This window comes from Rhamphochromis sp. 'chilingali' (assembly GCF_963969265.1).
Source record: "Rhamphochromis sp. 'chilingali' genome assembly, chromosome: 21".
NCBI classification, from domain to species: domain Eukaryota; kingdom Metazoa; phylum Chordata; class Actinopteri; order Cichliformes; family Cichlidae; genus Rhamphochromis; species Rhamphochromis sp. 'chilingali'.
This window is the reverse complement of record NC_137949.1, coordinates 17,825,483-18,113,041: the sequence shown is the minus strand read 5'-3', so window position 1 is coordinate 18,113,041 and position 287,559 is coordinate 17,825,483. Positions and strand designations below refer to the sequence as shown.

At 40.6% G+C, this 287,559-nt stretch overlaps 14 protein-coding genes across 30 annotated transcripts; 6 read left to right on the top strand and 8 right to left on the bottom strand.

Annotated features, from left to right (window-relative positions):
* Positions 1-8,706: 8,706 nt before the first annotated feature.
* dcaf5 (ddb1 and cul4 associated factor 5) lies at positions 8,707-25,213 on the bottom strand. The gene is made up of 9 exons (XM_080869951.1): positions 24,806-25,213; positions 23,647-23,790; positions 21,989-22,025; positions 21,730-21,869; positions 21,091-21,220; positions 17,713-17,926; positions 13,724-13,790; positions 12,853-12,980; positions 8,707-11,188 (listed from the first exon to the last, which is right to left on the bottom strand). Exons 1-9 carry the CDS (start codon positions 25,011-25,013, stop codon positions 9,851-9,853), a joined length of 2,406 nt encoding a protein of 801 aa, XP_080726077.1. The 5' UTR covers positions 25,014-25,213; the 3' UTR covers positions 8,707-9,850.
* Positions 25,214-31,050: 5,837 nt separating this feature from the next.
* pacs2 (phosphofurin acidic cluster sorting protein 2) lies at positions 31,051-101,045 on the bottom strand. 5 transcript variants are annotated; one of them, XM_080871725.1, is made up of 25 exons: positions 100,710-101,045; positions 54,736-54,823; positions 54,357-54,446; positions 51,799-51,924; positions 48,543-48,705; positions 48,179-48,252; positions 47,972-48,052; positions 47,149-47,208; positions 46,907-47,061; positions 45,418-45,508; positions 44,993-45,052; positions 44,617-44,741; positions 44,340-44,472; positions 43,768-43,872; positions 43,498-43,604; positions 43,252-43,406; positions 41,425-41,535; positions 40,460-40,568; positions 39,802-39,834; positions 36,536-36,578; positions 35,244-35,286; positions 34,622-34,757; positions 33,722-33,942; positions 32,749-32,862; positions 31,051-31,603 (listed from the first exon to the last, which is right to left on the bottom strand). In XM_080871725.1, exons 1-25 carry the CDS (start codon positions 100,826-100,828, stop codon positions 31,485-31,487), a joined length of 2,661 nt encoding a protein of 886 aa, XP_080727851.1. In that variant the 5' UTR covers positions 100,829-101,045; the 3' UTR covers positions 31,051-31,484. The 5 variants fall into 5 exon arrangements, with proteins under 5 accessions (XP_080727851.1, XP_080727852.1, XP_080727853.1 ...); XM_080871726.1 differs by having other exon boundaries at positions 47,149-47,205; XM_080871727.1 differs by lacking the exon at positions 39,802-39,834.
* Positions 101,046-104,399: 3,354 nt separating this feature from the next.
* srsf5a (serine and arginine rich splicing factor 5a) lies at positions 104,400-110,212 on the bottom strand. The gene is made up of 8 exons (XM_080870211.1): positions 110,054-110,212; positions 108,797-108,936; positions 108,633-108,703; positions 107,983-108,114; positions 107,323-107,392; positions 105,842-105,915; positions 105,657-105,761; positions 104,400-105,495 (listed from the first exon to the last, which is right to left on the bottom strand). Exons 2-8 carry the CDS (start codon positions 108,920-108,922, stop codon positions 105,186-105,188), a joined length of 888 nt encoding a protein of 295 aa, XP_080726337.1. The 5' UTR covers positions 108,923-108,936; positions 110,054-110,212; the 3' UTR covers positions 104,400-105,185.
* A 1,872-nt stretch (positions 110,213-112,084) lies between these two features.
* LOC308389658 (uncharacterized protein) lies at positions 112,085-127,322 on the bottom strand. The gene is made up of 10 exons (XM_080871149.1): positions 127,147-127,322; positions 126,484-126,620; positions 126,212-126,307; positions 125,405-125,526; positions 122,177-122,353; positions 121,730-122,012; positions 118,224-118,296; positions 117,357-117,450; positions 117,123-117,264; positions 112,085-114,497 (listed from the first exon to the last, which is right to left on the bottom strand). Exons 1-10 carry the CDS (start codon positions 127,208-127,210, stop codon positions 114,252-114,254), a joined length of 1,434 nt encoding a protein of 477 aa, XP_080727275.1. The 5' UTR covers positions 127,211-127,322; the 3' UTR covers positions 112,085-114,251.
* A 1,247-nt stretch (positions 127,323-128,569) lies between these two features.
* On the bottom strand, positions 128,570-134,948 carry lgals3a (lectin, galactoside binding soluble 3a). 2 transcript variants are annotated; one of them, XM_080871384.1, is made up of 6 exons: positions 134,808-134,948; positions 132,551-132,568; positions 131,747-132,460; positions 130,680-130,768; positions 130,103-130,259; positions 128,570-129,671 (listed from the first exon to the last, which is right to left on the bottom strand). In XM_080871384.1, the coding sequence occupies exons 1-6, from the start codon at positions 134,808-134,810 to the stop codon at positions 129,516-129,518; spliced, it is 1,137 nt and encodes a 378-aa protein (XP_080727510.1). In that variant the 5' UTR covers positions 134,811-134,948; the 3' UTR covers positions 128,570-129,515. The 2 variants fall into 2 exon arrangements, with proteins under 2 accessions (XP_080727510.1, XP_080727511.1); XM_080871385.1 differs by lacking the exon at positions 134,808-134,948 and adding an exon at positions 132,932-133,357.
* On the top strand, positions 134,753-147,183 carry gmfb (glia maturation factor, beta). Its single transcript, XM_080871386.1, has 7 exons — positions 134,753-134,860; positions 140,969-141,065; positions 141,675-141,724; positions 141,938-141,989; positions 142,151-142,231; positions 142,342-142,415; positions 143,882-147,183. The coding sequence occupies exons 1-7, from the start codon at positions 134,858-134,860 to the stop codon at positions 143,951-143,953; spliced, it is 429 nt and encodes a 142-aa protein (XP_080727512.1). The 5' UTR covers positions 134,753-134,857; the 3' UTR covers positions 143,954-147,183.
* A 420-nt stretch (positions 147,184-147,603) lies between these two features.
* Positions 147,604-154,699, top strand: cnih1 (cornichon family member 1). Its single transcript, XM_080871212.1, has 5 exons — positions 147,604-147,764; positions 150,461-150,529; positions 152,957-153,069; positions 153,185-153,328; positions 153,695-154,699. Exons 1-5 carry the CDS (start codon positions 147,684-147,686, stop codon positions 153,720-153,722), a joined length of 435 nt encoding a protein of 144 aa, XP_080727338.1. The 5' UTR covers positions 147,604-147,683; the 3' UTR covers positions 153,723-154,699.
* A 1,274-nt stretch (positions 154,700-155,973) lies between these two features.
* cdkn3 (cyclin dependent kinase inhibitor 3) lies at positions 155,974-161,862 on the bottom strand. Its single transcript, XM_080870259.1, has 8 exons — positions 161,805-161,862; positions 160,769-160,868; positions 160,608-160,663; positions 160,456-160,500; positions 159,641-159,863; positions 158,476-158,507; positions 158,250-158,353; positions 155,974-156,619 (listed from the first exon to the last, which is right to left on the bottom strand). Exons 2-8 carry the CDS (start codon positions 160,843-160,845, stop codon positions 156,530-156,532), a joined length of 627 nt encoding a protein of 208 aa, XP_080726385.1. The 5' UTR covers positions 160,846-160,868; positions 161,805-161,862; the 3' UTR covers positions 155,974-156,529.
* A 677-nt stretch (positions 161,863-162,539) lies between these two features.
* Positions 162,540-170,251, top strand: LOC308389143 (uncharacterized protein). 5 transcript variants are annotated; one of them, XM_080870323.1, is made up of 15 exons: positions 162,540-162,726; positions 163,072-163,186; positions 163,396-163,440; positions 163,546-163,710; positions 163,818-163,918; positions 164,276-164,409; positions 164,501-164,621; positions 164,728-164,866; positions 164,967-165,071; positions 165,156-165,245; positions 165,360-165,505; positions 165,968-166,075; positions 168,579-169,245; positions 169,698-169,801; positions 169,955-170,251. In XM_080870323.1, exons 3-15 carry the CDS (start codon positions 163,399-163,401, stop codon positions 170,058-170,060), a joined length of 2,028 nt encoding a protein of 675 aa, XP_080726449.1. In that variant the 5' UTR covers positions 162,540-162,726; positions 163,072-163,186; positions 163,396-163,398; the 3' UTR covers positions 170,061-170,251. The 5 variants fall into 5 exon arrangements, with proteins under 5 accessions (XP_080726449.1, XP_080726445.1, XP_080726446.1 ...); XM_080870319.1 differs by having other exon boundaries at positions 163,818-163,972; positions 164,273-164,409; XM_080870320.1 differs by having other exon boundaries at positions 163,069-163,186; positions 163,818-163,972; positions 164,273-164,409.
* Positions 170,252-172,014: 1,763 nt separating this feature from the next.
* slc39a8 (solute carrier family 39 member 8) lies at positions 172,015-180,793 on the top strand. Its single transcript, XM_080870324.1, has 8 exons — positions 172,015-172,718; positions 173,262-173,424; positions 174,374-174,543; positions 174,690-174,812; positions 175,534-175,695; positions 177,193-177,400; positions 177,812-177,996; positions 179,898-180,793. The coding sequence occupies exons 1-8, from the start codon at positions 172,494-172,496 to the stop codon at positions 180,042-180,044; spliced, it is 1,383 nt and encodes a 460-aa protein (XP_080726450.1). The 5' UTR covers positions 172,015-172,493; the 3' UTR covers positions 180,045-180,793.
* A 612-nt stretch (positions 180,794-181,405) lies between these two features.
* nat8 (N-acetyltransferase 8) lies at positions 181,406-184,731 on the top strand. Its single transcript, XM_080870533.1, has 2 exons — positions 181,406-181,558; positions 182,726-184,731. The coding sequence occupies exon 2, from the start codon at positions 182,737-182,739 to the stop codon at positions 183,397-183,399; it is 663 nt and encodes a 220-aa protein (XP_080726659.1). The 5' UTR covers positions 181,406-181,558; positions 182,726-182,736; the 3' UTR covers positions 183,400-184,731.
* Positions 184,732-185,044: 313 nt separating this feature from the next.
* Positions 185,045-220,705, top strand: LOC308389268 (dynactin subunit 1-like). 8 transcript variants are annotated; one of them, XM_080870529.1, is made up of 29 exons: positions 185,045-185,178; positions 195,063-195,314; positions 197,421-197,499; positions 199,839-199,870; positions 208,040-208,060; positions 209,313-209,483; positions 210,164-210,187; positions 210,667-210,864; positions 211,278-211,482; positions 211,685-211,763; positions 211,867-212,026; positions 212,148-212,252; positions 212,777-212,968; positions 213,079-213,195; positions 213,335-213,487; positions 213,575-213,735; positions 213,927-214,095; positions 214,350-214,418; positions 214,598-214,810; positions 214,960-215,121; positions 215,556-215,687; positions 215,791-215,919; positions 216,177-216,319; positions 216,389-216,555; positions 217,431-217,558; positions 217,842-218,025; positions 218,409-218,482; positions 218,625-218,714; positions 218,862-220,705. In XM_080870529.1, exons 2-29 carry the CDS (start codon positions 195,087-195,089, stop codon positions 218,997-218,999), a joined length of 3,723 nt encoding a protein of 1,240 aa, XP_080726655.1. In that variant the 5' UTR covers positions 185,045-185,178; positions 195,063-195,086; the 3' UTR covers positions 219,000-220,705. The 8 variants fall into 8 exon arrangements, with proteins under 8 accessions (XP_080726655.1, XP_080726651.1, XP_080726654.1 ...); XM_080870525.1 differs by lacking the exon at positions 185,045-185,178 and adding an exon at positions 187,868-188,324; XM_080870528.1 differs by lacking the exons at positions 185,045-185,178; positions 208,040-208,060 and adding an exon at positions 187,868-188,324 and having other exon boundaries at positions 209,316-209,483.
* An 84-nt stretch (positions 220,706-220,789) lies between these two features.
* Positions 220,790-234,005, bottom strand: alms1 (ALMS1 centrosome and basal body associated protein). The gene is made up of 18 exons (XM_080870524.1): positions 233,899-234,005; positions 232,560-232,692; positions 232,114-232,225; positions 230,151-232,008; positions 229,878-230,037; positions 228,539-229,708; positions 228,199-228,314; positions 226,693-227,791; positions 226,476-226,595; positions 225,369-225,524; positions 224,176-225,137; positions 223,720-223,837; positions 223,244-223,423; positions 222,048-222,289; positions 221,705-221,870; positions 221,464-221,521; positions 221,256-221,355; positions 220,790-221,043 (listed from the first exon to the last, which is right to left on the bottom strand). Exons 1-18 carry the CDS (start codon positions 233,911-233,913, stop codon positions 220,999-221,001), a joined length of 6,810 nt encoding a protein of 2,269 aa, XP_080726650.1. The 5' UTR covers positions 233,914-234,005; the 3' UTR covers positions 220,790-220,998.
* A 9,078-nt stretch (positions 234,006-243,083) lies between these two features.
* On the bottom strand, positions 243,084-259,507 carry LOC308390046 (potassium channel subfamily K member 5-like). Its single transcript, XM_080871724.1, has 5 exons — positions 259,025-259,507; positions 247,666-247,777; positions 246,179-246,345; positions 245,878-246,046; positions 243,084-245,769 (listed from the first exon to the last, which is right to left on the bottom strand). The coding sequence occupies exons 1-5, from the start codon at positions 259,208-259,210 to the stop codon at positions 244,844-244,846; spliced, it is 1,560 nt and encodes a 519-aa protein (XP_080727850.1). The 5' UTR covers positions 259,211-259,507; the 3' UTR covers positions 243,084-244,843.
* Between the last annotated feature and the right edge of the window lie 28,052 nt (positions 259,508-287,559).

Genomic DNA, 287,559 nt, shown 5'->3' with positions numbered 1-287,559 from the left:
CACACACACACACACACACACACACACACACACACACACACACACACACACAATGCAGGAAAGCGGGATAGACCTGACAGTCTGGAGAAAGTGGAGCTCTTCCATATATGGACAACCTTCCAGTGGTAAGTGTTTGGAAAAGTGATGTCACAGTCAGAGAGCAGGCTGCCAGCTCACTGCCTGCAGTCCCCAGCCAAAAGGAAGCTGCCTGCCACTGCTCTGCACCTACAAAGGAGCAGAAAGAGGCATGCAGCAGCAGCTCTGTGGCTCAAAGATGGAGGCAGTTGGCTGCAGCTTTTACTAAAGAGTTTGGACTCATACACACTCCCATTAGCTAATTAGCCTACAGCCATTTGAAGAGCAAAGCAATTCATTACATTTACTTTTAATATAATTCCAGAAACAGCTGGCTAAAAGGTGAAACAGTGGTTATTATCTATGTGAACTAACTCTGTTTGATAAGTCATTTGCAGACTAATGATTTAATTAAGAAAGCAGAGCCTGCAGCCACACCGTTTGCATCTTCAGGTCTTGAAGCTAACAGTTATATGCTATCCAATGTTAGTAAGCTGATACTTTATATTTAGCATGCCTGTGTAGGTTCTCAAAGTCAGGGCTAAAATTCAAAGCAACTGGACTTCTTCCCCCACTCCTAAATTTTGGATCACATGAGCCAAGATCTAAATCTTGGGGCATTCAATTTGAATTTAGAAATCCGAAATACCAAGTTCCCAATCAGAATTTTCAACTGGAAACCCCTCCCACTTGAGTTGGAGTTCCAACTCCAAAAGTCAGAGTAATGCTACCCCACCCCAGACTCCACAACCCAAGATGACAGCAGTGCACATAAACAGCAGTAAAATTCTACAAAGTCTGTACTACTACTGTTGTATATTACTCACAACACAGACCAGCTGCTATCCATGAGTGTGCTGAAGCACAAACAAGTGTTACACCATATTGTTAGTGAGCATGGCTCTAGTGGTGCAGTGGTTAACATGTTCATTTAGCAATCAAAAAGGCATCTACTTCAGTTTCACCCAGAGATGAAAATTCTCTTTAGGGTTGTGTCTGGAAGGGCATCTGGTGTAAAAAGCTACCTTTGTGGAAAGGAAGGAGCTGAAAGTAGCCATCAAGCTGTATTGCTAGTAATGCATAACTGGCTCTGCTTTGCTAAGGAGCAGTCAACGTGCGAATGATGGGGAAAGAGATTTCAAGAGTGCATTATAGGTGGCTGATATTTTGTGTCCTATAGGGCACCACCTCTTTTCAGCGATGGTGTCCTTTCTCCTTTAGGCGCAGATTTAAAGCTCAGTCTTGCTTTGAGGAGCTGTTTCTATGTAAAGGCCCAAACTCTCTTGCACAGCATATGTTTTATTGTTTAGCTTGTTTGTGTATTTTGTCCTTGGGATGAACCAGATTTTGTCTGAGGCTGTTGCTGGGTCTGAAGCACGCCGAATGTGATGTTTGGACAAAATTTTGAGTTTTTCCGACAAACCTGCCACATAAAGAACGCGAGTGTTGTTCCTCCTGCTGTTCTGCTTCTCCCTGGTTAATATCTTTTCCAAGGCCAAGTTTAATAACCACATATTTTAAGTGCTCTCTTAATGTGCTGTGTGTCCCTTTTCTGTCCCTCGTGCCTAAGAGGAAACACTCTCTGCTCAGCAGTGCGAGGTCATGATAACCAAGTTTTTGTTCCAGTGGGCGGTGGGAGTCAGAGAGTTTTTATATCTGAAGAAGTCTCTCAGATAAGACGTGAACTAAAAAAAGGAACTCTGGTTGCTTTCAATTAAAGGACCAGAACACACAATGCAGCCAAAATGATGGGAAAGTATATTTTGACCCTGAAGGGAAGTTGAGATTACTTATGACAAGCTTCTCAGTCTCTTTCCAGTTTTATGATGTCCTCCTCTTGTAACATGAACAAGCTTTCCAAACTTTGAGAATGATAGTGAAATCAGCTAAAGTGTGAAAAAAATCCTACCTGGAAAAAAAAAAAAAAGAGCATTTAAGAGGACATTTGTTATTAATGGATGCTGCTGCTATCAAATTCATGGAAAAAAGAAAGTAGACATTCTTTAAATTCTATGATTTCACATTTCTCAACGTAATAAAACAAATCATCTTGTCCTTAGCAGGTTTTATAATAGATAAATACAGCCTCGCTGTGTCAATCAAATAAACTTCCTCAGAGAGTGTGAGCTCCTCTATAAAACACAGATGTTTTGGCAGCTTTCTAGTCTGGAGCATCCAGATATGTGTGGTTCTCAAGGTCTTTCCAAACAACTTGAAGTCCACCATTCCACAGCGAAAAAGAATATAAACAAGTGGAAAACATTCAAGACGGTTACCAGTCTTCACAGGAGTAGATGTCCCAATTTCACCCCAAGGTCAGACTATGCAACACTGCAAAAAAAACAAAAAAACAAACAAACAAAAACAAAAAAAAATCCAATCCAAGAGCTACATCTCAGACTCCCCAGGCCTAAGTCAGCATGTTAAATGCTAAACTCCACAAAAGCACAATTAGAAAAAGACTGAACAAGTATGGCTTGTTTGGACAGGATTACCAAGAGAAAGTGTCATCTGTCTAAAAAGAACTGCTTAGATTTGCAAAGCTGCAAGGGATGAAACCACAATACCTCTGCAACAAAATTTTAGACAGATGTGACTGATTTCTGTCCATAATGCACATCACCATGTTTAGTGAAAACCAAAAACATAGCATATTAGCACAAACACCTCAAACCAACTGTCAGCACGGCAGTGGTGGTGTGACGATTTGGGCTTTTTTTGCAGTCACATGACCCGGGCACCTTGAAGTCATCGACTTGACCATGAACTCCGCTATAGAGGAGAGAGTTTGTCTGGCAGCTATAGCTTGGCTGAAATTGGGTCATGCAACACGACAATGATCTCAAGTACAGCACTAAAGAAAAAAATGAAGGCGCTGCAATGGCCAGTCAAAGTCCAAACCTCAACATGATTAAAATGCTGTGGTGGGACCTTAAAAGTGCTGTGTATAAACAGATGCCTGCAAACCTCAATGAACTGAATCCCATTGAAAAGAAGCCAAAATTCCTCGAGAGTGACGTGAGAGACTGACAAAGTCTGCTGAAGGTGGTTTTACCAGCTGTGGCATTATGAGGTGTACTTTTCACACTCTGTTGCAGTATTTTGACTTAACTTTTCTTTGATAAATAATAACATCCAATATGCCGTATAGTGTTGTCCATCTAAAGTTGGATTTAAATCATTTTAGAATCTGGTAAGGACGAGACAATTTTTATTATGACCTGAAACCTTAGACTTGAAAGAGGGAGTATTTTATTTTATTCTCCAAAAATCAGGACACTTTAAGTTGTTGAGCCATTTCAAACTAGTGAACTGACCAACATTGTGATCTCTACAGCTATACTGCTAGCAGGGCTAATAAGGTTTCTATTTTTATGCTTTAAAATACAGCCAAAACTAATAGAAGTCCACCCCAGAGAGCAGCAACAGGAGCTCTAATTGGCCGTCTGACAAAAGAGGCTCGTCCTCTCAGTGCTGCAAATGATGGCTTATTAAACGCATCAGTTAACCCATTCTAATTAACCGCTGAAATATGTATAATTACTCTGGTGGCACACTCCACGCCACACAGTTTGGGTGGGCAGACAAGGGGAATTTCTGTGCGGTCCGACTGCTTGACGTCAACATTCAGCAGAATCCCAGAATATCTTCTGAAGAGTTAGTGGTGCAAAGACGCTCAGGCCTGCTTTCTGAGGCACACGGGTCATGTGAAGAGCTGGTGCGTTTGGCTCAGTCTGGTCTCTGGCAAGTTCCCAAGGTATTCCAGTCATGTCGGGAGGGGAATTCTTAAATAGCTGTCCTTGCTGTTAAAGCTGAGCCATGTATGGGATACTGCAGCACAACCATGATAATCCTATTGAGTTGTACATGTGTTTGGGTTTGTGGTCAAACATCAGGAGCCAAAACACCATCTGGGATCAAAAGAAACATACTGCAGGAACAGGATAGAGAACAGCACGACTCGGTCCAAAACAAAAGGTTGGTGCTTTTAGCGTACAGATTTGCAGCAACTTGCAGGAGCTGATTTTAACTGAGAGCTCAGGATCAAAAAATACGACATTGGACAAAGCTCCTAAAAACATGGTTTAAAATCTGTACCTCTTAAACAAAGCAGGACCAGTGTCCTTGGATAATTATGCCTGCAATAGGCCAAGTTTTTAGGCAACTTATCTGAATAAATCTAAAAAGGCTTAGCAGCTCAATTAGATTGATGTTATGAATTAGAAAGTTGCCACCTTGAACAGTGGCTAATGCAGTTTGCAGATTTAAACCAGGGGAAAAAGTGTTTATTGCCTGTAATGTCAGACCTACAGAAATCTCATATTTCAAGCATTCAACAGCCTGATTATGCCATTGAGACTGAATTTAGTTGGTTTTAATTGGACTGAGTTTCCAATAAATATATATATGGAGATATTGCTAAATCCTTACTTGATGATGAGAAAGACAAAATATGCAAGATGCATTGAATATTTCTTTTTCAGTCACCTTTCTAAATCAACATGTGTTAATAAACCTCTCTGCATTGAATCACACTTGTTAATCTCTGTTTCTATTCCAAGGCATGTCTTTTATCCTGTTTTCCTTCTCTCACCCCAACTGGTTGCAGCAGATGGCCCCGCCCCTCCCTTAGCTGGGAGGTTTCTTCCTGTTAAAAGGGAGTTTTTCCTTCCCACTATCGCCAAAGTGCTTGCTCATACCGGGTCATATGATTTCTGTATTTTTTCTTTGTATATATTATTGTAGAGTCTACCTTACAATATAAAGCACCTTGAGGCAACTGTTGCTGTGATTTGGCGCAATATAAATAAAATTGAATTGAAAATATAGAAATCCCTCATCAGAAACGACCAAAACTGTCAGAAAAAGATGTTTTGTGTAAGAGCATAACACTCCACAAGGAGGCTAATGGGAAAATTAGATTTTCAAGACTTTTATGTAACTTAAACTGACACGGTGTCTCCTCCCAGGCCAGTACAATACATGTGATTAAACCCATTCCTGCTCCAGTGGAAGTCCTCAAAGGCTTTGGCTCGAGTGGCCCTCTATGAGGGAAGGAAAGGGAACAGAGAGCCAGTTAACCTTCCCTGAACAAATACAGATAAAGAGTTCACAAACAAGTGCAGTTCTCCTCCTAATGTGACCACCCAAGGACACTTGAGTTTTCTGTGACGTGTGTGACCTTTTTCGGGTTTCTTAACTGTCCACATAATTTAGATTGACATCAATGTGTGAAACAGTACAATTAGCTCATAAAACAGGGAAAGCCCCCGTGTGTGCCTGTAGTCTGTAATTAATCATTAAGCCACATGCACCCAGCAGGCGCACGCCTAGCAAAACAGAAACAGCTCCAAAGCATATAATATTGCAACTTGAATACTTGTACGAGGAGAAGCATGGGTTAAACGAGGGTGTCTACTTCCTGCAGATAAGTGACAGCCAGTAGTAAGAAGAAAAGGAAATTATTTTGACAAGAAAGCTGTGCAGGCAGCTCGATAAGCCTGCCCTCAGATTACCACTTCACCACCAGCCCGAGACTGTGATGCCTTGTGTTGTGCTTTCTTTTGTAATCTTTCTCGACAGCTGCCGGTGAGCCCTCTGTTAGTCTGCTTTCGCCTGGCAGAAGAGTCTCATCGTTCAAGTGGAGACAGGATGCCAGTTTCCTCAGAAAATAATGACGTTGCATGCTTCATGGACAATCGCTACACTGTTAGAAGAGCTGAGTGGTAGTCAGAGGGGGCGTGGTGTGGCTATCTGCTGAAAATATTTGGGCATATGCTAAAATAGACTCTCCTTTTTGTCTATTTCTGGCAAAAAAAAGCTCTAAAATCTACCTTAAAGTTCCTGCTCAGCACCAAACATCTGACTAACACAGCTGGGAGCTGCTTTAGACACAGTGAACCAACCAAGTCCATTTTTGGAGATGGTAGAGACCAAAAACAGAGCTACAGGAGTGTGACGAGACCATTTATATGAATGATAATGTTGTTCTGCAATGCTGGATATACAGAACTTTCTCATATCGGGTTAAAAATGTCATGCTTTACCTCCTGGGCTGCTGATTGATGTCTACATTACAGTTTAAAGAACACAAATATAATTTATTGTATGCGAAAAAATCTTGGTGTTTGAAAAACGGACAGTTTCTGTGTATAAAGAATGTGATTGTGGGGACACTGTGTTTAGGGAAAGATTCATTAAGTGGAGCTTAATACAAACAAGAAAATCTCAGGATCTGAGTCCATCTCTTGTCTACCTCATTTTGGTGGCATGTTGCTTGGCACTAAAGGGTACAAGCCAGATGGGTGACAGCTGTGGCAGAAACCACGACCTGTATCAGAAAGACAATCGAATTGTTTCTAAATGTGAATCCTCACAGTAGCCTGAAAGGCAGAAAACTGCATTACTCATCTTCTTCCGAGCATAAAAACATATTGTGGTAATTATCCAAGTCCATACAAAACTTCCAAAGCCATAATGAGTATCCCACATGGCTGTTTTAAACTTTCTAATGCTGGTTTCCCGGCTGGTATCTAAGCAGCACGAGGCTTAATGAGCCTACTGCTGTGAAACGATTTCAAAACTATTTCAAAAGACGATACAGGAACAAAAACAAATTGCCTATTAATTGCAGTACAGCTTTTTCAAAGTATCTTGATCATGTCCATGACTGAGCTGGCATTTTAGGTCTTGTAAATAATAAAAAAGGTCTAATTACTCAAATTATATATATACCTGATATGGCTGTTTATATATAGCCAGATCCCTAGAAATCTGCATTTCTGATGTTTTTGGGGGGGGGGGTGGGGATTATGCTCCAATGGAAGCTATTGATGTAAAACTTACCATTTATGAAACACTACTGCCTTTAATGACTACTTTTATTACTTTTCCCCAAATCTTTCTGTTAGCACAGAGTTTGTCAAAATGTTGACCAGCTGGGAAAGCAACCTTTTAAATATACTCAAAGGTAGACATGGCCAAAGTACAATAAATTGTCAATGATCAGTCATACAATAAAGTGTAAAGGTAAGCAACAAACAAGCTATTCTGAAGCTTTTGATTGGTCAATGTGTTGTACGCGGATAGTGGGAACAGCAGAGAAGATCATCGGGGTCTCTCTCCCCTCTATTGAGGACATCTACACCACATGATGCATTCGCAAAGCCACCAGCATTGTGGCTGATCGGACACACCCCTCTCACACACTCTTCACACTCCTGCCATCTGGAAAAAGGTACCGAAGCATTCGGGCACGCACATCCAGACTGTGCAACAGCTTTTTTCCACAAGCCATCCGTCTCCTCAGCAAAAAGGGACTGACTGATAAACACGCACACATACACACATACACACACAAACATTATCACTCAGCTTAACTCAACTACCTCAAAACATTGAGACTGGACTGACTAATCAACACAAGCGCAAACATACTGACCTACACCACCAAACCATCGTACACACCAACCTGTAAATGCTCTTTTGCACAATATTATTACTGGACTTTCTGCACTAACTTCTGCACTTCCTAATTTTTGCTGCTACACTAAGGAATGTTTACTGTTCCTCCACTACCTCAATTCATCATCACAAAACCTTATTATTATGTTACGTTGTGTTTTTTTGTTTTTTTTGTCACACTGTCACTTGCTGCTCTTGTTTGCACATTTGCACGTGCACTTTGTTGTCTGCTGTCTGATAACAAAAAAAAAGTCTTCCTTAGATAGTTAGATAGTTTTTTGTTAATTTATGTTGTAATTTATGTTAGGTCAGTCTGTCTTGTCTCTGCTAGCCAGCTAACTAGGCCTCTTAGTTAGCTAGTTTAGAGTTTTCTGTTAATTTATGTTGTAAATTTATGTTGCATGTAGCACCTTGGTTCCTGGAGGAACGTTGTTTCGCCTCACTGTGTACTGTTAAACTGTATATGGTTGAAGTGACAATAAAGCCAACTTGACTTGTCTTGACTTGGCTCTCTAATATCGCTTATATTAAAATTGATAACATTTTTAAGTCAAGGTGGATGAAAAGCCATTAAAACATTCAGAATACCGGAACGTATCCATGTGCCAAGTGGGTAACACATCATGTGACGTGAAATAAGAAACATGGAGCTTGTGGTGAATTTGTGTTGTTAGCTGTGTTAAATGCAGCTTTAATGCAGTTGTTTTAGGGGTGGTTTTGGCTCAGGTGGTTGAGTGGGTTGTCCACTAATTGCAGTATTTGCAATTGCCCCCCCCCAGTGGAAGTCCTGGCTTTTTTTTTTTTTTTTTATCCCTCCCAGAATTTAAGTCAGACTTGCTGCAAATCTATTTTGAAGACAAATCAGAATTCTGAGAATAGTGTTTTGTGATAAAGTTGGACTTCTGTGGAAAAAAATTGTAAATAAAGTCAGAATTCTAAGAAAAAAGTCAAGTCTGTGAAACAAAGTCATATAATAAACTGTCTTCTGTGACTAAATTAGACTTCCACAGGAAAATATATAGATATTTAGAATTTGGCTAATAAATTCAGACTTGCGTGGAACAGAGTCAGACTTTCATGTGGGAAAAATTCTGGCTTTTTTTTGTAGTTCTGTGAATTAAGAAGAAAAAAAAAGACTTTCTTCTGGCATTTTTCCTCTAAATTCTGGAAATTCGTGGACTGAAAATATAGTTTGTTTGTTTTTTATCCTTGATCCCAATCTAGTTCCTTAAGAGTGAAATCCAAGACTTCGGTCCTGTCCCACTCCAGTGTTTTTCAGAAATTAATCACTTGTGTTGACATGTAAATCTGCAGTATTAGCAGACTGATCATAATTGACTGAACTCACTCTCCTAAATAAATGCAGCTTTTTGGTTAAGTCAATAAAAGATTCTACTCGGACTGATACGGTTTTCACAGGGTCACGTTTCTTTCACGGGAGAGTTGAGGTTGCGTTGCCATGGCAACTCCGTAAGCTCACAGCAGTAGAGTAGCCGATATCTACAATAAAATGACTCGTTTTCCATTACCTCAGACAGACATGTGTCAGAAAGAGTAAATGTTTCACCCATCGGCGAGTCAGCCTTAGGAAGACGCTGTTGCTTTGTCACTAGAGAACAAATTATTCTTTAATTGCAAGAAAACAAAAGCGAGCTGGCTTGTAATGGTACCCATGGGCTGGATAATGAGACCAAGAACAGCTGGTTGAGACAATGAAAGCATCATTTCAATACACAGCTTATACAAACGGTGCTCCTCAGGATTTCTATGGAGGCAGTCAATTCTTCAGGCCCCCCTGAAGCAGTCTGAGCCGAGAATCACTTAAAAATGAGAATAAGCCTAACCAGATTTACACTCAGTGTGAAATCACAGAAATTAAAATTCCGCCAAGCTTCTTTCCTACAAAAGACTGTTTTGTTGTTATGGTTGGAAGAGCTCCAAATCCAGGGTGGAGTTTTGTGCAACAACCAGAGCTTGAGAAAGAAACACTGATGATGCATGAAAATAAATGCGTCTCACTTAAACACGTCTCACTGTTATCAACAATATTAAGCTTATGTTATACATCTCTTAATGTCATCTGTGGTTCGACCTGAAGAATGACGACAACGTCTGACTGATTTGTTCTCAAACAAAAAACGAATTACTGTCATTTTTTTTTAGCTTCCTAGCGCCTTCTGCTCGTAAGCAGTTAGTGTGTGTCACATGACAAAAAAAACAGAGGAGAAAAGCTGAGTTGTAAAAACGCATAGAAAACCCACTTCCCAAATGAAGTCTCTTAACAGTTTCTTTCCAGGGCGAGAAAGCATCACTATGTTTTTAGCTTCTTTTCTGAGGGCGAGGAGGCCGACTCTGCTTCGTCTGATCCCACGTGAGTCCGCTTTAGAGCACTCAGTGCAGGGACTTTTTCTCTCTGTGGCCACTTGTCTTCAGGTGGAACGCCAGTCTCTTCCTCTGGATCTGAGGCAACATGTGGGCCCTCAGTCGTGTACTCTCCCATTGGTGCCACAGTCCGGTGCTGCCCGTTCACTCCGAGGGTGCATCGGCTCTGGGAGGTGCGGTCTACAGCCGGTGAGCTGCCACACGCTTCTCCGCTATCAGAGCTGTCTAAAACTGGCTCTGTAGCAGCCCTCCCTTCAGTCCTGCATCCATCCAGTGACTGAGGAGATGCAGCTGGATGTCTTTCCAGCTCAGTCCTGTCACTCCCTTCCTCATTCTCTTGGCTCTCAGGAGACATTACTGGGCTCAGACACACAAAGTCCGAAGGGCTCAGACATTTTTCCTCCTCTGTGGCGCCGCCGGTTCGGGGCTTGATTTCGAGGGCGTTTTGTTCCTCGCCTGACGAGGAGGAAGACAGGTCATCGATGGAGATTGATGGGTAACTGCAAGAGTCGATGGCGGAAAAGAGAGCTTGCACGGACTCGGGACGATCCCCAGCTCTGGAGACAACATGCATGCGTCTGCGCCTCATGACGTTACGCCGCCTCACGGCGCTACGGCGCTCCTCGTCGTCGCTGCTGGAACTGGAAGTGGATGTGGAGGAGCTAGAGGCTCCAGCGGGAAGCGAAGGAGAGGAGGTGGGACTGGAAATTGTGGAGTTGTCCCTGGGGCTTGGGGATCGAGGCCGGGGCATTGGGTCGAGCCAAAATTCGCTGGAGTCTGAGTCCTCATTCACCAGGAAGCCAGATTGATGGCGCTGATGTCTGCTTCGTCTCCTGGGTCGTTCCTCCCCCTCGTCTCCGGCTTGCTCTTCCGCTCCTGAAGCATCAGGTCCAGCCAGGGAGGAGGAGGAGGAGGAGTTATCAGAGTTGCTGTGGTGACCCACAGCAGAGGCAGCAGTAGGAGCGGTTGGTGTGGTTCGTGTGGAGCGGCGTCCCCGGGCGTGGAGCTGCATGATGGCCTCCTCACTTAGGTCAGTGTCAGAGTCTGAGCTCCAGCCCTCAATCTCCCGACGCACCAATGAGTCGAAGAAAGCCATCATGCGGGGGTCCTCCTGGATAGACTGGCTGACATAATCGTGGGACAGACCACTGCCGCTGTTGAGAACCAGGGTGATGTACTCCTCGTGAGTGTAGAGGCTGCGGGATTTGTCCTCCACACGACCCTCCAGATCTCCCAGACTGTCAGGCTGCTGGTAGGGACTCCACACCTAAGATGGGCAGAAACATAAAAGGGTAAAGGTGGGTGAGTGGAGGGTGAAGTAGAAGGAAGGAAAAGGGAAAGATGCAGTTAAAAAACACACAAAAACATATGAGATGACAGAGAGAAAGTGAGGAGTAGGAAGAGTGAGCCAGGATCAGGTTATAACACCTGTACCTGTATCGACTTCCACTCAGAGCAGTGACGTACAAGTTTGTGTAACCAAAATAACAAAAAAAGAGAAGCTGGCTTTTGTCACCATCAATGACAGAATTTCTTAAACCGAAGAAGCCATTTTTAATTTTTATATAATATATAAACTAATACAAAAAGTTTAGAGCTCAGCTAGGCTATGTTGTATGCTAGCAGTCTGCTTATTATCATGCACAGGTATAACTGTACTGTGCAAAAGTCTTGAGCCACTCCTCATTTCTTTATATTTTGCTTCAAAGCAGCCAAACGTTCCTGAATCATTCAAAGTGGTGCTGAGCAACAGTTTTCCAGGATATTGGAAGGCCTTACAAGGTTATGCCTGCTTTTTCACTGCAGCTCCGATACCCAACTATTTTGAGAGGATTTTTTTTGTTTGTTTGTTTGTTTTTGTCAAGCTACTTAACACTGACCTCTGAATCATTCATGCAGAAATATTGCACAGAGCTCAAGAGATGACTCAGTATTGGGTCTGCACATAACAGACAACTTAGCGAGACGTCTGTTTTAAATTGAAATAATTGTATGTGCATTTGTATTGTTTGGGGTTACAGTGGTGTTGGGAGGTAGTGTCAAAAATAATGTAAAACATTTTACATCCAAAGAAGAGCGCTGAATGTCTTTCAAGAAGCCTGGAGAACTATTCCTGAAGATTCTTAAATTACAAGAAAGCTGCCAAAGAGAGTTCACACTGTGCTGAAGAATAAAAGGTTTCACTTTCTAATTTGCCTGATATGTTTGTTTCCATGAATGTTTGCACATGTTTAAATAAGATGATGCAACCATTTTCAAAACAAATTATAAAGAAATAAGGCGTAGCTCAAGATTATTGCAGAGTACTGCATGTTTACAACCCCACCTCCTCTACTTTCAGGATTTTTTGAGAAACACACATCCAAGGATGTGGACCACTTACACACACAAGCAAAGAGGATAAAACAACCGCTTCTATGGGGAGAAGCAAACTGATGATGCAAAGCTGTGTTATTAACTTTGAGACATGAAGCAAACTTCAAATACTGCTTGCCTGGTTTACTGAGAACATGAGCAGCATATTTTCTCATAAGATAATACAGAAACGCAGCTCTAATTCTAATATTATAAAATCATGCTGTACCAAATGATTCACTATCTGCAGACAACCAGATTCGATGTGATACACAGATGAAAACAAATGGCTTCAGCAGACTGAGAGAACTTAATGAGAAGCCTCAGTTTTTATTTTATTTTAACTACAATATTTAACTGATACTGCAGCTTAATCAAGCTTGAGCTCAAGTGAAGAGTTTAACAATAATACGTGTTTATTTCAACGCTTACACAACCTTTAGCTGCCTTAAACTGCCTGTTTTATTTTATATTTACAGCCTGGTCAGAATGTTTTAGTGTCTGCAGCAAACATTTCTTATATGCAGTTAGTAAAATCAGAAAACCAAATCACAGTATAAAGGTTCCTTTACTTACCTTGATGACTTTCTCCACACCGGAGGAGCAGATCATGTATGTGTGAGGGTTGAAGCGGACCTGGTTGACTATGGAGCGGTGACCCTTCAGGACCATGAAAGCTCCGTTAACAACACGACCAGGGCCTCCTTAAAAGAAAAGCTTTGTTAACATGTTACCGGCACACAAAACACATCGTTCAGAGCCACAGAAATGAAAGACTACAACAGGGACTCATTAAAGAAGAAAAACATTCGGTTATACAGCAATTCAGCCTGATTCTTGATCTCCTGAGACAGAAAATGCAGACTGTGAAATATAGCAGTTCTAATCTTTATAATATACCATTAGCCTGACAAACAAAAAGGCTCTGTGTGCATATTTCAAATGTGAGTAACTCCTTGAAAAGTCATAAATATGGCAGGTGGTGTTACAGAGCTACAAATACCACATTCTTGGATTGCTGCATTTCTGGGGATTTTCCTCCTGGAGTAATTATATCTGAGGCATTTTCACTGTAAGAATATATCGAGCAGTAATTTCTAAATTGTTTTTAGTTCGTGTGAGCAGGTGGAAACATTCAACGTTAATTTGACATTGCATTGAAGCTTAGCTACAGGTTATTCTGTAGTTACTCGTGCCTGGAAAGTCTATTATAACCAAATGAGCTGAGGGTAAACCACAGTCTGCCCTGATGATGTCTCCAAATGCAAAACGTTGTCAGGCTTAATGTGCTGACTAGACAGAAGACAATCTCACACTGGGATATAGATTATCAAATCATTTCACTTCTTTTGTTGCACCAAAATGTCAAAAATGCAATAAATCCTGCTCAACATAACAGCGCAAAGACATAAATATGCCATCGGTGCAGTTAGATCCAATAACTCACCTGCTTCTGGATCCTTTGGGATTTTCCACATGTAGAGGTTGAAGTCGTCTGACCCAGACAAGATGTACTGAAGGAGAAAGGGGAAAACAAAAGGATGTTTAGATTGCAATCTGCCCCAGTTTGTATGACTTAAACTTTCCATTTCAGCTATAAAGAGAAAATTGCTGACATGCGTATGTATGCTGGGAGTAATGAACCATGGGGAATTTGGGTGGTTGGGCAATACGTAGCACAAAAACAACCGATCTTATCGCGACACCGTGTCTCATAATGTGCGATCAAATGCCGCCTTCACACGACACGGCAGTCTGACCCCAACAGAGCTCCTGCTGCCCGTCTTGACTGTTGTTGGATTTTGGGAACAGATGGTTCCACTTGAACCTGTCGCTTAAGGTAGGCTTTGACAGAGTCGGGGTGGGGGTGCTCTATGTTCTTATACGTATGACTTAAAACAGCATGAAGAAGGAAAGACTAGAATGAAGAATTACTTTATGGTTAAAACCCATTTACAGCTAGCATATCCACTGCATTACATGTCCTGGTGATGTTAACCAGACTTTAGAGTTTTAGAAAAAAGAAAGGGATTTGTGTAGAGTAAGCTCTTTCTAATGTTCAAAAAACCTGTTTCAGATGATTTCAGCTATGTGACAAGTCACATTATCCTGCTGGAAAAAGCCTTCATAGAGGAATGGCTGTGATCCACAACAGTACTCAGGTAGGATGTGGCATTTAATCATCCTCACAACCAGCCTAAACCGATGATTCAAGGCAGGAGGGAAAGATGTTTTCATGTTGTTTATGCCAAATTCTGACCCTAACCTGTGAACAACGCAGCAGAAATTGAGCCTCAGACCAGGCAACATTGCTCCAATCTTCTCTTGTCCAATTGTGTTGAGTCAGTATGACTTAAATCCTCAGTTTCCTGTGCTGAGCTGAGAGGAGTGAAAACCAGTGCGGTCTTCTGCTGATGTAAGCCGTCTGCTTCAAGGTTTTATGGGATGTTGATTCAGAGATGCTCTTCTGCATATCTTGGTTGTAATTACTGGTTATTTGAGTTACTGTTGCCTTCAGCAGTTTGGCCATTCTCCTCTGACCTAAGGCATCAACAATGCGCTTTCATCCAGAGAACAGACGCTCACTGGATATTTCCTCTTTTTCAGAACGTTCTCTATAAATCCTGAAAATGGGTGTGTGGGAAAATCCCAGTACATCAGCAGTTTCTGAAGTATTCACACCAGTCTGGCACCAACAACTGCACCAAGTTCAGAGTTACTTAAATAACCTTTCTTCCCCATTTTGATGCTCAGTTTAAACTTCAGCGGGTCATCTTGACCATGGTTACAAGCCTAAATGCATTAACTTGCAGACATTAGATTTGGCTCATTTTTGCATGAACAAACAGCTTATAAAGCAGCCAGTGAATGCATATTTTGCATATGCAGATGTTACCCTATTCAGGTAACCAGCAGCAGTGTTCAAAGAATAAAAAAAAAACAAAATCTACATCTTTGCATTTCTCTTTAGCAGATTTTTATTTAATGGGAATGGCTTTCAAGCCCCATTTTACAAGTGGAGGCAAATTCTTTTGTGATAAAATAATTCACATTCGCTTTAAGGCATCGTCATCTGCTCCTTACAGTCTGTCAAACTGTGGAATATTTTTGTGGTGTTTCATCAGCAAATTACTTTAAATGAATGTCTTCAATTTCCTTCTGTAAACATTCTGCCGGTCTGCGCCGGTGCATTTTTCTTCACAGGGTTTTACTGTCCACTGTTTTTACACAGTTCTTTTCCAACATTATATGCATGCTTTCAGAAAACCCATGTCTTCATCTAAGAGAAGTCCTACATAAAATGATCAACAGGGATGAAAAGTAATCATGCCTGAGGCTGAGACGGTGAGATTAGTTTAGCTGCTGGGCATGGACACATTTTTAGCTCAACACCTGTGTGCTTTGCCTCCCGTTCCCAGAGGACACATCAGGAAAGGAATTTTGTGCCCAAAACTAACTCCCCTCTTTCCTTTCTATCAGCTTCATGCAGCAAGTCACCACTCAGCTCTTCTGCTCTCACACCATTCTGAGAAAATCCTCTACTACAAGCAGAGCCTGCATGAAAAAAAGAGCTACTCGGTTACAGCTGCTACATTTGGTCAAACCTCCATCACATCCTGTCAGTTGCTTGGTTTCTTATACCACTTCTTCTCATTATCCTCCAACATCCATTGTGTAATTAGTACACCTAGTACAAGAAGCTGAGAGTATTCTACTTGGCTTAGGAAATTCTCAAACTGCACTCACACACCTGTAGCTCAGGTGGCAGAGCAGGTCAGCCACTAATCTGAAGGTCGGTGGTTCGATCCCAGGCTACCTCCTGGCTGCATGCCAAATATCCTTGGGCAAGATACTAACCCCATGTTTGCCTACTGGTGGTGGTCAGAGGGCCCGGTGGCGCCAGTGTCCGGCAGCCTCGCCTCTGTCAGTGCGCCCCAGGGCAGCTGTGGCTACAATGTAGCTTGCCATCGCCAGTGTATGAATGTGTGTGTGAATGGGTGAATGACTGAATGTAGTGTGAAGCGCTTTGGGGTCCTTAGGGACTAGAAAAGCGCTATACAAATGCAGGCCATTTACCATTTACTCAGAGGCTCAGTAAACTCAGTTTTAAAATATCAATGTAATTATGATGCAGTGCTTTTCCTGGAAAAAAAAAAGATAAACTGATTATGGCAAAAAATAGCTACACAGATGGCTCACTGTGTATATAATAACCCTTTGCAAGATGCCTTCTGCTTTGTTTATGTCAAACAAGTCAGCAAGTAAGTTTTCATGAAAACCTGCTAAATATTAAACACAGGGAAATGATTTGTGATTAAACAGGCCCAGAACAGCTGCGGCACAAACAGGTTAGTACAGCTCAGGTCATGATTATGTGAATGTACACCTGACAATTTGAAAGTCGTTACATCCCTGATTACAAATTAAACATAGTTGGAACCTAATGCATGTTATTACTGCATATGTAATTGTTTTCCAATAAAGTGAAAGGTTGATTTTATCAGTAAATTTTGAGAATAGTTCAATAAAAATGAATCATCTTAAAATATTATCTGGAACTCTGCAAATTCTAGATTAATGAGTCCACTAATGAACTCTGGAAAATATCAGAAAGAGGCAGGAAGACTGTTCAAAGTCTGTTTTTCTTCTTGAATTTTGACACAGAGCAGGAAACAGTTCCTGTCAGATGCATTCTCGCTGGTCAAAAATCAAGCAATTTAGGCAACAGTGTTTTCTGAGTGGAGGGGGTTGAAGCAGGACACGAGAAATACACTTACAAGCTGTGATTTCATTGGACAACTACCTGCACTGATCTCACATCTGTGCAAATCAGAATTTACAGTCTTTGTATTAAGGAGCTAGCAGGTCAAAGACTTAGATATCGGACTTGGCTGGGTTGGAAATTTGCCTCCTCACATGTGCCTTCATCAATTAATGTCTAGAAAAGTTCGCGACTGCTGTGTAGGTATTAAAGAAATTCCATTCCATCAGCAGCTGAGGAAATTCAAACCTTATTGTGCTGTCCTGACCCGATTCTGCACTCTTTGAACTACCTTCAGATCTTTTTTAAGCCTTTCTGAGCCTAACTGACACCAAAGGCAAATGTTAACGTAATAAACATGACTAGAGGCTGATGTCATGTCTGAAGAGGACCAACAGGAGGATCAGTGACTGAGGCCAGGGGCTTCTGGTGCTCCTCCAGCACTCAAAAGTCCCAGTTTCACAGAAGGAACTAATATATTCTATTTTCATTGTGTCTCCAAATACCCTCCTTAAATTTCATTTGAGGTATCCACAAAGTCAGTTAAAACAATCACTGTTCTATGTTTCGTACGTGCTTATTGTTTTAGGAGCTAAATCCCACTCGAGAAAATCAGCTGTCCCGTGTATCATTTAAAACACGGGTCGGTAAACACATATGATCTGTTTACCGACCTGATCCTTGTCCCCGGCGAAGCAGCAGCTCTTCATGGTGCAGGAGTTGAAGTAGCCCTGGTTATCGAACTGGAAGCTGGGAAGCCGGGAGTGCAGCTCGTAGAGGACCGGCGGCAGGCGGCGCCGCAGAGCCAGCAGCTGGGTGCCGGTGCTGTTGAAGCGAACACTCATGGCGCTCTGCAGGGACATACTGCCTCCATAACGGAGCAGCGAGCTGAGAGGGCGAGAGGAGAGAAATGATAATACCCGTCTCATTGTTCACAGTACTACAATCACAGAAGACAGCAAGAATATGTAGGTAACCGCTTTTTTAAACAACCAGATGAGGATAAAACAAGGTGATTTTCACTACATAAGTAATCCCAAAATAAATATCTTGTAGTTCCAATAATGAGAGCCAAAATATTTAAGTATTTATTTAAGAGAAACAACAGTGCTGATGAGTCATTATTCAGACAGATGAATAGCACGACTTTCTTGTGGTTTAACTTTAACATGCTGTGAAAGTTTACTAAAACAGCATTACACAATTTCTAAGTACTGATCTTCATACTTTTCCACATACTTTGGCACCTTTGAAAGAACTCCCCACGAGAAAACAGCGAGAGAAAGATACAATTCTGTGCAAGACTTGAGTAAATTCTTTATACTTTGCTAAGAAAATGGGAAATGGGTGCAGTGACTTACCCAAACATTTGCAAATATACATGAAAATACAGTATATAAATCAAAAACTGCATTTGTACAATTCTAATGAGCTTGAAAGTCCATATTTGGGATAAACACCTTTATTCAATACACCCTGAACTCTCATAGTCAAGCTTTCTTGTAATTCTTTATAGCCTTCGGGAAAAGCTCTCAAAGCTAGTCTGTGGATGTTTGGATGCCTTTAGATGATCCAAAACTTCAATAATGTTGAGGTTCAGTCTCTGGAAAGGCCACTGACTGATAATGTTCCACAGTGTGTTTTTGTATAAAAGAAAAAGTTAAACTTGGATCCCTCACTCCATAAGAACTGTTGCCACTGATTTTCAATCCAGTTCTTGTGTAATTTAGCAGATCTTAGCCTTTTGTCCTCATTTCCCTTCATTAAGAACGGCTTCTTGCCATCCATCCTTTCACTCACTCCATGTCTACTGGGGCTTTAAGCAAAAAGATCAATCAACTGAAGGGTCAGATACATGTCTCAGGTCTGGAGTCGTTCCTGAAAAGTTTCCTTTTTGTTAAGGACATAACATCCATATGTTATTCATCTGCTGTGGGTTTTTTTTCTTAAGGGCTACCACTGGACATACTGGACACAATGAAGACAAATTGAAAGTTTTCAGCTAGTAGCTCTTTGGAAATCACCTAGTTGGTGCAAACATACTTTTTTATGTCTCTCAAACTTTGTTATCTTTGGCAAATGGGAGCAACTGCTGTGTTTTTATGACAGGCTGCTAGTTAAAGATACAATTGAAAATTGGCTCATTGCTAAGTTGTCTGTGTACACAAAAAAAGATTCATCCCTGGAGTTAGGTGCTTTTTTAGATGGGTGAAAACATTATTCTGAAAATGGTCACATACAATGACTGGACTGAAAATGAGTGAAAAAGCAGCCAAAAAGAAAAACTTTGAAAAACTTCAGAAAGTCTGGAGATTACAGCTAAAAACCACTTTAGAAATTATAAGAAAGTCTAGCTGCAAAATAAAAAGAATGAGGGTGGCTCAGGACTTTTGCACATTACTGTACATCATAATCTCGATGAAAATGACATCATTAGAAAGCATGTCTGCCCTTTAGCCAAGGGGAGACTGTTAAATTACTCTGGCTAAGTAAATTAAATATTTCATGAAACACCTTTTAGCTGGAAGCTATTTTTAAACTTAATAGTGAACTGAGGACATTTCTAAGGAGCGTCTCTAAACATCCCCCTCGCTGCAGAGAAGCAGAGCCAACACCGGTGGGGGAGAAATGACTCAGTGTTTACTTTTACTGGCCATCATCTCTGCGCTAAAATCCCAAGTATGTCTAAACTCACACTCAGCGCCATTCAGTTCAGTGTTTTCACAGACACATTTTTATTGGTGCAAACATTTGTTTTTGTTTTGCAGTGGGAGGAGAGTCCTACGGTGGCCCTGAGAGGCCAAACGAACTGCAACTTGAAAACAAACAAACAAAAAAACACCAGCAAATAGAAAAATGCTGTAAAAGCACAATTTTATGGATAATTAATGCCAGTTAATCCACAAACAGAAGGTGCTGAAAAATGCAGACAGGTTGTGAATGCTAGCATTACTCGCTATATAAAACTCCTGTTCCTTTCAAATCTTTGTTATCCTCAGAGTCATTCTTTTATCTGGTGTCTGGCGAGCAATGAGCCCTGTGCTGTAGCTACATCCTAAGGTTTTAAAAACTGAGCTTTAAAACGTGCTGCAAATGAACAGCGGTAATAAAAACCCAGTGAGACCGACAGTGATCACTGACTTCACTTTTCGGTGCTTGTTCATATTAAACAGAATAAGATACAAAGCATTAAAACAAGTTAAAACAACAACATCCTTAATGACCACAGTGTAGTTTGGACCCATACCTAAAAATAAATGTCACTATTTCTTTTTCTTCAGTTATATGAATATGCCTGGATATGGATTAATAGTATAGCTGTTTGTTGCATGTTATTGCTGCAGATCTTAATATGCTTTATATATTTTGAGGCAAGTTTATCTATAGTGTTACACCATATATTGTAAGGATGTTATGTGTTTGTATCAACTGCCTTCTAAGCCCCATTTAGCAAAAATTAGCTTCTTTGAGCCTCTGATATCCATTCTATATGAATTAAGACACTTATGTTTACTGGTAGCTTTTCACTTCCAGATCTGATTCATCAACTCATTTTGTTTCCACAAACACTTCAGTTTTTGTCGCTTATTTTTTTATAACCTTTTGTTTTATATTTTTGCAGCATTTTTTTTTTTTTTAATTTGCTGGTGTTTTCTTAAGTTTGAGTCCGTTTGGCCTCTCAGGGCCACCATACAGTTGTGCTATTGGAAGAGGAAAAGCAGGTGTTAGTTTAATGGTGATGTTACAGTGCCATCTGGTGGAGATTGTCAGGTAAATCTGTTACTTAATAATTTTCTGGCTTAGACTGCTTTATGTGAAACCACAAAGATTTTTTTTTTTTTTTTTTTAAAGCTAGATTCAGGTTTTTTCCATTTCAGTAAAAAAAGTTTTACTGCATGAAAGGCTCTTACTACAATGGACAAAATACAAGCAGACGCCATCTTATTTTTATGCTTCAACATCATAATAATTTCCACTGCTGAGTCAATTTATTCTTCGAGAAGAACAAATGTTAATCTCTTAAAGACAAAGAAAAGAGAAGCATGTCTGACCTGCGCGGCTTGCGGATGTCCCACAATCCAACACCCTCCTTGGAATTGGCCGTGGCGAGCAATCTGGGCTCCACGGGGTTAAACATTACACTGTGGAAGGCTGAGGGGTAGCTGGCCAAGCAGAAGGGCTCTACAGGGAGAGAAGATTTTCATATTCACAGCAGTTTTTAATAAAGGAATGTTACATTTCAAACAATCACACTCAATCATTCAAATAGCAGCACAGGGCTTTCTGCATACAGTGGAAATTATGATTGGATCCATCATGAGAGGAACGCAAAAACATTTTTTTGGACTACAGCAGGTGAAAAAAAAGCCTGCAGGCAGAAAAGGAAGCCCAATGTTGCTAAATGTATTATCAGGCCAACTTGGTCACAAGGAAGGCTTCTAAAATAGCAGGATGGAGACGTCATGCAAGATGATCCACTGCATTTGTAAAAATATCAACAAGTCTCACCAAGACCCATCACACACACGCACTTAAAATACACCGTGTGACTGGATATTAGCAGCTTTATCAATTACAACCATGACAGCAAACATAAGAGATCGGTGTCTGAAACGTCCAATGTGCGAAATGCATGGGATTTCGAACTGATCTATACAAACTTATTCATCATCTAATCCAACTGCTCTTACCTCCATGAGGCGGTTCGCGAGTGTCCCAAATAAGCACCCGTCCGTCATCGGATGAGCTGGCAAACACATTGTCATTGACCGGGCTGACGGACAAGCTGTACACAGCATCGATATGCAGGAACACGTTCAGAGTTTCCCTCCTGCAGGAAGTCAAGCGTTAATCATTTTGTTAGCGCGGTTAAATCGCTGACCTTTTCATGATGGCTATGAGCTCATCAAAACATTTTGATACTACAGTAACAAGGGTCATTTTACCCACCTCTCCACATCGTGAAGAATCACCTGTTCATCATTTCCTGTTCAACAACAAATACATAAAGCAGGTTACAAGGTGAAGGAAAAGAATACATTTTAAACTTCAAGCTACAGCTGTAGTCAGAAGTTAACATACAGTCACATGCATGAATGTCGTAGTAATTTTGAGCTTTAAGTCGTTTCTTTGAGCTGTTCTTTTTCCCAGGGTGGAATGATTGTATAGCAAATTTGAAAGTGATTTGAATGTTCTCCAGTCCACACAGGGTCAGAGTATACATACAGACTCAAATATGTACAAACACTGCTAAAAAAATATTTGGTAAATGTTCGAGTTGCACCTCAACCACATGCTTTCTAAAGCCATGAAAAAGCTTTTGGTAGAATTCTGGCTGGATATTTAACCACTCTCCTTGGTAGAATTGGTAGAGTTCATTTTAACTGGTTGGATTCCTGGCACAGACACCTTGGAATGGTTATTCCAGAAGTTTAATGTTAGCATGTTTAATTTACTCCATAACCAGTTTTGATGCATGTTTAGGGATCATTATCCTGTTGGAACAACCAATTGTGCACAGATTTCAACCAACTAGCTGTTGATCTGAAGTGAAGTTGAAGGATTTGGAGGTGGCCCTCCTTCATTATTCAATCCACTTTGGCAATTTACTACCAGTAGGAGCAAAACAACCTCAGAGAATAATGCTACCACCATCATGCTTTAGAGCTGGTGTACTTTACACAGGTTTCAAAGCCTTACTTTTAATTATCCAAAAATAACTAGCTATTATTCTGTAGAAGGCATCTGGCTTGTCCATGTGGGCAGCTGGAAAGTTCACTCAAGCGTGAATAAGTCCATTTTGGAGTAGGGCCTTCTTTCTTAGTCGACACCCACCCATGACGATGTAAAACTCAGTTTTTGAACTGATGATTAGAGTCTTCAGTTGTTTAGAAATGACTGGAAGAGACCTTACCAATGTATAAATCTGCAGTTCTCCTTCTTAGATCAGCACAGAGTTCCTTGGACTTTAACATTGCTCTGAGTATTGGTCAGTCCAGTGAGTGCTGTGAAATAATTCCTTTTTTATGCTGCAAAGACAAACTACTAGTTGTAATCAATCTTGATCAGTGATTGTAGAACCTTCAGCACCACTTATTAAAAGATTTAAGTAAGTGTAAGATGTATGCTGTACAATCATTTCACTGAGGTAAAGAACAGTTCAAAGAAACCATTAAAAGCTCAAAATTACCATGAAGTTCATGCCCATAATGACTGGATGTAAACTTCTGACCACAACTGTAGTTTTCTTTTAAAGGGTGTGTTAAATACTATAGTTATTTTATTCTCAAATAATAGCTCAGTAAAGCCTGACAGAACTTTAGAGTCTCTGGACTCTTTTGCATAGCAGCCAGACTGAAATCAGCAACTCCTGCAGCTAATTTAATTTTTTCCCCCCATCTATTATTTATACTCAACATCGTTCATGTGCAGTGAATCAAGCTCAGCCTTTTCCACAGTGCACATCAAAGTCTCTATTAAACATTTTATCTGTCTGAATACTTTTTAAATTCTGTTTGCTGTACACGTCCCACAAACACTTCCAGCTCAAAGGTTAAAAAGAGTAGTTACGTCCAGCAGGGATCAGATAGTACTTGTCTTTTTCTTACCACCAGAGAAGACTTTTTTGTTGGTGCTGTCAAAGGCCAGACAGAAGATGTTAGAGAGGTGCTCCCCCTTCAGCTTCACAGGCTTGGAGCGGCCGTGGATGGCTTTCTCCATGTGCCACAGAAGCACCCGACGGTCATCTCCACCTGCAAGTAAAGATGGAGCATTACGACCAAACTTTTAAAAAACAACGCTTTCTCACGGGTTCCAGATAAATGAGCTTTCAGGAAAGAAACTCTTCGTGAAATCAGTGCAACAAGTAACAGAATAGTGACAGAACTTTGAGCAAAAATACTAGATAAAATAAAAATATTTTCTATATGTTGTTTAGCAGACCAAACAAAGTGCTTAGACATACATGGCAGTATTGTATGAATGTAATGAGACTTGCAACAGAAAGTGTTTGGGGTACTAAACTAAGTAGACATGAACTACATATTTACCCTTAACACTAATCACATTTTGCCAGAGAAAACCTGAATGCGACCCCAACAACATGACTGGACCTTGCTTGTCCTGGAACCACTGTTTCCCTGTTACAATATTTTCCTTATCCAAATTCACAGGATTGCAATGAGATACATTTGTCTCCCAACTCCCTTCAAGTCTCTATATCACCGCCTGCATACCAGCAAGACTAAAACACCAGTGATTTGCATTTCATGCAAGAACCTTACATACTAATTAACTCTAGCCAAGTTTGTGTTGTATGCATCTTTTACTTTTTATTGTGGCAGATAAACAGATGCGTGTCATAAGGCAGACTCATGCTAACATGCTGGAATCCCACGGTGCAATGTAAACTGTAGACTCAAAATGGCAAGCCACAGGCTGTCACGCTAGGCCAGATGATTGTTTTTAATCCTCTCAGGACACTAACAGCTTCCATGAGGTCGCCATGATTTGACTCATGAGAGGTAAAAATGTCCACTTCAGAGCCCACATGGGTCGTCTTCTGCACTGACAGAAGATGGGACCGGTCCGAGGTAGCTGCTGCTGCTGCCCCCTCTGACTGTTTGACTCCCACTAGCCATCAAGAAAAGCTAGGCTAACTTAGCATCGGCTACGGTTACAGCTGACTGCCTGGCTAGCTAGCGTTAGCATGCTAACAAATTAAAACAGTGCAAGCTAGAGGAAGAAGAGGAGGGTTTGACAACTTACCAGACACCAGCCATTCCCCGCCGTTGTTGGAGAACTCAATGGCGTTGACACAGCCGAAATGTCCGAGCATATCCTTCTTGTAGAGGCTGGTGCAGCCTGCCAGCCTGCGCCTCTGGAATTCCTCCTTCAGGAGCGGCTGCCCAGTCAGCTCTCTGCGGGACAGAAAGCCCAGTGAGGAGCGCATAGCGCAGCCCTTCAGCTCCTTCATTTTCACCGTGCACGAATACGGCCCGCTCTGCTTTTGTTTTCACTACTGCACCCGGGACATCTGCTCACACTGTGGGGAAGATGTGGCGCACTGTTGGGTCTACATTATGGTGGATACCCCGCTGCCTGCTGATGTCGACGTTATTTCGCACCTCCTCTGTCTTCTCGCCAGTCCCAGCAGCAGCTTCCTGCTCCGGTGGAGGAGGACCTCTCTCTCCCCCTGGCTGTCACTCGGCACCACCAGCCAGCACTCCAGTCCCTTTAATTCACACCATTCAGCTCACATTTTACCATTGAACTACCCTCTGTCAAGTTTGTACCATTTTAATATTTTAGTTTGCTATCCATGTGACGCACAAATGCCGCTAATTATTCTTATTATTCTTATTACAGGTTAATAATTAATGCAAATGTTACACAAGAGAGTGGCAATTAATTAATTGAGATCTTTGTATTTACTTTTTAGTGCTTCTTATTCTGGTACTTACACTATAATGGTTTATCTATTCCCGTATAGGTATGAAGTATATTACTTTCTTCTTATTGCCAAATTGATCAGTATATTTATGTATCTATTTATTATGCAATACCTTGTTATAGATCAAAACTGTGTAGTTTTCTGTAGTTATATTCCAGATAGACAAGCAGCTGCCGGCCAACCAGTAAGACGCAGTGGTGCTTGACAAGGAGCAGAAGACGTAACAATCCCAGCATACAGAAAGGAGGAGTAAATAGAGGGTTATAAAGAGAAGTACAGGAAACGGAACAACTGGCGTATGTGGAAGGTGAAGTCCAAAGTGATCTCAGTGGTAATAGGAGTGTTTGAAGCTGTAAACCCCAAGTTGGACAAATAGATCCAGCAGATTCCAGGTCTCTGTAAAGAACAGTACAGTCCTAGGGAAGGACTCCCAGGAGCTGAGCTTTAGAAACACATGCATATATCATTGGCATACCCCAGCTTTTCCTCCCTATTTTCCTTCCTTATGAATGGCTTCTTGACAGCCACCCTTCCACCCAGATCGTTTCTCATTTCCGATGAAGCTTCAGTGAACAGTAGATGGATCAACTAAAGGGTCAGATGTGCCAGGTCTTTCCTGGATTTGTTCCCAATTCTTATGCACACACTCCCTGTAGTTCTTTGTATTTGTATCACTTTGCACTTTTTCCACCATTGCTACTAACAGACTGGTGCAATAAAGATCACCAAATTTTTTCTTGCACTTTCATTCACATGGTCCTCACCAGATATGTAGATCTTCACATTTTTGAGAAGTATAATGAATTCTTGGTTTTGAGTTTATTATAGATGTTGAAAACAGCCCCTCAGTTTATTTGGTAGTTGGTCTGTTAATAAAAATTATCAGGTTTGATTAACAGGTAGATGCCTTTAAATAGTTGTTTTTATTAAATAAACAGTGACAAAAGTGTCATCTTTCCCACCTTAGATTTTGAAACACATTAGTAATATAGCTCTTTCTGCATTATTTCCACCTACGCAGGATTTGTTAGCTGTGCCCATTCTTTATAGCTAACAGTTGTGCTATTCTTGTACATGCTCTGGTTGCATCTCGTATTGATTATTATAATTCTGTCCTCTCCATCTAACCTTACCATACAAACTTCTTCATAGACTTCTTCTGCTCGTGGCATTACCAGAATCCCTTCCTTCCTTATTACTCCTGTCCTCCTCCTGTTCCTGTGTAATATCGCATTAATCTTAAGATTCCGCTCCTTGCTTTCAAGTCTCTCCACAATCTCACACCTATACATCTCTATGATCTTCTACACATCACCGTCCCTGGCTGTACTCTCAGATCCACCTCCTCTACCCTCATTGTAGTATCTCCCCACCTGACCACCATGGGTTTAAGAGCTTTCAGCTGAGTGGCCCCCTATGCACCACATACAAAACGTAGATCGCCTCGCAAGGCCAGCCTTAAAACACAAGGTTTTCCTTTTCTGTCTAATTTTATTTTTATCTTCCATAGACTGGTTTCTATACCATGATTTTGTTTTTTAATGGCTTGTAAGGCATCCTTGAGTGTCATGAACAGCACCTAGAAATCAAATGTATTATGATTAGCTAGTTATTGTGAATGCAATGCTAAATCTGAAAAAAAAACCCCTGCGTATTGTGTTGAAGATATCGAGGAAAGTTGAACTAGGGCTGGACGGTACTTTTGTTTAAAACCAGTTTGTACCACAAGATGGTGCAAAAAGTCCACGTAAGCTTTATCACATGGACATTTATATATACAGTCGCAGCCTTTTATAGGTCCTCTTAAGAAGTAGGGCGAACGAGATATATAAAGTTTGTAATCACATATTCTTATTTTAAATTTATCAGTTCTGGAGCACCAACCAAGTCAAGTAACCCACACATGAAAACTACATTTTAGTGTGTATAGTAGTTTTATTACTCCCAGTTGTTGGGATTACAGTGGTAGTCTTTAGGGAACTTTCAACAAGCCTTTTCTGAGACAACATGGAAAAAAAACATCTAAAATATTCTCTAAACAGAGAAACAACAAATGTATGCTCGCCATGAATGGACCGTAGTGTTCTTTAAACTACTGATAATCAGCTGGTCAAGCGTGACTTTACTTCCCACCGATGCACACCGCACGTGTTTGTGTTGCGAAATCAATGTGCTGTACTGAGATATTTTGTTGTTGTCCGGGCTCGAATCAGCACCATTTCAGCCAGGGATATTTACTTCAGTTGATTTGTCAAAATTAAGCAATTTAGGCACTTATCAAGAAACTGGTAAAGGTTATGATGACACTGCTACTGAAAGAAATTTAAGCAAAATACTACTCAGTCTTAAAAGTGAATTAAAGATGGAGCAAAATCTACAGACGTAATCCACATACACTTTCTAGGCTAACCTCACAGAACATGTAACTAAAATCTAAAATAGTTTGACGAGGCCTCAAGCCGAGCATGAACTTTGCTTTTACAGCACTGAGGAGACACGGATGCTTGTTTTACTTTGCTCAGACATAACGGCAGACAGCCAACAGTACCTGCAGGTTCCCAGGGTGTAACATACTAATCTATACTGGACAAACATTTAAAAGTGCTTTACATTAAGGTACCGTCAATACATTCACCTCTACATTATGAAGTCATCTATAATACCACACAAGTAATGAGTGAGCTGCAGTTCTTGAGCGTTTCCTTTGGCAAAAGTAACATTTGCTTTTAGCGGAACATATGGAGTGTATGGAGGAGTGTGGGGCTCAAGGAGGAAGAATTCATGAATGTAATGTAATACACTCTCCGCTTTTGTTTCACCTTGTATGCTGATCTTAAAGGACAGTTTGGCATTTCGAGAGATATGCTGTTTTGCTTTCTTTGCCGAGTTAAATGAGAAGATCAGTACCACTGCCACAGCTCTACACCACACATTTTGAGATGAGGTGACATTAGTCTGCACCATGCCTAAATATGATTAATCATGAGCGTTGTGCACTGGTATTTGACCTGCCTGCAGATTATGGCTGCTGCATACACACCAAAGAACTGTGATGACTTCTGTTTAATTTAAGTAGGATTCTTGTGTCATACATGGCTTCATTAAGAGTCACATTTAAAAGAGTGATACCGGTTTCATTAAGGAGTCGTGTGTGAAAACATTTTTGCAAGACTGGATTTAATCATTTTTACACTGTTTTCTTAATGACTACTATAGAGTTTATTGACTTTTTCAGGGTTCATTCACAACCAAAATCTACCCTTAGGGTAGGGGTGTCGAACATGAGGCCCGGGGGCCAGAACCAGCCCAGCGAAGGCTCTAATTCGGGCCACTGGATGGCTCTGGAATGGGTGAAGAAGGGTATAAATGTAAAGGGCATATATGTATTTTTGTCCTGATAATGACCTCTCCCATGGCTTCAATAGATTATTTATTGATTTTATTATAGTAAAAAAAAAAAAAAAAAACAGGAAGTGGTCAATTTTTTTTCCAATAATCAGTGGGGCATTTCCTAATTTTGGCTGAGCTGATGTGTGCCACACTTGTGCAGAGTCTGATTCATTCAGATAACTCTTAGGAAACACAGTGGACATTGGGCTCCAACTTTCTCAAGTACAGTACTGTGCAAAAGTCTTGAACTACCCCTCGTGTCTTTATATTTTGCTTCCAAGGAGACAGATTTTCTTGGAATGTTTTTTAAGTGGTATTGAGAAATAGTTCTCCAGAATTTCTGAAGGGTTTTCAAAGTTTTTCTTTGGACATTGGGTGGTTTGTAACTCCTGTTCAGTTCAGCCCTTGCGCTTGATTATTTTCAGAGGAACGTTTTTTTGTGGTACCAAAAACTGAACTATGAATCATTCAAGCATGAAAAAAAATAAAATCAAAATTTAAGGGATGAACCAGTGTTGTGTCAGAACATAAAAACAAGAAGTTTTAAATTTTTTGAGGCCCTGTGTTACTGTCAGCCTGTCATAAACACATATTTTTTTCGAATTTTCTTTAGCTGAATCTATAAAAAGTGAGTTTATCCATCTGCTGTTTGCTTATCATCAGAAATGTTGGAACGGTGGTTGTCACGAAGTGATTTATAAAGAAGGGAAACAGGGAGAAAAGGCTGAAGTAAGTCAAATTACACAAGAACTACACAAAAAATCTGTGGCAACAGGTCATATGGAGTAATAAATACTCTCAAATATGTACAAAGAGAGAGCAAAGAGGTACAACTGTGAGTGTCTACAGCCATCTGTAAAACATAGTGGAGGCTCTGTCATGGTTTGGGGCTGCATTTCAGCCAGTTGTTGATGGAAAAATGGAGGGAATTATGAACACAGAAAAAGTACAGTCAGATTTTAATCCACCGTGCAATATCATCTGGAAAGCAATGTCTACATCTAGAGAAGAGCTATGAATGTCGTGGAGAACTATTCCTGAAAACTACTTAAATAAATGACAAGAAATCTTGCCTAACAGAGTTCAGGATGTGTTGAAGAACAAAGATAGTCATACCAAATATTGACTTTCAAGCTCATTAGAATGATGCATATTCTGTTTTGTGCTTCGTTTTTCAATAACTCACTGCACATATTTCTCATTTTCCTGCAAAGTATAAAGAAATGAGAGGTGTCTCAAAACCTTTGCACAGTACTGTAGTTGATACCAGATGTGTAAGCAGCCAATTAGCGTAGCTCAGCGCTGCAAACAGAGCAACAGCTACCCTGTCTCATTTTCTATGTGGATGTTTGATAGACGGTGAGATCTGGAGATGCTGGTAAGAAGATTTTGTTCCGTTTGTTTAGAGCCGGGTCAGTCATTAACCATTAGCTTAGCTTTATATAGAATGTATAAAACCTGATTTATTTATTTTGTGTGTGTTGGAGGGAGGGTGCATTATGTGCCAGCTATAAAACCACAATGCCCCATTCTTACTCTACTAAACATAGAAACGGTTAGGTTGGCTCAGTTTCTATAGGGGTTAAACATACAAGATATAAGGTTTTAATTAAGTGAGGTTCAGAAGTGCTGGTAAGTAGTTATTCTTTTACCTTTCAAAAGAACAAGGGTACCTATTTACTCTACTGTAAACAACTATAGCTTCAAATTTACCATAAAAAATAAGAGAGGTATTAATCTTCTCATTCAATTCTCAACAAGATAGCATTTCCCAAAGTTTTTCCTGTAAGTTTGTGGTTAACTGCGCTCGTAATTCTAATATAAAAAGCTTCTCTTCAAACCTTGAACTAGTTTATCAGGAGGGTAAAGTAAAGAAGAGAAGGGATGCAAAGAGTGAAAATCACCACTAAGAGCAGTGTGAAATCTTCTAGCAGAATCGCATTCACACAATATTTCGTCTATTGCACATTACACTTCTTCACGGAGGCCGTTTATCCTTTCTCCCTCTGGCTTAAGACAATGAACTGCCAACAGTCACTGTGGCTGCAAATCCAAAATTTCTTCTCTGTAATTAGAAAATATGACCTTTATTATGAGGCAGATGGCTCTATTTTATAATATAGCTGTGATTAATTGTGCTGGCCAAGTGTTTAAAACCATCCTCATCGAATTTGAAAAGGAAAAAAACAACAACAAAAAAAACTGATGGCCAAGTGAAACCAGGGCACTCATTATGTTAAAGGTTAGAAGTCATTTCTAGTTGTTATTCAATTAATGTTTTTTCCTCAAAAGTCTATAAAACGTCAGCAGGATTTTTGTTTTAAAAAGCCAAGTAAAGAAATATTCTCATAGCAGCTCTGCCTTGAGATGTGTTTACATAAATAGAAAATTAAAAAACAAAACAAAACAAAACAAAAAACACGCAAAAGATTAAATAACGGGGACAATGCAAGTGTGGAAAGCAGGAGTTTAAATTAAGACAGCAGAATAGGAGGAACTGTGCAGGCGAAGGTAGGAGGAAGGGGGTTAAGAGCTCTTGGCACGAGGGAGGGAGGCAGGGAGGGTGGGTTTGCTGTCCTCCATGTTTCAGTCTCTTAGGTGCTGCTAATAAGGGCCTTTCGTGTGTCCAAAGATCCCAATGGGGAAATGTTTGACGTGTGAGGACCACTGAGCAGCCAGCTGGAAAAACTTGACATCGTTCCACTCGACGCCGTCGATCAGCACTGCGGAGGAAGAGACAAACGGTTACACGCCGAAGTATTTCTACCTGCAAATCTAGCAAGAGGTGACACACTTCACCCATTCATGGCACTTTAGGGTTTTGAGTTAGCAGCTGAGTGAATGTGTAAAAGCACATGGTCGTGGTCTTCTTTGGAGTTCATTATGAAATGGCTTTTTTTAAACTCTTAACGAGGGTCCTTGAATAACAAATATTCCTTCTAGGTATGTGCAAGGCATGCATTATTTTGCATTATCCAGTACTACTCTTCAAATAGCTCACAATTTTTATGGATTCATTTCCTGTTGATATGAGTGACGCTAAAGTTTGGGAATAAATGCTGAACAAGTATTCCTCTTGTCTTAAGATCTGAATCACCAGATATGAACACCCCTCCCATAAAAATAAACATTGCTTTTCGCTGAAATTCACACGGTCCTCTTCATGATGTAACAGGTGTTACTGCTTTCAAATGTACATATTAACTGCCAAACTGCCACACCGCAGTACACGGAACAAAAAGTGCTCTCAGTATGAAAGTGGTTATTGGTCTCAGTTCCACGGCTCATGCAAATTTTAAACTTTAAACTTTGCAAAGTTGCTTATTGGAGCTACAACAGAAGTTAATAAAGTAGTTCCACAATAGACCAGATAGATTTTTGCATTGATTAGGTTCCCAGAGTTGGGGACACCCCCCCCGCACACAAACATCCTCCAGCCACACACACCCATATTTTGTTGTAAAACTCCATTGCGGTTTATTTCACACCTCAAAAATTCAATCAGGTAGTAATACACTACTAACTCTTTTACGCTAAGTCCACACCTACACGGGCATCTTTGAAAACGCAGCTGTTTCTATGCGGATCAGTAGATCGGCAGCTTGTGGAATACTCAGACCAGCTTGTCCAGCACCGACAACCATGCCATCTTGTCATCTTGAACATGTCTACATGCCTAAATGCCACCATGTGATTGACTGATTAGATATTGATTAGTACGAAGTGGTCGGCGAGGAACAACTCCTGATCTGATCTTTTTAAAATGTGAGTAATCAGTCAAAATAGAAGCAGCTGTGGTCTGTCTGAGGATGTCTGGGCCGCTGAGCAAGAAGAGTAAACAGAGCAGGAGGTCTGTGCAGAAAATTACCTCTCAGCATGGTCTGCTGGTGCTTGGCAGTGCAGATGAGGCGGCTGATGCCCTCAATCACTTGACTCTTTGACTCCACCTCCTTGTCTTTGCTCTTTTTTGGCAGGAACATGACTGGTAGAAGGGAACAACAGAGATGCACACTGTGATCTCAGAATCTTTCTGGTCTCTCAGGAGTCGTATGTGAAAACATTTTTGCAAGACTGGATTTAATCATTTTACACTGTTTTCTTAATGACTACTATAGAGTTTATTGACTTTTTCAGGGTTCATTCACAACCAAAGTCTACCCTTAGGGTAGGGGTGTCAAACATGAGGCCCGGGGGCCAGAATTGGCCCAGTGAAGCCTCTAATTCGGGCCACTAGATGGCTCTGGAATGAGTGAAGAAGGGCATACATTTTGGACTTTTAAATGTATTTTCAACCTGATTAAGACCTCTCCCATGGCTTTTCATATTACACCAAAGTAATTAATCAATAGATAAACAATTAAATTATAGTAAAAAACAAAACAAAAAATGTGTTCTATCAACTACAGAAATTCATTTTCATACAAAGGGACTACAAAAAAGAATATGACATTTTCTGGGAATTAACAAAATATTTCTGTTTTATAGTTACAAGGCGGTCTGAACAACGAGCTACTATTTTCTGTGATTTTGCACATTTATTTCTCAGTTTAAGCCCGAGGAGTCATGCTCACAGATCTCTTTCTTTGCCACAGCAGCTTTTTCTTTTTCATGTAGAAAACCCGAGATTTATGTTTGAAATTGTGCTTTTTTTATACTAAGATATTATGTAGTTAAACTTCTTTATACTGACAGAAAGGCGGAGTTTCACAGGACCGGCCCCCTTACTGTAAGATCAAAGTGGGCTGTTTGCAGCCCACGATGCAAAATTAGTTTGACACCCCTACCTTTGGGCTTCCCACGACTGCCTCAGCGCACCGTGACAACACAGTCATACAACATACCCTTCTTATTCTTCTCCTTGGTCACCACAGTCATAGACATGGTGGGCTGGGAGCTTGGCTCTGCGCCCCCCAGTGGCAGCCGGCTGACCTGCAGCGAGCGGAAATTGCACTTGAGAGTGTTTTTGGAGGAGGAGTCTCGCTTCTCCACATCTTTCTTCCTTTCTGTCGGAGCCACCCAGTAGTCCACCTGAAGCCCCATGAGCTCCACCTGACCACCAGAGCTGCAGGAAAACAGCAATGTTGATACTGTGAAAAGGCTTTAATTTTAAACTTTATTGCATAAATTACATAAAAACAATATGAGATAATATAGAGAATTGAGCAGTATCGTATAGAAGGAATTCACGCAGTCATTGTCTTTAGGAAAATGTACATAAATACAGCACTATATAAGTACACGAACATGGTATTCATTTTTAAAATAATTAATCTCTCTAGTTTATTCACACTGCTTCTCTCTTTTGATTCTTTGTTAAATAAACAATGACACACTCAAATATTTCTACATTTTAGAAGCTGCAAAAAACCAGATTTTTATATCCTGATATGTGAAACTTCAGACTTTAAAGGAAAGATGTGCTTAAATGAAACAAATGAAAGACAAATATACAGCTGTGGAATACACGTACAAGTCGTAAAACGTTACAGATTTTTGTAAAGAATTTGCATCAGTAGCTTTGAATCTGAAAGCTGGGACCCCTCAAAGAGACTGCGTTGCATAAAGCTTCTTGCAATGTGCCAGTTTTGCTCTTAGACTTTGTATAGAGTCTCAGAAGATGAAATATCTTCTGGCTCAAACATTTAATTTTAAACTTTGTGCAGAGACGTTGCTTTGATTTACAAGGACATTAGTAAAAAAGAACTTGATGTAATTTCCCTCCAGCAGGCAGCACATCTTACCTGTAAGCACAAAAGCTGGTGTTGACAGAGGGAGACGAGGGCGGCGTGGGCGATGCCTCTTTGAAAGCGGGTGATACCTGTGGAGGGGTGGAGGAGAGCAGCGAGGAGCCCAGAGGCGCTGCATCATCAGAGTCTCCTGAGAAAGGAAAAAGCAAAAAAGAGCTGTGAAAGGAGGCAAGCAGCATCAGGAATAACAATTTCTTGCAATTTCTTTTGAAATATTGTTAGATTGCATCATACCTACAATCAGTAAACTAGCCATCTCTCCATTTAAATGACTTTAAACACAAAAATGTCTTCTTGTTGACTTGCAACACTAACATGAAGCTTTTTATTTATTCAAAGTCTCAGCATAACAAAGATGATATAACATCAGGCTCACAGGATTAATTGCTACAGTATAAATCAACAAGTCCTTCTGGAATTGATTATTAATGCCTTGAGAATATATTTACATCTAATAAGCTCATAAGGATCAACAGGAATGTAGATATGGCAATGCTGCTCACTTCATTCAGTAAAGCTGTCTAATGAAGTCTTATATAAAGGTTTAACATGCAGCCTATGACAAAACATCTCTTTTAATATTCAACAACCACAAAGTGGCCAAACAGTGGTGTACCTGATGTTGCAGCTGTTTGCTCCACAATGCCAACTTTCACCATCTGAAGAACAGAATGGAAAAGCAAAGGTTTATCACTTTAAGCACCACTTCAAAGTGCCACAAAAACCCACAGATAAACTGAAAAGTGCAGCATTTGCATCAATCAGACATAACACTGTGACTGCCTGGTTAAAATTGTGCTTGTCACTCATTTACTGCTACAACAGCCCTGAGTACTCGAGGCATGGACTCCAGTAGACCCCTGGAGGCATGCTGTGGTATCTGTCACCTAGATGTTAGCAACAGATCCCTCACACCTACACTTATTTGTCCTGCACATCACACAGATGCTCACTTGGATTGACATCTGGGGAATCTGGACGTCAAGTCAACACCTTAAACTCGCTTCTGTGCTCCTCAAATCATCCCTGATCAAATTTTTTCTCTGTGGCAGGGCACATTATCCTGCTGAAAGAGGATGGGAATGCAATTTCCATGAAAGAGGGTGCATCCTCTGCAGCAATGCTAGGTGTGGTACCTGTCCAAGTAACATGCACATGAATGGGAGAAGCCAAGGTTTCCCAGCAAAACATTGCCCAAAGCATTGCATTGCCTTCGCCTGGTTACCTTCTATTCACAGAAAGATGTTCCCCAGGTAAGCGATGCATACACACCCGGTGATGCAAGCGAAACTGTGATTCATTAGACCAGACCTTCCTCCATTGCTCCGTGATCATCTTTTGTTATTCACTTGGCCATTGTTGGTGCTTTCACCGGTAGACGGGGTCAGCAAGGACACCCTGACTGGTCAGAAGCTATGCAGCCTCACGCATAACAAAAATACGATGCACTGTGTAATCTTTGACACCTTTCAATCAGAACCAGCATCAAGTTTTTCCACAACAGTAGCTCATTTGCGGTCTGTTGGACCACACGGGCCAGCCTTCACTCCCCATGTGCATCAGTGAGCCTTGGCCACCCATGACCCTGTTGCTGGTTCACCACTGTTCCTTCTTTGGATTGCTTTTGATAGACACTGACCACTGCAGACCAAGAAAACCCCACAAGAGCTGTAGTTTTGGAGACCCAGTCGTCTAGCTTTCACAATTTGACCTTTTGTCAAACTCGCACAAATCCTCAAGCCCTTTCCTGCTTCTAACACATCAACTTTTAGGACAACATGTTCACACGCTCCCTGATATATCCCACTGACTAACGTGTGTCACGATAAAGAGGTAAACGTCACCTGTCAGTGGTCATAATGCTATGCCTGATCAGTGTATTTAGGCAGAGAGAGAGATAATACTTACCCCGATAAAAGGAATGAATTTCTGACATGAATCCTCATCTGGGCTGTAACGAGTGCAGGTAACAAGAAGGCACAAGGAGAGAAATTAGAGTTTGATCAAAATAAAGTAGCCAGCTCTAAAGGGAATACATGCTACAAGCATTTCCTAAACTTGGCTACAAAGAGTACTAAAAGAAATTAAGATTATAATTTGAAGAAATGTAAATCTAAAGTTAGTAACATTGAAATCTAGTCATTAGTAGCTTGTGCATAATGACTTTGGGTGATGCTGATTTCCATTGTTTTACATCTGGAAATAACTGAGTCCTCTCTTGCATAGGGGACTATGCAAAGCTCAGCTGCACATGCTGCTTGGATTTAACCTCCACTAAAACGGGTTCACTTCCTGACGGCAGGCCTCTGATTGGAGTTGGAGAAGCAGAGAGCAAAACATGCAAGCTTTTGGCCGATTTGGGGCCTCGAGCAAAGCCATCAAATCACTGCAGCACCAGACTGGATCGACCCAAACAGAGTCATGAGGGCGTTCAGCAAGGCAGCAAGTCCATCAGGGGAACAAGTCAACTAGAGTCATAAAGGAGTCAATGAAAAGGAAGAGCACCAACCTAAGTCCAAAACCTTTTGGCTCCATGCACTACCTGTCAGAGGTAGTGCATTACAACATTTAACAAGCCTTCTACTGTGTGAACTATTTTCCCGGAAATACCCAGAAAAATAGCCGGAATAAAGTTCTACTGTTCTGTAGGTCTACGTGTTCTGAATGTAAAGATGTTCAGCGACACGAAAGGTCGTTGCTCTTGCCTTGAAGAAACCTGCCATCGCCCCCCCAGGGAAGAAACAGAGAGACTAAAGAGGAGGGGGAGAGAGAGAGAGACAGCCTACAGTAGGTAACAGTTTGTTTTTCCAACACAAACACATCTCTGCTGTAATCACTTCAAAGCAGCCGGAGAGAGAGAGAGCCTGATGTCTGCCTGGTATGGACCACGACAGAGTACGTGAGTATTGTTTGAGCCACTTCATCCATTCATTAAATTTAATGTTTGATATCTGAAAGATGCACATGCACATCAACCCATGTAAACAGTTGAAGACAGCTGAATTATGAACATGCACTTTATAGAAGCATTTATACTCCTCTAATTAAAATAAGCTTTTTCCATGTCCAAGAGTGGCACTTCTCAATGATCTCAATAATCTCCAAATATTTTCTTAATAATTCTCACTGAAACAAATTTGCACAATTTCCAGTAAGTTATTAAAATTATTTATTGAACATCCAGCAGGATCGTCTAAAGATTTACCTCAAATTTGTGCATGGATATTTACCTACAGACAAGCGCATAGAAAGAGTGATGCTCTCCAAAATAAATGGATATATAGTTGTGCTTATTGAGCTATTCCATTAAATAAAATAAAAATAATCAAATCACCTGAACCTCTCCAAGACACAGCCTATTAAAATAATTTAGAAATAAATAATATTCATACAATAAAATGCCTGTTTAGCTATTAAAGCCCTACAGACTTGTATGTGTAATTTGTGTGTACATGTATAAATATGTTTGTCCGATATTAAACTGGATTCAACCAAACAATGTTGTTGGTGGTTGCAGCTCATAATTAAATAAAAGAAGAGTGCATCAACATAACACCCTATTTTTACTGACAGTATCCACATCTCATACATCTTAGTAGATAAATAACAGACAGACATGATTGGCCGGGAAGCATGAAACAGCAGGGAGGGAGAAACAAAAGAGGCTGATTGTAAATGTTCACCTGCCACTTTAACAGCACAATTGTTCCTTGAAAATTACGGCGGCTCAGCGCTGAGAATGAATTGTTCTGTTTCAGCAAACGCCTGCATACATGCAGCACTAAAAGCTCTTCAGTGGATGCTGATAAAATTTAATTATTAAAACATTGGTCCAATCAAAAGGAACCGAATCTACTTCCTGCACATTAAAAGTTCACTAATTAAAATATTAAATCATGGTTATTAAATCCATACCAAACCATGCCAATTCCTGGTTTGACAGAGGATTATGTGCAGGGTTATTACTGCTGTAACATCCATTTAAAACAGTTTTCGTTAGCTTTTAGCACATTTAGCACAGAGATGCGCTCAGCTCAGTTTACTAATCACCCAATAGTTGTTTCTTTATGAGCAGATAGAAATGATATATAAATCGTCCCCTCTCTATTACTACAAAATGACTTTTGACTGTTGTGTTAAACACTGCACTACGAAGCTATTACTCTCTCTACCACAACAGCCTTGTTTGCAAAAACAGTGGGCAACTAAAGAATGAGAAAGTAAACAGCTATTCCAACATCTACCACTAAAGTTGGTCAATTAATTAAAGAATTTAGGGTTTTTAAACATCTGATTCCAAGAATCAGGGGAAATATCAAGATGCAAGGCTAAAAAAATTATCTTCAGATGGCACTGCATTAAAAAGAAACATGCACAGCAGTGGAAATAACCACATGGTGTGAAAAGCAGTTCTGAAGAACCGTTAAACCTCTACATGTTAATAAAATACATGAGGCAGTGCTCATTTGATATATGTACCAGAAAGTCTTTTGGCCTGACCAATCAAAACTTGAATTCCTTTTTTAAATTGACGTCCTCTGGACCAAACAAGAGGGGGACCCATCTGGCTTTGTACGAGTTCAGAGCTCAAACGAGAGCATGCATATTAGTAGAGATGCTATCACATTAGTGCACCAGACATAGGGAAATATGCACATGTGTGGAAGCTCCAATGCTGAATGAGATACACATGTTTTTGAACAACCTATGCTGCCAGAAGGGAGAATTGCAACAAAGGAGGATCTGAACTGAGAAATGGGGAAACATTTAACTTTGAAACTTATAGAAAACACACACAGTGGTCACCGTGCTCCTGTTACATATATATTTTACACAACATCCTAACTAATGTGGTTATTTTATTTATTTTTAAATATCTTTATATGCTGAGAAATGTAATCAGTGTATAAAGCTCCTTTGCATCCCACTGGCTGATTTCATAAAAACGTCAAAATCAAAACTTCATCTGGTGCAGCTTCAAACATCTCATACTGCTTCTGTGTCGTTGCAGCTTTACTCTGGAAAGCTTACATTGAAACTTTTGATAATTTAGCCAGCTGTTAAAGCGACAAGATCCAAAAAACAATGAGAGGGTTCAAGGAGAAATGCGTGAACCACAGAGAAAGCGCATGAATCACCAGGCTACATGAGAAACAGACTATCGTTCACAATACCTTACTGCAAAATCAAAATGAAAGCTCTTTTTCCTTCAAAGAAAGAAAACATACAACACAAAGATAAATCATGTTATTCACTCACACAGTGATGGAAACACAGTGATGCTTAGAAGACACACTACCCACCCCCACACAAACAGACAAACCCTGCAACATTAGTGAAACTATTCACTCAGTATTTCTTTCAAAAAGGGGCTGAATGGAAACCAGAAGGTGCACCTCATTTCTGTGGCCTTTAATCTTCGCCTGAGCTAAGCTGGCTGTTTACTACTAGCAAATGTCTAATAATCTACTCTCCGTAGTTAATGTTTGCTTTAAAACCTTCTTGTGCGTGTGAGTAACTTGCACCACAGAAGCATACTTACAGCATATACGTAATAATATATGCAGTGCAGGTATTTTTAATTCAATTTGTAATGTTCAGGGAGATTCTAGTAACTTATCACTGTGGATTTCTCTTTAAATAAACATTTGAAACCCCGTTTAAAAATACTGAAAGCTCTGCATTAGAAGCATATGTTAGAGCAAACATAGACTCCGATTTTTTGACTGTAACGCCTAAAACAAAGGCTTCCATGCATCTCTGATAACAACTAGATTGTAACTTTATTTTGTCATTAAATGAGGGTGAAATCCTGAGAAAAAAAGCACGTACCTCTTCTGCTTGTAGGTGAGCATGGCCTCTGCGATAGGGAGCTGGTGAGCTCCGTTAGCTCCCACCATATACTGTGTTACCCTGGAAACTACATCTGGGTTCTCCTGGACTGTAAAGGAGACGGTGATTAGTACCTGATTACAGAGTCAGCAACATACAGTATTCATTCACCAGCCATTTTATTAGGTATACTTTACTGGTACCGGTATGGGTCAACTGTTGCCTTCAGAATTACCATAATACTTGTTATAGATTCGACAAGGTGCTGGAGATTTTGATATGTGGGCTACACACCCCTGATGAGAAAGTCCAGTTCCCCCACATCTCACAGGTGCTTCACTGGACTATGATCCAGTGACTGTGGAAGCCATTTGACTATAGAAAACTTTCTGTCATGTTCAATAAACTCCTTTGAGATGATCTGAGCGAACGTAGGAGCTTAAATTGAGACCACCAGACACGCAGCATTCGTCTGTTGTCCAACTTTGGTGCAAACTGTAGCCTCGGTTTAATGTTCTGAGTTGACAGGAGAAGCATCTGGTGTGCTCTTCTTCAGTGTCTGGCGTGTTGTGCATTTAGAGATGCTCTTCAGTGTTACTGTCCAGGCAGCTCAAAGAAAATCTGCCACTCACTGGATGTTGTTTTTTCTTTTCCCTGACCATTCTCTGTAAAACCCTAGAGATGGTTGCATGGGAAGTAGATGGCATCATCGACCATGACACATTCAAAGTCCCTTAAATCCCCTTTCTCCCTCATTTTGAGTTTAAATTTTGAGCTTCAGCAGGTTAATGCCTTATTAGATATTTGTGTTAACAAGCAAATAGGTGTACCTAATAAAGTGGCTAGTGAGCATGTAACATCATAATTATGTTTCTGGTTAAAATAATTTCAGTGGCTCTTTAAGAGCTCTTTAAACTTTGAACAAATGAGTGTTATGTTGTTCAAAGAAAAGCGTGACAGCCCACCAACAACTGGAGCCTCTGATTTGTGAAACAGGTCCCTCCAGGCAGCATCTTGGAACAAACTGTTGTATCGATAGTCAATAGTGCCGAGATACTTGGAGACTGGATGTGCACCTAAAGCCAATGGAAAAGAGAGAGAGTCATGATTTAAAAAAAACAGTGCAGAGCTGCTGCAGTTTGACATCAATATCACCACCGCGTTTCCACTACAACAAGGTTAAAACTAATATTAACAAGCAGCACTGCAATTTACACAAATACAGCACTTTTAAATATTGAAAAATTAGTAGAGCACAAGACCTCTGAAAAAGCTGCTGGTCTGCTTTTCACAAATGTGCGAATATGAAAAAAAACAAACAGAAAATTTGAAATATCCAGACGGCTCATGAAAGTTTTTAGCTTTAGTGGTCAAATCCCACAAAGTTGCTTTTGCTTCCTTACAGTGAGGCCCTGAGTGCACGTCGCTTTCTCATTTCTGTCATTTGTGCCTCCTTGTCTCCTCTGTCCTCAGTCCTCCTGCCTGTGCCTCTGTATGCCATGCTAAGAGACGTTACTGGATCCCAACATCTATCTGGAGGTCAGAGGTCGGAGGACAGAGGAGGCTTGCCTGAGGAGATATAATTGAGGATGCACACTTACATCCTCTGCAGAAGTATTTTTGCAGCGTATAACAGAGTTGCACACAGCTGGGATATATAAACCAGGGAAGGAGCAGAATAATTTATGTCTATTCATAAAGTGTTTGAGTTATTTATAAATTGGTCAACTATTTGATTTTTGTTAGAAGTAGCCTTAAAAATAAAAAAGTCACAAACACAGTTATATCAGGGATACAGCAGACTTTGAAGCAAGGATGTCTAAGGATTTTGATAAATGTGTGTCGCCTCAGCTCCTCTCTCCTTCTTTCTTCCCTGGTTGAAGGGACTAAGATGTGAGGAAAGGAATCGAGAAGGCACAAACTGAGAACTGAGAAAGGAGCCTTGTATGACTTCCTGTTTAGCAGCTTCACAGCTGATTCTGACTGACTGACAGAAAATGGGTCTGGAAAGCAAAACCCAATAAAATAACTTATGTGAGAAATCATATAAAGTAATTTTTTCCAAGTAAGTAGCAGTAGTTTCAGTTTGCAGTCACAAATGAATATATCTTTAAAAAGTGTTTACAGCTTATAGAAGGCAAAGATTTCAGCCGATTCTGCTCCAATCATATGGATATGAAGATAATAAATTACATCATTTTAGTATGTAATGCTTCTAGCACATAGGTCAGCATGTTGTTATAAAAACATAAAACATCAACGTTTTAGTATAGCCCTTCGAGGGAAGCTGCGCCTCCTCTTGAAGAAAAGTGGAAGCATTTAGGAACCACAGCAGCTCAGCTCAACTGCAGAGTGCTGAGGTGTAGAGTGTGTAAACGTCGCCCAAGCTCTGCTGAATCTCTAACTGCAGAGCTCTAAAGCAGCTCTGGCATTAACATCAGCACAAAAACTGTGTGCCGGGAGCTTCACAGTATAGCCTCGCAGTTCCTGTCGGTGTAATGTGTAGGTGGCCCAACGCTTCTGTCCATATAGCGTACGTGATGGTTACATGGATAATCTTGCTTAACAGTCTAGCTCCACCTCTAGCCCCCAGTCCTCCACCCATGCTAACCATTTGCTTCTGCTGTAAGCGCCACCTGAAGTTTAATGGGCCTCCATTTGTCCGTGCTCGACCTCTGTACCAACTTTAAAGAAAATCATCAAAGTAGTTTTTGCCTAATCCCACTAAACAAAAACATGACCTCACTGGTGCACCTAACAACAGAAGAGACGAGAGCTACGCCGTCACAAACCTAGAGGGATGATGAGGAACCTCATGTAGCCGAGCCAGTCAGGAGTTTTGTGGGACAGGTGGTCCACAAAAAGCCTCAGAACTGCACTGAGGTAGTGCTGCGCTCCGGCCACCGCTATCTTTATAGGAACAGGCGTCTGGGAGTTACAGTTGCAGCTAGGGAGAAAAACGAGCAGCGCAGCTCTGCATTACTGCAACATTAATCCAGAGTGTGCGTGCTTTCATAAAGCATGGGAGGCAGACTTACAATCTCTGTATGCGGGAGACGATGGTGTTGAACGCAGCTTGGATGTCAGCCGTGGTGCAGGTGCAGACCACTGGCAGATGGTGGTTTTGCAGCATGTCTGAAAGATACTGAGAGAGGAGGGACTCCATTATAAACCAATAATTAATGCTCTGTAAATCTTTAAACACTTAAAAACTACTGGTCAAAGAAAATTTAATTAATTAAATGACCTAAATGAAAATTGTATACAAGTAAGTAAGACCTTTATCTTTGAAAAGGCCTGCTGCTTACCTGGCCCTGCCAGTCAGACGTGTTGATGAGGATGATACTATCAGGGAGGTGGTTATCAGATACCAGGATGTGGTTAAGTTGGTCATACACTGTCTTTCTGGGAATCTAGGGAAGTAAAATAGGTAAACCTTAATGTTAGGTTCATGTTAATGTAAGATCTCATACTTTTCTTTTCCGGCACAATCTATTAGACATGTCTATGAATACATTAACACACGGACGGTCATTACAATAAGCACCTCTGTCCTATACATATATGCTGCCAAAACAGTGACTCTCTTGCCTGAATTGAGAATTATCTTCATATTAACTGTTTTAACATTCCTGTGCACTGGCTTATGCTTTCTGGCTGAAATTAGGCGGCCTGGTTTTGAGTTCACCCTGCTACCCTTTGTTATGTGTCTTCCCTCGACACGTTTTCCCTCCTTTCTTGTCTATTTTTCCCCGCTGTCAAATAAAGGCTAAATGCCAAAATCTTTAATATTCAGAAAATCTTTCCCACGCCTGTGAATACAAGAAAATTCATAGTTTTTGGTTTGTTTTTGGTTTCCCCTGCACTTCTACCCTCCTACCTGTAGGTGGCATCTGGTATCCAGAGACCGCTCATTGTCCAGGCTGTTGGCCCTCTCATTCTGGGGCCTGCTGGGTTGGCGCTCCTTCAGCGATGTGCTCCTGCCTCGCCTCCCTGCCAACTTTGGTTCCTGCCTAAAAGCAAAAAAAGCAAAGGAAGAGAGAGACAAGTTAAACAATTCTTTGCATTCAGACATGAAGAATCATGCGTGCGCATTTACAGCGTTGCCTTTACAGGCTTGAAATAAGTGTGTTATCATTAAATTATGTATATTTTACCTGTTGGATGAAATGATAAGAGACTCTGTTTTGGTCATTTTGCCACTCGGTGGGAGTCTCTCTAAAAACGTGTCCATGTTGTCCATCTCCAGCTCTGTGGTTGGGGTCACCGCCTCTGGCTGCTCCTGAGGGGAAACAGAAGCAGAGAAAAACTGGAACAGTGTTTATGAGCTAAGAGCTGGCAGATGTGTTTCTGCATTCTTGCTCTTCAACACTTTTTCACATCTTAAATGCCTTAAGGATCGTCTTTGGATTACAGGTTTTATTGACAGTCTTACAGAGAACACAGGAGATCTTCTTTAGCCTTTCTTACATATAATAAAAATACAATATTGAGTCAGTGCATCAATCTGAAAAAGCTTAGATTCACACTCACAAAAGGGATGTTATCAGACACGCCGTCATCCCCGGTGCACTTGGTTTTATCTGGGTCAACCTGGAGTGAGGTTGTGGGAAGAATAATAAACATCACCTGGATTTGATGGACTCTGGGAAACTTTAATTTCAGAGAAAGTAAAGCATTGTCTGACTCGACATATCATCATGAATTGTTAGTTCAACTGAAGCCCTACAGTTTCGCAAACAGGCAACCAGAGGGATAAACCTGAAGGCTGAAGGAAAAACCTGAGCCGGAGAAGCCATCAGAGCAGCTCACCTGCCTCCAGCTGTTCACTCACATGTTACTTAACTCATTTGTTTAAGTGAAGGAGGAGATTTGAAATCAATTAATGTGGAAGATAAGCAGAAACTACTGGAGGCCATTTGGTGTTTCACAATGTGCTCGTGTGTCGGGGGTCTCACCGGGCTGGGAGGCTCCCTGTGGCTCCGAGTGCTGTGGATGCTGCCAATCTCAGTCTGAGAGCTCGAGAGGGAGAGACCCTCGAAATATGGCCTGAAACAGAAGAAAAATACATTTGTTTCACATCATGTAAATATACCTGCTGAGGTTTATTGACTTGGCAGTCTCCTCTGAGTGAGGGGGTAAGTACACGGCCAGAAATGAGTTCAGTCTGTCAAGCATCCATTCCTAAGAAAGAGAAACAGGGCGAAACGGCTGATCTATGCCAAATTACACAAGAACTGGACTGAAAATCAGTCTTATGGAGTGAGGAATCCAAATCTGAACGTTTGAGTTGTGCAAACTCTGTTTTGACTTGCATATTATATTTCCAAGTAAGTTTGCACATGTCCCAATAAACTCTGCACCTGTTTCCCACACATAAACACATGAGTCTTTTGGACCGTTTTATAAATCGTTTTTAAACATTTTCACTATTCAGAATATTTTTGGAAAAATATGGACCAACTGTAACAAATTAAAAAGAATTTCTGCCAACGTTACATTAGAGCAGGTAAAATAGACGCAGCTGCTGTGAACTGGTTTGCTGACTTACACAGAGAAGCCAGATTTGACTGATACACCAAGTAAATCGCAGATTCACACCTTGTCAGTCACAAAGAGGCCACATCCTAAAGCGCGCCCCTCCTTTGTTGTCTATTTTAAGGAATATTTGAGGGAATATCTTGTAAACGGGAAAACTATTTACAAAATAAACATTGTGCTGTATTAACAAAGAGCTGAAACTTGTAAAGGTACGGTGGCTCTGAGAGGCCAAACAGACTGCAACTTAAGAAAACTCCAGGGAAGTGTTTCTGGGGAGACAATAACCCGACGGACCAGTTGCAGGAACCCAAAACATAGTAGGTGTGTTTTATCACGATTCATATAATACTGATGACGGATTTTTAGGCTAATAGTTAGGCTAACACTAACTTACCTCTCATCTTTTCTTTCCTCACAAAACCAATAGATCCTCCACTTCTTTTAAGTGTCTCCCAGCGCAATTATTAGCATATTTTGGTTCCTGCAACCGGTCCGTCGGGTTATTGTCTCCCCAGAAACACTTCCCTTGTGCTTTTGGAAATCTGTTTTTTCCTATTTCTGTTTTGTTTTTTCCTATTTCCGTTGTCGTTTTTCCCATTTGCGTTGTGTTTTGTGTGCTTTTGCAGCATTTTTCTTATTGCTGGAGTTTTCTTAAGTTGCAGTCCTTTTGGCCTCTCAGGGCCACCGTACAAAGGAGAACATAAACTCAATTGAGGTCACAGATTAAAGTGAGCAAAAGGTGCTTTTCTTACAGATTTATATACAATAAAAGATATGTCTGCAACAAGAGGACTGCCCCCTGCTGGCGATTAGAAAGACCAGAAGCTACATACAGAAGCTATATACAGTCCATGTAGTCTAACCAGCAGGAAATCCATGAACACCATGGATAAGTATGTCACTCACTTGAGTTTAGGTTTCGGCGTGCTGAGGACGCTGTCGTCATCATCCATGTCTGGGCCGCTGTCGCTGGGGTTCTCAAACTCCACGCTGTCCAGGTCCACATCCTCCTCCTCCACATCGGGAGGTGGCTCTGCAGGATCTTGCTCCGAGTCCAACACCTTCACAAATACAAAAACATCACATATCCGATGGCTCTGCAGCTCCACAGTCAGACGACCAGACCAACGCAAGACAGTGACACTCACCTCATCTGAAACTCTGAACCTCTTCAGAAGAGCCACCACACGCTGCTTAAAGTTCTGCTGCTAAAACACAGGAGAACAAACGCAGAACCGCAAGTCAGATTGTGACCTAGTTCTGAATTACTTCGGCCAGTACAAAAAACAGCTGCAGCCACTGCTGAGCCCAACTTAGTAATTTTACCAGCAGTAGATACATTTGCAGTGTTGGCCGGGTATCGATTTTGCAGTGTGTGCTCATGTAAATCAATAATCAAGCAACATCATCCTCCATCTGCTTTCTGAGGCTTTCATCTGCTGCTCTGGCTTGCTGAGCCTTATAACATCCATCATCTGCTGTTTAGGTTTGTTGAAAAGCAGCTAATTATAGGTGTGGCGCTTTTTTTATAGCAGTTTTCTGCATCCAGAACCTTCTTGCACTATGTAGTAGTTTTACCTCAGGTATAAACAAATGAAAAGTAAAACCCACGAGTCAACTGGACTCCCAGGCCCAGTGCAGCAACAGAGCTTCAACAGAATCTGGAATAATTTTTTTGCGGTTCAGGACACGTGCCAAGATAAAGAAAGAAACTAAATTATCTTTACAAGAGAAGCCAATTAACCTTGGTTAAGCTGTTAGAGTGCAGAAAGGTGAAAATGGCGACAAAATTAATCTAAAGCTCTCTAATTAACACGGCTTTCTTCATCAGGCCAAACTCTTAAAATTTAAGTTGTCACGCTGTGGTTGGATGGAGAATTAACCACACATTCACTGTCACAGAGAAAGCTTTGTTTCCCTGCAGGCAGGATGTTCAGAGTAGATCTGCAGTTGCTGTTTCACATCTCTTACTCTGGTGATGGAGGGAGTCCTTACAATCGACCTCCTTTGCTTCTTTGGTTTTCTCACGTCATACTCGTCATCCTCGAGATCCTGAAAACATGAAGGACACATGTTTAAACCAATACAGAGAGAATACAGACTGACCTGAATAATGTAAAACATGTTATCCCCCCAAACTGCAAAAGCCTTTAAAAATAAACAAATAAATAAAATCACCTGTGGCTGCACGGCGTCATCGCTGGCCTCCTGCTCTGAGGAGAAGCTCTCGTACTCTTCTTCTGAGTAGTTATCTGGAGACAGCAGGCAGATTAAAGACTGAGTGTAGAAGATGCTTCATACATTTTTCGATGACCCCTTTAAAATTTGACAACCAGCCAGTTTCTAAATATATGCATGATGTTGCATGCTACCTGGATTTTATTGCTTTCATGGTGATTAGAGAAAGAGAAGTGGGGGAAAAAAACACTCTAAACCCTGTGAAACGCCACTCTGTTTAACTCATCAAGCATATTAGGTGATTGTGATGGCGTCACGCTGTTTTTGCCTCAGAGCATCAGGGGTAATGAGAAGCAAAGCATACCAGAGCATTTGATCTTCTGTCCCCCCTGCAGGGCTGCCTCCTCATGGTCTATTGGCTGACTGGACAGGGAAAAGATCCAGATCTCTGCCACTTTTCCAAGCATGTCTTTCTGGTTGCTGCAGAGAGGCAGAACCTGGCCTCCCTCTGTCGGGTGCTGCATCACCTGCGAGAGGCCAAACATCATGAGCGAGAGAGGAAATGCCCAGTTCAGTCACCTCCTGCAGGTACTACACTACCTAAGAGGCTTCACACAAACAGCTGAAGGTCAAATGCCTTCTTCCACAGCACCTAAGCAGAGAACAAACCCAGGTCACTTAAGGACAATACTGCTGAAAATCAGACCAATCCTTTCTGCTCCAACAGTCTCACGAGTAGGGATGGGTATTGATAAGATTTTAACGATTCCGATTCCATTTTCGATTCTGTTTAACGATTCGATTCTTTATCGATTCTCTTATCGATTCTTTTTTTTTTTTTTAAAAAGGAGAACACTAAGGTCGATTAGCTCAGAGCTTTGTTTTATATCTTCTCTTTGAACAAGATAGAAATTTAGGAGTAACATGGCCTTACAAACCCAACAGTGAGATCTTGAGAGATCCAGCCTACGGCTCTTCAATGGGGTGTCACAGGGTCCCCAGGAAAAAAAATTGTAAATGTAAAATAATAAAATAAATATTCTTGTGAGACATATCACATATTGACGGGGTCGGGTTATGTTAAAAAGTATAAATTGTTATACTTTGTTCATTGGTTCAAAGGTACCCCACACTTCTTTTTTTGTTTGCTTGTTTGTTCTGGTGTATTTTTCATTTGAACTGTTACTCTGCCAGAGTCCTCATATTTACAAGATGGCATTGAACGCCCCATTGGTGTATCAGGAAAACTATTTTGTACGTATGTTCCTTGAAGGGGATTGAAGTCGTTCTTTTTTCCACCGCAGCGAAGGGCTAGGAGTAGGAGAGGAGCTGCTGTATGTTTTTGTTATCGAATCGATCTGATTGTGAAATAAAGCATATGCAGTGAGAAAGCAACTCCAGGAGTCATCCCTGCCTTAAAGCTGCAACATTCTTCTGTAGCAATAACAAAGTATAACATAAATTGTTCTGTGGCAATTACACAAGAATATCCAGTAATGTCCCTGCCCACAATTAAACACATTCACTTACCAAAAATCGGGGGCATCTGCTGTGGCAAATGGGTGCAAGCCTTTGACCACAAACTTAGACACTGCTCGGTGACATTCGTCTATCCTGGCCTGAAAGGAGACGCTACCGGTAGACTGCAGCGAGAACTACCAGCGAGCGCCAGCCAGACTCTGTCTGTCTCTCTCATCATGGTCACCTACATGTACAGTAATGGCAGGTCTTGTAATAAGGCAGATTGCGCTAACATAATATGCACTGTTAGTTGATTATTTACCTGCCGCATTAACGGGAGAGGACGTGCAAACGCTACCGCTGCTGCTGGGTTGAGAGTCACGAGTCCGGAGCGGAATTAAAAACGCGTGTCATCGCGTGTTTTGTGAGCAAATGCTTTTGCATATTCGTAGTGTTTCCTCCCTTAAATGAAATATCTACTTTGCAAGTTGCCCTGTTGTCATCGGTTCTCATAAAGTATAATCAAACTTTTGAGCGTTTGAGCCGCTTAGGCGCCGTGTTTCCTGCCAGGTAAATGACGCTCCGCAACGTGGTGACGTCATTCGGGGCGACTGGAATCGATAAGGGAATCGTTTGCAAAAATGGCAAACGATTCCAAGGAATTGAAACAGTGGGAACCGGTTCTCAACAAGAACCGGTTTTCGATACCCATCCCTACTCACGAGACTGCATACATCCCCTTGCAGCAGCTTACACTGTATCCTATGTGGTAGGTTTTGTTCACAGATTTAAATCCTTTAGCTGAAACTGTAGGGACTGTTTCTTTCTTTCGAGTCAGTACAGCTCTGTGCTTCTTCTTTCCCCCCCCCAATCTCAGCTGCATTAATGCTTTTTTTATCCTTCTCTCAGCTGCCGAGATGTGACCTTAATAAGCTCCGCTGAGCTTTGTCAGCCAAATGGGAACTGCTTGGTGGATCAGCATCATGTGCAGTGAAATCAAGCCATTCATTTGTGTCTTCAAGGTTTTCTTAAAACACAAAAAGCCTGTTTCTATTTTTTCCTCCATTTTTAGCGTCTTTCTGATGCCGCTGTACATATGTTTGATGATTTTACAAATGCTTAATATCTTATGCAAAGATCATGGAACTGCACCTAAAACATAAAAGATTCATCTACTAAAAGTATAAGAGAATAAATGCATTAAACCTGTGTTATTGCTATTAAACTGTCAATTTTCTTCATGGTGGTTACAGAAAATTTTCAAAGAGAAGTTACCTTCTTTTTATTTGGATTTTGAAAAGATGGGGGAAAAAAAACAGGCCTGCTGGACAACATTCAGTACAGAGTCTGTGAAGCAGCTGTTCACTACCACAACGAGGTACAAGGCATGACAAAGATATGATATATTACTGTACTCAGCCTCAGCATAATTCAAAGCAGCAGCAAAGAAACTCAAAATTATTTAAAAAAAACTGCTAAGAAATCCAAAACTGACTATAAATTCTCACCATAAACACAAAAAGAAACTAAAAAATGCCTACAAACAACAACACAATGCACAAAATGACTTGCAAACAACAAAGACACAAAATTTATTAAAGTAAAAGCCAAACCACTGCAAAGAGAATGACCACAGACAACCAACGCAACAACAACACCAACAGCTTGACTTGTGGTTTGAGATTTGAGGTCGCTGTGTGTTTCTTTAAGTTTGAGAGTCTATATAGGACAGGATCTTTTACAAGTCTGTGCCAAGGGCTCATAATCAGTCACTTGGTTTTTGGATGAGCACAAAAAGCTGCCCAACATCTCTTTGGGTTATGAGCCCTAATTCAGAAGATACTTTTATTAGAACTTATAAGCCTCTAATTTGAACAACAATAAAATGTGTATTTATTTAATAAAAATCATAATCTGGGTTGAAACGGGGAAAAAAAAGAACTGTATCCACACAGAGGGACATGTTAAGGATAATTTAAGGCTTTCAATTATTACTTATTTTTAAGTGTTTTAAGTGTTTTGGCACGATGGTAGAAAAATGACCGGCACTTTTCTGCTATTAAAGAGAGTCTTCAGAACACAAGTGCAGCAGAGCTCCTGAACCCACTGTTAACACTTGAGGCGAAGAACATGAGCATATATGCAGGGCAAGACTGTACCTCTGACATATCGATAGATCCAATCGCGAGAGTCTTGTAGCCTAAAATGGTTCGGTTCTTGTATCTTTTCCGCCGCTGGAGCATGATCTGCAGCTTGTTTCCTTCCCGCTTTAAGAAGTGTGGGTACTGAGTGTGAGAGAAACAGGAAAACAAGGAGGAAAAAGTGTAAGTTACTCATTCATACTTGGACCCACAGCTTGGAGTATAGATTTGAGCAAAGGTCTGTTGATATTCTATATTTCACTCAAAGTCCATAAAAAGACAAAAAAACAAAAACAAATACATAGAAAAAGCCAGCACTGGTGTTCAAAATCATCAGCGAGGCAAACTGGAGCACTGCGGGACAGTTCCTTCATTAGAGAGGTGCTGTAGTTTTCCTTCGAGTCAGCTGCACATAATCATAAACTGATGAACTGTTCACTTAAAATGACAAATGCTAATTACTGCATTACGAGCAATTCAAACATCCTCAATTAAAAGTCGCCTAATCTGCCTCTTCATCACCCTGTGGGTTTGTTTTTGAAACCGAGCTGACTGAAAATAGTCCAGAGACACGCCATTAAAGTTTGCCTCAGCCTCCAGCTTGTAGTGAACGCGTGTGCGTGCACAAATTGATGCAGATTTTGTTGTTGCCAGGCTTTTTTTTTTTTTTTTTTTTTTTTTTTTTTTTTAAATGACATCAGAAACAGCAGTATGCGACATTACGTGATGGCAGACCTTCAGTTCATCCTTTGTCATTTTTTTTTTTTTTTTTTTTTTTTTTTTTTTTTAATAAATAGGACAGGGGGAATGAATGAGAGAAAGAGGGGGAGAGAAAGAAAGAAAACCAAAGGGGAGAAGAGACGGTGAGAAGGGGGGGGGAAGAGAGAGAGAAAAAAAAAAAGAACTCCTGGGTCACCTGTATGGAGAAAAAAAAACAAACAAACAAAAAAAAACAAACAGAGGAGACAGCAAACAACAAAGAGTAACATAATAATAGAGAAAACAAAGCACCATCACAATAAACTAGCTAGTCATAGATATCAATATTTACTAAATAATAAACGATATTGTGCAGCACGCAAGATAGACAGCGCACAGTGTGCTTTGAGGCAGCAGCCAAGAAAGCTTTAGTCCGCGTCTGTGAATACCCATGTGTGCATACCTGTGTGGATCAGCATGCTTGCATTCCAAAGGTTTCTCCATGTAATGATCTGCTAGGGAGTGTGGGGGGGCCACAGCCCCGTCCTCCAGGGTGTGAAGCGGGTATGGAGGAGATCAAAACTCCAGACATCCAGAGGCCCCCAGAACACAAGAGACCATGGAAGACCAACAGAGGGGCAGCCGCGCCACTGTTCCAGTAAGAGCTGAGGAGAGTCCCAGATGAGGGCTCGCCCAGCAGCCGCGGAGCAGAAGTCAGGGGGAGTTGCAGTGACGCGCCCGTGAGCTCCGCCGGCCCCCAGCTGTGCCTGAGTGACCGAGCCCCAGGCCGAGAGGCCGGGGGCACCCCACCTCCAAAGGGGCCCGAGCGAGCCCCAGGCCCCAGGCCCCGACAAGCGGCCGCCAAGGAGTGAGCCGGTGTGTACCCGGACGCCCACCCCCAGACACAAAGAACCACCAACACACCGACACCTGAGGGAGTCCGCCACCGGCAGGGGAAGTGGTGGTGGGTGGAGATAGGCCTCCAAACCTTGGAGGGCCTGAGGTGTCCCCAGAGAGGTGGCGTCTGATACCCAACCTGACATATAGACACAGACATACAGGCACACACAGACACAAACATCCATTCCCACCCTCATGCTCTCATATGCACTCACTCCACACTCAACCAACGTGGAGACAGACATAAAGAGACGCTGTACACACAATCACACTCCCCAAGCGTACTCTACAAACCGGGTCTAGGTACCCTTGCCCCTGGAGGGGGGAATTGCACCCAGACCCAGGTGGTGTTACCCTTTTCCCTGCGGTGGGGAGAGGCAGACCACCCCGACTCCGCAGCAGCAGGGAGGCCCCACACCCCAGACCGCAGTCGGACGGCCAACTCCTCCTACTAGCCCTCCCGCTCCAGCAGGCCGCAGAGAATGGGGGTGGGAGAAGACTCCAAACCTCCCTCCACCCGCTCATTGTAGTGTTGATGCATATGTGTTCTAAGGTGCAATTAAAACCCAGGAGGGCATGGAGCTACCTGCCAAGGAGCAGCAGGTAAGCGCATAGTCCCTCCTGCTAGCCCTCAATGACTAAGTGTATTTAAAATTGAGAGGTGGGCAACGACGTTGTTGTTGCCAGGCTTAATATCTGTGCACGCTCAAAGACTAATACATGCTTTCAGCACTGCGGAAAATACATTTCTTCATTTCTTACAATACTCAAAATGATCTATAATGGAACTGTGTTACCATGGCAACTATGGCAATAAACCTCATCCCACGCATAGTTAACAATGTCAGATGTTACCTCGGAGAAGAAGAACAAATGCAGAGTTAAGACCTGTTCCCATATGGTTTATTTGGGAACATATGTTTGAGTTTTCTCATTGTTGTTTTTTTTAAGGTGATGATTTTTTTTTTCTCCTTTACCTGCAGCGAGAAGGTGAGAGCCAGATCAGTCTCCACAGACCCACTGGGTGGCAGCACAATCTCATGGGACCTTAAAATCCGTTTGGAGCCCTGCAAAAACACACATGAATATTTAAATAATTTAAAAAATACTAACCCTTTGGTGTTTCATTTAATGAGCACTATATGCTGAAAGTATGCACTCTCTCTGAAAGCTGCTACTTACTTTGCAACACTTTATAGAGTGTGCATATGAAGGACCTAAAATGATGCGTACTACCATTTAAAACAAAACATTTCTTTAAATGACCAAAATGAGATCAATCAACATGACTACCTCAACCAGGACACACAAACCACATTCTGTTGTGTTGTGTTTATAACTGTATGTAGAGCGTACCTGGATTTTTACTGCTATGACCACAGAAATCAGCTCTTTATCAAGTTCCCTCATGACGACCAGCTTCTTCAGGGTCAGACTGCACAATCTAAACACAGACACGCAGAAAGAGATGAAGGCAGGAAAACATGTTTAGTTTAGTACTGCTGGGGTGTTTTTAATAAGCACAAACACATGAGTCATTCACAACAACCCAGATGGTGAGTTTACTAAACACGCTCAGGAAAAGAGATGACGGCCAACAATTGCACAGAACACGTACAGAACTGCGCAAAGGTCTCGAGCCACCCTTTACTTCTTCAGGTTTCCATCCATGGAGTCAGATTTTCTTGTAATTTATAGTTCCCCAGGCTTTCTGATGGTCTATCAAAGTTTTTCTTTGAACACCGGCTGCTTTTTATCTTATTTTCAGATCAGTCGTATAACCTGTGACTCATTCAAGCATAAAAACTGCACCTAACTATTAAAAAAAATGCAACACATAACACAGTTTGACAGGCATAAAAATAAGATTTTTGCACTAAGATGATTCCCAAAGAGCTATCTCCAGCAAATGAACAGTATCTAATATTCATGTCATTAAAGGAATAGGAAAAAATCCAGTAAAGACTTAACACAAGACGTGCAAGATTCATCCCGCCCTTCAGTTGATCCAGCTAGTGTTCAATAAAGCCTCATCAGAAATTGTCTCAGTGGCTTTCAAGTAGCTATTTTTATGGCTGACGTATGCCAGATTACACAAGAAGTGGACTCCAATGATGGAAACAGGTCTTTTGAATCCAAATTTTAACTCTCCTGACCTATTAATTGTTATCAATATGTGTGTGGAGGAGGTCAGGAGAGACCGTGAATGTCTGGTCGAAGCTCTGTCATTGTTTGGGGCTACATTGGACCCAGTGGTGTTGGGGATCGTGCCAAAACTAATAGGTTTATGAACACAGAAAAATAATGTCACACTGTTTTTCCATGTTTGTTTGAACACGTTTCAAAAATTTCCCATTTTCGAAACAGAAAGGATCCTCTGTATTTTGCCCAAAGATGCTGCCGGCGTGATCGAGCCACCGACCCACTCTACCTCCTGAGACTCTGTAGAAACGTTTGTGGGTTGTAGCATTGACACATTTAGTAGAAGAGAAGAAGAAAAAAAAAACTGCCTTTAGGCCATGTTGCCAGAAAGACTTTCATTTAAACTTCTGTTGACATTTTTCTTTTAGAACTCTTTAACTGTGACTTTAATGGACATCTCCTGCATAATAGGCACTCCTGCAAATATTAATAAGTCTTCTTAGAGCTGTCGCTTTCTAGAGTGGGGGATTAGCTGCCATTATATACAGTGTACATAAGACACAAGTGTATGATCGTGTTGATTTTTACCACAGATTTAATGACATATCAGTACAGAAACTCGGGGATTCACAGATTATGCAGAGGGAGGTGATGCAAAAGTATGTCTTTGCTTTGGGTTTTCACTTCCAGTGCTGATGTGTAAAATTTGTCTGAAATCGAGACGTGCACGACCGGCAGACACGGCGGCTTATAACAGCTAATGTGATATTATTTTGATGTAAGCCGGATAGCGGGTATTATGAGCCCCTTACTCTTCTATTTGATCCAAGTGTCAACCAAATATTCACATTTAGGAACTTTGGCTTTTTAATTAATTTCGAGGTTGCAATCAAACATGTGACCAGAAGTGGCCCGTGAGCACCTAAAAGTGATCTCCGTTCAGAATAACGACAAAAGAAAATCCCATCTAACTGAAAGTGAAGTTCACACGAACATTTTCCTACACTTCTTAGTCTAACTTGAAGGGAACCAAGGGTTTTGCAGCAGGCTGAGCTAAATCCTCTTAGTCGTCATCAACCAGTAGAGCAGAAGAGCAACAGTGAAGGAGAACAGTGGCGGGGTAGCATTGTTAGGGTGGTGTGTGTTGAGGAGGGGGGGCTGCTTTAACAAGCCTGTCACGACTTTTTTCAGGCACTTCCTCAGAAAACGTAAGAAGAAGAAAAGTTTTGTGTGTGTGTGTCTGTGTTTTTTCCCCCTAAAGGAGCCATTCTTTCGAGGCACTTTGGCTGCTTTGACTAAATCATTCAGAGCAGGCTCAGTCTGGAGGTCAACCATTTATCATCTGGCTCTCCTTTTTACGGCAAAATTAAACAGTGTGTTCACAGTGCTGCTACTTCGAATGACATCACTCCTAAATTATTCGGGTGCATTCAGGAGTAAAAGTAGCTATTCACCAAGTTTTGTTGGTTAAAACAGCCATGGGAGGCACGGAAGAGAGAAATGTCTGAGTGAAAGTCCAAGGCGACTGCATTATTAAACCATCAACCATATTCAGTATCGTTTAGCAAGACAGCCTCATTGACCTTGTAAGTAATCTCAATCCTCTCTGACTTTCCTATTTTGAGAACAGGAAACGAAGAGGTGAGGCGGCACCGGTATCAGTCAGAAGCTTCCAAACCGCACAGTCTGCTGAGCGACAATTATAAAGTCGTGTCTCTGCAGCGGAGAGGTATCAATCATCCTCGAGGGAAAGGAAAACACTGCGACAGAGAGACGAGATGCCACGACAATGGCAGGTCTGAAGAAGCCCTAGCAGGCTGAATGAAGACTTTTCTGTTCTTCAGCTGAGACAGGACCCAAGAAATCCCAGGCACAATGGAAGCAAACCAAATGAAGGCTCGCATTGTGTGCGAGCTGCCTCACACACAGACAATATGCAGCATTCTTGTACTCCTGTTTTGTATTCTACCCTGTTCCCATTGGTCCCAAGCCAACAACAGCATCTGTCTGAGCTATGCTATAGGTGTCTAGATGTTGATTTGAGTAGGCACTGACAGCTGAATGATACCTGCTGCACAGACTGCACATTTGGCTTTTTTGTCCTATTTTGCAGCATTGGGGTCAAATCTACTTAATGGAACTAAAGTCAACCACTGATATCACACGACTGGTCAAACAACCCTCTGACGTTTGTTTGACTTTCTTCGCTGAGTAACAGTGGTCACATTTTTGGCCCTTTCACTAAGCAGTGGAGTGAAAATGTATAAGCTTTGCAAATGTAGAATCTATTGCACAGCTGTTGCATTGGATTGCATCGAATCTGAAAAAAGTGTACCAAATATACCCATCTATATACAGTACTATGCAAATACTTGGACAACCCCCATTTCTTTATATTTTGGGATAAAAACGGGAAATAGGTGCAATATGTATTAAAATGTGCTAACACATGTGGAAATACAGTATATAAGGCAAAAACTGTTCTGTTATAATTTGGCATTAATCGACCGTTCCCCCCCTTTCCCTACCTTAAGAATGGCTTCTTGTTGACAGCATCCCTTTTGAGTCCTGTGGTTTTTATTTTCTGTTTCTTAAGGACATGACTTTTAGATACCGTTCACCTGCTGCAGATAGTTTTTTTGTTTGTCTGCCACTTCTTTTTTCCTCCACTTGTCCAGTTTCATTAAAAATTTAAAGTCACCCTGCACACTCTACAAACATATGCCAAGCTTTTGACTAATACTTCTTTTGGAATCACCGTGCTTTTGAAATAATAATATTTTCTGTCTGTCAAGCTGTTATCTTTGATAGTTTTCAGAGATTCAATCAAAGAAATGATAAAAATGAGGGGTGGTTAATGACTTTTGCTCTATACGTTAGATACTATATGACAACATTGTGTTGTTCCTAAGAAAATGTATTGTATTTATTTTCGCATAATTCCCATCTCTGCCTGAGCAAACTCCATGTAGCCTGGTACGAGACATCTGTGGTACCGCCTACATATGTCTGATGTTCTGCTCATCCATGTTTTCCCCCCATCGCAGAACAAAACTAAACAAAAAGACAGAAAAGAAAGACTGGAGCGGGCATCTTCTTAGGCCTGAAACTGCAAACCTATTACTACAAAGCCAACAAAAATGCAGCACTTAAGATGTCAAGCAGTAAATCTAAATGCAGACGTAAACGTTACCATTCACTTTGTCCACTTTAGTGTTAATTGGGCCATTTTTACATTATGCAATCCCATTACCGCTCTGTGCTATAACACTGTGACGTATGGGCAGGAGAAACTGTCGTCAGCTCAGCCTTGAATGTTAAGTGCATAATTTCATTCAGTTGAGTATGAAGCCAGGACTAAAAAGGTTAATAGCTCTGTTTCTGTGCAGTGCACAGACTCTCAGGAAGCCTTTAACAGTGAAGCACTGTAACATATTGTAAATCATGATCTGATAATTGCCCTTTCAGAGGGAAGCTTCCAAGTGAAAAGTTACTGGTCATTGATGCTAACAAGGAAAAACGATAGACGTCATTTTTATAATTTCTGAATGTCATATGTTGTAAAGACATAAAGAAAATCGACAATTGCACCGGACTTAATAATGTTAATTGATAATTAATATTAATACAGTGGTTTTACCAATAACATAACTCCAGGAAGCTTCCATTAGTTTGCTTGAAGGCTGTAAAAGTTGGTGAGGCCGTGAGGAGTATCCGACTCAGCCTGAACAGCTTCACTGTTCCAAAGAACAATATATGACAACAATGCACAGTGCTGGCGTTTCACTCAGCAGCTGCTGCCTTTTTCACTCTGCATTGAACTCGAAGGCGTTCCCACCACTTCGCCATCTCCCGCAAGTGAGTGCACACATCGACACTCGTGCTCACACACAGCCGTGCTGCTGGCGCTGGAGCAAAGAAACCTGTTCCCTGTTCTGTCCCCTCTCTGTCACCCCAGGGGAGACTCCGGCCTTAAGAAACACACGGCCTGCTGCCTCGAGCGTTGCCTGCCAAATCCCGATCCAGTGGCCAAGCTCGGCACAGATGCTCTGGCAGAGGGCATGAGCATCGGGCCCAGTGTGGTGCTGTGATAGCACCATCACATTTGCTTCTTCTGCCAACAGCAACACTCCGACAGGAATTTGTTTTGGTGTCACTGAAAATAAACACCATTCACTGGATCACTGAACCTACCCTGTTAAAAAAAGAATAAAGGAGCAAAATAACAGGATAAAGACCCTGATACTGCATAGTGGACAGAAAATCACATTTTCAGATGGAAAGATGTTAAAACCACTTAGTGTAATACCATCGTTTTAGCTACATTGCTCAGTTTGCATCTATTGTTGCCATGACAATGTCTTATTCAAGATATGTGCAGTATCTATCTCAGTACTCTATAACTGCTCTGTTTGTATAGTTGTAAATCTTGTCCTTGAAGAAGGTTCTGGCTGATACGTATCTATGAACTTTATAACATTTAATTGAAAATTATTAAATATCCTGGAGGATCTTTCTGACTTCTGTGTGTGGATAGTACAGATGGATTTTACCACCCACTCCTCTAAGCATTAACATGTCATCCTAAAACAGAGTACCTATTTCCAGGTGCTGATCTTATACCCAATTTGCACACAGAATTAAAGTGTAGTCTATTTGATATTTATCTTTTATTGCTCTCAGGGCTGCAATCAAAAGAATAAAAACTAAAACTGTCCTTTAGACATTAGTTTAATGAAATCCTCAATTTATAATCCATCAGATTCTCCTGTCATTTAAAGATAAGGCTGTGATCTTGATAAGTCTGTTAACTTAGGCAGTTGGCATCTCTTCTCCAGTCTCACTGACCAAAGCACTTAAATTGCTCACTCATTCATTCAGCACTCTTAATGTCAAACTGTAGCATCCCTGGCTGAATGATGGTCTCTTATACTGATGCTTCACAGAGGTTTTATTGGAAATGTTTTTATTGAAACATTCAGTGAAGACACCGTAAGAGCTAGGAGCAAAACAAAACCAGCAATATTAATACCATAACATCAAAGGAAACAAATTTCTCCTGCTCACATATAGCATATACATCAAATTTACATCACTCAATTCATTATATCACCTCACTAACTTACAACTACACATAAAGGTCAAGGTCAAGGTTAACAACATAAACTCTATTAAACGACATTTTGATTGCATGTAACTTATTCCGTTAAAGAAAACATTAACAAACCTTGTGCCACTGTCAGCCAGGTACTAATTGGCAAAGTAAACGTACATATTTTTCACTTTAAGGCACACTATTTATCATATCCTAAAAGAAACGTTACTAACAGCCCTTTAACGGTTTTGTGCCAGTTTCCTGTTTCAAAATAAAAGCATGGATTTCAAAATAAAACCGAAGTGCCTTTCAAACAATCGTAAAAAATATTTACCAAATTTAAAGGTCATTTACACTCCCACCAAATCATGAGTGTTTTAACAAAAGGGAGAACCATAACACAAATGATTTTTAAAAACAAATGACCTGAACCACAAGGCCTTTTACATAACGAAAACAAAGAATTATCCATGCATGAGCCTGCAGGTAATGTCCACAAGTCTTCATACAATAAAGGATATAGTCATTGTCTTAGACAGCCTCTTAAAGCAAGATCAGTTTCTGAATGGGCCGTTCAACTATAGATGGCTTGCCAGAACATTGACCCTCCCTTTTCATTTTCTGGTCTCCAAGACGAATCTTAACTTTCCTCACAAGCCCATCTTTATCAGCGACTGTTTCTTCAACTCTGGCTAATCTCCACTCGTTCCGTGGCAGATCATCCATCCTTTCGATGACTATGTCACCAACTTTCAGATTCCTTCTAGAAATATGCCAACGTTGTCTAGTGGCAATATTAGAGAGATACTCTCTTCTCCAGCGGTTCCAGAATTGCTCTGCTAGATACTGGATATGGCGCCATCTTTTACGAGCATACATGTCTTCTCTGATGAACGTCCCAGGAGGCGGTAAGGCTCCAGTCGGTTTCACAGTGAGTAGGTGATTAGGAGTCAGCGGTTCTGGACCATTTGGATCATTCAGGTTATCCACAGTGAGTGGACGGCTGTTCACAATAGACATTGCTTCGTAAAACAATGTCCTCAAACAGGCATCATCTAATCTTCCAGGTGAGAGTGAAAGAGTGGACCGAAGTACATTTCTTACTGTTCTGATCTGTCTCTCCCAGACACCTCCAACATGGCTTGAATGGGGAGCATTCATAATGAAGTCGCACTGCCTCTCAGCCAAGAATGCAGTCAGATGATTGACATCCATCTGTTTCAGCGCATTATACATTTCATTCTTAGCTCCAACAAAATTGCTTCCTTGGTCACATCTTATTTGTCGTACTGCTCCTCTTATGGAGACAAAACATCGGAGGCCATTAATGAAAGCATCTGCTGACATATCATTCACCATTTCAATGTGAATTGCTCTACAACAAAGGCATGTGAAAAGCAGACCATAACGCTTATTCACCTTACGCCCTTGCTTTGTAAAAAATGGCCCAAAACAGTCCATTCCGCAATAAGTGAAAGGTGGAGATGGATCCACCCGCTCAGATGGCAGGTCTGCCATTCGTTGCTCTTCCACTGATCCCCTGAGTTTCCTGCATTTGACACACTGATGCACATAAGATGCAACAGCTCTGTTCATTCCTGGGATCCAGTATCCATTTGATCTGATCTCGTTGAGGGTTATACCCCTTCCTTGGTGTTTAACCTGTTCATGATGATGAGCTATTATCATCCTCGTTATGTGGTGGTCCTTTGGAATGATCATTGGATGTTTCTGAGAGGCAGGGAGAGATGCATTTTTCAGTCTTCCTCCCACCTTGAGGATTCCATCTTTGTCAAGAAAGGCATCCAATCGAAACAGTTTACTCTGCCGTGAAAGTTGTAAGCCATTACTAAGTAGCTGGATCTCATCTCGATACACTCGTTTCTGTAAATCTCTTATAATGATGCGCTGTGCATCCTCTCGCTCCTGAACTGTGCTGTGACTTGTTGACTTGTCACTCTTGGTTCGGCGAAGAAGTCGCGCAACAGCTTGTTTGACCTTACACCATGAAGAAAACTTTGACAAGCGGTCTGGAAGAGTCACTTGTTCTGCAGACTCCAAATTTAGTGCTTGAACCCTTTTAACTTCAGGGTCCCCAACTGGGATTTCTGGGATTACCTCTACCTCTGGTGATACCTCTTTCTCCCATAAGAACTTGGGTCCAGTAAACCAGTTCGATGTCAGAAGCTTGCTTGCACTAGAACCTCTCGAAGCAAGGTCTGCAGGATTCTTGTCAGTAGAAACATATCGCCACTGCTGAGGAGTTGTACTGAGATGTATTTTCTGAATCCTATTTGATACAAATGTGTGGAAGCGACGTGACTCGTTGTTAATGTACCCCAGTACAACCTTGGAGTCTGTCCAGAAGTATTCATCAATCCCTGAAATTCCCAGTTCTTCCTTTAGAGTATTGCTTGCTGCAACTGATACAACAGCAGCAGTCAGTTCTAACCTGGGGATGGTCACAGCTTTGATTGGAGCAACTCTGGACTTTGCCATAATCAGAGCACAATGAACAGTTCCATTTCCATTCACATGTCATTCACATGAGCACTGGCCATAACCATACGTGCTTGCGTCAGAGAAGTGATGTAGCTCTCTCTTTGTGACCTTTCCAAAGTCAGCTGGTACATAGCATCGGGGTATGGTGATTTTATCCAAATTTGCCAGATCACTCTTCCAGGATCTCCAGACTGGTTGCAGTTTACTGATGAGTGGGTCATCCCAACCTGTACCATGCCTACACATTTCTTGAAGAACCCTTTTCCCAGTTAGCAGGAAAGGAGCAATAAGCCCAAGTGGGTCATAAAGAGAGGCAACAGTGGATAGTATACCACGCCTGGTTTCTGGTTGGTCCTTCAAACGGGCATGAAACCTGAAACTGTCTGACTCAATGTGCCAGTGGATTCCTAAGGCTCTTTTCAGCGATGAATCACTAAAGGCAAGATCAAGAGCCTTTACTTCAGTGGCACGCTCAGGTGGTGCTATACTCTCAAGCACCTTCGCATTGTTACACACAAATTTGTGTAGTCGCAGACCACCCATAGCACAGAGCCTTTGGGCTTCTTTTGCAAGCTGAATAGCCTCATCTACATCTGCTATGCTTGTGACACCATCATCCACATAGAAGTCCCTCATAATGAATTGGGAGCCCAGAGGAAACAGGCTCTCGTTCTCCTTAGCGAGATGTTTCAACCCATAGTTGGCACATCCCGGTGAAGATGCAGCACCGAAAAGGTGAACTTTCATACGGAATTCCTGTGGCTCCACACTGAAGTTCCCATCCTTCCACCACAGGAAACGTAGGTAGTCTCTATCCGCTTCGCGCACATGAAACTGATGAAACATCCTTTCGATGTCGCACATCAGAGCAACATGGTTCTGTCGAAATCTGATAAGAACACCAGTTAGAGTATTTGTCAAATCTGGGCCCGACAGGAGATGATCATTTAGGCAAGTTCCCTTGTACTTAGCCGAGCAATCAAAAACCACTCTGAGCTTCTCTGGTTTTTTGGAATGATAAACTCCGTGGTGTGGAATATACCATGTTTCACCTTCCTTCTCTTCACAGAGAACTTCTTCAGCATCATTGTTTTTAATTACCTCATTCAAAAACGTTACGTAGTGAGTCTTGTAGTTCTTGTTGTTCAGCAGCTTTCGTTTGAGATGGTTGAGCCGGATGATAGCTAACTGCTTGTTGTTGGGAAGGTAGGGTCTCTCTTTAAAAGGGAGAGGCATCTCATAGTGACCATGGGCGTTCATGTAAATGCTTTCCTTTAGCATATTGAGGAAGAGGATGTCATCTTGAGACACTGTTCTGCTGTCCTTGCTGATGTCCTTAAAGTCAGACTCAAGTACTTTAATGGCATCGGATGGCGTCACTGGAGGAAGCTCTTTGACAGTTACTCTATGGCATATGTTGGCGACAGGAGGAGATTCAAGGTGAGGTGGTGAGCAGCCTATGATGCTCCATCCTAGGTCTGTGCGGACTGCATAAGGTTCATTATCTCTTCCTAGGATGACCTGTCTTGGTGCTAGTGCCTGTGAGCAGTTATAACCTATTAGAAGACCAACTTCACAGTCTAAATGTGGTGGAATATCATCTGCTATTGCTTTGAGATGATTCCAATGCCTCGCCGTTTCACTGGTAGGAATGTGCCTTCGATTCACTGGTATGCAGTCTTTGGTATAGGCAGGAGGGAGATCAATGTGATTTGTGGAGGTATAGCCACGCACTCTGAGACCTGAGACTCTTTCACTGTGTGTTACTGTGTCCTTTCCGATCATGGTGGTTAGCTTTAGCCTTACAGGATAGGTCTTGGTTGTCAAGCTACGACTAACATCTTCATCAATAAACACAGTGTCACTCTGGGTGTCAAGCAGAGCATAGACAAGCCTTTCTATTCCTGGGTTGTTGGAAGAGGAAACCCAGACTGGCAAAATCATGGATGTAGTTGTAGATGTGTGCTCAGTCTCTGTATTGAGAGACAATGTCGTAACTGCTTCGTCTGTATTCTGATTAGAGGCTAACACAGCATTCATGTTGGAATATCTGTCGTCATGAAGGCAAGTTGGGTGTCGTCCCTTACAGATATCACATAAGTGTCTGTGGCGGCAGTCTTTAACATTATGGCCTGGTTTCAGACAACCATAGCAGAGTTTGTTTTCCCTTACATACTTTCTTTTCTCTTCCAGAGGCGTTCCTTTAAACTCTGGACAACTATGTAGGCGGTGTTTGTTATCATGACAGAATGTACAAGGGGGCTTTAAGCTTGTCTTGGATGGTACATTCTTCTCATTCTCTGTAAGTGTCTATGTATGGAGAACAGTAGATTTATTTTTCCTTTCTTTCAGATGATGTTTCTCTGCAGGTAAGTCTGATAAACGTAATGCATGGAGGGAAGTTACTGGGTTACAGGCAATCTCTGCTTCTAATGACATGAAGTTGACAAAGTCCTGAAAGGCTGGAAATTCCTGTCTGTCCTTCATAAACTGGGTCACCTTGCGGTTCCACCTTGAAGCTGCCCAATCAGGTAACTTTTGGACCAGCTTTTGATTCTCTTCACAGTCATTCAGAATGTCCAGCCCTTTAATATGAGGCATGGCTTGCTGACATGCATGTAGGAAGTCGGCGAATGCTCTGAGTTGTTCTGCATCCTTTGAGTGGATCTTTGGCCAGCTAGCTAGTTTTTCTCTGAAAGCTCTCTGCAAGACGAATGGTTGACCGTACCTGCTATTAAGGCGATCCCATGCATCCTTATACGCTTCATCATCCTCCCTGTAAAAGATACCATCAAGTGTCTTTCGTGCAGGACCTCCCACATATCTTCTCAAGTAATGCAGTTTGTCAGCTGAACATATGTTCCTTTTATCTATGAGGGATATGAATGAAGATTTCCATTCAATGAACTGGATTGGGTCGCCGGTGAATACAGGTGGCTCTGGCATTGGAAGTCTGTTCATGGCTATGCTGTCTTGTACTGCTTGAGCTAAGTGGGACACATCTGTCTGTGGAGGTGAAGCTGGAAATCTTATGAGATGCTGAACTGGAGCCAGAGACACAGCTTGATGTGGGTGCATATGTTCCTGGTTCCTTAGTTTGCTGTTAGCAGAGCACAAGCTGCCCTCCTGCATTACATCTTGGTTGTAAATTGACAATCTTGCTCGTGCTGCTCTTATATCCTTTTCAGCCCTTAGTCTTTCTAGTTCATGTTTTTGAGCTTCAAGATCCCTTTTCTGTTGCTCTACTAAGAGCTGGATCCTTTCCTTTTATTTTCCTTCCGCCAATAACAACTCATATTCTGCTTCCTTTGCTGCTAATTCTGCTGCAGCATCTGCTCTTTTTACTGCGACAATGGAGTCTATAGTGTGTTGACTTGGAGGTGAAACTGTGGATCCATATATGGAATGAGCATAGTCTCTGTTAAGGAGCTCACGAAGGCGTTCTTTGACTGCTTCACTATCATAGTCTTCGTCTATGCCTGATATTCTTTCATATGCAATTTTAATAATGTCCTTTGTTACGGCCTCACATGCATCAACACGACGTCTCGTTTCACTGGATGGTGTGAGGTGATCTCTGATTTGTACATAAATGTCCGTAATATCATTCATGCATTTCTCTAAGATATCAATGAGAGCTGCGATTTCACTTTCTGGAATGTCTAGCTTTAGCTGATTTCTTGCCTTACGTGCCTGGATCTTCCATTGATCATAAAGGTGCATGAGCCGCTTCTCCCTTTTGTATGCCTCCTCTCTCTGAAATGTAAGCATCTTCTCCGTGGGATTTCTTGGGCGATCAGATCTGCGAAGTTCCTCATCCTTGCTTGCTTGACAGATGTCTTTTATTTGATCTGAGCCTTCTGCTTCTGCAGTTAATATCTGAGATGCTTCCATTTTGAGCGAGTGTCACATTTAGACCATCACAATGAATCCCTCTTCTTTCATCATAGACTTTGGCAGTCAGGTGAAACTCGTGAGGCTGAAGCTCTTACTGTAGCATCCCTGGCTGAATGATGGTCTCTTATACTGATGCTTCACAGAGGTTTTATTGGAAATGTTTTTATTGAAACATTCAGTGAAGACACCGTAAGAGCTAGGAGCAAAACAAAACCAGCAATATTAATACCATAACATCAAAGGAAACAAATTTCTCCTGCTCACATATAGCATATACATCAAATTTACATCACTCAATTCATTATATCACCTCACTAACTTACAACTACACATAAAGGTCAAGGTCAAGGTTAACAACATAAACTCTATTAAACGACATTTTGATTGCATGTAACTTATTCCGTTAAAGAAAACATTAACAAACCTTGTGCCACTGTCAGCCAGGTACTAATTGGCAAAGTAAACGTACATATTTTTCACTTTAGGGCACACTATTTATCATATCCTAAAAGAAACGTTACTAACAGCCCTTTAACGGTTTTGTGCCAGTTTCCTGTTTCAAAATAAAAGCATGGATTTCAAAATAAAACCGAAGTGCCTTTCAAACAATCGTAAAAAATATTTACCAAATTTAAAGGTCATTTACACAAACTACTGCACACTCTTCCTCTCACCCCAGCTCTTCTTCATTGTCTGCAGCAGCTGTGTCGCTTTCAGTCTGTATTATGTGTTTAATCTCTTCATATAGTTTTTTTTACTTCATTTGTAACATCAGCTGCTCTTCTGCCAGTGAACTTACACATAACTGTGATTGATCAGATGCTGCCAGCATGACTCCTTTCATGTGTACGCTCTGGGGAAATGCTCAGTTAATTTATGGAGGTGATTGCTAGTTTTCTGTGACTGCCACTCTGTGGTGGAATGAGTTTTGGCTGAACATCCTCCAGTAACTGGTCAGCACTTTATGGAAAGGGTGTGAAGGATTGTCCAATACTGTCTGTAATTTGCACAGCATGCTCCTTTCTGACTCTGCCATCACAGTCAAGCTCCACACCCACAACATTACTGGCACTGAGGATCAGTCTGCTGGTGTGTGCTGCTCTGACTGCTGGCCCAGCACTCCACAGCATAGAGGATCTCCACAGACTAATAAAACATCCAGAAAATCGCCCAGCAGATATTAAAAGACCTCAGTCATCTGAGAAAGGAATGACTTCAACCCTTCTCGCAGAGGGCTTCTACTTTTTCCAAATACTGGGGTATTTGTAATCCTTCATCTCACACAGACCCCTTGGATGGAAACAGGGGGTCACTGCTGTTCTGGTGCTCATCAACCAGCTTCTTCTCCTTAATCGAGACTATAAATAACTTAACAACAAGCCAGCAAACACTGAGGTTACTCAGAATTTTTACAAAATTCTCAAGCACAACTCTAACAAATACTATACAACTGAATATACAGCACTTTGCAACTTTCAAAAAGGAGCTAGGTTGCATTTTATTAATAGACGCAGCTGCATATTGGCATCTTTACACGGGAAAGCATTTAAATTTTACTGGAATTTAAATGAAAGCTGATGTTTTGTTTCTTTAGTCGAGCACAGCATTAGCTTAAACAGGCAAAAGACAAGTTAAGTACAAACGTGGCAGATCAGCTCAGAGAAGTATCTCTCCCTTTTTTTTTAAAGGCTCTGCAAGCCACTTTGCAAGCCGTCCTAACCCCAGCTGCTCCTTTCATAATGTATCTGACTTTTTCTGTGTCATTGCTTTCACCGAGTCCCGCTCTATTATGTGTTCAGAACCGCATCTCAAGATAGAAATAATTGTGTTATGGATTCAGTGAAATAAAATCTATAATTTCTTTTAAGGAATCATTTTAAAACTAAATTCTTTTAAAAAAAGCACACTCACGGAGGCAAGGGAAGAGCACAACAGCAGAGACTTGAGGTTCAGTTTCAACTCCTGGATTTTCACCTTCTGTTAATAGTGTGAATTGAGCAACTGGACACTGGGAGCTCTGCAGCATTGAGCAGCAAACTGCATCGATAATGAGATTTCCTATTTCACACTGTGACTTCCTGCCCTTTTGCCCCACATTCCACCCACACACCAAGGCACTTAAAATAGATGGTAGAGCATGATATAGGAATTAGGTAACAATATCAGATTTCTGATTTCATGAGTGAAACAATCTCAGGGGTCTGGTGGGTTCTACAAGACAGTGGGTACTCTGCCTTCGTGTAAGCTAATACAACGTGTAAGCTAATACAATACAATCCAGCTTCAACAATAATGTACCACATGCTGCTTTTGTAGAAACTGAGTCTTAGACCATGAAGCAAATGACAAAGTAAAGGGTTTACCATATAGCAGTATGCTTTTTTATTAAAAGCTTGGAGAGAACTCAATATTTTTCTTAGAGGAGCGGTGGAGAATCATTTTTCCCCATCAGTGCAGAAATTTTTTATGGTGAAACACAAATTCACTCTTAAATAACAAGCCAGTCAATCTCATCACACGACACAGGCCGTGTCATGCTTTCTGCATCTTTCAATCACTAAGAGAAAATCCAATTTCTGAATGTGTCGAACTGATAATGGACTTGAGCCAGCCTTGTAATGTTCACACTTCAGGGCTGAGCAGAAAGAAGGATTTCAAAGCTGCACAAAGCGCTATAGCTGCAGCTCTTCTACACCTTCAGCACTCCAACCTCAGGCTGGCTGAGCCAGCGAAGCAGACTGCACCAAATTGTACCACAAAACCTTTCCTTTCCAGTTCACAACGCAGTTTTTTCCTCAGAAACTGAAATCTGATCTGGGGTTATTCTCCAGGGTAGTATTTATTAATAAAAAATAATCTCATTACACTCTAATTCCATTAATTGTTCAGGTTTTATCATATTTGAGAATCTACAGGCGGCGGTGGAAAGAAGAAGCCACACTTGTCAGCGGTCATTGCTCTTTCCTGTCTTTACTCAGCGTGTGGATTTGATCTGTGTTTGGGATTCTTTCCTCACTAATAAAATGAGTATTTAACTCACAGCTGGGAGCCAAAGGGAACGACTTGCCTCTGCAGCATAAAGCAGCATTTTTTTATTAGCAACACTTAAAAGCGTTTCACCTGCAGTTTGGCTGTTGTTCAATGTACTACTGAGCTCTCAAGACACAGAGGAAGCATGCTGTATCCGTTTGCTTGTATACAGGAGGGTAATTAATGATCTTTAGATGGAGATAAAGTGCATGGGTCTTAAATTTTCTGCCTGCAAAGTTGGTGCATTAGCCCGCTCCATGCAGGCAGACCGAGCCAAACATGCGACAGCTGCGCAAGCATGAACCCAGGACTGATGGGAAACAAACTGATGGCAGTGGCAGTTGGACAGTCTCTGATAATCCTTTTTAATTCAGACACTTTAGTTTGCAGCATGAATTTTCCGGCCTGCCAGGGAATTGTTTTGTTTCTCTGCGTCTAATGTAGGTTAACAGGCAGCCATTAGTTATGAATAAAGTAGAGTGCAGACCATGCGAGCGTGTGCGTAAGCAATGATTTTGAGTGCTCGCTGCTTTGCAGGCTGGAATGCATTAAGAGCCAGTTTGATGTGTGTCATACTGATGCACTTCTCCTGGTCTGACATTTCTATGAGTACAGCCAGCACTGTGAAAGGCTTAAGCGAACAGCTGATATCATATATTTCACTACAGCATTTATGTGTCCTATGTTGCATGTTTATCAAAGTAAATCTGTTTGGAAACTGACACATCCTGAAAGTACCAGTATCTACAAAAAACTTGGAAAAAACTAATATTGGACAAAGTGTGACCAGATGCTACACTGAGGTTTATCCTGTCTTGGTGCAGAATGTTATCCAAACATGTAACTCCCAACTATTTTTGTTAGATATGCTCCCACGGGCCTGTCTGATAAGCTCCAACACCCATCATGCTTCAAATGTATCCATCTGATTTCATATTAAACCAATGCTACCACAACTGAATCAGCTGAAAAGTCAAAGTTTGGATTTTTATTGCTGCAGTTTGGAGGGAGAACAGTACATTATATTTACAGAGTAATTCATGTAACTTTATGTACTGTTCAATAGGTTTTTGACTGTTTCAACCATTTATCTATTTATAGATAATTGGTATCCATTTATTTAATTTTTTAAGCACTTGCAGTTCTGTGCACAAATCCTTATATTTCACTTCCAGGGAGTCAGACTTTCTCATATTATACTAAAGTGGTCTTGATCAATAGTTCTCCAGGCTTCATGAAGGTCTTTCGAAGGTTTTCAGTCCTTGTGCCTGACGTTTTCAAAGGTCAAACGAAATCATTTAACCCTGACATGTGACTCATTAAAGCATAAAGACTACACCTAACTTGTGTTGTGTCAACACAAAATATTTTAAACTGCATGTTTAGATGTTAAATGTTTAGACACTTTGTTATTAGCAACCTTTTACCAAAATACACCACTTGTTTTCATTTTTTAGTATGAATATGTGTGAAGAAAATGCAAAATGTAACAGTTTGACAGGCATAAAAATTATATTTTTGCAGGAAAAAGATTCCCACAGAGCTTTTAGCTGAAGACACAATGTGCAGTATGAGGACAGTGTTCAAAACACAGAGGATATTATTCAATTCAATTTTTATCACAACAACAGACGCCTCAAGACACTTAATATTGCAAGATAAAGAGCCTACAATAATACAGACGACACCTATGAGCAACCACTTGGTGACAGTGGGAAGGAACCAGGCTCAGGGAGGGGCGCATAGACCTCACTGTTACACCTGCTAGTAAGAGAAAGTTTGCACACAAATAATTTTCTAGCAGCTTTTCCAAAATGATTCAGACATCACAGGCACAGAGGGGATGATTGCAAGAGTCCAAGCAATCAGATAAAAATAAAATAGAATTTAAATGTGTGAAATGATTAAAAAAAAAACTAAAAATGTTTATTTAAAGAAAAATGTGATCTATATTTCAGGCGTTGTAAAAAACGTTCTGACCTGACCTCCATTCTGCGTGCAAATAACATCCGTCTGTCTATGGTTCAGTTTTTGCTGTCGTATAATGACTTTTTTGACCGAGGAGATGATATCAGGGTTTCAGCCTTGTTTGTTTGCAATGGGCTAATGTGTCTAAGCCAGCTGGAGAAGTTTTAGGTGGTTATTAACCATGAACAGGAAAGGTTTCTACCCGCTGCGGTGGAACCCTGTTGTAAATTATAACTGTTCTGCGATGTGAGCTCAGCTGCATTGTGTTAATGTCTCACTCGTTTCACTGCCGCAGTGACTTTCCATGTTCAAACTTGCTGTATGTGTGTAGCAACAGTTAAAAAACAACAACATTTTTTCTTATTTTTTTCCTCTTTTTCCCCTTTTTGGGTGTTTCATCCATGGTACCACCCTGGCTATGGATTTATGTATTATTTTCTGGTAATTACACAGCTTTCGAGAGAATACAAGAAGCAAGACAATGTGTAGGCCTACCGTAGTTTTCAGGTCACAAGCCGCTACTTTTCCCCACACTGTGAACACTGCGGCTTATACTGACGTGCGGCTAATGCATTTTTTTTTCATGCGGCCAAAAACATTTTGCCTGGTAACGACCAAGAAAATTGATAAGTAGTATATATACGGTATATATTTTTACCGGTTGTTAAGAGACGTAATGTTTGTGCACTGTTCCGTAAAAAACCATAAGCTACGTAATTGTGTGTTACTGATACGTACGTATACTTAAAGGTAGCCGTGTTACAGGCGCTGTTCGAGGAAAAAAAGCATTTGCAGTATGTATTTTTGTATGTTACCATAACGTTTATGTTACCACGTTTATGTTACCTTACGGATTAAATTAAACGTTAAAAATCCTCACGTGTAACATTTCTGTGTAAATATCTCATATTACGAGTGAAACGCATACAGCTTAAAATCCGGTGCAAGTACAAAATTGATTTTCTTTCTAAAATTAGAGCATGCGGCTTTTAATCAGGTGCGCTCTGTAGTCCGATTACAGTAATTCTCCTGTTAATTCTCCAACCTACCAACCGGCCCTGGAGTGAGAGGGTCCCATGATCTCCGACTCATGTTTGCTGAAAGGGATGAAATGCGAGTTTATTTAGGAATATGAGCTATAACTAATATTTTATTGGTATTAAAATCTGGTTTTAATGTGGAAGCCCTCCAAAGATTTGATTCTGAAGTAGGGAGAAATGTCGCTCCCCTGTCCTTTCACTCGTTTGCCATCTACCTCTGCACAGTCCTTTCTGACCAAAGGTCCTGAACACTGTTTCAATGGCAGTTGTTTGGGGTTTTTTGCAGTCGGTACATTTTTCTTTGTGATTAGGAACAAATGGAAATCTGACTGTTTTCGATATTCTCCGGTCTGGCATAAATACGACCGTATGTGCTAGAGAACATCACGGCCAGGTCCCTGCCTGTCCCAGCCTCTCGTGCAGTGTTGATTTTCCTCCCTGTGTACAAATGCTGCATGTCACAGGGCTAGATTGACCTACATTCTCACGTCTCCCGGGATTCTGGAAAATCCACGTCCTCTTGTGTCAGCCCATCCTTCTTTCATTAAGGTAATCATGCTCTCCCTCTCTCGTTCAGTTAGTCACACTCAACCCATCTCCAGCTTTATGACTCATTGAGAAAGAAGTCTGCAATCACCAACACAACTCCTCAGCTGGAGAATGCTGTGTGCAGTTTAAGAAAGGCAACTGTCGGATGCACCAACCGCACACCTTTCACCTGTCAGAGACCAAAAATGTCACATGGGAGGGACCCACGGTTTACGCTTCATTTTTTTTAAGGGTACTGCCTCGTGTGGCTCTGTTGTTTTCTTCCCATTGTTAGTGTCTGATTAAGTTCACCTGTGGAACATTAAACCTCCCTGTGGCCCAATTCCAATCCGGCCCCTGGAGCCTCTCCCTCCACACACTCACTCTGTGCTTTGAGTGGAGGATCCACCAAATTAAGTGCTCTTTAAAACCAAGTAGTTCTGTGGAAGTGTTACTTAACCATCAAACAGCGAGTCTGCACCGACACAGGCTTAACAAGGCTTACCAACCACAGTCTGGGAAGGTGCAGCATCTGTTTTGTGTGTCTAATAATGCAGGAAACTACGCACTACACACAGAAAGAAATGCCTCATTAATTATTAAAAATTAAACAGGTTTTGAGAAATGTTCTACACGTGTCCATATGTCGTTTTTTTTAAGGTGCCAACAAATTAAATATATTATTATTATCATTATTATTAGAATTATTATTACTGGAAGTTCCTGCTCAGTGCAAGAGACTCACAGCTTGGTCATGACTATCTTCCAAGACAACTAACTGATTTTTATTGTTTACCATTTATTTTATTCAGTTTTTGTTTTGTTGCTTTCTTATCATTTCCACAAGGAAGACACTGACACCATTACTGTTGTCCAATCACCTTCTTGCCTTCCTTCTTAGAGCCAATCAGCCACCACTCTGTGTCGTTTAAATCTGTGCTCTTGGTCATTCTCCCTTTCAAACTCTCATCTCCACCTCACTTCTTTAAAGTGAACTCTCCTTATTTAACCGTTATTGTTTGAGAGCTACACTTGAATTTCCCTGACGGAATTATCTGGATCTATGGATGTTGTTCCATCTCATTTAACTCTACTTGAGTTGGTGTTAAATGAAGGTAAATCATGTTTTTCTCAAATGGCAAAGAGAGCCAAACCATTCAAGGGCTTGATCACTGCAGGCTTTTATTTTTACCATTATTTTTTTATTAAGAATTTATCAATCACCTCACCAGTCCCTAGAGAGTTTGGATGCTGCCCATCATTGTGCTTTACAAAAAAAACCCTGCTTTTAAATACGTGGACCCAATTTCTTGGAATAATCTACAGAAAGAGCTGAAATTGTCAGAACTGGTTACATTCGAGAATGTAACCAGTCTGTGCCTTTGGGTCGGTTTGACTACTTTTAATGTCTGGTTAATGCTCTTGTAATGATCTGTTACTGCACATGATTTGCATGTTTGCGGTCACTTGTCTGAACTGACTATCGGTTCAGGTGCTTTTCTTTTTTTGTTATGTTCTTATGTCCAAGGCCCTCTTGAAAGAGAGATTGTAATCTCAGCGAGACTCAAGGATAACGACCTATATATCTAGTCTTTGTGTTAGGGCAGTGATGGGGGCAAAAACTAAAAAAAAAAAAATCATAGCTCATAGGTCAAATCCAACCCTACATCAAAAAAAGATGTGTTTTATTATTAATTTTTTTATTTGATATTCCAGAAAAATACTTTTTCCGACAGTGCAAATACATAACATTTCGATCCTAATAAATACAACCTCTTAAAGCATAATGACAGTCAATTCCTGACACACAAATACAGGGCAGCGTAATAAAAACAGTCTGCTGAAAATGCATTTTTTTAAAGTTAGTAACAACATTAAGAGCAGCACTTTCCATCAACGATGAAAGAAAATGGTTGAAGATCGCTCCAATTCGCTTTTCTTTCTCTGACACATAAGTACCACCTGTGCGACCGTATTAAAACTAAAATAATTTCGGAAGAAAAAAAAAAAACATCCACTCAAACCACTCAACAAGTCAATCTGCAGTCTAACAGGTAACAAAAGGAGCTTGTTTGGACTGAATAATCATGTTTAAGTGTATAAGAACCTCAGCAATGGACAGCTGTATGTTATTTGCAGGGAAAAAATGTAAACGGTGAACAAATCTGTGCAAAGAGTATTAATAAAGTAAAAACTTATGGGAAAAAAACTATTTTTATGTTTTATTTTCTTTGAGTAGGTCGCAGATACTGTTCAGAACTTTTATCGACAGACTTTCGAGGTGCAGCTGTGGGGTGGAGGGCTTCAGATTTGGTGGTCTCAGCACCTCGTCTCTACTTTTTCGCTTAATCGAGTCATGGCCTCCAGCTCACACTGGAGCTCCGAGTCTGTGGTTGTGATTCTCAGCTGGGAAAAAAGTGGAGTGTCCACTCTGGGTCAGGATTCCCATGCTTGCTCATGAGTTGAGCGTGAGACTGAGGAATGAACTGGTCCACCGTTGGCAGTGTTGCGCACGCTCTAACAATCTTTTGTGATAAAGAGCTGAACGTGAAAGGTGGCGATTTGCCGGCCAATTTACATCCCTACCTTCACCTGGTCATGAACTCTGGATAATGACCAAAAGAGTGAGATCACAGATACAAACAAACAGATACAAGCTTCCTTTAAATGGGGTCTGGGTTCCCCCTTAGCGACAAGGAGAAGAGCTCCACTCTCCCCTGGTTCGGAAATCTGACAAGGAATGCCTCCTGTTTGTTTCAGCCATGTCCTACCGGGAAGAGGTCCTGGGGAAGACCCAGAAATTGCTGGAGTGATTACATCTCTCGTACTTAGCTGGAGGAGGTGACCCAGGAGAGGTAAGTCTGGGCCTTTCTGCTTAAACCTCTTGCCTCTGTGACCCAGATCTGGATGAGCAGCAGCAAATGGATTGAAGATGGATTCTCTGAATCCCTCGTCCGTATATTTTTTGATTTTTAACACATTTTGAGTCATTTTAAACTTTTATATGAAGTGGGTTAGAGATTTGAGTTGCTGACAAGTCGAACCTAAACCTTCATTAAAGTTATAGTTACAGTCTTTAATCTTAAGTGGTCCCACCTGCTTACAAAGTTGTTGTGAATGAGCTAATGTGTCTTCCAGCATCTTACAGAAAGAAAATCAATCCTTTATTATTAGCCACACATCTGTGAGAAAATGGCAGACTTCATAAGATGCAATCCTTTTTTAAATGCCTGTGTGCCTGAAATAAACATTTAGGGTGCGATTGTAATTGCTGCTTGTTCATCTCCCCAACAGCACGACTGGTCTGTTCACACATCTGCGTCTCCTCTCCGATGAGGCGAGGCGGCCACTTCATCACATCCTTTCAAAAGTTAAGCGTTAGATTTGACGAGGATGCGTCTCGCACCTGTCACACTCTGAAGTCAGACATGCAGCGGCTGATTGGTGGGTTACTGTCACTGAGGGCACTGGGATTATACATACTGCAGCATATGGTACATGCACAATACAGTGTAAATACTGAAAGCAGATCTGTTAGCGTGCTGTGAAATCAAAGAGAGAAGAAGCAGCAGCGGTCACAGGGGACACAGTGTCCTGCCTGTCTGCCAGGCTCACAACGAAATCTGAGACACATACGTCGCAGAGGAATACTGCATTCCAGCTATTTAGATTCCCTCTGTACACACACACACAGTTGGGTTTGGTGTCATCCTACTGTAAACATGCCACGCACAAGCTTCTGTAACACCACAGGCATCACCCCCCCCCACTCCCAACCCCCGCATGCCTCACCCGCCTCTGTAGTCAGAAGCTGAAGCTGGTAAACAAGACTGGATGATTTGGATTTTCTAGACATTTCTGGTTGGTGAGCATTACAGACAGGAAAGATGAGTGAGAGTGGTGGATTTATGACAGGAATGATCGACCACGCTTGAAGTTGTTGTGTGTATTCCCCCCCCCAAAAACTTTTGTTTATTCTCATCTAAACAGTGTTACGTGCAAAGACTCAGATTATTGACTTAACAACTGACTTAGCAAAAATATAATTTCAAAAAAGATGCTTTCGGTTTAAAGTACAATATTTGGAATATTTCTGCCTACCTCAGGTTTAAGTCAATGCTAAGAACTGAAAGTTCAATATCCATCCTTCATTCAAAAAAAAGAACAAACCTCCCTCCAACCATTTCTCATCACTACCAGCGAAGCTCTTATTGTGAAGTCATTTTAATTATAAATTAGTTGCAGCAGGTAGGTTCAGCTTTTCTGGCGTTTACATGTTGTAGCTGTTTACTGCCACCAGGGGGCAGTGTCACAGACAACTGGACTGTGGGCTACTCTTGCTTCCCTGTTGTTGGTCTATCAGCCAACCACAAAGAAGAGCTAAATTATTATGTACAAAGAGCTGAAGTGAAACAGAGAATTGAAAACAATCTCCAAAGCGGTGTCATCTGAGCTTCTCATGTATTCTTTATGATTTTCATATAAATCTCCATACGATCAGACTCAGTTGGCCAGTTCACTGACCAGTCTATGAGTAAGGCTTTAGCAATAAATTTCACAGCAAGTACCCTCAATTCCCAGCAACCATTCACAACCAGTCGGGGAATACTGATTCTTCCCTCCACGACCACCAGTTGCCAAATGGTTGCAGACTGGTCTTTACCCCTGTGTAACTGGGACCTTATTCACTTGATCTTCTTCTTCAGATTTGACAGTTTCTTTCTCTATAATAAAGTTCACCACTATGGAAGCATGACATGAGTCATGTTTCAGGTTATGGACGACTGTATGTAAACTCTGACCTTTGTTAATTGCCATGTTAGTGTCTGTCTGCTGTTTCCCCTCAAAGATGAATCAGCTCCAGTTTTTAAATCACCCAAAGCAGCTGTGAGACCGAATGCTTAATTTGTAAAAGCTATAAACCAATTCAAGTCCAGAAAGAGAGTGGTTCAGACTGATGATCAGGCAATTTCTTCTTGTTTTTCTTCTCTCCTGTTGGATAGTATTATCCTGATAGAGTGAGGCACATGGTGAGACGCCAGGAAGCCTTAGGATGGAGGGAGGGAGTCCTCAGCTGGATCAGTGCCCAGGCTGCCCCCTAAAACACTGCTTTTACATCTCTGAGCTTTACAAATGTGCATGAGGCTGCAATTTTGGGAGAGAGGCAGGATGAATTTATACTCAGCGAGACCAGAGAAAGGAGAGAGAGAGAGGGAGAAGGGGGGGGAGAGTAAAGCTAGAAAAGAAAAGCTTTATAATGAGAGTGAAAGCACACCAAAGACAGAAAGAGAAGGAGGGCAGTGCTTGCACAGATGCAACAACTTATTTTAGATGGTGCAAAAACAGATTTGACAGCCAGATGCTCTTTCTCAGGGTTTTGGTTTCAAGCACTGACATCTGCCAGCCTATAACTCTCAATTACTGCACCTTCTTGAGGAAACTTAAAGCAGCAAGTCAAAAATAAAACTTTGCCAAGAAAAGGTTATTTTTCGCTCAGTCTGGGACTACTCTGGGATTTACTGCTAGGATAGCTTCTGTGGCACATGAGGCAGCGACAGGCGGTGAACTAAAGGCTGACCGCAGAACATAAAATACTATAAAGTTCAAAAACCTCCACTGACTCCTGTCCGTTATTAGCCTTGTTGAGTCCTTCTTCTTCTTTCAGCTGCTCCCTTTGGAGGTCACCATGCGGATCATCTTCCTCCACCTCACCCTATCCCTAGCATCCTCCTCCATCACGCCAACCCCCTGCACGTCCTTGTTGCATCCTTCAGTCAAACTATTTGTTCAGTAATTGTGAAAACAATGCATATATTCTAGGAAGTTACACTAAAAATCGAATATACACAAAACTAGATGTGCATACATGAAAACCTTGCACACTTTTGCATAAGTATTATCCAATGAAGAAGAGTGTGTTGCCCTGCAAGTGTGTGAGTTCATGGTTTCACTACCATTTGGTGATTAGTTTGGAAATAAGAGGCATCTTGGATGGGTGACAATGGCAGCCTGGTAGCGATCAAGATCGCCCAGCTTGTGTGACTGAGGTCTAAGGGAGATGAAGTGATCCACCATCCCAGAGAAGAGAGCCATGTAGTGGCTGATAAAGACTGTCAGATGGAGCTGAAGCTAAAGAGACAGAAGATCTAACGAACTATTCAAAGTCAGTGATTGTGTGTAGTCGACGACTATGTAAATTTTCTACCACAGGTCCAGTGGTTACCTAACTTCAGAAATAAAGCGCATACCAGCTTAAAATGAAATAAGTAAGTTATTATGTATTAAAAACTGCAAGTCCCTTTTAAAGTGTGTATTTGCTTTTAATGAGTGCACAAACAAGTTCTCACACAAACTGACATACAGCAAAGTTTCTGGCACATTGAGAAGCATCTGGCAGGTTGTTGGAGACACTAAAGCGAGTCTCACTGGACATGACAACCTTTTGGGTGCTTCAGGAATGAACTGGCAGTGACTAAACCCACAACATCATTAGTTCAGACATCAACCATCAACTGTACAAGCTTACAGCTGTCTCCGTTGACTACACATTCACTCAGAGAGTGTAATGTTAATCCCGGATGTCAGAATCAGAGCAGAGAGCAAACCCTGTGGGCTCCCACTCGGGCTCATAATAACATTTAGTCACGCTTAAATGTATACAGTAAAGCATGAAAACATCAGTGCAGTGATTTAAGAAAGTCACTAGTTTTCATGCAATGACAAATGGTTAGGAAAGAAAACATCCTCCATCCCCGCATGAAGATTGACAGCCGCAGTCGGAGAGATAAGAGGGTAATGGATGTTGTCAAAACTTATTAGTAGGATTGAGGAAACCCCCAGCTTGTGCTGTACTAGCATGCTGCAAAGATGCAGCCTGTCACTTGTGCTGTGGAACGACTTGTAAAAAGAAAGTTTCTTTCCAATGTTTGCATGCCTTCCCACCAAAGAAATATGGATTTCTTGTTTTACCCACAGAGTGCAAAGTGTCTTATTTTATTTGGTATTTAATTGACCACAGATACAATTTTCATGCACCATTGAGTCCTTTGCTTCTGTCATGACATCTAAGAAATGCCTGGGAACATCATGGCGCTGCGTCAGCACATTTTCAGTTTGTTAGCCTGTTGGGGAATTTGTCCTTTCGACTTCTCTGAACTGTTAATTAGCAGCAGGCAAACACTGTGCAGAGCCCGCTTCAAGTCTGAGGCCAGCATCTTGGGCGTGGAAAAAGGTTAGAATATTACGAGTAGCCAATCAGGTTGGAGATGTTCATGTTATTCATCATGTTATTTTCTAAATGGAGAGCATACACACAAATGTACAGGATATAATACAAATACTGCTAGCTGCCCATGGACTGGCTTCCAGAAATTGACAAGACACATAATACAGAAGCTGTGTAAAGCTTAGGCCTCAGTTACTCAAAAACAGGTTCGCAATGCCCTGGTAACCTTTAGTTGCTAGGGAAAGATGAGCATTCCTCAACTGTAAGGTGAGATTGTTGCAAGTTTCTGACTGTTGCCGGGTTAAATCAGGTGCAAAGTCAGCAATCACTGAAAAGCGAAACAATCCCATTGCTTCGCTTTTCAGTGACTGCTGACTTTGCTTATGGTTTGCATCTAACACGCTCAGCTGTTTGCAAACACTTGCCTTTTTGCTCCATTTAGCTGTAGTAAAACTTGAAAAAGTGTGATGCAAACCCGAACGGAGTTTAGACTTCACCTCAGTCGTCTGTTTATTATTCATGAGCAGCTTCAAATGCCTTTGAAGTAAAGTTTACACCAACACATTTCAAAAGGCCAGCTTTTACCCTGATGGCAAACGTTACTGGTTTCCAGTTTGTGTCCAAATTTCAGTGTTTGACTACTATTTCAATACCAGTCTGGACCAATGGTTACCACATGACAGAGCTCTTGGCCTGTGTGACTGAGGCCTAATCCAGTGAAGTCCCACAATAAATTCATATAGTGTATAAAGATAAAAATGAGTGCAGCAACAACTGAAATGATCAAAGTATCTGCCGACCAAGTAGGAGCTGAATCTTATCCACTGCAATGTTAGAGTACCTGATCAGGAGATACTAACACCCTCATTACAGAGTGTCACAGATACATATATGGAAGTTGTAAGTTTCTATACACAATAAAGGTCCAGAGTTTTGCCATGGTAGGCAGACCAAGCAGTCACACCACGCACGCTATAATCAATCTGCTGCGGTTCTTTGCCATTATTCAGGCGTGTGCCGGAGGCCCTCGAGCGCTCAGCTGCTCATGCAATATTCAGCTGCGGGGTTTACTGGCTGGCTAAGGAGAAGATGCAGTGAAGTGACAGAGCAAAGCCTAGTAGGTGTGTGGGTGTGTGCGCGTCTGTGTGTAAGTGTGTGTGTTGGTCATGAAGCTCAGGACAAACAGAGCTTAAAATAGATTTGACTTCAACCCTTCTGACAAGAGAAGACAGCTTTGACAACAAGAGTACAAGTCTGTGAATGAATGAGCGCTGAAGTGCACACGCACGCACACAAACACGCCAAGTTAAACATGTTGGCGATGAGTTAGTACAGAAGATGAACATCATCCTCATCTCTATCTGTTAAACATAAAACTAGCAGAGCCGGTCTAAGATCAGCCATGTTTTTAAGTATTCAGTAGTGACAGATGTGCAGGACACAAATGGAAACTGTGATCAGATCATTCCTCATACAAGCTGAACCCATACAGTCCACAACAAAAGCACACACGCATGTACTCATACACTCATACACATTCATCCCTTGTTTGAAGTCGCTCATGAATAATAAACAGACGACTGAGGCAAAGTCTAAACTCCATCCTGAACCTCCGCGCCCTCCCTCCATATAAATCACGCTCGTATTTGCTCAGTGAATCTGTGTCAGTAGATCATTAAGCTTTGAAGGCCAGCGCAGCGGCAGGAGATACATTCAGCTCCGCTCTGGCTTCTTCACACCTCCACTTCTGTCTGCACAACAGCATGCTTTTATCATGAAAGGTGGTGAGGAGGAAATGCTGGCTGAGGCTCTCCTCAACACTGCCAAACACAAAAATGCCATTACTTATTAGGTCGAGGAAAAAATAGCGAGAAAGAGCACTTCAGATTTTTATCTTTACATGGCAGTGGGGAAAAAACTGTATGCTAGGATTGTAGCTTGGTATTTCCTAATTGGCTCAAAGGGAGGACACGGCATAAAGGGAAGCCAGTAGGAGTGAATGGGTGCACATGAAAGATAAAGTAGAAAGAAAAACGAAAGCACGAAACCATAATTAAAGTAGTATTTCTGCATCTGGTTTGGACTAAATAAACTGGAGTTGTGTTAGTGATTGTGTGAGAGAGAATTTAAATTTTTAATTGCACAGCAGGGTAATAATGAGCACAAAAAGTAATTGCGTAACAACAGTTAAGTCACAGCACTCACAGCTAAACCGAATTAGACTGAAATGAAAGCAAAACTACTTTAAAAACGAACCAAAGCAGCAGCAGCAGTCGCAAGCAGTTTAAATGCAGTTTCATTCATTTTATACATGAAATATGAAGAGAAGAGGAAGAAGGCGGATTTAATTTGGGGACTAGTTTATGCAGAAAAAGGGGGAAAAATGTAAAAGAGGAAGGAGAAAGAAGGCAACAGAGTGCTAAAGGTGACAGTCTCTGAGGATAGACACTCCCTTTTCTACTTAAAACTCTGGCTCTTCGCCTCCCCTTAGCCCTCCAGCTCGTGTCGTCCCAAAAGTCATTTTGACAGCTCAATAATTGACTGCTTATCTTTTATTAATAGAGAGATCCATTAGGCCACGAGGCCACGTCGGCGCTTCACTGTGTGTGTGCTCCGAGACAAAGCACCGCCGGCCTTCACACGAGACACCTCTTTCTTATTGTCTCATATTCTGGCATCTGCTCAACGCTTCACTGTAACACGGCCTCTTAATTAGCCTCACGCACAACAGAGGAGTCTTCACCGTCACTGTGGTGGTACATGTTAGACAGTGCAGAAGCAAGGCTATCATCACAGAAGCAGGAGGGAATGAATGGGTTCATTTCATTTCCTGAAACGTCTCTTTTGAGGTTAAAAAAAAAAAAGAGCTGTAATCATATTTTGCAAAGGCTGCAGAGACTGAGGCAGGTTTGTGTATTCTTCAAAGGGGCTGTAGATATCAAACATATTCCTTCAGCAAAGTAAAGCCTGTGCCTCATTATCTCGAGATAACAAATTCGAGGTTTGCCAACACTCACGCTTGATTGCTTCACTGACGTTGTCCCAGTTCAAGCTGAAAGAAGGAGCAGAGACAAAGGGAGAGACGGCCATCGATCAAAGAGCAAACTCAATCACTCGTGAAGGCTGAAAGTCGACATTTAAGGAGGTGTGATGGGGGACAAAAGAAACAAAGATGTGCTTTTATTACATTTTATGTGTATATTGAGACAATTAAATGGGAATGACTGCGTCAATGACACAGTTATGCCTGCAATCATGCACAAACAATTCTTGCACTGTCCAAAGCAATACTAGCATCAGTGTGAGCACTGTATTAATAAACTCTTGAGACATTCTATATTTGTTTGGATTTAACAAGTCTAAGCTGAAATCACCTCAAACAAGCATGACCGTTTGGTTTGATTTAGGTTTTAAATCATTTTAAATCAAACATCAGTGAGAAACCCCGGGGTGTGATCATTGAACATGTTAGGGGTCATCCTCTGGAGAACACGAATATCTTGAAAAAGCTTCACAGAAATCCTTCCACTGGTTTTTGAGATTTTTCATCCTGGATTGACAGACGCTGCCACCCTGACATACACACCATTTCTAAAACAGAACAGCAAAAATGGATCCTTACTAGGTGTAACCTCAAACGCATGATGCTATGAAACACTAAATGAGACTGACATGGAAGTTCAAAGTTGTAGTAACAGCCTCCTCGAATAAATAATGCATTACTTTCTATCAAAAAAGGCTTTGGATGCACATTAACTAGCTTCCCAACTGACCAGCAACAGCCAATAGTTGCACTGTAAATTTGTGAACTTAGAAGACAGTATTGAGCAGGCTAACCTTCCCTGCACCCTGAAGTAAAAAAGCCCCACAAAGTAATCAATAGCAGTCTCCCTCCCTATCTCCCAGTCTGTGTACACTGGACGTCAGGCTGATGGTGGTTTATGGCTTTTAGTACCTGCAGACACCAGAGCTGTTGAATGAAATCACAGTAAACCAGCGGGGAGAGGTTCATGCTCCCATAAAAGCATGGGAGAAAAGGTGCACTGAAACAAGAGCACACATTTAGCCATCAAGCTGGCCAGAAGACGTTTTTGGACAAAAGGAGGATCAGATATAGTGCGCAATAAATAGCTTTAATATAAATTTCAATATATCGCTCTTGAAAAACAGCCGCTGTGTAATACTCACTGTTGACTGCTCTTTTGTTATATATCATCAGACTTTCATTATGACAACGCAAGCAGCGGGCTCCAGAGAAGTCTGACGGAGAGTGAAAATCCCCGGAAACTCCAAAGTCAGACGATGTTTCGTAATTAATTTGCTCGACTCTTCTTTACAATGTTATTTCAGTTCATTGAGGTTTGCAGGCATCTATTTGTGCACAGCTGTCTCTACAGCATTTCAGTCAGATTGAAGTCTGGACTCAAAACACCTTGATTTTTTTAAATTTTTCAGTCATTCTGTTGTAGATTTGCACTTGGGATCATTGTCCTGTTGCATGACCCAGTTTTGGCCAAGCTGTAGCTGTCGGACAGATGGCCTCACATTACACTCTAGAACACGTTGGTATACAGAAGAGTTCATCGTCGACTCAATGACTGCGAGGTTCCCAGATTCTCTGGCTGCAAAACAAGCCCAAATCATCAACCCTCCACCACTGTGTTTGACAGCTGGTATGAGGTGTTAGTGCTGCATTGGTTTTCTCAAAACATGTTGTGTGTTAGGGCCAAACATTACTTTGGTCTAGTCTGTCCAAGAGGACTTTGTTCCAGGTGTCATGTGGTTTGTTCAGAAGCAACTTTCCAAACCTAAGCTGTGCTGCCATGTTTTTCTTGTTGGTGTGTTTTTGTTTTTTTGTTTTTTTTAAAGAGGCGATCCTTCAACACAATACACACTTCTTTAGTCTTTTTCTAATTATACTGTCATTAACTTTAACATTCAATATGCTAACTGAAGCCTGTAGAGTCTGAGATCCTGTTTTTATTGCAGTTTCTCTAAGCATCACACAGAAATAGCACACTATAACAGTGTGTTGCCTAATGAAGGGCCAGACAGACAGAAACGGCCCAATAATCAAATTTTCTCACATCTGCTATCTACCCCACGATATCCTCTACCATGAAATTTGATGGTCGAGTGAGAAAACACTGACCTATTAGAGCTATATTCACAATGTTAAAAAAAAAAAAATCTATAATAAATGTGCTCCATTAAATATGCAGGACAGGAAGATTTGAATTCTATGTTTTACATCAGCTCAGAGTCTGAATGACCTAGAAACAATTAAAAGCACGATGGATACGAAAACCGATTTATCTCCAGGGAGATGTGTCTGCTTTGTAAGGAAGAGTGTCTGGGGGAAAAAATGTGTATGTATAAAAGGATAAAGTATATAGGTTCTGAGTTGGCTTTGAGGTACAGAACAGCAGACAAACATGAAGCAGGCAGCCCAAAGCAAAGTCTTTGTTTCATGTTTTGCAGCCAAAGTGCAGAGAAACTGATGCACTAAAGAATAAAATGATCTGTGGCCTCTGGGAGCAGGAAAAAAAAAGATTTGTATGCAGCAACGTGCTGCACACACTCCTCTTATGATGCCAGCTTTCTGGACACCCACTTTAATCATCTCTAGGCTGTCAAATCCTGGTATTTACAGCATGTCTGAGACCAGTGTCCATATCCAGGACTTTTCAAAACAAGATGATCTCGTGAAGTCATTTTAATCCACACGAAACTTTCAGCTGCCACACTACCGCAAAACATTTGCATATGCTGTGTGAGTCTGGCCTGTGGGCTTATCTCTGATATGAAAATTTCGATTTTGGTACACTGAGACAACATATATTGCACAAGATTGTTGTCAGAGTCTCTGCTAGTCCAGAAGGACGAAGAAAAAGCAACTTTAAAAACAATCTGGCTGCTCACATTCAGCCACAGGAGCATTAGTGAGATCCATCACTGATGTCTGGCAGCAATGCCTGGCTCCCACTTGTCCAATTCCTCCCAAAGGTGTTGGATGTGTTTGAGGTCTGGAATCTGTACAGGCTAGTTAACGTCTTGCACAACAGGAAAAAGATCTCTTTAAGTACTTGGCTTTGCACAAACAGGAATGGCAATGCAGGAAAGGGGAAAAAAATCACAAATTTTTAGTTTTTGCAAAATATGACTGAGAATGATTCACTCAATCATTTTTAAAAAGCCTCAGATCTTGCCAGAACTTTCATTTCACCATGCTGGGGTTAAAAATCCAATCTAAAGATGCATTAAACAAACAGCAGACACTTCAGATTCCACTGCAGCCAGTCTGAAGTGTCCAACATAATGATTTTCATACCAGTCGAGAGTTTGGGAGCTCTTTCGCCTGTGTAATTATGGAGCAAATTAACTGCGCAGTCACAACAGAGAAGGCACATTTGCTGTATTCACCATGTTCTTCAGCTGAAGGGCGCTTTCGTGCAGATCTCATATTGTTGCTCTGACAGGTTTCTGCATTATAGGGGAGCTGAAAATGGACGAGCAGGGCGCTCTGTGCAATTATATGAATGTTTTTTGACTGAAGTGGCTGAAAGGGTCACACTGTGGCCACCTGGACCTCTGACTGTTTTAGTCAAATGGCCCGTGAGAGTGTATGAACTGCACGCGAGTGTGCGTTTTGTGGCTAAAGTGGATGTTGAACGTAACGCAGTATGTTCAGAACGCCATTTGAAAATGGATACTCCAAATAAAATAACTTCTGGATATAAATGAGAACGAAAGACTGCTTCATTTACAGAAAAAAAATCCAGCAAACATCAAAAAGAATTCATCTTATTAAAGCACAGAATGCACAAATTTAGTAATGATAAGAAATAGAAGTCTTCCTTTAGGGAAGCTCCTCCCTGCAGTAGCTGATAATAGCAGATGCACAACAGATCTCATGAATTCAGATGGCCAAATGTTCCAGTCAACATTTTAAAAGCATGCTTCACCCTTCTTCTCACCCTCTCATAAAGTCCTGTATTTTTTGAAGAAGAATCAAAAGCTGCAGAGTATTTTGTAGTAAACTAAAAATAGATATTTCAGAGTTGGCCGATAGTAAAAAAAAAAAAAAAAAAAAAGTACTTTAAAATCACACACAAGGAATAAAAGTATAACATATAACAACTTAAACAAAAGACTATCTGTATACAAATGTTTCAGCTGCTTTTTAACAGACTCAGTGGAGTCTATACAACATAAAGGCTGTCTGAAAAGCCCGATCCTCGCCAGGAAAGCAGCAACCTTTGAGCCAATGACGCAAGAGCTCAGGAAGAAGAACGAGGCTTCAGCAGGTCAGAAACATACTGGGAGGCTCGACCACGTAGGGCTCTAAAAGTTAAAACTAACATTTTAAAATGAATTCTAATAATTAACTGTCAACAAACGAAGAATAGCCAAAATATGTGAAGTAAAAAGCCCGTTAAAGGAGTTTGAATGAGAAAAGGTAAAAGCATGAGCAAGTTCATTTTCAAAGCTAGGAAACCTCTGGAATCCGTGCTAAGTGCTATTAACTCAAGCTCAGTGCAACTGTAGTTTTCTGTAACGCTTAAGACAGCTTGTGTTGCATCTAAATGTAGAGAAATTTTAAATGATAGAGGAAAATGGCAACTGAAGCCCACTGGGATCCAGTACTTTTATCTGGATATAAGTAGTCATCAAAATAAACAACTAGTGGTGCAAACTGTGCAGTGGATCACTGGAGAAGGTTAGCATCAAAATCTGCGAATCATTTAAAAAATTACCTTAAAATCTGACTTTATATTATTTGACAGCAGTTCTCATTCCTGCAGCCAATTATTTAGCAAGTTTTAAAACTTTTTTGCAATATAGTCACTTTTTTCTTCAATTTTCTGATTTTCCAAGACAGGAAAGCTATGAGTAAGACCTGCATTAAATGGCCTCGGGGTGGATTTGAACCTTATGGCATATGTGTCATCTGGTGTACCCGGTGAGCTAAACAGTCATCTCCGTTTCATTTTTATAGGTCACCCTCTGCACCATTTTTTTGGACAATCGGCTCTACATTTGTGACCTGCTTCAGCTTCACGGAGGCTCAGCTGCCTTTTGTCAGAGCACAATATTTCCTTTATGGGGTCACACATCACACGGTAACCCATTTCAAAGAACGAGCCTGTCTGAGCTGTAAGAGAAGCTTTTAATGTCGTCTGTCTGCTCAAACAAAAATGGATTAAAGAGGTGAAGCGCTATTTAACAGTCAGGTCAGAGACTAAAAATCCTCTCCTTCTGGACAAAACAAAGCTTTTTTTTTAAAAAAAATATCATAGCAGACTTGATGAATAATTTGAATCACTGATCTCCATTGTTAAAATCCCCACAACTTTATTGACCATCCGTACTGGAGCAGATTAACAGGGCTGCGCTGTCGAAGCTTGCTCAGCGTCCAGGAGGTCAAAAAGGTTATGTTCACAGGCTTGTCAAGCTACGCTTTACTTTTGACTGGCAGTGATAATGAACGTTCATTTCTACAGTTATCCAGGGACACATGAGAGGTTTTAGCTGCTAGTGCCAACCTCAGGATTTTCACCGTGTCCATCTGTCCAGCCATCAGGGAGGAGCTCGGTGGAAACACGAACGAGGTCATATGACTCAACCACCCAGGAGTGAGATGCCAGATGTGGCATAGCAGCTTTCCTAATTACTACAATATGTAAAACCTTCTAAGCTGTCCTCACGGCTGCAAGTTTTCCAGAGAAACCTGACCTACATTTCTCCTGCATGCTCTGAATTCAGAAAAAAAAGTTCTTTAAGTCTCTGTGAAGGGAGAACCGAAATAGCAACTGCTTCTCACGCCAAGTGCTGCAGGAGCCACGCTCACAATACAGCCTACAGGGTCCTCCTGCAAAACCGCAAGAATGAAAGGGCGCGCTCATGAGAGACCGCACAAAAATGCAGGGAAGGAAGGCACGAGGCACATATGACATTAATGATCAACAAACAACGTCAGATTTACCTGCTGCCAAAAGGAAAAGCGACACAAACACTGCTGCTAAGGAAATCAGTGATTAATGTATTACGAGGATTTCCCTGGAAGCCACTGTTTGGACACACAAATCAAAAACCACACAGCTACACTGGAAATAAGGTCGTAGTAAGAAACAATAAGTCCGTTCAGCACAGAAATTCACTTTTCTGCAGGATAAAAAAAAACCGAAAACAAAAAACACTAGCATGAAAACGAGAGAACAAATCAAGTAAATCAAAGCTAGGTGCTCGATGAATACTAATGCCGCAAAGAAGCCAAAGTGTAAATATAAAACTTCTTCAGACAGCCAGTTGAGGTTACATCACTAGCGAGGCAGAAAATTTACTTTAAGCCTGAGACATCGATTCTTGTTGTTAATTTTCTGTACATTTTTGTGACAGTAATGATTAAATCTGCATTTCTGTTGTCTCGTTAACCAAACTTTATCACCCTGATTAGAGGAAATAGACTAATCAATATTTTTCCTCTGGGCTACAAAGACATCTTGAATCAGAGCGGGACGAGCTGAAATCTCATCTACATCTAGCACAAATTTTTGACATGTCTCTCGCTCTATTTTCAGCCTGTTAACCTCTTTTTTTATTCCTGCATTACACATAAAAAAATAATACTGGAACATGGGATAAAGTAAACAGGCCCCATGGTGGCCTGTGTAATCACGGAGCTATTTCAATAATTTGAGCCACATTTGGAAATAAGGTCACCTCCAGCAATCACAGAAAATCCAGTTTTACACAGTGATGTTCTTTAGAAATGGAACTCATCTATTAGCAGAATTGTGGATTTGGGTGCAGAAACGAAGCGGGCATTGTTGTAACAGAATGGAGCATTATCACACTTACATAACAGGGTATGAAAGTAATGAGCGCTGCGTAACAATGTTACCTTTTCAACAGAATTAATCAACTCAAGGCCCGGAAACAAGCGTCTTATAGGCTTAAAAACTATGCAAAGGCTAATGAAGACAAGGAGAAACTCTGCAAAAGCAAATGAAGCTACAGGAAACTGTTAGTTTAACCAAAGTACAAGAGCTTTAGTATTGTGAGCCACCCCAATTCTATACATTTTGTTGGGAAAATGGGAAATGGGTGCAGGAACAGATCTTCAGGCTTCCCGAGCCCTTTAAAATCTCTTCTTTGGAAGGATGATCCCACACTGACTCAGTAATGTTGAAGTTCGGACTCTATCACTCTTGTGATAATTATCAAGCTGAAAAATGAAGCTGTTGCCAATCAGGCACTTCTCAGATGGTATTGCACGGTGGATCAAAATCTATTGGGATCTTTCTGCATTTATAATTTCATGAATTTTGACACAACTGGCTGAAATGTAGCCCGAAACTATGAGATAGCATCCACTGTATTTTGCAGATTACTGATGTTGAGTCCAGTTCTTGCGTAATTTGGCATACTTCAGCCTTTCTCCTCGTTTCCCTTCAGAAACTGCTCATATGTTGTAAACAACTTTTTTTTTAGGCCTGTCACTTCTTCTTTTATTCTCCACTGGTCCAGTTTCCTTAAATATTTTAGGACAAACAATGAAGAAAGATTTCAAGTATTCCTCTATTAACTCTTTGAGAATAATTTTTTTGGTGCAAAAATACTTTCTGTGATATGTTTCATAGATTCAGTAACAAAGCGCCAGAAGATATGTTTAAAACTGCTAACTTTGTCTGTTATGTGTAAAAACAACACTGGTTCATCTGTTGAGTCAGATGCATTTTTTAAGCTTGACTCATAGGCCAGTGTTAAGTGGTTCAACAGCAAACAAAAACATTCCTCTGAAAATGGTCAGGTACAATGATCGGACTGAAAATGGGTGAAAAAGCAGCCAGACTCTGAAAGACCTTCAGAAAACCTGCAGAACTATTGCTCAAGACCACCTTAAAAATGACAAGAAAGTCTGGCTCCTTGCAAGAAAATATAAAGTACTGTAAAAGTTCAAGAAGTTTAAAAAAATGTATTTACACCTTCAAGAAATATGAAAAAAGTCATTTATGGCTGTTCTCAATATAAAATCCACAAAGTCCACACTTACAGGAGAAAAGCCTCGTGTTACTAAAGATCAAGCACACACAACTTCAACCACAACACACTAGTTCCCAAAGGGGATATTGAACACACAGTCCACTACTTTAACAAACACTACTTCTAATCGCTTCTCACTTCCTTTCACAACATTAACCACATGTTGCAGGGCAATATTTCCCACCAGCAACAAGCTCCTCCTCCATCCTATCTAGGTTATCACTGCGGTGGGTGTTGCTGACACCATCATAGGATTTCAGAAATGAATGATGAGGGCGCTCACCTCACCGTCACCTACTCTGAAAAGAAAACTTTTGCGAAAGTTGCAAAAGATCAGTCTTTCAAATGATAAAAATGCCACATTCAGATACATTTATCAGTCTGTGTGGAAATCAGTAGTAGACGTAACATTTCCTGTGCCAGTTTTGCTGATATTGTCTTATTAAGACATTTTTATTATGTGTTGGGTTCAGCAGGACACCGTTTAGTCTTTAGACATCTTATTTAGACTAAAAGACCCGCTAAAGACAACGCTGTGTCCCTGGACTGAAGATTTCAAGAACATAGATGGCGGCGATGGTTGTTTTACATTTGTTTCATTGGGGCTCGCATTTTCTTGCAAGAAGAGCCCAAGAATTGTAGAAGAAATGTAATTTTCCATGTTCTGTTTCCCGGTTAGCATGAAATTCATTTGTGGCGCATATGTTAATGCGACATCAGTGCTGCGGGTGCATGCAGCATATTATAGCAGTTTTTTTCTCCTGAACTGTCTTTCATTTTTGAGCTACCCTACCAACCTGGGTTACATTGGGCCATTTAAAGTAATTTGATGTTTATGTCTGCACTTTATCATCTTTCTTCTGCAGGCCTTGACATTTAACTTGTTCTTTAACACAGGCTTGTTCTTCCACCATCTAGATTCAATGTAAGCAATCCCATATTGTGCAAACAGAACCTATACAGGCTGCCATGCAGCATTTTTTTCATGCTCGTAATCTCATTCTGCAGGAAAGCAAAACAGATATTATCAACGCAGGTTCATAGAAATCTAATATTGTCTGGGGAAATAAAAGAGGAGCACAAAAAGCAGGCAGTCAAGCATGGAGCTGGGCGCTGAGGCATGAGTGAAGTCAGCTGTAGGCAAAATTGATCGGCCTGCAGAGTCACAAAGCATCTCAAATGTGTGTTTGGAGGGTGTGTGTGTGTGTTGCAGTGAGGAGACAACTGCCCTTTCCTGTCCTGCCCTGTCTGTCCTACAGGATGCTCTGCATCAGCAAGATTCAGGGGGGATCTCTTACATAAGACCTTCTAAGTTAACATTCAAAGAGCATGGTAGGAGAATGACTCTACAAAGGTGTCTGTTTAAAGTGTGGAAATCATCAGAGCATTTGGGGCTCTGTGTATGGCAGTGTCAGTCCACTGGCGCTCCACATCTTTGCTTTTAAGATCCTTTAGCAGTAGAATCTGCTGCACATCAGTATTGCTGCACTTCTGTCTTCTTTGTTCCCTCAGGGCAGCTTCTCAGGCCTCAAACACAGCTCCTCTCTTTAATCCAGCCAACCAGTGCTACCAGCACAAGCTTTCCCAAACCTGCTCCCCAGCTTCCCATAACACTGCAATAAATACAGTTTCTAATTCCTGCCTCCTTTTCTGTGCCTGTGCGCCTGGCATAAACATAATCAACCAACTGCCAAGAAATTTAGTTCATGGTTTGCACAGGTCTGCCTGGCACCCATCCGCAGCTAGAGATTGTGTATTCCCCAAACAGTTTGGCAAATGTCTGCAGGAGGCTGCCTGCTGATGCTAGGTGAAACTAGATGTAAAGAGGTATGCGATGCTGCGCTGAGCAGCACCTGGTGATTGCTTTCGTCACTAATAGACATTTTAAAAGTTGTAAGGTTTAAAATGTTGATTTCTACAGTGAGGTACAGTAAGACCTTTATTTTGAAGGTGAACTTATGTCAAGTCTGTCAATTGTGTTGTTTAACTGCCGTTCTGTGGTTCAGTTAGCAAATATTTGCAAGCAAGTCGACATCTCCTGTGCAAACTATGGGTGACAGCAGCAATCTGCAAGTGACCATCGCAACCCAGAGATGATTCGTAGTGTAAAACCCTTTATGTGACTAATTTGTATCCAGTGACATCCAGTGATCTCCATACTTTCCCTAGCAACGAGTCTCTGGGGCTGCGTGACTGAGACCTAATCTACAACCACCACTGGGGTGAGATTTTGCTATTTTTTCTTTTAATGAAATGTCTCAATGACTGTTCACACTTTTGCCATGAAATTGGTTCATTCATGGTCCCAAGAGGATATATGAATGTATATACATCTTCTGAACATCTGGCATTTTATATATCACCACAAGAAACTTAAACCCTCTGACTTAACCAATAAAAAATGGCAACACTTGCAGGAAAGAAGGGACAAATGTGCTCCCAGATGATGAAACCTACTTTTTGTTGAAATGTTTTGAAGTTGTTATAATAAGAAAAAAATTCCAGTTGTTACCCTCAGAATAAAAACCATTTGCTAACCTCTGCTATTGATTTTATCACTCTTGCATGCAAAGCTAGGATGGTAAACACTATACTTGCTGGAGATCCGCACGCAAGCATTGTTATTCTAGGCACGTTATCATTTAGCTCAAAAAACTTCCTAAGCACAGCTTCACAGGGCTTCTGGCATAGTTGCAGCCTCTTAGCCTTGTTAAAACTCACAAACATTGGTACAGAACAAGCACCGAGTGCAGGACAACAAGAACAACAAAGGGAACAAAAAACAATGAGAGGCTTTAACTACCCCTCATTCATCCTACTCTAAATTCCCGCAGTGTGACCATCCCAGGCAGCCAGGGGACAAAAGAGCAAGTGTCTCGCTGCTGCTCAAAGCGACATCTCAGCAGTCTCGCCTCCAACAGGCCCAAATATGACTGCCTACTGGCTCCAGCTGCCATTCGAGGGCCCGTTCAATCCCTGCTCTGTCTCTGAGATTGGCCCCGTCTCTTGTAGCACTTAGCCACACGCCTGTGGGCTGATGTGCAGAAATGCAGCTGATGCCCACTTCAAAAATACCAAAATGAAACACAGCTCCTTGCCCTTGGCTCTTAAGAGCAGATGTAGCATCAGCAGCTGATTGATTTTACATGCATGATAGGGGTCTTAAGAGGCTCTTAGAAGACACAAGCATCTTTAGGAACAAGTGTGCAATTATAGCACAGCGTTCAGATGCCCTGAGCAATGAAACAGCGCATTTGGTGCTCATTCAAATGCCTCTCACGATGAGGTGACAGGACTTACCACTACATTTCACATTCAGAGTTGGGATCACTTAAGGAGGATGCTGAGAATATAAGAGGAGCCTTCATTGTACCTATCATGTTCTTTGCTTCCTTTCTTAGCATTATTAGTAAGCACGGATCAGAGCCTCATAACCACTTAGTGCTACCTCATAAAAACTGCGGCCACTTTTAGATCTCACATCTGGATTTTCACAACCCACCAACCTCTACGTTATGTGTTTAAGGCCCCCTACCTCTCCTGAGGTAGGTGATTATGAAGTATCTCAGCGTGGAGAGGCACGTGTCCTGAAGTGACTCTAGGAAACGTGAGATCAGTGCCGAGGCAGCACTTCTATAAGCCTCCCAGGCTAATAGCCTTTGGGCTTCAGAGACCTCCGAGCCACTGCGAGCAGTATTTGTGGAAGGATGAGGAAGGTACAGGATAAAATGATAAAAATCAGGAGAAGAGCACATATGCTAGTTCAAATTAAAAATGCTGCTTGGTCCCATGTTACAAACAGTAGCTTGGCTGATTTTTAGAAATGTAATGAACCCATGTGAGGTAAAGGGATGCCAGGATCTGATTAGCACTGTATACAAGTTTACTAATTTAAATCCTCATTCTGGCAACAGAACAGTATAATGAGTACAGCTCTGTGGAACCATGTTACCGACTCTCTTCACACCAAACCTGATTTCCCCATAAAAAATTAAACTCTGGCTCCTGAGGACTAAAAAGGAGATGTGTTTACAATTTTAAAAAATCACTTTTCATGCTAAGTACTCTTCCCTTCATAATACCTCTGTCTCGCATAGAGAATCCACTAACTTGTCATGGTCGCTGCTGACAAGAACTGCACTGTTTTTCTTATTACAATGCATAAGCTGAAGGCTTGCTTGTACAACTGCAAAAATTAGGATGACAGATGGCAGTTAATAAAACTTAACATGCATTCAGTTTTTATTGAGAGCTCACATTTTTGAGAAAGGAAGCAAATATGATAACAATTAGATTTCAGTCGTTTACCATAGACTGTATGTAAAAGATGTACACAGCTACCATCATCCACTAGTTTGCAGAGTTGCTCTTAACATTTTAGCTATCGACAAAAATATTTCTCAATTTTTGTCACGAACCGGCAGATACTAAGGTAAAGACCCTACAGCATTAGAGAAAAAAAAAAACCCTCTAAATTTGATGATTCTCTAATAAGAGCTCTTTGAGAAGGTGGGAAGGAAAAACTCCCTTCTAAACAGGAATAGACCTCTGGGAGGGCTCGGGGAGGGGCAGTCACCTGGTTGGGAGTGGAAAATAGAAGATACAATGCTTGTAAGGGAATTTTTTAGAACAACCTGATAATAATGAATTAAATAGCCACACTAGAAGCAATTAATACATTAGCTAGAATCAAATAAAAGCAAGCAATCTTAAATAGTTGTTTAATGTGCATGGTGAAGGATATATCCTGATTAGAAATGACTGAAAGTTTCCTCACAGCGCTGCTGGAAGCCAAGGCCTATCTACAGTAAGTATCTGGTTAGACATAATGTTGCAAAGATTTTTAGTTGTGTCTATAGTAGGAAATTGGCAGTCATCAGAGGCTTTATAGCTTTAACTGAACTAATTTATTTTGGTCTTTCAACCTCATAGATAAATATAAATGGGTATCATCTGCATAGCAGTGAATGATGAACTCTAGACCCTGACTGATTTGTCACACATAAGGTGCCCATGCCCTAAAGCATACAATTTACAAAATGAGCATTAACACATTTCATGATCTGAAGCTACCGCTGAAGATTATTACATTTAATGCGAATGTATTTACTGGTCTTTTCTCAATCAGACTACTTTTTGTAAGTGGAAAAAAAAAAAAGACCTGCTGACCATTAGGGGAAAGAAACGCAGGTTTAAAGGTCTTCTGCATTTCCCGATCCATCTTTTATATACAGTCTATGTTTTGGAATAATAGAAACAACCAAGTTCATTTTTCACACTATTTATCCAAAGCTAAATTTTTAATTATCATAACCATGAATTATACTACATGAAAAGAAAACTGAAAGAAGAGCCTCTCCATTGTTTCAGCAAAAAACAACTAAATACTAAAAGAAGTAGATAGTAGTGCAGGCAGTGAGGCGTTCAGTTTATTTAGTTCCCGTGTGAGACTGACAGAGGAAGACAGTTGATTTGACACCTGGTTAACAAGCTGAGTTCCTCCTGTCTAAACTCTGACAGACAGCAGTCAATAGAGAGCTACAGCCTTTAAAGGTCTTGAATTCACTTCACACTAGCAGGCGAGTTGCTGCAGTGTCTGAGCCCACGAACACATTAAGCGAAGTAAATCTACTCTGTAAAGCAGCTTCATACGCCAGCCCACGCTGCTCTTGTTGCTGACAGACGTGCAGGGTCGGTGCAGATTGAACCCGGGACTTTTTAGTTACAGGAACCTTTTTATCCACTTGTCCACTCAGCTGAATAACATCTCGACTATGCTATTCCTGGAAATGAATTAGTTTTATTTCAGCTAAAAGCCATGCAATTTAATGCCCACTGAAGGTATTAACTTAAGAGGATAGATCGAGGCTGAAGAGAGAGAGTTTTAAAAAAGTAAATAAACACACAAACATACTCCTCCATATTCTGTATCAGTTGCAGCGTTTTCCCTCTTCTCTGCAGCCTGACAGATGCTGACCGAAGTCTGACAGCAGGATTTTGTCTGTGTTGCATCCAAGTGCTGAATAGTTACCGTATTTTAATCTGATATACGACCATTAAAAAAAAAGATTTCTTTTCTGACCTCCTCTAATGAGGTTTTGGCTCTGATTTTATGGGGGGAAAAATACAACTTTATTTGATTATATGCCTGTAAACATAGATTTATTTACAGTTATACTCGTACTGAAATGCCTCATATCTGTTTTTAATTCAAAAAAATATCTAACCACATTACATGCTTGTGCTGATAGTTACAACATTAAATATCGGAAGAGATCAGGTTTAAAGGATAGTTTGTAGAACTGCTGACCAAGGTTTTATACCAAGGCTGTGGTTTAATTCAATGCCACTTCATAATCAGACCGACTATTTTGTGCGATAACCCAGCCTTTGAGCTCAAGGTCTGACACTCAGAATTATTATTCTCAAACTGAACATTTGCATTAGGCTTTCAAACACAGAGTTATAGCAAAACGAAAGTAAACCCTCTTTCAATTATAAGGTTTTATGCATAACGCCACAGTGAACAATCAACTGCTCCTTAGCTGGTCTTAAAATTAGGTAACTACAAGCCAAGATGAATGACAACACATGACATATTACACTGTGTCTATTGAAACAGCATCTGAAAAACTAACAAAACTAAGTACACCCCATGATTCAGTAGCTTGTTGACTCACTTTTAGCAGCAGCAACTTCAAGTAATCAGTTTCCTGTCTGACTTTATCAATTTCTCTAATCATTGTGGGGGATTTTTGCCCACTATTTTTATGTCATTTCAGTTCATTGAGGTTTGTGGGCATTTGTTTATGAACAGCTTTTGTAACGGCCCATCAAAACAATTCAGTCATTCTGTTGCAGATTTGCTGCTGTGCTTGGGATCGTTGTCCTGTTGCATGAAGTTTTGCCCAAGCTGTAGCTGTTGGATAGATGGACTCACATTTGACTCCAGTATACTTTAATATACATCTGAGTTCATGGTTGATTCAGTGACTGTAAGGTCCCAAAGTCCTCTGGGAGCAAAACAAGCCCAAATCATCAACCCTCCACCACCGTGCTTGGTGTGATGTGCTTCTGCTGATGTTTCCCTTCTCTTTTCACTATAACCAGTCATAACTACTTTGGCCTAATTTGTCTTTTGGACGCTGCTGCCAAAGTCTTGTGGTTTGTTCTTTTTAGAAATGCTTTCTCCTGGAAATTTGTACCGTTAATAAGTTTAACATTTAACATAGTAACTAACTTCTTTTTTGTTGGGGTGAATTTGCTGGGATGCCCGTCCAAACGTCTTGTTTTCCACTTGTGAATAATCTTTCTCATTGTAGAATGATGGACTTCAAATCGTTTGGAAATGGCCTTTTAAACAACTTCCTGTCCATCAATCTGTCCACCCAGATTGATGAACAGGAAAGATTGGTTCAGTGGTGATGTAAATTCTCTTTTAAACCACACCTGAATGCTCCAGACCACCAAAACTTTAGCTTTTATAAAGGAGCTCACGTTTACTGATGATCAGTTATTCAAGTGCATGAGTCAAGCTGATAAATAAAAGCATGATAGGTCATGCGTTTCTGTTCACCTGAAGTTGTATTTACCAAATATTAAGACCTGTTAAGGGCCAGGATATTTTTGTTATGTCCTGATATGTTAGACATTAAAACTGTACTTTCTTTTTACCATGACTATATATGGAAAAGCCTAACAGACAAATATATTCAGAGGAGGAGGAAATCTCATATATTCCTGTATTTACTATAGCCTTAATTATATACCCATGTTCATTTGAATAATGAATGAACCGTTTACGCTACTGTAATTAACTCCAGCATCAGAAAAGTGAAAATTTGCTGGTTTTTTTCTCCCTTTTGAATCACCGTATAATTAGACATTGTTGGGTTTTAGGAGCGCAGTCCAGTAAAACCACAGTGACACTCCAGCTGAGAACAACTACACAAACACTGCTCTGTTCTGTTTGCAACCTGAGGGCAAGGCATAAGTTTAAAAGAACCAAACACACCTACACAGAGCTTTTTTTGTTTTGAGTATTGAAAAACAAATAGGCAACAAAGGAAAATTAAAATTGCTTGTTGCTTTTTCAGCAGCTGCACACACAAATTTAAAGAGAAGTTACAGAAATGACATTTTGAAGTTTCTTGGCTGTTTTTTGTTTTTTACAGTATGTTTACATAGTGGGAGATATGAGGCAGTAAACTAAAAACAATGCCAAAGCCTCCAGAGACTTTGAGATATTATTGTCTGTGAAGGTATTAAACTATACTTTCTGGCAGAAGACAATCAATAGTGAAAATTGTTGTGAGCTGCTCTCCTATCATGGGTGAAATGTTACCAGTGCTGAGATGAGGAACACTAGAAATCATAGAAATGCACCCAAATCGGGGCAACCTTGGAATGCACACTGCATTTAAGTCTCCTCGAGGGTGGAGGGTGGAGGATGGGGGGGGGCTCACAAGAACCCAATGAACCCACTGGGTCTCCATGATGCATGAAGCGGGGCACAGTGATCTGGCACGGGGCTGGTTACCTTTCATTCTTCTGCAGAACACACACCTTCACGGTGGGATGTAACCTTGCACTGAACGTGTTTGTTTTTGTAGCCTACCAACAAGGCACAGTTTACCCTCCCTTTGCAATATTTACATTCAAACAGTGCTGCAGATGGATGGAGGATCCCGGTGCAGGGCCTGCCTGCATGGGCATCCACTTGGCATGATGATACAGCTAGCTGGTGCAAGCGTAACGTTAGCCAACTGACAACTGACAGCTTGCGCGTATGGCACGGTGCAAGCGTCGCATTTAAAGTTTAAAAGGACACCGAGATACGGCGCCAGCCGCGTTTTACCTCGGGATGCAGTTCGGGGACGATCCGTCTATCTCCCACGTTGCAAACAGGTTCATGGGAACCGGTCTGTTGAGAGCCCCGCTCCCGGGGAAACTCAGCCGGCCGCTTCTTTCCGCCATGGTCCGAGCTGCCGGTGGGACTATCCGACACCAAGCTGGGGGGGTTGGAAACAGCAGACCGGTGCAGGTCCTCTGTATACGCGTGTGTTTCCGTGAAAAAGAGCCGTTACGCACTCACGTTAATGCAGTGCAGACGGCGGAGGACGAGCTCATTTCTCCGGTGTGGTCCTCTGTGCCAGGGAGGGACTGCAGCGGAGCCACCGCTGAGCTTGTTGTGCCTACCACGCTGCTCTGAGTGTATGGAGGGCGATTCGTGCCGCCCTGTTGCGGGAGGGAGGGGAACGTTTTACCCACTCACACACTTATTCACAGCATTCATTGCATTGTGTTTTTGTTTTTGCACCAGATAATAAAATGTGTCTTGTAAAGGAAAAGCATGTATGATATGACATATGATGCCAGCTATATGATAAAACTGTGGTAAGAGAGCATGCACTTGTATAACTGCATGTTAATGTAAATATTTAATTAACCAATCAGATGGGAGTAACTCAGTGCTTTTACCAGGGGGCCCTAGTTGCTGAGGTGGGGTGGAGTGAGTGGGAGAGACTACCTAAGGACAGACAGTGGCAGGAGTCCTCCAAAGCCTGTTTTGTTTGCAGTTTTGCATTTCCATATTTAGAGATACAGATTTGAAATCCACCAGCCTGCTGGGCCTTTTCTCTGTGGAGTTGTATGTTAGGTTAACTAGATAAGTGGAAAAGGATGGATGGAAACAGATCGTAAAATGGTTTAGTCCACCCCACAGTTGGACTCATCTTTGCAGTACAGTAAATTTATTTTATCAAGCCGAGTCCTGCAAATATGCACCACGAGTCGTGTCTTTCTCCAAAAAAGCAAAATCAGTGTATCCATAAACAAAAGGAAATTAAATCTATCAGCAGCTGTTAAACCCAGTACACCAACTTCAGATAGAACACTATAACTATCACAACCTTACATCACGAAACCCTCCAACTGATGTGAAACCATAAAAGCTCAAATAGTGGCGTAGTGGCAGTTATTCCAGATAATCATTTCTACCGATTGCAGTTCAGCTAAAAGCTTAGCAACACTGACATCAAATAGCGTTAAGTTTTATTGTATGTTGGATCAGTGTCGCTGTGAGATAAACGAGGCATTTTGAGGAAGTTGGTGCGTTTCAGACTGATGAAACAGCATTTTGTAATACCACAGTGGCACTGTTTATTTAAAAAGGAAAGTGTTAGGATGTTACTTATACAGCAAGAGATGTGTGTTATTTAGTTTTTTTCAGTTCTAATGACACATTTGGATGGTAGGGCCAGAATTAGACATAAACAAGATGAATACCTAATAAAGTAAGTGTTTATTACCATATAACAAAGACCATTTCCTTGAAGGCAAAACGAGTGTCTGAGTATCATACTTCCTCCACTGAGAGACTCAAGGAGCTTTATTACTGCAAAGATACTGCAGTGGTAAGAAAGCATACAGCTTTTAGTATCTCACTAAGATTAAGTCATTATATGCAAAACCTTTGTTTTTGTTTTTGTTTTTAAAATATGGCATTAATTTCCTTCTATAAGTCTGGCACTTAAATTTGACTGCCTTTGCATTCATTGCGCTTCAACAGGGCATTAATTATCCCTCATATATTTCTCTCCAGAACAAAACGTCACCGCAGGACTTCCTTCCCTGCAGTGGCAGGTAGAGTGATACCTGAGTGATACAACAATAACAACAACAAAGCTTTGCTGTGAGAGCAGCTGGGGGTGGAGCAACATTGAACTACAGATAGATAATCATATATGGATAGATAGATAGATATGCAAAAACTCCATGTTAAATTCCATTTCAACGGCTCGAGTTGCGTGATTACATCTTTCACTCTTAAAATCACAGCAGTTTACCTGCGTAAATTATTTCCATTCATTCACCTGGAAAATCATGTCCTGATTATTGTCATCCCTAATGGTGGATCACTCATGTACAGCCATGCAGCGACTTTGCAATGCGAGTAGACACTGCCACCATGTGGTGACCACGATGAATGGGATTAAAGCCAAAGTAATAAAAACTGCTTGCATTTAACCAAGACCGCAACAAACATGTTTTACTCTTTAACGGTGAGTAACGTAAAGAGAAACCACTCATCTTTAAAGCACGTGGCCACTTTAAGGATTAGCATGAGCTCCTGGATAAGCTGTTACTATATTAATCCTCAGAAAGCTTGTCTATAATCATATTTGCTCAGTAATCGCCCCTCTGTCCCCTTGAACAAGCGAAAAAATGAACTTTAATTAATTTTTTACTGTTCAAAATCAGGTTTTTCTCAGTATAAAGGCCGTCAGAGCCAAAGACTGTACAAAAAAGTGGATGTAGTCACCACTGGAGCCAGAAGTGATCATATGTGGATGAAAGGGAGGAGCAAAATGCACCAACAGCCCAAACATAGCAGAGAGGTCCAGTTAGCACACACCAGGTACAGATGTCTTTGTTGGAACACCTGTTAGTCAAATGTGTGCCCAGTATTCAGATGTATTCCAAATACATTTGGCCCCATGATGTCGTTATAGTTAGCTTTTATAATCCTGTAAAGTTGGGCCCTTTAACATGGAAGTCTATGGGGAGTGACTCGCTTTTGGGACCAGCCCCAAAAGTCAAAAACAAGTGCTTCTTAAAAAATAAGAGTTGGGTGCACAAGTTTGCATTTATTTAGGATTTGGCACTGCATAAAGCAGGTGGTATAATGTACACAGAAACTTCACCTCAAATCAAAAGCTAGATGGTTGAAACTTCGACACAATCTGGGGTTCCAAAAAAACAATGATCCCAAAGATACATTCAAAGATACTGGTTGTGTAAATGAATAGAGCAAGCTAACACTCTGGAATGGTCTTCCCAAATCCTGATCTCAACTCAAGTACCCTCAACAGGTCAGTAGCAGGAAATGCAATCAATTTAACAATTCTACCAAGAGTAGTGGTCAAATATCGAGCCAGAATTAAGCAAGAAGCTTGTTTGTGGCTACCAAAAGCATCTAATTGAGGTGTAACCTGCTAAGGGGGATTTAACCAAATATCTGAAATATGTTTATATAACTGAGCCAAAAATAAATTCAGAATTGTTTTTAAAGTCATTAAAGATATATTCTGTATCCACACCGAAAAAAGAACCGTTCAAAGAAATCATGGAAAGCAGCAAATTACCACATTCATGCCTATGTGTGTATGTAAACTTCGAACACAACTGCAGTTTTATTACACCTAAGAGCCATTGACTTTCACCCTGTGTGCCTCTTCATTGTACAATACATAGAATATCTAAACAAAAAGCCTTGAATTGTATCAGAGGACTTGAAATAAAGTCAAAATCTTAATACAACCCATAAATGTTTGCACTTTGCTATATCAGCTTCATTACAGCAAGGTTTGAGCCACACGTGTTCAAACAGGATCTTGTGGTAGTTATGAGCTTGGCTTAATCTTCACTCTCAAGCTTATCCACTACTGTATGTGCACACAAGAAAGCTGCAGCACCTGCACTGCAAACCCTCCAATTTTAATTAATGTTGCTCAATACTGACTTGAGAAACGACAAACGAACAGAATTAACAGTTGTGAAGCTTTATTGAGTTCAATCGCAGAAATTTTAATGCGTATGTGAATCTCTTGAACCACATTCACAAAGTATTTTAAAAAACTGACATAAAAAAAGGAAAGGAAATGCAGTGGGCATTTTATTAGTATCAAATTATAAACTTATTTAGAGACAAACGTGTTCAGGCCCTCAACACCCAATAGGGTGGAGATTAAGAAAACTCAGCAGGTGGAATAAGGCCGTGATTTAAAAACAAATCTAAATCCATTACAAAAATGAAAGAAAAAAAATCCAGACAAATAACTAGCTGAAGTCTTTGCAGATTCACATATCAGGGCAGTGAATGAAACGTGTACAAATACGTCATCACAAGCGTAATCACAGCAACAACCGGGAGCTCGCATTACCAAAACATACTCGTCAACATTTTGGAGAATCAATGACGTGACCAAAAGCCAGAGTGCTGGATGGAATCAAAACATGGCAGACAGCTTAGACTGTAACGGGCATCATCACCAACTGAGTATTTCGTATATATGAAATGCCTGTACAAAGATGGGATACATAAATCTCACAAAAACAAAACTTCCTTCTACGGAGACGCATCCAAAATTAAGATTTACAAATAATAAACACGAAAGTGTCATTAATGACAGTCTTTATTTCAAAAGAAGCCATATAAAAAGGCAATGCATCCCCTTCACTAAAACAAAGAAGGAAAAAAAAGAAAGGAAAAAGACTTAGACCCACACCGAGCAACTACAAGTCTATGTTACAACATACAGGTGTACCCATCTCAGTGTTTGCTGTCTGCTGAGGCGGAGCGGGAACGAGAGCGGGACTGGGAGCGAGAGCGAGAGCGGGAACGAGAGCGGGGAGACTGTTTGTCCTGAGCCGGTGCAGGTGAACGCGAGCGAGATCTGGAGCGCGACTTGGAGCGAGACTTGGAGCGGGACGGGGATCTGGCTGAGGCCTTGCCCCCTCCTGACGTCTTCTTCTCGGGAGTCCGGCTGGCGGATCTGGATCGGCTCCTGGAGCGGTTGCGGCTCCTGGAGCGACTCTTTGAGCGGGAGTAGCTGCGGGAGCGAGAGCGGCTCTTGCTGTGACTGCGGGGAGAGAGAGAGAGAGCGCGCAATTACAACACAATGTTTCGGCTTTTCAAAATAAAATATTAAATCTCTTAACAGTTTGTCAAACTGACTTGAAACCTCGCAAATTCCTGAACAATTTATGGATACAACCTAAAATAAATTAAAAAAAACCTTACTTTCTGCTGTCCTCAAACATCTTCAGCTTGCGACCATTCAGTTCTGTCCCATCAAGCTTGGATATGGCATTCTTCATGTCACTGCGGGATGCAAACTCAACCACCCTGCATGAAAAGAGAAATTAGTGGACAAACAGTTCACATTAGGAATACAGAAAGGCTCAACTCAAAAAACAGCAACTCACCCTTCGTTTTTGGTGGGTCTGTGAGCGTCCACAAAGGTAACTTCCCCTGCTTTCCTCATCAGGTCCTTCAGGTCCTATTTTTAAAAGCATAAAGGCGGGTTAGCAACGGGGAATGAAACCTGAGGTGTCAGTGAGAGCCTTCTCAGACCTGGAGGGAGAGAAATGAACAGGCAGCAAGAAACCACTGAAACTTGGGTCATCTAGTCCTGACGTTTGTCACTTAGTGATAAGCTTCCATTTCAGTGGAGGCCACGTAAACAAAAGAGCCACACAAATTGCATTTTGAGAGTGGACAAGTGTTGCTTTTTCATTTATTTATTCTTTTAAATTCCTTTTGTACCCTTAAATTATATTTTTAAGCACATCAAACAAAACCAGATTGAATTGTATTATAAAACGCCTGAAGGGTAACATAGAACTGTGTTTGGTTTTTTTGGGTGAACGGATGAATTTCTGTATGCCAACTATTTATACGATTGAGATAATGCTATGTACTTACAGGCAAAACTATGGGTAGGTGGAAAAAAACCCTAATGTGGACTTCCTTTTTGTTGATGTATTAGTTCTAAAGAGATTTGGCTCAACAGAGATACACTGTTTACGTGAGTCCCCTTTAGGACTGTAACTCTACACCCCGTTACCACCCGACCCTAAACAAACCCAATCACATGAGTTTTATGCTACTTACCGCTCCATACCCAGGAAGATATTAGCATAGAGCCACTTGTCCAAATAGCAAATGGGAACCAATGCAGTGTTAAGCCCTTGAGAAACGCCCTCGGCCTTGACTCAGCATCCGGCCTCCACAAGTAAGGAACCACCAGAGATCAAGGAGGAGGGGTGTGCGCCCGACCCAACACCCCCCACAGCTCCATCAGCAACAGAAAAAGACCCAAATGGGAGAGTGTAGGGACCGTGGATTTGAGGGGGGTTACATCAGTCGGGAGTGCCAGCCCACAGAACCTCCAGACTGTGGCTACGGACCTCCTAAGGCTACCGTATCCTGCGCTAGACCACTCTCACCCGTTACTGGGCCCAGCCAAGACTTTACATCAGCGGCAACTGCGTGTAAGGAAAGGCACCAAATGGACACTATTCAGAAAAACAACCAGCAGAGGGCGCTACACACTTGTGACACCCAGTGGAGGGTGTGCATTTACCTCTGATACAAAGGAAACCATATCAGAGCAGCTGTTTGAAAAAATAAATAAATAAAAACAGTTAAATGTTTTTGTTAGAATGCCTGGCATCAGTAATAACATGTGCTTTTGTGTGGAGAAAAAAAAAAAAAAAAGAGTGTTTAAAAGGAAAAAGTATTTATAAACACTAGGGGGCTTCCTATAGTAAATAGAAAATTGCCTGGTATGTGTTGTTTTCTGTACCTTGTGTGTTTAAAGAAACTGACCCGGCCAATAAAATTAATTTTGCTCCTTTACAAAACTAGGTCATTTTTAAAAAGCTTGTGTCCTGTTGTCTCTTACCTGCCAGCTCGTCCGCGAAGACAAGTTCTCCACAACGAGTCTGTGGTCAGTCCGCACTGGAGGGCCATATCTGCAGAGGCAACAAACACCAGCACAGCTTTGATTACATTTTCTGTAAGGAGCACAGATCCGGTGAATGCATCCACATCCGGATCTGCCTTTGTGCCTGAAAACACGGCTGGTGTCTCATCACGTTCACCGTCTACCTTAGGGTTCTGTAAATATTTGAGTTTGCTTCAGAGGTGAAACTCAACACTGGCCAATCCTATTTTAGTGTAGTCCATTAGAGACTCTCAATCCTACTTTCCTGCCACATGTATGCAAATTTGTATGTGTATCTTTCCAGCTTGTATAATATTGGTTGAGCTGTCACAGGACTGTATTTGACTTTGGACCAGATAAACTATTGTCACACCCAGTTTCCACGTAACAGGATCTGTTATCACGTGTCAGAGGTTTACAACCTAATATCAATATTTAATCTGCATCTGTCCATTTATTAGAATTTTATTTATTTAACATCATTATTTCTTTTTACATGAATATTATCTTTAAGTGCTTTTTAACATCATTATTTCTTTTTACATGAATATTATCTTTAAGTGCTTTTTATAAAATTATTACTTTGTTTTAAAGGAAGCTACTGAAAATGTGCTGTACCTGGATCCACTGCTGCGAGACTGACGATAGCCGCCGCCACCACCACCACCACCACCGCCGCCGCCTCCGAAACGTCCCATTCCAGGGCCGCCACCTCTTCCTCTTCTGGAGCGAGCATGCTCAATAGTGACCCTGATGGGCAAAAAAAGAGGTTCAATCAGTGTTATCAGATTATATACAAAGTAATTATATCTGATTAAATGTGTGTGCTCCATGTGACTCAGGCATGCGACAGCTCCACCACAGGGAGCCTGACGTCATTATTTTGCGATAAGCAAGACTGAGGAAAAAGAAGTTATCAGCTCAGAGAAATTATTCTTAATAACTAGGAACTAGTTCTCCTTTCCAGCCACTGTCTGAATGTTTACTTCTTGTTTTGAAGGGCCTCCTGAGTTGTGTCAAACACTCACAAATGAGCCTTTAAAAGGTCTGTGGCAGTCTAACAGCACAGAAAGAGGAACCGGGACCAGCCAAGGAAATTTACTTATAAAATGAAGAAGCTGCTCGGTCATAGAGTATAAACAGCTTGTAAGGTTCTCAAAAAATAAACTTAATAAGCTGCGATAAAGTAGCAATTATATCTTGCTGGAAAAAAGTCAAATGTAACCGACCCACACCCACCAAATAAGACATAAAGACAACATCATTACCGTTCACTACACAGTTCTTTGCCATTTAGCTCATACACAGCATCATCTGCATCTCTGTGGTCATCAAATTCCTGAAAGGAAGAGGAAAATGTGATTATGTATAAGCAAAAACACTTTGAAAACTCTCACTTTGCACAAAAAAAAAAAAAAATGCTCAAACTCACCACAAAGCCAAAACCATTCTTCAAGTTGATCTCACGGATGCGACCATAGCCCTTGAAAAACTTCTCCACATCTCTCTCTCTGGCGTGAGGACTCAAGCGTCCAATGAAGACACGGCAGCCACTCATGATGATTTTATCAGCTGAGATGAAAGAGTAATTAGTTAACAGCATCTAGCTCAGCGCTTTTACCGCACAAAGTGTTTACTCGTTGCTTTTTATTTATGTGCTAGTCATGTGCTGCCTTTTATGGCCAAGATAAGCAGGCCACACCCCTTGAAACAAAGGTCACATCCGCTGCAAAAATACAAGTTAATCAACCATTTTCTAAATTAAATATTAACCACAAAAAGAAAAAAAAAAAGCAGATAGTTTAAACTACATGTATTTTATGAAACTTTAGCAAAATTAATTATGTTAATCCGTTTTAGATTTGCATGACAAATAACGTAAAGAGACTTGCAATACACTCAAGCTAGGGTGAAAAACAGGCCCCTGGCAAACTGAACAAAGCTCAACAGGATCGGAACACGCACCATGATCCCTCTCCGGTTTAAACGAGTGTAGTTTAGCTTGTAAGCAAAAAAAAAAAAAAACTGGGCTTAGCGTACCCCGACGGTTCGCAGGCTATTTGCATCATCGAGCTCAAAATGGAAAACGGTTTTGTATGGAGCTATTGACTGAAACCGTACAATCATTCTCACGGCTAAATTGTAATTTAAAGCGCGTTTATCAATATTTACAGGTATTTCCACACATTTTCTTCTTATGCGATATGAAATGTGCAGACAGCACAACAACGGCGATCAAGGGGCCCGTTAAAACAGCTCAATGGATCTGCATCAAAGGAGAAAAAAAATAGTCCGATTGCATTGCAGGTAATCAGTAATGATTAAATAATAGATTCTCTCCGATTATGAGACACCAGAAAAATGACTTGGGGCCTTGCCAATCGGCCTCAGATAAACCATCGGCGTCGATTATTATTGCAATCCTACCTTAAATTAGAGGATCGCTGGTAAGGGGATGTAAAAGACTGCGGATCTGACAAATAATGTGCTATATTAGCTGGGTAACAGTAAGCACAAGCAGGCCTCATCACAATTTCGCTCTTGACGCTCGCCTCGAGGTCATCCCCGGCTAGCCGAAGCTAGCCTGTGACCTAACTTCGGTTTCAGCGCGAAGAACGCGCCAATTTAACGTTTGACAAAAATCGCAAAATCCTTGAAATAACACAAATACGCTTTAATAACCGCTCACCTGTTTCTTTGTTCCTAATAGAGCTGCTTGGGCCTTGTTGCTTTCGCTGCTGGCTCGCTCCTGCTCAAAGTAGGTCACCGACTGTGCTGAATCAAAATGGCGAGTGAGCATAAAAAGAGCAGAGACCGCAAAATGCGTTGCTGCCCTCACAGTGTCACGTGATTGCAGCAGGTAACGCTTAACTAGGTTTACGCTGTTAGAGCCATGGGCTTTACCCCCAGTAATATTTACAGCTAAAATAATAAACCATCCACATAAAATAACAAAGAATGTGTGCAAACGACAAACGAGTACATGCATTAAGGTTAGCGTCTTCGAATACTTGAAAGGAGGATAAGACACAGATTTGGCAACTCATATCAGCCTATTCTTGGGTACGCAGCGTTCTGCATGCCTTAATCTTAAGTAATTTTCATACTAGTTGCAATGATTTTACTCCTTTATGATATTATTTCCTTAAGGATTATTAAAATTTGTACATAATATATCACAAGTAGGGTTAGTTTTCAAGAAAATTAAAACATTTTTTCACATCCTGTATCGCAAGCCCTACAGGCCTCATTTCCTAACCGTGCTGAAGCACAAACCTAAGCGTAAACTTGCCACTCACAAAACTCTTACTCTGTTTATCAATATTGAATTTGTTCTTTATAAACCAATTTATAAGTACCTCTTACCATGGCATGAACAAATGAAAGCCTGGCTGTGTTAGGAAGTTAAAACGCAAGTCTTTAAAATAATTACTACTACTACTAATAATAATAATGTCAAACACGTTTTTCCAAAATACCAAAAGGCAATGCATACAATTGCAGTTAAAATAAAAATAATAAGAGTAAAAAATAGAATTGCATGTAAAAATACAAAATACTGCATGTAAAGGCGTAGACTTTGACCTTTTAATTTAAATCTTTTTCTTGTATTCCTTATTTCATATCAAATCTTAAACTAGCACACCTTTCATTGAAAATGACTTTTTATTGCAATCCACGTTCTTTTTTTTCTTTAACTTTATCTGGCTTCCTGTTTATTACTTCCACCAAGGAGGCGATGCGTTCGATATTATTTGCATGAGTGCCTGTCATTCTGTCTGTAAACAAGACAGTTTGAAAAGTTTTGAATTAATTCTGATAAAACTTTGTAGGGGTGTAGAGTGAGTTCATGTTAATGATCCATTAAAATCTGTCTCACATCCACTGATGTCTTCAAGGTGAACTTAATGATTTATTGGTCAACAGCTGACAAAAAGTCTTGTAACCTGTTTCGTGTGTATTGTCGACATATAAAAAAAATACCTTAAAAGATTTGAAATATTATGTCACAATTGACCTCTGACCTCTTCTTCAAGGTCAAATATGGCCAGACTTACAAAAAATGACTTTTATCTTTAACACTATGCTTAAAATCCCACAGCCTTTCTTTGTATTGGCAACATTTAGGAAACAATACTGGTAAACTGGGATTCTAAGTATCACATGGATTGTCCCAATTGACCTCTGATCTCTCTTTTATTTTCACATATGCATTTCTTTCAAGTTGACCAAAAATGTGTTATTCTTACTGCACTGCAAACATTTTTAAATTATTTTTCTTTAACTATTAACACTCCCGTGGAAACATTTTGGAAAGCTGTGCCTTTTTTCTAACTTTCTCTTTGTTTGTTTCAGTTTCTTCAGTCAGACCTTCCTTCCTGTCTTTTCTTAATGGCTTCTTTCTTGCAACATTGTCATCAATTTCTCTGCTTCAACAAACTCATTAAAACTGTACAAACCCTGTTCTTGTATTTCCATGTATCTTTGCACATTTAAATAAATTGCTGCACCTCTTTCACCTTTTCCTATTAAAATATAAAGAAATGAGGGGTGGTTCATGATTCTTTCACAGTACTGAACATCCAAAAGATAAAAGAATAAGTATTTTATACTAAAAATGTGAATGATAATTTGAAATATACAAATATATGTGTTATGGTCCTCCAGTGCCCATATTTTGGACTATAACAGAAGAAGCCAGGCATCACTTAGGATTCCATCTCTTTTATTCTAGCACTATCATCATTGTTAAAATTGTCCTGGGTTAGGAAAAACAAATACAAGGTTTAGGTTGACACAGTACAACAGAAAAAAAAACCTGTCTGGTTTGCTTTGTAGAAAGTGTTGAAGACTTTTGAGCATGTAGTACTGATCACTGTACACTCCCTCTCCCTATCAACTCAAAATGAACCAAAAAGTTGATCACAGCACACTTCAAAAAAACTAAGAATATGCCAACATATAGGGAGATACGGTAGCTTATTTATGAACAAGAAGAAAATAAAATGAAAAAGTTAATTTGCACTTTTGAGCCCATTTATGAACGGGATGACTGTCACTACTACAAGTATGTGATTTCCTTCCTGAGAAAAGAAAGCTGTCCTTCAACGCACCACAGCAGGAGAGGTGGGGAACAAAGATTCAAACACGTGGCCTCGTCTTCTTCAAGCAAGGAGCAGGTCTTCATCGTTGTAACAGTTTCTTAATCAGGGTCCAAAGTCATTGATGTCGTCTTTTACTGACATGTATGCTAAACCTGCAGTGACTGGAACTAATTTTACGACATCACAATTCCCCCCCTCTGAGAACGTGAGCTTCTCTCTCTCTATCTCCTCATAATGACTCATTATTTTAAAAGGCTCAAATACTTTCTGTAAAAACATCACTGGGGAAATCAATCAATATAATATGTACTTAGTTAACAGTTTTATATTAGGAAAAATGCTCTTTTATACTGTTGCGATATTATCACCAGTCTAATGTTCATAGGATTCATATCTAAGAAACTGTCTACCTCAGTTTAGTATGACAGGAACTAGTTACAAGGACTAGCATGGTTCTGTAAAAAGGTCACATAATCCTCCGCTAACACCTCTAACATGTTGTATATGGCTTGTTTAATACTCACAAACACTGTGTGTCTCTCTGTGACTGGTCCCAGTCAAGAAAAAGACCCACAGGTCTTTTTTTCCAGTCCTACGCCTTAGTCTGATTAAACAAACACAATATAACTGTGAGCTTCAGTGATGTTTACCTGCTGGCTGTAACTCAATATTAACTGTAGAGGCATAACATGGACTTTATGTTGTATTTTAAATCTAGGCAAGAGAGCCAACGGGGGTATTTAAAAAGAACATTATCTTTAATGACTTCTGCAATTTAGAGGAAACACTGAATGTCTGTCGTTCTTTCTCGTGGCAGCTCGGTCTCAAAGGTGAAAAAGATGTCATCCAGGGGAAATCTGTCTGTAAATGTCTATTTTCCCTTTCTGTAAGTTAACGCACCTTTATAATATAAAGATCACTTGGATATAAAAGTATAGACAAAATGTGTTCTGGGTCACAAAGTCAATATTTGTCAGAGTAGCAGCTTGACTTTCTTTGTGTTTGTGTCTCTGAGATGTTCACAGGTCGTGACTGGGCTGTCCGAGGCTGTGTGCACAGCGGCACTGTTTGCCCTTGATTGTTTCAAACCGTCTATGTTTAAAACAAGCTTGAACGAAGGTAATCGCTTTAAAAAATAGAAGAAGGAGCTTCTATCTGAAGTAAGTTAAGTGGGATCTTTTGTTAATTTCTTTCCACATGCAGGACTTTTACTCACTCAGATTGAACTCAGGGAACAATCAAATCTTTTTCCTTTTTTTTTTTACCCGTTAACCCTCTAAAATGGCCAAAGAAAAGTTCCAAACAAAGAAAGCCGAATCAACAACATCAGGCAAAGGCCACATAGAGGTTATCGAACGAGAACTTGTTGGAGTCGAGCAGATTCCTGCTGACGTAACCATCCAGTGTCTATGTGGTCATTCTACAAAAGCAGCTCTGAAGGCAGGGCAGGGAACAAGGCTGACAAAGATTTCAAAGTTTGTGGAAAAGACTAATAATAACATACTACAAACTTCAGATCTACAAGTAGTCACTGTCAAAATCAGACACGCACTTCAGGGCTCAGGGAAAAGCACGCCCTCGTCATGCTGTCGTCTGCTGAAAGGACAAACGGCTTCTCTGTAAGTCTGTAGGCCTGAAGTCTCTGGCAGCAGCTCTCTTTTCAAAAAGGAAACTCTTCTTTTCCTGCCTCTTTTACGCAGAGGACAAACAGTATGAGGTCAGGTGGTTGTTCAAGCCTACAAATGCCATCAGAAGCAGTGGTGAGAAGGTCCAGAGGTCACGTCACACTCTGGTGTGACGACAGCTGTGGGAGGAGCCCGAGCCAGCGGCTGTGGCTCCAGACGGCGACGAAGGGTCCTCGTCGCTCGACTCGTTATGCTCCTCTTTGTGAAGGCCGAGGCTGATGTGGCTCTGCAGGGCGGCCGGGGTTAACCACTCCTTGGGTAGGCAGCTCTGCAGGAAAGGGATGCAGGAGCTGAAGTACGCCAGTCTGTTGACCCAGCGGGGGATTTCCCGTCCACACAGCAACTGAAAAAAGTTTGAATAAGTGATGATAAGAGCTGTATCCCACATACTGTCTTTGTTTTAGCTGTTTTAGAGCATAAGGCATTTAAACATTAGAAGAAAATGTGGTTATAGACGGTTATGTGGATGTGTTCCTTATTTCTCTTTATGTATAATGAAGTTAAAGTCTAGCGGCTGACTAGCAGACCTCAGTAAATGGACCATGGCCCAAGACCTCAGTATGGCCTAATAATTATCCGTATTGCTGTTTTAGAGGAGCAGTGCTTCAAAGGATAGTTGCAGATTTCTGTCAGAATCTGCAGATTATACAGTACAAATAAAATGTTCACGTTTCTCCAACGTTGTCTTCCAAACAGTTTCACTATCTACACTGGATGGCCAGGAAGCGTTCACGTTGTCTTCTCCGGCACTGATAATTGGCGTCTGTCTTGTGTCAGTGACGTAAAAGACGGATTTAATGCGACATGACCGTTCAAACAACAGTCGCTTTCTAAAACATCAGATATGTATCGGATTCAGGACCACATGCGAAAGTGACCCAGGTCGGATTTGGACATATCAGATTTGTGCTGTTCACACTGACATACCATGATCGGATATGGGTCGCATAGGGACAAAAAAGTCGGATTTAATGTGCTTTCGCCTGCAGTTAGTATCCTACATTTTGTTTTGATGCACGCTCAATCATCCAGGTAAGGAAATCCCAATTTTTTTTTGAGATTTCCTTACAGCTTTTTGGGGTACATCCTACATTTCCCAAGATGCAGCTTGACCAAGTAATGCAATGCTACTGCAGGATGTTTTTTCTTTAATTGGGTTTTTATTGGTAAGCCACCAATAAAGAGGCAGAAAAAACGACTAAGACTAGTGCATTAGTGCCCTTAGCGATGCTCACATTCATACAGGGATTTCTTTATTTTGTCCACTTTAAGCACTTTATCTACTTCATACCTCGAAGCCAAAGGAGCTTGCAAAGAAAAGCGTCTGGACTTCTTTAAGTTACTTGAAGACGTTTCACCTCTCATCCAAGAAGCTTCTTCAGTTCTAAGGTCAAATGGTGGGGAGTCCCAGATTTAAACCTAGTGGGAGTATCCCCCCACAGAGGGACAAAAGGACCCCCTGATGATCCTCTAATCGCCCATGCCAAGGTGTGAAAATGGGTGTGGGTCCCAATCAGCCAGAGTTTCGGGTGAGTTCATTGTGAAACCTGGCCCCACCTTATCATGCGAATTCCTGAGATCAGATGGCCCAGGATGTGAGTGGGCGTTAAGGCGTCTGGGAAGGGATCTCAAAACTGGATTATAGATGGCAGAGAGTTGGTGTCGTAAACCACCGCCTCTGTTCAAAGATGGTCGCTCACAGTGGACTTCTTTCACTCCTCTTTCAAACCATCTGTCCTCTCTGTCCAAAATGTGAACATTGGCATCCTCGAAAGAGTGTCCTTTATCCTTCAGATGCAGATGGACTGCTGAGTCTTGTCCTGTGGAGGTGGCTCTTCTGTGTTGTGCCATGCGCTTGTGAAGTGGCTGTTTGGTCTCTCCAATGTAGAGGTCTGGGCATTCCTCGCTGCACTGTGCAGCATACACCACATTGCTAAGTCTGTGTTTTGGCGTTTTGTCTTTCGGGTGAACCAGTTTTTGTCTGAGCGTGTTGCTGGGTCGCTTTTCTTTGCAAGCTCCTTTGACTACGATGACCTGGATGACTGAGAACCTTCACAGACATATTTCATACCTCGTAGTTAACTTTGCAGGCACGTGTTTGAAAAGAACATTTGCATAATACTACACGAACCCCAAAACCCCAAATTGCTGACCTCATAATGGTGCCGGAGGAAAAGGACAGCAAGGGTTGTCTTCAAAAAGTTCCTACCTCAACAAATACCATTTCATTCATGACTGAAATTCCTAGTGTGGATTTTGGTGGTATGACTGCTTGACACGATGCTTACAAAGCATTACTAAAAAATTACAAACAGGCAATGTGTTGTTAAACAAAACATATTAAGTTATCTTAGCAAAGGTGATAACCTTCTATCTGTCATAATCCTAGGGTCTTTGCTATTTTTCGATTATTGTGACTCGGGACTTCTTGCATAGCTTTAATTTTGAGTTTCTGTTTTTCTTCCTTTATAGAATGCTTCTGTTTTTTAAATTATTCTTTTACAGACAGTGTTATAGTCTAGTTTCCATGGAATTACAGTTTCTACTTTGAGTTTATTGTTCTTCATGTGTTTACTTCCCTCAGGGTTTCCCTAATTTTTCCTTCCTCTGCCTCATCCTTCTCTTTTGTCTTTGACCTGCAGGCCTTCTTTGTCTGTGTCTTCGTGTTAACGTCTGAATATCTTTATCTAGATATAAAACCCCAAAGCTGGATGCTTTACAACTACTAAACTGTTTGTCCTTTTATTGTTCTTCTCCTGTGGTAGTTTGATGCTGAATGAACCTCCTGAACCACAGAAGGCACTTTTACAACTTTCACTAAGACTGCTTGTAATGACTTAACTGACCTTCGATGTGTAGCTCTAAATGTATTCCTGTGCACAAATTTTCGCTTGAAAAGGAAGATTTCTTTTGTCTTTTTTACAGGTTTTTACTTAGACCTAGAGGAACATAGTTGTATGAGACTGACCTCAGACAGCGAGGAGGAGAAGTGGTTGCAGTTTTTGTGCATTAGATGGTAGGCGTTCCCTTTGAACTCTTTACCGAGCTCCTCCATGATTTTATCTATGTCCTCCTCTGTGAAGTCAGTGGTGCCCAAAACAATGGCCTCCCTGTTTAAAAGCAGAAAGAGTTACGTGAGCACACTCACCTCCACCATTAACAGCATCACAGTGCACTGTATGCTAAAATGGAGCACGCTCACTTGAATTTGAATGTCTCTCCCAGTTCGGCAGCATTGCCGGGGTTGATTTCAAAGATGCCACTGAAAGGGTATGGATGGCCTCCATATGCAAATTCTGTGTGGCAGAGGACAAAGAGGCAAAACACAGGTTAGCGCTTTGAATGAAAGCACTGAGCAACTGTAATTACACAGAAGCACACAATTAATCACAGACACACTGTTCTTAAATCATTAGGCCTGTTTAATTGCATGTCTCTCAGCCCTTTGTTTACAGCCTTCTTAGGAAAAACTGTGATCAACAAAGTATTGCATAGAGATGCTTAAACATGTAGCTAAATGCAAGTTAGTAAATACTAAGTTAACTAAACTACACCAATAAAACCTCCACCTGATTTTGTCCAAAAGATGGACTAAATGCAACCAAGTCTACGCGTTTTATACTTTATTATTAGGTCCAAAGTAGCGTTAGATCAGTGGCAGTATATTTAATTCATGGGTCATTAATTCAAACTCAGGTTATTATGAGTAAATTCCATTAATGGAGTCATTTCCTCTCCTAGTAAAGCCCATATTTTCGCTATCATCATATTTCTCTGTGCAGAGAGCCAATATTTCCAGTTGCAAGGATGTAATGGATTCCCAGTGATCTGGTTTCATGCTGGTTTCTGCCTCTATTTTAAAACCAAACACACACACACACACACAGTGAGTCAGTGATGACTCAACCCAGGGAAATGGGGTCATGATATTAGGAACATAACCCGTTATTCCATTTTTAAAACCAGACTTCATCTGTGCAGTGATGCACCGCTCCGAGTTTCCACTCGTAGTGTTATTCTGATGCCACTAACTTGGATTTCAGAGACATACAGGAAGCTCCATTCTTACCTCTCCCATAAATCTCAATGCCTGAGTGGAAGACACCAATGCCCAGATTGGACGTGTATTCGTTTATCCAATACTGCAGAGAAACACAGAGAGAAGGAAAGAGTCAGGAAGGAGAAACCATGCGGCTGCCCTGCAGAATCACACTGCGATCTATAATAGCACTGTCTTATACTTTATTACCAAATAAGAAGTGAATGGCTTTGACTGCACATGCATCTTTTAGTGCATTTTGGACATTTTTCAACTTTCTTGGCATTTTTAGAATACACTTACTCTCTGTACTGTTTGTATAGGCCTGTGCAGTAAAGCTATACCAGAAGCTTGCTCTGTACAAAGGTGACGAAGCCTTCCCGCCAGCGGCTCTAAAGTTCACTTTTTTATAATGTTCAATTAAACCAACAAATGTGCAGATTTAATTTGCGTGTCAGTGATGTGAGGATTCCTATTAGCACATGTCTATGTGCTTTATTTCTCCATGTTGTGTGCAGGTCATCTGACTGTTGCAAGGTTTTTAGTTTAGCATAAAATGCCTGTCCTGTAGCAGAATACTCCTCCTACTGTTGGTAGAAAGTATTTAATTTAATTTACCTGCACTTTAGAGCACGAATCAGTGCATTTGTTGGCTTTACCTACACATTTCTATTCAGATTGCAAAAGCATTGGCATACCAGCATCCACTGAGAATGCCCAGTGATGGATAGATTTGCCACAGAACAGCATTGCGATCAATCACAGACTGGACTACGGGAGGAAATTTTACCCATCATCCTTTGATGGTGGTGTTGTGAGCCAACCTGCTTGCCCTTCACTGCAGACAGTTATGAGATAATTCACTGAAGGTCCAAAGCTCCCTCACCCAACACCCACCGACACTCCCCTATCCTCAGACACCCCAGGGAAAACATGCTAAGAGCCATCTTTGCTACCCCAGCTGTCCCTTATTAATAATAAATCATGTTTCCGGACGTAGAATAATACAATAAAAGCATTTCCACCGCACTGCTTCGTGTCAGCAGGCTCTCCTCATGTTTTTGCAGTGACCTCCTGCCTTTTAGCTCTCACATGAGGGATGGAAGAATAATACAACCAGAAGGAAACAGTCTACAAGGACAAACATGTCCAATGACTTGACTTCCCCGAGAGTGCACAAACAACTGAGTCCCATTAGCGGAGCTTTCTTTTATTTCCTGCCTTTGCAGATAAAGCATGCATCGCTGCACACATCTACAAATCGCTTAGATTTCATTTCAGAGATGATTGATTCATCATCCTCGTCGATTTACTCTCATCCTGCTGCTTCCTCTTCTTGTCGTGCTGAATTCCCCACAAATTATTTAAGGCTGACTTTGGCTGTCACCGCCCTCGTGATCACTTTCTCCCAGTTTAACAACAACAACATGACCTGTTAAGTCCCAGCCCAGTGGAGCCACCACCCTGGAATTTAATCAGCTGTTTAAGCAGCTGTTACTTCTGCTGTCACAATGAGATCCTCATCTGTGAGATAGTTTGAAGTTATCAGGAGGAAGCTGCCAGGTCCAAAGCTGCACCTGGCTTCGTTTGTGGTTGTACGCAAGTGCGTGCCAGTATACACTCTCAGTTCTGGTGTGAATCATGACTGTATTCCTTCTCCAAACAGTCTTAAAGCTTGGAGATGAAAGCACTTGTTGAAATATTTAACTTCACTAAGAATAGAAAAATGTGGGATTCAAATACCTAGTGGGGAAATTTCTTGCTTTAAATATAAGCTCTACAGTTTTATTTTACAAGTGAGAACCTTCCCTTTAAGAAATCTTCAGGAACAGTTCTCCAGGCTTTGTGGAGACCAGTCTATGACTCTTGCATGTTTTTTCTATCCAGGTTTTTACTGCATATACAGTGGGATTACTGTCATGCTGAAAAATGAAGGTGCTGTCAGATGCTTTCCACGTGGTATTACATGGTGTCTCACAATATGATGGTACTTTTCTCTGACCTGTGTCAGGTCTTTGTTGGATTCCCCCTAATTCTTAATAACTTTCACATACTTTTAATCTGCTGTAGATAGTTTTTAAGGCTGACACTTCTTTTGTCCTCCACTTGTCCACTTATCTTATTTTTTAAAGAACACATTGTACAGCATCCTGAGATATGACAAGGTTTTGACTGATAGCTGTTTTGGTGCCTTATTAGTACAAAAAATGTTATGCCTGTCAAATTGTTTTATATTTGCCATTTTTCATAGAGTCAACAAAAGAACAATTTTTTTCATGACAGGCTGTTAGTAACAAAAGTGCCTAAAGATACAGTTTAAAATGGGTTCTTTGCTAAGCTGTCCGTCTGGTTCATCCCTTGAGTTAAATGCTTTTTTTATGCTTGAATGATTCATAGGTCTGTGGTAAGTGGATTAAAAAAAACAAAAAACACTTCTGAAAACAGTCGTGTATAAAAAGTGGCCTGAAAATGAGTGAAAACGCACCAAATGTCTACAGAAAAACTCTGAAGGACCTTCAGAAAGCTTGGAGAACTATTGCTGATGACCACTTTAAAGTTTACAAGAAAGTCGGGATCCTCAAAATATAAAGAAATGACACATGCCTCAAGATTTCTGCAAATTACTTAATTACTCATGAATGTTTTTTTTATATATATTTTTAAAATTCTCTTCTGTCCTGGCTTTGAGATGTAGCTAAAGTCCACCATTTTGCTTTATTATCAAACTTTGTCTTGGATACTGAGTGAAATCCCTGAATTTACAACACATTCTGTGTTTTTTGTTGCACAGAATCGTATTTTATTTGTCTGCATGCTGCTAAATGATAACATTGTTTCAATCTAAATGGAGGAATTCTGCATAAGATTCACACAGGACACTGCTCAGCAGTACAGTCTGCGAAAACAGCCACTGGGTCCAAGTCTGAATGAGGACCCTTGTCCTTTGCTGGTGTGTTTGTGTATACATATGATGTGAATCCCAGGCACAGAGACAGAGGTCAGAAGATTGAGGGAGTCTCTTGTTTCACAGGTCTGTGGTTGCCTAGTGGCCTATAAAACAAAATTTTCCTATCATTCTTCTTTTCTTTCTTACTTTCTTCAATTTAAATGTCAGAGATAAATGATTCCACCTGCCAAATGGGGCTCACAGTTAAATAATGCCTAGAATAAAACAATGTAGTCACGTCTGCAGCAGACCAACCTACATGCTGAGCGGCTACGAAACCACCCAGGCTCTTCTTCACTTGGCGTTGCAGTAAATCTTTGAAGGTGGGTGTAACAGCAAAAAATTATACAAAAAAATGCTTTGTTTTAGTGTGACACTACAAGAATGTGAAGTGGAAACCTCAGCTTTAAAAGTGATACTGTAAGAGTGGACTTTGCTGCAGGTACCCCACTCCCTGGTTTTCAAAGCATGAGCACATGTGGATTCCTTCACTCCCCAAGCCATTGTTCTGAGTGTAAATACCAAACAGAGGACAGTGACTAAAAAGAAAACAGAAAGTGAGTGCACTTTGGTTCAGGTGGATCCTTACCATATCATACACGTTAAGGATGACGGGTTCATTAGCCATGGTTTTAACCTGAGCTGGAAAGGCAAACCTTAGTCCGCGTTTTAAGGTTGTCAGCACCTCCTCACCCGGTGGAGTCACAGGGCCACACGGTGGAAGGCAGGAGCTGCAACGGGCAGACCTCTGCAGGAGGGACGGCCGATGCTCATTCCCCCACAAGGCAACAAAACTGCATGGACGCAGCTCCGCGCGTAAAAGTCTAAAGAAAGTGGGCAGCTGAGGGCTGAGATAGATGTCACAGAGCCATTACGGCAAGTACGGTCAGGAACTCAGATCCGAGCAGGGCAAAGCGAGGTGCAGCAATGAAAGAGGCCCATCTCCGAGCCCCGAAATATAATCAGCTGTTAAGGGAAATCGATGGTGGCAGCAGGCGCCTTTGCGTAATAACAGCAACCACGGCACTCAGCTCACAGCATCAGATCAGGGGTGATGATGTGATCCATAGTCGACACGAAGGCCCTGCATGCGCTGAAATCCGAGGCGGGTGCCCTCCTGTCATCATGAGCGAAAAGGCGACAGCTAGAGCAGATGGAAGTCGAGGATGGAGGCGGAGTGCGGGCCATTTTCACGCGGAGGATGATGGAGCAACTGCGGGAGGGAAAGACTCCTGGGCCATGGCGGTTAATTACAGCTGATAGGGGAGTCAAGTTCAGCAGGAGCATCCCCAGCCGGTGCTGCTGCTACTGCTGGTCAGCATCAAACATCCTCTTCGTAGAGAAGGGAGGACAGCAGACTCAAACCTCCGCGATACGACCCCCAAAACATCGCCGATCCTCTCCCCGAGACCGCTCCACGAAGGCTTCCAAATCGGTTTCACCAAGTCCCGAAGCGGCCGAGATGCATCCGTATTGTGCGGCTATTATCCAGCTCTGGCTCTGCCTCCCCGGTTGATTACATCATATGTGCCTGCAAGGCATCCTCCAACAGCTGATGGGAGACAGAGCCGCTGGTGGGAGTACAGGAGCACATTTTGTTACAAAAGACACCTCTTTACTATTTCTGTCAGCCCGCTCGACAGACTGAAATGCTCTTAATGTTCCACCTCCAACTTACACCGATTTAGGGAACACTCGGTTTAAAGTGAGAGAAACAATTTCAGCGTTTTGTGTACTTAAAAAAAACTCAACTGGTGCTACATTTGACACAAAAAGGAAAAAAATACTCTTAATATTCGCAAATCCACTTTTACTTTGAAAAACAAACAGACCACATCCGGTGTTGGTCAACGTCCAAAATTCCAACCAAAAAAAGAAATAAAAAGGAAAAAAGAGATAATTTATAATTTCTCTTTAATGTCAAATAATGAAATTATTTGTTTTCGTGTTTCGGAAATCTCAGTTTTAAAAAAACGAAACTCACTAACCAATAACTTTAAATAAAAAAAACATGAAAAAAAAAAAACTACTTAGACTACATTAAAAACTTAAGATGTGCACGCATTCCTAATTTACTATCATTTTAGAAACTTAGAAGTAAATTTGGATGAATAAATTAATCCGCTTATGATAAAGTATAATGGCTGGATGGGCACTTTGTTTGGAACAAATAAATACAATTACAGATCAAACTATTTTCAATCTACAGAGAGGATTACATGAAATAGGATAGCACAATTAATACACATGCAGATGATGATGAAACATATACTAACTTGCTATATTTGCTTTAAACGTATATATTTATATATATATATATATATATTAAAACTCAACCTCCCCCTTGAATTAGTAATTCACCTGCTTAAAGTCACCTCAGGTTTGACCCTCAAAGCTAAACACAACATTGTAGTTTATAATTAAATGGCTCACAATTCTAAACATCCTGAATTTGCAGTTCTCTCTGACGTTCCTTATTGAGTACTTTTTATTTTGTGCAATCTTCCACTAGCGTCTTGTTTTTATTCACTTAAGTAAAACATTACTTGCCTTAAAGATCGACCTCCACCCCCCAAATAACCCCAAACTAAAAATCACCCCCCCCACACACACACACACACACACACCAGTTAATTCTTCATGAATTTTAATAGTTGCCTGCTGGATGACAAACACACAGTATTTGCATATTTTATTACACTTTTCACATCTCTTTCTCTGAGATACTTTACATCCTACCGTCTCACTCAGCAGAGCAACATGAAATGTATTTACAGACCACACACCACCACAGTGGACACGATTCACTTCTTCTTTACTTGCACTATGGTCCTTAATGGAGGAGTTGCATGATTGTGGCTAGTGCAAGAAGAAACGTAAAAACATCTACAGAGGCTGACAGCAAATCGTTTCTTAGCTGCGTTTCAGTGTCGAGCTGCTGTTTGGTCCGTCAGACAAATACAAACAATTTCTTTCGTATGTTCATCTATGTTCAAGCTCAGCAGGAGGTTTAGTGTCTTTATACACACTGGCCTCAAATCGCAATAAGATGAGTGTTTCAGCCTGAAGAAATGAGCCTGATTTCAGATCAGCGGTTCACCCTGAGTGGCCTGACCAAGAGTTTTTTTCTAAGGTACCAAATTCATACTACTGAGTTCATATTACCAAACTGTGGACAAGTGTCACAGACTAATAACCAAATATTAGGTGATTTCACTAACCCATCTTCTCATAGGTTAGCTGTCTGAGCCACAGGGCTCTACGCTGTCATCCAGCTGCTCTGTTGCACCAAGTAATGTTAATCCCACACACAACTTCCTGTACTTGGAATGCTCATTAGAACACTGAATGTGTATTCATCTGCAGCTGAAAACAGTCCCCAATAAATACACCATTTCCTCCTGCTTGAGTAAGGTTTTCAATAAATTTCAGTCACCAGAAGTCTTTAAATAAAATATTTTTTTTATGTAATAATATATCTGATGTCTATTTTTAAACATTTAAGAGAGACGACTGGCTCATTATAGGTTCTGGTCTTTTAACAGGCTACAGTGAGGGCGGATGGGTCTGATTTTCATTTTGAGAGCAAAATGAAGCAACGCAATCTCCTCCGTTTCTTTGCAAACAGGAAAAAGGCACACAAAAAAAAAGTCCATTATGAGCTTTTATCACAGCAACTGCTTTCATCAGTTGCCACAGCTCCTGATAAACACCACATTAGGGTGCTGCTCCTCCCACAATTCTGTGCAACACTTCAAAATGAAAATCAAACCTATGTGTGTGAAGCATGAAGGTAGAGTTCAGAGAGATCCCCCATTCAATGATGGAGGCTTAGATGCCTACAAGTGACTGAACCTAAACACTCTTTCAGTTTATAATGATCAGGTTCAAGCAGTCAGACTCTATCCAAAGATTAAATAGTTTTGCATATACAAGCAGCCATTTTTTTCTGCCTGAGAAACTCAGTCCAGCAGCAGGAATGTATACACCCTTCTTTTACTTACCATCGTAAAGCTACCTAATAAAAGTTATCTCATCTCTGTGGTAAGACTTTTTGCATAGGAGGGGTATCAAAAAGCTATCATTAATCACAAAATATGCACGTATGTGTGTGGGGGGGGACCTCATCAGTGACACCAGCACCTGCTAATCGCAAAAACAAGATCTACTTTTCACATTTTGTTCCCTCTCTCATGTAGTTGGCATTTAGCAATGGTTTTTGATCCTAAAAATTATGTACAGACATTGCGCTTTCTAAGCGCGCCGCCTGTAAATGTAAAAGAGGATTGCGGCAGCTCCCGTTAACACTGCCAGTAATCCCAGAATAGACGCAGGAGACTGGTGTTCGGACTCAGAGCCTGTGGAGCCGTTCATGTGGTGGGATTCCTGCAAGACATAAAAAGGAGCAAAGATTAAAGTTGCACTGAGGGGATACTGACACAAATGTTTGTGGTGGACAGAGAAAACGTATCTTCTGTGGTTGTTTATACATGCGTGCACATACGCACACTTATTTTAAGCTCAACAACCGACGGAAAGTAAAACTCTCACGCGCAGTTTAAAGATGCTTATCTCTACAGGTATGTTCATGACATCACTGATTTGCATAACCGTCAGGAAACAGTTTTAACAGAAAGGATCTGATACGCTTGGAGGCGCACTGTACTGCACTAACTGGTAGCAGTTCTTCTTTATGTTTTGGTGTTTTTTGTTTGTATTGGCATTGCCAGACTTATTTTTTGCTTATTTCTCACTTTGAATTCAAGAAACATTAAAAGATGCTAAAGGGCAATCAGCAATTTAAATTCCTCCAGCAGAGCTATAAACTTTTACAGACTTGTTTTGCATGATGCACCTCTCCGTCCTCCTTAGCTTGCAGCAGTGAGACTGTTTATAAAAACCTGCTGACACTCGCACATCACCACTACTCTTGTTACCAGTGAAATTCAGAATTAATTTTAAAATTGTCTTAATAACATAAAGCTTGAAACAATAATGCTCTAGAGCTACTGAGACCACATAACAAGCAGTCAGTCTCTCTGATCTGAGAGTGTAGCTCCTGACTCCTGACCTTTTTCTGTATAAGGAGCTCCACTTCCTCCCCAGCTGTCCGAAACAGCTCCACCACGGCTTTGTGTGTCCGGCCTTCTAGCACAGCTCCGTTTATCTAGAAATATTAAAGTTAATAAATAAATAAAAGCTCACTTCCAACCCGTTCTGCAGCATATATTTGGTTTCATTTTCTATTAGTGAGCTGTTAAGAGAAAAGGCCATGGTGAATGCATGACATCTCTTCAAATGTGTCTTTTTCAGTCCAAAGCAAAAACATGACGCTTTTATTACCGAGAGGATCTTGTCGCCCTCCTGTAGTCTTCCGTCCTGGCCTGCAGCTCCATCTTCTTTGATTTTAGACACGTATACACCACTGTCATTGTACACATACTGCTGGTCCACGCCCCCAACTATATTGAAACCCAAGCCTCAAAAGAAAATACATTAGTGTAATCAGTATATAATCAGGTTCACCAGACCAGCAGCTGCTGACCCAATCAATAATATTTATCCAAGTAGATCACAGTTCAAGAGGAAATCTTCCAAAGCTGCACTGCTACTTAGACGAGCAGATTAAAAGCAAGACCAACCTGACAAAATGTTACATAACCGAGTGTAAGCGAGTCTGTAAAATAAATAAACCACTGGTGTCTATGAACGAGCTGTCCATCAGCGTGATAGGGCCGATAACTTTTAAAGATTTTAACACTGGGTCAAAGTGCATAAATCAGCTTTTCCTTTGCAAATAAGGCAGCTGCTAATACTCAGTTGGCCTCGATAATCTACTTCCTCCATTTACGCCACAACGACGCGGAGGTTTGGTCGCTTTTATTTGCAAATTAGCCTTTAGCTTCAGGACACTGAGCACAGCCTGACAGCGATGATTTTTGCTAGCTTTCGCAGCTAGCTAGTGGTGCTATCCACTGGTAACAGTCCCACTAATTATCTCCTTACCAGCCGGTCCTCGCTTCAGCCTTATGGTTTCCACGTTGGAAGAAGTGTCCAGAGAGCCGTTCATTGTGTCCAAACGTCAACCTGGTAAAATAAATCTTCAGAGAAGAGGGACAAACTATGTATCTGAAGGTGAACTCATTGAGGAGTTTCGATTTGCTTTTTGGCCACCACCGGCGCAGACAGAGCTGTAACAGTGCCCCCTGACGGCAAGAGGCTGAACTCCAGGCTGATTTTCGAATTACAGGGCAGGGAGGCAAATCAGAGACAAGTTATTAAAAAATACTCAATATCAGAGTTAATGAGTGAAGGGAATGGGCTGAGGAGGTGCAAGGAGTGCTTTGAGGAGTTGATGAATAAAATACATAAAAGAGAAAGGAGGGCAGATGGAGGTCAGTTAGTGAATCAGGGAGTGAAGAGAATTAGTAAGGAGGAAGTGAGAACAGATGTAAAGAGTGGAAAGGGTGTTGGTGACATACCTGTATAGATAGCTAGGCAGTGGAAAATGTGCTGGTACAGATTTCCACGAATAAAAGTGATGTGCAAAGCAGTGTTGATGGACAGGTTGACAAATGAAGTCCAGTAGCAGGCTCTGTGAACGATGAGATTGTGAGCCCTACTGAGAGTAGGAGGCCAGTGGAAGAGAGTCTGGAGAGGTGGATGTATGCTCTGGTGTGATAAGAAATTAAAGTGAGTAGAAGCAAGGCAGAATACATGTGTGTGAACGAGAAGGAGACAGGTGTAACAGTGAAGCTGCAAGGGATAGAGATAGTGAAGGTGGATGAGTTAAATACCTGCAGCCAACCATCCAAAGCAATGGACGGTGCACAAGAGAGCTTAAGAACAAAATGCAGGCAGGGAGAAGTGGGTGGAGAAGAGAAGGGATCGTGGACACATTGGACAAAGGACATGGAATATGGCAGAAAACCCAAATAGAGAAGGTTCATGAATGTAGTAAAGGAAGATATGTAGAGGGTTAAGATGATCTCTGTGGTGACCCCTAAAGTAACAGTTCTGCTCTCTACCAGGAAATCCTGAAGGAGAACGTCTGGCTATCAGTTTGTGCCCTGAAACTTAAGCTCACTCGGGTTATGTAGCAGCACTGAAAATACCAGAAAACTGTTAACCTGGATGGTCTTTCTGCCCACGGCATGAGGCACCCTGTCATTAAGGTTCAATCAGGTTCAACACAAATGGCGGTTACTGCTGTGAAAAACATCAAATTTGATTTTGAGTTTTTCATCTCAGAAATTAGGTAAAAAATCATCTTGAATGGTGGATGTTTCTGGTCTAAATCCTGTTATAGATACAGTAGCAACCAAAACATGATCTGCAATGTGTGGCCCAAAGACAGCCATGAAGACACAAGAAATACATGCAACACATACAAGAGTCCCTCGTGAGTTGCATAAGTAAGCAAAGTGTCCAAGGTTGAAATGTTTTTATTTTGTACTGAGTGGCATAACTGTAGTCAAATCTATTAACATCAGAATCTGGCACTTGCACCACAGGGGGCACGATATATAAATTCAGTCAAACACACAAACTTACACCATCAGTAACACAGGAACTGATTCCCTGGCTTTAGATTCAGAAACACTACATGGGGTAACCTGTATTTATTATAAGTGCACGTCAGAAGCTCAGGGGAAGTAAACAATCTTCTTCCATCAGTCATTTTTCTTGTTTGTTGCTCCTTTCAATTTATAACCTCAACAGTGTCAGTGCTGGCAACAAACAGAGACCCCATCCCTCCACATTTTTCTTTAATACCAGCCTTTAATATGTCTTTTTACCATCAGGGTTTTGACTTCAACATGAAATCATAATTCTTTAAATCTTTTCTTGACCCTCCAGCCTGAGTACACATTCTCTTTATATTACTCTGTGCATTTTAAGAAACCTCATCATTGTTCCACTGTACAGCACGTCTGCAGGCCAGCAGATAAAAAAGAAATGATTTTCAGCATCACACTCTCATGCAATTACAGAGACTTAGAATGATTACATGTAAACGGAAAAACAAGATACCAGTGGAAAATATTTGAAATGTTTGGGACTTGTCATGCCTTTCTTCTTAGCCTACAATCTTTTCATTAAGTATAAATTAATTTTTCTCCCAAAAATACCTATTTTAAATGCTTTTAAACTCTTTTACCACTAAAAATTCTCATATGTGACCAAATTAATTGGATTGGAGCAACTATTAAAAAAAAGAGAAAAGGATTATGGCGTACAGCTGTTCTGTGACAAATGTGCCAGGTAGGCAACGATTGCGCTTTGCAATGCGACCAAGTATTTAAAAAGGATTTCAAATACAGTGGTAAAGTTTGACTCAGGTCGCCTGTACAGCATGTGCTTCAGCCGTGGGTTCAGATCATGCTCGGGGCAGCGCTGTAGAGGACGAGGTCTCCGCACACTCGCACGAGGTTCACTTCCTCCAGGCCACCGACTCTGTGCTCGTACTCCAACAGGTGTGTGCCGTCCACCGCCACTTTGAACATGTCTTCTTCCACGAGGATCTTCAGCTGTAGGGGACACCAGTTGCTAATTAATTGGTTGGTAGACTGACAGAACGTAGCTAGTATGTGGCTAGAGTCCAGCAACGTGCATAGTATGCTTTATCTCCCCATTTAACATTTGTACTTGTATCTTTTCATCATCATATTTTCATCAACTCCTTCTCCTTATGTCTCTGTCCTCCATTATTTCTACACCACCCACTTCTTCCTCACCTAAAGCCTCACTTTCTGCACTGAAGTCAGAGCTCTACCACATAAAAATGTGCATAAACATGCTCATTTATGCCCATATCACACTGACATGAAGGAAAAATTATACTGGTGTAAGCTGAACAAAATCCTTGGTTAAATTCAAGGGCTCTGTTAAATGTCATCTCCCTAATCTAATCAGCTAATTTTAAAAAGAAAGAAAAGAAAAAGATTTTATACTAACTTACCTCAAAACGTCGTCCCTGAACAAATGGAAACCCTCCTTCCCGCTCTTCAGGTCCCCAGTATCCGCCTAAGTTGGAGTTTCTAACAACTGTTTGCTCGTTAAAACGAGGGTTGAAGTGAAAGACTACGTCTGGACCTTTGATAAAGTCAACATTGAACCTGCAAAAAAAACCCATATAAACAAAGCATTAGCAGAAAGAAATGCTGCTGCTAATCAGTTTAACATAATATGGTGGTAAACATTTTAAAGAGTATTCCCACAGTGCAAATCATAGATGTGTTTTAAAGGAGACCTATTACACTTCACTTCATATAACATGGTCATATAAAGGTACCTGCTGTTCAAACAGGGGTAGCCAATCAGAAGCTTAAGGTGTTAAAATAGATTTATCCTATACCAAGGCTCAGTACATGACAAATAAGGATTGTTTTGAACTATTCTACTCTAGAAGCGTCCAAGAATAAACATTTGGAGCTGAAAATAAGTATACTAGGTCCCCTTTATTATGTAAGTATGAGTTGAAGGAATCAGGTTTCGGATTGCTATTAGCAGGCACAGATGTTGGATGATTACTGTACCTGTCTGCACAGGGAAGAGGCTCCCCTATTATTGTGATTAAAAGTCGCGGCATTATTCCAGCATGAAGAGGGAGATCGTAGGGCACCATCTGCAAGAAATACTTCCATTTTAAACCGTGACAATATATGTACTGTTCTCAGTGTAGATATTAAGTTTATGTGTCACAATGCAATTCTATGATTTCCAAGAAAAATATGCACATATAAAACATTTGATCACTGAGTCTTAAATTGGCAATTCACAGCAGCATGCCGAATGACGTATAATAGAGAATTTTATTTAAGCACTGTTCAAAACTTTGACCCTGCCCACATTCCTACAGCAACACCCAAGTGAGTCATTATATCCTTCGGTTATTCCAGCACTATTACACAAGTAGCAGTGACGGGTCATGGCAATGACAGAAAAGTACATTCACTATATTTTTACAACAGCTGAGCAAAGTAAAAGAAAACAAAAAAACCCCATTTATTATTATCATGGAAACAACTTACAAGTGTGTTTTGATCAATTCATAATTTTATTAGAGATCATAAAAGGCGTCATGATGCCGTAAACATGGGTCAAGTAAAAGTGTAAATTATATCATATTGCACTTAATTAAGACAATACATTGAGCAATTTAGTTGAATATTATGTATATATTGAGTCTTTGGCACTAATCAAACCATATGTTGATTCTGGAAGTGATGTCCTTGTCCAACTGAAAAGCTGAGTTCATTGCTCATTGCTTAATACGGTGGCCTATATCTGGGCTGAAAGACAAGAATACATTTTTCAGAACTGCTTCTGAATACTGTATTATTCTGTTTTATATTTGTTTAGCACCCCAGCAGAGCCAAAGAGACAGAAATAATCATCCCAATTCCGCCGTTATTGAAAAACATAAATAAATACATTAACCCTCCTTCAGCAGCAAAGAAATAAGACTAACTTCCTTTATCCACCACTTACAGGATTATGTTACTCTAAAAGAATTTCACACCAGATGCTCCACTGCACACCAGAGAAGCACACAAGCAGGAAAATGCAGCAAGCAATATTGCATTAAAGTACCAGTACTCACCAGTGTCCCTCCTGGGGCAGCAGGCCCACCATATGGACCCATAGGCCCCGGACCAGGGCCAAAGGGACCAGGGGCAGCTGGGAAGCCTCCACCTGCTGGTGGTCCCCAAGAACCGGGTGGTATCGGGGGAAAGCCTCCGCTGGGGAATACAGGGAAAGCACCAGGTCCAGCTGCAGGTGGGAATGCACCTGGACCACCTGGCCCATACATGCCATTGCCTCCTGGCTGGCCACCTGGGAAAGGCACACTTGGATAAGGGCCAGGGGGAGCTCCGGGGCCCGAAGGAAATGGTCCCATTGGGTAAGGAGCAGCGCCTCCAGGTATCTGTCCTGGAGCTCCTTCTGGTGGATACTGCCCAGGGTACTGCCCAGGAGCTCCAGGGCCGGAAGGAAACTGACCTGGAGCTCCTGGTGCAGGTGGATATTGTCCAGGTATCCCAGGACCAGGGGGGAACCCACCAGGTGCTGAAGGAGGTCCAGGGTATTGCCCTGGTGCTCCAGGACCTGAAGGGAAGGGAAACTGCCCTGGTGCCCCTGGGCCAGATGATCCACCGTGGTAGTCGAGTGGAGCAGAGGGCTGGGTGGGGGCTCCAGGAGCTGAACTAGGCCATCCTGGGTTTGAAGGAGGTGCAGGATTGCTAGTGGGGGCAGATGGGTTGTTGTTGCCTATTTTCTTAGCCTGGCTTGTAGTATCATCTCCTAAGGCATCTGCTAGCTATAAAAGAGTAAAAGGAAGTGACTTGTACAATAAACTGTAAGCTAATTGAACATAATAAAAATAAAATGTGTATTTGTTTGAACTCACCGAGAAATCATCCATGATCTACAACAAAACAAGAGACAAGCTTTATTAGGTAGTTATAACAACTGACAATAACAAGTTGTAAAACAGTGGTGGCACACAAAGGCTCTGAGTAACAACACACTCAATATTTCCATCCTCAAAAACCTTTCTGACAAAACTCCAGCTCAATGAAAGATTACTAAGGCAAGACATACAGATGTTACACTGAGTCCAGGCTACAAATCAGGGCAGAGAGTCACAAAAACTGTCATAAATTAAATTAGAGTTGGCTAGCGAGCTAGCTGGCAGCAGCTAACTGTTAGTTAACGCTGGCTCGTTTGTTTATTTTTAGCTTCATGGTGCCTGAGGAAAAAACTGCTGAAAGCTAGATTTTGATGCTACCTCGCTAGAAGATGGACTCCTCTCCAAAGAAAGACGGCGGGTAGCAGCGAGGATTTCTTCAGCTGTGGGAACCAGTTAGCTCGCTAACTTAGCCTGCCGAGGTACACAAGTAGAAGCTAACGATTTATCTGCTTTCACAACTACAACTCTTGAAAAGGAGGCACGCACACGCGCTTCACTGATGACGTATTGTGAAGGGTGGGCGCGTTCAGGCTGGAAAACACACAGACAGCCGGTCGCCTTCTATCTTTGTAAGAGCTCTCGCTGGTACAGTTTACTCCCTAACCCCTCAACATCACGACCACACATACCTAAAACAAACCAATAAACTAACCCTAACTAAACACGATTGCAGACATAACTTTAAAACTCCGTGTCAGCCTGTTAAGGTGTGTCAGGTTTGCCTTCTAAAGCTGGGGACGACACAGTGAGAGCCAGAGGAAAACTAGTCTAAAGGTTAGGGGACAAATGTCGTCAGTTGTGTTATGTGTATGTATTCTAGGAATTACGGTAAGAAATGGTGGCTTTCGAGCACAAACCAGCACACAAATTGGTTTGCGTTGTGTGTATATACTAAGTTCTACGGCAAGAGAAACTGACACCCGATTTCAAAACAAAAGCAATCTTAAGGCGAACGTGAGTTTAACATTAACCAACACGTTATCAATCATATAAAAAACATAACATTACAGAAATGCAAATATTACAAAATATCAATTTTACTGTCAATCAAAATTACTGTTTTCTGTTTCCACAGAAGACGTCAGTCTGGTTTTTAATTTTAAAATTAGTCTGTTGGACAGTGGTTTTACTTGTAATTGCCGTACACATCTCATTAAATGTTATTTTTTAAATGTGATTATAGTTACTATGTGTAATATTCAAATATTTCTGTTATTTGTAATATCACCTTTTTTAAAATAATTTTTATTTCTCTATTGTTATTTATTTCATGATTATAGGATTCATATTGGACTCATGTAAATGTGCTGGTTAACCTAGAGATCACTTTTATTTTGAAATCGGGTCTCAATTGCTCTACCGGGATCTCTAGTATATGTGCGCACAAAGCAAAACAACTCAATGTTAGCATTAAAAAATTTATGTTATGCTTTAGCGGAAACTGTGTGGAATCTGGTACTCAGCTTTGATTAAAAATAATTAAAATATTCCACATAACATTAAAATATAATAAATTAATAATAGTTTATTATTATACTTTGATTAATAATATTACACTCTGAAGAGACTGAGCCTGTAGACATAAAAGGAAATAGTTTTTATATAATGAATATTGTTCTGAAGTGTGGCCACAGACTTGCTGAGCTAATATAAAGGAAATATTTCCTACCACCCTCTATAAAACTACAGAACACTTCTCCTTTTAGTTACAGTTTGAAAGCCTCACTTTTATTCATCCAAACACTGTTTGTCATGTCTTAACATAATTTTTAAGAATAAGTAATCTCACTTTGTTTAAAATAATTACCAAATTAATTTAGTGAAATACTCTGAAGGTTCTAATCATGCATTCCAAGTAAAAGCATAGGTAATCATTTCTCAGTTGAGGTCATATTGAATTAACTACACTGAAACATTATTGATGTCCCAGCAGGAAATACAGCCTAGGTGGGAATCAATAAGCAGAAGTATCAACTGTTATTAAATAGTAACGAGTATGAGTCGTTTAAAAATGACTTAGCAGTGTTTTTAACGTAAGACGCTGGATTTCAAACTCAAATTTAACTCTAAATTAGACTGAGCACAGATTTACAGGAAACTTTTGAAGGAGGGGGCGCCTGTATGGGATTGGTCAAACCAGTCACAAGATGATGTGAGGTGGAAAAAAACGAAAAAACACTGAAAGCGTCCCTACCATTCAGAACAGCCGCTGCAGCTCCGGGGGAATTTATTAACTCCACAACAATGGTAAGTTACTCGGTTTTCTTTGCAAGTGAGCTGCTGCGAGCTTCGTCGTTGCGTTTTAATCGTGTGCTGTTGGCAGATGCGGAGTTTATTGAGGAAAAAGTAAGGTCGCAGATTGGCTAGCTTTAGCCTGCTAGCATGGCATTAGTTCCACCCTGTCAAGTCAGCCGTAGCATAAGTGACGCGTTTCCTGCCATGAATTTCAAAATAAAAAACCCAGAACGCTGTGCCGTAAAATAAATTGAAAAATATATTTTAATTTGGGTCATTATTAGCATTTCTTAATCTAAACGAATAAATAAATGGCACAAATGGCCGAAAAGGTGAAAGATGAACCTTTATGTACTGCATATTCTAAATCTCGACACTTTTTAAAACTAGATTTTGACACTAAGTATTAAGAATAAAAAATAAACTAGGACAAAACTAAATATTACCTCTCTTTTACCTTTAAAAAAATATAATTACGTTGTAAATAATACAATACTAGGTCCTTATTCCAGTTACTCTACACGCTTACCCCTCTAACAGATATACATCTTTTGTTTTTAAAATATTTTTATTATTTATTTTTTTCCTTTTTTCAGGTGACCTTTCCCTCTGAATTCACACGTTGTCTTTCTATTTTCACACAACATCTGAATCCAGTTTGGATCAAGATTATTTTGTGCTTTGTACGTTTTCACTGTGGTGCTTATCTCCACTAAATTATGAATTTGTAAGACACATAGTCTTAATTTTAGCACTCAATGATTAAAATTTAACTTTCTTGAATATACCACTTATTAAATACAATAACAGTTACAAAAATTAGTCCAAGGGACTTTATATTTTAGTGACTTTTCAATATTAGAAAGAAACCTCAACACTTGTTGACCGTGAGAAAGAAAAGCTCCCTTTTAACAATAAGAAACCTCCAGTTAAACCAAGTTAAAGGAGGGCCAGCCGATCTGACATGATCATTTGGGAGGAGGGGAAGGAGACAGGGCAAAAGACAAGCTGTGGAAGAGAGCCAGAGATTAATAATAACTAATGATTAAATGCAAAGTGGTGGATAAACAGAGAGAGTGAATAGAGGTGAATGAATAAGAAATACTCAGTGCATCCCTCAGCAGACTAACTAAACCAGGACTCAGGGTCACCTGATACAGCCCTACATATATGCTTTATAAAAAAAAAAGGAAAGTTTAGAGTCTAATCTTAAAAATGGACGGGATGTCTGTCTCCTGATTCCAAACAGGTAGCTGGTTCCAAAGAAGAGGGACCTGAAAGCCGAAGGCTTTGCCTCCCATTCTACTTTAAGAAACTTTGGGAACCACAAGTAAATAAGTCGTTTGAGAGTGAATTCTGGATTTAACAGGGAGCCAATCAAGGGAAGCCAGTATGGGAGAAATATTGTCTCTCTCTCGCTCTCTCCCTCGTCTCAGTTAACTTATTCAACTGAAACCTTTCCAAGGACATTTTAGAGCAGCCTGATTATAATTCAGGAGAACATTGCAATATATTTAATAATAACAATAGAAAAGGCAAAAAAAAAAAGAGTAGTTTAAGTTCATGAGGTGTAGAAGTGACGTTTCTTTGGTTTTTGTTTTTAATTGTCAACTAAACATTTGTAGTTTAGGTGTTTAAATGAAGAAAACAAGACATTATTTAGTATGAGGTTAGAGCAAGTTTGTGCATGTTTATATTTTGAAGGCGAAGCTGTTGCACTTCCTGCAGCTGGGCGCGGGTGGCTTGATGCAGCAGTCTGCATTGATGTGCTTCAACACGTCTGGGTTTTGGGAGCTGCCTTAACGTTAGCTCGGCTGTTTGTCCAGATGAATCTCGTTTCCCTCTGGGTCTTTCGCTGCGTGTCATGGCAGTTCAGCTATCTTCATTAGAGCAGTGTTACTGATTTACTGCATAAACACACCGGGTCCATTATTAACTGGTGGTTTAAGTTAACTGGCTCTCATTTCCTGGTTGAATTGGCAGCCAAACTCATGAGCTAGCTGTCATTGACTGGAGGAATTTGAACCAGAAGTAACCCTTTGGCCATCCCCAGCTTTCATTGTCCTGGCTGTCCCTAATCCCTTCCCCATGCATCCTGTTTTTAAAGAGTCCCAGCAGCGACAGACACTCCAGCCTCCTCTTAATCTATGAAGATCTTTCCTTGAGCTCAGTGAAATCCCGACTCCCACCAGCCATCTGTTCTCCAAGGTGTAATTATAGATTTCAGAGAGTCTGAAGAGACTCGTGGAGAGTTTATGTCTTTATGATGGTGTTATGTAATGTTGTGTGTGGACGTGACAAAGGTTCAGAGAAATGAAATCCTGTTCAGGCTGGTGCATTGATTTTTCATTTAATTTAATCGATTTATTTGTTTTTTGGATGAAATCCTGTGCATCATATTGGACTTTTGCAGGAAGAGACATGCTGATTATTCGGTGTTCTTAAAAAGCCTCTGTTTTATAATTTTTTCCTTTCTTTCTCTATTACACTACTATACACAAACACAGGATAACATATCTCACAAAGACACAGCAAAGTTAAGCAGAGGTCAAGAAGACGTGAAGCTCCTCACGAAAGTACAAATCTTTTAAATCCAAAACATGGAGTTTCCGTTTTGAGGTTGGAACTGTAAACATGACAGAAATATTTACACAAAACAAAAAATTGCACCAGCATTGGTGGGTTTTTTTGTTCTTTTTTTTTTTTTTTTTTTACCCTGGCTCACTAATTCAGGATATAGCTGCTATGACAAAGTAGTAAATTGCATGAAAACCACTTAAAGCCACAATCTGTGACTCTGCAGCTGTCTTTCTTACCGATAAGCTGTCTTCAAATATTAATTAAAATTAACACATATAGCAGTAGATTAGGATGAATGTAAAATTTCTGCTGATTTCATTTTCTGCTTGAATGTCACAGTGTGTAAGATGCTCTTTATATGTACTACTGCAACTGTGTTTTGTTACTAATATCACATCAATGCAGTAATAGCGGTGTTTTCTGTTTTCCACTTCATTATTCAATTCAATTCAGTTTTATTTATACAGCACCAAATCACAACAACAGTTGCCTCAAGGCGCTTTATATTGTAAGATAGACCCTACAATAATACAACAGGTAAAATCATATGAGCACCTATAAGAAGCGCTTTGGCGACAGTGGGAAGGAAAAACTCCCTTTAACAGGAAGAAACCTCCAGCAGACCCATGCATCATGGGAATCCCCCGGCAGTCTGGAACTATTAAACCACAGTATCATTGACTATATAAAATCATCTACCTCACATCAGGAAAAAGTCAATCATATATGAATGTTCTGACTTCATCATGACGCTGCTAGAATATTTGCTTTACAGTACTTTAGGCTGCCCCCCTCATGTCTTTATGTTTTGTGAAACGTGAAATGTGTGTGGCAGTTTATTGAAATGTGCAAACATGCATGGAATTACAGTATGTAAGGCAAAAACAGAGTTTGTACAATTCTAATGAACTTAATTATGTGAATACTTAATACTGCCTTTATTCTTCAGTCTGAACTCTTTTAGCCAAGCTTTCTTGTGATTTCTTTTAGTACTGTTGTGGAAATTTTAATTACCAAAGCCTGCAGACACGATGAGTTGTAACAACACCTTTATTTCAGCTATCTCATGCCTAAGGAGGGAAGTCAGTCAGGGGGCACTGAAAGTCGTCTCTGACAATGAACAGTTCAGGTCCTTTTACAGTCACAGAACAAAAGGCTTTTACAGTTGCAGTTCACACCTTGGCTCTAAACAGACAGACTCTCTATCACCTGTGTGAATCTCCCCCACTCTGGGGTCAAGCCTTCCTGTGTGAGCTTCCGCATCCTGGGAGACATTCACCAGTTTCTCACCGTCTGTTTCCCAGCGTGAATGAGGTGTGAACCAGACATACTAACTAGAGATGGACCGATCCGATATTACGTATCGGTATCGGTCCGATACTGACCTAAATTACTGGATCGGATATCGGAGAAAAATAAAAAATGTAATCCGATCCATTAAATATCACGAAAGCACCTCACAAAACTTGCAACATGCCGTAACTCACCTCAGAACGTTAGCACGTCGGAGCAGTATGCATCACGTGATAGAGCGGCTGTGGCATGCAGGACCTGTCGGTGGTCTGGATAGCATGTGGAGCTTCGCTAGCAACCCGGCATTTCATCTCCGACAAAGTTATCCCCGAGAGAAGTAAAGCAAGTGTGTAAGTCCATCTCTGAATGTTTGTAAAGCATTCCTGCGTTAAGCTTAACAAACGATATATGGAGCGACTGCCTCTTCTTGCTGCTACTTCAATCATGAAACTGCTTAACGATCAGCTGATCGGCTTTTCTGTTGCCAGTCGTGTCTCTAGTTTGCTTTTGGCCCACTTTGCACCAGAAAGAGGAAACCAGCGGCTGAACAACAGCAGCACGTTTAAGCTTGATCAGCTGTTGTTAGAATGTATTTAATATTACTTTCTACTCCAGGATCGTTTTCTACGTAGCTGACGCTGGTAACTGTGCAGGGGCGGATCTAGCAAAGTTTAGCCAGGGGGGCCGATAGGGCATTAACAGGGAAAAGGGGGCACAAAGACATACTTTTCTTTCTTATTCTCATTTAAAATGTCTAGCTTTTAATAAATAATTATCTGACACCCAAAGTTTTAATTTGATGTCAAATGAATAGAAGTCAATTACTGTATATAGTAACTATTAAGTCTAATATACCCTAGTAAGCTATAGTACTTTTTCCTTTGGGAAGGTACCATCTGTGCAGTCTGCAATTTTGTTGAAGAAAGATGTTGAATCTATTTAATATTTCTTGAAAAATAATTGATTTCTGTGCATTTTTTTTCACACTGCATCAAATTAAGGTTGATTACGTCGATTAAGCATCATGAGGTGGAGCGTGAGGGGTGGTTCCCTATTTTTTATTTATTTATTTTTGTTGTTGCTGGGAGTTGGAGCCCTATTAGTTAGGTTGCTTAATATTTATGCTAAGTACTCTTTAAAATACCAGAATAGGGAGGATGGTATAGGTTTAAGTTTATTAGATTGATCAGTATTGCTGAACTATGAAATTTTTTTTTTTGCATACAGGTATAACAGAATAGCTTTAGTGTAGTTGTTGTTTTAAACTTGAGTATGAACTTATACAAAATGCAGCAAGATATTTAAAAAACAGTTTTGTTGATTAAAAAACACTATATCGGATTCATATCGGTATCGGCAGATATCCAAATTTATGATATCGGTATCGGTATCGGACATAAAAAAGTGGTATCGTGCCATCTCTAATACTAACTAAGTAACATGAAGGCATTTCATCAAGACAATACATTAAAGAGAGATCCCACAACCCATACTAAACTAAGTAACATGAAAGCAAGACAATACATTACAGGACAATACACTAAAGAGAAATCCCACAACAGTAATTTTCGGAATAGTTCTCCAGGGTTATTGAAAGTTATTCAAAGCTCTTCTTTGAAATCTGCCTGCCTTTTCTTCTGTTCTCTGCCATGATGATCCCACACTGCTTCAGTAATGTTGACAGTTCCTTTGGGATCATTGTCATATAAAAAAATCAGCTGTTGCATATCAGTTGATTTCTAGATGGTAGGATCAAAATCTGACACTAACACTTTTGACAACATCACCAACACCGTAGCTCCACCGTAGCTGTTTTTGTTAGAAATGGTTTCTTGACAGTTGCCCTTCCACTGAGGCCATTGCTGATCAGGATTGAGTGAAAAGTATGAGGATTCAGGTGAAGGGCCAGATGCATATCTCTGGTCTTGAGTTACAGGTCTTTGGTGGATTCCTTTCCTGTTTCTTTAAAATACCATTCATCAGCTGTAGATATATGATAGTTCTTTGCTAAGTTGACTGTAATTCCTTCATAGGTGCCCTTTTAAATGCTTGAATGATTAATATGTCAACTGCTTATCACACAAAATAAAAAATAAAGATAATAAACTTTTGTTTAACTTTGCATCAACCCCCAAAGAAGTAATATACAGTTTAATTTGTGTGTCGAGTGACTTGTATATTAAATTGTTAATGTATTTGAAATTCATTTATTTGTTTCCATTGCCTTGTTTTCCCACACCGGATCAGAGTGAATCACTGGTAGTGTGTGAAGTGGATGAAGATCTGGTTAAAAAGCTGAAGGAGTTTCGTTTCCGGAAGGAGACCAACAATGCAGCGATCATCAGTAAGTCACAGACTCTGAGCAGTGTCTCTCCTGAATTTTTAATCTGAGTCATAAAAATCGGAGTAACTTGAAATTCGTTTTTTGTTTTCCACTAGGGAGCTTTTAATACTCGTAGAGCTTCTAGATTGCTAACTTGTGTGACTCTTGAGATTCAAAAAAGAGTGTCCTCGCCAAGATGGGCAGCAGTTCAATCAGCAGTGGTTACAACGTAATTGTGAGCATTCTGTGGTTTGACATGGATTGTACAATTCTCTGTGGTTTGTTGCAGTTAAAGTCAAATGTTATAAATATAGCACAAAAGAAAATGTTCCTGGTATTAGATACAACTTTAAGGTAGCTGCTGTTCTGTATGCAGGAAAGAATGAGTTGCCTCCGAATGCAGCAGGCTGTGTGTATCAAACCTGATCCATCTCTGGATCAAAATGTCAAATGGGATTAGCCGTTTGTTTGCACGACATGGACTCAGACTCACGGTCACGTTTTAGAGCTTTGCAGCCCAAAATATTGATTTTTCCCCCCTTGATCATCATCATTTTTGAAGCACTAAACAACTGCTTGTAAAATGTGACTGTTTTAATGCAGCTTTTATATTCTTGTTGTACCATTCAGTGAAGATTGATAAAGACAAGCAGCTGGTTATTCTGGAGGAAGAGCATAAGGTGAGCTTTATATTACTCTATCTTTCAAATACATTCAACAATATTTAAAAATCAGGTTTAAAATTTAAATGTTTAATTAGATAGCAGTGTATGGTTTGAAAGAAGTGACGGTGAACTCATTAAGCTCTGACCTGACAACCTGCCAGGTGCTGGATGTTAGTAGATGATTGCTTTTCTTGATAATGTCAACTGAACTCTTTCTGTTTGTTTTAGGATATTTCTCCTGATGATCTAAAGGACGAGCTGCCAGAGAGACAGCCAAGATATCCTTTGAATAGATCTTATTTTAACAATATTTTATCAGCATAAAATGAATTATAATCGTTGTAAGCAGCCTATATGTCACATGGAACGGTTAGGCGGTGGGTTTGTCTTACATGTGATCTATCTATGTTGGTTAGTTTCAGTCCTTAGCACCAGGAACATTTATCGTCTACAGTTATAAGTACGAACATGACGACGGGCGTGTGTCTTATCCCCTCTGCTTCATCTTCTCCAGCCCCGTGGGTATGAACCTCTCTGAGATTACTTTTTAAATATACGTACACTTAGAGCAAAACTTAGGTAACTACTGTTTGCTAAACTTTTGTCAAAGTTGCTGATTTTGTGTTTGGCAGGTTGCAGACCAGAGCAGCAGATGATGTACGCAGGAAGCAAAAACAAGCTGGTGCAGACTGTCGAGCTGACCAAGGTTAGTAAAGGTTTTAAATAAGACTGAGTTTTGATATTTTTCTATTGTTTCTGTGTTATTTGTTTTCTATTTTTCTGTATTTTTCCTTTTCTGATTTATTCAATTTAGTTGTATAGCACTTAGGTCAATCCCTGTTGTTTCTAAATGTGCTTATATATAAATTGACTTGACTTTTATGATACACCAGTTTAATGTCACTTTGCTGACATCAAACTGGTGAAATGATATAGCCCACTCTAAATGTAATGTGGCTATTTCCTCTACCTATGAAATTATGAGGGCTCAAAAAGAAATAACACAAATTAAAATGTATAAAAATCCATGTGACTTTGAGACCTTGTAAATTTTTAGAAATGCTTAAAACACTGTATTTAAAAAAATCAACTTAAAGGAGGAGGTAGTTGAGAATATTTTTTGTCCATATTTGGGATATTTTTTTCATGAAATGAGCCAGTGTCATGGGTGTATTTGGTGCAGCTCTTATATTCTTGTATTTGCCACATTAATGTTTAAAATTAAATAAACTGGTAGTATAAATTTGAATTACTTCTATCAGTTGTGTTAACTGCATAGATCTATCGACGCGCAGTGCAGCCCACCACTGTGGTCCAAACTGAAATATGTCAAGAACTGCTGTGTAGATTGCCATGTGCCATGTAATGTAGTCATATGAAAAAGAAAGTTTCACAGGGTCTGTGTAGCCTTGTGAAAAACTAAGTACTCCCCTACACACAGAGTAAGTGGGGAGTGCTGCTAATCACTTGATCAACTGATAGCAGCAAATCTGATCAGAGCATGCGATGCTAAGAAAAATTGCAAATAAATTAAGAGCTACATCTCAGTCCATAGAGGCCTCACTATGCATTTCAAATGTTCATCAGAGAAAACTGAAAAAGTATGGCTTGTTTTGAAGGGCTACCAGGAGAAAGCATCTTGTCTCTAAAAAGAACATGGCAGCACAACTTATGTCTGCAAAGCAGAATCTAAAGAAATCACAAGACGTCTGGAACAATATCCTTTAGGCAGAAAGACACACAAACACCTTGTACCAGCTGTTAGCACGGCGGTGGAGGGGTGATGATTTGGGCACCTTTCAGTCAGTGGGTCTGCACGGTGAACTCCTCTGTATGCCAAAGTATTCTAGAGTCGAATGTGAGGCCATCTGTTCAACGGCTAAAGCTTAACCCAAACTGGGTCATGCAACAGGACAGTGATCCCAACATCAGCAGCAAATCTACAACAGAATGGCTGAAAAAGAAAAGAATCAAGGCGTTGCAATGACCCAGTCAAAGATCAGACCTTAACTAGATTGAAATGCAGGGAAATGTGGGGTGGGAGTTTAAGAGAGCTGTGCATAAACTCATACCTGCAAACTCAATAAACTGAGGCAATGTTGTAAAGAAAAATGGGTGAAAACTCCCCCACAGCCGTGTGAGAAAGTGATAGTCCTTCCTTTTCTTTTCAAGGTGTTTGAGATCAGAAACACAGAGGACCTCACAGAGGAATGGCTTAGAGAGAAACTTGGATTCTTTCGCTAAACCCATCACCTCCTCCAGGGGTCTGGGATACGAGGAGAATCCTGATTGCACAACTCGTGACATCTCTTGGAGACAACACACCACAGTTAACCTTTCCCTCCTCCCTGCATCAGACCTGATTTAAATAGTGTTTGCAGTCGTCTGTTTTAGGCCTGCTCGGTGGCGTTTAACGCTCAGTACAACTCATAAGATGCCAGAAGGTGCACACAATTACAAGAGTTTGAATGCTTCTCTGTGACTGCCAACATTTCTGGCACTTATTAAACCTCACCGATCTGGCAGCCTAAAACTGACCATACTGTTTGAAGCAGGTCTGTTATTGTCTCCATACAATCTCTCCATATTTCTCTTACGTGTCTGTTTTGAATTAACGAGGGCTGCCCCCATTAGTCAACCAAAGACTCAAGTCATGATTAATTGACACTGACACTCAGTTATTTGTGCCAGATACTATTGTTTACACAGCTACTCCCTGAGCTCTTTGGCTGATAGTTGCATATTATGAACAGGAAATCTAAAGGGTGGGATTACTTTGAGATAATAGGATAAGTGTTATTACTGTGCTATCACTTTTCTTTCTCAGCCCTCCCTCCTAAAATACACATTTAAATACTTAAATTAATATGAGAAACATATAATTGCAACTTCTACTCGACTAAGAAAGTCTTTGTTTGGGGGGGCAGCCCTAGAATTAATGTTCTCATTGCTCTTCAAGTGCAGAAATTGACCATTTCTACAATTCAAAAGAATTCGAACACTTTTTAACAACACTTTCTGTTTCTTCTAGATGTTTACACTCAGAACCTCCTAAGTTTTACCGTTTTATGTTCATTAGATTTTAATAATCTGAGAGTCTTTTTTTAATATTTAGTTATTTCTGGTGTCTCTAGGGTTAGCTAAGTATATACTTTATATTCATTTCATTTCTTTTATTGTGAAAGACAAACTTCCTGCCAGAACCTCGGAACAATCATAGCTACAATTCTGTTTTGTTTTACTCCGTCTCTCCTTTAGTCAAGGGCATTTCAGTTATAATTTACAGTAACACTAATACATCTATCTATATGATATGCGTTGCACCTTCTCCTGTGCACAAGAACACAAGCTGGCAGAAGCCCTTGAGTGGTGCTTATTTAGCTGCAGATGTAACCCTGTTAGTCTGTCATCAGGTTTTTTTTTTTTTAAATCTCTGTTTAGAGGAGAGAAAAAACCAGTGTGAATTGTGGGTAATGCGTTCGACCTGCATGTTTATTACAAGAATCCAACACTCCAGGAAAACGATATTTTTCCACTGAAACATTCCAGATGTGAACAGTTACACACAAAAACCTCTGTCTAGCGACCATGACAGTGATGATTACACTGCATTACACAGGGCGGTAGTTCCCGCCCTCATTTTAATCTACTGGGCGACTCTGTTTAAATGGGTTACTGTGTCTTTAGGGTGATTGTTAGCTCCTATCGTGCATTATAGCTCTTACTGTTATTGGTGTTTATGAATGTCGTACTTAAATCCGTATGTAAAGCCACGTGAATTGCTTCATGGTTGTCGCAGCCTTGAGAATGACGGCTGCGATTTCTCCAAACGCCAGATGTGCCAGAATTGGCAGGTAAATGACAGCATCTGGCCGATTTACATTCTCCATGCAGACGCGGGATTTGACCGGTGTAGCTTTTTCTTTGAAAGGCTGATATTTATGTATTGAATGTGCCAGCAGCTCATTTTTGTGCCAATGTCTAATATCCTCAGCTCAGTCTGTAGTTTTTGTTTACCCAATTTTTCTTAGCTTTGAGCATTTTTAAAATACATTGTGCTGGAGCACACAGCTCAAACACTTTACAAACGGATGTATTTGGCTTTTCATGCCCCAAAGGGACAGCATTTTTTCCTGGCTTTTGGTTCCCTGCTGAATATTGTCAGTATTTAAGCCAGTGCAGCACACTACCCAAAGGATTAGTAGCAGCATGACCAGCCCCAGATAGTTAAAGCTGTATAAGAATGTACTATGCATGTATTGCAGATAATACAGACTGGTTTTATTGTGATAAAACAGGAGTAACCTCAGTAGTAAGTGACCCGAGTAGCAGACTTCTTTTTTTTTATTTATAATACTACAAATGTCCACTTTTACCCTGAATTATATTGCTGAATTAAAGCCCAGAAATTCTCCAGATAGTGCATGATATTATATTGCAAAGGCTACCATACCAAGGCCATGCTGCAAGGCCAAAACCTGTTTTTCTCTGATGGCGTCTATGCCCTCATAAACAACAGAAACTCTCCCAGAGATCTGGCTCAAAGATGTTTTCATACAATCAAACTGCTCCACGTGCATCATTCGTAAGGGCAGGGTTTTATCCAACAGGAGCAAAGGGGACATAAGTGTAATCACTTGTTTTAATGTCTACTAATAGCAGAAAAACACAAATCCACTAGATTAAATGACCTTTATATGACCTGAAAAACCCTTCAGAAAGTCTGTAAATTCAGGAATATGCACAGCTTGAAATGAACACTGTTTATTCAATGCAATTGAAATGTGCAATGTACTGGGTTAGATGTGAATATATTTATCTTTCTAAATTCTAAAGACCTCTAAAATGTGGAGAGCTACTGTAGAAGAAGTGTATGCTTTAAAGTAAGTAAGCCTTACAGAAGGCTTTACCGATGCTTTCTGAACAGCTACACAAAGTCTCTGACATCGTTTATTTGCACATGAACGCTATAAAAGGTTCGCATCACAGTCGTCAGGTGTGATATCTGAAGTGTGCCCAAACTGACATTAATTTCTCTAAAAGAAAGCCTCTGCTGTTGCTATTTTAAATGGGATGTATAAGAAACTGTCCATTCATCGTGTATCAAACTCAGTCTCCCTAATGTAAGGTCCAGTTAACTAAGAGCCCCCTTTGGTTATGAGCCATGTATCTGGTTATGTCCTGTGGATCTCTAACAGCTTTTTATCTTTATGTGGTGAACGCATATAGTTTTTGGCCTCTAGTGGTTTTTTTTGTTTTTTTTTACTTTAACCTGCAATTGTGTTGTCAGCGCTCGGTGTCCTCTGATTAAATGCCTATTCTATTTTCTTTCCTTTTTACTAAAAAAAACCACCTGAAACATCTGTCATAACCAGCTGCCTCGTGGCATCAGTGAAACTTGAGATATTTGTATTTTCCCATACTTTATAAAAGTGTCTTGTCCTGTTGTCCAAATAAAATGACAGTGATGTTTACCCATGTGTTTCCAGAGACTGCTGTTTTCAAACTGAAATGGTCATATGAGCTTCATCAGAGATGGTCTTGGTGTCTGAACACAGAAAAGTACCATCAGAATTTGATCCATCATGTAATACCATCTGGACAACATCTGATTGGCCCTGACTTCATTTTTAGGCACAACAATGATCATAAACACACTACCAATGCAGTAAAAGCATACCTGGATAGAAAACCACACAATGGACACTATTCCTGAAACTGTGGGACTCCAGGAGATAAAGAAAACACCGAAGTTCAGAAAGAAATTCCAGGAGATGGCGCTAATGCATGTTAAAAGTGATTTCAGGTAAGTAAATGGTCCAGTAGGTGGCGGTAACGCACCCTGCTGTAAGATGGTTGACTTGCAGCCACTAACACTCAAAGAAGAAGGGGAAGAAGCAGCAGTAATCGGTTGGGAAGCTGCCTGCATCATCTGCCGATCGAGCCAGGAACCGACCAGCAGAACCGGAGAAAAATGGCGTTCACATTCGCGGCCTTTTGCTACATGCTCGCACTGCTGCTAACGGCCGCGCTTATCTTCTTCGCTATCTGGCATGTAAGTACACATTTCTAGGTCGCCTGCCAAACGGTGCGGACGTAAAAGTAGAAAGAATGAGAAAGACGGGCTAACAGTGAGCTAACGAAGCCTGGGAATGAATGGCACACACCCTGTCCGGTCGGCTAGGACAACAAGTTAGCAGTTTTAACACCAAGACGTGTTTTTAATAAACTATTTCCCATCATCCATATAGAGCAAAACACCACTTTTACATGTTTTATACCCCTTTATTTTGTTTGTATCGCTTGCCAGCTCAGAGTGCAGTGTTAGCTAGTTAGCATGCTAAGCTAACGTTTGGCTGTCATGTGTTTATCGACATGTCACATCTCTGCATTGTGTAATACCGCCAGGTTTTGCAGTCACAACCCCAACGTAAGCATGGGGAGTTTGGAGCACATTAAACTAGCTGTAAATAATTAACTAGCTGTTCAGTCATTTACTAGATTGAGGTAATCAGTGACGTGGCTTGGGATAAATAATAAATAAATAGATAAATAAACTTTCCAGTTTGGATATCTTCAGTTTTCTGCTTCTGGCTGGTCATATTGGAGAACTTACCTGTTGTATTGTGAATAAATAACTTGAAGACAGAGAACATGCAATTTGCTTTTGAATGCAAACCAAATACTAATTTTCTTTGATTTTCATTCATATCACTGATTAAAAAGCTTATTTGAAGTAATACAATCATACAAGGTAATCTTACTCCTTTCTGTAAAAGACCCTCTCTAAGTATTTCAAACCATGTTTCAAACAAATCAGCCTCACAAATAAGTTAAATATGAGAATTTAGCTTATCTGATTGTATCCACACTTGAAATCAGGGTTCAGTATTTTGCCGAAGGATACCTGACAAGTATTCTATCACCTGAGCCACAACCTACCCAATACCCGAAGATGTAGTAAATTAATTTTCTATAAAATGACCTATTTTGTTTAGATTCTGCTTTTTTTTTTTTTTTTTTTTTTTTTAAAGATGGTGCTGCATCTTAAAGTTTTTTTGTTCCTGTTTTTTAACATGTCTCTGGTTACTGCAAGCGAAAGAATAAGGGAGCAGTTTTGGTGTGAATATTATACGTGTTATTGGGATATTTTACCACTTTAATGTAGAGCATAGGTGTCAAACTCTGGCCCGTGGGCCAAATTTGGCCCGCAGCCTAGTTACATTTGGCCCGCGAAGCCATACCAAATTACTATTAGAGCTGGCCTACAGGTATTATACAGCTAATATATATATATTGTTTAGTATTAAGCTTTGCTTGTTCCATATTCAGTTTTTCAGCAAAACGTGTTTGAGTCCATTAGAAAAGATTCATTCTTATATCTGGAGGAATAAATATATTTCAATAAATATATTTCAATAAATATTAACGTTAACTCGCGACTTTGTTTCAGTTTTGAATTTTGGCCCACTGTGTATTTGAGTTTGACACCCCTGTTGCAGAGGAATCATTTACTAACAAGCAAATGATCCTCTGTTTGATTTCGGGAGGAGATAGAAATCCCTTTGGGGCTGTGTCAGGAAGGACATCCAGCATAAAGACTCTGCCAAATCAAAAAGTAGCTTTTATTCTATGCTAAAGTTTGTCAAATGGCCTGGCCTGTATTTATATAGCGCTTTACTAGTCCCTAAGGACCCCAAAGCGCTTTACATATCCAGTCATCCACCCATTCACACACTGGTGATGGCAAACTACATTGTAGCCACAGCCACCCTGGGGCGCACTGACAGAGGCGAGACTGCCGGACACTGGCGCCACCAGGCCCTCTGACCACCACCAGTAGGCAACGGGTGAAGTGTCTTGCCCAAGAACACAACGACCGAGACTGTCCAAGCCGGGGCTCGAACCGGCAACCTTCCGATTACAAGGCGAACTCCCAACTCTTGAGCCACAATCGCCCCAGCCACAAAGCTGAGGGTATAGCTGAGGGTATAGCAGATGAGTTTGTTTGAGCTGATTATAACTTGGGGTTTAGTCTTTTCTGAAAGCCATTAACCATGAGTGACATGCATAGTCATAGTTTGGTTGGACTAGAACAGATCATTTATCATTTGCCTTTGTTTTACTGAGATGAATTAATATTTTGTCTATAGGAGTGGAATTTTTGCAGTTACCTTATACATGATACATTTTTAGTTTCTCCTAGATGTGTTAAATGATTAGTTGAGCTAATTTCAAACAGAGTCACATTTGGCTAACAGAATTCTACCCTTGTTATGTTTGCAGTTACTGGCAAAAAGCATAACTTCAGTTTTCCTAAGAGGAAGTCAAAGCTTATTTTCCTGTAGTCAGAGGCTAACAGATTAGAATTTTAGTTAAATATTGTTAGGATTAGGGGAAAAAAGTTCACAATACAGAGCTTCAGACCTGTTATTAATGTAGATGGGGGAAAAGTAATAGACCTGAAATAGATCCTTGTGGTACACCACAAGTAACATTTCCAGCTGGTGACCTTTTGTCACCTATTGATTAAATCTATTGCTTTTATATTCATCCACAGTATTAAAAGCCATTTGAAAGTCAGTAAATACAGCACCAGTATACAAGGCATTATCCATATTAAATCAAATTTTTATTGTGAAGGTATATAAGAGCAGTATGGGTAGTGTAACCTGGTAAAATATTATTGCACCTGCTGTCCTCTGAGTCTCTGTTTTTAACATTTTACCATTGATCACCTTGGTCCTTCAGATAATCGCTTTCGATGAGCTGAAGACTGACTACAAGAATCCTATAGATCAATGTAACACTTTAAATCCGGTAAGTGATCTCACCTCTTCAGCTATCATACCTTCCTTGCATGCAGATATGCTCTGATGAAAGATGTTCTCTTTATTTTAGTACAACTTTATCCACCTATCTGTCTTTTTCTCTCATTTCTCTGCACTGTTATGCTAAATAACCTGCCTGTTATAACTTCAGTGATCTTGTCAGCTGTCAAACTCTAACAGCCTTTTTGTTTTTCCTTATCTGCTTTTTTTTTTTTTAAACCACTTTTAACGACAAAAAGACAGTTGAAAAGGTCAAAAAGATTAAAAGAGTCAAAATTGCATTAAAGGTTTGTACCAATCTTTAAAATGCCCGCTCAAGTCCAACTCAGTCTGCAGTCTTGTCATTTTGCACGGGGAAGTGTTTGCAAACGTCTTTTCAGTTAACTAATCTTTAGGTCAGGGTTCAGCTCGGGATTAGACAACATGCCACCTGTGCCTCACCTGTATCCTTTTTATTTCCTCCCCCCACCTACACGGTCGTTATAGTTTTATTTTTGGCTTTTCAATCTCTTCTTTGTATTTCTCTCCTGTACACCTCAAAGTTCAGCTTCAGACTGATTGCACTGGCTAACAGGCATGTTTTCAGCTTTCTTGAACTACCTTTTTTTGGCCGTAGAAGCAAATGGATATCTAACAGTGGGTAAGCACTATACTCTTGGACGAACAGTCCTCCTTATTGATTATGAATTAAGAATAGCTGTTAACTGAAAAGACTTGCAAATGCTCAAAACATGCATGATCTTTACTACAACCTACCCTTTGTTTGCATATATAGTTACAAGTATAGAGTATTCCCAGGAAACTCTGAGAGATGGGTATCTTGTTTTCCATTTGAAACAGCAGTTCTGGCAGAGCTTGCACATAACTGTTAGGATGGTATAGAATCACAGCAGCCCGAACACTAGTCTTTTGATTTTGTAACCCCCCCCCTTTTTTTTTTTTTTTTTTTTTTTTTTAATACTTTGCGTGTTTGATTTTTCCAAGACAGCTTGTTTTATTCTTCAATCATCGGTTTTCTTAAATGCATGTCACAACTTGTTTTTTTGCAAGGTGAATGCTACAATTTGAGTCAGCAATTAGCAGACCTAGGCCACTGTTTATGATCTCAGTGTTGGCTCTAACCCGCATCACCTGCGGTTCAGAACAGATGGCTGCAGAATCCAAACACTCTCCAGCTCAGCAATATTTAGAGCTCCTGATTGGTCAGTGATTCGTAGCTGAAAAGTGAAGGTTCCTCTACGTTTAAGCCTTGACATGCTCCACAGTCCGATTTGCAGTTTTGGCCTCTTTTTTTTTCTCAGCTCAGTTGGCACAATAAATTTATTTATTTTTTTGTGCAGTTGTTTTGTATTTGGCAGCACAGTGCAGGATTTCAGCACATTTAAAGCCCGTCCCGTCCTTCCTGCAACTTCCTCTTTCCCACACACCCCTCACCCTTCCATCTGTGGGCTGTTGGTTGCCCCCTCCTCTCCGCCCTCTGCTCTTATTTTTAATGCATGGCTTCCATGTGGCGCCTCCATCTGCCCCCCTGAACCCCGCAACCAGCTCGAACTCTGTCAACCTGAGGCAGACTGCTGCATCGACAATGCTAAGCGTGCTCACAGCATGGTCCTTCTCTGGTGTGTTGTCCAGTGCGCTTGTCAGGAAGTGGAATGATCTGTAGGTTCACCCTCACTGCAGAAAATGTCGATGTTGGGATGCGCAGATATTCTTCAGAGCAATTTGTCCCCCTTTAATTGTGGTCACACTTGATAATGCATGACATAACCAGGGTGGGAAATTAACCATGTTCTCTATCCATTTGCAACAGTTTATTAAAAAAAAAATTATGCAAGCACCACATGTTTCTTCAGTGACTAAAAGAGGCGATTATACAAATTAATTTTCTCAATGCGTAGCCACATATGGCTTCACTGTGGCACCTTTTGTAAGCATTAAACAAGTGAGGAATGGCTTAAAATCTGCATATGGATGATTTTAATTTTTCACCCTGTTTCATGTGTTAAAATAAGGCAGTGTTTATGTGTTTTACATAATATAAGATGAAGCTGGACCTCACTAAAGGCCTGTATAGCACATGTAAAGCACAAAATTATAGCTTAACCAGAGTTCATTTGTGATTCAGTCCTTCTCTTGTATTCTTTCAGCTACTGCAATTTTTAGACGTCTGCTTCTTTAAATAGCGCCGCTTTCTCCTTGTAAAAAGGACTCATTACCTTTGAGGATTCGTTACATCACATTGTGTTGTCCTCTGATCAGTGTGCTTCAATTTCTAAGTCTCTGCATTTATTCCACACATTGAGTGGATTGATTAACTTTGTTTAGACAGTACATTACTAAGTCAGAATTAGAACAAGAGAATTGAAATATCAGCTGTATGTGAATATTGACATGTCTTCTTCCTTGGCTCCTTTAGCTGGTGCTCCCAGAGTATCTTATCCACTTCTTCTTCTGCGTGATGTTCTTCTGTGCGGCCGAGTGGCTCACCCTCTGTCTCAACTTACCACTGCTGGCTTATCATGTCTGGAGGTACGTATTCGAAAACACTGATCCTAGAGTCAACACCTGGTTTTACTTAACTAAACCTTTGTAAACAAGTCACATCTGCGTGTAACTCGCTGCTTTCATGTTTGCCTTTCTGCAGGTATATGAGCAGACCTGTGATGAGCTGTCCAGGACTTTACGACCCAACAACCATCATGAACGCTGACATCCTGGCGTACTGTCAAAAAGAAGGCTGGTGCAAACTGGCTTTCTACCTCCTGTCATTCTTCTACTATCTCTACGGGTATGTTTTTCACTTGTATTTTTCTGCTCTTTACTTTACTTTTCATTTGTATCTGCTGAGAGAAGAATCTTTGAGACTTAGACTTCATTACGGCGGCTATTGTTTGCAGTGCAAAAAATGTGTGGATATGAAGATATGTTGATCCTGGGGTAGTTTTGTCAGAGAGGCGGACACCACTTTATTTGTTCGTTGAAAGGTAGAGGCAGTCAGTAGTGACAGGAGAGCAACACAGCATGGCTCTGTCTAAAATCTGCCTACCAGCAGCTTTTAAAAAGGCGCTCAGTCTTCCTTTGTCAAACAACAATTTTTGGATTTATGTACCAGTCTTGATGCTTATTTAGATATTCCTCTTGTTCTCTCCAACAGGATGATCTACGTTCTGGTGAGCTCTTAAATGGTGCGATGAAGCAAAAGGACCTGCATGTACAGTAAACGACCAGACACTATGATCTTAGTGCTGGAGCACTGGACCTGCTGGAGACCACCTTTCAGCAACACAAGACGCCATTTCCAAGTGGACAAACCTGTCATTTCAGAAACATTTAGCCAGTTTTAAGAGAATCCTGGTTGCAGTGTTCCTCTCATAGCACTATAGTTACAAAGCTTTTATGGAAAATACGGACAGACCTGAATGGACACATCTTTCTCTCTCTTCTTTTTTCCCTGTTTTTTTTAATAGTGTTTTTTTTGTTTTTTGTTTTTTTATGCTTGGGATTGAAAATAAAGTTTGCTTTTTTTTCATCACGTTTCCCAACTGTTGAGTGTTTACAGACTAGGTAGACATTTTCAGGTGTGCATTTATCTGTGAGAATCTAAGCTGTGTGCTGAACTGCATTAGCTTTTTCTGTGAATAAGATCCCGGGCTTTAAAAGCCAATTTACACCTGCCATGTGACTCATTACCATGACTAAAATGAACAGCGGAGTGTAAAACAGACTTTTGTTCTTGCCCGCAGAAGGTCTTATAACGTGACACTTTGAGGGCTGAAGTGCATGTTAACGAAACGTGTCGCACAAGGACGGTAGTAGTCTGGTTGTCGGTTATCACCTTTCAAGCTATCTGATGTATTGTTTCCATGCATCCCTGTCAAACTATTGCTGATATGTTTTCTTAAGTGTGGACCGCCATGTGTGTGATCTGTAGACCCGTCCTTGCAGGTATCTGTAAATAAAAGGTAGACTCAACAGTACTATAATGCAGCGGTTCCCACGGACTGGTTTGAGCCCGACAATATTTTCACGGACCGGCCTTTAAGGTGTCGCGGATAAATACAATAAAAAACTAGTACCGGTACTGAAAACAGATTTATTCATAACACACGTGAAAAGACCCAGGAAAACAGAGTTAACAAAAAAAACGATAACAAAATAACGCTAAAAACCCTGAAAACCATACATTTCACACCAGAGTCTCAACTCTCTCGGGCCACGGACCGGTACCGGCCCGGGGGTTGGGGACCGCTGCTTTAATGTATTCACCGTTAGGAAGGAACACTATCCTCCTCTTTCCTTTCGGCATTCAAGTTTTGATCGACATCAGCTGATGTGCCATACTGTTGAATGTACCTTTGAATTTCTTTTTGTCGTTGTGCGTTTTAATTTCAACACCAAATATTCCACATTGTTAGAAGATCCAACGTTTTATTTTTCATGTTTTCAATTTGACCTTTTTTCTTGTTTTTAGTAATTCTTCAGAATATCAAGCACTCCTTGCAGTATCGCTCATCTCCAGAATCAGAATCTAGACTGATGTTTTAGGCCACTGCAAAAAAAATTTCATTCATGTTAGAGTATTTATTGTCATGTTTAACATGTAAATTTATCAGGGAAAAGGATTATCATTTGTCACATTCAAATAAAGAAGTTTTTATGTGTTAGATCACATCAAATTACATCTAGGAAATTGTTTATTTAAATCTAAATAAACTATCCTGCTCTGTTAATGTGGACTGGAGTGTTATTTCTATGCAAATGTCAACAAAAAACCTTAAGACAGCCCTCATGTCTTTATATTTTGCCTCTAAGGAGCGAGACTTGTAATTATTCAAAGTGGGAAGCGTATCTGTAACCGGAAGGTCACCAGTTTGATCCCCGGGCACTCTGTCCTGGTCGTTGTGTCCTTGGGCAAGACACTTCACCTACCGCCTACTGGTGTTGGCCAGAGGGGACGATGGCGCAATGTGGCAGCCTTGCTTCTGTCAGTCTGCCCCAGGGCAGCTGTGGCTACAACTGTAGCTTGCCTCCACCGAATGTGAGAGTGAATGAATAGTGGCATTGTAAAGCGCTTTGGGTGCCTTGAAAAGCGCTATATAAATTCAATCCATTATTATTATTATAAGTATAAAAAGGCAGCAAGTGTTGTCCACAAACCACGCCCCCCCCCCCCCAAAAAAAATTTAGTTACTCGTACCCTGTCATCAAAACACAATGTTCCTATCTTTAGTTGAATCTATTAAAATCTATTGCACTTAAAAAGATAAGGGTGGCTGTCAAGAAGCCGTTCTTAAAGAGGAGCAATAGAAAAGGCTGAGGTATGCTAAATTATACAAGAACTGGACTAATAATCCAATGCAAACGTTATTGGCATTTCACTGCTGCAAGTGGTATGAGTCACAAAATGTAGATAGAAAAATATAAATTGTGGGATATTTTAATACGATGAAAAATAAAACATAACTTTGCAGCATTAGATTTTGTGCTACAAGGAAGGAACCATTACAGTTCATACAAGCCTAATTTCATCATTAGATTTAGTTCACAAAGACCCCATTTGAGTAATTTCTGGTTTCAATGAAGAAAGTAACTTAGAAATTTTAGAAATAACTGATAAGCTTCACATTTAGAGACAGACTTGATGTCTGAAAAGCTGTTGTGCAGTTTTATTCCCCTTAAATAAAAAGACCATTGGAAAGTACACACATATATTGCCCAGCTGACATAGCACTTCTAACACACACCATTATTTTATTTGCAATATAAACGAAACAACATTTTCCATCTAATAACATAAAGCAGTATCTCCTCATCAAGTCTTTAATTAATTATAATGAGGATGATAAAAAGCAATATATTACAGTGTTCATTCTAAAGTGCATTTCTCAAGAATATAATCATACCACCACACAATCAGGAAAGCATCACTGGCAAACAAGCAAGCTTGAGGAACTCGAGACTTTTCCAGCTCTGTAGAAAGGAGCAGTAATCACCGAGACACCGAGCGCTCCGAGCGAGCTTCACTTTCACTTTGGTAGGCTGTGTACTTTTCCCGAAACTCGTGAAGGAAGTTGTATTGCTACAAAAAAGTAAAAAGATGCTGGTAAATGGAAAATTAGGGATCACACAACAGAAAGACTAAAGTTTTAATAAATCAGAGACTATATAATGCTGTGATGATACTTTCTTCATGAATTCAGAGGCTTTATTTATAATTTATGGTGTTTTGATTGACTGGCAGTTGACACAGCCATCTCTGGGGTTTACAGAGAATAGACTGAAAACAAAAACAAATCAAATAACCACATCCAAGGAATGTAGAAAAGCATCTCTGACAGTGTACATCAGCAGAAGACCACACTTGTCACTTCTCTTTATGTCACTTCTCTCAGCAGGACAGGAAGTGAAACTACAATTCACACATGCTCACACATCGAGAGGACTGTAAAAATGTTGCCTGGTCTCATGAATCTCAATTTCTGCTGCAAGATTCCTGGGGTAGGGTCAGAATTTGGGGTAAACAGCATGAAAGAATGGCTCTAGTCTGCCTTGTATTAGTGGTACAGGCTCCTGGCGGTGGAATAATGGTGAACGGGACGCTTTCTTGGCACAATTTGAGTCCCTTCATACCTGAATTATTACTGACCATGTTCATCCCTATATGACCAGTGTACCCATCTTCCAATGAGTGTTTCCAGGATGACACCATGTCACAAAGTGTCTTATAAAGGTTTCTTGAACATATCATTGAGTTCACTGTATTCAAATGGCCTCCATAGTCACAAGATGTCAATCTAATCTCCAGGAACTGTGTCAATGTGGACTAAAATCTCTGAGAAGTGTTTCCAGCACCTTGTTGAATCTGATGAATGAAGAACTAAGACAGGTATGAAGGCAAAGGGGTCCGTTGCAAGTACCCAATATCAGGTACTAACAAGCTGTACCTAATAAAGTGACAGTTGGGTGTAAATTGATTATTTTACATAAGCAACATTTTTTCTTTTTTTTTTTCCATTTATAAATTAGATCCCCAAGACTCTTCTAGCAGCAAGTTACCTGAAAATCATGAGGTTCTGGTTTTAATCACTAGTTACAGATCTTATTGCAATCTGTTTAGAGTAACAGTGACATAGCAGTGAATGATCAGACTTAGAATAAGGTGAATAGCAAACTGCTTTCATATAGGTATGTAACAGTATTTACAGTTTCTCATCAGATCCACCACTTGCTTGCGACATCTGCCAAAGCTGAGGCTGAGGTTGGAGGCTCAGTAGCTACATCCATTTTTTACATGCAGTTCTTCCACGTTTATGCTTTTCTTTTCTCGAGCAGATTCAATTGAGCGTTTTGATGTTAGAGTTAATTTTTAATTACAATTTTGTTGTGCCTGTACAATGACAATAAATTCTATCCATCCATTCTCTTTTCGCTTATCCTTGTCAGGGTCGCAGGGGGGCTGGAGCCTATCCCAGCTGTCTGTATAGCCCGCTTAGGGGGAGAGGCAGGATACACCCTGGACAGGTCGCCAGGCTGTCGCAGGGCTAAAAAATTCTATTCTAATCTAATTTATTAATCGCAGCAATTTTAGACCATCAAATGTCTCTGCAAGGTACAAACCAACAAAAACACGAGTTTATAATAAACTAACAAAAGCAGCAAAATGACCCCTTAAAAACTATAGATGAAGAGGAAGAAAAGCAGCGACTCACCCTCACTGTTTGTATTGCTCCTCCTCCTCTGTGGTGCCTGAGGATTTCGATGGCTTTGTTTGGCGTCATTGTGGAAGACAGCTGAAGCAGCAGGCAGGCAGCGACTGCAGGGCAAACAACAGCCATGTGATGGGAGCAGTGACATTAAATTAGGTTACATGACATTTCTAATGTTGGACAGAGAATGTTCATAGAAAACTTCAAAATAAAAGAATAATAATCTTACTTAATGCTGAGCGTCCCAGGCCCCCGTAGCAGCTGAGGAGATAGGGAAAAGGAAAATGACAAAATCCAATGAAATTGACAGCTAAAGAAAAAAAAAAAAACTGTTGTATTGTATAATGAAAGGTGTCCCGAGGAGCTAAAAACAGATGTATTTGTGGTGATATGATGCCATTTGGCACTTCAAAGTTTTATGATACCAAGGTGTCCTTTATTGGACAGGGAATACTGTGGTAGCGATACCTCTCAGCATTAAAATTAAAACCCACTCATATCATACAAGTTCAGGACAACCAGTTTCCTCCTGTTGCCTAGCGAGCAGCTTTATAAGCTCTCTGGGAGAGTGGAGAGCTTCTCAGGGGCCTTTTAGTAACAACAGTAAAAGCTCTGCTCACTTCAGATCTCCTGGTTTTATAGAGCGACACAAAAACCTCTCTTTACTATCCAATCTGATCTGCTTTTGTAGGTAACTCTGTTTAACCCTGGTCATGTGTAAAAAGTGCTTCTTTTTCACTCGTTTTGAATCCAGTCCTTGTACCTGAACATTTTCAGAAGGTTTTCTTTCATCATATCTACAGAAAATGCCAAATATAACATAATTGCACCAACAAGGTGAGTCCGAAACAGCTATTAAACGTTACACAAGGCAATGATCCAAAATACACATCCATAGCAAGAAAAGTATTCTTGGATAGAAAAGCACACAGTGGAACACCATCGGTCATGGATTGGCCTCCACAGAGCCTGGAGCTCAACATTTTTAAAGCAGGGTGGGATCATCTTGACACAATGGAACCAAAGGCAGCCAACATCGAAAGAAGAGCTTTGAATGTTGTACAAGAAGCCTGGAGAACTCTTCATGAAACTACAAACAAGATATTTTCCTCAAGTTAGCTCAGGATGTGTTGAAGAACGAAGGTGGTCACGCCAAATACTGACTTTCGAGCTTGTTCAAATTGTACAAACTCTGTTTTCTTCCTCTTCTGTTGTGTTTACATGTTTCACATTTTAATACATCCCCCATTTTACTAGCAAAAGATTTTAAAAAAAATCTTAAGATTTTTGCACAGTACTACATGCTAACTCTCCTCTCTGCTTTGTCTGTATTAATTAGCAGGTAGACATCACGCACTGTGTGGAACATTAAACTGAACTCAGTTTTGACTTACTGGATCACCGTCCTCCTGTCATTCTTGAGGCTGATCTGCAGCTCATCAAGGATCTGGCAGCACTGGTTCAGCTCAGGTGCGTCTCCATCTAGAAAAGGCATGTGGTGAACCCTGAAGCCCCGCTGCTGGTAGACCTCCAGCAGTGAGGGAACCCTGTATTTGCTAAGCTCTCCTCTTGTGCAGAAAACAAACACATCCTGCACCCCCTGGTTCTGGAGCTCCTCTGTAAACAAGAAGAGAAGTTTCTCTTGTAAAACGGGAAAACCCCAGGTTATCCACATTTTTTCCACCACTTAAGGCTAATTTCTGCATAAACATACTATTTATAAAATACTGTGAAAAAATGAAATCATAAATCAGATAGCTAAGCGAATAAAATGTTTTGCATAAAGTTAAAAAAGCATCCACTATCAAGTTTGAGCTTGACTTCTGGTGAGTTCAGTTCTAGTATTTTATAAAAATTTTAATGTGCGCTAATTAGAAGGTATCTATACAGTTAATTACTGTAGGCTGTATAAGATGACAACACTCACTGACTGACTTTGACTCAAAAAAAAAACATACTCAACATGCTCTAAATTGACAGATTTTTGCACAGACAGGGTTGCATTCAATACTATTGTACATGTGCAATGACAACAAGGATTGTTAATTATTATTACAAAGTCAAGGTTTTCTACATCTTACAGTAAAGACTATTTTTCAACATTTAAAATATATGTTGAAATCTTGCTTCTTAATTAAGTGGTTAGATTCAAACATCTGCTTGTGAATGCTAATTACATCTGGTAAAATCAGGATCAGCACCAACTTACCAATATCTCTTTGCAGACATCTGCGGATTTCTTTGTATTTGCAACCTTTAGTCAACAAAAACAAAACAAAAAAGAGCAAAAACAAAAAAAAGTCAGAAAAAAACCAAAATTCAATATACGATGCAGTAAATACAGTAGACAAATTGTTTCACCTGGTAGTGCACATATTCCAAGAAACTGCGGGCACCCTACTATGGATAGCGGCAACCTTAAAACCAATGAAAACCAATATTAGCAGGGTGATATTTGTTTGTGTCCATGTCAGCAAGAACACGTAGACATCCACACAGCTTTTAAATTGATCAAAACTTACCAGGAGATGTGCAGTGGAGTCAGCTCCTCTTCTCCGACCTCATCTTCAGATGAAGAGTCAAACTCGCTTGTCCTCATTTCTTCAGCCCCCCCCTAAACAGCTGAGAAGCGACACACTAAAGTTTACTTACGTTTGGCAACTGACACTTTACCGGTCCTGATAATATTCAACAATATATCATGAATTATACAGTCTTGAATAATCGCCACATAAATTCACATCACTGTAATGTCAGACATGCAGAGATTACTAAAAATTTCCATTGCAATACCAAAATGTAATATATTTACTGCCATAACAAGCTTGCTGTAGTAGGTTTTTTTGTTTTCAAAAAGGCTAGGCTCCCTGCTTTTAGTTGAAGAGTTTTCCAGTGTCACAATGGATTTTTTTTCAGGTGGTGACTAACTGTGTTGAGCATTATCAAAACCCACAGTAAAGGTAATAAATGTGTGTAATCATTTAGCAGAACTCTATGCATGATCATGTTTTTTCTGACCATTTTATTAACAAAAAATATATCTCCACGTCAAGTCATACTGCCAATGATGATGTAAAGTAAATGATATTCAAACACAATGCAACTGCCCTGATATTAGGCCTGCCATTATTAAGGCATTTAAGAGGTTTATGTAGAAGTCAGGTTAATGTGTGGATATAATTTCCTTAGGGATTAATAAAGTATTCTTATTCTGATATATGATTCTCTAAGGAGGCTTCAAACCAATCCTTCAGCCTCAAGGTAAACAAAATATCTACACACTTGATTCTCCAATATTTTGCAGGTATAAAATTTCCGATAAATATAAAGTTTGATTTATTATGAACATTATTATCAGAACTGACGGTTTATTTCACATCGAACCCAGCTAACGCTAGCTGTGCAGCTCATATCAGAACACGATAACAACAAGACCAAAATTAAATAAAACCACCATCTTACTGTCGCCCAAAATAAACAGAAAGCTCCGTAGCTTTAAGGAAATACATGTCTGTGAGTAATTATTCAGAATATCGGAGTAGTGTCGTGATTTCTCACCAGTCACGCGATCTTCCTCGCGACTGTTTTGACAGCCCTGTAAGTCTGTCGGCAGCTGCAACAATTTAAAAACTCCATGAAGCACGCAGCCAATCAGATTCGAGCAATGACCCTTGGCCACACCCCAGGGCAAAACAAAACAGGGGCTTGTGCGTTCGATTTAACTAGAGGAGTCATCGAGGCGGGCGGAATAAACATACGACTAGAAATTACACAAAATCGGATATTCTTAGAATTAAACAGACTGGGTCTTACAGGGTGGGGTGTACAGTATATACACATATAATATTCCCATACTAATGTTCATATTTCAGTTAAGCGTATTTTCGTAATGTATTGTACACACAATGGGGTAGGTAAAAGAAATTGTGGCCATTTTCTGCATTGTGGTGAATTCTTGTGCGCCAATTTCTGCATCAATTTAACGAGGAAATGTTGTTATTTACTTACTGTAAAACACACACAACAGGCACCAGGTGGCAGCCAGGTGCGCGAAACACATTTTCGTGCTCTTTGCTATGTCAAACTTTATTGTCCCTTTTAAATGAACAAACAGATAAAAATTTGTAATTTTTCCATTTACATATTGAAAACCCTTGGACGTATATTTAAGTGTCATGCCAATAAAATATAGGCATTACAACAATTTAAATATGTTTAATAAATTGAAAAACAGAGCACATTTGCACAACAGCACCAAACGGGCAATCCACTATGAAGCAACACTTGCTTCATAGTTCACTGAGCGTCACGCAGGACATCTGCTGTCTGCACAGAGCAGCACACAGAGCCTCACGACCCTTCACGCTGCAAACCAGTTCTGACGTTAGAACAGCAGAAAAGCGGAGACCTGGAGGTTTTTAGGATTTACTGGACCTCTTTCGGATGTCTGAAGAAACACTGTTGAGGAGCTCTGACTAAGGTGAGCTGCTTTAGCCTTCTTTTACATTGTTTGCTTCAATAATCAGCTTTTCTCTCATGTATTGTGAGTGGTTTGATTGATGTTTGGACATCCCTAACATGTATATGTGTTCATAAATATATTTTTTTTTTTTTTTTTTTGTTTCTGTAAATCACAGTCTGGCATCCTGGAATAAAAAACCCATGATGTGCATTATTTCAAAGAATTAGAAATAATTGTAAGGCTATAATGAATCTCTATAATAAAGTGATCGTATCTGGTTTATTTGATATTTAAAAAATGAATCCAATGCATGTTTAATTTGTCTTTTTTTTTGATGATCCCTGCCTCTCCTTCTGTCAGCAGACTTATAAGGAGGGATCTTGGCTCCTGCAGCCATTTCCCCTGCAGGGCTGAGCTCTTTGGCTGGCTTGCCACTTCCTTAGCAGAGGGACTGCTGGCAGGGGCAACATCTGAGCAGGTACCACAAACAAACAAGACGCAGAAGTTATTAAATCAGGTTCTTTGAATAATAAGAAAAATAGGTTTAGTTTGCTGAAAGAGAGATAGATTGACTTGCGTGCTTGGTCTCCATCTGAGTTTTTTTGGATTATGTAAATCAGAAAGATGACTGTGAGTGTCAGCAAACACACTGATTATTAATGTGTTTGTGTTTGTCTCCCTGCACAGGTCATGAAGCCTCAGGAGGCAGAGCTTGTTACTGAAATCTCCAAGGTACGCTGAACCTTCCCTCATCAGCCAGCCTGGATTTGTGAGACATATTAGTTGAACTTTGATGACCAAAATAGCGTTTAGACGATACTATGTCATCCCCTCCAGTTACAATGCATGGTCTCGGAGCTGAAGTCGGGGTTCACCAGCGCTCTGCTGGAGCTCAGTCAGATCCAACATGGAGACACATACCTGAGAGAGGAGCTGGAGGAGAACAGGAGGAGCTGTCAGAAAAAAGCTTTAAGGCTGGAGGCTCTAGTCGACTCACTGAGGGTAAGACTTAAAAATTAACCCGAAGGGTTTCTCATATTTCTCCACAAGTGATGATGCTCAGCTACTTCTAGATCGAAAGCTCAGCGTCAGTGCTTTGTCAACTACAGGAGGAACTCAGTGTGATGAGGTGTCAGATCGTGCAGCTGTACAGCAACAGACACAGACCTCAGCAGGATGGAAAAAGCTCCACATCCAAGCAAAGAGAAAGGTACACATGTACCACGACCCTGGAAGAATGCATTGCTATTGCTGACATACCTCGGTAAAAAATTCAGCATGGTATCATTAAAGCACAGCTCAGATGATTTTTAGCCTCGAACAGTCCATCATTAACCTCATCCTTACATCTCATCTTTGCCTCATGAGTCGTTTGGACCTTTATTAGTCAATGCAAGCTCATTTCTCCAACATTTTATCCATAGGAGTAACACCTTTTTCCAGTTTTGCAAACCTTGAGTTATAAAGCAATTAGATTCATGATGTGAATGCACAGTAGAGACTGTAAACATTTTTAGGTAAGATTATAAGTAGTAAATGCTGTCATTTGTTCATTGCTGTGCAGCAGCGATCCAGCTGAGCCGCAGCGTGTACAGCGTCAGTGTGATTGTTCATCTGCTCCACCTGCCTGTCTGTCCAGAGGAAAACTGCTTCTTCACTGTTTCCTGCAGGGCCTCAAAGCTGGTCTCAGTGAAGGCACAGGTGAGCTCACACGTCACTTGTATAGATGCAGAGTATTTTCTTCTGATTTTGCAGATTCATCATCCTTTTCTTTTTTCTTTGGGTTTTACAGATGCACGCCATCAGGTCACGATGCAGCTCCTGCACTCTGAGTGGGAATATGTGTCAACCTTAAACCAGCTGTATGACAAATACAAGACCCCACCGGCTCACCACATGACTGCAGAACCATAGTAAGTGCTGGAGAGGATTTGTGACCCTTTTTTCCACTGCGAGTTACAGAAGTTTCCATTTGTGGTAAAAGATTCTGTGTATGCGTGTGTGTTTTCTGTGATCCAGTCAGACCTATTTGAAGTTTGTGGAGCAGCTGTTACAGCGCCATCTGCTCTTCAGAAATACACTGCAGGAGCGGTTATCAGCTGAACACTGGAAATCTCTGATTGGAGACATCCTGGTGCAGCTTATTGGCCACAACGATGTAAGCCTATGTTCTGTTGTGACGTTTTTATGATTTAAGTCTATCTTTCATTTCCACTGATACACAGGTTTTCATATTCTTCCTCATTTGTGTTGTCCAGACAGCTTTTTCAGACATGTACCTCGGATACACAACGACCCTGGCGTCATTCCTCTCACTTGAGTTCAAGAGACTCAATCATCCTGACAAGAGTCAAATTTTGCAGGTATTTCAAGAGATTTACCATTAACATTGTTCAGCTAAAATCCACCAAGGACACCAGAAAGACGCTTTGTGTCTTGTTTTACAGGGCAGCCAGATGGAGAGAGAGGAAATGAAACTGCTCTCCTTGCTTTTGGCACCTGTCGCGCGCATACACAGCTACCTGAGTCACATTCAGGTGAGTCAGCAGCCAGAGCAAATCCAGTTTTGAAGATCTACAGATACTTTCAGTGTATTAATTTAAGTTAATTTAGTAAGGATTTGACTTGACAGCTTACTCTTCCTTCTCCAGAACCTCTTGCAGTGGACTGGTAAAGAGCATCCTGACTGCAGCCTGTTGTTGGGAACTGAGCGAGCTCTGAGGAGCATTTTATCCCGCTGTCATGTAATTCTCGAGGAAGACGTCCGGTGGGAAGAAGGAGAAGTAGCTGGACAAAGGTAAGAGCATTATCAAAGATGTCAGATTATTTGTTTCAGATTTGGGTTGCTGATGTGGAAGTCTCACAGAGGACCTATTTGCTAGTTTTCATCTCCATGTTTTTATTTTTGGACTTTATTAGACTAGTTTTGCATGAATCATAGTTCAAAATATTATTGGCTGCCCGCTGTAAACAGGTGGTTGTGGTTATGTGCCCGAGATGATCGTAGTAAGGATATCCACTGTCATTCACATGATAAAGCTCCATGAGTAGAAAAACTGTCTAGAAACAAGCATTTGGTGCAGTGCTTTGAGCTTTTCACTCACAGGGATTCCACATATGCTGACCTCATTATCTGAAACTTTTTCCATCATAACACAGTACATTATATGTGTGAGAAAATACAGAAGAGCACAATAGCTCCACCTGCATTTGTCTGCATTTAGAGTTTTGCAAGTAAACTTGTTCTTTGCATAAAAAGCACCTCTGATGCTGGGGCTGGCGTTTCTGCTGCAAACTGTTGCACGAGGAGCCAGCACACCAGAGAGTCTCAGCAGGCCAGGGAAGAGTCAAACGCTGCTGCTCAGAGGTCAGTGACACCCGCATCGGACGTCAGACAATACAGCATGCACGAGAACAGCTGTGGCACAAAGTGTTGCTCAAAATCAAGCAACAGCCTATTTCAGTGGCATTTATCTGCAAAAATGTTTTGCATGTTTTTACTTTAAACTGTACAGGTTCACATTGCTGTGAAAAGGCATTCGAACCTTTCCTGATTTCCTTTTTTTGTTTGTTTTTTAGATATTTGTCACACTTACATGTTTCAGATCATCAAACAATCACATTTTAACACTAGACAAAGATAACCCAAATAACCACAAAAATTAGCTTTTAAATGATGTTTTCATTTATTAAAACAACCCCCCCCCCAAAAAAAAAAACAAAAAAAACAAAAAAAAACAACACAAACAAACAAACAAACCAAAAAAAACCCACCCCATCTTGATCATCCCTTAGACTTCTGGGAAAATGTCCTATGGACTGATGAAGCAAAAGTTTAACTTTTCGGAACATCTGAGTCCTGTTACATATGGTGTAAAACTAACACAGCATTTCATAATAAGAACATCATCCAGCCAGTCAAATGTGATGGTGGTAGTATGACAGTCTATAGCTGCTTTGCTGTTTTAGGACCTGGAAGACTTACAGTGGGGCAAAAAAGTATTTAGTCAGCCACCGATTGTGCAAGTTCCCCCACTTAAAATGATGACAGAGGTCAGTAATTTGCACCAGAGGTACACTTCAACTGTGAGAGACAGAATGTGAAGAAAAAATAAATAAATCCATGAATCCACATGGTAGGATTTGTAAAGAATTTATTCGTAAATCAGGGTGGAAAATAAGTATTTGGTCAATAACAAAAATACAACTCAATACTTTGTAACATAACCTTTGTTGGCAATAACAGAGGTCAAACGTTTACTATAGGTCTTTACCAGGTTTGCACACACAGTAGCTGGTATTTTGGCCCATTCCTCCATGCAGATCTTCTCGAGAGCAGTGATGTTTTGGGGCTGTCGCCGAGCAACACGGACTTTCAACTCCCGCCACAGATTTTCTATGGGGTTGAGGTCTGGAGACTGGCTAGGCCACTCCACTCCTTTGTTGCCCGGGCGGTGTGTTTTGGATCATTGTCATGTTGGAAGACCCAGCCTCGTTTCATCTTCAAAGTTCTCACTGATGGAAGGAGGTTTTGGCTCAAAATCTCACGATACATGGCCCCATTCATTCTGTCCTTAACACGGATCAGTCGTCCTGTCCCCTTGGCAGAAAAACAGCCCCATAGCATGATGTTTCCACCCCCATGCTTCACAGTAGGTATGGTGTTCTTGGGATGCAACTCAGTATTCTTCTTCCTCCAAACACGACGAGTTGAGTTTATACCAAAAAGTTCTACTTTGGTTTCAAAGATCGAGGGAGATTATCAGTGGTCTTGTATGTCTTCCATTTTCTGATGATTGCTCCCACAGTTGATTTTTTTCACACCAAGCTGCTTGCCTATTGTAGATTCACTCTTCCCAGTCTGGTGCAGGTCTACAATACTTTTCCTGGTGTCCTTCGAAAGCTCTTTGGTCTTGGCCATGGCGGAGTTTGGAGTCTGACTGTTTGAGGCTGTGGACAGGTGTCTTTTATACAGATGGTGAGTTCAAACAGGTGCCATTCATACAGGTAACGAGTGGGGGACAGAAAAGCGTCTTACAGAAGACGTTACAGGTCTGTGAGAGCCAGAGATTTTCCTTGTTTGAGGTGACCAAATACTTATTTTCCACCCTGATTTACGAATAAATTCTTTACAAATCCTACCATGTGAATTCATGGATTTTTTTTTCACATTCTGTCTCTCACAGTTGAAGTGTACCTCTGGTGCAAATTACTGACCTCTGTCATCATTTTAAGTGGGGGAACTTGCACAATCGGTGGCTGACTAAATACTTTTTTGCCCCACTGTAATATCAGCTGATGGAACCATGAAATCTGCAGCAGGTCAACTGTGAATGGCTAAAAAAACAAAACCAACAACAACAAAAACAGCATGAAACATTTGTAGTGCCCTAGTCAAAGTTCAGACTTCAACCCAGTGGACATGGCTTGATGTAAACAAGCTATTCATGTTTGAAACCCACCAGTGTGGCTTTATTAACACAATTCTGTATCAGAGTGGGCCAAAATTCTTCCACAGTCGTGTGACACTCTTATTACCAGTTATCACAAATGCTTGATCGAAGTCCTTGTTGCCAAGGGTAGAACAACCAGTTATTAGGTTTAGGGTGAAATAATCTTTTCACATAGGGTCAGGTAGATTTGCATAGATTTTTTTCTCTTAATTTTTCTTTAAAAAAATAGCATTTTGTCATTTGTCTAGGTCATATTTGTCTAATGTCTAATCTGTTTGATAATTTGAAACATTTCATTGTGGGAAATACACAAAGGAAAAAAAATCTTGTTAGAGCACTCTACATGAGTACCACGCAGAGTGCTTTCTTCCAGTGGATGTAGATGTCATGGTGGGGTCATCTTATTACTTTTGCCAGCAGAGAAGAGCAGATAGCTGTCGGCCTCAGCAATGGCGTGAATGGCTGCCAGTCAATGCGTGTGGAGTGTTGGTCCTGCAGCCCTGTGAGAAGAGACCGAGCCCTCCTGAACCAGCCGGCCCATGACTGTGGACATGCCTACTGCTCCCTCCTCACTCCAGACACAGCAGGATGGGGAGACAACAGCGACTCAGGCCAGGGCACCTTCAGCCAGCCCACGGGGAAAGGCACCAACGAGCTAGAGGCACCTCACACGAACCACAGCCTGGAAGACTGTGAGACAGACCCCGATGACACCTCTGCCTTTGACTATTCCTCAGTCACCTCATGTAGCCCTGATGGCACTCTGCGCAGAGAAATGACCGGTAGCAACAGCGGGGAGGATGAAGAGGAAGACAGCCAGGTGCCAGTGCTGTTAAAGCCCTCATACAGTCAGCAGCAGCAGGTCAAAGAGACACCAAGAGAGAGGACTGTGTGTCTGAGGTGGCAGATTCCAAGACTGACCCCTCACCCTCCTCTGAGGAACCCATCAGGACCCCACATGGACGGGCCAACGCCGTGTCTCGTCAGCTCCTACGGGAAGAGGTTAGTCAGCGTTAGAAAGGGATCGCCTCCTCTTCACCCGAAAAGTGCCTTCAGGCCAATCTGGGATGATCTGTCAAAGCAGGTATTCACTTTTAATTTAATACACCTTTCAGTGCTGTTTTTTTGCAGAGTTTGTCCCTTCCAGGCGGTATAGTGCTGCAACAGCTCCCACTGAGATCATCTTATTCTTTATTTATGTGGAAAATGCTATCAAAACAACCTTTGATATTCTGCACATAGTGACCTCGATCAAATAGGGGATCAGAAAATTCTCTATAATGTCTTAACGATTTTGCCATTTAGAAAATCTGTTGGAGAATATATCAATATCAATAGTCAGACCATCGATCAAATCATTCAGAACTGTCAATTTGTTTGGGTGTCTTACCTAAACAGATGTTAAAGACAGTCATCTGAGGCATCATCGTGAAATGGTGGAGAATTGTTTTAATTTGAAGTATCTCCACATGACTGATTCTCCAGCCTGTTAATGCTTTAATATATACCTGCACTTCACGTGTCTTCATGACGCAGGCTGATTCAGCCCCAGAGAAAGACAACAGGCAAGGTTTCATTCCGATTCAGGCTCCAGCGAGGCAAAACTTTCAGAATTTCAACCCGAGCAGAGAAAATTTGAGGTAAGAGTATGAAATATGTGATACCAGTGAACCTTTCTCCAAGGCAAGTTGATCAAACATGCTCGGGGAAATTGCACTGCGATTATTTGCAATTGAATGAATCTAAATATGATCACTAAGCTGACTTTCCTAACACATTTCCCATCTCTTCAGGACAGGGCTGGCTCAGCAGCGAGTGAACCATGCAGCAGCAGCCACGAGCAGTGGAGGATTGTGGGATGACAGTGAGGACAGCGAGGGACCCTGCAGCACTGTTTGATAACTGCCATTTAAAAAAATCCAAAACCTGAGCACAAGCGTTTTTCCACAAGGCCTCTAAAGTTGTGAAGTGCATGAATGAGCAATGAGCAACTAACAATCAGGGACTGTTTTTGGATTTGATGTTAAATTAAAGCTTGATTGAGCTCTGCAGAACTCTTTGTTCTTTATGTCTTGTCTTTTCAGGATTACACTTTTTTATGTGGGCAGGATCACGCTTAAGCCCAGGTTCAACTCACTGTGGAAGAGAAAGAAAAAACAAAAAGCAGCAATAATCAGATGTTTCATCAGGATTTCATGCTTGAAAGACTTTAATGGTCCCAATGAGACAATTTAAACAGGTTGCATAGCTTAAAAAATGATTTACTTTAATATTTACCTAAAGTCCTTTACTACATAAAAGAAAACAACTCTCACTGACCTGCTAATATCTGTGGTCTTTTACTCAAGTCTTGTACAGCGCTGTAAACCCTTGGCCTTCTCTTAATGAGCTTCATGTGCTATTTGAAAACTGTTAGAATTCATATTATGGCAAGAACCAATCAGCTACTTAAAGAGAAACGACAGTCCATTGTTACTTTAAGAACTAAAGATCATTCAGTCCGTAAAACTGCAAAAACTTTGAATGTGTCCCCAAATGCAGTTGCAAAAACCATCGAGCGCTACGATGAAACTGTCTCGCATGAGGATGGCCCCAGGAAAGGAAGACCAAGAGTCACCTCTGCTGCTGAGGATAAATTAATCTGAGTCACCAGCCTCAGAAATCGCAAGTTAACAGCACCTCAGATTAGAGCCCAGAGAAATGCCTCAGAGTTCCAGTATGAGAGGAATCTCTACAGCAACTGATCAGAGGAGACTGGGGGAATCAGGCCCTTATGGTCAAATAGCTGTTAAGAAACCACTACTAAGGAGAAGCAAAGAGCAGAAGAGATTTGTCTGGGCTAAGAAACACAAGGAATGGACATTAGACCAGTGGAAATCTGAGCTTTGGTCTGATGAGTCCAAATTTGAGATCTTTGCTTCCAGTGGTACTGGTACATTGCACAAGGTGAAGGGAATAACGACTAAGAAGAACTACCTCCAAAGCATTACATTTTTACTTAGATCAGTGGCTAGATGTTTAAAACTTGGACAAAAATGACAGTCATGACTAAACCCATCAAAAGTGGTTTTGAAATGGATCAAGCAGGCTAACACTAAGCTTCTAGAATGGCCTTCCCAAAAGGTACATGCCAGGAACCCAACCAATTTAAATAAATGATCTCAATTCCTTCAAGAAGGATGATCAAATATCCAAACAATTATGTCAGAAGCTTGTTGATGGCTACAAAAAGCATCTGATGAAGGTGCAACTTGTTATAGGACATTTCACCAAATATTAGTGGGCGGAGTTATGAGTGTATTTGAGTTCAAATACATAAAAATCTCAACTTCTGCACCTAATTCTTGTTTTTTTAACAACTGTACCCATTATTTAGTTACTGTATAGTAAAAAAAAAATCCAGGATGAATGAGAAACCATGTCGTAACAAATTATATTGGTAAGTTCTCCCAGTTTGAAGATGTGGTAGAGGATAGAGAGGCAGACACAACTAACAACAAATTATCATTTATTGAAATTGTAGGTGGAAAATTCAGATAAATAAACTGCACCACAAGTTAAAAGTCCAGCTGTCTTTCTCCAGATCTCCACAACACAAATGTTTTTTCTGTACCACTAAAGCAGTGTTAAAGTGAGGTGGCTCACGCAGTATTCTATCACTCGTAATTTTTTACATATTACAAACTTACTGCCTGTATCCTGCGTTGTTCATCAGATGCCACCGGAGGGCGACAGAAATACCTAAAAAAACAAAAACAAATCACATGTTTATGTTTACCTCCAGCTGTTTCACCATTGATCAAAAGGACGGGGCCACAGCTGTGAGCTGAGCAACTCTGAGTAAGATATCCCGCATGCGCTTTCTAACACTTCACTGTTACCTCACACAGATAGTCACCGAGACAGAAACACACTATTTTTCCCCTCTTGCGTGTGTGTTTGTGTGGCTCTGTGGGGAGAAAGTCAGTCACAAAAGAAAGTACTCAAACAGTGAGCGCACGCTGTCGACCTCCACCTCCGTTTTTTCCTTTCATGGCTGATCTTTGAACCTCGTTAACTCCACACAGATTACTCAGAGCACCGCAGCGGAAACTGTACCTCTATAATAATTTAGGCAACTGGATAAAACCCCGATATCTCCGACCCTGGAATGGATCTGCCTCTGCGCTGCGTGCGGTTTCCACGGACAGCCTAATTCTTATTTCCTGGAGGATCGGTGAAATGCTTTGAGTAAAGCAGAAGTAAAAAAAGAAAAAAAAGAAAAAAGATTTATGTCCACTAGAAGAAACTACATCGCGTAAAAGTAGAAACTACATCGCTTAAAAGTAGACAATGTTGAACCTCATATGTTTTCTAACGTGCGTCTTGGCTTTTATCACAACTTCCCAGAGTGTGCGTGGGAATGTCACTGATGGAGACGCGTTTTTGGAGAATATTATCCACTACTATGGTGAAAATAATTCCATTACAACAACGAATCTTGAAGATTTACTGCTGTTGATCTCAGCCAGACGATCTGACTTAATAAGTAAGGGAAATCCACTGGAAGAGCAAGAGGTACAAACGTATTCTATTTCCTATATACTGCAGTTTTTATTATTTAAAGTTATTGATCATTAAAGTTGCTTACGACCAAGAATGTTTCTCTGGGGCTTACAACCACACACTATTTGACCTTGCATGTAATCCTTGAAATATTGTGTAGCAATGATATATGAGTAGTCTTGTAGTGTAATTACTCATTTCTTACCCCCATATATGCAATTATAGAACATTTTAACCTTTATTTTATTACTTTTTATTATCATTATTTTTTTTATTTTTTTTACATTTTTACTCAAGTCCTCAAAGTTTCTCCATGTGCCATATGGTATCATTTCTGCCTTTAAAAAGACTCTAAATGACCTTAAACTTTCATTACTGAGCAGAATTGTCTTCAAATATTTCTTTACTGCATGTCTCTTCTGCCACTTATAATGAAAGTTTTAATTACACAGCATATCCAAGTACATGCATCACAAAGGGCTTCAGAAAAGAAGCCGGTACATTTATATTTAAATGCATGAAAATTATGTCTAATAACAACTTTCTGTCCCTCAGTGTCTCTCTGCAAAGCAGATCTTATCCCAGTTTGGCTACAATAATGTCAGTCAGCTGACTGTGGAACATCTGGAGAAGATCTGCCCTGCTGTGTTGACCCAGGTGCTGCTGCCTTCCTGCCCTTACATTGCCCCCGAGGAACTGCTTCATGTGGACTACTCTGGTGAGCCAAATCATCCCAACGTGTCTATTTGTCAAGACCTCTGTAAATTAAATAATTTGCCAGGGTTTGCTTGTTTACTTGAATTGGGTCAAGAAAATTTTTGTGGACAGTCCCATTTATGGCGAATGATTTTTAAAGCTGCTGTTGATAGGTTTTTTTTCTTATACTGACCCTGATAAAGAAAATGTGGGACATTCTTGATTCTGATTGCTTAGAGATGGTTTGAGAATGGTAATAATAATTTATTCCTGCTGGACAGTGCAGAAGAAGAATGTTGTAGTTGTGAAGCTATAACGCGCCACATTGTCGGACTCACGGAGCCACTGACCTCGCAGATATCGGCCATATCAACAGTCCTGCTCAGTGCTGTTGACACAGTTATAGCCAACTGTGACTGTTGTTCAGCATGTTGTTCCCGAATCATGCTGTTTCCTCTGCTGGCCTGAGAAGAATTTCTCTCAGGCAAATAAATAGTAATAGTATGTTTTAAAATCTCGAAATAAAAGAGGCCTGGCACTGAAAATAAGAAAATCTATTCACCATTAGATTATATTTAAGAAAAGTAATTTGTGCCCACATTAAAATAATAACTTATATCGTCATATTTCACTAAATAGCATTATTGCTGGTCTAATAACAATGTCTGGCACATTTATTGAAGTTCTTTTAAAAAAAACTGGCAATTTTTCAAAAACAATAAAACACACACATTTGCAGATGGTGTTACAAATGCATTTAAGAAGGTATATTTATTTCTGCAGGTGAGTTTGGTTAGCTAGGGTTTAATACTGCAGTGTTTCACAGGTTGCACATTCCAGGTTCTTGTCACATTGCCAGGCCCCATTTTAGTAGGTATGTTGGAGGTATCGAGGCTGCATTTAAGAGTCCAGAAAGAAGTAAAAACCTTGAATTCTCGAGAACCTTTTCTTTTCGTTTTGTGCCGTGACAGTGTGGGGTTATGGGTTTCTGGCCGTTACTGTGATCAACCTGGCATCCCTGCTTGGTCTCCTGCTCATCCCGTTCATCAAGAAGCCTTATTTCCCCAAAGTGCTGACCTACTTCACTGGTCTGGCCATCGGGACGCTTTTCTCTAATGCTGTTCTTCAGCTCATACCAGAGGTTTGTAAATGGATGAGTGAGTAAAATTAAGCTTGTCACTGGTTTTTTGAGAGATGTTTAATTGTTTCATAGAATAATACCTATGAATGCACACACACACTCTAGAAGTCTTCTCTGCACCACTGACATTCTCGTTTTTTCCATAGGCCCTGGGGTTTGATCCTAAAGTGGATCACTATGCGACAAATGCAGCTGCAATATTTGGAGGGTTTTACCTCCTGTTCTTTGTGGAAAAGATACTGAAATTATGCCTCCGGATGGACCACGAGGTAAGATAACAGTGCAGGAAGTTTCTCAGGTTCAAAGAACTATAATGTTCTCATTCCCTCCTGTTTTACATCTGACATTGAGTATGTCTGTTTTATTGGATAATTTGATCACTCTAATAACACTTCAAGGTAGTCATGTGTACATAAATAATTTCTTATCAGAAATGACACGCGAGATATTGAAGTTCACAGCAATTAGGTGCATTTACAGTTTGGACAGTGACACAGTTTCTGCAGTATGTGCACATTACAGTGACTAGACTGACTGTTTTAAAATACACTATGATGATGTAGTGAGGCAAATCTGCAAAATAAAAAATGTGTCATTGTCTCATTATTCATGGATCTAACTGCATGCTGACCTTATTATTTGAAACCCAGCCCATGTTTAGCACGAGTAATCGTATATTTAGGGCACATTTAGGGCAAAAGTCCAACACTGAAATCTTTATCTTTTGGGTCATCCACACATGATCACTCAAAGAGTGTTCAAAGAGCAGTCCAAAAGTTGTACAAAAGGAGAAAAGATGTGGAAAATAACAAAGCGGTAGTATGCAAAATCGAAATTAGAAGAAAAAGAAAACATGAGGAAACCCACCAAAACCATAAATCATGACACAGATAACAAGTAAACACCTAAAATAGCCTAAATGTAATGTGTTTTTAAGTTCCTGAAGTGGAAAAGGCTTCTTTAACCTGAATTTGATGTCTGTCTTTTTAGCACGGCCACAGCCACTTCACACTTTCAGAGACATCTCAGGAAAACTCTATCCACAACGGAGACGTGGTGGCAACAAAGGACTCCATCATTTTAACTGCCATCACCACCGTCGCTACAGACAAGAGCAGCCCAATCCTAGATACAAACGTGGAAACTTCTCAGGTAACATTTGACACATGATTGCTCTTTAACAGCAGAATAAACTGCGCAGGTTTGGAAGCCAACAGGTATCAGCTCTAGGTCACATCAACCTTTGGAACAATCAATTTTATAATCAAAGACATTTTATCTAGAGTAGCTCAAATGTTTTGTTTTTATCAGCTTATGATAAGCTTGTCAATCTACTGAATCTCCGTTGAAATTATATCTACAGCATGTGTTTGATTGATAGAGACTTGCTGTCCAGCAAATTTTGCTATAAAAGACACACCTCACAGGAAGCAATCATGATATGCTGTTAGGATGTGTGATATGCATAAATAAATTGAAAAGGTAGGCAATATTTAAAAATATTTAATAAGTAAACAGCGATAGTTTTTTTCCTGGAGCCGTTTATTGAGCTGTTTTCAGGCTGATTGGCGTGTCTGTTAATATTTAACAACATTTCTTGTGCCATATGGAGGCCAAGCAAACAGACTTGCTGATGACAAGAAGGGACCGAGCAGCGAAACCAAGCTTCAGGTCTTTCCCCTCGGTCTAAACGCTGGAATTGTCAAAGGAGCACAAAGACTCCTTGTGTGCCCACTGCTAGTAAAAGGGGTTTATTGTTACTGCAGAATGTCTTTAATCAAATCCCAAAGGCGCTGTTTGTGTCCGCATGTTCTCAGGTTTCCTATTAACAGCACGCGTGCCATTATATGTGTAAGCGAGGAGTTGTGTGAGTAATGCAGTGCATCCACTTAGAGAACATATTTCCTGTTTTCAATTAATCAGTATTATTCTGTGGGTTAAAGATGAAGACTCTTTCATGATTAAAGCCTTTAGTACCATCTTTATTTTTGGACTTTCTAGCTGCGTTACTCTTTCTATGACTGTGTAACTATCGCTCAACCTTGAGATCCAACTATTAATAGGACTGCTGATAAATTTCTTAGAAACACACATTCATTTAGCATCATGTCCATGTTCTGTGGTAAATGTCGTAAGAACTGGATGAAATCGTTTAATATCAAGATTTGTGTGTATCCTTTACAGTGGATTGCAACAACATTGGCATTAGCATCATAATTCAGTCAGAATTTAACATTCCAAACTAAGATGTCAAACTATATTAACGCTTAGTTTACTTTTTATAATTATCCGAAACATTCACCAACAGGGGGCAGCATTTTCCTGGTGGGTGTGTTTAGTCTTTGATATGACTTTATAGCTATCCTCATTTCCTCAAAAGACTATGGCAGGTTTGTAAATAATAATAATAAGTTCTGTTGTTGTTGTGTTCTTATTCATGTGAGGTTCTATTTATCTGATCCTGTTAGAACAAGATCATTTTTATTGTGTCATGATAATATAAAACCTTAGAATTGAAAGAGGATGTGCTTTCCTCTCACTGTGAAAGTATGTGATGTAGCTACATGTTGTCTTTCACACTCACTATCAAAACACAATCAGGCATTAGTCGTAGCCGTGTATGTGTAACTTCTCCTGCCACTCTTCCAGGATGCCGAGGTGCCTGATGTCATGTGCCGCTGGTTGCGGGGCCAGCGCATCCGCAGCATCAAGACTGTGGCGTGGATGATAACTCTAAGTGACGCACTCCATAACTTCATAGATGGTCTGGCTATCGGCGCTTCCTTCACAGTGTCTGTCTTGACAGGGTTCAGTACATCCACTGCCATCGTGTGTGAGGAGTTTCCCCATGAGCTGGGTGAGTGATATGTAGCGGAAAATCAGTTTCAGCCTCCTCATGAGTCATTCCAAACTCTGCTGTGCAGCCAAACTTTGCATTGAATGTGCCTGTACATCCTGTATCTATGGGCATGTAGAGACAAGCTGCAGAAGTGCCCCAAGAATACATGTTCTTAGAAATAATGGAAAATATGACTTGCAACTAAAAAACTTCAGAAAAGACATGAGTGGAAGGAACATGTATATATTTACAGTTAGAGTTCAAACTTGCTTTCTGGGTATAAAAATGAAAATAAATCTTTTCATGAAATATACTGTAGCTCGCTTTAAAGGGGGAAATGTGACTAACAGACAAGACAGAAAGAAAAAATGTTGCTTTAAGTATAATGTTCAATCTGCTTGTGTAAAAGAGCTATTTTGTCCTCTCAAGGTGACTTCGTCATCCTGCTGAATGCTGGAATGAGCATCCCGCAAGCCATTTTCTTCAACCTGTTGTCAGCCGTGTCGTGTTACATCGGCCTTGTGTTTGGCATCCTGCTCGGCAGCAACTTTGCCCCCAATGCGATCTTTGCCATTGCAGGAGGAATGTTTCTGTATATCGCTCTGGCGGACATGGTGAGTTGAGTTCTCTTGATGGCAGATACAAAAAAAAGCAGAACCAACATTTATTTAGTCAGTCACTGGACTTCCCCAACATGTTCGAGGCTTCCACTCTATTAAATTACTGATGGGTTTCATGGTTGTCTGCATGTAGTTTTTTATGATCATTCAGCTCCATTGTCTTTGTTTTACAATGCACAACTTTTCAGCTTAAAATCGCTCGTGTTGAGTTTATCAGTGTTATTCCTAGAAAAAGTTGTGTGCTATCTGTGTGAAGCCTCTGATACCTGTAAACTCTGTGTACACTCCTCCTGTTCAAACACGCTGTGACCAAAATGGAGCATTAAGACAAACATTTCATGTGAATTAAAAGTAGAGAACATATTGGACCTATCTTTAGCAGATACTGGAGAGACTGTCAGCTGTGGATGGTTTGATAAAAAATTCAGTATGCCAGCTTATATAATATGATAATATATGTCAGTTACACTCTGTGACCACTATGTTAGGTACAGCTATTCAGCTGCTCGTTAACCTTGATTCATTTAGGATCAAAAAAGAACTGCTGAAGTTTAAACCCAGCATCTGAATGGTGATTTAAATTACTTTCAATGGTATGAGTTTTGCAGAAGGTGCTGATTTACTGGGATTTTCCTCCACAACCATCTCTAACATTTAAAATAAAATACCTTGTTGATATCAGAAATCAGAGGAGAATGCTAAGAGTTCTTCAAGTTGATAGTAAGGTGGCAGTAATTCAAAACCAAGGTATGCAGAAGAGCATCTCTGATAGTCTTTAGAAACAAAAGGCAAAATGAAAGAACAGGAAACTGAGCCTGCATTTTGTGTGGGCTCACCAATATTGGACAATAGAAAGGAAAATCTGGTTGGAAGAGCATGTCAACAACTTGAAACAACTATTAACAACTTGAAAACAGTGATTTTGTGCACATATACAACTTGAAAACATGGGAAGGTGAGGGAGAACATTTCTTGACTCCTTAGTACCAAGTGAGCATTGTTTAAACATGGCAGACTACTATTGCCAACCATCTCCACCCCTTTATGACCACAGTGTGTCCATTCTGATGATGGCTTCTTTCAGCAGGTTAATGCACCATGTCCCAAAGCTCAGATCTTCTGAAACTAGTTTCTTGATCAAAACAGTGAGTTCTCGGTACTCAAATGTGCTCCACAGTCAGAGCTCAATGTAACAGAACACTTTTAGGATGTGGTGGAATGGGAGATTCATATTATTGATGTACAGCTGTACAGCTACAACTGTGTGATACTGTTATGTCAATATGCACCATAATTTATGAGGAATGTTTCCAGCAACTTGTTGAATCTATGCCAGTTTTTCTGAAGGAAAAAGACGCTGAACTGGTACTAACACCTAATACCTAATAAAGTGGCCAGCAAATATAGCAGTATCCTGGTAATATTCAAGTGTAGGTTTAAAATTAAGTCAAAAATACATATTTAATTAAAAGGTTCAGAAATGTGTATGGCACCAAATAACCTTATATTTTCCTGTATTTCTGTAAGCTGTCAGTGCCTTTTCTACCTTTTAAGTTTGGTTAATTAAGGCCAGTGAAATAAAAATATTCACTGCAGTATTTGGTATTATAAGTACAATGTGTTGTGTGAAGAACTTTGTTTTTGTTCCTGTTTTGTTAATCAACTCAAACCTTCAGCTGTTTCATGTAAAGGAACGTATTTAAGAAGGGCAATTTATTTAGTTTTGGTTTTCATGGAATTTGTTAACAATGAGAAAACTTCCCTCGTTTCATATGAACCACATGAGAACAATATAACTGTAGCCATACAAACCTGAATATTTACACTTCTTCTTTTTATATTGTTGCTTCCCAAATCTAAACCTCAACCTTGCTAATTGCTATTCCTCATTTCAGTTCCCAGAGATGGACAGCATAGCACGGGAACAAAAAAAAACTTCTACGAAGATTGTTTTCTTCCTGATCCAAAATGCAGGGCTGCTAACCGGGTTTACCATCATACTTCTGATCACCATGTTCGCAGGAGAGATCAACCTGGGCTAGAGGACACAGAGACACAAGCTGGAAATAAAAATAGATTCGAGCTGCTTCTGTTTCTGCTCACAGCTCACAGAGCTGGACTGCAAAGTAAATTTAAAGTGAAATCCTGATGTTAAAAGTTAAAACAATACTTTTCTACCTTTGTACAATCAATATAGTGGAAGTGTTTACTCCATAAAAAGGGAATACCTTTACATCGTCATGTATGAAATCTAGATGTATTTTAAGGAGACAATAAATTATTTTTTCAGCCTTCATGTATTGTGAACTATTTTATTTTTTAACCTTTTCAGTGCTACACTGTAAACCAAATTTTTTGTTTCCCTTTGTGGCAGGAAAATGAAAATGTTTGACCTCTCTGACCTTTTCCAGGTTGTGTTGCTGCGGCTGTATTTCAAACGTGCAGATTTCTTTTCGCTGCCCTTTCTCGTTTAGGGATTTAACTGAATGATAATTACACCAAGACTGAACTGTGATTGATATAGCAACTCTTTTAATACAGCAATTAATGTAGCACAATATAACCTAGTTATTATGCTCCACTGGACAAAGACATATAACAAAAAAGCTTATCAGAATATGTTTTCTTACTTTTTTATGAGCTCTCTTCATTATCCTCAGGGTGACCTGACAATGGAGTGATTAGGACACATAAGACATGGGAGAAAATGCCTTCAGTGGTGGTTCCTGTTTAGCTGGGCAGTCTGCTCCCCTATCCATCCTCTAAATACCCTCATTTCCCATCTCTCTTCACTGTCTTTGTTAAGTTAAAGCATTCAAATATTTTCAGAAATGAAATAAAAAGTGATTATCGTAATATGTGTGACACTTTAAAAAATAAATTACTTTGCAATGAAAATTTTTAAAAATGGTTTCTATATACAGACTATGAAATCATGAAATGTACAAAAAAATGCTGATTACATAAGTATATGTGTATCTGAGGATATAAACAGTGATTGAGCAGAAGAATACTGCATATTAGGGCTATACATAGTTGATGTGTGAGGACATCTTAATTTTTTAACTCATGAAGGTGAGTCTTCAAAACAATACTCTTAAGCAGTAACATGTATATGCAGTGTACTTCTGAATCTGCAATACAACTTACACATCACAGAGAAGGCTAGGGATACTATTTATCCTTGTAATGTAGTGAAGTTGTTTGGAAACGTAGCAGGAAACCTGGCAGTGCACCACTGCAAAACTGTGATATTACAATGATATTGCAAGTAAAGATTTAAACTTTACCCAACATTATCTCCATATCTGGAACAATATCTCCAAAAAGGCTGTAGCAACAGCCTAAAACAGTAACAGTAAAAATACATTAATACATTAAATGCATTAATATCAACCCTAAAACACTTTCACGCCAGCTTTCAAAGTTCTTCCGACGATCCCTGAATGTAGCACGGTAGACATGAGGAAGTAGTTTAGGAGCCAAGCGAAATGAAGGGCTTTTGACTTGGGTAAACTGAATTTACACTCCACTTTCAAGGACTGGCATAAAACAGGTAAGTCGCATTTATTTTGTGGTTTTTGTGAGTCATAAAATATCAGAGCAAACTGCAGTCCAATCCTCAGCGCCTTTGTGAGGTTAGCACTGATGCTAGCTTCTGTTGGCTAATCTGGATTGTTTATTCACCTTTTCTGAAAGGACACGACGAGTTTAATATGTGAACGTGTCCCGTCTAATATCTGGTCAAATAGCGGACAGTTAGCATTACTAAAGCTTATTTCGGTTTTGGGCTAACTCATGTGATGTGCCTTCAGGTGTGTTTAACGGACATTTCGATCAGAGATGAAACTGTTTAATTTTTAAAATAGCTTCCAACTCCAGCCACACCGTGTTTGTTTATTTATGTTTACACTGTTTATTCTGGTGCATACTTTACGAGTCATTTAAGCCAGCAGGGTTTTCTTAATCTTTGTGATGGTCGACATTTTCGCTTATATTTGGAAATAGACTACAGTCAACAGGATTTATAAAGGGGTTGCATATGAAATAAAGAAGAAACCTGTTCTGCAAGTGTCTTAATGACTCTGTTATTGTACTCACATTACAATAAATCAAGCCATCCGATGGAGGATTTCATTATTATTAACATTTATTTCGAGAATAAAGTCAAAATGTGGAGATTGCATTTGTTGTTTCAAGTGCCACGGCTGTTTTACCCTGTACAATATGCCTTGTGCAGAAGAGTTGGTGAAACAACGTGATCAGCTGTGTCTTAAAAAAGAGGTAACGGAACAGGGCATTTGCATCACGGGTGTGCGACCGATAAATCTGCAACAGCTGTGTGATGCTGTCGTGTCAACATGGACCAAAGAAGAAGAATTAAGGGAATTCTAAAGGCAAATCGGTGTCTAACCCGATACCAGAAAGGTGTACCTAATAAAGCAGATGTTGAGTGTATTATCTCACTGAAATATATTGGTGTCTGTATTTTTAGGTTATAATTTCTGCAAAGACAAAATATATTTTTCTGGAAATTGAATTGCATTCAAGTGTTGATGATTAGATGTCTTTACTACCACTAATTACTACAGAAAATGATTGTTTTCGCCTGAGATAAAGAAAGCTTTTGTCAGAGTGAAAAAAGTGATTTTGTATTGCAGATTTGTTTGATCCCTGCTTGTATTTTGACATCTCTCATGTCTTTACCTCTGTGATTGAAAAGCTGAACGAGCCATGGACAACATTCAGATCCGGAAGTTTAATGATGAAGATGCTGATGTTGTGAAGGAGCTCTTCACCTTGGGGATGAGTGAGCACGTGCCGTCATCCTTTGTGCACGTTCTGAAGCAGCCGCTGACCCAGATGGTCCTCATGTGCATGTTCTGCGCTCTCCTGACCAGCTCTAAGTCCTTCTTGCTTCCCGTCTTGGCCGTCACCTTCTGCCTGGCTGGAGCCCGGCAGATGGTCGTCTACATGTTCAACAAATACATCGAATCCACGCTCAGAAAGGACCTCAACAACATCAGTGAGACCTACCTGAAAGGGAAAGACTCATGCTTTTGGGTGGCTGATAGCGATGGCCGGGTAGTGGGTTCGGTGGCTTGTCTTCCTGCTGAGGATGCTCCTGGTTGCTTGAAGCTGAAACGCATGTCGGTCCGCCGCAGTCACCGCGGGATGGGCATCGCAAAGGCTCTGTGTCGTACAGTGGCTGAATTTACTCGCGACAGGGGTTACGGAGCTGTAATACTGCAGACTTCTGTGGTGCAGACAGATGCTCAGAAGCTGTACGAGCACATGGGCTACAAAAAGATAAGAGAGTTTGTCGTTCCAGAGTTTCTTGCCAAAATCCTAAACTTCACCCTGCTTGAGTACAGACTTGATTTACAGCAGGACTGAAGAATGGACTGAATCAGATATAAACACTGACAACCATTTCAGGGCAGCAGTACAACACATTTATCTAGTTCCTCCACTCTGTGTTTTCCCAGCATGTATTTGATTGAGGCAGAAACACTCTGGACAGGTCGGGCATGGGGGGTTGAGATGGGGGCGTGTTTACTCAACACTTGTAGAGCTGGTCCAGTTGTGTTTTCTCCTGTTTCAAACACACACAAGATCGTTACTGTTTTATTTGTGTGTAAAATAGTTGGTTCCACAAAATGTTAAAGTAGAAAAACTCAGCTTTTGTTAAGGGTTTTGTGTTGATTTGTCATTTTATTTAACTTCTACATGATTTTAACAATAAATGTATACATCTGAACACAAAAGCTGCGATCACTTTTGCAGTGTTATTTCAAATCTGTTGTTTTTGCTCAGTTTGTGATGCATTGATCCAATACAGGAGATCACTAGAGGCCCTTTTAGTAACTTAGCCACAACAATCTCTGGTGTCATTAAAATATTCATAATAGTTTGGTTATAAATTTCTCTCACTGTACTTTTCTGTGTTCATAATTCTATTAATTTGGACAAGATCTTTAACATCACCAGATGTTAGCTAGGTCCAAACAATGAGAGAGCCTCCACTGTTTTTAACAGATGGCTCTACACTCTCACTGTTGCATGTCTCTCCTTACCTCCTCCATATATGTATTGAAACATTTTCTAATTTGGAATAATCTCTCCATCATCTCCTTCGACCTGTTACCACTGATTTTCAGTCCAGTTCTTATATCATTTGCCATACCTTATCCTTGACAGCCACTTTTCCACTGGTCAGGTACAAAGACTGGACTGAAAATACACGAAAAAGCAGTCAATGCCGACAGAAAACTTTAAAAGAACTTTAGAAACCTTGAAGAAGTATTCCTCAAGGCCCTCTTAAAAATGTTAAGATAGTCTGGCTGCTTGGAGTAAAATATAGATAAGTGAGGGGTAGCTTAGGACTTTTGCACAGTGGTGTGTAATGTTACAATGCATGCACTACTTCTGTTTTATCCAGAAATACACTCATATATGTACAAATCACTTAATACCTCTATGCATGGAAAACTACCTGAAGTCATCTTTATTTCTATGGTCCTCTGAGCAGAGTGTTGAGACTATAGATTGTACTGCTGGAGGCCCAAAAAGGAAGCTGACAGCTGTTCAGCCCAACAGTGTCTACTGTGGGCCAGGGGGAGGTTGTGGCTGCAGGGTGAAGAACCCAAACAGATATTTTGGGTCACTGCTTTGGTTTGAGTTTATTTTACATGCTATATGCCTCGCTGTAAATGACTACCACCTCAATGATGCTCACCTGTGTCAGGTTGTTGTTTTATTCCTTAAAAAAATAATTAAAGCTGTGAAGAGTATTTTTGTTTCATTTAAAATTTATACTTAAATTGTGATATAAGGTACTTTTGTACTTGCCTGTAATCAGGAAATAAGTACAAAATAATGCCACGATAAATAGCACAAAAATGACAGAAAAAAGCAAAATTTAAATTAAAAAGTTATTTCATTTTTTATTGATATAGCCTCAGTCTGTATGTGTTTAAACCGTGTCATCTTTGTGCTGCTGAGCTCGTTTAAATACTTGAGTTTTCATCGGGCCCCTGAGTTTGTGTCAGGCGGGCTGAGTCAGGCAGCAGCTCGGCCACCTCGAAGCGGATGTGTCCGGCCAGACCTCCATGGATGGATGTAGCCTGTCAGGGACGAAGCGGAGCAGTTAGCCGGATATTTTGACGTAAGCAGGTAGGTATTAGTGCATATTTATCATCTGACCGTCGGGGTTTTAACTCAGAATACACACACACACACACCTGTCTTAAACTATAAGCTTGTGGGGTTTCTTAATATTATCTCTTGGATATTATTATTTTTATTCATTTATTGAAATTGCCAAACGAAGCTAACGAACGTTGCTGCTAGCAGCTGATCAGGGAGTGTCTGCCTGACAGCTGACAGCACCAAATGTGAGCGTTAAAATTAAGGTTTAGTATTAGTTACAGCTGTTAAAATTAAATGTTCTCACATTAAAACGACTAATAATGAAGAACATGGCAAGTGTAATGAGCCTTGCTTGCTATTAAGGCGGCTGTGTCGATATCCAATCCTAAAGGGATGATTATTCTCGGTTAAATTAAATAATCTTCTAATCCAGATTGTTTTTCTTAATTTGTCATCCAGTTTGGTTAATCTGTCGGGAGAAAATGTCCTGTAGGGCTTCAGCCACACCCATGCTGTGATTTATTGTGATTACCAGCAGAAGCAATACGCAGAAATGTATATAGTTATTATTTTAATGTGTAGTAGTATCTTAATTCTTTCCCAGTAATACATGTATAAATAAGATATCATTGTATGTCCCGATTATTGCAGCAGAATTTCAGCCTTCAGTAGATTTTATACACACTAGATGGCACCAGATTACATATGTAAACATATGGTACAGACTATAGACATGCACACTATAAATACTTTATACCAGTTTATACTAAGGGTGCTTTGTGTTTTATGCACTCAAATCCTAATTGAATGCATACAGGGTTGAAGTGCTGGCTTTACACAACTATTCAACTGATGACCTACTTTTCTTTTATGCATTGCTCAGTGATGAGACCATCCTGAATATCATTGACATGCAAGCATTACAGGCTGTAATTCCCCCAGTATTCTCCAGCAATTAGACACATTTAAAAACATTGTTTGAAAAAAGGTTTGCATGGTCACATCTGCTGTTTTAATCTCACTTCAAATAAACTTGAGTGACACTGCTCAACTACACTGATTACAATTTAAATGTATAATTCAGTGACTCAAGTAAGTCCATTAATTATGTTTGTTATTCACATAAAGATTAATAAACCAAGCTAAAAATAATCACAGTAACCTCAATATTTCCTGACCTAAAATGAACAAATTATTTATTCAATTTATTTCAGTTAGTTTCTTTTCTTTAACGTAGTGTCTCCTTTTAAAAATGGTCACCTCTAAAACTCTACCTGGATGATGCTGCAGTTTCTTTTTCAGTCGACCGTCAGCTGCTGTGTCCATATTGGCAAAATTTGTGTCATATAAGCCAAGCTTGTGCTAAATAAAAGCTGCCTTGGAGCAATAGTTATGCTCGTTTTTACCTTGTTGAGTGATATTGATTTGTTCCTCCCGGACAGACAGACAGAGGTGCAGTGTGGCTGTAATTTTCCTGCTTAAAATCCCAGAGTGTCACCTCTGTTCCTGCGTCCTTCCCGTTCGCTGGTCTGAGTGGGCTCAAAGCAGCAGCACCGCCTCTTTCTCAGTTTCTCTTCCATCATCTTCTATAAGGAGGACGAGCTTTGAATTAGACTGTCTGCTAGTCTTTAGAGAGATAAGAGGCTCCCCTTCTCTATTTCTTCCCACAAATGCCCAACACCCCCGTTTTTTGGTTCTGCCTCCATCATTTGCATAAAAGGGTGCAAAGACACTGCAGAGGTTTGTTTTGTCCCTAAACATCCCCAGCTATCCCCCAGCTGAAATATTAGTCTGTGGATTGCATATATGGCTGGTTTTTGTTGTTATCCTGGCCCATGTTTGTTGCTGAAGCTTAATATGTCCTGCATCATTTTGAAAGGAAAAATATTCTCCTCTTGAAGGCTTGGGTGCCAGCGTTTCTCATCAGCCTCTAAGCTGAAAGCTTTTACACAGAAACCCTGCAGCGCTTGCTTCCATTGCAAAGAGATGACAGCAGAGAAACAGAGATGACTGGGAGTTGAAAAGCTCCAGCCATGCAGTTAGCAGATAAAAGAACTAATCCTTGCTCTGTGATGGGCCACAGTTTTAGGCTGGACCCTAATGCAACCTCTGCTGCTTTTTGCTTACAATGTGCTGTGTTATGGAGCATCACCTGGACCTTTTGTGTTCAACCACAATGAAACAGCAGTTGATTAACTTGAACTGGTTCACCTCCCACTGGATGAAAAATGCTTAGCACCTGTTTTTTTCTTGACTTTCCCCCCTCCCAGTTCTCACTCTAGCAGATGAAAGAAAGTGGAATGCTTTGTAATAAAAAAAAACACACAAAAAAACCCTGGAAATCCATTATAGGCTGCAGTGCAGCGAGAAATTAGGTTTAGTGTAATTTCAGCCTTTTCTTTTGATGTATTTACGACCCCGTATGTTTTTTCTTTTTCCATTCCCTGACTGATTAATCATAACTTGAGTCAATATTATTAATTTTTACCTTAAAAGTCTGTGTTGCCGAGGCTGAAAGTAGCCTTTGATCAGTGCACTCATGATAAGAAGTAAAAAACAAGCCTGAACCTCTGCATCATCCTAAACAATGAGGGCATGCACGGGAATAATAGCTGTCTATTTTGAGAAGCATGTCTGCAGGCTTTAGGACCCAGCAGCACTGTCTGGGCCTAAACCACCCTCCCTCCTGCAGAAGCCAGCTTAGACACAGCACAGTGCAGTGCTGCCCCTCAGCTGATGCGCTCACAGCAGACCCAGCTTGGCTTTATTTTTTTCCCCCGTCTTCATATCGCTGCTGTTCGCCTTTGGCACCTTTAATCAGAGGGCTGGATTGGCAGCATCCTCCCCAGCAGAGACTTCCTGATATGGTGAAAAAAGCTCCCGCAGACTTTGGCTTGTGGGCAGCAGAGAGGCGGGACGGTGGAGTTTTGGGAGCTCGGGCTGTACTGTGAGCAATAGGAGAGGGATGGTGTGATTCTGCAAGGAGACAGAGAGGAAGAGGGAGACGCTCCGGCAGCATCACTGAACCCCACTCCCCTCTCCTCGACCCCCTTCTGTCTGGCTGACGCTCTCCCCAATAACACGCTCTTTCAGTCAAGACTGGCAGTTTTGAGTGGGGGGCTCAGCAACCAGAAATCATGTCACACACTAGGAGGAATACGTACACCCGGGTGAGTGGATATATATATACGCTCAAGGTAGTTGAATGAATGGTCTGAGTGGCGTTTAAGTTTGTCCTGCTCAGCGGGCCATTGTTTCTGTAAGGTTTCTTTGATTTGTTTCACTCTGTCATCCCCTCCTTGTCAATTCCTGCCTTCAATAGGAGGGTTTCTAATCCATTTCACTGCTGCATTCCTCTGTCTGAATTGTCGCCTCTTTGTTCGGCTCAAATGCCCCTCTGGGGCAATATCAACATTGCTGCTGCGATGTTGAGAGCTCATACCTTTGCTATGACTTGACTCTGACGACCTGTGAACTAGTAGGTAGGTAGTTGGCTCGCTTTTTGTTATCAGCTAAACACACAATCCATGAGCCCAGAAGACTTCCTGTTTGTCATCCGTGTCTGAGTCAGGCGACTTTGCTGTCAATGGGAGGGATGACATCAGTGTGTGATCTTACATGTCAGCTTACTAAGCAAAAATAGCTCCTAGACTGTATGGATTTTAACTTATATGGAGGTGGTCTGTGGCAAGCACGCATATGACAGCTTTTCTTGCTTAAATACAACATCGTGCTGACAATCAGAAAGCTACATGCGTGTTTTTCATCTTATTTCAGCTTTAAAGTCAGTGCGAGCCTTGCGTGTGTTGTAAGAGTAGAGTGGCACTAAATAATTCAGCACGCCCTCCTTGGGTCTTCTGCCTCCAGCACATGGCAAACGGTTCTAAGCAATGACTGAACATCGGTGAATACATCATTACAGACTCGTTAGCTTTCAAGTTTTCATTATGACTTCAAGTATAATCCCCTGATGGATGTGTGATTGCAGATTGTTGAGCTGTGTTGCCCTGTGAAGCCATGTAGACTGAAGTGATTTGACGCTTTAAGTAAAAGCTTCAAGGACTCAGCTGTGACGTAGAAACTGTGGAAGCATCATTTATTGCTCATGACTAGTTAAAATGTCTCGCTCCATGTTGGTCATGAATTATAAGAGGAGTTAATTCGACTTTAAACAATTAAGGGGATCCAGGCTTTGAATAAAAGCTGCCACTTAAGTGAATATCAGCAGTGACTGTCTGACTTTATGTGTGAGGAGCTATGGTTGTTTATAATAAAGATACATGTATGTAACTTTCATTCAGTGTGAGGTGAGTGCCTTTAAATCATTGAAACACCAACTTTATACTTAAATATGTTTTTCAAGCCAGGATTTTATGACCATTAAAATTCTTGGAGTGATTGTGCAAAGCGCTCCTTACTTTACAGCATTCCAATGTATACTTTGCAAAGTTTCAGTGACCTTACATTAGGGTACTGATTGTCTAAGACCTTTAGGCATGTGGTTTAACCAGATTTTATGTTTTAATGTTTTCATGAATACTGAAACTCAAGAATAATGCACAATGTAGTGGAAGCTTCATGCTTTATGTGGAGCAGATGATCAGATTAGATTTTGAAGACCTAAAAGCTAACAAGTTCAAACTTATACCAAATATGTAGTACGGTAAGCCACATGTTTGAATAAAGGGGTTTCCTTGAACGCATGAAATTATAATCCAGTTAACAAAATGTGTGTCTTGGTCCATAAATCACATCAACTGTTTTTGAAGCTTTTGCTATCTGAAGAACAAATGGCAGTCCAGTGTACTTGTGTTGATTTCTTTTGAAGAGAGTAGACACCTGTTCATAATACGTTTTGCCTTTATTGAGGACCTTCACTGTAGACTTAGACGCCACTTTAATCACCATGCAAGCCAGAGATGACATTAACTGAGGCTCACTAAAACAGGACTGGAAAACTTGTTCAGCTGGTGTTAACTGTTTGGACATTTTTGGAGCGAGTGTGTCACAGAAAACAAGAAGTAAAGTCAAATGTTTGAGGTTTATGTTTAGAACTAGAATGACCATAATGTACATTTGTGTTCAGAAATTTACATCGACTCATTGTGGACATACATGTCACAGGGCTTTGAATTATTTCTTTAAATTGTTCTTTTTGCAGAGTGGAATAATTGTACAGCATACATCTTCATTGACTTTAAAAGCAAGAACTGGGAACACAAGTTTAAATTTATTTTGGACTTTCTCTATTCCACACAGGGCAAAAAAAGTTACAACCACCTCCAGTTTGGTTAAATGTCCCTTGGCAGGTTGCACCTTGACCAGGTGCTTTGGCTGAATATTTGACAACATTTCTTGGAAAAATTGGTAGAGTTCATTTACATTTTAAACTGGTTTATTGCCTTCCTTTTGGGAAGGCTGTTCCAGAAACTTAATGTCAGCCTGCTTTTTTTAAATTCCAAACCAGTTTTGATGTGTGTTTGAGATGATTGTCCTGTTAGAATACTGTGTTCAAGTTTCAACCGTAGCTGTTGATTTGAGGTGAAGTTGAAGGATTTGGAGGTAGTCCTCTTCCTTCATTGTTCCATTCACTTTTTTCAGTGTACCAGTACCACTGTCAGCAGAACAGCCCCAGAGCATGATGCTACAGTTGGTACAGTGTACTTAGGTTTGAAAACCTCACCTTTACTCTTTCAAACATACCTTTTGTCGTGACCAAATAGTGCTGTCTTTGTTCTGTCTGACCAAAAAACCTTTCTCCAGAATTAGTTTGATTTATTAATGTGGGCAGCTACAAATTTAAATCAAGCTTAAAGGTGTTGATTTTACACAGGCCCAATGTGTAGTGGATTTGAAGCAGAGGTTTCTTTCTTGGGTGGCACAAAAGATGGCTCTTAGTCCATTGCAACGTGAAACTGGCTTCACTGTGGACAGTGACGCTGTCATGTTGTGCTGCGTGGAAGGCAGGAGATTGGACCCAAATGCAGGACTCGGAAAAGGTTAAACTAAAGTGCAGCATTTATTGCTGGACGAACTCTTCATGAATACAGGGCAAAAAAACAAGAACTCAAAGCACTAAGCATTACCTTGGAAACTGGAAAGCTAAGCTTTGAACGGAGAACTAGAAAACTATCGTAACACAGCGGTGAAGACACAACAGGGAAAGGGTACGACGTGACAACAAGCTGGGGATGACAGGGGTAATCAAGAACGGGAGACAGAAGGGAAACACAGCTGGGACTAATTCTGCAGGATAAGACAAGGGAAGCAACACAGAATACAGACACAGACTTTCAAAGTAAAACAGGAAGCACAACAACTGAACTTACAGACTCAGAGACCCGATACTGACACGGTACAGAGGGAACTTAGACAGGAGATGTGGGACCAGGGCAGGCACCGAGACACAGACTAGACACTAAACAGAGGGAGCACAGAAATCAAACCTAGGAACTAGCAAATCTTAATAAGAATTAACCAGAAACATAAGCAACTCTTAATCAAAACAAAAACACTGAGTCAGCAGTCCCAGGACCATGACAGATGCTGGTGTTCCTGTAGTTTTCAGCTCATGGCAGGCTTGAGCCTTGGTGGTTCCTGGGTTGATCCTAACCAATTTTCCCACAACTGATGATAACAGTTTAGGTCTTTTTCCAGACAAAGGCAGAGTGGTGACTCATCCAAATAACATCGGGATCATCAGGTCAAGCAATTGTACTCATTCTTCGATCTTCACTGAGTTTGTTCGACTTTAATACTGTGCCTATATGACTATTGGGCAGTCCAGTGAGATGCAGACAAAGCAAAACTATCAGTTCCTGTCAGTCATGATCGCTAACGACAAGTTAATAGGGCTTGGCATTATCAAGTTAAAAGACACAGACCTCTTTTTAGAACCTTCATCACCACTTGTTACCAGATTTGAGCGAGTTTATGTATATATTTAAGGCTGTATACTTTTCAACATGCGTAGATTACAGTTATTCCAAATCAAGACCTGTGCCCCCCAGCTGTGTGGAGTCTTTCATAAACTGTTTATGCTGAGTCTGAGTCTGCAGAGGGTCCCGGTGATGTGGAAGACATCATGCCTCGTCCCTGTACCAAAGACGCCACGTCCCAGTGGCCCCCAGGATTACAGGCCCGTGGCATTGACCTCCCACATCATGAAGACCCTGGAAAGGCTCATCCTGGACCAGCTGCGACCCATAGTAAGACCACACCTGAATCCCCTTCAGTTCGCTTATCAGCCTCGTCTCGGAACTGAGGACGCCATCATCTACCTGCTCAATCGTGTCTACACCCATCTGGACCAGCCGGCGAGCACTGTGAGGGTCATGTTTTTTGACTTTTCCAGTGCTTTCAACACCATCAGGCCGACCCTCCTGGGTGATAAGTTAGCAGCGATGCAGGTGGATGCTTCTCTGGTGTCCTGGATTGTTGATTACCTGACAGGAAGACCACAATATGTACGTCTCCCACAGTGTGTGTCTGACAAGGTGATCAGCAACACAGGGGCACCACAGGGGACTGTCCTCTCCCCCTTCCTCTTCACCCTCTACACCACAGACTTCAGCCACTGCACAGAGACCTGCCATCTTCAGAAGTTTTCTGATGACTCTGCGGTGGTTGGATGCATCAGCAGGGATGATGAGACAGAGTACCGGGCTGTGGTCGACTCCTTTGTCACGTGGTGTGAGCAGAATCATCTGCAGCTCAACGTGGCAAAGACCAAGGAACTGATCGTGGACTTCAGGAAGACCAGGAAACACTTGACCCCTGTTTCAATTCAGGGGGTCAGTGTTGACATTGTGGAGGACTATAAATACCTTGGAGTACACATTGACAATAAACTGGACTGGGCTAAAAACACCACAGCACTTTACAGGAAGGGCCAGAGTCGTCTCTATTTTTTGAGGCGACTGAGGTCCTTCAACATCTGCCAGAAAATGCTGAGGATTTTCTATGAGTCTGTGGTGGCCAGTGCGATCCTCTATGCTGTTGCATGCTGGGGGAGCAGGCTGAGGGTCGCAGATGCCAACAGACTTAATAAACTAATCCGTAAGGCCAGCAATGTTGTGGGGATGGAGCTGGACTCCCTCAAGGTGGTGTCGGAGAGGCGGATGCTGTCCAAGATAAAGACAATGTTGGATAACACCTCCCACCCACTCCATGACATGCTGGTCAGTCACAGGAGCACGTTCAGTGAGAGACTGAGATTACCGAAAAGCACCACTGAACGACACAGGAAATCATTCCTGCCTGTGGCCATCTCCCTGTACAACGCATCCACTTAACACACTGTTTGCTGCTACAACTACACATGTTTCTTTTCCAAATATTTATTTATGAGTGACTTATGTATGTATGTATGTATATATATGTATATATTGTACTATTCTTAGTTAGTGTATTGTCTGTCTTGTCTTAATGTTGGTTTAAAATGGAGCACTGTAACAAAAAATAATTTCCCCCAGGGATCAATAAAGTATTCTGATTCTGATTCTGATAAACTAGATAAACTTGTGCACGCAACTCTTGTTTGTTAAAGTCAGTAAAGATGTACGATGTACTATCATTCCACTCTGAAAATGAACACTTCTAAGAAATCATTAAAAGCCCCAAATTAACATAACAGCACAGCTTCTTGCAGCAGTAGTGACAGCAGAGGATACAGTGTCTGTCGAAGAGTCTTCATGCTATAGGTGTTTTTCTGTTTTTGGTTAAACTTTCACAAAGGTTTTTGTGTAGTTTAACCTTTAAGTTAAACAGCAACACATAGACAGTGTGTGTTTAGCTGAAGCAGAGAATGATATCTGCTCCTCTCTGCACTGTTCTGCTGAGTCACCATCAATTCTAGGACATTGCTCTGTAAATTGGGTTATGCAGTATTATTTGATTACAAAATATTGTAGCTGAAGCCAATTTGAAAACGTTCTTGTGTGCATTTTGTTCTTCACACATCCAAATTGCATTGTGACGTCTCAGGTGTTTGTTGCCATGGAATTACCATAAAGTTTGCCTCCTCAGCTAGAAAGAAAGAGCAGTGCTGTTCAAGCGTGCACTGACATTTAGAGAGAGCAGCATCAGGATGAGGCCTGGTCCTCTGTCCCTCAAAGGTGAGCCACTGTGTCTCATAAAAGCACCCGCTGTTGTATCACCCAACCAACCCTAATCCCTGAGCTAATCGGTCTTTGCTACAGTCACACAGTGATTGAAAACAGCAACTTGACCAAAAATTACTATTAACATGTGCAATCATCTTGCAATATTGTTGCCTGTTAAGGTCGGCGACCACGCCTGTGACCACTCGCGGTCAGTTACTCTCTTCTAAGGGTCTTAGGTGCATCAGGAGTGCAAGAAAATAACAATAAGACTGAGTCAGTTTGCTGTCAGTCTGCTATCAGATTAAATTGGGTTAAGTTGGTAGTTACATGCAGTTGTTTGTTATAATGTGATGATTAACTGTGATAAATTGGGGAAAATCACAATTTCAAATTCATTTGAACTTTTTATTTTATTTTTATTTTTTAAAGAAATTCAGACGTTCCCTCACAAATTGTGACAGAGTTTCTGCATGACTATGATTTAACTGCAAAAGGACACAAGTGTTTGGCGACCTTACTTTTATATAGAAATATAACCAGAACACAACCAGTTCAGTCATCTTGACAATCTATTGAATGTGAAACATCAATTTTTTGCAAACCTTTGCCAACACAATGTGGAAAATGGTTCTTTCAAAGTAAACTAAACAGTAGCATTTAACATAAATACATTAACCTAAATCTAATGCTAAACATTAAATACCTCTTAATACCACTCAAACTAAATCACCTGTGATGTTGAGCTGATTATAAATGCCTGTTTTAACAGCCCAGGTCTGTGTTTTCTTTCCTCATCCCACCCAGACCACCAGCAGTGGCAGCAGCAGGATGAGCTCAGACGGGGGCGGGCGGCCCGTCAAAGTGGGCTCCCTGGTGGAGGTGATTGGGAAGGGGCAGCGTGGCACAGTGGCCTACATCGGGACCACCCTCTTTGCCTCTGGAAAATGGGTGGGGGTCATCCTGGATGAAGCCAAGGGCAAAAATGACGGCACCGTACAGGGAAAGCGTTACTTCACCTGTGAAGAGAATCATGGGATTTTTGTGAGACAGTCACAGGTAAATACAGGTGTATTAAGTAAATGTCTTTACCCCAGTTATTTTTTTTAACACATAAGAGATTTTGTTTTCCTTTTATGTGGCACAGTGTGCTGTGTGTGTGGGCTGATATTTTCCTTTATTGTCTTCTGTGGTGCTTTTGGTTTTTGTTGCTTCGGGGTCTTTGGTTATTCTTTTTGATCTGCAACAGCTCCGAGTTTCTCTCCCTCAAAATTCTGCATAATGTGACCATAATTCAACTATAGTGACCTGGAGGAGATGATAGAATAAACTAAAATTACAATAGTTTAACTTTTTTGCTACTTATGTTTTTTGGTTTTTTTGTAAATTAAAACTTCTTTCTTGTGAAACCGTCCATCTATATTCTTAACTGCTGAACCTGATCAGAGTTGCAGAGGGTTTAATTCAGTTCCATTTTATTTACATAGAACTAATGCACAGCAACAGTTCAAGCTCAGAGAAACGGGTATTGGTGTACAATATGCTCTAAATAAAGAGATCTTCACTCTGTCCTTACATGCATTAAATATTCATTAATGGAAGCTTGGTTATGATTACATCATCCAGCTGTGCCTGTAAATAACTTTGTCATCCATCATTTGATCTATAATAACATGTTCAAGATATTTGACCTTATTGCAGACAGCGTTAATATCTGAGTATTCAAATTCTGGAAATACTAGGTGTTTATCTCCTTGGTTCTATAACCATGTGTATATGTTCCACACCATGAGGAGAACATATGTGAAGGAGCTGCTGGCGACCAGCGGTACGAGGACACAAGATCATCTGCATACATAATATGGTTCAGAATATCTAGAATATTATCAACCATGCACACAGTTTTACAGGCACGCAAAATCTTCAACCAAAATATTAAAAAGAACCGGGATAAAATTCTTCCTCCTCTAACACTATTAGGGCTGAAATGCTGTCTCTTCATTTTACTTGTAACGTCTGTTTGGAATAGAAATAAATCAGAACTCTCACAATGTATTCAGGCATCCCTTTATGACTCAGCTCAGCAAAATAACTCTGTTTTACACAATCAAAGGTTTGCAGGCATAGAAATAAAACAAATACAAACTGATGACTTCTTTTCTTGTGTTTGTTTATAATTTCCTTCAAAATATACATACACAGACCAGTTCCATGTTTGGGTTTAAATTTAAAAAATGTATTTATCCTGCAAAAGTCTTTCTGAAATATTATACTGGCTAAGGTTATGGACCTGTGATTATTACGATGGCTTACTTTACCTGTTTTATCCTTCATAAGTAGCGCTAAGAGAATAGGCCACACTGAGTCTGGCAATAAATAAATAAATCTGTTTGGGAGGAGCAAGTTTACAGTGAGGTTTATGTTAATCATATGACTGTAATCTACATCTCTAGGGTTGCCAACCTAATGTGGAACTGGACTGTTACTACTAAAAAGAAAAAGTCAAAAGATTGGAAGAAATGGTACCTGCAGGATATCTCTTATGTGCGGGCTCACAATAATAAACAGTCAGTGTAATGTAACTTGCAGTATTGTCATATCTGTCTTTGTGACTGTCAGTTTAATTCTATTTGTTTTAGTGCTGGGACAAGCACCATTTTACGGTAGCTTATTATGATCAAATTACACAAAGTTGTTGCAGTCATCAAATCAGAACGAGATGTCTACATTGCTGAATCCAAACACATCAATCACTCTTTGGCTGCTCGTCAAATCCATCCACTTCAGGGCTAAAAAATCATTACCAATTAATGTGATGGTGGTTGTACTTAAATGTTAGCAGAGAACAGTTTATACTTTGTGTGTTCTGTTACAGTTACCAGTAACTGTTAAAGCTTTTTACCTTTTGACTGTGCTGAAAAAAAGTGATACGAATTTAATGCTAAAAAGAAACATCAAACCTATGTAGAATTACACGTTTATGCATAAGATTCAGCTTTACTGTAGATTAGCAGTTGTGTCACTAATGCTCTTCAGCGTGTCTCCTGCTTGGCTTAAAAGGCTCGCTTGTGCCTCTTCTTCTCTGTCACCTCTTTCATTTAACAGCAGCACTCACAGTTGTGTTTTTGGAAGACATGACTAAACGTCTCTCTCCCGCTGTCTCAGATCCAGCTGGTAGATGATGGGGCAGACACAACGTCTCCTGAGACACCTGAGCCCGGCACTGGCAAGGTTCCCAAACGAGGTGAGAACGCACACACACATCCAGATGGTCATATTTGCAGGTCGTCTTTAGTATTCTGCTGGTACTGCTTTATCAGTAAAATTAAAAAAAATGCCCAAACACAGTAAAATCCAGTCTATCCTGTCCTTATAGAGCCTGATAGTAAGTGTGCATGCCATATTTGAAACCAATAAGCAGGGTTTATTCTCACCTGCTCTCCTGCTGTAGTTTAGATAGACAGCTGAAGATCTGAGATATAAAAGCACTTTGGTACATTTAGTATCTTATTACAGGGATGCTGCCTGGTTTTACTTATGTGATGAGTGAATAACAAGTAAAAATTGTGGATTTGAATCCCACGTACGGTAAGTTAGCCACCACCAGATGTCAAAATCTTTATCGGTGGTTGTTTTAAAGTGCTTTATAGATAAAGGTGATGATCATGCCACAGTTTAAACAATAGCTGTGTCTTTATTTAAGAGTACTTTGCTATATCTTGAGCCACCCCTCATATCTTTGTATTTGTCTTCTAAGGAGCCCGACTTTTTTGCAAATCTTTTGAGCAGTAGTTCTCCAAACTTCATTTCTCTGGCTGTTTTCAGAGGAATGTTTTTATATATTTATTTTTTTAAAGTCACGTGACACTGACCCGTAAATCGCTCAAGCATAAAAAAGGCACTTAACTTGTGTCTATGTCTCTACGCATTACAGTTAACTTGGCACAGAACAAACTTTAAATTCCCATTTTATGCATGTTGTTACTAACAGCCTGTCACAAGAACATGTAATGTGCTCCACTTCTTGAATCTATATAAAATGTTAAAGATAACATAGTTTAACAGGCATAAAATTGATTTTTTTTGCACAAATAAGGTGATTTCGAAAGACTTATTAGCTGAAAACTTGGTGTGTAGCATGTCCTTAGAAAAATTAGGAAACTGGATAAATGAAGGACAAAAGAAGTGGCAGGTCTAAAAAGCATAAAACGATCTACAGCAGATTAACATTACGAGGAAATATGTTATCATGTCATGTCTTATCAAGTGAGGGAATTATGAATGTGGATCCCAATGTGGATTTGAGATCTTAACACACATATATGTGGATAACACATTATTTTCTCCCCACTAAACTCGTGATGTTTCAGTGGTAAACACTTTTTTTGTGAGATTTTTGATGGACATCTGGGCCATGAAAAGGCAGATTAAATGAGACTGGACAGTTGATTCAGATGTAACCTGGCAACAAGACACTTTTTCATTTAAAGCAGTGACGCGAAGAAAAGGCCTTGAAACGCTGAGTGCTTCTGTAAATGCTGCTATGCACCAAAATGCAAAGGGAAAGATGAGCAGTAAGTGTAGCTGACAGGTATAAGTAATAACATTCAAAAGGCTCCAGTCTATTTAGGTGAGCTACTTTTTTTTTACACCCCATAAATATATTTAAAAAATGTCTGTCTCTTGTTCTGGTACCTTTTTCAGTGAGTTTTATATCCACTCTGGCTTTACCGTTATCCATTCAATGTTATTGAATTCTTATAACATGCCTTCCCAAGTCTTCCCATATTACATCTTCATATCTTCAAATATATTCAGCCACTGTGGGTCTCAACTTTACAGTTTTCTCTTGTTTTGCCTGTTGTTGCTAATTTGCGGCAAGGCACATTGTACACATTGTACACATTGTACACATTGTACACATTGTAATTTTACCTCTGCCTTATTGCCAATATTTTCTTATTTTTAAACATGAAGGGCCTCCAAGACACAAATGAAATCAATCAGCCAACTGAAAACAAGAAAATATCGGCATTGGAACATCCGGTTCTGTCGCCCTTTCATAATAATCTCTGACACGCAAGTTTGTAAACCACAATCACATTTCTATTAGTTTTATTTTGTGTGAGTGGAAGAAAGAGACATTATTCAGATTATTACTATTACACAAATCTTCCAGGATGCAGATTTTTGTCTCTCTTACCTGCTGCTGCAGCCATTATGTGAGTTAGGGCCTTTAATTTGGAACTCTGCCAGCCTGAAAGCCAGAAAGAAAAGTTATTGTCTTACGATCTGGCTTTTGTCTGAAAGTAAATGGGGCTCTGAAAGTGACGGTGAGATCACCAGCATGCAAATAACACTTTCCCTCAATAACTTGAGTAGGGAAAAAAGGGCATGGAGAAGTGAATTTTAAATAAGGGTGCATACAGGTTTCAACAGCTGCCAGTCAGGTTTGACCATCTGGTGAATGAACAATAAATTATGTTGACTCTGTTTGCGCCATAGCCTGCTGTGGGACTTTTATAACTCTTAAAGATTTTTATCTTAATGTTCTGGGAATGTGTTTCTTCTTTATCTCGTCAGAAATCCTGGAGTCAGCCAAGTCTGCTAAACTGGTGAGTCAGATAACGCTGCACTGTGACGCAAAGTTTGCAGGAAAGCCGAGGCAAACGTGCCGCCTGACACCTGAATACACACACACCCACACTGCACGTACACACATTCATGCATACAGACTTCCACCTGCACACACACACACACACACTCACACATAGACGTACTAAAGTAAGTGCTATGTGTTGGTGTTTATTGTTTGGCGATTTGCACTCTGCAGGGAGATTCATATGTGAGATATTTAATTTATTTCTGACGGCTGCTGTTTTGTTAGGTTTTGTTAGGATCAGGTGTTTGGGGAAAGTGCCTGCAGTAGATTAACATTTAATTTGGCTTCATCATAGCATGGCTGGGAATTTAAAAGGTGATTCCTACATGAAACTAGTGTAACATAACACTGTGATGTGGTAATTAGTTTTAATTTACAATAAAAAAAATAAAGTAATGGGATTATTAAACAATATGCAATATTATATGAGGCTCTTGCATATTTACATCTGTAAATATTTCCATTTAATTCATCTTAATGCAATTACAGTTTAATCTGAGTTTACCAAATTCAGAAATGTGCTAAACCAAATTGTAGCTCTAGAGCTGAATGAGTTCTCTCTGTCCAGTAGAGGGCGCCGTTTACTCACGTAAGTCCAGTGTTACTCTGCATGTTTGGTAGACACTAAGAAAAATGTAGAAAGAATCCAGCACATCAGAGCCATGACTCAGGAGTAAAAAAGCACTGATCTAACTAATAATTTATTTAGTGTGCTTGACTTTTGCCTTCACGTCAAACTGACACTTAAATCCATTGCAGTAATTTTTCATAGGAATTGTTATATGTTTTAATAGAAATCTGGTGCTGAAGAGAAGTATACTGGTTAAATTTACCTTAAACCTGCAGTCTGTTAATATGGTGTGAGTTCACTTTTGATGAAAAGAGCAAAAGCAAACATGGTTTATGGATGTGACTATAGTGATGTATGGATATCTGGATTTAAAGGAATTTTGAGAAGTTTTGGGTTTGAATTAAACTTTAAAGTTGTACACATCAAGGAAAAAAAAATCTCTTTGCTGTTAAAGGTTAATCCACTGACAGTCCTGGATTCAAATGTCAGCATTTTGAGAGAATCTTTGCACAGGGAATAACCTGTAATGATAAGTTCACTCTGTCAAGTGGAAACCAGAACGGAGGCATTTGATTTAAAAAGTATATTCCAAATTAGTCACATTTAAATGACTTTTTTCTATGACCAGATATGTTGTTTTATTTATGCAAATTGTACGGTCATTGTAAAAAGAAAGTTAACTGTAAGGTTTCATGTATGAGGACATAATGAAAATAATCTGGTCCTTAGTAAGTGATAAAGTGAAAACAGTCACTTCAGGTTTTTGTTGCTGTTGGTGGTTTTACAAGGTACTGAATCATGGGGTGTGCTTCTGTTTTTCACAGGCTGCTTCTGATTTTTCACTCAGTTTTTGTTAAATATATTACAACTTGTACTGTGTCCTGTTTATTGTTCATCTCAGGTTGTGTTGATCTAATTTTAATACCTGGTAATGACCAGATAATCTTTTATGTCCTAATATGTAAAACCTTACCCTTGAAAGAAGTAGTACTTCATGTTTACATATACTGTATTTGTAGGATCTCATTGTTTCCATTTTTATTGCTTGTGTCATAGAAAATGGAAGAATAATTTTTTTTTGTTGACCAGCCATGGGAGAATGGCTCAAATTATTTTAATAATAGGCAATGAAAATATTTTTACACGAAAGTGTAGTTTAATGTGTTTTTAATGTGGAGAAAATGAACAAAATGAGAATGAAGAAGTGAGTATGAAGAGATTTGTGTTTGTGAAAGTTATTGAGGTCCAACACACAGGTCCAAACCACCACAGTTCCCATCACCTCTGGCATGCTGCTGACAAACTCCTGATCTTTAACCTTCACCCTCCCTCCCTCCTCCTTCCTTTCCTCGTCTCCTTACCTCCTTTGACCGACGCAGCGAGGAGTGAAACCCAAAAAGGTGCTGCATGTTTCTCTAACCTCGGTACAGTGGTAATGTTATGATGATGACCGTAGTAACCGTGGTAACCGTGGCTCTGAATGGCCTCGCTGCTGCATGGCAACAGAGCCTCACCCCTCATTTTACCCATGACTCCTCGCAGCCATCTCTGGTCTCTGTACTGAAGCGCTCTGTGTTTGTATGAATGAAAGCTGTGTCCCATCACCTCACCGCCCTCTCTGCTCTCTGTTCGGTGCAGCTCTGTCCAACATTGTCTGCTTGGTCTTCTGCTTTCTGTGCACATTCAAACATGCTAAGTTTGCTAAGTGTCCAAAGGTTTTTCAGAGGCTCTGTGAACGTGCAGTGGTTCCTGCATGGAACCATTGTTTTTTAACAATAATGGTTACCACTTACCACCTACTTCCTCTGCAAGGTTGCATCTATAAAAGTAAAATGACACACACGAGCTAACAAAAAGGACAAAAAGCAGTCCATCATTATCATGTAACTATCTTAGGCTTCTGACCAGGGATGTCAAACAGATTTTACATTATGCACCACATACAGCACTTTTTGGATGGGCCACAGTGGTGAAAATCCTCTTTGTGTCGATGTAAAGAAGTTTAACTGCACATTTAATCTCCGCAATATCAAATTAAGAAAAAGAAGTATGATTTTAACAGTATGTCTCAGGTTTTCTACATGATAAAGAAATCTGTCAACACAACTGTTACGATCTCCCCCCACCCGTTAAAGCCATGGTCTGCTGTTTGGTTTGTATGGGAGGGGAGGGTCACCTGTGTCTTACAGGCTGTAAAAGGTGTAGAAGTTGTGGCAGCATGTTACCCACACTGTCCTGTAATTGTAAAGCACAATGTTTTTGTTAATTCACAGACACACTTTTAAAAAAAATGTATAGTAGACAATGAAAAAACAGGAAATTGTCTTACTTAACTGTTTTTCTATTGGTTAATTACTTTGGTGTTGAATGAATGGCCATGGGGAGGTCTTTGTTTAGTAGGAAATGTTGTAAAAAATACTTTCAAAAATGTATATCCTCCGTCACATTCTCCAAAGACCGGCCAGATTTGAGTCTTTGCCAGGCCGTTTCTGGATCTTATGTTCTACACCTTAGCTTTGGACTTTTTGGTTGGCAATAGATATTTTTTGCAGCAGATTAATTGCATGAAATAAAAATAACTGTAAAGATCAGGACATGTTTTGGGGTTCATGGGTTTTGGTCCTGCCCTCTCATTCACTCCTCTGTCACTTTTGGGATATTTCTGCTCAGTCTAGATACTAAGTTGTATATTCACGCATTTTTGATAACATTAACATATCTTGCAACCTATTATGGAAGTTAACACTTTTATATTAAACCCTGAAGTCTCTGTTTTTGTGAATGAGATGGATTAGTTCGGTTGTTGTTGAAAAGTCCAGTGATTCAGCCTTTGATTCTTGAATGAAAGCCTTACTAAATCACTTTAATTTATTACTAACTAAAGCATTAGTATTAAGAGAACAAACTAAATTAAACCAGTCTTTGGTGTGACCGTCACCAAGTTTCCAAGGTTGTTTTAAGCATCTTAGAGAACTGCAGTTCTTCTGTCTTTTCATGTAATCCTACACTGACTGCATGATGCTGACTTCACTGCTCTGTGAGGGCTGGACCATCTGTTGCACCACTCCCTATTACTCTTGTTAATAAAGGTCTTTATTAAAGACAGGGTGGTGTGTACATTATCCTGTTACACAATAATTTTGAGACCAGCCACAAAGTTAGAAAATATAATTTCCTTATAATATTGTATTTGTTCCCACACGTCTATCATGAGATCCAAGCTGGCTGTCCGCTGCTCTTTGTCATTCCTGGCTGACTCATACATGCAGGCGTTCCTTGAAAATGTCAGAATGCGACTGAGGTGAAATGAGCTGCCCTCCTGCCTGCAGTGACCTGCAGAGTATAGATTTCCCGTCAGCTCGGTTCTTCTTTATCGTCTCCTGGTCTGCATCTCCTCCTTGGCAAGCTGACTTTGAACATCAGGAGGGAACTTTAAAGCAGGAGGATCAAATGTTCAGTCACAGAGCCGGTGAAACTGAGGAAGAGTAGGAAATGTTAGACAAGACCAAAATGGAAACTCAGCGAAGGAAAAGCAAAGTAAAATGCTTTTGTACTGCTGTTCTGAAGCTTGACCCATAAGCCATTATTTTTCTCAGCTAAGGTTTTGGGCTTATTTATGCTTTCTGGACAGTAATTTTATCTCCTTTCGTTTCGTTGAAGCTGCATTGCAGTGACCTCGGAGGCAGCGATCCTCCCTCTGTGTGCTGGGAAAGCAGGAACCTGATACATCTCCACCCATCTCCGCATCCACTCTGTCTGTCGGCCGCTCTCACTCCATCGCTCTCAGAGTAGCACTTAGTCTGTGTGCTGGAGAGAATTTGAGTGGATTATGAAAAGATATGTTTAATATTTGAACAGGACAGTTTTCTCTAAGCTGCTCTGTAATAGATACTCATAAGCTGTTTTTCTTTCTGCCTCTGCTGCCTGACGTCCTGTTGCTTGTTTTGTTTTTTTCTCTCCACAATCAGATTCCTAATACTCTTAAACATCGCCCGTTTACTAAAACCTCATTGGACATTTTCTCCCCATGTTATTTTTGCCCATGACGTGAAAGTATTCGAGGTTTAAAGCTCACAACTAATCAGAGTATCTTATACTTTGTGGATTAATCCTCTTAGATATCCCTCTCTCTTCCTGCTGAGCTGTTGGTGCAGAGCAACAGATTAGTGAGGAAGGTATCACGATTGCTTCCTTAGACGGCTCTTTAGGAGACTGTCGAACTATTAAATCTCCCTTTTAAATAAAAAAAAAAATCCTTTTGCTACAGTTAATGTTACTTTTAAAGTTCGGATCTTATCTCTGGCTGTCATGATGTTTGCATTTCTGAGTTTTTATGTGAGGCTTTCTTAACCTCTGTACTCTGGGTATGTGTCTATGTAAAGCACGGTTAGGCGCAGTTCAAAAATAGCAAGACTCACTAAGAAAGGTAGACCTCATAAAGCCGCTCAGGTGTCGCGCCCCCCCCCCCCCCCCCCCCCCCCCCCACCCCTTTTGTTTTCATCAGCCTCATTTTAATGAACCTTTTTGAGGATCTGCCAGCGTTGCTAGGAGATAAGAGAGGCTTGCATCAGCATGGCTGCTCATTTTCCCCTCTCACCTCCATTTACAGTCCCGCCCTCCTCTCCCTCACATCATCCCTTTCCTCCCCTGTCTGTCCCCAATCACCACTTTACACCCATCCCTCCCTCCCTCCCCCCTGTCTGTCTGTGTTAGAGGTGGTGATGAGTGGGTGAGCAGCAGGGAGGGAGGAGGGCACACAGTGATGTAATGCAGGAGCAGCTGACAAATCCCAACAAGCGAGAGAGAGAAGAGGGGGGGAAATGAGACAGAGGGTTGGAGAGAGAGGTTAGGGGAGGAGAGGCGTCTCCGGTGTAGCAGGAAACGGCAGCAGGCTGGAGGCTCGTGGCAGAGGGATGTTCGAGTCCTAATCAGAGGCGAGAGCAGAAGAGAGGTGCTGACAGAGGGCGCCGGCAAATGGATTATGAGAGAAAGAGGACATAAAGGAGGACGATAGCAGGAGGAAGGGACGAACAGAAGGAGGGAGGGGGAGCCTGGGAATAAATCGCCGCGGCCATTTGCACCACTGCAGCTCCCCGGCCTGAGCCGCTGCCTGTCTGACTGTTCAGCTTCAGCTTTCCGCCTGTCTGTTCTGAACCCGCTGTCTGTGGATCTTTGCCTGTTTTATCAGCTTCCTGTTTGTGTGTGTGTGTTTGTATGTTTCTGGGTGACCGTGTGTGTGTATGTCTTCTTCCCTTGCAAAAATGATGAGACAGACTCCTGCACCCCGGAAGGTACAGAACTCCATGTGATGCTCTTTTTCTGTTGGGTTTCTTGTGTTGATGTTATCATCCTTTTCGTTTTGTTGGCAGAGCTGTTGTAAAGGTCATGTGTCCTCATTTTGTTTAAGGTGGAATTGCCTTTTTTCCCATTTTTTTCCCCAGACCATTGATATTTAATATTCCCAGCATAAAAGTAAAAGTGTTTGCAGCTCAGCCGTGCTCTTTCTTTGACTTCTAAGTTTATTTTGCCCATGCTGTCGGTAGCTGTCCATGCTTCTACATGTGTTTGCAGTTGTTGAGTTGCCTTGTATCATATTTATTGTTTTATTTAGCCTCATCATACAGAAGCTATGTCTTACTCAAGACTATACGTTGATTTCCATCACTGTTTGCAGATGTGGCAAGCAGGCAGATGTGGTTTGAGTACAGTTTGTTCTGGCAACTATAGCACAACATGGTGGTTTAAGAGGACTGACAGATCTTAGGTGGTACAGCTATAAGCTTGGGCAAGTTTCTGTTGGATGGTAGTGCTTTAATCCAATAAAGAACAATAACAAGCCAAAGCCCAGATGGAGATGGATATTGATTGAGTGTACTGAGGGCAGATAGTGGAAGATAATTGGATGCAACAGATCATTTTACATGAATATGGTAGAAAGTATACAAGTGTCTGGTCAGGCTTGGGTTAAGTTTAAATCATCATCATAGACGTACTTTAATATGAAGTGATAGTCACAAGAAAAGATTAATATTGTTAACTGTAGATTTATTGTAGCAGTGCCTGAATGCTTCAGAATTTTCTGGTATCGTCAAAGATTGTTTCCTCTGTAATTTAACACTAATTACAGGTAACAGAGACAATGGTTAATTGGTACATTTGTAATATATTAGAAATCTTTTCCATGTGCAAATCTAGACTTACTAGTCACAAGACTTACTTCCAGGATCTTTAAAGAAAATAATTTGAACTTTAGTATGTTGTAGAAAAACAGACTATGATTTTAATCTGCTGAATAGCGACTCAGTTTCTCAGTTTCATGTCGCTGGAAAATAATTAGGTCATGTAACCTGGGCCTAGAGATCAGTCTATGAAGCCCTGATAACCTTTGGTTAGTTGGGGAAAAATGTATTTCTACCAGTCGAATGTTGGAGGTTTTTTGCTGTTAGTAGGTGAAGTTGGGTTACAGTGCTGTACCGAGCACCTCCTTGCAGACTTATGAAAGATGCCAGCTTGTCTGCATATACTCCCCAAATACTTGCTAAGCAGTCGTAAAACTACAGAGTGTAACACAAACCATAAATGGAGACCACCAAAGTAAAAGTTTTAAAATGTATTGCTTTCAATCTCTTATTTTGGAGGCATTCCCAGTTTGCATAAGTTTTACTACTGGTAGTGGTTAGATGGCAAGTATTTGCAGACAAGTTGGTATCTTCCATGAAAACTGTAGTCGGCCGTGGTAGTCTGCTACCAAAACCAATCACAAGGGCATTTGTGTTGCAGCAACTTTGCAACTGGTTTCAAAAACCACTCTCCAACCCACTGAGGAATACACATTCCTCACAGGGGATTGTTGGCTAGTCTATAGGCCTGGGTGACTGAAGACTTGTGGACAAGTTACCAGGGAATCTATAGTTTAACTGCATTTGTCATTGTCATCCTCGAGGTAGGAAATCAAAAATAGTGTAACCCATGTGTGTTATACAGTGCAAAGTGTTTCTTTACAAGCTCAACTGCAAATCTTGTCATCCACCCTGCGGTGTAGCATGTCTGAAACACATGTTGTACCTGAATGCTGCTGTTACCTCAGCAGTATGAGTGTAGTTCGACATAGATGAAGCTAACTGAGATACAATGCGGTCATTGAGGTCACAGCGGCAGTACCAGTCAGTGTCTCTGTTGTTGCCAAGACTGTGGTCATATGGGTGGATGAGATGAGGCCCAGAGATGAGTTAAGACAATAAAGATCATTAGAGAAACAGAGCAGAGATCTGTGTAGATGTTATTATGATAGATGATAGTAATATAAGTAGGGGCGTCTTGTCAAGAAGAATACATTAACAGGGTTTCAACTGTGAGTGAAGCAGCAAATATTCAACAATGGCCTAAAGTCATATCAGCTTCATCCACTCATTCTTACTTTTTATTTTTTTGGAATCTTTCTTTACTATGACTTTGCCTTGAATTACTAACCCTGGTTGTTTGTTTCCTTCCCTTCCCTCCTCTCCTCCTGCTGCCCTTTGACCTTTACCTGCTTCCTCTCCTCTTCTTCAGACCACGGCCAGAAGGCCAAAGGTGAGCCCAGTCTTCAACATCATCAGGGTTTCCACCTTTTGTCAGCCTGCGTTATTTGAACATGCGATTATTATTTTCACTTCACGAGGCAGATCAGATTTATGCACATAACTCATAACACGAATCATATTTTTGTTCAAAAGCATAAAAGATGGTCCACTTTAATCTTACAGATTTTACACTTTTTAAAACATCTTATGTTTATGTCAACACTACATTTATTCATCTAAAGTTTGCTTTATTTCTTATTGCTTTCCATCTGCTGCACACCTTTTTTCATATATTTTTAGCACTTCTCATTTAGTATTACATCGGTATTTGTTTTCTCTATTTTAAGGTCTTAATTGTGTCTGAGGTCACTATTGAGTTCTACTGAAGAAGGGCCCATTTGTATATTTCTTTGGGAAATTTACAACAGCTAATAAACAACTCAGTCAATTTTTAGATAAACTGAAATTCTCTTTTTAAGGTCTGAAGCTAACAAAACAATGAGCATGAATAATCAAATATCTGTTAATATACTGTATAGACATTTAATATTATACAGATGTTCAGGTCTCAGCTAGTAGAATAAAAAAATGTAATGATAAATAATTTAACAATTATTTTGATGTAGGTGATTTTATAGAGAAGCTAAATCCAGCCCCAAAGTTGAGTTAAATTAAGAGCACAGTGCAAAAGTGGTGAACTTTACCCAATGTCTTTACATTTCGCTTGGAAAGAGAAAGAGGTGCAGTGATTAATTAAATCATGCACAAACATGAAAGAAAATGCAGCATCTATGGCAGAGTTCGTACAATTTTAAAGACCGTGTTGTTATGACCATGTTTTATTCTTCAACATATTTATTTTATTGAGCTATACATTTTTTTTGCAGTCTGTTAGTAACAATGTGCTTAATGGTACAGTTTAAAAGTTGTCCTGTTTAATCGGGATCCTTGGAAAGAAAATATAAAGAAATGAGGGAAGACTTTTCCACAGCACTGTAACTCAGTCAGATGCAGCTATTAACATTTCTCATGGTGCTTCTTCTCATGTTGCTTGTAGACACCACATCCTGAATCACAGCTGTCAAGCCAAAAAAACCCCAACTACAATAATTAAATGCAGTCAGCTTGCAGAGGGACACCTTTTTTGGCCTCATCCACACAAATGATTTACTCTTAGCTGCTTTTTGCAAAGTGTTTCTCTCTTTAAAAAAAAAAAAATGTAATTCTTGTTGTTGATTGGACTTTTTTCTCGATTCCTTCAGCAGCCCAGCCGACCTGCAGGAGGGAAGGGGGCCGCGTCTGGCTCGGCTTCAGCCTCTGCTGGGGAGATGAGCAGCAGCGAGCCCAGCACGCCGGCACAGACCCCCCTGGCTGCTCCGGTCATCCCCACCCTCCACTCCCCTGGAAACCCTCCAGCTCCCATCCCCAGCAAGGTCAGTGTGTGTCTGGATCAGAAGTTCTATTCACCCTGCGTTGGACAGATCTGATGTGTTTTACTGTTTATCTATACATTTTTCTTTTCTTTGAATGCTTATTGACCCATTATGAAGGAAGCTTCTGTGGCAGCACTTAGTCCACAACAAGTATTTATGCGAATGAGCAAAGCCTGCTTAAAAAGGCACTACCCATAGTCACATTAATTCATTCATACATTTTGTTTAGCAGGATTTAATGTACCACCACAGTCAGTGGACTCTGAGTATAACCCACACAAGCCCAGCGAAGGAGTAAAATCAGATGTGACAACGTTGTCAGTATCTCTCCTCTAAATTTAAGTGTATTTTTTGACCCAGCTGTCACTTTGTGTTGACATCATCCAGCAGAGTCAGAACGAGAGCCGAAGGCCTGAAACGCTTTTTAGGCAACGTGACAGAATTTACCTTTGTTTTTGTGAATTATCTGCCTGTTAATGTGCTGATAACAAATCAACACCAAGATTTTATCTGTGTCTCTCGTTTTCTTTTGCATATTAAGTTGTATTTAAACATCAGAGATTATCACATCAACCTTTTGTAAAAATCGCCTTCTGAGTGTGTTGTTTTTTTTTTTGTTTTTTTTTTAATGAAATGTTAAAGTCGGAATAATCAGTCTAATTGGTATTTTGTCCCCTCAGGAAGATGTCACTATGGAAACACAGGTGCAGCGAGGTGGTGTGATGTGATGTTTCTGCACTTGAAGTATTGAAGTGTTGTTCTGCTCTCACTAACGTTTTAATCAGCTGAGGCGTGGCTCCTTTTTTAACCTGTGTGTGTGCAGTGATTGTCTCTGCTGCACGTTTATCACAGGATTCAGAGAGTGTTTAGAGGAGTGTGATTATCTGTGTGTGCACACTGGATGTGTAATACAGCATGTGTGTGTGTGCGTGTGTTTTCTCTCCACAGGTGAATTTTCTGCAGGTTTAATATTTAATGCGTAAGTGCTTCTAACACAAGACTTTAAACCTGATTCACTGCTTTCGGTCTTCACTCTGAAGAATCATTAAAGAGAAATGATTCATAAAAAGAAAAGAAAATGGAAGTTTGAATCCTCCTTTTGTGTTTTAGAGAGTTTCCTCTAATATGTGTTTATTTAAATCTCACTTTTCCCCTTCATCTTGTCCATATAACTGTTACCCAGGAAGAGGAGGCGCTGCGTAATCAAGTGAAGGATCTGGAGGAGAAGCTGGAGACCCTGAAGATGAAGCGCACGGAGGACAAAGCAAAACTGAAGGAGCTGGAGAAGCACAAGATCCAGCTGGAGCAGCTGCAGGAGTGGAAGACCAAGATGCAAGAGCAGCAGGCCGAACTGCAGAAGCAGCTCAAGGAAGCCAAGAGGGTAAGGAGCCACAGATGGAGGAGGGAGGGGAGTGTAGATGCTCAGGCTCAGCTGAAAAAGTGTTAAAAAGCAGCAGTTGACTGCTAACAAAAACTATCCAGCAATTGCATTCCTTCCTTAGCTTCCAATGAACTACAAATTTAAAAATCTTATTAATTACTCTTAATTTAAGTCTGTAGGTTTTGAGATTATTGGGCCTAAACTCATCTCAACCTTTATTGCAGATTATTTATTTATTTTGGTGAAGTGTTCACAGTGTGTTTGATTAACAGCACCTGGCTGCCACATACCTTCTTACTTTCTGTAAAATTATTATTAAAGGGGAATAAGGGGAAAAGTATACGATTTGCATGCAGTTTAAATAACATGCAGTTATGTAATACTTTGTTGAAACTAAGCTTTTCTGTGTGTAGGAGGCTAAAGAAGCTCTGGAGGCAAAGGAGCGTTATATGGAGGAAATGTCGGACACAGCGGACGCCATCGAGATGGCGACGCTGGATAAGGAGATGGCTGAGGAGAGAGCAGAGTCTCTGCAGCTGGAGGTGGATTCCCTCAAGGAGAAAGTGGATGAGCTCACCATGGACCTGGAGATCCTCAAGCATGAGATTGAGGAGAAAGGTACTGAAGAGCTGATTTTATCATTGCAGATGTTGTATCCAGGCCTCATTTCTGTTAAATCAGGACATGAACAATCAATACAAATACTGAAGTTTGAGTCTGGGTTTTAAAGTATGTAAAATGAACATCAATTTAGAGTGAAAAGTTTGCAAGCTTTAATGACGAGCTTTTCTTTTTTGTATTGTTTTTGGGTTTCTGTCAGGCTCAGATGGTGCCGCCTCCAGTTACCATGTGAAACAGCTGGAGGAGCAGAACAGCAGGTTGAAGGAAGCTCTGGTCAGGTAGGTCCGCTGATGTCTTCATGAAAGCCACAATTATACTGAACTGAACTTTAATTCAGAACTTTACAAGCTCCAAAACACTGATGCGTGTTTTTGTGTCCAGGATGCGTGACCTGTCTGCATCAGAGAAGCAGGAACACGTGAAGTTGCAGAAGCAGATGGAGAAGAAGAACGTGGAACTTGACTGTTTGAGAAGCCAGAAGGAGAAACTGCAGGAAGAGATGAAAGCGGCAGAAAAGACCATCGATGAGCTGAAAGAGCAGGTCAGTGGACCTTATGACTCAGCTGTATGTAGAGGAAGTGAAAGGTAGCTCCCCCCAGGCCTGTGATCTTTTAATTCGTGGGATGGATAACAGCAGAAAAACAACATGTGCTCTGTTTCAGGTGGATGCAGCCTTAGGCGCAGAGGAGATGGTGGAGACTCTGACAGAGAGGAACTTGGACCTGGAGGAGAAAGTCAGAGAGCTGAGAGAGACAGTCACAGATCTGGTGAGTGACAATCGCCCAGAACAAACATGGCTAAAAAAAAAAAAAATCCCAAAGTGATTTTCAGTCCATAAACACTCTGATTTATTTCTCACTATCTCGTTTTACTGCTCAGACTGGCCTACCTGCATACATTCATAGTAATAAGGTCTGAAAAAATTGAAGTATTGCTGTTTGCTGACTCATTTCATTAATAATATGGGGCCGGGGTCATTAATATGCATTTGGAGCCATCTGGTGTTTGTCATCACTGCAGCTTTTGTTGGATTAAAGTGCTCCTTTGGTGTGCACTGACCTAGAACAATGATCATATGATCCTACACAAGAAACTCGTCTGTCTTGTGCCTGTCATTAAAGAACGTTGTTTTTTCCAAGAATAAACAAAACATGAGTTTATACAAGCTGCAAAATCTCATTATTATCCCACAAGAATTAATTGATCTAGAAAAACAGAGACAGATTTCAAAAATCAAATTCAAAAAAAGGAGGTGGCCCTGATTGTTTGTGTGCACATCTCCTTTGTGCAGGAAGCTATAAATGAGATGAACGACGAGCTGCAGGAGAACGCCAGAGAGACGGAGCTGGAGCTGAGGGAGATGCTGGATCTGGGAGCAGCGAGAGTCCGAGAGGCAGAGAAACGAGTTGAAGCCGCACAGGAGACCGTAGCCGATTACCAGCAGACCATCAAGAAGTACCGCGAGCTCACAGCTCACCTACAGGTAAACATGTAGAGGAAATATGTAAAATGTGTTTTCACATCTAACCTGTTAATCACGTGTTGGTGTCCTACAGTCAGTCAGTCACGATTGTTCTCATGTGTTTGCTGCAGGAGGTGAACAGAGAGCTGACCAGCCAGCAGGAAGCCTCAGCAGAGCTGCAGCAGCAGCCGCCAGCAGAGATGTTTGATTTCAAGATTAAATTTGCAGAGACGAAGGCCTACGCCAAGGTCAGAAACAATCACAGGGTTTTGGTCTGAATAATAAGTAGCTCTCATCCTCTTTTCACGTGTTTACAGGTTTTAAATCAAAACTTCTGATTTTAACTTTGGAGCTAAACAAAACTTCTAATGTCTGTGTATGTTTTAGGCTATTGAGATGGAGCTGAGGAAGATGGAGGTGGGTCAGGCCAACAGACACGTTTCTCTTCTGACCTCCTTCATGCCAGAGTCCTTCCTCCGTCACGGTGGAGACCACGACTGCATCCTGGTGTTGTTGCTCATCCCCAGACTCATCTGCAAGGTAAAAGCCACTGCATCTTTTAGAAACTGGAGACTTGCTCTTCGTGAGGTTTAAATATGTTTTTGTAACTGTTTACATGTCTTTTAGGCCGAGCTGATCAGCAAACAGGCACAGGAGAAATTTGACCTGAATGAAAACTGTGTGGAGCGAGCCGGCTTGAAGGGAGCTTTGGGTGAGCAGCTGAGCTTCGCGGGTGGTCTCGTCTACTCGCTCAGTCTGCTGCAGGCCACGCTGCACAAATATGAGCAGTAAGTTTCACCACAGACTCTAAACTAAAGATTAACAACTATTCTATCAGTTTTTTAAGTTGTAACTGTATTTTCAGTGTTAATGTCCTGGCTGTGCCGGACGCTGTTTCACTGCTTCCAAATAAAGAATTTTTTCAGGGGTTGCTTATCATTAGAGTAACTCCTCCATACGCTCTTCTTGTGCTTGTCAGAGCTCTGTCTCAGTGCAGCGTGGAGGTCTATAAGAAGATCGGCTCTCTGTACCCAGAGATGAGCGTCCATGAGCGATCTCTGGACTTCCTTATTGACCTGCTGCACAAAGACCAGCTGGATGAGACGGTCAATGTGGAGCCGCTCACCAAGGCCATTAAATATTATCAGGTACACACAAACAAACGTAATGCGTGATTACTGCAGTTTAATATAACTGTGTTTTATTAAAACATAAAGTATTTAATGTCTAATATTCTGCCTTATTTTCATTATATTTATATTATTTATTTTTATACTATAATACATTTTCAATATATTATGGTATATTTTTCTATATTGTATTACAAAATTCATTTGCATTATGATGAAAACATGCAATTTATACTCCTACTGCTTGTTTAATGATATTTGTCCTTTTTCAGCACCTGTACAGCATCCACCTGGCAGATCAGAATGAGGACTGCACCATGCAGCTCGCTGATCACATCAGAGTGAGTATCGACATCACCTGCAGTCTCCGAGGAATCTGTAGGAGGTTTATAAACCCCATCGGCCCTCAATCCAGCTTTGTTTCAATCTTTTTTCATGTATTTTTATTAAGATGCTTCTGTTTCTGCTGCCTAAAGAAAATAGACTTCACTGGTTACTCGTGGCTTATGTTCATGTGCAGTTTACCCAGAGTGCCTTGGACTGCATGGCTGTGGAGGTGGGTCGTCTGCGGGCATTCCTGCACGCGGGTCAGGAAAAAGCCGATCTCGCCGTGCTGCTGAAGGATCTGGAGACATCCTGTAGTGACATCAGGCAGTTCTGCAAGAAGATCCGTCGCAGAATGCCTGGAACTGACGCACCCGGCATCCCAGCGGCACTTAGCTTCGGACAGCAGGTAACCATAGTGACCAAACCATCAAGTTAAAAAAAAAACCCCAAAACAACAAGAACCCCAGATCTATGGTGAAAGTCACAGTAAAAAAAATAAATTTTTTTAAAATCTTTTTTTCATTTCATGTTCGTTTTTACCTTTTTACCCAACAGGTGTCAGACACCCTTTCAGACTGCAGGAAACACCTGACCTGGGTGGTGGCAGTCCTGCAAGAAGTGGCAGCAGCCGGAGCTCAGATGATGTCACCTCTCGGTGAACAGGAGGGGCTGTCGGCCGTCAAACTGGAGGACGTGGCGTTCAAAGCTGGAGAACAAGTACATTACATTACATTAGTACTTAATTAATAAAGGCCAAGTGACCTGACTGAGACGTATGTCCAGGACACTGCTTAGAGTCATTTGTAATTCAGAATTGTGGCTGACAACAAAAAGTAATATTGATTTAGGTGCAAAAATTCTTTTATAGCAGAATATTTCAATTAAATGAATTAAAAACAATGCAGTGACACAGTGACAACAGTTTCCATTAGAAGTCATCTTGCAGCAGGAATTATTGGAAATTTTGCAAGCCAGCAATTTTTTGAATGAACTCAATGTGAGCTGAGAAAGTGTTTATGTAACGGAAACTATTATAAAAGTCTCACCTGCTAATCGAGGAGTTCATGCACTTTGACTTTTGTTGTGTGTCTGAGCATGTTTATGGACAACTGTTTTGACAGCCTCCTGGACAATCATACTTTCGTTTTCAGATCTATGGATCCCAGGGTGCCAACCCCTACGAGTATCTGCGACAGTCCTGTAGCATCGTCATAGCAACCATGAACAAGATGGCGACTGCTATGCAGGAGGGAGAGTATGACTCAGAGAAGCCTCAAAACAAGGTAATTAGCTCAGTCTGGGGCCACTGTGAAGGTGTGTCGGTATTTTAGTTCTGGCTTTGTGAACCCAGAATATTATTTTCATATTACTCCGTTTTTCTTCCAGAACCCTCCGCCAGTAGATGTGCGAGCGGCAGCTCTTCGAGCAGAAATCACAGATGCAGAAGGACTCGGCTTGAAGCTGGAGGACAGAGAGACGGTCATCAAGGAGCTGAAGAAGTCTCTCAAGATCAAGGTAGAGAGAAGCAGCAAATTCACTGTGAATAAAAACATTAAAAACACAGAACTGCCGAATCTTTTGTCAGGTTAGAGCTCATGCAGCTGAAATGATAGGTATGTATCTGGAGTTTATTGTGTAATCGTGTTTTCTGAACTGGTCAACGTTCACATCTGTACACACTGAGGGAATCTGCTCCAAAATATCTGAAGAAAAGTCACAAATTCTGCAGAGACACAGTGTTTTGATTTAGGGGGGTATGTGTGCTTTTTCAGGGAGAAGAGCTGAGCGAGGCGAACGTGCGTCTCAGTCTGCTAGAAAAGAAGCTGGACAGTTCATCCAAAGATGCAGACGAACGTGTTGAGAAGATCCAGACTCGACTGGATGAAGCCCAGACTCTGCTGAAGAAGAAGGAGAAGTAAGAATAAGAACACGTCTGTAGATTACTGAGATCTACAATTGTGTGATGTTGTCCTCTCCTCTGCAGAGAGTTCGAGGAGACGATGGACGCTCTGCAGGCCGACATCGATCAGCTTGAGGCAGAGAAGGCCGAACTGAAGCAGAGAATCAACAGCCAATCAAAGATGACCATCGATGGGCTGAGAGGAACCGGGCCGTCAGGAATCGCTTCCATTGTCACAGGAATGGCCGGAGGTGAGTGAAGCAGCTGCATAACATGCTCTTAGTTTGGTGGTTCTCTGGTAATAGATAAATTCCCACTTTAACTAACCTACCTGATAATCACACTGCAGGATTGATACTGAATTTTGTGGTTATATATCATTATTTTAACTCCAGTTTAATACCTTTCCTCAACAACCAATGAGTCTTCTCTCCGTATAACTCTGCTTTAATTCCTCTTATTTTCACCTACTCATTCTTCAGAGGAACAAAAAGGTATCTACTTGCTTCTATTGGCATCTGATGTGATGATGCATGCTTATTTATTTTATTTTTTTACCTTTAGTGGTTCACTCGCATGATATGAGAGGAGTTAAACATGACATGCATGTGTCACTACAAATAATAATACCACTAAACCAGGACGTTGTAGCACAAGAAAGAGCTTTGAATTAAATTGAAATAAATAATCTGACGGTGGATCAAACAGCATCATATTGTTTGTGTTGTACTCAGTATCTAAAAGTCTTAGTAAACCTTGTAGGAACTCATTTTTGTGTATATGCATTGTTTTGGCATGCACACCATATCCCTCCCATGTCTTTAAGGACATCTGCTTATTATTTATGCATATGTTTGTATGCAAGTCAGTCAGAATGCACAGGAATGGCATCTGCCAAGTAAATGCAGTGGAATAAAAAGTCAAATGTATTTTTGCTTCCACCGCCGTGCACCTCTAGCATGCAAGAGGATTATTTACTTTTTCATCAGAACTCAATGTTAAAGACGAGAGTGCAAAGCTGTGGTCAGAGGGTCAAACGAATGTGAAAATACTGCCAACATTCAGGTTTAAATAAAGCTTTGGCTGCACTCAAATACTCATAAGGCGTTCCTGTTATCGTTCACAGCAAACATGGTGTCAGGTGTCGGCTCTGGATCGGGCGTTCAAGTGATCGACTCACCTCTGCTGACTCAGCAGATCGAAGCTCAGAGGCTCTGCATCAAACACCTGAAGAACGAGAACAACAGGCTGAAGGTAACGAATGCCTCTCCACCACCTCAGCATGCGACGGATGCAACAGTGAAGTCACACTTTAGAGGTCAAAGAACCTGCAGAGGCTACACAAATAACTGAAGAGTGAAATTATTCCTTCATTAAACACAACAAATATGGTTAAAAAAAACCCCAAACTTGTAGATTTTCAAAGCTGAGATTTTACTTCGACTTCCACATGGTTTGAGGCTTTTTGAGTTAAGATCACCACACCTAAAATTAGATGGATTATTTTTATTCACCATCAACATGTGTTCTCCAACAGGCGGAGAAGATGCGTGCTCAGCTCGCCTCTCTGCCTCCTCTCAATGTGACCAAGCTTCCCTCCAAAGACGGACGTCCTGAAGTGCTCTCCAGCGCCCTCTACCGTAAGACCGATCAGCTCCTTGAGACACTGCTGCAAATGAGTGCCAATGTCAAGGTGGTGGACATCACTGGAAAATCTCCTGGTATGTGACATTTCTTCCTCGAGGAAAGGAATTCATAAATATTTGACACGACAGTGTCAAAAGCAGCACAGTTAGACTGAATAACTTTTAGCTGAGTGAAGAATTAATGTGCAAAGAAAACTAAAATGTTCTCCTACCTGATATCTCACCACCAAGAGTAATTATTTTGATTAAACTGGCATTTTCCCATTTCTGTAGGCTAAAGCAGGTTAGGTAACAGGAAGTCTTCATAATATTTGCCTTGTATTGTTTGTGTTGTCTGCTAAATCTATAGAATCCTGGATGATCTTAACTTAATTACACCAGAAATCATGTGCAAATATTTAGAACTGATTGTTGGGCACTGATTTCAGAGATTTTCTCATTTTGTTTTTGCCCTGCAGTGACCCCTGGTGCTCAGCTTCTGGAACAGACAGCTAGACTGCAGTCCCTGAATGACACTCTGGACAGACTGAAGGTGCAAATAAAACACAAAGCTGTGAAGCACAGAGAGAATAAGCTGATAAAAATGCACAAAAGTTACATTAAAACATTACTGTTCAAGCTGATGCTGAACTTGAAGTACTCACCTTAGTCTTCATCTCTTCTGCTTCTGTCAGGACGAGGTAGCAGAACATGTCGTCAACCTGCAGCCCGGAGCCCGAGTCTCATCTGATTTCGCCACGTTCCCTTCGACCTCATTTGTTAAGGTAAGTCTGCTGGTCCATGCACTCTGGTAAAGCTCTGTTTTGACTTGGAGGTGGATGAATGAAAGCTTTTGGCGGTCTCACAGTAGCAACAGGGTACAAATACTTGTGAATTTAAAGTTCTAAAGCCGACTGCTTTTCTGTGTTTAGGTGAAGGAGGAGAAGAAGGGTGACACTGTGCTGGTGGGAAGGGTCATGGTGCCGTGTCCCCGCGGTCAGGAGCAGGTCCACCGCCTCGTCCTGTCACAGTCGGAGCTTTGGCGAGTTCACAGTCTGCTGCGGACCTAAACATCACATGCCCCGCCTTCCCGCCAGCCGCACCAAAACACTCCACCACCATCAGCTTTTTCTCCAGGGCCAAACAAGTCAAACCAGGAGGCTTTTTAGGTTATTAGCTATGAGATTACAACCTGCAGCTCTGGCATCAAAGTGCACAGGTGAAGGCTAAAACGTAGAAATATAGAAGTCTGAATTTGTTAGTCGACTGACAAGCAGCTTATTGGCAACTGTGTTAGTCATTGTCACATTAAGTTTTGAAGACTGAGAAGTCTTCCTCAGATTTTTAGCGTTTTTAAATGTCGAGGGTTTTCATGTGTTATTTGAATATCAGTGGAATCTACACTGATGGCTTGAAAAACATTTATTGTAATTATTCCTATTTTAAGACATTTTAAAAGAACTGAGAAAATAACTGGGGAGATTAACTACTAGTGATTACTTTCAGTCCAGGTCAGAGGCTAAAGAGAAGGACTGTTCTGTTTTTTCACACAGCCAAAATCAGACTGCACATCTTTGCACATGTGACTTGTTTCAGGCAACTCTGCATTTGACTGAGGCCTTGCTGGCTGTAAATTGGAACCTGGATGATGAGATTGTGATGCCATCCTTGTAATTTACGTCTAGATTTTGTTTTATGGCCAGAAAAACAGAGATACAAGCGACAATGCTCTTGCATGCTGCCCAGATTCACCAAATCTATGTAGTAGAAAATGAGCCAGCCTCCTCCTGCACCCTGGTGTGGTTTATATTTGGCCAGAACATTGGATGTTGTTTCATATTTCCCGTTTGCAGTTATTGCCTAACGAGATGTGAAGAATCATGAGCCTGTGCTGTAAACTTTCATGAGGTGTCACAGTGACGTTCTCCGTTTTAAGAACATTGCTGTAAAAGGAAAGGAGCACTGAAATGATGGATTTGCCAGTTTAAGTGAGCGGGCATTGACACGGTTTTTTTGGGTTTTTTTTGCACATTTAATTTAAATACTGAGCCTTCTGAAGTTAAATACAAACTGAGGGTTTTAGTGTTTACCTCTGTGGCTTTGCTGGCTGCACAGAACAGAAAAATAAAACAAAAACATTAAGCTCAGTGGTTTTCCTGAAATTCTTCTGCAGATTTACACACAATCTGGCTGCACTTTAGCCAGAGCATTACATGGTTTAAATGATTTCACATATACTACACTTTTGGTGTAACCTGTAACTGTGTACTTTATTGGCTTGGTATAAATGACACACTGGTCGCACTGGTGATATTCGACTGCATTGCTTGTGTTCTGCCGAGCTTCCCGTTGCTGTAGATTTTGTAAACTTTGTCCGAGCCTTAAACCTGCAGAGAGCCTTTTGGTAAAGATCAGTCACCTGTCTTATTTTCAATTTGTTTCAACCAAACATTGTTTAAGCAAAGCAACATCTTTGCCAAAGAGTCTTTGTTTTTCTTCTCTTCACATCTGCCATGTTTGATTTTCAAGGAGCTTTTAATTTATTATTAATTTGTCTAATAGACTGTTTTGTTTACACAGTGCTGTCATAACTTGAAGTTTTATTTATTAATGGGAATCTAAGTAACTGTAGTTAAAGAGGGAAATGCAGACATCTCTTATTTATTGGTTGTAATATTTATCTGTGCTCTCAGTGAGCAGCTGATGTACTGAAACTGCAGCTTGTCTTACCTTTTTCCTTGTGTGGCTTCTTGCTCATGCACAACCAATAACTGATCAATAAAGACATTAAAACAAGCATTTCACCGTCTTGAATCTACTGTGGGTTAAGCAAAAACAATAATTTACATCTAAAACATGTAAATTTGTTCAAATTTTGTTTATTTTAACATAAAAACATTTTCTAGTTGCGAATTTGACCTTAAAAACAAACAAACAAAAACATCAGAGATGTTTCCATTTAAATGTAATTCTAATTTCAACATAATCTTTAAATTAAAAATATGTACATTAAAAGTGTAAAAAAATAGTTTCACGTCGTTGATTTCAATATCCAGTCTCTTGTTCTGATTATTGCCACGCTGATCTTCTGCCCAGGAGTCTGTTTGTGATTCTCTAAAAGAGACACAAAACACAGTCATTGATTCGATTCACACAACGTTACAGTTTGACACAGCAAGCAGTCTTAAAGACATCTGTGGTTTCAATCATACAAACTGCTTTAACACACAACTTTCTTCTAATTTGAGCGCGTGAGGCTTATTTATAGGAACATGTAATTGGAGTGCTCGAAGCACGGACACATGAATGACAAAAGGTGTTTGTACCTTGTTGAAAAGTTGTGCATTCAGTCGGTAAGTGTGATACTCTGCTTTCCTTCGTTCCTCCTCTCTCCTCCTCTGCACCTCTGGCAGATTCTCGTATATCCTGACGGAGAGACAGTGTTCAGTAGAAGATAGACTGACACTGATACTGTGTGAGGTACAGTTATGGTTCTGATGTCGTCACATAAAATGAATCATAACAGCAGCTTACTGTTTGGACCTCTGGATCATCTCCTTCCTGGGAACGGCCCTCTGGAGCAGAGCAGCGCCTTCAGAGAGAGAAACAAACCATAATTAAAAACTAACTGAATAACTCTCTAAGCTAAATCAAAAAAGACCTTATAGTCCCTCAGGTAACATTTACTGGATATAAGAAGGACAAGTGGACAGATTATCAGCTCAGTAAACTAAAAGTTCTTTGAGCAGCATCCATCCCCTCCGCTGTTTGGTACCTGCAGGCCTTGGCAGCCTCCCAGCTCCTCCTGGGTGGTTAAATAGATCGCCCCTCTCTTGGATTAAAGCAGCTTGTAGCTTCCTCTCCTCCACCTGCAGAAACAGACGATTCACCCTCTGCATGGACCGGGAAATAAACTCTGGACGATGCATCTCCAAGGCCTCCTGCAAAGTAACAGGAAACCGACAGTGTTACCTTTTTAATTGGTATTATGATGGTAAAGTTTATCTTGCTGACACCCATGATAGAAGCCTTTAAGTAGGTAAGTTACACGTCTGAAATTCAAATCTTTTCATACAATTCCTACGACTATAATTCTCTAAAGAGGAATATAAGCTAACCTGAAGTGACATGTATGCTGGACCAGAAGACATGTGTTTAGGATCAGGCTCCGGCTCCAGTTCAGGCTCAGAGTGATGTTTGTTTGTGTCCTCATGCACTTGTCTCTGTCTGAGCGGCTGTCTCCATGGGTTGATTCTGCTGTACGGTTCAAACCAGGCGATGTTTGGTCTCTCTTCCTCCGGCTGGTTCTCCTTCCTTGCCTCTGACAGCAGGCCGTCAGCAGAGATGAACCATGAAACGGCTGAAAAAGCCCACAGAAAAAATTTAACCAAGAATAAAACAGGGATTTAATTTAGAAAATGAAAATTTACAGTTAGCTACAAACAGGGATGGGCACCGGTTCTAACATAAACGGTAGTAACCAGACCGAAAAGCAGCGCACATTTCCTGAGATTTTTTTCCCTGAGATGCCGTACACTTTTAATTCTAGCCAATCATTTTACCCTTGCAAGCGTAGTAGGCGGGCCCAGGTACATACGTTCTTTTAGAGCAGAGCTACAGATTAAAAATGTCCAAGGCGAAGCGGTCAAAGTCTGGCTGTACTTCACAGCAAAAGATGCAAACTCAGCAGCCTGCAACAAGTGCTTTAAGGTGATACTGTGCAAAGGAGGTAACACCTCGAATCTGATGAAACACCTGGCGAAGCATAGCGTTATTTTTAAAAGCCGAAAAATGCACCGTATTTGATAACTTGCTGCAAGACCTCACACCGAGTGCAGGTGTGGGGTGTGCACCTGTTATCGGACCCGGAGTTAGCAACATCCCCCAAGAACCCGAAGACGAGAGTCCTGGTCCCTAGCCCTGCCAGTGTAGCAGAAATGATGATGGATGATGATGGCAGCAGCAGCCGTTCTTCTCTGCGTGAGTAGCTTAATGTTGTTCGTGTGTATTTTACGTTGAGTAGGCTAACCACGTTATTACATTAATGCACGTAAGGTGAACTAGCAAACACCGTCGTAGTTACATGCAGCTGTCTTCTTGTTTGATGGCAGATACTCTCTTCACCCTGGCCAAAAAGGCTAAAATGACCAAAGAAAAAGTAGAAAACAGCTAAACATGAGAGGTTTTTGGACAAAGTTTGTGTTCTCCATTCTTTAAGCACCGGCACCGTTTCAAAAGTGCTGGTTTGACACCGGTATCGATAAAACCTAAACGATACCCACCCCTAGCTACAAATCGTTGCTAGTTTACAAACCTTTAGGGTAAGGCTTTGGTGGGGTTCTCTTGCTCCTCCTCCGCCCTCCTCTTTCTCTCACTACGCTGGACGAAGACAACGAGATCTGCTTGAAAGCTCTAGCTCCTCCCGGGGAAGGGAACGTGGTTCCAACATCTCTGGTGTGTCGTCGAGTCCCGTTATGAACAATCTCCAGGTCACCTGTGTGAATTTGGACTGAATGTATATTAACTCCATCACATGTGCTTCACTCGTGTTAAAAAACACTCCTGCCTTATTTTCAGGAGAAAGCCTTAAAAGCGTGACAAACACAAATGAATACATTTTATGCCAAGGAATTTTAACAGAAATGTAATCTTAGCACAGACGATTTCACAAAGATTTTACAGCACCAGCAGCTGGTGCCAATAAACCTTTACAAAAAGGACCAGAATGTTCTTGTATATCACAATTTTAACTAAATCTGATGAATCAGTGGGACATGCGTCTTCTCTGACCTGCCTGGATTCTTTTGTTCACCAGTTTAATGGCCTTCCTACCCGGCAGACTCCGGGAAGGCCCGTGGTGTGAAGGGACGCTGTAAGTGCTGGTCGACGATACAGAGTCAGCAGCAACCTGAAGACGAATACAGTAACATCAAATGTTATAAAAAGTTATAATTTTTCACTCACCTGCCACTTTGTTAGGTAATGTTCAACTACTCATTATTGTAAATATCTAATTAGTCAATTATATGGCAACAACTTTGTGCTTTTAGGCATGTGGAGATGGTCAAAATGACTCGCTGAAATTCAAACTTGTTGGTACCAGACGGGCTAGTCAAAGTATTTCAGAACTTGCTGATCTACTGAAACACAACCATCTCTAGTGTTTACTTTTGCTTTACAGATTAGTGAACATTCCTTAAGATCGGTTTAATAATCTCTTACTCAGCAGCACGCAGATATACATACCGACTGATCAGTGCTGGTTGTCACTGACAGTGCAGAGGCGTGAGGAGGCTTTCTGTTTCTTCCTCCACTGTCCTTCCTCTCTTCTTTTTGCTTGTTGATGGTGTTGTACAGTTTACTGAGGCTTGGGGCGCTTTTCAGGTGCTGTACTTTGTGGGGGCCAAAGACTCGGATCAGTCGGGCTGTGTCCACAGTGGACATGGAGCCAGACGTGGTAGACAGGGTCTCCAACACATGTCTGTCTCTGGGAGAGGCGTACTGGCTCGGGGAGGAGCTGTGGGAGAAGCTGGAGGTGAGGGAGGCATGGCTGCCATCCTCTGTAGACCGGCAGGTTTCATCAACACGAAAGCTCAGTTGAATGGGAGATTCAGTTTTTCTCTGTCCTCTTAATTTACTCCCATCTTCTCTGACTTCACCTCCTACACTCCTCTTAATCTCCCCCAAAGTCTGCTTTATTTCTTTCTTCCTCTTTGACACATCCTCTCTCCTCCTCTCCTGTTCTGGATGATAACCAGTCACCTTCTGTGCATCACACACATTAAATCCCCTTGCACTTTGAATAAGGCGAGAAAGGTGCTCTAAACGCTCCAGAAGTGATGCTTCTCTGTCACTGCTGGGATGCAACTCCTCCGTGGTCCACTGATCGCAGAACTTTTGCCACAACTGGTCCAGAGGGTGCTCAGAACCCCTCTGCTGCTCGCTTCCTGTCTGAGGCTCAGAGGTTTGGACCCAGTGATTGTTTCCTTTACCGTAGTCCATTTCAGAAATAAACGGCTGAAACCTCTCAGGGTGAGACTCGCTTTGATGGTGTTGGGTGAACTGGATTGGGCTGGTCCCCTGGTCTCTCTTGAAGGTTTCTTGATTCCTCAGTAACGATTCCTCGATAAAAGTGACAGAAACCTGAGAAGAAGGCTTTAGTCTTTGGCTCACAGTCTGCAAGCTTTTATTCGATGTTGTAGAGGCATCTGTCAGGAGACACACACACAGAAAAATTACACACAGTAACAGGACACCAAGAACCAGCTAGTTTTCAGACACAAAACTGTCCAACTTAACATTTACAGCAACTTCAAAAAAATTAATGAACTCACATGATTACCTTTTTTCCACATACTAGTAACATAATGTTTCAGAATCAAACCAAAGAAATAAAGGAGGTATCCAGTGTGAATATGCATGCGTCGTGTTCAGGTTACCTCTCTTCCTATTTTCTTGCATGGTCAAGTTGGCAGTTTTCAGCCTCTTGCTGTAGATGCCCTCTGTGTGTCTGATGGTCACTCCGCGGTCCAACCCTGGGTCCTTGTTCCCGAGGACGTCACTGCTAAAGTGAGGAGGCACGGCGTCGTCTGAGCCTAGTTAGAATTCAATACTCTCTGTTATCTCATGAGGAGTGGCATTCAGAGCAAAACACGACTATTCTTCTTGTAAAAGCAAAACAACAACAAAAAAAACCAGTTAAAAAAAGTAAGCGAAATATTTTGGGTAAATATTTTGAAAAGATGTTCAGGGACAGCCTGCGCTTGTCGTCTCAGGGTCTCAGCCCTGCCTTTGTTTCACCCAGCCCCTGAACATGAATAATTAATGTGCTGCTTGGTGTACATTACAAAGAACCAGCTGCTACCCATTCAAGCACAGGAGAAATGAGAGCTCACAATTCAATTCCCAGCATGCCTCTGAATTCTTATTTCTAATCCTTTGAACATGTTTTACAGCTTGCAGTGTGATTTACGAAAGCATTAAAGATGCAAAAATGGCCCCAAAAATTCACGTTATAGACATAAATAATATATTTTATTAATAATATATATTAACAGACCTCTCTGCATTGAATCATATCTGTTATTAACCTCTGTCTCTCTTCCACAGCGTGTCTTTTATCCTGTCTTCCTTCTCTCACCCCAACCGGTCGCAGCAGATGGCCGCCCCTCCCTGAGCCTGGTTCTGCTGGAGGTTTCTCCTGTTAAAAGGGAGTTTTTCCTCCCCACTGTTGCCAAAGTGCTTGCTCATAGGGGGTCATATGATTGTTGGGTTTTTCTCTGTATCTATGAAGCGCCTTGAGGCGACTTATGTTGTGATTTGGCGCTATATAAATAAAATTGAATTGAATTGAATTTTGTTCAAAGAAAAGAAAAAAACCACCCTAAACTCACCAGGTATGAAACTGTGGTTTAAGATCTAACAGTGTGAACAGACTACAAGCTGCGAGCTGAACTGCAGATGTTAAAATCCTCATCTTGTGACACTTCAGCACAGCAATATGGGAACAAGGCTGAAAAAGAAAAAAAAATCTGTGATAAATGTACCTGTGTGGGTGCTCTCCATGGTGGTGTCAGATGCCTCTGTGGAGGAGAGATCAGCCTCTATGTGAGGGACATAGAAGACCTCCTCACTGCCATGAGGTTTATAAGGCAGCAGGACAGGCACTGAAGTAGGAGGGAGATGCAGTTGGAATCAGTTGGTATTATGACTGATGTATTGCTGAAATTACAGACAATTAAAAAAGGGAAAAAAAAAAACTACCTGGGGTTTCGGTGTTAAAGGGTCTTGTTGAAATTTCAGATCTTTCACGTGGTGTAAAGGGCTGTGCAGACGTGGTGGTCATCCTCTCCTGAGGCACAACAGTTTTAAAAACAGTAGAGCTGTTGGATCTTTCAGGCAGCCGCTGTCGTGATGGCTCTCTGGTGTCGCACCACTCAGGTGGACTGGACAAACCGACACCTTCATCCGGACTGCTGGCGGCTGATAAAGAATTTGTCCCCCTGAGACATTCATTAGGTGGCAGCCTTGAGATTACATCAGCCTGACTGGAGTAGACTATAGAGGTGAAGCTGGGATCTGTAGCTTTGGGGGGCAGAGTGAGATCGACATGTGAGCTGTGACCTGTATGGGCGGAGGTTTCAACTACAGATGAGCCTGTGGCCTGATCTAAAGCATGACTAACACCCATACCAGAAGCAGATAACTTACTATCTGGCCTGAATGACTGTGTGCTGTTGTATCTGACAGTCACATCTACTTTATCTAAACCCTGTGAGGGAGGAAGCGGCTCTTCAAACTGGCCTCCCTCAGTGTCTTGCCTCTTCTGATTGGCTGGTGCAGACTGAGTCACATTTTGATTCGTGCTGTGCAAACTGTTACTAGGTCCATGCACTGATGATTGTTCCCTGGTTGTTGTTTGTAGTAAATCAACCCCATGCTCTTCAGTCAGTTGCCTGTCTGTTGTTGTGGTTCTGACGGCTCCTGATGAGAGCTCGGTCAGGCGGAGGGGCTCTGGGGCTGGGCTGATGGGAGGTGGGGAAGTGGAATTTGAGGGGGAGGTGGAGCTTCTGTGGGTGGCGATAGTGATGGATGTGAAGACCTGAGGTTTTTTAGTAGGAAGCGTCACTCCTTCTCTGGCAGCAATTTCACACACTCGAGCTTCTAGGTCTGACTGAAGAGCAGTTTGTAGCAGTGTCCTGGAGTCGCGGGTGGTCCTACTCAGGCTGTGCAGCAGCTGGATTGGCTCATTTATAGCATCCCTAGGAACAGCAAACGTCTCCGCAGATTGAGATGGATCAAGCTCCCTCGAGATTTTAACACTGGATGCTACACTGCTCTCTGTATCTGTGCTGAACTGGCTCTGAAAGAGGCAAAAAACAAGTCTGTGTCAAATAGGGAGACCAGGAAAGGACATTGTTGGTGTTATACGTGTTCTTCATTCACCACACATCAAATATTTTTGCACTGCAAACCTGCATGTGAACCATAACTGGTGACAGTTTTATTATTATTATAATTTGTCTACAACAAATTAACATTTGCCCACAGCAGTCCTGCAACACACCAGTTACCTTGAGTATGAGAGCTGTCCAGACACGTTTAGCAGATGATAAATAAACGTTTACACAAATTTAGTTTAAAATGCATACAAACGTACGTATTTACATTTTATAATTCACTATATTTAAGTACATTGCTACAAATTACATACGGCGGTTGCCTACTTTGTAAAGTGCAGTAATTAAGAGTCGTTCTTATAATAATTACCTTTATGGGATTTTTTAACAGCAGTTCTCGCTTGATCTCTTCTATCCGCCTTCTATCTTCTTCGTCCAGCTGCAGAGGCTCACACTGCTGTCCTGATAGCTTCAGCTTAATCCATTCTGCAACATTAAGACACGCTTTTTCATCTGACAAAGACGTCTTTGATGTCTTAAGCTACAATTTAAATAGGATCACAATTTAAACTAGATCAAATCTAAACAAATTTGAAGGGTCAAGTTGTGCAGCTAGTGGTCAGTGCGGCAGGTGAATTTTTGAAATTATCTAAAATGTTAAAACCTTAGATGTAAGAAACTCATTCATGAGTGTATGTTAATTGTTTTACCTCTAGCTTTGCTCTCCTCTTGGTCTGAAATGCTCGGTGTACTGGAGACCATGGTGGATGGAGATTCACTCTGCAGCAACTTGGCCACTCTGGCTGTCAGTGAGCTTTCACAGCTCCCATCACTCATCACTCCTTGATCAGCATCCTTGAGGATGGGTGAGGAGGACCTGCTCTGTGAAGCACCTTCAGAGGGAGTGTTTTCCTCCTCCTCCTCTGGGACATCAACTGAATCTGTAGGCGTAGAAGTGAGCTCTTGTGTACTCACAGCTGGTGGAGGTTTGATGGCCACCGGCTGTGTGGGGGCTTTGTCAGGAGGTGCAGCACTGCAGCCCTCAGGCTCTGTCCGGAAGGCTGATTTGGAGAGGACAAGTGACATCCCTGCACCATTAACATTGCTATCTTGTGGTGTTTTGTATGCCACTTTGGTTGGTGCAGTAAAAACAGCTTGTGTGGATAAATAATCAGATTGCAACGATCGATTTACACCTTTCTGACCAAAAGAGCTTTTCCTCATCTTCTCTGAGGTCAGCATGGAGTCAGAGGAGGATCTGGTCCAAAGCAGTGAGGAACATGTTCTTTGGTCTCCAGTTGTAGAGGACGAGGACAAATCCTCAAGTCTGCTGGTTTTCTTCTTCAGTAATGGGGATATGTCCTGATCGGGGAGAAGACGGGGGCTAATGGGGGAGGTTGAGGAAGCCGCAGAAGACCCAGTGGACATTATGGTCTCTGTATGAGAGACCAGTTTACGGATTTCCAACAAGGCCTTGGAGCTAACGAAAGAATCTTCTGCACTTTGATCTGCACTACGACTCGTTTGTAAAAGCAACTCCAAGCTTCTTTCTCTGTGCCTCTCCTTGACAGCTGGTGGCATGTCAGGGTTAAATTTGTCTTCTACCTGGCTGATTCCCCCACTGCTGCTTAAACTGCTGTCCTTCTGCTGTTGGCAAGGCTGCGGTATGGAAGAACGAGTGTTTTCATTGGGTGAGGTGTAAGGTGCCAGTTTGTGTTTACTCTGTCTAGCTTCTGTATGTGATGTAGGAGAAGTCCACCTGGCCTGCTCTGGGATAGTTGCCGCTGGACAGAGACTGTCCAGGCTGAACGGTATGGATATGCTGGAGTCTACTGACAGAATGCTGGACTGGGAAAACTCCTCTTTGTGGGGACTGCCACCTGAAAACACAATACCATATTTCAAACTGTAAAACCCCTCAAATTTGGGTACTTAAATGGGTGTGTGAACAGGATATATGACCATATTTTCATTGCCTGAGGAATTTTTAAAATCTCAACAGCTTTTCATAAAAGTAAACTTGTAATAGTAATTGTTGAGGTTAGATACCCTCGGAGGGTTGAGTGCTTTTAGTTGGGGTTCCAGTAGATCCTTTAATTGTGCAGAACTCAGTGGGAGAGAATTCAGGCTCTCTGATTGGTCCCCTGGGCACAAACGGAGTCAGGATTGTAGATGGAGACTGGTCTATACCCAAGTTACGAAGATACAACTGGAAAAAAAAAAAAAAAAAAAAACAGAGAGAAGACCAGATAATAAAGTGTAAGTCTAAACATAGAGTATTTTTCCCAGGTTGTTTTTTTTTTTTTTTTTTTTTAAATTTACCGGAATTCGTTCATCAATGTTGAGCTCTCGAGGCTTGGGGAGAGGTGGTGTTGACAGTTTTGAAGTCCACGAGGGTACGTAGTTATCAATTTCTAGGCTGACAACAGATGACGTCCCAATGGAAGTTCCTAACTTTACTCCGCTGCAACTATCTTGAGAACTCGAAAGTGTCAAGTCTCGATCAAGTGACACATCACTGAAGTGACCGAGGCTTGTGAGATGTGAGGTTTGAATTGTATTGGTTTGATCATGATGATGAGCATCATCATCCTGGTTTTGACTCTTGTCTCTTTCTGAAGGGCTGTCGATCTGCTGATCTTTTTGAACTGACATCACAACTGTGCTAAGAGAAGAGTGAGACTGTGACCTGCCTAGGGGTGAGGCAGAGGGTGGTACTGCAGACCCCGTGTTCTCCTCATCAGCAAGAGCACTGCCCACTGCCTCCGTTCTTCTTGGAGAAGAATAGCCAGAAGGTGCTGTTGAGGAGGTCTGTGTGGCAGCACCTGAAACAAGAGGCTGCTGTAAACTCCTAATCTTCTGACTAACCAGTTCATTCAGGCTGCCAGATACTGCGTCATAACCTTTCTGTTTAGAGGGGATGCTAGAAAATCCCTGCAGTGACAGTCTATCAAACAAAGACACCTTGCCTGAACTCTGATTTGCCCTCCACGCATCTACTTTCTGCATATAGTTTAGACTTGGGAGGGACTGGACTTTTGCAGAGGCAGCATCCTCTTGGCACTGAGTGGCTGTGTTTGTGTTATGGGTGCAAACTACAGGAAAAGCTGGTTGTTGAGAAATTTTTGTGACTGACTGATAAGAGTTCTCTTTACTAGATTCAATGGAGGAAAGGTGCCCCAATTTATCCTTAACACTGGATTTGGTTGGGGCATTAAAAATCCCTGGAGTGGACTGAGACTGTGGAAGAAAACCCAGGTAGGAGCCATCCAACCCTGTATGGTTTCCTGAGGACCAGAGGTCTTGCTCTCTGCAAACCCGTTCAACACCTGTTGAAAATGGCCCTGTCCATTGCATACCAACCACATTTGTTCTACTCGCACTTGGCTTCCCCTCAGACATCTGTTTGAGATTAGGTGTGAGAGATGGACCAGGTGGCGTAGGACGTTTTTGCTGTTTGTTTTTGGATTCAGCTTCAATCCTGCTGCGTTTCTCTACTTCAGAGAGCAGCTCTCTATGTAACATTTCACTACTCTCATCAGGCTGAGTACTGCGGGAACCCACAGTGATGTTAGACACTTCAGATAACACTGTTTGTGGTTGGTCAGGATCTGAAACTTTGTGCTGCTGTTGTGTCTGCTGCTGGGGAAAAGAGACTTCACCTGGAGGGTGTTCTCTTACATCAGTAGTTTGCTGAGTGGTCAGTTCACAAACCTCAGTACTTTTAGACTCTTCTGTAGAAGGCTCTGTTCTCTTCACAGAGGTTTCAGAGGCAGAGGAAGTAGCACTGCTATTGCTGCTAAGCATCCCAACATCTTTCTGCAGGAGCTTCAGAAGATGCTGAGCAGGTATATTCTTACTCAGAAAGAAAGTCTCATCTTCAACAGGTTCTCCTTCTAGCTTTGCTCCAGGTTTAATCAAGGTCTCTAGGTCCTTCTCTCTGCTACTCATATCAATGACAATCACTGGGGGATGAACCCTTTCCTCTCGTTTACTTTGCTCCCCTGGTGATAGACTGTGCTGAGAGAGGGAGCAGCAGCTGCTTTCTCCTTCTTCAGAAAGGATGCTTGCCTGGGCCAATGGGTGCTGGGATAATGAGCCACGCTCAGAGGTACAAGTGGTGTGATCCTGGGATAAAAACTGAAACCGCTCTGAAGCCATGGAAACATCAGGGTATGCCCTTAAAACGTAAATAATAATTATCCATCTACATGTTATACATTCACACAATATGTAGAAAACTATGCACACAGAGCAAGCGATTAAGATGACTTTTTTTTCTTACCTTAGAGGGGCAAATTCTGTCTCACTTTGTTGTAATAAAGAAAACTCAGTGAGGTTGTGATCAACTCCAGGTAATAGGGAAAGGGCTGGAGACATGTTACTGTCCTGAAAATCTAACAGAAAGTGCAGAATGAACACACACAAATAAAAAAAGCAGCAATCTAACATAAAACTATGGTAAGACCCATCAGTGTTGGCAGCCTCCTGTTGTCATGAATAAATCATACATCAAACAAAATCTGTTTGATGACAAAGTCAGAGTTAAGTGGGCTGAGACACTTGCAAAAGATGAAGAGATTAAAGCTCTGCTGACACTCCAGTAGTATACAATCTGCAAACTCTACTTTGTCTATACCAAATCTACCAAATGTATCATGCAGAGGAAATAGGGGTTTAATATACTGATAGCATTGCAATCTACAATCATTACTGTGTTAATATCCATACCTAACTGTAGAGCAGGTGTTCTTGGCTGCTGAAGTTCAGAATGTCTTTGTGTTCCTAGTTGGCTTATGTGTGTTTGTCCAGCAGAACGGCTCACATCTTCATCTGCTGTCAACTCAGGAGATGCTGCCCTCCTCTGTGAAAAGAATCACACTTTAATTCTGGCAGCATTTCATTTACAGGAGGTCCCGCATTACTACATGGTGGTTTGAGGGCATCAAACGAAACTGAGCAATCAATAACTCTGCTTGAGACAAGCCAATGTCTGTTGAGAAAAACGTCTGTTACTTGATGAGCAAAGTGGAAAGCAGAAAGTTCATACATTCATCCCATGCAGCTCTGATTCCAGTTTGATTACACCAGTATTACACTGTTGTCAGTCAGAAGTCAGAGGAAAATTCCCAGACTGATTTGAGCTGATAGGAAGGCAACAGCAACTCAAACAAGTGTTTGTTACAACCAAAGTATGCAGAAGATGTACAATACATGAAACCTTTAACAAATAAGCTACGGTAGGACCAGCAAGACCAGACCACGTGCCTTTGGTATCACAGGAAAGCAAGAAACTGAAACCAAAGTCTGCAACGGGCTCACCCAAACGGGACAAAATAAGACGAGAAAAACGTTGTTTGGTTTGGTTTCAGGTGGGTCCTTTCTTACCAAATGAGCATCATTTAAACACCGCAGTTTACCTGAGTATTGTTGCTGATCATCTCAGTACATAATACAATTATCGACACTCTTCTATTTTGGATAAAGAACACGCTCTTCTCCTCGTTTCTTCATTCGTAAAATTTTTGGAGTTCTTCCTTTTAGAAATGATGGTGGATAGCTACAGACTGTAATGATCCTCATAGCAAGTCTGGGTTTTTTTGGGTTTTTTTTTTAACTATATAAACAAAGCATTATTGTAATCTAACATCTCTATCTCAGTTAATTTTATAAACAAATCTGCGGTTTTTCGAGTCGGCACATTAGCAGCATTTAGTCATCAAAGTGATTTATTTATAACTAACAGACTAAATGGACTGACAAACTAGAAGCAACAGGTTACATTTAACCTGGTGTAACTCAAGAGACTAACCATTGACTAATGTGCATATTCTTTACGTTTGTTGCAACTGGACATGGAACAAGGAACATTATACTGGAGAGACTTGGGTAACGTTAAATGCTGGTTAGCAAAGCGGTTAGCATTTAGCTAGCTAGCCAGCTAGCTACTAATATCGCCAACACTGTGATTATATTCACATTTCCCGCCTTGAGAATTACTTTAAAGGCTCCCGAACCACGAGTTCCAATATTATCACACCAGAAGACAAGCTGCAATCGTGCAAATTACCTCTGGAGGTTCCATGCTGTCGTTTTTGTTGTTGTTGTTGTTGTTGTTACTGCTGACAGTCCGCCACAACGAGCGCGCCTCCACCTTTTCCTAGCAACAAGGGGCGTTGCTAGGAAATACAAGCTCCTCAGCAAGGGACGTTCTTCTTCTTCTGTGGTGTTGGCACTTGGCACTTTACATCTCCTTATGTTATCTTACTGCCTCCTTTTGATTCTTTCAGTCGTAATTTATATTCGTGAAAAAGTCCCATTCCCTCCACTGATCCATAGACAGACGAGCTCACTTTTAGATTGATGTCCAGTATCTCCGAACTTTGTATAGTTGGGTCTTGTTTTACAGCACTCAGGAATGAAGACATGCTCCTGATACATGTTATAATAGTCATAAATGATTTTTTATTATTATTTTTTTGTGCATACTTGTCCCACTTACATTATTCAGATAATCAAATAAATGTTTAATATTAGACAAAGATCTATCTCTCTATCTGGTAGTTAATTAGTTTGAGCAGCAGGTGGCGGTGCTGCATAAAATAAATGAATTCACCTAAGACTCAAACATATTTCAGCTCCTATCCTTAATAACTGGTCCCAAATCAATTACAAGTCATGAATTAGCCCGCTTAAATGATGAGACCAGCTAATTTATCAACACTAACACAGCATTGTAAATCTGAATATTTCTATTTTAAAATCTACAACATTATGAGTAACTAAAACTTTAATAAGTTTACTCAGAAACTTTTCCTTTTGGCTTGTCAGAGTAAAAGTTTGATGTACCAGATGTAACATCTGCTACATCTTTTTCCAAAACAGCAGCCAAGGGCTGTGAGTGAGCTAAGGGGTAAATTGAGTTAGCAGTTCACCTTATCCCACCATAAGCCACTGAAATTGAATTAAATCTCGGAAATATAAACTGGTATTTTAATGTAATATCACATAATTGGCTTGGTTTTAGTAATTTATTTTAGTTTACTGGGTTTATTTGATTGGGACAGAGCACACATACACCAAACTCCTCCTGTCATGAGAAGCAGAAGATGCTTTGAACCAGATTATAATCATAAATACATTTCCACCTGTAGTCCTTAATAGCCTGACAAGTTAGATATGACAGAAAAGCTATTGTGTTAAGAAACTAAACAATAAAAGACTGGGGTTCATTGTCCCTTTATACAATCATTGGTTTGAATCTTTGTCTACTAAAGCTGTGTGACTAAGAATCAGCTGCTTTTTTTTTTTTTTTTGCAGGTTGTAGGCCCTTGTCTGTATTTTTTCCAGCCCTTGTAAGTTTATAAATCTAAGTGATAGACACACTAAAGTCTCAGGGTAATACAGTGCAATACACCAGTGATCAGCTATAATCCTTAACTTTACTAAAGGATTTATGCAGCACATTAGGTTCTTTCAGCGTGTTTCCTTTTCTGCTTTTTTTAACTTTACTGAAGACATAGAGCATAATTTCAGTGAGGATCTTGTCAGGTCAAAGGTCAAAGCTGCCACTTCCCTTCCTGGAAGCTTGTGGTCAACATAAGCAGCTGTTACCGGCAGTGTTGAAAGCTGCTCCATTTCTTTCTTTCCCATCCCTTTCTTTAAAAAGCACTGGGCAACGTGCCAGTGTACTTTTTGCGTCTTCATTTGCACTCTCCCACATCCACAGCATGCTCGCACACTAACGCCCGGTGGAGTGCATGAACACATGAGTACACACATGCAAAGCAAGCCCCCGAGGGGTGCCCAAAAGTTTCCGGTCCGGAAGGCCGGACACAGAAACTCAGGAAACAATTGGGTGTCAGAGAGGTCCATGGAGTATTCGCTCCCTCCTGAAGTGTCGTTGCTGTTTTCCAGGCAGCAGAAACAACTCTCCATCTGGTTCCCCGTCTTCCTTTGTTGACAGGAGAGCGTGCTGGCATCATTCTGTCTCAGGATGAATGTGCTGCTGATACACAATGGAAGATGGCATTTATGTATTTATACATGCTATTAGCCACCGCTTTGAGCTTTTGGCTTTTGTTTTGCAGGTTCTAGACAAACATGTGTAACGTCATAGGTGCCATTCAGACTTTTGTTGTGTTATTAAAATAAAACAAAATAACTAATTTTTTTTAATGGCATGTTAAGTTGTTCTCTACCACATTTTGGGTTGGAACAATGTGTAAAAAGTAAATAGAGGTAAAAAAACAAACAAACAAAGTTTTTTTTTATCACTTTGTCATTAAAATTCCACATTTGATTTAAAACAGTAAAAAGAGAATGTGTAAAAATCTGAAACTGACAGAGCTATAGTTTTATTAAATAATGTACACTCTTTGTTCTAGGTTTACTTGCTCATATGCTCATTGTTCTAAATGCAGTATGTAATTGCATGGCAGCAGCTCAGTGCATTCAGGCATTTAGACATGATTAGTCACATCTTCCTTCCTCATCTGCTTGACCTCCAGTTTCCTTCATGTTAGTTTTGTTATGCCTATTTCCCATGCTTTTTTTCAACTCAGTATTTTTGGTGTAATTACTTTTGGTCTTTTTTGTATTTGGCATCCTAGTCTGCCATATGATGGCCCAATTTAAACTACATCTTAACAGGAAGACGTCTAAAAACCATTGTCAGTGAGCATAGTCCAAAATTTAGATTCAAACTTTAGCGTGCAAAGGGAAAACAAAGACTAAAAAGAACATGAAATGCTATCAGCCACCTTCTCTGGAAACACGTCCCATGGATGCTGCAGAAAAGGGACCAGCTAGCTTGTTATCAGCATTGGTGAAGGTGTGGCGGGTGGTCATTAGTACACTTTTCATAGATAACTTGTACATCTGCGAAGGCACCATTAATGCTAACTGATGTGTACAGGTTTGTGGGGAGCATATGCTACAGATGTGTTTCAGCAAGACAATAATAAACTTAATAATAAAGGTTTTCATGCATTCTGCACAGTAAAAGACTCCAGGCCCATAAGAAACATTATACAAAGTAAGTAAGGACAAGGGAGGCACCAAACTGTCAAGCACCTGATATATCAAACAAGGTAAAAGTACAATACCAAGCCCCCACTTAAACAACTTGTTTTTTTTTCTATTTACCCCCCCCCCCCACACACACACACACACTATTCTGCTTAACTCCAAACCCGTTTTGTAACGAGGTTACCAAAGGTTTCAGTTTTCTGACAGAAAGAGCTTGCTAAGCAGTCTTTGACATTTCACAATCGTTTCACATGAAATCTGCAATGTTAAACAAAAACCTTTTAAGGAAACTCTGCAGGGTGCAGGTCCTTGCATAACCATATCACAACCATATAATTATATAAAGTAAAAAAGCTGTGCAGCTTTTAGGTGTTCTTGAGTCTCTTCATTTGAGTATTTAACCTGATCTTTTCTTTGTTTTCTGGTCTTTTGAAACAGCTTCAAATAACTGTCGCAGCAGTGCAAGGAAGGAAGCGCTTTTGAAATGAATAATACCATTTCAGCTTCAGTCTATGATATGCTGTCATTATATCTTAAATCACTCTATCTCGCTTGAATCTGCATTTTACAAAGCGGGTAAACTTTGTAAAAGGTGATAGGCTTCAGTGTGATTCTAAATGTTTTCCCAGAAGTCTTGCAGCTGCTGTCTTACTGTAATCTATTACACAAGCTAATAAGGAAGCTGTGCCAGAAGGTGCTTTGCTGATGGGATAGACAGAGGAGGCTTTGAAGCGTGGTTTAGGTCATTCTTGCATTATCGTACTCCCTAAACGAACAGCACAGAGCACACCCATGAAGAATGGAAAACATGCAGGTCATTTGATGTGCTAAACAAGGATAAAGTTAAAGTTTTACTGTAATATAGATATAATTATTTGAGTATTAGCAGTTAAACTTTATCTCATCATTGCTACTTTGTGGCTATCCATGGAGGACCGATACAGGTTTGATTTTCCACCACGCCCTCTACACCTAGAGAAAGGTGTTTGTGTTTTTAAATTCTCTTATAGTCTTGATTTGTTCCACTGTTTCATGTAGAAAGTAATTTTATGACATTATATAGAGATATTAACTTCAAATTGATACACATGATTTCTTTTTTCCATGATGTGATCAGAATATCTAAAATACCCGCTGAATATTTGATCCTGTTTTGTGCGTCTTTGTTCTTTATGAGCTTATAAAAAGCTGCAGGAATGTAGATTCAAAGGTCAGACTCTTTTATGACAGGTGAACTCTGAACTTTACAAGTTGAGATTCTAGGTGACAAGTGCCAATGTGCAACCCTTTTGCTTTATATTACTTCTAATTATAACATAAACTTTATAAACTTTGGACCATAAACCTTAGGGTATTTAGTGTGGCTCAGATTCAAGTTTCCAGATAGAGCCAGCACACTTGATGGAGGCATGTTCTATCTAAAGTGCAAACAAACCTCTCACCCTGATCTAATCTGACTCCAAAAATCCCCTAACCATATAAAATCTTCATGGCTGACATTGTGATAAAATGTGTGAAGCGTAAGCACCATGAAACCAAAGACACGAGACCCTCTGATCCTCCTTCACCTGTCCTTTTTCTAACCCGGTCACTTTTTGTTACTCCCCCCTCACCGCCTAGACCCCTCAGGGGAACGTAACAGTTATCGCCCCATGAACATGACGGCACACACAGCCACCAAACAAGCTGCTCCCTTTTGAGCCGAGTGCCAGACAACACTGACTCTTTGAGTCCGATCACAAAGACCAACTGAGACTTGTCTCAGACCAAATGCCAAGTATCCCGAAGGCATCTTGCACATTGCAGTTACTCTTATGATGAAGAGAAAAGCCTTGAATACACTCTTTGCACACATTTGTACTGTGATGTTCAACACGTGCTGCCTCTCCACAACTGCCTGGTATTCCTGGCTCTAATAATAAAACCATGAAATAATTGCTCACGTACATGCAGTACGATTGAGGCTCTTTTAGCTGCACATTCAGATGGTAAATAGACAGTATTTCAGACTATATTTTTTTCAGACTTGCAGACAAAGTGCTGTTTTTCTGATCGTAGCTTTTAAAAACCTTCCAATTCAATTTTGTTTTTGTAGCAATAATTCATAAGAGTTGCTTTCAGGTAAGAGGATCAGATCAGTCAATCAATCCACTTTGAACAGCAGTTGGTGACAGTGGGATGAAGAACTCCCATTTAAGAGAAAGAGATCTCCAGCAGAGGCAGACTTGTGAAGGGCCAGCCATCTATAACAACTGATTGGAGGGTGAGGGCAAAGAAAAGAGAACAAATGGATCATTGAATAAATGACATTAATTGATTTTCTTAATGAATATGTCTAAACACAGGAGGAGTGATGATGTTTCTCCATTTCACAGCTTTATTTGCAAGTGTTAAACGATGCCTATTTTAGAATGGAATCACAACTGGAGGATAGCCGGGTAACAAACTGTAGGTAAAAATGAGGCCTTTCATATGATAGAACCTGTTTTAACCAGCAGCCCATCTCATATGGTGATGTGACCCTTGAAATGCACTTTTTGAATCTTCCTTCAGTGCATATCAGAAACTGGATCGAACATCCAGAGCACCAAAGCTTGTTTCTGTTACTCCATCTCACAGCCATTATACATCATTGCTGTTTAATGTTTATGTTATAGCCCATTATTTTGATGCTTCGATTTATGGTGACGATTGGAGTGAGTGTAAGACTTTTTTTCTCCCTGATTTTTAAAGCGATTGAAATCTTTTTTTTCTGTCCTGACCTTTTTCATATGGATAAATCATGTACTTATTAACTTATAAAGGACTAGATCTCTAGAAGTGGTAAACTTTTACCTACTCTTGTTTGGGTATAGTAGCTATATAATATGTAAAAGTTTAGATTTGAGATATTTAATAGTTTGTTACATATGGCACAGGGAGTGTAAGCATTTACGCAGATGGTACTTATATTCCCCTTTGTTTTAATTTGACTTTGAATTTGTTTTCTTGATATGAAAGTATCCACAGAATAAACCAAGATAAAACAAGAATCTAAGGCTCAAAAATACTCAAAGTTTGAATGAAAAAGTGGAACATTTCAAGCCACCCCCGTATACTTCTGTGAGTTAGATATGCAAGAGTTATTGCATAGAAAATGTGCTTATTTAGAGGTGGCAACATTTGTTTTAAGACTTTGTTGATTTTAATTGAACTGACCACTTAAGAAATTGATTCAAAAAACTCAGACTGAGTCGTTTTGACGAAGTTGCAGAGTGATGATTTAAGTTTTGCTTCAACCGCACTGTAATAGGAGACGTTTGTGTTTCTGCCACGCTCAGCACGTTTTCATGCTGAGCTCTCCTTTTAGTTCGGTTCAGTGAGAATCATCAGTGCCCAGCATCGGCTCATATTCAAAGTGTGAGCACTTTCGGATCTTTAAATTGTGTTTCGGCTCCGCTACCCAAACGACAGATACGGGAAATCTGTCACAGCTCATGCAGTAACTCTACAGTGTAGCAGATATGTATGAATAATAATCTGTTCTCACGTTAATAGTTTATCTAAGTGTTTGAACGATGAGTATTATTTCAGTGATTTCATTAACTATGTAATTACACTTGGTGCCACTTGCAACATTTTCTCCCATCAAGTGAGAAAGACAGGTGTTACGACCCCTCCCTTGTCTGTGAAGTATAGGGGGCACACTGCATGGCTGGCCACAAAACAGGAGAAACAAACTACGTCCCACAAATTTGCCACCTTAATCTTCAATAACAACTGAAGCTAGACAGGACTAACGCAACACTTCCCAGCACTTAATGGTTAAAAGAGAGGGCGAAGCACTTGTTGCTAGAGCTATATGTACTTTTCCACAAATGATCTTGATGCTGCTCTGCTGTGGCAAACGGGTGTGGTAACCTGGAACAGAGAGGGAGGGAGGGAGAGCAGCTCTCTTCTAAGAAGAGGCTAAAAGGTCAGTGGACATAACAACAGTTAAGAAACTCATTATTCTCACTTCTGAGTAAAACCCCCTGTTATAACCTCTGAGATGGTGGATTTGAACCCATGACCTTGTTAATATGATGCAACAGTTCTAACCACTGCTCCACTATTGCTCAGTGTCAGTGTGCTGTTTTATTAATTTCCCCCAACTACATGATGTTCATCTTACACCATTTTCACACACCTTCAAACGGAGACGCAACAAAAGAAAAAGAAAAAAAGTTTTAAATAGAGATTAAAAATATCAGCCGCTGTCCGTTTTAAGCCTTTTCTACAACTTTTTGGAGGCGCTCTGAGCAGATTTCTTGTAAGTGGAAGACGATCATAGTTTCTGTGGGCGACTGTGCCAACAAAAACTGGTTGTCAAGCAAACATTAACCTTATGTTCTTTTAGCAGATCAGATGTCAGCAGCCTGGCTCCACCCTTATGAATAAACTGAGTGTCATTATCATAGCTGCTTTTATTGCTTTTAGCTGCTGTGTCTGTGTTTACTTGTTGTCTGCCAGCATGACCATGACCCTGTACAGACTGAATTAGTGTTTCCAAAAAAAGGGGGGAAATAACACAATTACAGTATGTTTAATACTGTAAATGTAACTTGAAGTGTTACGTTCTTATAATAAAGGACAGACTGTAGAAGATGAAATGAAAGTATCATTAAACCTTTGAAGGATACTTAAGATGCATTCCAATATGGATTCAGTTTAAAAGGAAGTCATTCTGCTCATTTCCAGAGTAGCTTTGCAAGATTCACAACTCAAAGTAAATTATCAATTTAGTATTATTTATCTCATAATTTTATTGAATCCTTAGTTTAGTATTTTAAGCCAACTTTCTTCTGATCGACTGGCTCTCACTATCATAAGATAGAACAGAAAATGGTTGGAACTAGTGAGTGTCCTTGACTCACTCCATAAATTAGGTGTTGAGAAGGAAAAACAAATTATGCCCACTTTAATGGATAGTCTATGTGTGCTACACAACTTCTGGGGCTGCATAGCAAAGATGGTGTTAAAAACATGTTTGCAATCCATTTTTTTGCTCCTAGCATAGATAAATAACAGAAGAAGAAGAAAGCTATAATGGGTGCACAATGCCAAAAGCTGGACTTTTCCCTCTAACGGCCACTTGAGGCTGGCTCCAAAAGTGAGTCAATGCCCAGACTTGCGTGTTTAAATGTCCAAATTTTGCAGCATGCAACACCAAATGCTTTAGATCTCTGACCAGTTTATATTTAGGCTTGAGCTACAACTGGTATGAAATTGTTACAAAATGGGAAATGGCAGATTACACGGTCACTCATCATTGAAATGATGCCATCCCTGGAATTTATTGTCTGCAAACATGGAAGCATTCAATTCATTGAGGATTCACCATCCAGTTTAATTTTGTCATTCATGGAAGTGGGAATACTGTGGAACTCATCTGGCAATTAGCATGGCTTGCTGAAGTATAAAAGAACATTAATCCAAAATTTCAACTTCTCTCATAAATACATAGGGGTAATTATTTTTTTTTTTTAAGTAACTTGCCCTCTGAAGTACATTTAGTCGAGCAAGTGTTACCAAGAACAAAGCACTTTTATTTTTAGCTATACAACCATAACCTGCATGTTATGGTTGCCAAAATTTTACAACAGCACAGTTTTTAAAACACCGTTCGTCTATTGTGGCATGACTCAAGAGCTGAGACATGAAGACGTGAGGAAACCATCTGAGATCATTTCATGATATGAGCAGGAAACCCCCCCCCCCAAAAAAAAAAAAAACAAACACACACAGTGGGGTGACCAGGATAGATTTGTGGTCATTTTTGGGCAGCATACACAAAAAATACAGGACTATTTAATCCCCTAAACCACCCATGACTACAACATTTGGAATGCAGCTAGTGATGGAAAGGATATTTGGTGTATCCAACTGTTTTTCCTTATTTGTGAAAATAGGGTTTACAAATGTAGCATAATTTGAACTGTGTATTACTACCTGCGCAGAGGAAATGCCCTTCAAAACAAAGGGCAGTGCAAAGTTACATTCAAAAACTTAAAATATCTGCACCAAAATGCCCCCCCCTCCCTCTTTCAGTTATATGATGCATGGCCACAGCCAACCATGAACTAAGAGCTACCTCATACCTCCACCACTGGAAAAGACATCAATGCATTACCAGTCCAATAAATGGAGGGGGGAAAAAAACAAAAAAAAAAACAAAAAACAAACAAACCTCAAGATTTCATTCAGTGTTTATTTTTAACGAAATATACAGTTTTGTTCAGAACTCATATACAAAATTTACACAAAAACATGAATAACTTAATCATAACAAAAAGAAACTTACAGACGAGTATAATGGAGTTTTATTACACCATGGAGCAACATTAGGAAGGAAACAATGAACAATGGCCCTAAATCTACCTAACTTGTTCTTAAGTAATCATTTTTTGCTAGAAATTCAGTCCACACACACACACACACACACACACACACACACACACACACACACACACACACACACACACACACACACGCTGCACTAACACATCTCAGAAAATGTGAAAAGAAAGAAAAATAAAAAGTGGCTCTGATGAAACACAAGAGAGGAAGCAGAACTTATTTCCTCATCTTCTTTCACCCAGTGTGAAAGAACTTTTCAGTGAGTCACATTCAACAGATGTTACAGTGATGTTCATCTACTGCTTCACAGTGGATTTAAAGCCATTTCAGGTGATGGCGGTCACCTGCAAGGCAGTTTTCATGTTTACATGAGGAAAACAAAACAAAACGTTTTAATGTGTATTTTATGAGTTTTTAATGAACTTTACTAAATTTAGTTGGCTTTAGATTTAAAGTAGCCCTTTGTGGCACTGGATCTCTGCCATTTTACCATTCGGAGTAATACTGTTTCAAGTTTGTGTGCCAGTTCACGTGCAAAAAAGGCAGAAATAATTAAGGCTGAGACGCATCAGACATCAACAACTGACAGGCCTGTGCAGGCACGGCTGAAACATGCGTCAAAGAGGATCGATCTGCTCCGAGTTAACCTTGGCTCCCTTTCACAAGCGGCACTTCAATCATTAACGGCAGTGCGAGCCCCCCGAAGGCAAACATGAGTAGCAAGGCCGCGTCCCAAGCCCGAGCCATGTTTGAGGCTACTGACGGGCCTTCAGCCAATATTTACATGGCAAATAAAAATCGTGTAAGAGTGGTAAGGAGGAATGTTTTTACTGTTAAAGGCTTGTTCCAGTCAGGCAGCGCCATCCCAAGTCAAAATACCAACTTTAGGAAGCAAATGCCTAAGGAGGCATCGAACAGATGTGCACAAAACCACAACACCGCCCCACAACTTCACAAGTTTGGAGTCTGTTCACAAAGACGTTTGTTCTAGGACGCATGTGTAGCAGAGTACAGTCATATCTGTTTCTTACAGTCAAAATAAATTGAAATCTCAGACACAGCAATAAGATTTGGCCCTTCATTTTTTTTAAGACATGCTTGGCTCAGATTATATAAAGAACAATGTGCACTGGGATGAACTTTGGTCTATCCTCACTTGGTGGAATTGTGCAACGGGAAACATAAACCCACGTAGCCACTGAATAAAAGCTACCCTTTCCTTCATTTGAATAAATATATTAAAAACCAAAACAAAACACCAATATGGTGATTATAAATACATGAAAATACAGGAAATCAGAAGAAATCCCATGTGAAAGTAGAAAAAAACAAAACAAAGAAATACTTGCTTCTTTGGACATGACAAAATGTTGCTTATAGTTTTTCCAAACCGTATAAAACAAAGAAACAGATCAGTCGTTAAATACTCCTGGGGTTATGTGTCACGTACTTTGCAGTTCAGATTCAGCAAGACAAAGAACACGTGCTCAAGAGTTTGATTTTAAATTTGATCTTGACTTCTCATGATCAGACCCCTTCAAAGTGCAATGCAACTTTCCTCTCAAACACTTCACATTACAATGCTTCACGTGTGTTGCCTTCACGTGTCAGGAGTCTGTGTTTTCCTCCTTTGCATATTCCTCTACCAGTTTCTCGTACGAGTGGCTGTGTTCTGAACCGTCACTCGTGAAGACAGATCCTTCGGACTCGGAGCTTTGCTCCTCCTTGGAGTTCGTCTCAATGTTTTCGTCGCACGTGGTGATGGAGAGTTTTGCTTTAGAATCGTCGTCGTCGTCCTCGAGCTCCTCAGAGTTATTGCTGAGGAAGTTCTCCTCGTCGATAAAGGTGATGTTGGCATTTTGGAACATTAGAGAATGGTACTCCTTGGAGTCCCACGCCCTGTGACCGACTGATACACATTCTCTCTCTCCTCCATTCTCCAGATTCACATCCTTGTCAAGCTGGTTCTCAAACATTTGATCATGGTTTAGTTCTAGGTCACCCTCCACCTGATCTTCCTTTAGCAGTAAACCATTGTCTGAGCCCAGGAGGTAGTTCTTAGACTTAGAAAATGCAACAGTGACGCAGTCACTAAAGCTATAGCGCCTCTTTTGACGTGGCGAGCGGTCCAGGCTGAGGATGGTATGGCCGTTAAACATAGGAGCATCGGTGCAACTCTTCGAGCGACCGATCTCTTTAGAGTTACAGACCGTTTTGCTGCCATCTTTTTTGTTGCCAATCTGTTTAATCAGGTCATTGTAGCCTTCCTTCTTCTTGGACAAGAAGCTGAAAATGTTGACATCATTCAGAGTGGGAGGCGAAGTAGGGGAAACTTTGTTAGACTCTTTGTAGTGGCGGAGCTCTTCGAGAGATAGCTTGCGCAGCTTGCGGCGTTTCTTCAGGGCTTTGTGGGCTTCAATCACCATCCGAACTTTCCAGTTAAAGAACAAAGAAAGCCAGGCCAAGCCTAGATAAATCCAAACCTCCACAAAGTAACGATACAGAGGTGGATATTGTTTGTTTGGATCCACACCTGCATGGACAAAGAACAGTGTGAGTGATTTGCATTGAAGTTCAAGGTCATCAAGAGGCACCTTTTACTATACTAACTTAACTGTCTAAATTTTAGAAGCCAGCTTACCTGCCACCATGTCTCCAAATCCAATTGTGGTCAAGGTAACAAATGAGAAGTACAAGCCATCAATGTAACTCCAACCCTCCTGAGACATGAAGACTAAAGGCGGGAGGACTAAATGGATCAGGACACCCCAAAGAAGAAAGATAGCCGTGCAGGTAAACTGAGATTTCCTCTGGAGGGAAGAAAAAAAAAAGTTACTTCAGCTGAACAACAGATTAAAGTACTTTTCAAAGAAATTAAAGAAGGGAGTGAGGGGGAAAAAAAAAAAAAAAAAAAAAAAAAAAAAAAAGGAGTATCAGCATACCAGTGATAGGCCTTTTTTGGTTAAAAATAGGCCCAGGTGCTTGGCTCTACCGCCAAAAAACTTCCCCAGTTCACTGATCCAGGTAAGACACAAAGGCACACCAAACAGGCCATAGAAGATGCAAAACACACGTCCTGCTGATGTTTTCGGAGAAATGTTCCCATAGCCTTAAGAGAGAGAGAGAGAGAGGGGGGGGTAAAAAACAAACAAACAAACAAAAAAAAACCCCCAAAACAACCTCCATTGTATTATACAAATAAGTGGCTCATGATCAAATCTGCAAAACTATGCGGACTGACTACCGTCAGAGTTACAACATCTGATACTCCTGTTGGCTAATTTGTAAATAATTTGTTTTTCTGATTTATCTTTGAATTTACTTTTATTATCATTCCTAACAGCATGCTTACATTTGGACAACCTATTGGTTCCTGACTACTGCCTGAAATGTCCTGCGTTGTATAATCAGAAAACAAGAGGCCATTTAATGCAACATGCAAAGATAATTTAAGAGGATTTGAGAGTCCTACATTAGAGGTAAGCAAGTTATAAAAGACTCCAAGACGCCACTTGAGCATCTCTTACAATTTGAAGATAAGCACACTGTTGAAACGTATAAAAATGCATGATGTAATGTTACTTTCAAGCAATAAACAATTTTACTGTTCACATCTGAATGGATTGTAAGTTGCTCTGTTGCCTTCAAGAGCTTTTGGACTAAATTCTGTGTAATGGAATCCAAAGGATGTGAAGCTTTTAGGTTTGTTCCCAAGTGTCTCTTCCACTTACAGCTTCAACAGTGAGCAACACTTCACTAATCACAAATGCGAACAAACATTCAGCTCCCGGGACAACACGAAGTCCTTAAAAGGACAACACTAAAAACATAGATTTTGCTAAAATGTTAGCTAGCATCTGCCCTACCAACTCAGCTGCCCATTTTCCAGTCACCAAAAGCTTGCTGGCTCACGATATCACCAGCAAAAGAAAAAGCATATCCGAGTGGAAACACTAGTTGACTAGTTTGCCAAATTACTTCAATATTTAACTCTACAGTACTGATTTTAGAAATCACGTAATGGCACAAAACAAAGAAAAGCAACTAAAACTGGCTTTTTACAGCAAACTGTTACCCATCAATCTGTTACTTGGCTACATAATCACAAAACCATCTGAGATCAGTAGCTTCACAATGTCCAAGTAAACTCTGCCGTCAATATGCTGATACTCGGCTCAGTCTCTAAGTGGTTGCATGACATACACTACAAACAGGACAGACTGTATATCTCATCGCTTTGACTGATACAAACGAGCACGATCTGGTGTCATTAATAACTGTCCTCTAAGTTTACACGGTGCTCCTTTAAGATTAAATTTGAGTGTAAATATAAAGACATTTAAAATATAAAAACCACCAAGAGCCCAGCTCTAAAGTGATCCTGCATCCGTTTTATAAATCCAGCTGTCAAACATCCAGAAGAACTTACCGATGGTGGTAATAACTGTAGCGGCAAAGATAACGGCATTTGGCCAGTTCCAGTTATTGAAAGTCTTATTGCCTGTTATTGTGACCCCTTGGCCTGCAGCATCTGACACCACCTGGGGACAATAAACATAGACTGTGCATGAGAAAAGGCTGGACTTTGTCTTAGAGAGAATTAAAGATAGAACAACAGATGGGTGCGATCAACTAGCATTTAGAAAACAGTCCACCGAGCTCAGTACAAGAACGCAGGAAGTGCATCCTGTGCAACCTGCGTTTCTTCTAGCACATCCTTCCTGTGATATGCTGACAGTATCTAGAGTACTACTGATGAGCTGAAACGTCACTCTGGCACCCTTGAGACTCATCTTTAACCTGAGGGCTTCTAAGTCTAAGCCTTTGCTTACTTTGGTAGAGAAACAGGAAGGCAAGCACTGCAAACCTAAACACCCATTTCATAATCGCATGATTATGCAGCATTAAAAAGATCAGGTAGTTTGAAAGCAGTTCTTTTGTTGGACTGTTTTTCCTTTTCCCAAGACCCAAAAACCCGGTTTAACCAAGTTATGTGTGGAATATGTCAGCCAACTCTTTCAATGACATTTTGAAATCCAGATGATGAGGCAAAAGGCGCTTAATCAATCATCCCCAACCATACGTGTCCATCCGCAACCACAACAAAAACTGAATTTTTCCTCCTGGGAATTAGCAAACACCCAACCATGTGTGCCGGGACAATGCACTACCCCACGCTCTCTCTCCCCGAGGGCTGAAAAGGGGGGAAATGTGCAGGCGTTGGCAAAATTCACATAAGCCCTCAAGTCCTGAAAGATGCTTGGTTCTCTAATAATAACAGGCCTGTTACAGTTCTCCTCTGTAATTACCAGAACAAGGGGAGGCCAGTCTTTTGTCTTCTGAAACAACACAGTTGGACTGTTGGGCTTTAGGATGACAGCGGTGATGACCAAGTTTGTTTTCAATCCATGACTAGAAATTAAAGAGGAAAAACCTCAGTCGTTTGCTGTTCGCTTACGCACTTTTGCCAATCCTCCCAGCAACCCAGCACATCTAATGACTGCTTACATTTATATGCATGAGGTAAACTACTTATTGGCCATGTTGAGGCTTAAATTTTGCTTGCATAAAACTGATTACAGGAACTGCAACTGCATGTACCAGATGATCAGAGCAAGCATCTAACTTAGAGAATAATCTACCTGCATAAAAGAAAGAAAATGTAGTATTGTATCTAGGGATGGGTACCGGTGTCCGGTGCCATGATGGCACCGGTTCTGACATAAACGGTAGTAACCAGACCGAAAAGCAGCGCACATTTCGGTGCTTTATTTCGGTGCTTTTTTTTCCTGAGCTGTGATACACTTCTAGCCAATCATTTTACGTTTCCCAGGATAGTAGGCGGGGCCAGGTACGTACGTTCAGTTAGAGCAGAGCTACAGATTAAAAATGTCCAAGGCGAAGCGGTCAAAAGTCTGGTTGTACTTCACAGCAAAAGATGCAAACTCAGCAGCCTGCAACAAGTGCTTTAAGCTGATACTGTGATACTGTCAAAGGAGGTAACACCTCGAAACTGATGAAACACCTGGCGACGCATAGCGGTTTTTTTTTTAAAAGCCGAGAAATGCGCCGTATTTGATAGCTTGCTGCGAGACCTCACACTGTGCACGTTGGGTGGGTTGCCAGTTATCGGACCCGGAGCAACATCCCCCAAAAACCCGAAGAATAGAGTCCTGGCCCCTAGCCCTGCCAGTGTAGCAGAAATGATGAGGATGATGATGCAGCAGCAGCCGTTCTTCTCTGTGTGAGTAGCTAAATGTTGTTCGTGTGTAATTTACGTTGAGTAGGCTAACCACGTTATTACATTAATGCATGTAAGGTGAACTAGCAAACATCATCATAGCTACATGCGGCTGTCCTCTTGTTTGATGGCAGATACTCCCTTCACCCTGGACAAAAAGGCTAAAATGACCAAAGAAAAAGTGGGAAACAGCTGAACATGAGAGGTTTTTGGACAAAGTTTGTGTTTTTTTTTCCCATTGTTTAAGCACTGCTTCCAGCCAAGAGTGATACCATATATGCCCCATAGCTGCAGAAAAGGCTAACATTGTTATCTTTTTACAAAAACAAAACAAAACAGCTGAACATGGGAGGTTTTTGGACAAAGTTTGTGTTCTCCATTCTTTAAGCACCGGTTCGAGCACCGTTTAAGCACCGGCACAGTTTCAAAAGTACCGATTTGGCACCGGTATCGGATAAAACCTAAACGATACCCATCCCTAATTGTATCAGACTCCTCTTGGTTAGAGGTAGGAAAAAGAGTTTAGGATCTAAGAGGATTTTTAGAATATGTGTCACAGATAAACAGGCTAATTGGCTGGATATAAACAATGTTTGGTCAAGTCTACGGTCAGCCTTTTTTTGGGCACGTATAAAAATATGCTAATTCCATCATCCTTTTTATTTTGCTGACCTTGAGTGGAGAGCTGTACACCTACACTCGCGTGCGACTACAGTGCGATCCATTTTTCTTTCACTTTTGTCCACTTTTTCCCCCACAATCAAAGGATCCCTAAAAGTTTGAGGATTTTGAATTCTTGCATGCATTGCACATCCATGCTTGTGCAACATATCCCCAATCGCTGCACTGTCGGCAAAAAAAACTAGAAAGTTTTAACACATGTTAAAAAGCTATTACGCAAGCTGCCAGGGTGGAGAGATCTATGTACAGATCTCCTCTCTCGATGAACAAAACAGGTGGCACCGAAACCAGCAAGCTGAGGAACCTGAATAAGATGAAGGATGCTTTGCAGCCTCTAAATGAACAGATGGGAAAAACACATGGTATTAGCTAGCTTACCAGGCATGTGAATCATGTTAGAAAGTGTAACAGAGACTCCCACATAGGTGCTTTGTTCCACAGTACTACTCACTAATCTTTTCAAAGGCTGTGTCATAGAGTGTATTAAAAAAAATGCACCTATTCAGCTGATCAACAAAGGTCTCTTTAACCTTATAAATTCTAGATACAGATATAACGTGTCATCTTCTAGATGATGACGACGACTCTCCAAGAATCTAATATGCGCAAACACAGCTCTAATCTGAGCAATGCACTTTTTAGACCTGAAAAACCTGTCTGGTTTTTGTTCTTTGTCAGACTTTGATAGCTTGGGCTGCTTTAATGCAGAGTGATGGCATTTCTAATAACACAGCTAACTTTCTGGAAATCATGGTGGATATTTAATCTCAAGATGAAGCAATAAATAATAAGCGATTCGTTCATTACTCTGAAACTGATGTGAACTCTTCACCTCATTCTCGCATTATACAGAAGATCTGAGGATGTTCATAGTCTGTCTGGCAGATATACATGGCTCAAGTTTAGCACATATAAAGCTACTGATTCACCTGAATGGAATGAGCACAGCAAAGGCTGACGCATGGAAGCAAGTACCACATACCTCCGGTGTATGTCAGTCAAATAGAAAATGTGATGACATCTAAAATTAAAGCAGACTGAAAATGCAAGTCTTCAAATTTCTTGTGTTTCCACAACTAAACTTTCTCTCGAACAAGCTCTGCAGAGCTAAAAGTCCGTGAAAGGTTAAAAGGTCAGCCAGAGGCCACCTCAGGTCACTAATGAGCATGAGGAATGAGCAAAAAGCACAAAAGTGTGTTTGTGTCAAAACGGGACCAAACAAGCTCAGGAGGAAGCTGTTAAACTGGCTTCATCACATGTCTGCCACTGTCCAAATAGTAGCTAAACCACACAGATTAAACTCCCATGGGGCAGCTTATTTTGCAAATAAAGTGATCACAGAATGTAAAGTTTATTTATAAAACGTTTATCTCTAAATGCACAAATTAAAAAAAAAAAAAAAAAGAAAAAAAAAAGGGTAAAATAAAAAGAAATTTGGCAAATCTTGTTAAGCAAACTACATTTTCCCCAATTTGCACACAGAGCACATGACAAATTAAATGAGGGAAAATGAATAAAATGCTGCTTTCAATAAAATGAACCACACAAAGACTTCACTGCATTACTGGACTATAACATTAATGACAGCAAGATGCTTGTAACTTTAAGCAGGTTTAACATGCTTTAACGCCTCTCTATCATGATAAAGTTTTATGTGAGGAATTCTGAATGGCACACTTTTAGTTAGGTCGGAATCAAAGACTGCTTATTAATTAGAGAAAGAACAAACAAATTTAACTATTGTGGAGTTGGGCAATATCTTCAAATCTTCCAAATGGAGATCTGTGTGCGACCGCTCTCCCCACTGCCTCATTCACAAAATGAGAGAGAGAGGAAAATAAATAAAAAAAAAAATCCAAAAAAAAAAAAAAAAATCCACCCCTTGCCAGAACAGTTTTCACATAACAAACAAACAAACAAAAACCCATGGCCCAGAATCAGCCCATGGACCATCCTAATCCAGCCCCCTGAACACCCAAAAGAAGGAGTGAAACAACTCCACCTCAATAAAAGAAAAGAAAAAGAAATGCAGCTTTATGTTAATGCATCTTGAGCTGATGGATGTAATAAGTCTGTATTCAACTCCATTTCAACTGAAAGTAGCCCAGTTATATGCAAACAAGCGCTTTCTGTAATGAGCAACCACACCTTGACTTTAATGACAGAACTATTGAAAGCATTAGAGTGCATCGTTTTACGTCACAATATACAAATAACTAACATTACCATTTGTGTCTCTCACGTAAAGTTCCCGGACCAATTATCTGTTTCACCAAAATTAGAGAAGAGCATAATTCTGTGTCTCACGTTTTCAGTGTGGCATTTTTTTTGTTTGTAATTCAGAGCTACAATCTTGTCCACTGAAAAGACAGAGATGAAATCTTTAAATATTTCAAATTACACCACTGTGTCACAAAAAAAAAAAAAAAGTAAAAACAAACAACCCAGCCCAACACTAACACTCATCACACATACATCGCATGACAGAACACAGTTCACTCCTCTACTAAAAGCTCCTTTCATTTCTGTATAACTAACTGAAGGTTTACCACTCTGCTGCAGGACACAGATAACAAAAATAACAGTTAAGAAAAAAAAAAAAAAACCCTCCACAATGACAAACTGTTATCAGGACAGCGGCAGCTCAACATGCCACTCCAGCTCTTCTGTGTTTTTCCACTTTCAGTACAACAGAAGCAAACAGCAGTGTACAAAAGCCCTTTCTGAGCTGCAATTAATGAAGAAACTGAAGCTCTTCTGTCTCATTATGTATTTATTCCTGAGGAAGAGGCAGATAAGCTGCAAACAATGCATCTGAGTAACAGTACTGACATCTGACTGCATGTACGGTACTGCAACCAAAGATCCAAGCATGAGGAAAAACAACAACAACGTCTTCAAACTTTTTTAGGATAAATGAAGTAACAGTAAAGGAAAAAAAGGACTATCCATCTTTTTCATGGATTTAATGAATGTATAAAAAGGGGAATAAAATTGTAAGCCAGTAAAAGTGAAAAGATTTTTATATCCAAGATGGTGAAATCAAGATTTGTGAGTGGTTGCTTTGAATTAGGTTGTTACCATCACATGAAGCAGGCTTGCTTTACTGACACCACAGTGCGTTCTTTATTATCCAATTTATTGAGTTTATTAGTATTTAAGTAAATTAAACCAGGCTCACTGAAGGTTCAGAGGAAACAGGCCTTATCTGGAGAGAGGCTGCACTGACCTAAATGCTGAATCAGCATGTACAGACACTGTATAGTATGTGCCGTTATCTGGATAAACGCTACAGATTATTTAATCCTTGCTTCAGCAGGGTTTCCCCATGCTATTACTGCACAACACAACCCTCAAACCTTAATGTACAAATTTCTGTTGAACTACTCTGCTTGCCCACATTTTCTTTCAGATATCCTGGTGAAACGGCAGGTTTTCATATTAAACATGGCCAAAGTTTAAAAAAAAAAAAAAAAAAAAAAAAAAAAAAAATTTGGTCCCACTGGCACCTCTGTCCATGTACACAAACAAACAGATCCCATTTCCACGAGATGTTATGATGCTGTGCTTCATTAGAGAATGAATACTGTATTTGTTAGAGCACTAGATAATCACATGTTTTGATTTTGTTTTTGAATGAGTCCGGACTCCATATTTTTGGCCCTAATGTTAGTCAGCGCAAACAACTACCAACTTTATGTCACACTTGAAAATGTACAAATATTTAAGACTCAAGGCTCCTTTAGATCAGTGTCTACAACTAATCATGTGCTCACCCATGATGGAGAACAATCCTGGCTTTAATTGGGACTCAGCTCAGTTTAACCTCCTGGAGACTAATGTATGAGTTTTGAAGAGCACCTAAAGGGAGTCACCGACACCCTACAGAAACTTACAGGGCCGCACCCTGTGATTTCTTCACTTTCCAAAATGAGGAACCAAGTCTTGGTTATCACAAGTCCGTGACCGGTGGACAACATTTCCAGGCACATGACAAAATAAGCTGTCCCCAAAAACAGAGAGCCACTTCTCTTTTCTGCTTCTTTTGAATTTCTTGCCAAACGCGTGAAAGCAGGACTGGGCGATATATCGAGTTTTTAAATATATCTTTATATTTTTATTTGAGATATAACAATATAGTTTAAATCGATAGTCTATGTTACGTCATAATTATACTTGTGGAGACGCAAGTTTGCTTCTCTTTCGTCTACTTTTGTCTCTCCCACACACGGGGGCTGCAAGGCCTAAAATCCTTTCATTTTCTCAAAAATCGACAGCGAGCCTTATGTATGAATTCTGGTTGTGCTTACTGACCTCGAACCGATTTTATGTGGTGCTCAGCAATCTGTCAAAAAATGTTTTAGTACGACTTTGGTAAGCTGCGAAGTCGCACCACTTGATGGATTGTCGGAGCATTACGGCTATCGTAGTCAGGAGCCTCGCGGAGTGATACGTACTGTGCTTCAACGTAATATTACTGTATTGTGTGCATATACGGACCACAAATGGCACCTGTAAGAGACATGGTTGCAAAGAGGATTTCAAACTCAAGGCTGTCAGTCACACAGTAGAACTTGGGAACAGAGCAGCTGCGAAATCGGTCTTTGTTATTATGCTCAGCGTCTTTTAGTTTAGATTTAACTGCACAGTTCTGAGTTTTTTGTTATGCACAAAAACATTATTTTATTTATGGAGCATTATTATTTAATAAATGCTGATAATTTATTTCTGAGTAATTTTTTTCATGTACATCTACACTGTATGTTAATAAAAGTGCCTGTGTGAGATCTGGGACACAGCTTTGACTAAGAACTCTTTTTGTTCTTACTTTATGGCTTTAAAAAATAAATATCAAGACAACGTATATCGTCCTACGTGAAAGCGCTAAAAACGTCTTGTTCAGACTCAAATTTCTTTCTTTAAAAGTTCAAAAAAAAAAAAAAAAAAGACACACCCCCCCAAACTAAAAATACCAATTTTCTTAGCAAGAAAAAGAGAAAAAACAAACAAACAAAAAAACAAAAAAAACAAAAACTTTCCATCAGAGACTCAAAAATACTTAAATCTTAAAATATATGTTAGTGAATTTGCTAGTGTGGATGGCTGTGTGCCTGCCAGTTTCTTTTAAAACTCGGACTCATCCATGGAGAGACTGCACTTTAAAGCACCAACTACACATGCATTCTTCAAGTGGACTTCAAAGAGTGACCACTGGTCTGGTTATCTGCAGTTTTCCATGTTTACAACAGAGCATAATCCCACCTTAGACTGAAGGTTAACCTGGCAACGCAGCAGATAATCAGAGGATACAAGCACTACAATTTGTATGTTTGTCTGGAGCCAGTCATTTGAAACAAACAAAAATCCTGTAATTCACTTGCATTTTCAGGAAGTGGACACCTTTTTCCAAGATCATTTAAAGTCATTTTACTGCAGAATTCTAACCACACAGAGTTTGAGTGGAGTGTTTTTTTTTCCCCTTCTTTTTTTTTTGGGGGGGGGGGGGGGGGGGGATTGTGGGGAGTCAGATTTATAGCGTCAGTTTATTTTACTCATGCCAATGGGAGTAACAACTGAGCTGTACCTCTTACCAAACTATTTAGGGGCTTCTGAGTAATGAAAGACTTCTAAAAACATGACTTAACACCAAAGCCGTTCCAGTCTGGATGATTTCATCTCAAGATAAATTTTCTTCCAAGAGATGTCACATACCTTAAAAATGGCTGACTTCTTGATTTTTTTTCAGAAGGCTAAAAAGAAAAGGCCTAAAATTGTTACCTGTTGTGCTACATAGTACAGTTTGAAGTGATCGAGAAGCCATCTCAGTGTATATGATAGGCAGGATAATGATGACGTAACTGGTTAAAATCTGCAGACTGTACATAAAAGATGGATATAGCCACTGAGATGTAACCGACTGGTTTGAGAAGGCAGGTTTTGAAACATCGAGCTGAGGGTGACAAGTAAGGTGTGAACCTGCCTGGCAAACTAAAAGATATTCATATGGTAGCAAACTGTCAATCTCAAGTTAGCACTGTCATAAATCACATCCTCTTGACGATAATGTGATCTAAAATTAATATCACATCGTATTGCATAAGACTTCAAACTTGCAAGCCTGTAGATTCATTTAGCTAATTTTCTCAGACTTTTGTACAATATGATTTTTGTTTACACCCGTACGTTACCCCCTGGGTGGCCATTAAGAAGAATGCTGATTGACCACATTACGGCACTGGATTCATTTTGCAGACCAAGAATATGCATCACACTTTTTAAAAACTTTAACACTTATTTAATATTGTGTACACAGGCCTCAGGGCTACACATGGAAATTGTACATCTTTTCTCTTACTAGATTAGTGTATAGTGGTGATGAAGAATACAACAAAATGTGCTTCTATTTGTGCCATAATTGCTTAAAGATAAAAACCAAACCCGAGCAAATAAAACACCACTTGCTGCAAATGCAGCTCAGAACACTTTTTACCTGCATGTGTAAATTTCAGCTCCTCCTCCTCTTGTTTATTCTGGGCTGTAACAGAAAGCACGCTGCTTCCACTTCTCTTATAACAGCTACTGCTTTCAGGAAACTTCAGTCGTTTTTGTGGGAGAGATAATGTTCACCCCCCCCCCCGCTGAACTTTTAGCAGCCTCTCAAGAGCCAACTTTGATGGGCCATAAATCCAATCTGCAAACTGTGACCACTTCAAGGCTCCTGCAGTTAATAGTAAAACTCCTTGTTAATAAAACAGAACTTTTACAATAGTGTTACAGTCTCTCGTTAAGCTTGCTTACATTTGATTTAATCGTTAACGAGCTGGGCAGAGTTTCCAAAGTGGAAATCTAATAGAATCTGCTTCTTAAAAAAAATCTTGTTATTAAAATGACTGTAATGCTTTTGCAGCAGGTGTTTCAGCAAACAGCAACAGAGAAAACATAATACCACAAGAGGAGAACAACTGTCTGCGCAGCTGGGGGAACATGTCAATGTGACCCCCCACCCACACACACACACCATGTTGCCTAAGACTTCAGAGAGAAAACAGAAGCAGGAGTCATTTCTGCTGCAGCTGAGCAGCTACTAACACCAAATAAACTTCTCACTCTCAGCTGATTTATAGCAGCAGCTGCTGCTGAAAGGGAAACTGCCAAAATCTCTCAGCCATATTATTCTCAACTACATTCATATGCAGATTTGGCCGCTTCAGGGGTTTTGGCTGTTTGAGACTCTTTCAACTGCCCACAAAGAAGCAGAAGGAGGAGAGGGGGGGGAGAATCCCCCCAATACTGGAAGGGGGGGGGGGGGGGGGGTAGAAACAGGTTGAGACATGTTCCAAGTGCAAAATGTGAGAAACAGGACCCAGATACCATCTAAATTTTCACCTCTGGCAGATGGTGAGGCTTCTCTCCTTTCTCTGATGCGTCCCAGAAAACAATGAATGCCTGGCCCAAATATGGGAGTATTCTGTGGCCTTTATTGATGCTCCCAACTCTGAAATAATCTGAGAGATTATATCGGCCACTTGTTGGGTGTGTTGGCACTCAGGATGCGTCAGGCCCTTCCACCCCTTTCCTGCACTGAAACAGAGCTGAAAGTGCCACAAGTAGCCTGAATATGTCCCAAATATGACTGCTATGGATTGTGATAAAGCATGTAATGATGATAAAACATACTTTGAGCATTCATTTTCACACAGCACAAATTCATTCACAGTTTAGCTCATCTAAAGTGTCAAGATGACAAAAGGAGAAGCTTTGGTCTTCAAGATCCTTCTAGAAGAAGTGCGTTTCTGCAGGTGATCCTTTGGAAGGACTTCTAACGCTGGGAGCATTGCATGCCAAGAAAAGGTGTCAGTTGGTGGCTTCAGCTCACCATCAACCCCTGCCCAGCTGCCTTGCTGTTCTCATGAGGAGCACAAGTTCAGTCTTATAACCCATGCTGAGCCAGCATGGGTTATTCCCAGTTTTGGGGGGCCCAAATGCAATTAATGAAAAATCCATTTTAATCGATGAAGTTGGATCTTTGGCTGATTCAAGGAAGCTAGAAAACTGCAAATACGGGCCAAACAGTTTGTTTCAGCACTCTTCTTCTCCAGTGTAGGACTTCCCTCCAAGTTCAGATTCAACAAATGGAAACCAAAAGGTCATAAAGCTCTGACAGTCAAAGTAAATGAACAAACAGCATTGCGTGGGGCAAACAAACAAAAAAATTACATGATTGTTGACATATTGTGGTCATTCCATGCTGACGGGGGAAACCACAGAGGTCAGTGGCCCCGGTTTTTTGGTAAAGAAACTGCCACTGTGGCAAGAAAGTAAATGGAACAACAAGTACTGCAGATTTTAAGATCTGAGGTCACAGATTAGGACATCCACACCCACATAATCACTGCTTTAGATACACTGTCACGTTTACAAGTAATAAAATAATTATCCTAATCATTAGGCATGGACAACAGGACGCCAGCAAAGATAATAAGACGGTTTGATGATAATTATTACATGAGTTCTGGTCCTGTAAATTTTAAGATTGGGGGCATGTAAACAGTTAAAGCTAAGTTATCTCTCCTGCTAAGCTTTTTCCCTGCATCAATTTCTCGTGGAAATTTGTTGCTTTATGATTTATAAAGGACTAAAAATAGGCACCGTTTAGTAGTGAATTTATATATTAGTGAAACTGCGCGAGCCAGTCTGACAGCAGCTGGTTAATCAGGCCAGGAGGTTTGTGTCGTAAAAGCTTACAAACCAGCTGGGGCTCAATAAACACTCAAGTGTCCAGTGCCTTCCAGTAAAACTAAACAGGAAGTTATCTTCATGCAGCTGTGAAACACAGAATGAAACGTTTGAATGAAGATGTCCATACCTCCAATATTCTGTCCAAATCCCCCCCGGACAAGCACGGATATTTCTCCAATATTTTGTCCTTCTGGGCATTGTACTGCTTTACAGCCTGGTTCCAGTTGGGCTCCTCTAGCACCTGAAAAATGGCTGCCCCGATGGACAGGTAAAAAATGATGGCAGAGGTCAACAAGGGACCTTTATCTACCATACTTCTGCACAAAGGCTCGGAGAGCGCGCGGGACGGGGGAAAAAGACAGAGGGAGGGGGGCAGATAAGAGCAGGAACCGAAACTATGCAGAGCTCATACTCTGCAAGTTTACCAAAAGTTTCCCAGAAAGACCAGCTGACAGCATCGGGCTCCGGACAGGGAAAGCTTTAAAAAAGCGCTTCAAAAAGCTCGTTGAGCGTGCGCGCGCGTGGAGCTGCAGGAGTAGTAATGTGTCCACGTGCGCAACCAGTGGTAAACTGAGCGCTGAGAGCAGCAGACTGCAAATGAAGAACAACGGGACCGAGCACCGCCCACGAGTGAACCACTCTGAAATCCGCTTCCTTCTTTCCCTGTTTTCTTTTCCTACAGGTGCACTCCTGAACACCGTTTACACATCCAAACCTCTTTAAATCGCAGAAGCTTCAGTCAAAAAGAATGAAAATTTTTAAGAGATCACCAGAGCAGGGGCGTTTCCACGTTTTTTTTCGTCTTTTTTTGTAACAGGGTGGCCAAGAGCAAGGGAGGAAGGGGCCCCACAGGAAATTAGTGTGGAAAATTGGTGTAGAAAAAGTCTGGCTACGATTTTCAGGGTCGCCTGCAGGCCCAGGTCCTCACACAGATGGTTTTATTCAGTGTCAGGTTATTATGTATTTTATTTTATGTATTTAATGTCAATTTCATTGGCATTTCCTGTTTTCATTGTCCTACTTGTGGCAATGCCAATAGATACCTCATACATTGTATTGTGGTAAGCACCAAAACACCTAGAAGATTCAAACCCAGGGCCTTTCTGTTCCGGTTGCTTTGGACTCTGAATGTGGTACAATTCACAGTCGTGAAGTCAGCTTGTTCCGACAGTTATTATAGTAAACTAAGTAAAAGAAAATTGATTCAATTCAATTCAAAATTATGCTAAAAAATAACAATTAACCATTAATTAAAACCACACCGTGCACTTGCAAAACAAGCTAAATAAAATAGAAATAAACAGTTAATGTCTTAGTTTTAGAATTTCTGAATGGGATCAGATTCTTCAGGTTTTACTACATCCATCTACATATGACAGATGCACGCACTTTGCCTTCAAAATAAAAGTCCTCAATTGGTTTCAGCGTTAACATTGAAAAAGAGCCAGAATTCTAAATAATAATGTGTATAAGTAATAAGAAGAAGAAGTAAAAGAAAATAGCTCTTTAAACACAGTTAATGTGGCCTTTGTTATAACATTGTTTGGCTCACTATCTATGCCTACATTCCATCCAGTTAAAGATTACTTATTTAATCCATTTATACAGACAGTTTGGTAGGAATTTACATGGATAGAGTGATGTAATTGTCATGACAAGTTCAAGTTAAATAAGCTTTCTGTCACAATACCATAGACTTAAATATACATCCCAAACCTTTATAAAATACAGAAACTGATGAATGATCTCCCCCACAGGCTATCAATTTTGCAAAAGGGCAGTGTTTGAAATAGCTGATTTGTATTCCAGAACATGAATTTCCCATCCTTATTTTTATGCCATCTCCATGTGCACAAAATTTATTTTCCATTTTTTAAGCATTAAAAAAAGTCCGCATTTGGAGAGTGGTTGGGCTAGTGTTGGAGTGAGTTATTTAGCAACCGCAGACCCAACTTTTACACTTCATTTGAATTTTTTTAATCTGTCATTCATTAAAATATGTGACTCCGTTGCTTCATTTTTCAGCTCTGGAGATGCATGCTTGGCTCTAAAATCGAAGCCACAACCCCTAATGTGGGGTTTCTTCTTTCTAGTGTTGGTTATTCAATGTTATTTCTTTGCACCAGGGGCAAGAAAAGCATGAAATTTGTAGACGTCTTAAATGTGGTGTGCTATGGTTTAAAAGTGAGCTTCTCTCCTGCCTCGCTGTAAAACCAGAAGACTCTGGTTTTGGGAGGTTTTTTTTTTACTGCTGCTACAAAATTATCTTAAATCTGATGCACATTTTTACACCATGACTATGCCTATGTAGGCCTGTTTTGACACGTTTCAAATGTGCAGTCAGTTCTGGTTGAAATAAACTTTCTCAACTACTGAAAACAAAATGGGTCTGAATGCATCTTTGGCATACTGATGGTCTTTATTTGCAATTTTTCCAGGAGGTAACAGGACAGTCACCTCTAGGAAAAAGCGCCAGCACAGCGTAAAGACATAAAACGAGGACTCTGTCTTGCAACATGGAAAATTACTGTTTTGGAGTGAACCTAAATATTTTAAAGAAGGACGCTCTTGTGTATAATTATTTTAAGTGTGTGTTAATGTAAAATGTCAGTGACATTCTTTGACATGATGAAGGTGTTTTTTTCTGCTACTTATTACTATATTTTATTTCTTCGGTATAGAAATCAAACAGGTTAACACTTGCACTGCCAGCCTGCACAAAGCTGTGTAGCCAGCCAGATATTTCCCACACTTTCAAGTGTTATGCCATGAGAAAATGAGCTATGGATAGGTTTGCCAATCGTTTGGTGCAGCTCTGAGTACAACTGTTGTGTTAGGAAACTTAATATGTCTCTAAAAATCTTTTTACTTTTTACTGCAGAAAGCAGAGCTCTAAAAACGTGTGTGTGAGTCAAGCAACCTAAAAATAAACTGAGTTTATACCTAACTTGTACTTGCTCGAGCATAAAACCAAACACACTCAAGGAAAAAAAAGCCTAAGGCTAGCAGTACATGACTGATCCTGATGCAATACCTGAAATTCATTCAAGCTGAACTCATATACTCAGTATAAGTTACAAACTTGTAGTGTTTTTACCACAAGCTCGGTAAGATCTGACCATCCCACAAACAGTGTTGATCTTGATTAAGAATTTCAGAGCTGCAGGTCATCCTAGTACGTTTTGAGCCTTCATTACTTAATCACAGTAAGAAACGAGTGCAGGAACTAACCACGTGAAATGTTCAGGGATCAAGGCGACATTTAGTTAGCCATCTCTTTTCAGTGACTTTGAAAAATGTCTTCAGAACTTGATTGATATGATGCAGTCACGTGAAAAACAAAGGACACCCCATGTTTCAAAAGCTTGTAGAACCACCTTTCATAGGAATAAACTGAAATAATCAATTTCTGTTTGGCTTTATAAGTCGCTCCCATCAGTTGGGGGGAATTTTGGCCTACTCTTCTTCTTGCATCAGTTTAATGTGGGCATTTGTTTTTTCACAGCTCTCTTAAGGTCACAACACTTCAGTTGGGTTCAGATCTGGACTATGGGCCATTTCAACACCTTAATTTATTTCTTTGTCAGCCATTCTGTTGTGGATTTGCTGTTGTGCTTGGTGTCATTGGCCCTCTATATACTTTGATATACAGCAGCGTTCGTGGTTGAATTGGTCGACCGAACATGCTCAGGTCAAACAAGCCCAGATCATCACCCTTCCACCATTGTGCTTGCTGACAGTTGGTATAATTTGTTTGTGCTGATATGCTGTGTTTGGTTTTTACCAGACATCTCCACTTTGGTCTTGTTTGTCCAAAGGAGATTTTTCCAGCAGTGTTGTGGTTTGTTTAGATATAACTTAAGCTATGCTGCCATGTTTTTGTGAAGAAAAGAGGCTTGCTCTTGCAAACCTTCCAAACAACTCATACTTGTTCGGTCTGTTTCTAATTGTACTGTCATAAAGTTTAACATTAACACGCTAACTGAGACCTGCAGTCTGAGATGTATTCTTGGGCTGTTTGCAGTTTCTCTGAGTATTGCATGGCTCGACATTATGAATTTGCACATCCTCTTCTGTGGCATTGTGCTAAGATACACCTGAATACGCCAGACCAGAAATCTGCTGATTACTAATTAAGTATATCTGATTGGCAACACCTGGCTGCTGCTCTCTTAGTTCCCCATGCAAGCAGAAAGGGTTTACTTTTTTTTTCACAACTTTGTGCAGATATATGAAAATGTTCTTTTTTTTACAGGGTTACATGTCATAAAAAATGTGAACACCAATTTTGTTTCTCAGCTTCACAGCTGCAAGCTGCATTTCTGAATGTTATAATGCATAAAATATTCTTTTTGGATCAGAAAACATACAAAACATCCAGGGTACCTTAACACCATTAAACTGATGCAGGCATACTACTGCAGCTCTGACATATTCCATGATATTGAACTTTAATTAGAAAAAGTCATAAAATTTTCATGTGACTATCTCCTGTGTTTCTGAAGTTATAAAGGCTCTATACTGTTAAAAAAATACTACAAACACCCATATTTCAGTGGCCTTAATATAATGAAGGTAAAAGCTACTTTACCACAACACCCCAGCTAATTCTAAGGATCTCTCGCAGGAGCTTTATTCATATTTTGTTAATTTTACACGAAATAGCCCAGCAGTGATTTTGAAAAGTCTAATTGGTGTAATTTTTTCATCTTTCAACCTTTAAAACAAACTTCAGACTCACATATAATGATAATAAACCCTCCTATCTCTGTCTGATCGCCTGAAACAGAACAGACATACAGATAAGGGTTCCTTTGTTTGATCTTTGCTCCTCTCAGTATCAACAAAGAAAACAGAGAGCATCACTTGAGCAAACATTTAAGAAGTTCATATCTGGACACTGACACATGTTACCTTTTAGCCTTCCAGTGACTGAGTGCGGTCATTAAGTCATTTTTTTCAGCAGTTTCTTTTTCACCTTCACTTCTTTATTTGCATGTCTGCCACATATTGTCCTGATTAACAGTATCTTTCCAAACACCCTGAGGACATACAGTATACAGGCCACACCTGTCAAACAGGTTCAGGTACTCAGTGGCTCATCTTCAGAGACACTTATACTACATAACTGTTTGTGTCTCTAGTGGATTTTTAAAAAAAAAAAAATTTTTATTTTTGAAGTGGTAAAATCTAAAAACCCAAATAAATGAAATGTCTTTATACCTTTGAAGGACATGATGGGAAACCTGCATGTTCTCTATAGAGAGGCAGAGGCAGCACGTTTTCTCATGTACAGTGGGATGCAAAAGTTTGGGCAACCTTGTTAATAGTCATTATTTTCCTGTATAAATCGTTGGTTGTTACAATAAAAAATGTCAGTTAAATATATCATATAGGAGACACACACAGTGATATTTGAGAAGTGAAATGAAGTTTATTGGATTTACAGAAAGCGTGCAATAATTGTTTAAACAAAATCAGGCAGGTGCATAAATTTGGGCACTGTTGTCATTTTATTGATTCCAAAAGCTTTACAACTAATTATTGGAACTCAAGTTGGCTTGGTAAGCTCAGCGACCCCTGACCTACATACACAGGTGAATCCAATAATGAGAAAGAGTATTTAGGGGGGTCAATTGTAAGTTTCCCTCCTCTTTTAATTTTCTCTGAAGAGTAGCAACACGGGGGTCTCAAAACAACTCTGAAATGACCTGAAGACAAAGATTGTTCACCATCATGGTTTAGAGGGATACAGAAAATGGACTCAAAGATTTAAGCCGTCTGTTTCCACAGTTAGGAACATACTGAGAAAATTGAAGACCACAGGCTCAGTTCAAGTTAAGGCTCGAAGTGGCAGACCAAGAAAAATCTTGGATAGACAGAAGCGACGAATGGTGAGAACAGTCAGAGTCAACCCACAGACCAGCACCAAAGACCTACAACATCATCTTGCAGCAGATGGAGTCACTGTGCATCGTTCAACCATTCGGCGCATATTACACAAGGAGATGCTGTATGCGAGAGTGATGCAGAGGAAGCCTTTTCTCCGCCCACAGCACAAACAGAGCCGCTTGAGGTTTGCTAAAGCACATTTGGACAAGCCAGCTTCATTCTGGAATAAGGTGCTGTGGACTGATGAAACTAAAATTGAGTTATTTGGGCATAACAAGGGGCGTTATGCATGGAGGAAAAAGAACACAGCATTCCAAGAACAACACCTGCTACCTACAGTAAAATATGGTGGTGGTTCCATCATGCTGTGGGGCTGTGTGGCCAGTGCAGGGACTGGGAATCTTGTCAAAGTTGAGGGACACATGGATTCCACTCAGTATCAGCAGATTCTGGAGACCAATGTCCAGGAATCAGTGACAAAGCTGAAGCTGCGCTGGATCTTTCAACAAGACAACGACCAGAAACACTGCTCAAAATCCACTAAGGCATTCATGCAGAGGAACAAGTACAACGTTCTGGAACGGCCATCTCAGTCCCCAGACCTGAATGTTATTGAAAACCTGTGGTGTGAGTTAAAGAGAGCTGTCCATGCTCAGAAGCCATCAAACCTGAATGAACTAGAGATGTTTTGTAAAGAGGAATTGTCCAAAATACAGGAAGGGTTTAGAGGCTGTAATTTCTGCAAAAGGCGGATCTACTAAATATTGATTTCATTTCTTTTTTTGTGGTGCCCAAATTTATGCACCTGCCTGATTTTGTTTAAACAATTATTGCACACTTTCTGTAAATCCAATAAACTTCATTTCACTTCTCAAATATCACTGTGTGTGTGTCTCCTATATGATATGTTTAACTGACATTTTTTATTGTAACAACCAAAACAGGAAAATAATGACTATTAACAAGGTTGCCCAAACTTTTGCATCCCACTGTATTTATGTTTACCCACTCCAGTTAATATTGCAACCTTATAATGGTAGTAATGTTTGTGTATTCCAGTGATCCCAGAAGCTATGCTGTCAAATTGCTATGCTGGCAATTTTCATTTGGGTAGGGTCTCCCATGGCAAATAAATCCTGGGTGAGGGACCAGACCTGTGATGACCAGAAGACCAAGAGACCAGTTCACCTCTCCTGAGACGGGGTTACTGGAGTCCTACCCTGGCATCAAGCCTGGAGTAGGGACTTATCATTTGATCGCTGGGACTTAGCCCATGGCCCCCAGCTAGGCTTAGCCGGAAGGAGCTACACAGTGTGGGTGCTCCATCTACAGGAACTCTAGTGTCAGCAAATCATCACCTGGTGGTGAGTTGGATCAGGTAGCAGGGGTGCAGGTGATTCTGATTCTGATTCCCTGAGAAAAGCTGGGGACATTGAGTCTGAATGGACCATATTCCACACCTCCCATGCTAAGCCTGCTGCACAAAACTGCGGTTACAAAGTTACTGGTGCTTGTTCTGGTGCTAAACCCAGGAGTTGGAATTGATGCTCTCGTGACACAGCAGGAATAGAGTGCTGCTGCGGCTGCTGAGAATATAGTCTATATAGTAGTCAACATATATAATATAGTCTCACTGAGAGGAGTCTGTTGAGGTGGCTGGGAATCACCAGTAAACCTAAGCCTAGTAATTGCTTGTTTGGAAGCTGGAGTACCTGGAGACAACCCACACAGACACAGGGAGAACATGAAAACTCCATACAGAATGGATAGATGGAGGATTCAAACCCAGGATTTCCGTGCTGTGAGGCAACCGCGCTAAACAACGTGCTACTCTGACTCATTAACTCACCTGTTTAAATTGTTTTAAGGCTTAAATTTTAAATCTTTGATGGAAACAGGCATCGTAGCTGCTAGCTGTTTGCCAGTCACTGGCAGTTAATTGGAAAATTAAACTGGACCTGTGCACTGTAATTTATTTTTTTTTACTGTTGGTCTCTTATTTTACATTCCTGTGCTTTTCACATGGTTGGATTTTCCAGTTTTCCAGTTACTGAGATAAGCTAGCTAGCTTTCCAAGCTAGAGCCCAGCTGTCACAGGATGAAAGACAAGTTAAACCCTGGACAGGTCGCACGAGGTCACAGGAGAACCTCATTTAACACGCTGAACTGTGTCATGTGATCTGTGCGCCTGACAGAGCATCTGCAGATTCAGCTTTTTTTTTTTTTTTTTAAACGTAATGCTTTTGCACAACTTTCCTGCATACATGGTTGAAACAGTTTCAGTTCAATTCAGTGCAGTTTTATTTATATAGCACTAAATCGCAAAAACACTCAGCTCAAGGTGCTTCAAAGTAGGGAACCTACAACTGACTGCTGCAAAAAACAAACAAAAATTAGAAAAGAGGTTAATGTTGTTTGCACAAATAAAGAAGGTCCAGTCAGGCCGCATTTAATAATTATATAACAATCGTTTCTTTTATTTTTTAAAAATATACACACTTTTATGTTATTTATGTATATCTGGAATAAATTAAGTCTCATTGTGTGTTTCACTGCCTGACTAGTGTTTTCATCAGCAAGTGGCAAGTTTGAGTCTTCCTTGGGTGATTTAGCTTTTGCAAGTTTCTGTCATTGTCCCAGGTTGTTTGTTGTCTTTTTGATGAGTGCATTGAATTTTTTGTTCTGGCTTTGTAATGAATTAGATTGGACATACAAACAGAAATGAACTTCCTCTTTAGGGTGTCTTGACTCTCCCTTAGAAATGTGTTGAGGAGCTTAATCATTCAGGAGAGGCTCAGCGAAGAGCCACGACTCCTCCACACTGAAAGTAGACAGCTGAGAAAATTTAGGCAACTGACCAGGATATCTCCTGAATGTCTCCTAGATGAGGTGTTACAGGATAAGGCTCACAGGAAGATACTTACATCCTGAAAGAGAGATTGTGTTTTTTGGGCTACTGTGTGTCACGGTTCTGAGTCATTTTGACCCAGCATTTTGAGTTTCTTATGTTTTGGTTTATTTTTGAATGATGGATTGTTTTCTGTTTCTCTGGTGCTTTGTTGAGTATTATAATAAATCTATGTTTTAGTTATTCTGATATATTTCTGTATTATGATTAATGTTCTGGTTGTATTTTGTTATTATTGCAGGTTTAGTTCAGTGTCTAGTCTGTCTCACCCTGTCTAGTCCATGTCTTAGTTAAGTGTGTCTTGTTTCCTGTTTTACTTTGAAGGTTCCTGTTCATGTCTGATGTCAGTGTTTCTAGCTTTGTTCCCCCTGTCTCGTTAGGTCTCATTCCTTCCAGCTGTGTTCCCCTTCTGTCTGTAATTCCTTGATGACTTCCTCAGTGTATTTAGTGTTTCTTTGTGTTAGTGTCACGTTGTACCCTCAGAATTGTGTGTGTGTGTGTGTTCTTGTTTCATGCCAGCAATAAAGCTGAGGTTTTCAGTTACAATTCTGTCTCAGAGTCCTGCATTTGGATCCTCATCTCTGCCTGCCCGCACAAAGAGCCCTGTCACTGTGACCCTTTTGGAAGAACTTTCCAAAGCAGTGATTTTGTAAAAAAACAAAACAAAGCATCAACAACATTTAATCATGATTAGAAACAAAAATATAATCTTATCAGTCTTATCACACAAATTGTGTTTTGGAATTTTGGCCATGTGAATGAAACACATCACATATCCATTTGTTAAGGAGTAAACACTGAGTATTTTCACATGCCGTGAGAAAAATAGGGAGAAACAAAGTCCTCTGATATTGACGTCAATACTTATCTCATAAATTAAATCTGATAAATCTTTTGTAAATGTTGCTCGATTGGTCCCTTTTGGCTGCAGTTGTATGAAAGCCAAACATGAACAGATGCTGAAGGCCATCTTGTTGGTTTGTGGTGAAAAGAGCTTTGGGATATGGGGGACTTCCAGATTTTCCGTCAACCCAGATAAGACAAGCAGAAGCGCCACATCAGATAAAACAACATCCACTGTGGGTGAATTAAAACAATGTTTCATTTGGAGGAGACAATCTTTGTAGAGATCTGTTTTGACATTTAAAAAACAAAAATGGTTTCTGTATTTACTGAGAAATGTTAGTTTTAAAGTGCACAATAACAGCTAAAGTACACCATTCAGCTGTTATTTCTTTTCTCTGATCTCTCAAGCTATCGCACAAATAGTCTGTCAGATTTGCAAATAGAAAGTGAAAGAACCTTCTTTGTGGAAGCAAAAATGAAACTTTGAGTTCAAAGTTGGATTAGCTGGCACTGTGTGTACTTCTTCCTCATTGCAAAAATATCCTTTAGGCACAAAGCTCACCCTCCTGTGTAATCAATTCACAGTCAACGGTTATTTCCTTTAAATAGAAGAAAATGAAATACTTTATTCCTAAAGTTGGGATCTTATAGAAGAAGCGATTCAAAAAAACTCAAGTTACTCAATAAGGATCCTAAAAATCATCGTAGGTAAGATGAGAAAATGTTAGAGAGAATATTTAGCTGCACAGTAACCAGTACAGAGGGTGGTTAGCATCTCTTGATTATCCACAGCAGTTACAGTTATTTGGAAGTGCTTTTTGTCACCTGATGGAGGAATCCAAACAGCGTCGATTCAAACAGCAACAACAGTGAATGACGTGGATGCATACCCAAATTTAGTGGCTCAATATTCAGGACATAGAACCTACCTCTTGACAGAATGTCATCTGGGGTCACATCAGTTTTCCACATTTCTTCCTATTGTCCAGGTTAACATCTCTGTCAATGTTCTAAAGCCAGGTACTGTCAGAGGATTGGGAAGTGTGACTGTGTCACATTGCAACGTTACATCGAGGGCATCAAGCGCCACTCATCCTAATCAGCTCACCGAGTTTATTGATATTATTTTTGAAACATCCGCTATGATGATTACTTGAACAGCTCCAGTGCAATGAAACCCTGTCATTTCCTCTTTAGGTCCTCCAGGATTACAGCCCTCACTCAGGAGGCAAAACCGTGAGCACGATCAGCTGGTGTTGCCAACAATGTAATATGACGAAAAAGCACCGGTACACTTGTAAAAATAAACAAAATCGCAACAAGCAAGAAAAACCAGCCTTTTCCAGCAATAAAGTCAAAATTTTAAACTAAACAAGTAGATAACTACAAAAAGAGCTGCTTTAACAGACTGCCACTCAGCATGACACCAAAAAAATGGACTGTGATATTGTTTTATGCTTTTATAAACAGTAGTGACTGAAGGAATGAAATCACAGATACAAGGGAGGTTATTTGAGGTGGTTCAGGCATCTGACTAGAATGGAGGAGGCCCTGTAGCAGACCCAAGACATGCTGGAGAGATTATATCTCTCAGCTGACCTATGAAGACCTTGGTGTCCCTCGGGATGAGCTGGAGGAGGTATCTGGAGGAGGAAGGTTTTCTGCTTAAACTGCTGCCCCCATGAAACCGGGCCTCCGGATAAGCTCCCAGGGTAACTATAGGTGCATGCGTGGATGGATGGAAAATGTCCAGTCCTCCATTCCTTTGGCGTAGTCGCAGTGAGATTCTAGATTTATAAGCTAGTAGTTTAGTGCCAAAACCCCACAGAATAGTTTCTAGTTGTAATAGTTTACTGTGTAAACCTTTAGTCATTTTACTTAACAAAGTAATTTTTAGTGGATAAACCTAAACAAGATGTTGCTTCATTATATTGGCAGCATTTTTGAGCAGTGTAATATCATCTTTTACAGACTGTAACAAATGTAAGAAGATGCATGAGACATATCTGTCAGTGTTCTTCAGGTGCAATAAATGGCATGTCATTAAAATCTTTACTACAAAAGGATGAGAAAAAAGAAATGATATCATCCAAAAACTACCAGTATGGTGTCGGTACCCGTGACTGGGGACAACCACCAAACACAGGAGGAGAGGACAGGGTCAAAATAAAAGCCTACAGTGAGCACAACTACTAACATGACTCAAAACAATCCAACTACACTGACCATCCTAAAATTAACAGCAGTCATTGCTTTCCCTGTAAACAAACAGAGAATTAGTAAGTAAATATAACGTACAAATACAGAAATAAAACATTACAATAAATAAAACATGAACTTATTAAAGTATCTTTGGGTCCAAACCATATAGCGAACCCAGCACAGTCGAGGAACGTGCACGATCTGATATCCTCGTGTTGGTGTTGTTCCCAGATCATCATACTAAATGTTGTTCCAGGATCAACATTGCAAGTGACCAATCAGAATGTTGTGACGTCATACCTTTGCGACTTTGGGAAAAACCGGCGTAAAACAAAAAACTGTACTTAAGCTGCGAGAAACCGCCTCTGTCCGCCGATCAACGGACCCTAACCCTAACTGTAACCCTTTAATAAACAGTAAGCAGAATTGATATTGTCCTTGTAACATTGGAATTTCATAAATGCACGAATGGCTTGGCGCGCAAAAGAATAACGTCACAACAATGTGATTGGTCACTTGCAATGTTGAACCTGGAACAACATTTTCATGATGGTCTGGGAACAACACCAGCACGAGAATATCAGATCATCCCGAGGGGCACATAGCTGAGAGCGCCTATCACCTATTTAACACTTTGTGCCTCACCTCTGATTGGCTAGTCTCCCACTTAACATCCCTGTGCAACAACACTATAACTCATATTCAGCAGGCTAACAAGCATCTGCCCTGTTAAACAGTCATTATGCAAGAAGAGCACACTGCTCTGTATCTGTCAGTGACCTGTGATTTTAGAACAGTGAGCAGGAGCAGTTTCTCAGTACCATTAACTTTACTACACACTCAAAAAAAAAATTCATTGGATGAACGTAATTTTATCTTGCCACTTATATTCCATCTAAACAAATCGTGTTATATTAATCCATCTTGATTGTGTTGTGTCAACACGATATATGTGTGTAGGTTTAACATAATATTAACATTAACATTCAATTAATTTGACTTTTGTTCAATCAACATGTTTGCACCACGTTAGTCTAATTAAATCTATTTAAATCCATCTTATATTGTTTAAACACTTTAGCACATCAAAAATCAGTCTTGTTACATGAACTAGTAAAATAGTTGTTTGTTACACCAATGATAATCTTGTTGAATGACTGAAATGTAACTTATGTCTGTAGTACATGTTGTATTCATATTAAGTAATGTTCAACCAAAAAAAAATCAATGGATTTACAGCAACTTCCAATCCACCCATCTTCTTAGCTTTATCTGGGCTGCGGAAGTGATAGGGCAAGAGGGACAGGGTACATCCTGGACAGGTCGCCAGTCAATCATACAGAGACAAACAATCATTTGCACTTCAACACCTGTGGGCAATTTAGAATAACCAGTTACCCTTACAACTGCATGACTTTTAACTGTGGAGGAAACCAGAGTACGCAGAGAGAACCCACTGCAAACTTCGCCACATTGTGGATTTGAACCCAGGATCTCCTTGCTCTGAGGCAACAGCACGAACCACCATGGCATTAATCTGTCAATACAGACTTAACAAAAGTAGGAAAGCTATGCTTGATGATGCTTTATGTTGTTGTTCTTGACAAGTTAAACCATAAGAAATAGTAACAGCATACACGTGGTGTGGTTGTCTTCCTCTTGTAACCCCACTGATTTTCCTGTGGTTTGACATCTAATGTGATCTTGTGAATTTCGTGAGTCGACCCCCAAAATGAAATTGGGTGGTTGTTGCATGCATAAGATCCAAACTTGTAATTTGAACTAAATAATTCCATGTTTTTATGGTGACCGTAATTAAATCATGTAGGATCTGCATGAAATTCAGCAACTTAATTTGTTCTTGTTGAGATGACATCATACAATCTAGTAAGAGCGGTTAGTTGCCTGGATCCAGCCACTCTTACTAGTTCAAATTACAAGTTTGGATCTTATGCATGTAACAACCACCCAATTTCATTTTTTTGAGTGCAACAAATAATTAAATTTGCAGCTGAAGTATTTTTGTGAGGACATTAAAACAAAATTTAGTTTCCTCTCAATCACTGAAATGTCTGTTTATGGCAGGTTCTTCCTGTTTGTTAATTAATATTGTACGCCAGCCCTTTGTAAAGTGATATTTTTAGCACGTCCGGGTGTATAGAGTGATTTTACCATGTGTAAAGAGTGAGAAACTGCTTCCTACTTTCCCATTGTTTGATGTTTGTCTTGTGTGTTTTCCAAGCTTCTCGATAGGAAGGAAAGCGGCACAATCAGCAAGCTAATTTACCTGGGGTTTGTATGAGTTTCTGTGAATGCACATCGTTACTGTATGTGTTTCCAAACATGAAATAGAGGACAAATGGACAGAAGCTCCCAGGTTTTTCACATAATACTTCTTTAATTAAGTCTTAAACTTTGGGGCTACTAATTTAGCTTATGCTATCACGCTTTCTATATTCAACTGTAAAACAGATGAGTAAAAACTCGTTTTACCAGCTAAGTAGACAGATTTTTAAAAAAGTAACTACTTTAAGACTATTATAAACTACGGCCTTGACTCAGGGCAAGTTGTTACACTCTGTTTACTCCTGCGGTTTCTCTGACTTGTTGCATAACAAGTTAGTTCATCATGCAATTCTGAAGATTCCTCTTCTCGAAGATTCTGGTCCTTTGTAGCAGGACATAGCAGGAGTAGTGCAGTCTAAGTGTTACTATTGCTCCTGCAGATTTTTCTGCAACGTGTTTGCTTGGAAGAAACTCCAATTTGATTTTATTTAAAAGCTATCATAGTTAAATGCGCTCTGTACAAGTTAGCTTTTCATACTAAACATTTTCCAAGCATATGCACTAAATGCACAGAAGCTAAAAGAACACTTTTTACTGTGTTTGTCTGAGAGATTCAAACATTTTGGGAAAAGACCTGAAGCTATGTCTGCTTGGTTTGATTCTATAGAAAAAAATAATACTCACAAATATATTAAATGCCCAAAACACTAAAAGCGTTGTTATAAAACAACAATGTTGCACACTGTGCATGGCATACAGCATTATGAAATAACAGTGCAGAGCAGTCTGTGCATGTCTCATCCCTGTTTGGGCTGATGGTAGTGTGGAGAGGGCATTCACATATGTAAGAGAACGCGAACTGCAGTTCACTGCGGGTGTCATTAATAACAACGGTATGTCGAAGTTACACAAAGCTAATTTAAAAATGTGGCAAGAGTGTTTAAATGTTCTCAATGTGAAGGGATATTCATGGAACAAACAGACTGCTTCAGTCGGACTGAAAAATGTGAAGTCCTGCTCATCTAGTTTAACATGGGGTGTTTGATTCTGGACCACACAGTGGGAACATAAGCAGCTGGTAATGAAGTACGCATAGTTTCATAGAGAGAGTTAATGGGAACTTGAGGCCTACAGACACACATTCATTGTTCCTTATGAACATGTAAAGTGTTGCATAACTGTAATTATCATGGCATATGAGAATGCACCGAGCAACAGGTTGGCACAGGCTACTAAATGTCTATAAATAACACACTGAGAATCTCAGCACTTTAGTGGCCTTCATTGCAAAGTGTCACATACAAAAAGGTTAGTTTATATCGAGATGTTTGGTGTCAGTAGGACGGGCGTTAGCTTCCTGTTTATTACTGGGAGGCTTCAGACTGAGATAAAATTAAAGAACAAGCTGTCTCAGTGACGCAAACAACTTCTGAGAGCACCTAGCTGCTGTTTGTACCAAGCAATATCCTGGATCAAAGTGAATCTTATTCTGCCATTTCCTTACTTTTGGTCGTATATACACTGTCGCAGCAGTGGGTGAGCATCTTGCACAAGGTCAAAGTTTCAGATATTTAGCTCATCACTGGTCTGAGGGCTAAACCCACAGAACATGTAATATTTATGTAAATATTGTGACTTCCAGAGGCACACAGATGTCAGAGTGATTTGAATAATTTTAAAAGGCTGTAATGTAATTTAAAAAGGAAGGCAGTAAACAAAAGTAAATGATTTAAAGAAATATTCTAACACTGCCACTGCACAAATGAAAAGGTTTACTTATTCAGCATTTCGTGTCTTTGAAGTTCAAAGGTTGGATTTTCATATTAGACATAAACAAAAACTAAAATGTGTATATATAATATTCATACAGAGAGAGAGAGTGACACTTTAAGAGGGGCAGCGAATCAGACGATAGTTGTCTTTAAGTGAGCCTGACCTTATAAGGGGAGGAGCTAATAGCTTGTTTTGACAGAGGGGCTAAAGACATTAGAATGAAGTCATTCTGTCTGTTCCTCCATTTACACTTTTGTGGTTGTCTCGTTTTGATAAAGCCCATTGTTTTATTGTTTCATTCTCTATAAGTAGAAGTGATGCAGAGGTGCAAAAGGAGATAGGCTTGACTTCTATTTATTATTATTTGTTTGTCACAGGTCTCTAAATTTATTCCCTTTGTCCTTTAATTTCCTGTCAAATGAAGGACAAGAGTTGTGATTACGTATCAGACCACTGAAGGTCAGTGTAGTAAGTATTTACCAGGCTACACTGCAACGAGAAAAGTATATCAAATCACAAATACACTCCATATGAAAACCAGATATAGATAAGGTTCCTGAGAATGCTTTTCAAACACTAGTACTGGGAAAATGTATTTACTGCCCAAAGTTGTAAGCAATCTCCCAAGAGGCTTTAAAAAAGCCAAGCAGAGGTGCTGACTAAACACCACAGGTTGTTTATGTTGCTGTTCACCTCTCATGCACAGGCTTGTCCACGCTGAAGAGAGGAAATGCTCTGGGATGAGTGAAGGCATGCCATTGGCTTGAAGTATAATCTCTAAATTCACCTTTATGAGATTCCTGAAAAAAGGCATGACAGAGATTATGGTTTCCCGTGTATTAGAAGTGCTTAATTCCTGGAAACCAAAACTCAGCTTCCTTTATCGGAGTTCAAAGTTTACTTATATTATCACACAGCTTCATTATGTGTGTTATTTAATAGCCAGATTACATTAGGGTCACCTCTCACCTGCCCCTCCGTAAATCACAACCTTATCATTGTGGAGGGGTTTGTGTAGTCTAGTGATCCCAGGAGCTGTGTTGTTGAGGGCAGTCTGTCCCTGATAAGGTTTCACAAAGGAAATGGTCGCAAGTGGGGTCAAAAGTTTATCATGCACCTTCTGTGCTCTGTGCCCACCACCTGCAGGAACCACCATAGGGATTTCATGTAATTAAATGGCATCACCTCTCACGGGGAATGAGTCTAAACTAATGCATCGGGTTTAGAGGTGATTAGATATAGTCTGAGCCCAAGAGACGGCCACACTCAATGTTTAAACTCTGTCAAAAACTTTGACCAAATCCATTTTACATCCACTGCACCCAAGTGTCTTTTCTTTTTGAATTAATATCATATCAGAAATGGTTCATTTAAATTATTTTGACCCATAAGGAATCACAGCTACAAGAGTAGGCAGCCATTGAAATGTAGGCAATCCAGAGACCCCTCATGTGGGCTTCATTTTGACTAGTTGCCTGTCAAACATTTTGATATAAGTCTTCAAATTTTTGTGGAAAGCATTTTTAAAAACATATCATCCAATGAGTTACCAGAACAGATGACACATCCAGGAGGTCAATGGCTGCTTTTGTTTCTCTACTCCATAGACGTCAAATTGGTGCAGTTTTGCTATTGCAACTATAAAATACTATGTTAATACAAAAATATCATAGAAATTTTTACAAGGCTTCAGTTAATATGCCTAAGACCATTTAAGATTTTAGACCCCCTGGACTTTAAATATTAAAACATTATGAAAAAAAAAGAAGAAAAATACAGTTTTAAGAGTTGCTTTTTAAAGGTCACTGGTACAAAGCTTTCATTCAGCTGTAACAGCCAGTAATAAAGACAGCAAGAGTTTTATTACAGGCTCATATGACAGCAGTCACAAAACAGTTAGTCTATGTCAGTAGAGGCGCCTTTATAAATCTCTGCCCTTTACTGTGAACATGTGAGCAGCAGCCGGAGGAACGCACCCTGTAAGGATGCATTAATGTCTTAAAAATATTTTATTCACACAGGTCTTATTGAGAGTTATGTGGCATGAGTTCAGTAAGCGACGAGGAGGAATGTGCAGTGGTTTGAGTTAGTAAGCTCATCGGAAAACTTGTGTAAACTTGTGGATGATTCAGTTTGCTTTACCAGAAGCCTTTGCAATGCAGCTTGCACAAATTTTGACATTTTGTGTTAGAAAGGAAGCGGACTCTGTGTCTGCAGACTGGGTGTTCCTTTGAAAGATGTTGCACTGTTGCATTTTAGCATTGTGTCTGAACAAGTTAAAGTTCCAGCAAAATTCATAGTATGATACCCAGTTTTAGCATGTTTCATCACATGGGCTTCATCAGGGTCTAAGACAGGTTATCCAATGGGTATTCTAGGCACTTGCTCAGGGTCCAATCCAGAAAGAAGAAGGAAAAAAACTAAAACTAAACTAAACACACTTTTATTCTCTTAAACTTTAGTTCTTGTAGCCAGATTATTTATTTATTTATTGTTAAAAACATGTTTGTACTTCACCTGCCCCTCTATCCCCACCCCTACTGAGACTAACACTCTCTCCAAACTCAGCTATCTATTACACAATGTTGACAAAATGAATGACACTAACAGAAGAGTGCTCACATGACAGAAGAAAATATACAAAACAATGGGGATGCATAACCTTTATGAAAATTGCCATTTTTTGTTTAGCCAATTCAGAATGAAAACACAGCAGTTGATGTTATAATTGTTGAAACATTATTCGGCAAAATGACACTCAAACTCAGACAGGGAGGAGACAACAACAGGTGTGTGCATGTTATTGGTCATCTTGTTCATGACCCTGAAGTACATGGGCATAAATCAGTTCACACGAGGCTGGATTTAAAAATGAATGTCCACAAACATGAACAAATAGATTACTCCTTTGTAATTATCTTTTGATAGGAGAGTGGACTGTACACGTCTAAATGTTAGCATTCTTTTTTTTTAATGTAAAACAACTGTAGGAGACCAGAGGACATTACTATGCTTTCACATTGACCTCATTGAAGATGGCCTGAGACCTCGTGGAAAAAGTTCCTGTGGTCTCACCAATCAGAAAAATCATGGACGCTGCATCCTATGGGCTAAAGAGAAGAGGGATTATCAGCTTGTTATCAGCACACGACTCATAGCCAGCATCTGTGATGGTATGCGGGGCCGTAAAGCACATGACAGGGATAGCTTTCACATATGTAAGGGCCCATTAATAGTGAACAATATATAAAGACTTTGGAGTGACGTATGCTGCCAACCAGAGGATTTCTTTATCAGTGAATAACGTGCATTTAATAAAAACTGTGTCATTGTAATTATTTGATGTTTTATGTTAGAAATGAGAGGCTCTGAAGACAGTAGAAGAGGAAAAAAGAAATTCATCCAGTGGTTGAAGTTTTGTGGTAAAACAGTTGTTTCTTAGGCTGAGAAATGTTGGGGTCTTTAAAAAAACACCCACACACACAGGGGCCTAATAGTATGTTTTTAAAATGACTCTTGAGAGACAAACACACATATTGTCACTTTTGAGAGATTGCTGTGGTTATCTTCTCCGCTATTACTATGGATTGCACATCCGGATTTCTCTGATACGCAATTTCTTCCGCAGTCTGTGGCGAGTCAATTACGCACACATAAACACGTCTCTGCTGACAAACACACAGTCTCAGACAAAAGTCGTGTTTTTGTGCGCACGCCGTGTAGTAAGTATGTTGTGTGGGTTATCAGCGAGTGTGTAAACAGATCACTGTTTCAGCTCAGTTAACCCAGAAAAATGTTGACATTTAGGATTGAAGGTCAACACAAGGTCAGCTTTTAAGGAAGACTTTGGGTGCGTGCCAAAGACATTTTTCTGTTTAGTGGTGATACTGGTGTTTAAGGTGACATAAAATGAGCAGACCCAGAAAATAGAGACGTCTTTCTTTCTGGTGCAAACCCAAGATAACAGACTAAAAAAATGTCACTTTTTTCTTTTCTTTTTTTTTTCAGACATATTAACTTTATGATCTCATGACTTTTCCTATTTTTGGCATCATCAAATTACAGTTTTAATTGGCAGATTCTATATTGGGCACAGTGACCTTATATAACTGCTATTAGTGTCATTATTTGTTATTTTCTGGCAAGTTACTTCATTTATTCCAAAGTGCTACATAAATACGCTCAGTTCTAAGTCAAATATGTTCTAGTTTTGGAAATAGAAAGGCTGTGTGTAGAGTGCCTTATCTTGTTATATTAAAGAAAGTTATCGTCACCAAGTTTCAAACCAGGTTTATGCTCCAATGTTTGTGAAAAGCATTGTCAGATGGGCAATAAAGCACATTATGGCTTTTAAGCCATCATCATGTTAAGCCTGCCTTGATAATTAAGCTGAGTGAGCTTTGCAAGCATATACAGTGTTGTAAATAATTATTCTATCCCATGCTGTATTTGTAAGTTGGCTCATGTACAAATGAACAGTGTAGTTTCATTTTAATGGAGAGAGAGAAAATGTCATCCATGAATCCAGAAAAAAAAAGATCTCCAAGTAATGCTTCATCCCTTTTTTCACACCTTGGGTCATGTGATGATGCACATGATTAATAGTGGGTCAACAAACACCTTTAGAAGGTGGTATACCTGAGACTCTCCACTCTTTGATAAGAGGTGATCATCTTCAAAAAACAAAAACAAGTCCAATCACCTTCTTTTAAGCTCTTAACAATAAAAGGAAGTTCAAAATAATCTCCTTTAACAAAAGGATTAAATCAATAAGATCTGGACCAGTTTGTAGCTTAGCCAGGCGTTATAAATTATACAAATGTTCACCCTCAGTCTCATTCAGTTGGATGAATTTTGTGGCTTGTTTAACTAAGCTTGCTCTGTTTACATGTTGTCTTTTTGGAGCCCGAAGGGTTTATACTAAGACAAGAGACCAGAGTGCAAAGGAAAAGTTGATATCCCAAGAAAGGTAATTGTGGATGAAGACTCACACAGGAAGAATACAAATGATCCTACAAAGACTCAGAAAAAGAAATACAAAGATGTACAAGCATTATAAAGTGTATATACAAAGAATATAGAGAAGACACAGGTGGAAGTAAAGCATAGATGGAAACAATCGACCAAAACATGACATATAAACTATCAAATTAAAACACGGAATATTTCGGATTTTCACTTGTGCATGTATATGTTGTATGTTTACCTTAGTCAGGATGGCTCATTTTAAAGCAGACTATTGATTTTCAATCCAGTTCTTGTGCAATAGAAGCCTTTGATCTCTGTTCTCTTTCCTTAAGAATGGCTTCTTGACAGCCACCCTCCCACTGAGACCATTTCTGATGAGAACAGTAGATGGATCAACTCAAGAGCCAGATGCATCTCTCAGTTCCTGTGTCAGATCTTTGCTGGATTTTTTCCTATTTCTTAAGGTCATGACCTTCAGATACTACTCATCTGGACACACTGAACACGATACCAAGATATGCCAAGTTGGTGTAAAAGTATAAACTGGAATTGTGTTGCCATTCACTGTAGATTAAACTAAGGAAATGTGAATGAATCTGTGTTTTTGCAACAGGCTGGTATTAACAAAAAGCCTAAGCAAAGAAATTTAAAATGAGTTCTTTGATAAGTTTTCTGTCATGTGTAGACACAGCACTGGTTCTGTCTTGAGTTAGGTACTGTTTTCTTGAGTCAGTGAGTCATGGTTAAGTGGCTTACCAAACAAACAAAACGAAAAAAAACATGCCTCAGAAAATGGCCAGGTACAATGACTGGAGTGGAAACCTGGAGAACAATTGATCAAGACCACAAAACTTCAAGAATGTCTGGCTCCTTGGAAGTAAAACATAAAGAATTAAATAGTAAAGGCTTTTACACAGCACAGTGGTGCCAAAAGGTTCACACACAGTAAACTACAGTACAGTAAACACATTTCCTGCTGAGGTAAACAGTTGGAAGTGGACAGACGTGTAGCTTTGGCTCAGTGTGTATGCAGACAGACATGTTTTGACACATGTGCTGTGAACAGGGGAGAAACGGAATACATGTACCAGCATTACATATTTAAAATACGTAAGGTGAGGTGAACTCTCATGTTTTGGGCAGGTCAACTTGTCCTGGGAACTTTATCTGTCGACTCTGCTCAGATAGTTTCAGTGTGACCTTGCTCAGAGCTCAGTGTTTGTTGGGCCGTCAAAACGCCCGTTTTAATGCCAAACATCCTGCTTTCACAAGTTCTCTTTTGCACGTTTTGTGTATAGCAGGCGCTCTGATATCAGGGTAAAAGCAAAAACACAGATGTGTAGAGGGCTGGCATACACCCAATACAAAAGCCACACTGCAAAATTCAGCCATCAACATGGAAAAAATTATAAAGATGGGAAATATTTCTTAAAATAAAGGAACTCCTCGAAAAACAGAACAGAAAATCTTTTAAATCAAAACCATTTCTCAAAGAAACCTCAGATTAAAAGTATCATGGGGATACAGAAAACAAGATCAATTGATTGGATATAGAAAATTGTTATAAATTATTAGAATTATTTACAGTTGTCTTAAAAATGAGTTCAAAGGTATATCATTGAATATATTTTTGATAACACCCTTTAACTTTTACAATAGCAAAGCACCAACACAGCAATCCAAGTATCAACCTCTGGAGTCTGCAGTTCCTCTAATGGCCACTTGAGGCTGGCTACAAAAATTATTAAATCCTTATAAACTTTCATGTTAACATTTTAGACGTTTGCAGTCAGATTTGGTAGCTTTTCCCCTTTAGATCTATAGATTTTCCACTTATAACAGTTGTTTTTAATCAATTTTATTAAACCTCAAAAGTCAGCATTACTGGTGTGGTGTTTTCAAGTTATGGATGGATGCAAGCACAAGTGGATATAGCACCTACCTATCTGCTTTGATGCTACTGAAGTAGTCTGAGTCCTTAAACCGGACCAGTTGATGCCTCTTGGAGTAAATTGAATGCAGTTATCCGATACAAAAATAAGGTTTACTGTACAGTTAACTATACTATTTTTTTATTTTATATTTTTTTTGTGTGTCCCGTTTGGATCTTTAGCCATCAGAATTGTTGTCTTAAGGCCAAGAAAGATGCCAAGCGGATTTATTTTACCAAGTGGATCATCATGGCCTTGCCATATTGGTCCATTTGATTGACCTTTATTATAATTATGAATTTATTTTATTTTCAGTTGCTACAAACGGGACAGACATGACTGGGAGATAGGACAGGGAGAAAGAATGAAAGAAAGAGAGGGAGAGAAAGAAAACCAAAGGGGAGAAAAGACGGTGAGAAGGGGGGGGAAGAAAGAAAAAAAAAAAAAAAAAAAAAAAAAAAAACACCTGGGTCACCTGTATGGAGAAAAAAAACAGAAGAGAAAGCAAACAACAAAGAGCAACATAATAAAAAAAACAGCACCATCACAATAAACTAGCTAGCAGTAGATATCAGTAGATACTAAATAATAAACGATATTGTGCAGCACGCAAGATAGACAGCGCACAATGTGCTTTGAGGCAGCAGCCAAGAAAGCTGTAGTCCGCGTCTGTGAATACCCGTGTGTACACCTGTGTGCATACCTGTGTGGATCAGCATGCTTGCATTCCAAAGGTTTCTCCATGTAACGATCTGCTAGGGAGTGTGGGGGGGCCACAGCCCCGTCCTCCAGGGCATGAAGCAGGTATGGAGGAGATCAAAACTCCAGACATCCAGAGGCCCCCAGAACACAAGAGACCAAGGAAGACCAACAGAGGGGCAGCCGCGCCACTGTCCCAGTAAGAGCTGAGGAGAGTCCCAGATGAGGGGTCACTCAGCAGCCGCGGAGCAGAAGCCAGGGGGAGTTGCAGTGACGCGCCTGTGAGCTCCGCCGGCAGCCAGCTGTGCCTGAGTGACCGAACCCCAGGCCGAGAGGCCGGGGGCACCCCACCTCCGAAGTGGCCCGAGCGAGCCCCAGGCTCCAGGCCCCGATAAGCGGCCGCCAAGGAGTGAGCCGGTGTGTACCCAGACGCCCACCCCCAGACACAAAGAACCACCAACGCACCGACACCTGAGGGAGTCCGCCACTGGCAGGGGAAGTGGTGGTGGGTGGAGATAGGCCTCCAAACCTTGGAGGGCCTGAGATGTCCCCAGAGAGGTGGCGTCTGATACCCAACCTGACATATAGACACAGACATACAGGCACACACATATACAAACATCCATTCCCACCCTCATGCTCTCATATGCACTCACTCCACACTCAACCAACGTGGAGACAGACATAAAGAGACGCTGTACACACGATCACACTCCCCAAGCGTACTCTACAAACCGGGTCTAGGTACCCTTGCCCCTGGAGGGGGGAACTGCACCCAGACCCAGGTGGTGTTACCCTTTTCCCTGCGGTGGGGAGAGGCAGACCGCCCCGACGCCGCAGCAGCAGGGAGGCCCCACACTCCAGACCGCAGTCGGACGGCCAACTCCTCCTCCTAGCCCTCCCGCTCCAGCAGGTCGCAGAGAATGGGGGTGGGAGAAGACTCCAAACCTCCCTCCACCCGCTCATTGTAGTGTTGATGCATGTGTGTTGTAAGGTGCATTTAAAACCCAGGAGGGCATGGAGCTACCTGCCAGAGAGCAGCAGGTAAGCGCATGGTCCCTCCTGCTAGCCCTCCATGTCTACGTGTATTCAGTTAACTATACTAACATACCACAAACGAGTCAGTGCTCCAGTTGTGGCAAATTAAATCCTAGCATTTTATTACAATTATAAAAAGACTGAACAAGTATGGCTTGTTTGGAGGGGCTACCAGAAGACAACATCTCCTCGCTAGAAAGAACGTGGCAGCATAACTTAGGTTTGAAAATTTGCAACTGAACAAACTACAAGACTTGTCGAACAGTGTCCTTTGGACAAACCAGACCAAAGTGGAGATGTTAAGTCATCATGGCACAGCACTACATTTTGGCAAAACTCAAACACAAAACACCACAAAAACACCTCAAACCAATTATCAAACACGGTGGAGGAGGGGTGATGATTTAGGCTTGTTTTGCAGCCACATAGGGGAGTCACTCAATTGACCAAAGTATTCTAGACTTAAATGTCCAATATCTAAAGCTTGGCCTAAACTGGGTCATGGAAAGAGCATTGATCCTAAGCTAACCAGAACCTCTACAACAGAGTGGCTGGAAAAAAAACCCCAAGAGGTTGCAATGGTCCAGCCAAAGTCCAGACCTCAAGCTGATTAAAGATGTTAGAACCTCAATAAAAGGAGACAGAGCTAAATTATTAAAAAAACAAAAACAAAAAAACCCCAACAACTATTCGGTCATATAGTGTAAATTCAGAATTAATTTCTCTGACTTGTTCAGTTTACCAGAGGCTATCCTGGTTTGGCTTTATCTTTGCGCTGCAGTTTTTTAGCAGCAGCGCACACTGTTGTTAGCTCCGTTCACCTGATTACAGTAATTGTTAGGATTTGTGTGAAGTGCAGCTTGAGCCGCGTAAGTAAACAAGTAGGCCGGTCGATCAGACAGGTTCAGAAATGCACACAAACAGAGGTTAGGTATTACGTCATAGGTGAGAGGTTAAAGGAGGGTAAGTGTGTCACAGCAAGGCAGATCTGGCAGAGGAGGAGGGGAAGGTAAGGGAAAATAATGCACTTTAGAGGTCGAATATGCATTTTGTCTTCTCATTGGCTCAAAACAGTAAGCTGAGGTCCAATGAGTAGGATGGAGAGAGGGATACGCCTAAGGCAAACATATCAGTTGACTAATATGAGAGCCAGCTTAGGTAGATAAATACTGATCATTGATCATACCTTCAATAAATATCCTCAAACACTTCTGAGTTTATCTTTTATCTGTCACAGTTTTGGAGTTTTACTGCAGCGTTTGCCCTTTGCAGCAGTAAAAGATTTAGCTTTATTACCCAGAGTTATCTGCATCGAGTTCTTTCTCTTTTATCACCATGATTAGAGCAAATGTTCTGCTGGTCAATGACTCATAACCACAGAAAAGTTTAGGCTGGCTGTGGAAGTAGAGCAGATTGTCTACTAATCAGAAAGTTGGTGGTTTGATCCCTAACTGCTCCAGTGTGTGTGCCAAAGTATTCTTGGGCAAGATACTGAACTGATACATGGAAGTGTAATGGCGAATTACATGAGGATAGCCTTGTCCAGCTCTTCTCATGTAATTCGCCATTACATGAGGAGAGCTGGATAAGACCATAGAAGGACATCAACCCACCAGCAGGACGAGCATCTTTTCCTGTGTGTTAAGAGGAATGACCCACAGATTACTCACATGTATATTTCAGACCAAACTGTTAGAAACAGACTCTATGGATATAGCATGAGGGTCTAGCAAGCTTTAGTGTAGTCTTTCTTCACAGCCCAGCCACTGTGCAGCCTGATTTGCATGTACCTGAGAACACCAGAACCTGTAGGTCTGCTGTTGATGCCCTGTTCTTTTATCCATATACATTTTTTCTTTGGTTTAGGTTAAGCTACCAAAACTGCTCTGTTAAGTTCAGGAAGAGGCCATGATTAAGGGTTGAATTAGATGTTTTCACAATGATTATTAGCCAACATGGCCAGTCTGCAAGTTAACGTTTCCTTGGGCAAGGTACTGAATACCGAGTTGGCACACTGAGCGTTTGTGAAAGTGCTCAGAAATAGATAAAAGTGTTGCATGAATGTGTGTGGGAGACTGGGTGAAAGAGACTTGTAGTAAGAAAGCACTTTGAGTGCTCAAATGAGTAGCAAGGTGTTGTATGGGTACCAATCCAATTCTGCTGAAAGTTGGATGTGTTAACATGGGAGTCTATGGAAACTGACTCACTTTTGGAGCCAGCCTTAAGTGGATATTAAAACGTCTGCAGGTTTGTGACATTCCTCTGCACGTTTAATAAAGAAGTCAAAACTTAGCAGCAGTGTATCCCATTGAGAAATATTCAGGTTCACATTGCTGTCGGTTATAATAACAGTGTCACCTGGTTTTTGCAGCCTGCAGCCTTGTTTGTGCTGTAGGAAGCAATATAAGCAAATGATTTATAAGCTTTAATCACTTACTGTATTATGTGCTTGAGTGTATTTACATAACAGTAAACCCCAAGTTTGCCGTCACATTTACTGTTTAAACAAAGCAGAGGGTCTGAGTGGGGAAAAATGTCTCATGTCTTATATCTGTTCTTTTTAAAATTGGGTTTGGGGTTTTTCAAAACAACATTTCTCAATGAGGTGCCAGAAAAGGCCAAAGAGTACATCAAGCAGGTCACACACAGGAGCACTGAGAGCAAATCTGCATGTTGAATAACCCTGGTCTCATGGAAAATCACAAAATAGTCCCGAAATGTGATCTGTTTGTTCATGCACACAAATTTTCCCTTTCTTTGACCAAACCACAACTAACCTCCAATGACCTACCACCTAAAGAGAAGTACTGGGCAGCAGACAGTACTGTGGAAAAAATACCCGTTCTGTTATGGAAGGCTGAAAGTGTCGAAATCAGAACTAATAAAGAAATGAAAACTATTAACTCCACTGCAAATTATGCTAAAATAATTGTGGGCATTCATTAAGTTTACTGAATGGCCATCTTTGAATGACATTCCTCTTATTTACATAGTTAATTAAGAATCAAATGTAGAAAGAAATAAAGAAATAAACAGGTTAGCTGCATGTATATGTATGTATAAATAAATAAATAAATAAATAAATAAATAAATAAATAAGAGAAATAAACTGGGGGAAAGAAGCAAATAAGAAGCATTTAAGTGATTTTGATCAAGATGACCAAATGTCATATTTCAGAAATGATTAAATATCTAAAAAAAAAAAAAAAAGTCAATTTATTTTTTATGTACATTTATTTGGCATATTTATTTGTGTCAGGGAAATTTTTATCCGTTATATGATTTTGGCTGTTTTGGTCCTCCATACATATATATTATGACGTCAACTGGAACCTGAAAACTAACATGGCATTAAGCAAGCTGAAGTAGCACTCCTGCATAAAAATAAAAGTAGCACGTAGGGTCTGGGCGACACAGATGGGCTGTTACAAATGAAAAATAAAAGGTGAAATGTCTTTTTTTTTCTTCTCCAGGCTTTTATCACTTCATTTAGCCTAATTATAACCATGAATTCCTGTGTTTCTGTTATAAGTGTAACAACATAGACAGCTATGTCACAAAAAGCTGTTTAGTAAAGTTGTCTTTAGCATCTGTTTTTGCTACAGGGAGAAAGAATAACTGATAACATCAGGAGATAGGTCAATAATCCCGTCATCTTTGGTCACATGCAGACATGTGGTCCACACAACACAACAAAGGTAAATGATACTGCAGCCAGCTACTATAACTAACACTAAGTATCAGCTATTAATAATTACCACACTTTTAGTGTTCTACAAAAGATTCAGGGCACAGAATACTTTATCTGTGAATGACTCAACAAAATATGACTACCCATAGTCATATAGACAACAAGCCCTAAAGTGATTCTCATTGCAGTTATATTCACCTTAATTTCTCAGGTTTTCTCCCACTGCTAGCTGGATCGTCTGATAGAAAATCAGGAAGTGCTTCCCATCTGAGCCAATCAGAATAAGCAGATTGTCTTTTTGGAATTTCACTGTATAAACTGTATTTCGTTACCCTATATTCATACATGTGTAATGACAATAAAGTTGAATCCTAATCCTAGTCAATGAGGCCATGGCTATTAGGTAAAATTTGACACTTTTTATTGCC

Coding starts and splice junctions, on each gene's coding strand:
- dcaf5 (XM_080869951.1), bottom strand. CDS start 25,013: ATGAAGGAGCTGAAGGGCTGCGCTATGCGCTCCTCACTGGGCTTTCTG. Junction 17,927..21,090: donor GACATCCGCAAGCCGCGCAG/GTCAGACATGCT, acceptor TCGCCCTCTCAG/CTCGCTGCTCCGTTATGGAG. Junction 12,981..13,723: donor CCCAAAGGATCCAGAAGCAG/GTGAGTTATTGG, acceptor TTTTCTTTTAAG/GAGGCCCTGGTCGTGTTGTT.
- pacs2 (XM_080871725.1), bottom strand. CDS start 100,828: ATGGCGGAAAGAAGCGGCCGGCTGAGTTTCCCCGGGAGCGGGGCTCTC. Junction 48,706..51,798: donor GATCTATCGATATGTCAGAG/GTACAGTCTTGC, acceptor GGCCTCTCGCAG/GTGATGCAGCACCCGACAGA. Junction 43,407..43,497: donor GTCTCCCGCATACAGAGATT/GTAAGTCTGCCT, acceptor TTTTCTCCCTAG/CTGCAACTGTAACTCCCAGA.
- srsf5a (XM_080870211.1), bottom strand. CDS start 108,922: ATGAGTGGCTGCCGTGTCTTCATTGGACGCTTGAGTCCTCACGCCAGA. Junction 108,115..108,632: donor AAAGAACTGTGTAGTGAACG/GTAATGATGTTG, acceptor TTTGCCCATCAG/GGTCACTATTGAGCATGCTC. Junction 105,496..105,656: donor ATGTTTGAGGACAGCAGAAA/GTAAGGTTTTTT, acceptor CTCTCCCCGCAG/TCACAGCAAGAGCCGCTCTC.
- LOC308389658 (XM_080871149.1), bottom strand. CDS start 127,210: ATGAACGGCTCTCTGGACACTTCTTCCAACGTGGAAACCATAAGGCTG. Junction 126,621..127,146: donor GCTGAAGCGAGGACCGGCTG/GTAAGGAGATAA, acceptor TTTTCTTTTGAG/GCTTGGGTTTCAATATAGTT. Junction 125,527..126,211: donor AGCTCCTTATACAGAAAAAG/GTCAGGAGTCAG, acceptor TATGTCTTGCAG/GAATCCCACCACATGAACGG.
- lgals3a (XM_080871384.1), bottom strand. Junction 130,260..130,679: donor CCTCTTCCCTGTGCAGACAG/GTACAGTAATCA, acceptor TTTTTTTTGCAG/GTTCAATGTTGACTTTATCA. Junction 129,672..130,102: donor TTCAGGGACGACGTTTTGAG/GTAAGTTAGTAT, acceptor TGTCCCCTACAG/CTGAAGATCCTCGTGGAAGA.
- gmfb (XM_080871386.1), top strand. Junction 141,725..141,937: donor TTCTGGAGGAAGAGCATAAG/GTGAGCTTTATA, acceptor TGTTTGTTTTAG/GATATTTCTCCTGATGATCT. Junction 141,990..142,150: donor GCCAGAGAGACAGCCAAGAT/ATCCTTTGAATA, acceptor CACCAGGAACAT/TTATCGTCTACAGTTATAAG.
- cnih1 (XM_080871212.1), top strand. CDS start 147,684: ATGGCGTTCACATTCGCGGCCTTTTGCTACATGCTCGCACTGCTGCTA. Junction 150,530..152,956: donor AATGTAACACTTTAAATCCG/GTAAGTGATCTC, acceptor TGGCTCCTTTAG/CTGGTGCTCCCAGAGTATCT. Junction 153,070..153,184: donor CTGGCTTATCATGTCTGGAG/GTACGTATTCGA, acceptor GCCTTTCTGCAG/GTATATGAGCAGACCTGTGA.
- cdkn3 (XM_080870259.1), bottom strand. CDS start 160,845: ATGAGGACAAGCGAGTTTGACTCTTCATCTGAAGATGAGGTCGGAGAA. Junction 160,664..160,768: donor ACTCCACTGCACATCTCCTG/GTAAGTTTTGAT, acceptor ATTGGTTTTAAG/GTTGCCGCTATCCATAGTAG. Junction 160,501..160,607: donor TGGAATATGTGCACTACCAG/GTGAAACAATTT, acceptor TGTTGACTAAAG/GTTGCAAATACAAAGAAATC.
- LOC308389143 (XM_080870319.1), top strand. CDS start 163,399: ATGAAGCCTCAGGAGGCAGAGCTTGTTACTGAAATCTCCAAG. Junction 165,072..165,155: donor ACAAGAGTCAAATTTTGCAG/GTATTTCAAGAG, acceptor CTTGTTTTACAG/GGCAGCCAGATGGAGAGAGA. Junction 169,802..169,954: donor CCGAGCAGAGAAAATTTGAG/GTAAGAGTATGA, acceptor CCATCTCTTCAG/GACAGGGCTGGCTCAGCAGC.
- slc39a8 (XM_080870324.1), top strand. CDS start 172,494: ATGTTGAACCTCATATGTTTTCTAACGTGCGTCTTGGCTTTTATCACA. Junction 174,813..175,533: donor GCCTCCGGATGGACCACGAG/GTAAGATAACAG, acceptor CTGTCTTTTTAG/CACGGCCACAGCCACTTCAC. Junction 177,401..177,811: donor GGAGTTTCCCCATGAGCTGG/GTGAGTGATATG, acceptor TGTCCTCTCAAG/GTGACTTCGTCATCCTGCTG.
- nat8 (XM_080870533.1), top strand. CDS start 182,737: ATGGACAACATTCAGATCCGGAAGTTTAATGATGAAGATGCTGATGTT.
- LOC308389268 (XM_080870525.1), top strand. CDS start 188,292: ATGTCACACACTAGGAGGAATACGTACACCCGG. Junction 213,736..213,926: donor ACGCTGCACAAATATGAGCA/GTAAGTTTCACC, acceptor TGTGCTTGTCAG/AGCTCTGTCTCAGTGCAGCG. Junction 216,556..217,430: donor TGTCACAGGAATGGCCGGAG/GTGAGTGAAGCA, acceptor TATCGTTCACAG/CAAACATGGTGTCAGGTGTC.
- alms1 (XM_080870524.1), bottom strand. Junction 227,792..228,198: donor TGTTAAAAAATCCCATAAAG/GTAATTATTATA, acceptor TGCCTCTTTCAG/AGCCAGTTCAGCACAGATAC. Junction 225,525..226,475: donor CATGGAGAGCACCCACACAG/GTACATTTATCA, acceptor AATTCTAACTAG/GCTCAGACGACGCCGTGCCT.
- LOC308390046 (XM_080871724.1), bottom strand. CDS start 259,210: ATGGTAGATAAAGGTCCCTTGTTGACCTCTGCCATCATTTTTTACCTG. Junction 247,778..259,024: donor ATTTGGACAGAATATTGGAG/GTATGGACATCT, acceptor TATTGTCCCCAG/GTGGTGTCAGATGCTGCAGG. Junction 246,346..247,665: donor TACAGTTATTACCACCATCG/GTAAGTTCTTCT, acceptor CTCTCTCTTAAG/GCTATGGGAACATTTCTCCG.